The sequence below is a fragment of the Serinus canaria genome, chromosome 3, assembly GCF_022539315.1.
Source record: "Serinus canaria isolate serCan28SL12 chromosome 3, serCan2020, whole genome shotgun sequence".
Lineage (NCBI taxonomy): Eukaryota > Metazoa > Chordata > Aves > Passeriformes > Fringillidae > Serinus > Serinus canaria.
In genome coordinates, this window is record NC_066316.1 from 42,916,534 (window position 1) to 43,204,891 (window position 288,358).

At 39.7% G+C, this 288,358-nt stretch overlaps 2 protein-coding genes across 5 annotated transcripts; one reads left to right on the forward strand and one right to left on the reverse strand.

Moving 5' to 3' along the window:
• Window positions 1-74,340: 74,340 nt before the first annotated feature.
• Window positions 74,341-201,282, reverse strand: SIPA1L2 (signal induced proliferation associated 1 like 2). 4 transcript variants are annotated; one of them, XM_050972324.1, is made up of 23 exons: window positions 200,303-200,587; window positions 174,284-174,356; window positions 146,098-147,804; window positions 139,830-139,963; window positions 138,277-138,465; window positions 133,292-133,466; window positions 129,484-129,587; window positions 123,084-123,241; window positions 120,972-121,548; window positions 115,973-116,247; window positions 104,802-105,059; window positions 101,145-101,228; window positions 99,565-99,668; window positions 99,243-99,346; window positions 97,447-97,835; window positions 95,782-96,006; window positions 93,698-93,851; window positions 91,511-91,730; window positions 84,633-84,764; window positions 79,243-79,296; window positions 78,166-78,289; window positions 76,437-76,518; window positions 74,341-75,598 (listed from the first exon to the last, which is right to left on the reverse strand). In XM_050972324.1, exons 3-23 carry the CDS (start codon window positions 147,560-147,562, stop codon window positions 75,452-75,454), a joined length of 5,154 nt encoding a protein of 1,717 aa, XP_050828281.1. In that variant the 5' UTR covers window positions 147,563-147,804; window positions 174,284-174,356; window positions 200,303-200,587; the 3' UTR covers window positions 74,341-75,451. The 4 variants fall into 4 exon arrangements, with proteins under 4 accessions (XP_050828281.1, XP_050828279.1, XP_050828278.1 ...); XM_050972322.1 differs by lacking the exons at window positions 79,243-79,296; window positions 200,303-200,587 and adding an exon at window positions 201,264-201,282 and having other exon boundaries at window positions 74,342-75,598; XM_050972321.1 differs by lacking the exon at window positions 79,243-79,296 and having other exon boundaries at window positions 74,342-75,598.
• A 70,928-nt stretch (window positions 201,283-272,210) lies between these two features.
• MAP10 (microtubule associated protein 10) lies at window positions 272,211-278,514 on the forward strand. The gene has a single exon (XM_030236590.2). It carries the CDS (start codon window positions 272,214-272,216, stop codon window positions 274,638-274,640), a length of 2,427 nt encoding a protein of 808 aa, XP_030092450.1. The 5' UTR covers window positions 272,211-272,213; the 3' UTR covers window positions 274,641-278,514.
• Window positions 278,515-288,358: the final 9,844 nt, after the last annotated feature.

Below are 288,358 nucleotides of genomic sequence, written 5' to 3' on the forward strand. Positions count from 1 at the left end.
TAAGGTAGTTTTAGTAAAAGGCTTTCAAAGGATACACCTTGGGCAGAACAAGAGCCTGGCCAGGGCTACACCCAAGATGTATGACGGGTCAGACATTTTCACACTCCTATAAATTTCAGTCCATTTACATTTTGGGGTTCATTGTCCAATTACAGCTTCAGGTCAGGGAGTCCCATCTTCCAATTTGCTCTCCTCAATTCACTGCTGTTTACACTTTTTGGGCCTGAAGCTGCAACAGTGTCCTTGGTTCTCAGGCTGGAAAAGGATTGTTTTGTCCAACTAAACTGTGAGGAGAACTTGCTACCACTTTATGTGAAGTTCAGAGTTATATCCTAATGCAGTATATAACTAGATAATATGAAAGCTATAGCTGAAGGCATCAGTGCCTGGACACAGCCAGTCACCCTGAGAGGCTCCCAACAGGGATGAGAGTAAACAAATTCCATGTCTATGGTGGTTGTTTCTAGGCAGGCATTCTGCACCTCAAGGTCTCACAACACCTTAGAGGAAGGAGGCTGGAGCCCATTAGCTATGGTAATGCTTAGGTAGCTGTTATGACACCTTTTCATCCATACTGCTCATACAAGACTTTGGCATCATTGACCTCATTTTACAGTTGAGGGAAAACAAGGTTTGGGTCTGAAGTGAGTTTTCCCCCAAGGTCACCTGTGAGCCAGTGGCACAGGTAGAAATGTTCCCAGCTCCCTGAAACTCAAGGTGGAGTTTTGTGCATGAGAGCACATCTTCCCCCAAACCTATTCAGTGCAGACATCCAAGCCTCCCTCATTCTGTCTAGGCTGCAAAGGGAAGAAGGCAAATAGAGCATCTGCAAATTCCTACTTTCCATCATATCTCTCTGAGGTGTGACCTTTGTCTGCATCATTTTTCATGAAGGGATCATATTCTAATAGAAAAGAGCAAAAAAGCTGATCTGGCTGCTGCTGAAAGATGACAATCCAGAAACAATTAGGTACATATCCACCCTTCTCTGTTAAAATCATGAATAGCACATGTGGGGAACGTACCCACTCAGATGACTGGAAAAATAAGTTGTCTGGTTTTGCAGATCTTTTATTTAAACCTTGCAAGTAGCAAGAGAAACAATTTTAACAAAAAATTCAATGCACAGAAGAATTGCAGCTTTTCATCTGAGAAGTGAAGAATTTTCTTTATTTTTACTAATTTTGAATTTGATGCAGATATGATTCCAATGCTAATTATGCCCCCCACTGTCTCTATGCTCCAGTGAAATGTGACTCCCTGATGTTTCTCATTGTCTTTTGTTTACAATTATGAGAAGTTGATGGAAATCATCTGGTTTTTGCTTCTGTACTGCTGTGGGATTTGTACAGCAGCAACCTGTCAAATTAATGACCTCTAGCACGAGAAGCTGTGGCCAATTCAGACTGCAGCCACAGCTGAAATCTTAGCATTGCGCTGTTTCTCTCTCATCCCCCACATATCTATGAGGAAATAGTTCCCTCATCATGGAAGGGTGATCTCAAAATTAAAGGTAAACAGTAGGATCTTCACAAGTTAATATCCATTCCCAATTTTGCTAAATGCTGTCTTACTCAAGTCTTCTTTTTCTCGTGCCTCAATTTTCTCCTGAAAAAAAAAAATGAAAAGAGACAATAATGCAGATGTGTTCTGAGCATGATCTCATTAATGTTCCCAGTGCTTTGGGACAAACTGGAGACCAGAGGGTTCTCTCAGCACCTACACACTGAATGAAAATGCCTATTGTATAATTTGCTGGTGGCCTGCTCATGACAATTCCCAGTCTGGACTGCCAGTGAAGATGTCTGCATTTTCTGAACTGTATGGCTCTGTGAGGCATCTGTGCCTCAATCCTGCATCTCAGGGACATGCGAAGCTTATGTTTTAGGAAGATAAATAATTTAATCCACCGTTGATTATATATAATATATCTGAACATCTTGTGCATAAAAATACAATTACAATCTTTGTCTGGCAATGAAAGCATTACCAGGAAAAGCATTCTGAATTTTAGAAACCAGGAGACAAATACAGCTCACTATCTAAAGGGCTGGTTCACTTAATCCTTCAATTCCAATTGAAGTGAAATATCAGATTTCCTTCTGCACAGAGGAGCAAGAGAAGGCTCTTTTCCCTGTTTCCTTAGGGTTTTTGTCCTACTTTTCCTTAAATCCCATCCTCTTTCTCTACAGTTCCCTGTTCTCCCGCTGTTCCCAGTGTTGCCCTTCTCCCAGCTAGTGCTCTGGGCTGGGTGGTGGCCAGCACACAGTGGTGGCACTGGTGCTGCTGATGGCCACTGCTGCAGGGCCAGCAGGTGTGTGCTGGGCCAGGTGATGGCTGCTCCTCTGGAGGGAAGGGGAGCCCCAGTTCCAGATGCATGATGCCAGTGGGCCTCTATCCACCTTGCTTCTGCATTCTCCCACTGACTTGCACAAAACAGTTGGGAATTTATCCCATTTTAGTATCTAAAAGCTACCTCTAAAGTTTTACCTAAGGTAGCTAAAAAAAGACTAACTTTTTGGAGAGCAAATAATAGTTGTAGGGATATGCATCCTGACATTCAGCCTGTTCTACGCTTTGTGGTATACACCAATTTCTATGAAGTCCAGCAAGGGCAAAAACTGGAGGTTTGGACACCAGAATTGCTTAGTGGCAATTTGTCTCAGTTCAGCATCTTCGCCCAACCTGATGGGTCACAGTTACTTTACATAAAATAGGAATATTAATAACATTTAATAATAGGAATAATGATAACACCATCTGCATTTCATAGGTTCAGTTGGGAGCACAGATAGTCAGCTTGGGTAACAAAGTCATAACTGGATAAAGGTTGCAACTTACTGGAAAATCGTGGCAGTCAGTGTTGAAAAGTAGACAGATGTTCACATGACCCTCTGTTTTGGCACGTTCTTCTTTTAGAAGAAATCAGGTAATGAGCCAACATGGCAAATGAATCACTTTAAAATGCTAGAAGGTAAATCTGAAAAGGTTTTAATTTTATATTTCTACTTGCAGTCGTCCACACTTTTCCAGTACTAACCTCCCTGAGACCAAAGGCACAAACCTTAAACTCACTACAGTTTCAAACTGGTGGTATGAATTTAACTTCAATGTATATTTGAGGCTTAAGCTACTATAAATAAGAGAAAGACACACACCATCTTAAACATACTAATGTATAAACATTTATGCTATTTTTTCCAAGAACTAATTAACAGGACAGGAATTTCTTCATTACCTGGAGTTTATGTCTGTGCATTTCTGACAAACCTACACTTCTGTGCTGTTCTACTGTCATTCCAACCACTCAAGAGTAATGAATGACCAGTTTTCTGCAGCCTCTATCCAGGTAGCATCTTCCTTCCAAGCGCCAAGGATGCCAATATTCCTTGTTCTCCAGATGGTTCTTCTCCTCACTTTAAGTCTTCCAGAAATGGCAGGATGTGTGTTTTGCTCACAATGCACCCTGGTCAGCAATTTGACCTTCAGAAGCCCTGTCCTACCTGTCTCTACAGCTGCTTCACCTGGAACCATGCTCAGTGGAACTTATCCTTTTTCTGTCCCACAAACATGGATCTGAAGCATCTTCTGTCTCCAAGAGAGCATGGCAGAACTGCGCCTCCCTGCAGTGCCCAAGCATCACAAGACAGATCATCTGCAGGGAGGGAGGAGAAATAAAAAGGCAACTGGCAAAATCAGTTCTGTTGAACCAGGCTCCCTGCTGCTGGTAACGACTCAAAATATTTGAGGGAAAAATTACTTCCAGTGCTCAAGTGTTATCAATCCCTGTGGTTGTATCCACCTGCTGCTGCCCTCCTTCAGGCCTTTTCACCTTCTGGTGCCTTGATGCTTTATCCTGCAGTCCCCAGCACCTGCTGGCAGCCTGATGTGAACCTCTCCTGCCCTCTTAAAAAACATGACCCGTTTCTGTTGGGAAACAACCACCTAGGAGGTGCTCACATCAGGGAAGTGTCTCCAATTTCAGTTCTGAAGTCCTAACATCTTTAGGTCCACCTCTTCAGTTTTTGGAGGCTTTCATGTTGTCCAGCACAAGCACCCAGGCAAAGCCCCTTAGTGCAGGCTGGGCCACAAAGGGTCACAAAGTAAGTTCAGTTGCAAGGGGAGACAAAGCTCAGAGCAATCTCTTCTGCAGATGTGTGAAGCGGTGGGGCAGGGGCTGGGGAGGGGCCGTATGAACTTAGGCTCTGCTCCCAGGTGGACACCTGAGCACCAGAAGGGCTCTGGGTGTCTGCTCAGGGTGTGCAGCCTGCTCCAAACCAGCACAAATAAGAAAGACAGTGCAGAATGAATGTTCTTTTAATTCCCTCAAAATTAATTCTTACTGAAGTTTACTGAGCTTCTGGGGATCCCCATTCCAGGAATTGAATGTCAGTGTCTTATCTTGTGAATCTTGGGCAGGACTTGTCCACGTCTCTGTTAGCAAATACACAGTGCTCAAATGGAGTATTTGTAATTCATGTGAAGCAGAGTGTTTCACAAAGGACATGGAATATGATGGTTCTCACTTGACATGGGGTAAAAGAGACTTTAAACCACTCGCCCAAGGTCAAACAGGAGCCTGATGGCACATCTGGTACAGCAGATCTCCAGTCATTTAATAATCCTGCATCCATGAGATGGAATTGCCTCCCTAAAGCCAATATAATGATATTCACTAATGAGGTTGTTAGGTTTAATTAAAGCTGGTAGAGCGCACATTACGTAGAAGGAATGAAATTATTGTTTCATTATTGTATATTATAATAATTACAGAATAACTAGGCTTATACATTAACCACAGAAAAGGACTAGCCAAATTCTGTATCATATAAATTTTTTGACAGATGACATGGGAATTGCAATGGACAAAAAGCCTCATGTTCTCAATGTCATCCTTAAGTGCTTGCATTCTACTGGCTTATTAATCACTGTATTTTTTAATAAACAAAAATAAATTTTAAATTTAAAAATAAATTTAAAATAAATTTAATTCAAAATTAAATAATATTCACTTAAAAGGCTGATTCCCTGAATATCCAGCTTGTTACTGGTGGTCTGTTATGCTCTATCTATTGCCACATGATAAAATATTTAGGGGTGGGAAGACTTCAAAACATTGGAATATGAGGTATAGGATCCTTTCATTCTTGAATAAGATACTCTCTTTTGTTTCCCATTTAAACTGAGACCTAGCTGGAAAACATAAACAATTTAGGGAAAAGCTGAAGATAAAATGGCTATAATTGAAATAGAAGTTTTCTAAATTACTCTATTGTTGCCAACATATTTTATGAAAAATCCTTTACTTAGGATTTTTCCTTTCCTGGGAGCTGAGAAGCCTCAGAACAAACTAAACAATTCTTATCTGCTGCTGTGGAATGCCACGGGAAAATCTGTGATTGGCCCCGTTGGACTGTTTCCAATTAAGAGCCTATCACAATTCACCTGTTCGGCCCGTCTCGGGCTGAGAAGACTTCAGTTTACACATTCCTATTCTATTCTTAGCTTAGCCTTGTAGTGAAACCTTTCTCTTTACTCTTTTAGTATAGTTTCTATATCTTATATATCATATCATAATAAATCAAAGCCTTCTGATACATGGAGTCAATGTTGTCGTCTCTTCCCTCATCCTGGACCTCAGAAAACCCTGTAATAAATGGTGACCCCGAGTGAATAAAGGGACATCGCCACAGAAGTGGCTTCTAGCCCGAAGCTGAAGAACCAGAGATCCTGAAATTGGGCAGAGTTCACAGCCAAGGCTGGCCACAGAGAGAACCTTTTGGAAAGTCTCCGAGACAAGATGTCTGGGTGTCTTCGCGGCACAGAGCAGCCTGCTGAAGCCCAGAGCACACTGTTGCAAGGTACTGTTTACACTGCCCTTCCTGAAAATGCTGCCCTTCGTGTGAGGCAGATTCGGTTCTGGCAGAGGGTGCCTACGGAGACGGAGGTTCTATTCTCTCCCTCAGAGGAGAAACTTATTGCCCTCTGGCGAAAATGGGGTGATGAGGACAGCATTCCTATGCTAACGGCACATTTCTATGAGTTTTTTCAGTGGGCAAAGTACCATGGATTTTTCTCTGATGTGCTGTATGCCTTTGACTCTTATGTTTGGGAATGCATGGAATTCATTATCAGAGGTCTTTTCTACCGGGGACTCGGTTTTCCTTCGATCTACCAGCATTTCAGAACTCTCTTCCCAGTTTTGAAACGGAAAGCTTTAGCATATCAGTGGATTGCAGATGCACGGGGCTTGTCTCCCTTCTCGCTGGAGCTGGAAAAATGCAAGCCTGTCCGAATCCGCTGCCTGGAAATCTCCAGCCCCCCCGAATCAGGGTGGGGGGGGCGACGCTTTGCCCGCGGCAGAAGAGAAGTTTTTTTCTGCGACCTTGGATCCCGCGCCGACGGCACCGCCCCCCCCTCACTCCTCTCAGGGGGGAGGTGGGTTGGCTCTGTCACCTGAACCGGGGCCAAGGGCCCCACCCCTGCCCGCCCCAGAGGAGGGGCCGGTCCCTGCAGCCCCTCCCGTGGGCCCGCCTCTGGCGGGGGTGGATCCATCGCCTCCAACCGAGCTTGTCGGCGGTTCCGGGACGAAAGCACCACCTCCAGTGGCTTCGCCCGCGTTGCTAGGCGACACACTCAACAGCAGCGGCGATCGACGGCAGCCCGTCCCGGAGTCGGGACCTGCAGCCTCTTCCGCGGGCCCGCCTCCCGCGGGGGTCGGTCCCTCGCCTGCCGCGCCGGTGGAGGGGGCTGGGCTTGAGAGTCTCCCAGCGGAACCGTCATCGGACCTGACCGCAGCGGCCGCCGCGGCGCCCGTGATCAGCCGGGACCCTCCCCCAAGCTTTTCGGGCTGTCCCGAGGCTGCCCCTGCGAGGGGAGCTGGGACGGGGGAAGGGGACTCAGGCTTGCCCCTCCATGGGGGGGTGTGGCTGGGCAGCTGAGAGCAAGATCGGGCCGTCTGCTTGCTTTCAAACTCGGTGTTTTTCGCGGGCTGACCCGAGTCTGGTTCGGGGTTTCCCGCTGGGGGTTGGAATGCCTGACTCCCCCTGCGTGCCCTTGCGGCGTGGGGGAGGGGTCTCCTGAGCCTTCTGCCTCCGGTCCCCAGCCCGCAGGGGGTGGTACCGAGGGGCAGAAAGTGGGAACACCTTCTGCATTTGCGATGCAGAGGCAGGAGACACAGTGCAAAGTGAGCATCGCTCATCTGCTGTGGGGACAAAGCACCCCCAGAGCTGGGGTGTTGTTCACTTGGAAAGCTTTTCTTCCCCAGCTGCTGGTCTGCACTGGTTCAGCGGGGATGAAGCGTTCGGTCACTCGGGCTGCCTGGATGTTGGCAGCTGTGTGCCGGATTGAGAGAACACAGAGCTCGCTCCGCGGGCCGGGTCTGGGCCGTTTGGCTCGGTTCCCTGGGCCTGGGCCTCCCGGCCAGCGCCTGTTGGGTTTGGGGGCTTTGTTCCCCCCGTCGGGACCTGGGCCACCTTTCTGTGAGCCAGGTCTGGGGTCCCTGTTCCTTCCACGGGGGCCGGGGCCCCTGCAAACGGTGGCGGTAGACCAGCCTGTTTGGGGCCTCAGTGGGCCATTGTCTGCTACTGCTCTTCATTAAAAAAAAAAAAAAACAAAAAAAAAAAATTAATTAAATTAAATAAAAAAGGTTGAACGAGCTAGCAGCTCAGAAAATTTTGCAAGCCTGTTTCAGGACCAAAAGGGACTTTTCAGCACTGTCAAAGAAGAACATCTTCAGTTTGGACTTTTTCCTGAAACTCAGCTGTTTGGACTTGAACTTTGCTGCACTGTCAAAGAAGAACATCTTCAGTTTGGACCTTTTCCTGAAACTCAGCTGTTTGGACTTGAAGCAATGAACTTTCCTTGGACTGTTTTTGCATTTTCTTCTATTTTAAGATTGTTTTGGTGATGTGATGGGAATTTGGTGTTATGCAGGTGAAGGGTTTCCCTGATGGTTCCACACCAGCATTTGATTGATCTTTTGATAGCATTTTCTTTTTAATTTACTAGACTTAAAAGCGTGAGATGTTGCCAACATATTTTATGAAAAATCCTTTACTTAGGATTTTTCCTTTCCTGGGAGCTGAGAAGCCCCAGAACAAACTAAATAATTCTTATCGGCTGCTGTGGAATGCCACGGGAAAATCTGTGATTGGCCCCGTCGGACTGTTTCCAATTAAGAGCCTATCACAATTCACCTGTTCGGCCCATCTCGGGCTGAGAAGACTTCAGTTTACACATTCCTATTCTATTCTTAGCTTAGCCTTGTAGTGAAACCTTTCTCTTTACTCTTTTAGTATAGTTTCTATATCTTATATATCATATCATAATAAATCAAAGCCTTCTGATACATGGAGTCAACATTGTCGTCTCTTCCCTCATCCTGGACCTCAGAAAACCCTGTAATACTCTATTTGGATCTGTTTAGACCTGAATTAGAACTTTACAATTGCATTACTACAGAGTGATGAGTGTTCTTTTACCAGATGGATTTCCCCTGGGACCAGAGTTTGATCCTATATGTGTACTTTCATAGAAGATAAATACAATTTGCACAGGAAGATCTGCAGTCCTTTGCTCCTTGTTTCTGAGAAGAGCCTTTTTCCACACCAATTATCCCTGAGACCTTTTGTGCTCCTTTATGTAGGTAAGGGTGCCAGAAACAAATCCATAACTTACTGTCTTGACAATTTGCTCATCTTTTATCCCTGAAACTCCATCCATCAGACACCAACAGCAATACTCTTGTTCATATATTTTCTCCCTCTCCAAGACAGTCAATGCAAAGACCATGAGTTGGGGGATCAAAAATCATCACAGTGGTCATGCTCAGGTGTAGCCACAGTGTTGAAACACAGTAATGCTGCTTGAACCATCTTCACATTCAGTGAAAATGGCATGAGAGGGAACAGGAAAACCAGTTCAGAGTCAGCAGCCTGAGGATCATACAAATAGCATCTGTTTTTACCTTTCCTATCCCTTCCATACACAAGAATACCAGGAGCAGGCAGAACAGACATAGGAATCATGCAGAGTAGTATTGCTTGAGTCCTGTTTTCCTTATGGCAGCTAACAGCACAGGCAGTCAGAAACTGCTGAGATGACATTGCCCCTGTGCAGCGTCAGGGCTCACACACTTCTGCCCTCCAAAATAAGGCAACATCCCTAAAGCCTAAACATACTTCCCATATTCGCTACCCTTATTGTTCACCTCCTTTCCTCCAATCCTTATCGACAAAACTTCCCATTTCTGTATGACTGCTCAGACTCTCCTTGGTTCACAGCTGAGTCACAGATATTTGTGGTTTAGCTCAGGACTTCTTTTTAGCAGATCCCTTAATTCTCCAAGCACATTAGACAATTTCAGTCTCATGCTGACTGTGGTCAAAAACATGCAGACAGAAGCATTCACAGGCATGTGAATAAAGAAATTCATGGTCCTGAGTTCACAGAATAACTGCCTGCTCATGACAGATAAGGAAGTGTGCACTTGTGTCTGCTGCTGGATTTGCTAGTGCAGTCAGGAATTTGGGTGTGCAAGTTCCCACCATCTCTCTTGAAATACCAGATGGAAACCCAAAGAACCACGGCAGAACAATTTTAACTTTCCTGCTTAGGAATGTGCTGTGGCCTCCATTTTCTTCAGAGAGGTTTGAGTTCAATGTAAATCAACACCTGGAACAGAAATGCTCCATAAATAACAAACATCTTATAGAGCACTTCACAGAAACTGTGGAAAGTCTGAGAATGTACCTGAAAGCCACCAGAAAGCAAATAAGGAACTCTGTGTCCAACAAGAGGGTTATGGGAGAGTGGAACATTCAGGTCTGCTTCTGCAAGTTTGAGCCTAGGCTGCAAATGACGATGATTCAGGTGTCACATTGATGTTTCCATCATCTGTATCCCAAAGCCAGAGTCTCAAAACCTGCCCAATGTCTCAGTCCTGTTTTTTTTTTCCAAGCTAATATCCTCTCCCAATTTTTTTGGCACAGACAGGACTGGTAAACCCTTGGGAGGTCAAAGCTCTTCTGGAATGATGAAAAATACCCTGTACACGGTTGTTTTCTTTGGGCACACAGGATCAGGGTTTTGAACAAATTCACCTTCCCTTCCTGAGCAATGCATGCCCACAGCTTTGCATGGCTCCCTGAGTTACATGGTGCTGAAGATCCAATGCCATTTTCCCCCATCCACCTGATGTGGGAATCCACAGGAACACAGGAGAGTCAACACCTGGTGCCATGGGTGCATGAAACCCAGAGCAGAACAGTAAAAATTAAAGGAGGGAGAGATCCTGAAAAGATCTGTCCCTTGTGACTGGTGAGGTCAGACAAGAATTGCCTGGGAAAGGTGAGACACGTGGTGCTGGGGGCTTTAGGAGCAGATATTTGTTCCTGGAAATAGTGCTTCACAGGGAGAAAAAAGCCACAGCTTTCTGCATGAAAGGGCTGATCTAGCTCAAGGGCTGAGTTCACAAATAAGCTTCGTGCCAGACCCATCCCCTTCCTTCAGAATTTTGTTTCCTATCATATAATGCTGATCTACGTCTGATCAACGTGCTGGCATTCACAAATCTCATTCACAGCTCTTTCCACGATTTCAGACCTCTCATGGATCTTCTTTTCCAGTGCAAGGGGCCGTTCCTTGGGCACAGGGCAGGAGCCAGGCCACAGCACTGTGCAGCAGACAGGGTGAGAGGTAACCCCAGAGAGAGCTGCAGGGGTGGATGGAGCTCAGCCCGGCTCTTGCCAGGTCTCTACATCCCAGCACTGAATTCCAGAGGGCACCTGAGGTTACAGCACGGAGCCCAACCACCTGCTCCAACTGAACCCTTCTTTCTGCGGAGATCAGTATCAGCCAACACACAGCCCATATGAGTGATCCCTGCATTTAATCCTATTACCTAAACACAAGGAGTTGAGCAGGGTGTCACACTGAGCCAGGAAATGGGGGAGCTTTAACAGTTTGTGTTTGTGCAGGAAATGTTTCTGTGCCGATGGCAAATCCACATCAACCCACAACCCAAGACAAGCTTCCAAGAATGATGAAGATAACATCTTGTTAGCAGCAAATACAAAGACTTAATTAAATTATAATATAGCAGCTTTTCAAAATGTCTGGGAAATCTTACTGGAAATTAAACACAATACAAAAGATAGAAAAAGTAAATCTGTAGGTATAAAGCAGGGGAAATTCTAGGTATCCACACTTTTGTTTTTCTAACTCTGTTCATCCTTTCCCTTACTTGTTCTTCTTGCCTTCATCTTCTCTTGAAAATGTTTGCACCACTATGAAGATGAAAGGGAGCCGGGGGGGAATGGTGAGAAGGAGATAGATTCCTCATAACCTGGGTTTGGCTTCATAGCAAAGTTGTTCATAATGAAAGTGTTAATCTGTGGCTTGGAGGAAAGCCTGGGAGGAAAACAGGCAAAGCAGGCAAAGAACCAGCAAAGCAGTTTAATTAAAGGTGCAAGAGAAATATCTTGAGCATCATTGCAGCTCTAAATAAACATCCATACTGGTTCTTATTTTATTCAAGGGGTTGTTTCTGGTTCTGTCCTAAGACTGAGAAGAAAACTCTTCTGTCAGATTTATACCTTAAATATTCAATAACTTGTTCTTCAGTACTTCATATTTATAGAAAAAGAAAATATTGCAGTGGAGATACACTGTGTGGTAAGGATCCAAGAGGGAATTTAAATTCATGACAGCTGTGATACAAGAAATGTATTTTGCTTTTATAGCTGGATTTATTTTTCTCTTGAAAGGAAAAAAAAAGCAGAATAAATTGCAGACAAAAATGTTTTTCTAGAACTGGGCCACCAGTACTTATTTCTTCCAAGCTAACCCCTCACTTACAGACACTATTCAAAAGAAGCACAGAAAAAACTTTTTATTACATTACACAATGTAATAATTTCTTGCAAATGGATTACTTTGCACAGAAGACAAAATTCTTACATCCACAGTGCAATATCTGAATAGGATTTTCTGCCCTTCTGTTCCGTACTGTGGAGCTCAATGACGGCAATAATGAAGCAGAACATAAAAATATTATGACCTTTGGTAGGGACTTGTTTTTGCAATGTGAACCATTTGTGCTGTTTACAGACCAACCTCGGGGAGGCATCCTGCTTGTGAAATGTCACCAGATTAATGGTATCAGTAGCAATTGGCAAAACAATGAAGGAGTCTGTTCTTCAGCATACCTGGAGGGCAGCTTCTCCAAAGCAGAGTGAAGACACATTACCAGAGCACCAGCTGGCCCAGGAAAAGCCTGCTGGGCTGTGCAGACTCAGTATCTAAAAGCTAGGGTCCTCACACAAACACTCAGGGCAATTCAGCACAGTCTCTTACAGAACATCTACGTTTATCTAAATGCATTTCTTAGATGGCTCTCACAGAATTGCCAGCTCTAGGTGTAATTCAGCAAGGTTTAGAATCAGATCCAAGCTTCTCTCCATCCTTATTATTTCACATTTTCACACAAGACTTCGTGATTATTGGTTTGGAACATTAAAATGCAAATGATAGAGGAAGCAATACATATTTAAATGTACAGTGTCAGCTTGGTAGAAAAGCTCTTTTGGAACAGAATGACACTGTTTTCTTCAGTTACTTCTAAAAGTGGCAAAATAAAAATGAAAGGAGGAGAAAAAAAGTTCGGGCCTATTTGCATTCATGCTTTATTGGTCATGCTGAAAGAAAAAGCTTAGTAAGCTTGGAGGGGGAGGCAGAGGGAGAAAAACAGTCATTAGTGTAAATGCAACCAGCAGCTCTCTGAGACTTCCCAGGCAGCATAAGGAGGAGGAGGAGGAGAGCATGCCAGGAGCAGTGGATTTGGAACAGGGCTGACCTCCTCCCTACAGAAAAACAAAGAGGAGCTTTGACTTACCTTGCCTCTGTCACTTCTGGAATCAATACCCTCTTCACGTAAACACAAAGGAGAAAAAGTGAAGAAAGGGCAAAATCAGGGCAGAATACAGAAAGCCTCTCTGCCTCCTATCCCATCCTTGTGGGATGCCCTGTTATTTTCTGAATTTAACTTCTGTCTAAAGAGTGACAGGAGGTCACTTATTCTCATGATGGTTTCTACAAAGCTTGTATGGTTACCAGGGCAATGAAGAATGTTTCTCATTTTTTTACTTTTTTTAATAACGCTTACCCACTGCCATATTCAGTCTTATCTGAAGAGGCAAAGCAAGACTTTAGAAGTGTGGAAGATATTTTTCCTAGTCCAAAGTGTCAGGTCACAGCTGTGTGCCTTTTCTTTCCCCATTTTCACTCCAGACTCAGCATTAGGACTTCAGTGTTATATGCTGTATTTTTTGAGGTAAAGGACTCAGGTGGCTGAGCTATCACTACAAGCAATTTTTGCCCCTCTGCACTCATGCTACCATAAAATATCCATGCACTTACCACCATGGATATACTTCTGCTTCCCAAGGAGGGATTGCAGAATTGGGTTCTGCTTTAGGAAGAGCAGGTGTGAATACAGATTGCAGACAGTCCCAAAAGGTAGCTCTGTATTTAGTCTGCAGCTCTGTGAAGCTGAAGAGCATCTGGACACAGGTCTGGACTGGCTCTCTGTTGTGGAACAGCATGTCTTGATGAACTGACAAACTCAGCAGAAAACCTAATTCAGGCCCCTCTCCTGCATGCACCCACACACTCAGGTACAAACAGTCCCTCTCAAGTATAGCTTAAATCAGTTCCCAGAATTTAGTCTTAACATGTCAAAAGTGTTTTTGCTGGAGGACTTGTGTCTGCATTAGCTTTTGGCAGCATAGTGAGGAGAGATGGGAAAGCAACACCCTTGGTTGAGGGAGCTAATGAGTTGGCAAAACTCCTGTCATGTGTACCAGCCTCTAGTGAGAGCACAATTAGGAGCTTTGAAACTTGTAGCCTTTGCAAGTATTTACATTTCAATTATCACAGGATTGGAAGCCAGAAGATTACAGGAAAACAGAATTGAAAGGAAAAGTAGGAAAACTTCCTCTTAGGGAACTAGTCGCTCACGATTTCTTAGCTGCACTTGTTTCTAAGTTGTGGATAATCAAGTTTCAGAGTGAATTAGCTTGTTAGAACCCACTGCTAGCATTTCCCTTGATTACCACTTAGGCTGCCTTGTGCTCACTCCAAGGATGTGGTGACTTCAGCTGGGCTGTGGCCAGCAGCTGTGGGTGGGTGCCTTGCTCTTTTCTCTGCTGTTCTTTCCCTTCAGTACACGGAAACCTGAGACCCTTTATGTCTCTTACCCTTCAAAAAGTCATCTTCCATTGTGTGGATTTGATCTTTTAAATGGAAATACATTCCAAACAGTACCAACCACTCCTCTGCCTCATCCCTTCTCTGGCATTATGCAAGTGAAAGGCCAGCTGTTCCCTGCTGTCTGAGCTCCAGTCCTTTCTGCCCCCAGCTTGAGACAGGCAAAACTTGCTGTTCTGTGCCAGTACATGAATCACACTGGAAATTATGATGAGTGGGAATTAAAATAGCCCATGAAAATGCAATAAAAACCTCCTCTTCATTAGCTGAATGTCAGCAACAGGGTAACAGTCACCAAAGGGAATCCAATGCTACATCCCAAAGGATCCAGCCAGTTATCTAACGTCTTTCTGGAGGTGACACTGTCCCAAAAGCAAGTCAGTCACTCCTTTGTATTCCCCACAGTAAGGGTCAAACTGGGTAATCACCATAACTGTTTCCTTTTGAACTAATAACCCCCTTCCAAAATTTGCTTTGGTTTAGTCTGTTCTGGATATCTTTACAGTTAATTTCTGGTAATGAACTTCTTTCTGAAATGTAATTACAAACAGTATTGTCTAGGCTGAAGCTGATCACCAACAGAAGAGTTTTCTCCTGCTTCCTTCATCCTGGAGCCTTCTCGTTAAGCAGTGTGCATGGTGTTATTGCCCTTCATTTACACTTACACCTTTTTTCTTTATAAGCTGAGGTTCTCTATATATATATATATATATACACACACATATGCATGCATATATGTTCATGTGACCATTATAATTTTGACATATGTTCATATGTTTGTCTTTTTTCCTGGGTGTTCCATATATTGAGATATAATGCATCTACTCTATTGAGTTTTTCTGCAGAATTTCTCTCTTCCAGAACTCAAATCCTAGTCCTTAGATTCACAGCTCTTGACCTTTATTTGACTTCTCCATTATATCCTCTGCATCTTTTTGAAGATCTATTTTTTATTGTGTTTCCTACCTGCTGTTGTTCCCTTCAATAAATAACTAGCTTGCAGTCTAAAGAGTGATGGAAGTTTAAAAGAACCTACCTGGTATTTGGCTAAGAAGTCTTCAGAGGGGAGTTAGCAGCTGCATTAGTAAAATGGGGTAAACTACTGTCAACTAGAAACACTCTGAAATCCCAGGAAGGAAGAATGCATCGAGGTTCATTGACAACTAAAATGTAAAATTGAGATATAGGTTGCTCGACAGAGGAGCAAAGAGATGTGGTACCAATACTGTTACCTGTCCTTGTTCCAGAAAATACCTGTTTTCACAGATATCTCATTGCAGTTACTCAAAGAGAAGTACTGGTAAATCCCATCATCAGGGTACAGATCTAGTAGGAATATCATTTAGCTAATAATTAAGCATAACCAGAATGCAAAGAAGGTGTTTCTCTTTTGCTTTCCAGGATATGGGATGCATAGGACATCTGAAGCTGCTGAACAAAGCCCTAATTATGCAATATGCACAATAACCTAATAGACATCTAGTCACATTACACCTTGATTTTTAATGAAAAATATTCTAGATGTGTATATGGACAATAAGACCACTCAAAGTTACTAAAATTTGAAATTTTGGGTTTTTTTAAGCAGGAGTGCACAGGTTTATGTTTCTGTGGAGAATTTTAATTGTGAGTAGCTACAGTTCAATCACAGAGCACAGGACCTGCCCCCATTGTGCCTGAATGCCAGAGGGTAAAGATGATGGTATCCCTTGTGACTGAGGACCTCCAGGCTTGGATGGTGTGGGGATTGCTTGCCTGTATTAATCACCAGTGTTGTACTTCTCTGTCTCCAGCCTCATGTGGCTGCTCTCAGGAGGCTTATGCTTCCCCTGGGAAACACACTCAAGCTTATTTTTCTTTTTCTTTCAGGATCCAGCCTTGCTTCCCAGACATGTAGAGAATTGGCCCAGTGTGTAACAGGGAGACACATCAGCCTACACATCAGGTGAACAAACGGGTTGGCTCAGCTCCCTCTGCTTCTGCTTTAGTCACAGGAGACTCCCAGGCTCAAGGATCCCAGGAAGGTGTTCCCATGAGCCAGGGGGAGTCTGGCCCCTCAGCCAGCACACAGAGGGCTTCACCTCACCCAGATTTACCTGGCCAGAAGTGAAGTCTCTCAGCTGAACTGGTGTCTGTACCGCCTCTGTAGCCAGAAGCAATGGAGGGAGGCAGCTCTTGTTGATTCATCCCTTTGTATTCCAGGTACATGGGTAGGTGGGATGAATCATTGTCTGGCACCACCTCCATTGACTGCAGAAAGAATTAGGCAACCAACTTAGGTGAGATGCTTAATTTCTAAATGAGTAAAGCGAGGTTAAATTAATCGGTCCCTGTGTTGCACTCTAATGGGGAAAGGTAATGACTGCACATTATTTGAAGAGAGAGGCTGTTCCTCACCTCAGCAAAGTAAAACCACTTTGTTACTTGCTTTCAAGCTGTGCTATTTGTTCTGATGGGGGGATCACTGCTCTCTAATATACCAGGTAAAATGAGCGGAGACGTCTAAATCATTGATACAATATTGCCAAGTGTTTGTATCTTCTGCTGACATCTCACAGAATGTTCTGTTTCTTGAAGCCTTAGGCATTGAAAGCAAATGAGAATACTACCTTTTTTTAAAATAAAAACCAGAATTTTATGCTTCTAGTCATGCAGAAAACAAGAATGAAAAAGAATGATCTGAGTATGCCATACAAAGAAAAAAGTTAAAACAAATAAAAAGTACCAAATATGTACTAAAACAACTCTCCCTCATTTTAACCTGTTTTCCAAATCCAACCCAAGATTGTCTTCCTTCTGCTTTCAGTACTTTTGCTCTATAATAAAACAGAATGAACCCTAAACTTTCTTGCAAGCTTAGAATTAAAAAACCAACAGCTGGATACTCCAGCTGGAGTATCCACTATAACACCGTCAGTGAAAAACACCAAAGACGTTAGCTTGGTCACCTGCTCCTTCACCAGCTGGACCCTCCAAGAGTTTCCTTCTTTCTTTCACACACAGGGACCACCTGCAAAGCTCAGAGACCATCTCTGGCTGTTGCTTGTTAATTGGGCTCTTGTGTGAAAGTAGAAGAGAGTTCAAAAATGTTGGGCTGTAACAGATGCAACTGAGTTTTCACTGGTCCCCAGTCACATGGAAGACTCACACAGTAGTGGCCAGACAAAGTGCTTCTACTTCAACTTGTTATCTCATGAGCTGTCCATTCCTTCAGGCTGCAGGTCAAAGTCTTTGTCCCACCCAGATCAAGAAAATCAATTCTATTTCAGCAGGTAACAGGGTTCTTTCCAAATATTGAGGAAGACAGTAGAAGCAAGGCTTTAATAATGAGAATTAATTAAAGAATGTACTCTAGATATTGAAGAGTAATTCAAGAAAGCAAAACCAGCCCTACAATGAGCAGCTTCTTCACTTGGGGATTTGGCAGAGGAAAAACACATAGAAGTGCAGTTCTCAATTTGGAAGCAGTGCGGCATAAGCATGGGGATGACAGAGTAGGAGTCAAAGAGCTTTCTGTTAATATTTTTCTAACTTCTTAGCAGGGTTGCTGGTACATGTATGTTAAAATGAAATTAGGAAGGGACTCAATGCAAAAGGAGTGTTTATATCACCCAACAGTCGGAGATTCAGGACTCAAGCCTCGGTAGTCAACTTCTGTCTTACCTGGGCAAATCACTGCTCTCTCAACATTCATTAAGTAGCTATTTGAAATGGACCTATTCCACTTCATCTTCCATGGACTGTGGATATTTTAAATCATCTTTGAAACACTCTTTGAAATTCTGCAAGGCAAGGGATTACAAGCAGTGCAAAGTATGACTAATGTTTGTGTGAGTCATCAATCGGGCTACCGAAAATAGTTTTAGAGAAATGAATATGCACAAAATAAGGCTGATCCTGCAAATTTCAAAGTTCTCCTGCCATGTGTAGGGTGGATGTGAGTACATCAAACAAAGTGCTGGGATTTTCTCAAGAGCCCCATGATAGCCTACTCCAGCCTGCTGCCCCGAGAGGGAAAACACTGACTGCCAAGCCAAAGCTGAGTGCTTTGGATGTCCCACCATGACCTGTGTGAAAACAAGGAAGCCTGGAAGAGGAAAAGTGCACCTCTTCCAAAAGCAGATGAAATTTTGGGAATACTGACCTAAAATGCCCTGCCTGGCCACACTGCCCGCAGAAGCACTGATGGAGAGCTGACCCTGACGAGCCATCTGGTACCCGCAGCGTGCTGCAGTGGGAAGAAAGGGGTGCTGTGTTCCAGCAGTACTGTGGCCAAACAACCAGCAGCAGTAGCAGCCAGAGAAATGGTCTTATTCTTTTGGCAAAAGCCTCTCCATGTATACATGCGTCTGTTGTCTCACCCACCCCCTGTCTGAATGAGAAATCAGGGCCTTCTTGACATGAGGCAGCACATGCCAGATGCTGAGCAGTCAATAAGACAGATGCCGCCAGAAGGACAAAAGAGGTAATCATATAAATACTTAAAAGCTCCTTTTAATCAAAATGTTCATTGTCCTTTTTAAAAGGAAGGTACTTTTTAATAGCTATTTGATTACTTTCAAAGGCAAGGAAGGGGTGGAGGAAATATTTCTTTAAGAGGATAAAGCATGCCCTTTTTTCCCCATAAATATAATAACTTATTTGAAACTTTCTTCCTTTTCTTTTCACAGTGTTTTTCCCCCACGGGAAATTATAACAGAAGCAAACTTGGGACTACTTCTTTGATTATACATATTTCAATTTTGTGTACAATATGAATGGTGTGTATTCTGAGGAAGAGTGGTCTCTGGACAGGATGGTAGAGCCTTGGTAGGAACTGATCCCTCACAATGCCACCAGCCTCCTGCAACACCCAGAAATCTACCAGTGGCATTAGGCCTGTGGAAATCTCCCTAACAGTCTCCACTCACTTCTTTCATTGTATTTATTTCTAGTACATCTATTGTCTCATAGTCGTGATTGTAAGGGCAAAAAAAAGATAAGCCTTCCCTCGATACAGAGTAAGCATGAAATAGAAATGCTTGCCTCAACATGCAGCACCCAGACCATCAGCTGTCAGCATAGCCACTGCTGTCCTGTATCCTGCAGGCCAGTGCTCACTGGAGTGGAATTCTTTGCTCTCCCATACCCAGGTGCTGTTGCAGTCACTGCCTGGGCTGCCATAGAGGACAAAGATTTTAGCAAATGAGAAGTGGATGCAACACCTACAATTGCTGCTCCCTCACCAGAGCACCTCCTTGCTCTGAGGAAGGCAGGGCAACAGCTGTCTGAAAGTTCACTTTAATTTTAAAGCCCAGCTGCCCTCACAGTCTTTGGGAATGGCATCATTGCCTTTGCCCTTTTCAGCTGTGTGGAGAAAAGGCAAAGAGGTACAGCAGCAGCAGGATGTGGCGTCCCCAGACTCCCAGAGGCTCCTTTCTCCCAGCCTCTGCTTCCCTCCCCTCTCCCTGTGAGGATGCTGGCATGGATCATGAGCCGGCTGAGGTCCCAGGGGATGGCACCATCTGCAGTGAGGCTGATGAATTAGATTCTGCTCACCAGTGGCAGGCGGCACAGACAGCACCCTGCCTACTCAGCTGAGGCAGAGGTAATGATGGGGGAAGAAACCTTATTTTGTCATTGTGTCTCTTCCTGAACACATTCCAGACAAATGTTTCCCTACCTTTTCTCATTTGTGAAGGCAGTCTCTGCAACGACTCCCACAGCAAATTCGCTGCTAGCTTCCATCTTTAGGATCCTACGAGTCCTAACCATGCTCTGTCACCCTTTGGGTACAGAAAGAGCATAAGACCAGAGTCATGTCTTTTTTTCTCATAGTCTGTCTCACTTTTGTGTTAAGTACCTTCTTCGTGTGTCACCAAGAATTCAGAAGTAGTTTGGTTGATAATGACAGTCATGTCCCACACAGGTGCTCTTACTCAGGTTTTACTTGGCTTTTCTCTCAGAAAGAGATGCCAGACTTTTGTCTGGTGATGGATGTTGTCAAACCTGTGGAAAGCTTTGCAATGCGACCCCAGATGATTACTCATGAGCGTGTTCCAGATGTGTCGCATCTCCATGACTGATGGCTGCCAGATGGCAGCTTGGGAGAGGGCAGAAAAAGGTACCATTTCAACATGTTTTTGTCTAACACGACCTCTTGATCCTCAGGAGAAGGCAGACACATGGTATACAAGAGGCAGTGCTCCTGGAGAGGCCAGATTAAATACAGAACCTCAGGAACAGCTCATTTTGGCTCACACCAGGGTCACTTTCTATGCTGTGTCCCAGATCATGAGGGCTGGTTTCCTGCATACCCAAAAGCAGAAAAGCAGGGAGAAGAGGGAAGCCAGGTTGTTCCCATCCTGACAGGAGCTGAGTCTTTGCAGCGTACAAATCCCAACAAAACCCTTTACAGAAATCACAGTGAGAATCGCTGCCAGGGCAGATGCAGCCTTCAGGGGCTACATCTCTCCTCAGTGATCAGGGGATGTTCTGGTGATGGGACAAGGGTGCTGCCAGCTTGTCAGGGTCCTGCCATGCATGAGGGGCATGGCCCAGCTACAGGTCCAGGCTGGCCTGAAGGGCTTCAGTCACTGTAGTTCAGATTTTCTCATAGCATCCCTCAGTCTGTAGGAAATGTCATTCATGCCACTTTCACAGAGCAGGAAAATACAAGGAAAATGCCAGCTGATATGAGTATTGCCATATTTAATAATTGCAGTTTGATTCCACATGACACCCTCTATTCTGAGGGACTGCCCCTCCTAAACTTCTTAAATCCTGCATGAGAAAGAAAGCAGAAAATTTGGGAAAAAAAAAATTATTTCTATTCAGACTGAGATCTAGTGGTGATATTGCCATTAACAATGTCAATAATGAATAGCAGTTTGTTCTTCTGCCTGAACCTCACTACCAGCAACTTAGCTGAAGAGATCAAACACACTTGTTCCAGTAGAGACACCATGAATTAGCAAAGGATAAACCTTTCTGTGGCAAAACTTCCTGTGCCAAGCTTCCTTTCTGTGCCAGCTAAGCACACAAAGAAATATTTAACATTCAGTGAACAGCCTGGTTTGATAGACCTGTTAATAGCAGAGAGCCCTACTGTATGGAGGTAGCACACAACTGTTCCCACCAAACCTTCCAGAAGGATGGTCCTTCTACCCACCCTAACCTATCTCTTTGTGCCAGGGGAGGAGAGGGCTCTCACCTCCTTTTTGCCTCCAGACCCAGGCTGCTGGTTGAGATTCTGGGGTAGCTTCCTGCAGGATCAGAATTTAATCCCTCTAACATGAACTGTCAGGATTAGAGCACCTTGAATTGTTTACTGTTACTAAGCTATACAATGAATGCAACTTTTTGTTCCCATCCATGAAGTTTCTCAAAGAGGAAGGGACTTTTCAAGCATGTGCTTTCTTACAAGAGTTTGCATTAGTTCGGGGTTTGTTTTAGAGTTAATGGCTTTGAGCATTAGAAGCCTTTTGCTGTGCAAGCTGTGACCAAAACTGCCATCCAAATTCTTCTTCGGTTGGGACAATCAAAGAATTGCAACTAGGATTTGCATTCTCTCCCACTTAAAATTGTTGAGTACCTGTATCATGATTTTTAGAGGTTTTATAAAAATAGACCCAGGAGTGTTATGTGGGCACAGCTTTTTTTGACTGCTGGTATTTATGATGCTTGGTTTCTACAGTAATTCTGCAAGTCAGAACCCATTCATGCCTGTAAAAGGTAATAAAAGGGACTAGAGGCACCAGCCATGTGAGTCAGCAGCTTTTATTTTCACAGGCATTGCTGAGTACTCGTTGTATTAACCAAAGGGTCTCTCTTGCCAACTAAACAAAGTGTGGCATGTTGTATGGTAGAGGAAATACTGTCAAAGAGGCTTTGTGCAAAACCAGTCCAAGCAGAGGGCCAAGTTAGGTGTGTATTCAAAATCTTTTGTGGTAGCTTGAGATAGCAAACTGATTGCAAAGTGAGCGTCCCTCCAGCCTTTCTGTCCACTACCTGAGGAGTGAACGGTCAGCAGAGGGGATCCAAAATTGCTTTGCCTCATAGAGCTCTTGGTGGTTGGCCACACTCCCCCACAGCTGCAGACAAATGTGGAGGAGGCAGTTGCATACTCCTTCAGCAGTTGTCCTGGTAGATCTGACAGGATTCGATGCACACAATCCACGCTTCTTTCTTCTCCAAACAGCACAAGTGATGTCAGTGACCCCTATAGTGTCCTGACCTGGACACTGCAAAATCTCCAATGACATCTCATTGAGTTCCGTGGAAGCTGGATCAGTTCAGACTTTTCCCTGCTATCAACAGCCTTTCACAGTTCTGAAATGCTTCTCTGAAGGCTTAATTTCAGGTGTTTTTACATTTTCAGTGTAAAAACAGACTGCAGATTAAGTGTGCCTGCAGTAGCACATAAGATATTCAGCTCTTCCTTGCAGTAGGAGGCAGCTGATTCATGCTTCATTAACCTGAACAAAATTTGTAATCTCCCCTCTATCCCTAAGCAATAATTAACAGCTGAGTGCTGTAATGACTTCATGTTTTACTAAGACTTCATTTTTTACTAAATATAAACCAGCACATTTACTGGCACATTGAGGAGTATTACCATTAATAATTAAAAACTGAACTACAACTGTCCAAATAAATGAAAAGAGCACGTTTTATAATACATGATTTTTGCTCCTATACTGCATTTAGTCACTTCCTAATTTGCAGCATGCACTGGTTAACTGCAAATTAATGCTATTCTGATGCACATATGTTTTAGCAATGAATTTTTAACATCTGTAGTTATTCTCTCTCAATGAAAAGTACCAGTGAATGCAACTGGGAGAGAAAGTAACTGGCCAGAAGAAAAGAATGAAGGGTAAGGAGAACAGAAGAAACCTACAAAACACCCAGGAAATATCTTACTTTGCATTTTGCCTTTTAATCACCAGAAGCCACCAGAAGATATTTTGCTTTGCAGGATTTCTGAAATATTTGCCCTGTGGAAAATTACAGCAGCTTCCTTAGGATGAGACCTGATTTTGTCCAATTATTTAGAGAGCAATATACGGATTAGCATGTGGATTTGAGAGAAAAAAATAAGATAGAAAAGAAGATGGATAATCATAATTAAAGGTCTATGAGCCACTTATATTTGATGCTTTGTTACTGAGGTAGGTGTATTGTCTCGGTGCCAGTGGAACTTAACAGCAAGTCATTAAGCATCAAATCACTAGTACTGATTTTAAATCAAATAATGTCTCTTTGAGATTTATCTGTAAGAGCTTGGGTGTCTGAAAAATAATGTGGTACTTAATCATTAGACCAATTAAGGGCTGCAGGTTAAATATGCTGCCTAAAAGAGAACCAGTATTTTCTGCAAGACAGAAAGCTCTGGTTCTGATTTCATTTACCAAGAGAACTCCTGCTAAGTCAAATCTTTCAAGTCTGGTCTATGAAATCAGAATTGGACTCTGCCTTTCAGATTTTTATCTTTTGTTCCACCAGGAGATTAGAGACAAGACTTCATTACCTGTGATGAACTTCTGAGTGTGAGAAAGAGACAAAAACAAAGAGGATTGAATAAAAACGTGTCTTTCTTTTTCACCTTTTAGTATAATTTTCATACACTCACCTTCCTATTTACATAGTAAAAATAGTCAAAATCAATGAAAATTAAATAACTTCCTAGCTAGAACTTTAAAAGAAAGCTTGAGCCTGGAGGAAATTTCACAGCTGAGCCGTAGACTCATGGGGAAAACGAGGCTTTATAACACCAGTGCTGCTGACACAACCTTCCGTGCAGAGATGCTGGCAGTTCTTACCATGTGTGCCAGGTCTTTTAGTTTAAGAAGTGATTAAAAAAACTGAAGGCAGCTGCTTTCAAAGACATGACTTTAGGTCTTACTATGAGTGGGTTGCAGTTAGGGGGAAACATAATTGCAATTCATGATATCTCTCTCTCTCTCTCACTTTCTCTCTCTGACCAAACCCTCTTTAACACTTTTTTTTCCAGACAGAATTTATTTTGCAGTGAGGAGTAGAGATGTTCTGAACAGAGTATTATAATATATAGCTATACAGCAACGCCCAAATTGACCAATATAATGGGGAGGACGATAAAACTGCAAACATCAACATTAAGGAGGAAAGAGGAGTCCCAGACACAATTGCTCCTCTGCTTCCAGCATGGTGTAGGTTCTCGTTTGCTACATCTCGTGGGAGACTCAAAGCACAATGGCAGTGCAGCCAACTGTGCTCCTGTCCACTTGGGCCATACAGAACCCATGCATCCTGTGGAATGACAGATTTTTCTAGGAGACACTGCAGCTCTCTCTCTTTGCTCAGTGGAAAAAAAAACCCACTTAAGGAAAAAAAGCCCCACTTAAGTATTTTATCCCAAAGGTCAAGCCTAGGGAGAAACAGAAGTGCGAAGGAGGACATGGATTTACAGATTTTCCTACTGTGGCTGCATGTGCTTTCTTACAGGGCAGTTCAGGTTAGCAGAAATAAGGCACCTTTTGGTGGCTCCATGGAAATTGAAATAGCAATGATGGGCACTTCTCATGCTCTTTTCTTGGGGGTAGCTCTAAGCTGTTTAATGTCACCTCACTGAAAATCCACATCAGTTCTAAGATTCATTTGGTTAACCTTTTACAGCCCTCCAGGCAAGGAGAGGGGAAGGAATTCGAGGTGGGTGGCAGGGGCACAGAAGGAATCTTACGTGATTTTACGGTGAGATCTTTGGAGAATACAATTGGGTCTCCATGACAAAGAGTTGCACTGCTATAATGTGTGCCAGAGTACCAGAAATGGTGCTTCCCACACCACTGCCCTGCAGCTCCGCTGACAAACAGCCACACCAGCCACACAGGGATTCCTGTTGCCCCTGGGCTTATTGGTTTAGTACTTGGGCATGAATCATCATGATTATTTCCCACTGCCACCTGCTTGTTTGTGGCATGTCCTCATGAGAAGAATAATGAAGGAAATGCACCCAACCCACAGCAGTGTGCAGCACATGGTATTAAACATATTCCCTTTAATGCCACCCGAGGGACTCTCATCAGAATATCTTGCCATACATCAGCCAGAGACATTATTCCAGGCCTTATTCTTGTTGGAAATCTTTGAGCCTGAATAGAGAGCTGAGATTTCTGAAATTATAACTACCCACTGCCAAACCCACACTAATTTTTATGATGTGAGCTGTGGGCCACATTTCTAGATTACATGTTTGCAATCTAGGAAGTAGAAATCAAACATCTCCTTACCTGTCATTTTGCCTCCAGTTTCTAAAACACTAGCTTTGGTTCTCTACCCTGTTAACTGTTTCCTCACTATTTATCTGTTACAGGATTTTTGCTGTGGGGAAACATTAATCTTTTAGGCCAGAAGCCAGCGTGGAACCTTGAGGGTATGTCTGGGACGCAGGCGATGTCTGCCGTGTCACTTGGTTTCACATCTCTGGGAAGGCACGGAGCGGTGAAAGCCTGAAATGGAAATGCCCTTTCCCATGCCTGGGGGTTATGGCCCCCCTCTGCTGCCTAGGCCACTCACCTTCCACTCCATACCATGAATCCCCAGCTCTGCTGGAGCTCCTGCCTCAAGGACTTGACTGCAGATCGTCCATAGGAGCCATCCTGCTTCTTTCTCCTCTTGATTCCATCCCTTCAGGGGGGAAAGGCAGACCTCGAGCTGCAAGAAGAGTCAAGGACATGGTTCATCCTTACCTTAATTGGAAAATGCTGGAGTGACACAGCCAGCCATCTGGCTTCTCCATCAGGTTGTTAGCACTGTTTCACAGAGGAGTCTTTAAAGTCAGGAAGTGACCCTGGATCACTGGTGAGGAAAGGAAGGGCTACTGGCCAAGCATTTCTGATTTCGGCTTCTTGTGACCCCAAGAATACCACAGATCTTTGCTGAGGGTTACAAATCAGCCCATCAGAGAGGAACTTTTTATTCAGAGACCAAAGTTACTTTAAAGATCTGGGTTTTGGAAAGGAATGAAGCAAAAGTGAAAGATTCATTTGTGTTCAGCATTTCTGTCCATCCACAAGAAGCCCAGGAGCTAGTAAATCTGTCAGAGTTGTTTTAATAACTCTCAGCTAAAGCCTAATTCACTAAATCTGTCAATACAGAAAAGCTTTATTGCTGTGGAAAAGTAGATTCACTCAGTGAGAGCATGTATTTTGCTAAATGTGGGAGGATTATGGACATGGATAATCTCCTCCTTTTGCTCCCAGTTTATATTGCTTATTAACTGTCCTGTATTCCAGAAGTCCCTCCCCATTTGCCAGAATTTTGCAGTGTATGTGTGTAATTACACAGAGACATCTATACACACAGAGTTGCACATAAATATGTACCTACATGGACAGTTTTCCACATTGCCGAAAGTGCTGCCCAGGCATCTCCATGAAAAAAAAATTATATTGCTTGCTGAAATCTTTCTCAGTTGTTAAACTTTTTGGCTGAATTGTGGCACATCTGAGCAAGTTGTTATATCTCTCTTCTTATTCTATGGCTGGAAAATGGGAAGAACAGACCTACATATACAGCTCTTTAAGGTATCTCAGGTGCTGGAAGGAGGACGGAAACTCCCAGGATAAAAATAGAGGACATGACCTGGGACACCTTCAAGGTTACACACGACTGATGCAGGCGTTTCATCAGGCTCTGCATGAGGCACCAGGCTGTCCATTCTCTGATAAGGCTAGAAACAAAACCAGAACAGGTACACTGTTCATTGCACAGCTGCACAGTGCCTGCCCTTCCAAAGGAAGAGGTAAAGCTTCTGACAAAACAATTATGTGAGGGTGAAATGAAAATCTGTGTTTGCATTGGGAACATGCACACACGCACGCATGCGCAGGGTTACTAGTGTAAAAACTCCAAGGGCAACTCTGTCACAGTCATTTCCCTGCAGCTGGCTTTGCAGCCATGAAAACTTAAACATTCTTCTAATATTGGACTTTTGGTATGGTGTTTTATGACTTCATTTGTCATGCAGTTTTTTCTTAGGTACTGCCTTTATTTTTGCTTTAAACTGGAGGATATGTTGAGAAAGGGTGATAACTCGCCTATAATAGGGGGCAAAAAGAACAATTTCTCTGCCTATTTTTGCACAAAACAGAGGCAAAATATTCAGTGTAAGAGAGTTTTGATGATACCATATCTTTCAAGTCTTTCTCATATTTTCCAGTAATGGTGCTATTATGTATCCTTGATTCTTTTTATGATTACAGCGTGTGACATCCTAGTGCAGTGCATGAATTTATCCTTTTGCAATGATATGAAAGCTTTCATTTCCACTTCAGTGCTTCCCTTATCTACCAGCCGCCCATCATTCTCTGTCTCTCTGGCGCCTTCTCTTTTTCCTCACTCCTTACCCTCCTTCCCCCAAAAAGAAGAAATCAATTTTCCGTTGAAAAATAATCTTGGTGTGATAACTTTCTGACCCTGGGTGGAAATACTTGTTATAAATGGGACCTGCTTGCCCCATATCTGTGAAGGGGAGATGAGCTAGACAGCACCTAAAATGGAGAGCGTGTAAAAGTCCCACAGATGTGCAGCAGGACTACTCCATGCAGGACTGGGAAGGCTGGAACAATATCTGTCCCTTTGCTCACGTGGGTGCTGCAATCACAGTGGCCAAAACAGTGACAATTTTCTTTATAGCCTGGTAAGGGAGCAGGTGGCCTGGAAAAATGATTATTTTGGTGATGCACAGGAATGACAATGACTGATAGATCAGGGAGCTCTGATGTGTCCTAACTAAACCCAGATCCCTAAACCCCCAAAGAGTGCTCTGCATGCTGGGGAAGGGGAAGGGGAAGGGGAAGGGGAAGGGGAAGGGGAAGGGGAAGGGGAAGGGGAAGGGGAAGGGGAAGGGAAGGGGAAGGGGAAGGGGAAGGGGAAGGGGAAGGGGAAGGTGCCATCGATGTGGCCCATGGACATGGTACTGACCTGCTTCAGGATGATCACACACTCTAGATGCAGGCAGCTAGCGGGAGGGATCTGGATCTCTTTTTTGAGGAAATCCTCTCACCTCTCTGACAATAGACAGAGTCTAGGAACAGGTCTCTAGACTTGGCAAATAAATTAAAACACTGTGAGCTTTTACTCTTTCAAACCTCAGTCTTCTTTCCCACATGCTGAAATTCTTTCTAGAGAAATGGTTTCTTTTCATTATATGGGATTTTTATGTTTGCTTGGGGGGGTCTTGTTTGGTTGGTTTGGTTTTTGTTTCACTCTTCTTTGTTTGTTTTTAAAATAACATGGATAAAAAAGACTAAGGCAAGAATTAGGCACTTCTGACTTTATGCAATGAAAGCCACTGAGAAATTTAACTCCCTGTAAGATGTCTACAGGCCTGAACCTCAGTCCTATAATCTGCTGCCCTGAGCTGCAGAAAACTGCCAGTGGTGGCTGGGCTTGTGCTTCTGTGGCTGATGCCACTGCTCCCCATTGTCACCTTGGCCAAGTCCCTGGAGAACTCCCAGTGCCTCTCCTCACTGCTGTTTTACTGGACCCCACCTGCTTCCAGGAAAGGGGAGGAGGGTGCAAGCCCCAGAGGACAGAGTGACCACCACATTCTCACCCAAGGAGGTGCCAAAGTAAAAGCAACCATGACATTCTGGCAATGGAGCTCCTCTGCTTCTCCTCTCTCTAACAGCTGTATGATTCACTCAGCAGCCTGCAGACCGCAGCCACTCCTGATGTAAAAGGCTGCTCCCTTGATCCCAGTGAGCACTTCAATCCTCTCCACAGATAATTTAACCACAGGTGTGTTTTATCTCCACATACTTTCCTGGAGTTACACAAGGCCTGCCCAGGAGCAAATTTGGTTCATTGGGTTTTATCCTTTGATATATCCTCTTATGCAAAACGTAGCTTAGAAAATATGTATTTATCATGTTCTCAGTAAAAGTAAAGAGAAAAAGCCACAATTTCTTCAGGAAAAAAAAAAGCTGCTCAGTCTTCAAACTTGCCTGGATGAAAATTAAATAACCAGCTTAAGTTCTATTTTCTATTCCCTTTCCCAGAATAATATTAGTTTCTGCTTTCACAAAGCATGCAGATCATCCTCAGCAGGAAGCCAGGTAGAGTACATTAAAGAAGAAATGATATAGTGGAATGGGGTTTATGAAGAGAAGAGCAGTACCTGGTGGTGTAACCATGAAACATTGTCTGACTGAGGTAGGTTTAATCTTCTGCTACACAGACACCTTCTAAGCAACTTATCTTCTTATGGGATACTTTTAATAGCTTTTTGGAAGCAATGAATAAGGTCTTTCTTAGTGTCATGCAGTGATCCAGTATACTGCAAATAATTCTAGCTAATAAGGGTGCACAGACCTCAGGATTTTCACATTAAAAATAAATATTTGCTCACTGAATCTTGCTTAGAGCTAGCCACAAAGCAAGAAACTACCCCAAACCAGAACTTTGTAACTACAAGTCCAATTTACATAGATAAAAAAAAAGAGATAAAATTTTAATTCCTGTCCAGATCAAAAGTAGACTAAATTTAAACACATTTTATTTGAAAGCCTTTTTAAAAACATACAGTAACCATATATTATAGCTCATATATAATTTCAAATAGATGGGGGTTAAAGAGAGATGCTTATGTCTAATTCATGCTTAACATTGAGATTGGCCATGTTTCTGATAAAGATATATCCATGTTCTAGTAAGAGCTGGGAGTGTTGGTGAAGAAGAAAACAACTCTTATAGCACAAGCAAACCAAAAAGGTTTGTCAGTTAGGAAATGTGACCCTGGGGTGTGCTTCTGCTATTCCGTCATTTACCTCCTCCAACGGAGATCTTGGACGCCAAGAAGAAACCTGGGATGCCAGCCCATTTAATATCATGTCCCAGAAGATGATGAAGGTGCTGGGTGGGTCTTGCCCTCCTACCTTCATCTCGTGTGATTCACAGAGACCTTGGGCTGGTGCTGATGATACATGAGCCAGAGGTGTTGGAGAGCTACAATCACCAAGGTGGACCACAGACACACTTGGGCCCACAGCTCCCACCTGGCTGGTAAGCTGGTGACCCCCAAGGAGCAGATCTATTTGGTTACAGGCACCAAGCACCCATGGTCACCTCGTGCAGAGCTGTCACCACCCAGTCAGGCTTGGAAGTACATTTTCCTAATCAAAACTGAAAGGGGCATTTATGAAATCAGCCTTTTCTCATCTTGCTGCTGTTTTGGGCCATGATACAAAATCAACCAAAAAACTGCTGCTGTTGGATACATCTGAGTCATCTTCCCTTAACTCTCTTTACAGCCCAGGGAGAGAAGAATCCACGTTAGGTTATCTAAGCTTCCACTGCTTCTGTGTGTTGATGCCTTTGAAATAAACCATTGGTGACAGGCTACTGCTTTTATTGCCAGCTTCAAAATGGAAAAATACTGTTGCCTGTCTCCATCTTCCAAAGGTTTCACAAGACTTAGTTCATCCACTCCTCTGCTCACTCCTCTTGTAAATGGCTTTGAGATTCCTGAAGAGTAGGAAATTAGTAGATATACATAAGGTCATTTTAGCTTACCCACCCTATGTTATGATGTGGCTCTGTGTGACCAAGTTAAAGAGGAAATGTTAAAGTTCTCAAACCAGTAGGAGTGAAAATCTTGCGCTGCTTAAAAAGTAATGTTTCTCTTTTGGCATACTTGGATATATTCATTCCTCAGAAGTGTTCATGTTATCACTTCTGCTTGCTTTGAGATCTCAGCTGTAAGTAAAATCATCGCTAGAAAAAAAACAAAAGAGCTCTCTGGACTGATCTATAATTTCCATGTTTAGTGTTGCAGTCTGTGCGTGTTGAGGTGTACAGGTTTTCCCTGGAAGCTGATTTGGTCTGAGGTCCAAAGGATCAATCTTTGGTCCTTTTTCCTGCTCTGTCTTCATCTTTATGACTTATTGTGCTCTCCCACTGCCAGCCCAGGGCCTGCCTGAGTGCCAGCAACACCTCAGCAATTCTTTTGTTCAGGCAGCCTCCGAGGGCTGGGTGCTGTCAGCAGGTTGGCAGTGGTAGGACACCTCCAGCAATGCCCCAGAGAAAATGTTATTATCGGGAAGCCTTTTCATGTTTCTGTTTTGGCTGTGGTTGGTGGTAGGGACTCAGGCACACTGGTGAAGCCAGGCAAAGCACTTGCTTCACTCACTCCAACTCATGTACCTTTCCCTACCTCCCAGTCCAGGTGATTTCCAAAATGGGAAATGGGGCTTGAGTGGCCACACAGGAAGATGTGGGATGCCAGTGATTGCCTGTGTTCCAAGAGACCCTGCAGCTTCCAGCTGAGACGTGCCAAATCCAAACCTGAACCTGAGTTCTCCCAAGGGGGCTGAGCATGAGGACACTGTGTCCCTCATGTGCCTTATGCAAACTGTTCAGGTCCCTTGTTCTCCACAGGCAGGTGATTTTGCCCCAGCACAAACACTACACAGTTTCCTTGGGCCTTGGTGAATGGTGTGGAGTTCCTTCCTCCTTCCCAGCTTTTAAAAAGAAGGAAAATAACAGCATCATGTTTTTAACTGAGCCGATTGTGACTTGGTAGCAATTTTTACTGTCATCCCTATTGTTGGTTCTTATAATAGAGCCACTGAGTTGGATCCTTCACTGCATGCACACCCTCAACACTGGCTTTGTTGGAGCTCTGGCTGCTGCCCTGGGTATGGGTGATGCCAGAAACACAGCAAGGATGCAGTCACAAACCTTTACTCTTTTGCACCTCCAAGATAAGAAAAGTTTATAAAAACTATCTGAAAATTAAATCTGAGCATTGTTCTACTTCTGAGAGCTTTGTTAGTCTTTTCTTCCAGCAGGTTCCACATACTGTAGTTAAACTGACATCAGGGAAACAAGAAAGCACATATAGGGTCACAAAAAATGGCCAGGATAGGGCTCATTCATGTTTTTCTTGGCTTCTCCTGTACGTGTGCTACAGGGCTGGTCTGAGAGCGTTCACTTCTCTGTGAGAGCAGATATGTACTGCTTGGGCACAACTTGCCTTTTGTAAGAGGGGGCTCTGGTTCTTGGCAAAGCTCCTAGAGCTTGGCTTGCTCTGGGGAACACTGTTAGTGCACTGAGTTCTTTCTAGGGAAAAAAAATCTTTTCAGCTGAAATTACCATTAGGAAACTTCTGCTGCCAGGCTACATAGGTTTATACGTACACAAATTTAAGATACCACCAAGAGCAAATCTATTGCCATGAGGAAAATGTCCAAGGAGATTACAATGCCCACTAACAATGATCCCATTTATTAGTGGTAAGTGGCACGGGAAGGCAAGGTTGGATGCGGGACCATCTGCTCGGAGCTGCGGCAGTCCTGCAGCGTGGGGCGAGCGGAGCACGGGAGCCGTGAGTAAGCAAGGGCTCCCCGCTGCCCTCTGACGCAGGTGGCTCTGGAGCTGGGAGAGGAGATTTTTTGAAGGACATGGGAGTTTGCTAATTAAAAAGATAAATCTCCTGAATTGCACTCCTATAATTACATTGTCATTACAGCAAACGCAGCTAAATTAACTTACAGGAGCATGGCTTTTGCCTTCCCCGTTATGTTTATGTACAAATCCCTCCATGTAGCAGCCCCTTGACTGCTTTGCTGGCTTGTTTAGCACCATATGTTTCATCCTGTACACTCCAATGGGCAAATAGAGTCATCTTAATAATCCAAATAACTGTATCACAAAATCCAGATCATTGATTTTGGTCATATGGTGCTGAGTCTCCACAATGACAGGAGAGTCTGACTCGCTGCCTGCATTCAGATCACCTGTCAGAACTCATCGTTTCTCCTTAAATCATTGCATTTAGTATTCTTCTGCCGCAGCAATACTCTCAGACCTTTTCTTCCTGCAGAGATCAGCCATGATTCCCCACAACTCACAGCTGTGCCTTGGGATGACTGTGCAAGGTGGCTGTGATTTAAGTGAGGGTGATTTGCACCATGGGAGGCAACACAAGTTTGTGCTGAAGATGAGGAGGGAGGGAAATGTTCATATCAGGAGTGGAGAAAAGGAGCAGTAATACTAAGGTCCCAGGCTTTGAAATGAGAAACACAACCATGGTTAACAGTGCATATTTTCCTCCTGTGCCATTTGGGTGAAGCTGTTGGGTGACTGCTGTCAGACTGTGAGCTGGCAGGAGGGGATAAGGGATGTGCTGCAAGGAGCACCATGTGGGACAGAGAAAGGCAACATCTTGTAAATGTGTTTAATATCAAATGCTAGGAAATAAACTGACTTCCACCAAAAGATATAGATGAGAAACATAACAGTACATTTCTAATCCTCTTCTCTCCAAAGATAACTTTGAAAAGCTTGATAGATTTAAACAATTGTTTATCACCATAAAAAAAGGTGTTAAACTAATATTGGCCCAAGATGGTTCTGTAAAGCAAGGTTCTATTTGAGGATGCCAAACCCATGTAACCTCTGTAAGAGCTGGGTTAGCTGTGGGCTGCCAGCTCACTTAGCAGCTCACACATGCTGAGGACAGCACTGCCTGCCCCAGCTCAGGAAGCCCACAGTCAACAAACTGACTATTGATGCCCAGCATGGTCCAGCTGGAAAAGCAGAAAGCTCCCAGCAGTTGTGGAGTCACTGTGAGGACAGAAACAAGCCCCCCAGAGGCTCCTCCACTGCCAGCACAGTTTCAAGGGCACCAATGGATGTGCTGGCCAGAGATGAGCTGGGAGTCAGGCAAGAGCAGAGCAGAGCTGAGCATTACATCCCTGGCAGCCTGAGGGCAGTGGCCACAGCTGCCTGCCACTGCTGTGGGCAGCAAATAAGAGGCCTGGGACTGAATCCTGCCTCACCACCAGCATTGAGTAGATTTCTGATGTACTGGAGAGGGGAGCCACTATTCAAAAGCCTTACTAAACTATCTGGAATTACAAAATGTAACATGAGGGGTTAGGAGTCACATAGACTTCTAATCAAAAGCCTGGCACTAGGGAGGAGCCTTTCATTTTGTGTCGCTTCATGGACTAAAATGTCAGAGCAACAACAGCTTCAAGTTCCTTGTATGTCTTTGCAAATCTTTCCTCTCTGAGATGAGGCAGAGCAACAGGATGGTAACTCCCATTGTTTGGCTGGCTTGACATCCACCTTCATGTCAGAAATACCCATAGGTCAGCCAAGTCACACTCGTACAGGGGAGACTCCCTCACTGTCTGCACTCTTTTATAGGCGTAGGAACTTGGTTCTAGGATGCAGGATTTTATGCCTTGCATAACATCCTGTTAATAATCAACAAGGTCAAATGTTCCACTAGGAAAGAGCTGTGGAATAATCATGGTCTTTGGTAGCCAGCTTTCAAGAGAAGTGACACTACCCTCCACCCCTTCTGCTGCCCTGCAGGAAGTGTGCGTGGATGGAGAGGCGAGAACAGCAGGAAGGAGGACAAGGAGAGCAACAAGGGGTCACAGCTCATAAAGGATCTGAACCTGCCACACCTTTTCCAGCATTTGGCCTGCTGTGAAATGGGCAAGTTTGATTGTGTCATTCAATGGTTCGTGCTTCAGAGGATCTGAAGCTGAGAGCCAGCCTGGGAACTTCCTTCAGATAGTTTTATTCTGGACTTCAAGAAGAGAAACTAAAGCTGAGTGTTCAGCTCTGCCACTGGTATTTGAAATGGCATTTTGTCTTGGGTCACTTTTGTCTGGTCCTCTGTCTTCAAGATCTTCCCTTTGTGTTCAGTGTTGGCAACTGCAAATAATTTCTTCTTCTATGCAGTTTTTTCCTATGGGACTCAGAGAACAGGATCACCATAAAGAAGAACAGGGAAGTCACCACCTTTCCTGTTAACTCGTGGAAAAGTCTATACATTGCACACTTCATTACCCTTCAGTATCCATGATAAAAGTAAATAAATAAAGCTTTGCAGCACTGGAGGTGCACAGGTGCATAACCCGGAGACTCAAAAGCACAAATTTCAGTTCCCCTGTTTCCAGGAGCCACACACAGAAATCAGACAAACGATAGCTGTGTCAGCCTCTGGCTTCATATTTCTCCTCCATAAGTGCATCCAAACAGATTAGCAACACAGCCCAGCACAAGCTTTTCAGCAGTCCCTGTAAATAACCTGGAATTACCAAATTGTCCTGCTGCACCCATTCCTCACTTGGCAAAGCAGAGAGACCTTTGCAGTTCCTCATGCTGCCACTATGATATATTTGTATCTCTGTGCTGCCCATCAGCTCTCCCCATGAATCCCACACTGTTAGCACCATATGGATATAAAATGAAAAATGATCTGGCATACAGATGGAAATAAAAGAGGCAATCACAGGTGAAAAGTCTGCTGCATGGATGAAATAGAAATAAGAGGCTGGGCTGAAAGCAGCCATCGATGGCATTGTTCTTGCCCATTCTTCCTCCCTGCTGTGAGGCACAGGCATCACTTCTGATTCCCCCTGGGCTGCAGGGCAAATAAGGTGCTGTTCTGAATGAGGAAGTGCCTCAGGGCACAGTCTACTCCCTAGCTGTCTCTAAGCCCTGAAGGACCCATTCTGCAGCTGCCCTTGGCCAGGAGGTGAGGCCTTTCTCCTCTGCTCAGCCCTGCTACCAAGCTCAGCAATGCTGACTGCTGTAGGCAGTGCCAACACATTACTCAAGACTTCTCCAGCCCCTCCCCACCGCTCCCCTGCCCACTTGCGTGGCAGGCTCAGGAGCCAGGAATCAGAAAGGCAGGCATGTTCAGCACAGTCACCCTCCAGAACTTTTCCTACATAGCAGCATGGTAGAGGCTCATGCCCCTGTCCCATCCTCGTGTGATAGAGCTGCAGAAATAATCCTGGTGCCTGGCAGTTCGTATGGTGGCTGAAACCAGACTGACCCCCATTGCAGACTGGGGCAAGGGAACTATTTCCTAAGGGAAGGATCCATGTACTGAGGTGTGTGTATGCCTCTGTAAATACTCAGGCAACCTAGTTACTGTCAGCCACAAAGACGGAAAAGAAAAAAAAGGAAACAAAAAAAAGGGCAGGGAGAAGAAAAGCCAAGCCTTTCCATGCCCACCACCATCTAGTTAAACAGGCCATCCATTCAAATATGGCTTCATATTCTGGGTATTCTCAAAACAGTTTTTTACTTACGTCATTGCTCCATTTTGATTCTGTATTTTTGTACAGTAACACTGGCAATGGAAGGAGGGACAAGCCCATGTTCCTATCATGCTACTTTAGCTGTTTCAGAGACCTCCTGGAGAAAACACTTTGCTATAAACCTTTGCTTTTAAGCATATTTTACTTCTGGTTTCTTTTTTTTTTTTTTCCCTGAAATGTATTTATGAATTACTCCTGAAGAGTGCATCTGTGTTGCTGGATGCAACAGATGTCCTTGTACTCTGATCTGACCAGCACCAAGCACTGTGCTGCTGTATCTACACAATTACCACTGCTATAAGCTTCTTAATCCAGTCTTGGCTCTGGAATTGCATGCTAAACTGTGCTGCCTGCCCCAGCCAGGTATTGCAGGAGTGCATTCGAAGCATCCCCACACCAGAGTCCTGGCCATGAGTCCTGAGAGCAGGGTTATCTCTAGTTGATGTGGCCATGGTGGTCAGGTGTGGCCGTCTTTCCCCTCCCTGAGGGAAGGAAGAGCTTACCATGCAGCAGTCAGACAAGTGGAAGAGGCACACCACAATGCAGATTTCCATCCCACCAGCACATCCCCTTCTGTGGAGACCCAACACCACTGCCAGAGCTCTTCAGCACATTTTAGGGGTCTTTGAAAAGCCCCAGGAAAGAGTTTCAAGCATGGACACAGCCCTGCCAGCAATATTTTCTGTAGTTACTGTTTGCCAAAGCACACAAAGCATCTGGCTGTCCTCAGACCTATTCAACTGTAGTTTTCAGCCCATATGGTCACAGCTCATGAGAATCTTGATAGGCTGTGGTGCCCTTCCTCATAAAGGTTTTTTAAAGTCAAAATGCAAAAGTCTGGAATATGCTGGAGATATGTGCACTTGGAAACTAAAAGGCTAGTGACAGAACTGGTAAAGTTTCAGTGTCTTGAGTTTTCAAAGGCAAAACCACATTTTTATGCCTTCATTTTACTTGTTGAGCAGCAGCAGGCTGGAAAACTTTTTTTGTAATGTATTTGCAGCCAATGTGCAGAGCTCAATAATTAAGAACAACACCATATTCAAGACACCATATTCAGCAAACCTTGATTACTACAGATGCTTCTCCTCAATTTAAACTCAGTTGAATATATATTTAACAGGTTTTGTGCTATTGCTAGTGTCAAACAAAAGTTCTTGGCAGCTGCAGGGACCATGGAGAGCTGGATGACTGAGAGCAGCAAGGAGGAGTTGAGCTTTTCTTTCATGTCCTCTCCTGCTAACTCTTGCTTCCTCTGCTGCCAGAAGCCCACACATTTCTCTGAGAGGTAAAGTACATTAGTACTGTAGCAACTTAATCCAGCAGAGTATATGAGGCCTTAAAAAATATATTTTAGACGTATTTTAAGCTGAACTGGTAGAATTATTTATTGTTGAGACCACTCATGCTTCATGGTATAAGCCCTTTCTGTCTGCTGCTTAAAACTTCAATAAATGCTTTAGGTCATGAAATTTTCCATGCTCCAGTGTCCTTGCCACAGTGAAGGAGAGATTCAGCAAAAAATTCTTCTCTGTTTTTTTAAAAAAACCTCCAAAACCGAAAAGAGCATAGCCAAGCAAATACCTTCCTCTAAAAAATTACCTACTTGGGGTTTGGTTTAAAGAACCCACAGCATCCTAGTTCAAAGTCAAAGCCTGAAACCTGCAGCTAGGGTTGCCTTTTATGAGGGACAATTTTCATTTTATCACTCCCATCCAAAGCTACCTCAATTTGACCATAATGTCAGTATGATGAAGCTCATTAAAGACTGCTGGGAACTGCTGGGTCTTGGTTGGCTATGGGAGAGCATGACATCCCCGCTGTGGTTGTTCTGTGCTCCCAGCAGCTGTGGCAGAGCCCTGCCCTCCCCCAGAACATCTGGCTGCCTTACACAAGTGTCATGCCCCATGCTGAGTCCCCTGCCCCCTCCATGTGGCCTCAGAGGGGCTGATGGGGCAGAGCTCCTGCACAGCAGGTTTTGGTGCAGAACCTCTGCACCTCTGAGACACTGGAAGAGCTTGCAAGAAGACCCTGTGGTGCCTCACAGACCTCAATGCATCCTTGGCGATGAGAGGGAAAGCAGATGGCTGGGCTGTGGCAGCCAACATGTTCAAACCTTCCTGGTGGCAGGAGGAAAAACTTAGGTGGGCAGGGCAAGCTGTGCTGCATCACTCGGCCACACGAATAGGCAAATGGCCCCAGGCTGCAAAGCTGTAACTTCAGTGCTGCCACTGCAGAGTGTGAGCAATGTGAGTGTGATGCTGAGCTCCAAGCAAAATAATGAAGGAGAGGTATTTAGAGAAGCAGGACAGGCAGGGGAATGAGAAAGGTTGAAAAAGACAACACACCTGCTCCCCTCCATACAACCACATACATTCCCCAGAAAAGGGGATTCAGAGCAAAAATTACAGGTACTAGCCCTAGGCAGGAAAAGCAGCCCAGGCCTACGGCTGCCTCAAAGGAAAAAGAGGTGGAGGCAGGCATCTTGGGGCAGTATTGCACAGCCTTTGGGATGCCTTTGGCGGCTGCGCTGTGCCTGGAGCTCTGGGCTTTGTGCTTTCCGAGACGCTAACCCCAGGTGTAAAAAAAACCCCAGCCCTAGACAAGAAAAGAAGCCCTGGCCTAGGGCTGCCTCCCAGGAAAAAGCAAAGGAGGCAGGCATCTTGCGGCAGTTTTGCGCTCCCCTCGGGATGCCTTTCACAGCTGCGCTGTGCCTGGAACTCTGGGGTTTGTGCTTTCCAAGACGCTAACCCTAGGCGTAACCCTAACCCTAGCTCCAGGCAGGAAAAGCAGCCCTGGCCTAGGGCTGCCTCCCAGGCAGGCATCTTGGGGCAGTTTTGCGCTCCCCTTGGGATGCCTTTGGCGGCTGCGCTGTGCCTGGAGCTCTGGGCTTTGTGCTTTCCGAGACGCTAACCCCAGGTGTAAAAAAAACCCCAGCCCTAGACAAGAAAAGAAGCCCTGGCCTAGGGCTGCCTCCCAGGAAAAAGCCGTGGAGGCAGGCATCTTGGGCCAGTTTTGCACTCCCCTTGGGATGCCTTTGACAGTCTGCACTGTGCCTGGAGCTCTGGGCTTTGTGGTTTCCGAGATGCTAACCCTAGGCGTCACCCTAACCCTAGCTCCAGGCAGGAAAAGAAGCCCTGGCCAAGGGCTGCCTCCCAGGAATAGCAGTGGAGGCAGGAATCTTGCGACAGTTTTGCGCTCCCCTTGGCAGGCCATTCGAGGCTGCACTGAGCCTGGAGCTCTGGGCTTTGTGCTTTCCGAGACGCTAACCCTAGGCGTAACCCTAACCCTAGCTCCAGGCAGGAAAAGCAGCCCTGGCCGAGGGCTGCCTCCCAGGCAGGCATCTTGGAGCAGTTTTGCGCTCCCCTTGGGATGCCCTTGGCGGCTGCGCTGTGCCTGGAGCTCTGGGCTTTGTGCTTTCCGAGACGCTAACCCTAGGCGTAACTCTAACCCTAGCTCCAGGCAGGAGAAAGAAGCCCTGGCCTAGGGCTGCCTCCCAGGAAAAAGCTGTGGAGGCAGGCATCTTGGAGCAGGTTTGCGCTCTCCTTTGGATGCCTTTCACAGTTACGCTATGCGTGGAGCTCAAGGCTTTTTCCTTTTCGAGATGCTAACCTTAGGCGTAACCCTAACCCTAGCTCCAGGCAGGAAAAGAAGCCCGGGCCTAGGGCTGCCTCAAAGGAAAAAGTCAAGGAGGCAGGCATCTTGGGGCAGTTTTGCACTCCTCTTTGGATGCCTTTAGTGGCTTCACTGTGCCTGGAGCTCTGGGCTTTTTCCTTTTCAAGACGCTAACCCTAGGTGTTACCCTAACCCTAGCTCCAGGCATGAAAAGCAGCCCTGGCCTAGGGCTGCCTCCCAGGAAAAAGCCAAGGAGGCAGGCATCTTGGAGCAGGTTTGCGCTCCCCTTGGGATGCCTTTCACAGTTACTCTGTGCGTGGAGCTCTGGGCTTTTTCCTTTTCGAGATGCTAACCCTAGGCATAACCCTAACCCTAGATCCAGGCAGGAAAAAGAAGCCTGGCCTAGGGCTGCCTCCCAGGAAAAAGTCAAGGAGGCAGGCATCTTGGGGCAGTTTTCAACTCCTCTTTGGATGCCCTTGGCGGCTGCACTGTGCCTGGAGCTCTGGGCTTTGTGCTTTCCGAGACGCTAACCCTAGGCGTAACCCTAACCCTAGCTCCACTCAGAAAAAGAAGCCCTGGCCTAGGGCTGCCTCAAAGGAAAAAGCTGCGGAGGCAGGCATCTTGGGGCAGTTTTGCGCTCCCCTTGGGATGCCTTTCACAGTTACGCTGTGCCTGGAGCTCTGGGCTTTGTGCTTTTCGAGACGCTAACCCTAGGCGTAACCCTAACCCCAGCTCCGGGCAGTAAAAGGAGACCTGGCCTAGGGCTGCCTCCCAAGAAAAAGCCGTGGAGGCAGGCATCTTGGGCCAGTATCGCGCTCCCCGTGGGATGCCTTTGGCGGCTGCACTGTGCCTGGAGATCTGGGCTTTGTGCTTTCCGAGACGCTAACCCTAGGCGTAACCCTAACCCTAGCTCCAGGCAGGAGAAAGAAACCCTGGCCTAGGGCTGCCTCCCAGGAAAAGCAGTGCAAGCAGGCATCTTGGGGCAGTTTTGCACTCCCCTTGGGATGCCTTTAGCGGCTGCACTGTGCCTGGAGCTCTGGGCTTTGTGCTTTCCGAGACGCTAACCCTAGGCGTAACCCTAACCCTAGCTCCACTCAGAAAAAGAAGCCCTGGCCTAGGGCTGCCTCAAAGGAAAAAGCCAAGGAGGCAGGCATCTTGGGGCAGTTTTGCGCTCCCCTTGGGATGCCTTTCACAGTTACGCTGAGCCTGGAGCTCTGGGCTTTGTGCTTTCCGAGATGCTAGCCCTAGGCGTAACCCTAACCCTAGCTCCAGGCAGGAAAAGCAGCCCTGGACTAGGGCTGCCTCCTTGGAAAATGCTGTGGAAGCAGGCATCTTGGGGCAGTTTTGCGCTCCCCTTGGGATGCCTTTGGCGGCTGCAGTGTTCCTGGAGCTCATGGCTTTTTTTTTTCCTAGACTCTAATCGTAGTCTCAACCCTAACCCTAGCTCCAGGCAGGACAAGCCGGTTCTGGCCTAGGGCTGCCTCCCAGGAAAAATCTGTGGAGGCAGGCATCTTGGGGCAGTTTTGCTCTTCCCTTGGGTTGCCTTTCACAGCTGCAGTGTGCCTGGATCTCTGGGCTTTGTGTTTTCCGAGATGCTAGCACTAGAATATTCCTGTATGAGCCCGGGTTTCTGGTTTTGTGTTGTCTTTGATAGCATTCCATCTTTAGAGCCAGTGATTCGACCCCTATAGCACACAGTATGTTGACATCTTGGGGATGTCTCTAGGTCAGATAGAGAGGGAGTCTCTTTTGGTGAAGTTTTGCAGTGAATGCGGGAGGGAAGGCCCTGCAAGAGGAGCAAGTGGAATTTCATGGTGGTTAACTGCTCTGAATGTTGATTAGGAGCGCCAGATGTCAACACTGATTTTGCCACAAAGTTCCCATACATAGCAAAGGTCATGATACTTTGTTTTCAATGTGCCTGGCTTGAAATTTGGGCCTGGTTTGCAGCAGAGATGAGCCTTGAGAGGCACAGAGATCTCCTTTTGTTTTCTGTTCCTCAGTCTCACAGAGCTGTTTTGGAAAAAATTTAATTGATGTCTGAAGTTCTCCCATGTCATACTGATGAGTCCTATAGAAAAGCCTGGAGGAAGCAAATAGCTCCCACTTGACAACAGTGCTTACACAGCAAACTGCAAATAAGGCACTGGGCCATGCACTGCACAAAATAGCAGTCTTCCTTCTGAGACCACTCCTATCTTTTCTGAGCACTCAAGCAGGCAGGGGTGTGTAAAAGCAATTTAAAATTTCTCTTCCTTGCAATGCCTGCAGGAAATTTGAAAACAATAAGGAGACTGGTTCTCTGGCTTGCTTGCCAAGTTTTCCTCTTCTTCCTCTCTCTCTCATATTCACTTTTGGTGTGATTCACGGGTTTGTTCTGTGTAGGGCCAGCAATTAGACTTTGGTGATCCTTGTGGGCTCCTTCCAGCTCAGAACAGTCCATGATTCTGTGCATATCTCAAATGACTGGGATAATACAAGCATGTACACAAACCTCATGCCAATCTTCTCTCTCATGTGTAGTTTCCTCTTTGTCTCCTGTTTTCTCCCTTTGTTTCAGTGAACCTGCAATATTAAACTTGGATCATCTTAGCACTCTGGCTTACAGCCAGACAGGGAATGAGTTGTGATGGGAGAGATGGCTGCAGCAGGGCAGGGTGGGCATGGGAGCAGGGGCAGCTCCATGTGCTGCTTACAAGCAGCATGCAGGAAACCCCTGAAGTGAGATTCGAGTCTGATATCTTGAGAAAGATTAAATGAGAGCCTCAGATCTTGGCCTAGTAAAACTTAACAGCATTTTTTATCTTCAAAACACTCCATAAACATCAACCATTACACCATCATAGCACTACCCTGAGCAGGGTGAGGAAGTCAAAGGCTCAGTAAGGACACGGATGAAGGAGGTGGGTGCTTGTAATTGATTCCTAGAGTTTCTAAATAATTTAGTTCCTCTGAAGTGCTTCACCAAGTGTCAGATTTTGAGATGGGCACTGAATGCAGCTGCAGACCTGCAGCAGGGCTCCAGCAGTGCCTCCTTCACTCTGCTGGAAGATACTTCTGGGACTATTTGTCTCCAGATCAGATTAGCACACAGAGGCAGCACTGCTGCCTTTCACAGAGACAGCTTATCCCTTCTCAGGGACAGCTCCTAAGGCTTTTTTTTTCCTTCAGTCCTCCCCAGTTCTCAAACTAAGAGCCCTCCTGGTTCCCCCCACACTGAGGGGCACTGACTCCCCTATCAAGCACTGCCCTGTGCTGAGCTTTATTATGCAGGAGCAGTGCTGACACCAAAAAGGCCTCACAGCATGAAGGATGTGACCTCTGGCCTCTGGCTCACCCTGCCCTTGTCATGGAAGCATTTCCTCTCCACCACTCTGGAGCTGTTGCCCCAGCAGAGCAGAACCTCATTGTTCCCCCCAGCTCCCTGCAGCCTGCCTGCCCTCTGGCAGAACTCAGGCTCTGAAGGGCAGCTCCCTCCCTTTGCTCAGCCCACAGAACACAGGAGCCTGCTCATGCCAGAAAGATCCAGGGCAACAAGTGCTTTGCAACCCCTCTCTAGATTGTGGAGAGGTGAGGAGAGGGTGAGTCCAGGATTTTGGCATTGGCAAGAATAGTAATACCTAAATAATTTTCCATTTTGTGGAGTACATCCTGAGTGTGCAGCCCAGCTCAGGGCTCCTCATGTAACATCTGAAGCCATTATTTTCTCCCATTCTCATCCCAAGAGCCTCTCCAAAGTCCCAGACAAACAGCCAGGTAGGCTTTTCATGAGCCTGAGCACGCTTTTAAGTGGAAGCTACATTTTGTCTGCAGTTCCCAGAGGTTCAGTGTTTGAGAGCTATTGAACTGAAGAGGAGAGTAAGCTGGGACACACAAAGAGCTGCTGGCCCTTCCCACAGAAAACAGAAAGGAGAGACACCACCAGGAACTACACCTCAGTGGGACACAGCAGGTGGGATGGGGATTTTGGCAATATTGCAACATGGGCAGGAGTACTAAGCAGAAGGGGAGAGAGCCTGCCAAGCCTCACACATCCAGCAGCAATGCATGGATCCAGCAATGAGAGAGGCTCCCATATTTTTTGGGTTGCATACAGTGACCTATTGCAAATTTGGGAGGAATGGGACTGTCAGGCAGAGAGACCTGCCTTCCCTCCACAGAGGGACCAGGAAAACAGCAGTGGGAGGCAGGGTTCTCCCTCCCCTTGCAGGGATCTCAATGCTCTCAAGCAACCACCTACAGACAGCTGTGCTCACTCTGCTAAGGCACCAGCTTAATTGGTGACACAGCTGTTTATCTTTAAAAATACACACTTGCCCTTCCCGTGCAGCCTGATGTCAAGGAACACAACAGCTCTGACCTGACCCAGAGATTATCAACAAAAAGCCTTTCCCTTGCAGTTCCTCACTCTCTGCCTGCCTTGGTGTGGTGTTCTGTCCTAGCAAGCCAAAGCACAGTCAGCCGTGCCACTCCACAGGGAAACAATTTGGCTGGCATTCATCCCAGTGCTGCACCCAGGCATCACCAAGAACTCTGACATGCCTTACAAAAATGGTGCTGCTTTCACCCGGCTCATGACTTAAGGATGGATTTTCAGAAATACAGAAATACATAAAAATTGCAATTTGCAGATAAGCAGCACAGGTTTTTTTGAAAATCCACTGGGCACCTACACGCTCTAAACCCTTAGGTTTCTAAATACTTTTGGAAATACTGGCCCAGAGATGTTTAAGCAACATACTGAATAGCCCTCCCTCCCCCTGCTGCCCCAACTAGCTTCCACACATTTCTCAAACTGACCCTTGGCAGCTCCCAAATGGACTGAAATGCTTTGCCCGGACTGAGATTTTTAAGGAAACAAAACAGCAGCTGAGAACATCAGTCACAACAAGGCCTGTTTTGGCAACATAGAGAAACTCTGGGTTAGGTCATGTGCAAATGCCACATGTGATTGCTCTTTTAGTTACAAACTGAAATTTATGTGTCTCATATAAAAACAACATCACTTCCCCCCTTTGCCCAACTCAGCATTATAGGAGTTTTTGAGTTAAAACAGCAGAAGGGAGCTGATGTGAGGGGAGTTTTCAACATGTAATTAAGTTGTGGTCCTCTCATGTGTCACATGTCTCATGTGAGAGGTAGTGAGAAGGATTACATGGCAAAAAAAACTCTCAAGAGGAGACCACATCCCCAAACACAGCCAGGCAAATGCATGTGTATATTTGCCTGTACAAAAGCACTGGCAGGATCCAGCTGTTCCTGCTGAGGTACTAGAGCAAGGTTTTTAACCAGAAAAATGACATGCCTTTAAGCTAAGAGAGAGACAGGCAGGCATGGAAGTTAGGCAGGGCAAGGGAGATCCTTTAACAGCAGAGTGAAGGGAGAAAAAGATGTTTTGCTTTCATGTCTTTGCAGGAAGATTGGCCTTGCACAGTGCAATGTAACGAGATTCTGCACCTCTTCTCTTTTCCTTTTCAGCTTTGCTAGTTTTGCCAGTTTTTGCTGGGGAAATGGCAGGGCCCAGACAGCACTGTGCTTACAGTCTGTAATGCAGCCATTGCAGAGACCCTCAAGGAACCAGGGTGTGCAGTGATTTCTATTAAACCATTGTAGCAAATGTGAACCAAATACACACCAGAAATCTGTGTCACAAGGCTATTCCCAGCAAGTGCTGCTTCTGTCTCATTAAAGGTACACATCAGTGTTCCTGTCTGCTGCTGCTCAGGAAGGGACCTTGTCTTTCATCCCAGATGCACAGTATGGTGCAGGATCATGGGAAGGGTTCAGAGGCAGGGTGGAGCAGAGAAACAGGGTATGTTTCCAGCCCCCATGGGAGCCACTGCATGGAAAGTGCATCTCTTCCAGTCCTGGCATGTAAAGGAAAAAGGAACTGAACTATTACCTAGAAAAGTGTAAGAGAAAAAATTACAAGTAAAATCACTACTGTTAGGACACCTCCTTAGGAAAAGATCTTTGATTCATTTTCCTTATTTATTTTTCACTATCCAGGTTTTGTTTTTATTTTACACCTGCTGTGTGGCTCTAGCAGTGCCTTCCTGCTTCAGGGATCAGACTTCCAGCACCCACAACCAGCCTCCATGGCCAACATTTGCACAGAGTTCCTGGGAAACACAGATGTCCACCAAGCATCCCACCAAGTTTCCTGCTGGGGGTGTGGGAACTCAGTCAAGTTGTGGCCCAGGACGAGCCCAAGGCCAAGTGTTTAATAAGCAAAATAGAGGCTCAGCGAGTATCTGATGTGCATAATTCAATACCCAGGCTGTAAACCTGCTGTTGGGATAATGATGCTCTTCCTTGTGTCTCAGACAAAACCCCACTGAAGTCTCACAGAATCAAATTATTGTCTAATTTTTCCAGTGCCCAGCCACAAAAAGATCCAAGATTGCTGGAAGGCTGGAAGGACACAGTACTGCAGCCTATAGCTCCTTTAGTTGGGAGTTATTTAGGATTTCTGCCCCATGTGACCCCTGACAGGAAAGCAGGCCACTTGGGCTGAAAGGTTTCCAAGCATCCAGCTTTTAAGCTACAGATCCCCTGAGGTTACATATTCAGTAGCAGAGCAAAGGAAGCAGTGGTAGGGTCACCAAATGGGGACAAAAGAGTTGGAGTGGGGGGTAAACATCAGAACCCCACCAGAACCTCTGCCTGGTTCTGTATTTCCCCAGTGCCTTGGTGGTAACAAAGCCACCTTTTGGGCCAGGCGTAACATTCAGGTTTCAGCACTATAGTTTGGAGTTAACCTCTGTCCTTGCAGGGGTTTAAGGTTTAGTCTGCATGGGTGCCCTTAAAAGTTGTGGGAGAACAACAGACAATGACTTGTAAAAGTCAATATATGTCACCTATTTAGACAACCTATTTTATGAAGGGAACCCTGGGTGGGCTGGTGAGAGTATAAGCTTCAGAAAATAGATCCAAGAAGCTAAAGGACCTCTGTAGATAAAAGATCAAACATGAGCTATGCCTTTCAGACCTTCAGTTTGTCACTGGCCACCAGCATTATCATGGGAATGTGAGTCTACAGTAACAAAATGAGCTCTCTATATTGGACTGCCTTCCTCAACTCGTCTAAATTAAGGAGGAGCAGTTAAATGACTGAAAAGAATCAATAAATATCAAGGAAAAGAAAAGAGGTTTCCATTTGTTCTGCTCACTAGAAACCTCAGGGATACTTGCGGCATTAGTGATGGACCAAAATGTTCTCTATTTGCCTTGGGAAAATGGCATCACACAGCAGACAAACTTATAAGAGCAACATGTGGGAGCTTAGCATTGCCACTGCAGTGACACTGGCATGCACAGGAGAAGAAATCATCAGTAATTCTGCTTTAGGGAAGAAAGGCAAAATCCAGGACAATTAGCTTCTGAGGTAGCTCAGAAAATCTGGCAGCTGCACAAGGAAAGCAAAGAAAACAAGAGAAATACCAGGCTGTGAGGGATCAGCCATGAGAAACACAAGCCAGGTTCTCAGTCCTTCTCTAAATAATAATTTTGGAACAGAGTTGCTCCCTATGATACTGATCTAATGTAATATTATTGCTGCTCCTGAGTCCACAGCCAGAGATGGCTCTGCATGGGACTGGAAACAGCTGATGGGAGCCTGGATTACAACAAGGCAGAGCATGGACCAGCTCCTGGTCTGCACAGCACCAAGGTGCTCCTGGGAAGAGCCAGCTCCAGAATCAGAGATGAGAAAATCAAGGCTTTGAGCTCACAAATGAAGTAAATTCTTGTCACCTGGAAGGCGGCAAGGCAGAAAAAGATTCTCCTTAACATTCCCTCCTGGCTTTGAACTCCTAATATTCTTTTTATAGCACAGCTCAGTGATACCAAGTTTTTCTCTCACTGGACCATCACAGAGTGCAGACACCTTGGCACAAAAGGCTGCCTGCTTTTCCTGGTGGTGACACAGCCTTCCCTCCCCTCTGCTTTGCTCTCACTGGGAGTTTCCATAAAGCAGCTACAGCAGATGTAACTGCAAAAAAAAGAGTAAACCCAGTGAGTGATACCCTCACTGTCAAGCAGAAAGAGCAGGGAGGGACCTGTCCTTGCTCTGTGGCATTGTGGAAGCCACTGTGACATGTCTCCATCACTGCAATGCTAATCATAGAAGAGTTTGGTTTGAAAGGGATGTTTAGAGGTCATCTAGTCCAACCCCACTGCAATGAGCAGGGTCATCTTCAACTAGATTATATTGCTTAGAGGCTGATGCTTGAATGTTTCCAGGGTTGGGGCATCCACAACTTCTCTGAGCAACCTGTTCCAGTATTTTACCACCCTCATTGTAAAACCTTCCTCTTTAAATCAAATTTCAGTCAACTTCCTTCAGTTTAAATCCATTACACCTTTCCTATCACAACAGGCCCTGCCAAAATGTTTGTCTCCATCTTTCTCTGCGAAAGGCTTCAGTAAGTTCTCCCCAGAGCCTTCTCTTTAATGATGAGCTGCTGTCTGCATCTCAGTCTTAAAAATACTGGGTATCTTCAGCTCTTGAGCTGTTATATCACTTTTATGGTCTCACATTTGTGGGATGCTGGGCTGCAGCATCCAGCCAGAGACAGGTACTACACACCACTTACCACCACATGTCAGAACAGGTGGTGCAAGGAGATATGACTCAGATTGAAATTGAGGTGTTTACCTTAGGGGAAACTGCAAGGAAAAAAAACGCTCCCAGATTTAGAAAGCTTTTAACACCATAAATTGAAGGTGAGCTCACCACAACAGAGCTTGGGGTAAGTGCTAGCTGTGGGAATGCCCCTGGAGGGGAGGATGGCGGGCAGGGGCAGCATTCCAGAGGACAGGTGCAGTGTTTCCCCACTCACCCCATGCAGGAAGGTGCAGGCAGGCTGCAGCTGGGAGCAGCTTCTGACTCTCAGCAGGACTTCTTTGTCCCTGGGATGAGTAGGAAAACTGAGTAAACAGCTTCTTGGGTGGAGCAGTTTGTTAAATATTATTTCAAATGAAGTAACTGTGGAAAGCTTGACCCTGTTTTTGCTGCTTCCAGGACATCCACGATCACAGAGCCAGAGCCTGACTTGCCGTGGTGGTGTTGGCTCTGCCAGGGACTGTTAACTCTGCCTGTACCTCCAGCTCTGGATGATGGAAGCTCCCTCAAATGTTTCAAGGATCCCCTGAAGAGCCCCAGTCCTGCTCACCCACTCCTTGCCCCTGGTGCAGGGGTTGAAGCAGAGAGCCTGCCATGTCCCCAGACTGCTGAATTAGCACTCTGCCTCATCCCTTCCCGAGGACAATCTTTGCTGCATTTAGAAGTGCTGTTTCCTTATGAGCACAAACAGCTGCTGTGCTTTCCAGGGGAAAGCAACAAGCTGTGCCTGAAAGCTCTCAGGGGACAAGAGTCTTGTTTCACAGAGGAGAGGCAGACAAGAAAGCAAAGCTGTGAGTGACAGCCCAGCCATCAGGCCTGAGGAGGGAGGTCCCTCTGGGTCTCGTTTCAAAGAAGTAGCTGAGAAAAGATCAAGTGGAGAGCAGAAGCACTGACCCAGAAGGTGCCTGGCACCTCTGCAGGGGCTGGATTGGTGGGAAGGAGAGAGGAGAACAGCCTGAGAAGAGCTTGGGGAAAGCAGACATTTTCTGACACTGTTTAATGGTGTTTGGTGCCTTTGTAGCACTGCATTTAAAATATTCACATCTGCACTAATCTTAATATCTTTGTCCTCTGTTAATGAGCTTCATGCTCCTGGTTATTGCAGCCTTCTGCTACAGCTGAACAAGCACCTTTAGGAGTGGGCTGTGTGCACTCCTGGTGAGTGAAGCTCTGTTGGCTGCTTGGGGCGGGTTGGGCTGGAGGAGATGGCAGCACCTGTGTGGTGTCACCATGACAGAACAGATGGGCAAATTTCAGGTTTGCCATCCCTGTCCCTCCAACACTGACACCTCTCCTTCCCTTAGGAGAGACTCAAAGCTTGTTCAGAGGAGGCCTGGGACAAACTTAATGCTGCTGTAAGTGTCACTGCTTTCTTCTCCCAGAACCCAGCAGTTTTGTGGCTCAGTTGAGGGTCAAGGCTTGCCAGCAGCTGGAGTAGCCAGGGGATAATATTCCCCTCTTTTTGCATGCTTTTATATGTATATTTATGTGTATCTTCATCCCAGAGTGGATATCACTGAGAAGCATTTGGCAACCAGGAGAGGGTGAGGGTTTATGCAGATGCTGAGAGAGAAGAAAGCACTGTCAGACTGAAGAAGCATACTCAATAGTAATTTTGAAGAAAAACAATAACAATTTGAACAGTTGCTGGCATTCTGCTTGAAAAGACAGCAGGAATATTTGTTATCTTTTCTGCCAGAGTGCCCAAGTCCTGATTTATTGATATTATCTTGAAGATAAGAGACAACCATATTAATCTACTTGAAATGAAAACCTGGGCTTTGAGAACAGCCATAGACACTTTCTGAGGGGTAAAGTGATTGAAATCAATCATATTTTATGACTCACAGCAGTTTCTGTAAGCAACTTGAAGACCCAGCTACCCTGCTAGAACCGGGGTTCCATGAATGGCTGCAATCCAGCTGTCAGAGGCAGCTTCTCAGTTCAAGTTACCCTGAAGAAATAGTGGCCAATGGACAGAACCATGTTAGCTCTCCACACAAATGTCTGGCCAGGTGTTCAGTATTGTGACAATGCAGATCTGACTGAAGACTAAACAGAATTTTTCATCCCAAGGCCAAGGCATACAAGAAGGTGCTCCTGGAACATGAAGGGCGGGCTAGAGGAAGGAGAAAAGGCTGCAAGTGGAACGGGAAGTGATAGTCCAAAAACATAGCCATGGAGTAATTTTTGTGGAAGGAGCCTCTGGGAGCTACCCACCTCTCAAAGAGGTCCAACTTCAGAGTAAGAGCCGGGTGCTTAGAGCCTTGACAAGCTGACCTCTGAACAGATCAGTGGCAGCTGGCACAACAGAAGGAGAGGATGCCACCCAGGGTGGCCTGGACAAGCTTGAAAAGTGGGCCCACATGAACCTAATGAGGCTCCACCAGTCCAAGTGCAAGGCACCATACTTGGGTAGACACAGCCCCAGACGCGAGTACAGAGGGGTGGAAGAGCACATTGGGAGCAGCCCTGTGGAGAAGGACTTGAGGGCTTTCATGGATGGAAAGCCGAATACGAGCCAAGAGTGTGCACTCACAGTCCATCCTGGACTGAAACAAAAGCAGCATGGACATCAGGTTGAGGCAGGGAATTCTGATCCACTTCTCTGCTCTGGTGAGACCCCACCTGCAGTGCTGCATCCAGCTTTGGGGTCTGCAGCACAAAAAAGAGCATGGACCTGTTGGAAGGGGTTCAGAGGAGGGCTGTAAGGATGATAACAAAGGTCTCTTCCAACCCAAGCCATTTTATGAATTCCACCAGAGAAGGAGGTCGAGCCTCCTCAAGGGGCAACATGTTGCTATGACGAAATACCATCACTGCAATTTTTTTCCATGACGCTTAACCCAAATGTCCTTTGTTGAATCTTGTAATGGCTGCATCTTGTCCTTTCTGTACCTTGTAGAAGAGTCTGGGTCTTCTCTCTCTATGATTGCCCATCAGCTCATGGGATCCTGTGGTTATTTCTCCATCTTAACTGCTCCTATCCAGGCTGCACAAGACCATTGCCCATCTCTTTTAGCCTCTCCTCATTTGTTATGTTCTTCAGCCCCTTAACTGTCTTCATAGACATCTTCTGGCCTTGTCCCACTCTGTCCAAAACTGGACACTGCTTCTTATGTGCCCTCAAAGTGCCAAAAAGAAAGGCATAATGTTCTCCTGAGCTGTGCCATACTCTTGCCCAGAGTGTGGTTGCCCTCCATCCCTGCTGGGACATCCTGATGGCTGCTGCAGCCCGTGCTCACAGGGTCCCCAGTCCTCTTCCACAGAGAGCCTCCTGAGGCAGTGGGTTTCCAGCCTGTTGTATGAGCTTGTTCTGTTCCACATGCATTTCTGTGTTGGTCTTCATAAGGCTTTTATCATACCATTTTCTCTGATAGCTGAAGTCCCTCTGAATGACAGTCCGAAAGTCTAAGCAGGCAGTCTCTCCCCACCAACATAATTTGCTGTCATTGACATATCTTCCAATTTCTATTTTCTTCCATGTGTAGTCTTTTACTTGGTTAGTATTGCATGTGAAGCTGGACAAAATGACTGACAGAATGTGCAAATGTATCCCAGCATCACACATTTTTCCTGCAAAGTAGCATCTCCTTTTGTATGTCTGGCAGCACTGCCTGTGTAATTCCCTTCTGATTTATTAACACTATCAGCAGGAGACATCAAAAATTCCAAAGAAATACAAAAACCAAGACAGTTGTCTCAGCAGGTACCAACCTCACATGCAATGCACACACTCTCTTCTAATGCTAAAGCAAAAATGTGGCTGATTATTAGTTCTTATCAACTTATTTGCATATAGATGCACAGAAGTTCCACTCAAGTGACACAAAGAACAACAATTTTGTTTTTCATGGGTCCAAGGGCAGCAGAAAACCCCCTTGAGCATTGCCTCAGCTCTGAAACCCAGGGGCTCTCTAAAGCATTCAGCTCCACATGACACAGGGTCCTACACTTCCACGGTCATTAATCAGTGCTTCACTATCATGGTGAGGCAGGGCAGATTGAGGAGAGATAGTGGAAGATGAAAAGTGCCAGTCAGTGCTAGGTGAGGTACAAGCTCCTGCCCACCACTACAGGGACTGGGACTCCATTCCTGCTTGCCTGTTAAAAATTTGACTCGTTTTACCTGTTCACACATGTGTCTCGCGGGGTGCACTGATGGGGCTGACGGCAATCTGAGCTGTCTGCTGTCACATGTACAGCCACAGCCTGAGCTGATGGATCTGATACTACACCTCTGACCCCCTCTGTCAGCAAAAAGTGACAAGGGCAGCATCATGGTAAATCCAGAAGGTTAACAGAGAGATAAAACACCACTTGTGTATGTCAGCTCTTCACTGTATACACTTACCACGTCTTTGCTTATGAAGTGCAAAGCATGCAGGTACCAAGAACAAGCATTTTGTTATTTCCATAACCTTCTTCTTATAAAAGGTACACCTGATTTATATTGGGCTGAAATCAGAGACTTCAAGGAATTAATTTTAAGTCCACACTGTGCTCTGAATCAGTTTTGATTGAGCAAAGGCTCTTATGCCAGGCCCTCACCCTGGGTGTGCAAGGAGGAATGCAGGAGTATGGGAATGAAATCCTCCCCCTGCCTGGGATGGTGCAAATTCTGCAGCCAGGGGTGTCGAACACAACCATCACATCAATGGTGTCTTCTTGGCTGGCTTTGAGGCAGCACACTGGAATATCAAAGTACTTGGATCAGGAGAAGTTATGTGCAGGGAGGTGAGGAAAGTAACAAAAGCGTCAGCATGATGCTGCAGCTGCCACAGGGCAAACCTCAGCCAGCTCAAATGCACCTGCCAGCCTGCTCTCATACTCAGCCTGAGAGCTCCTCTGAGTGAGAGCCACGTAATTAATTAATTAGTCAAAAAAATATGCACTTAGTTATTGTCTTTTGGTCACCAGTCATCCTGTGGAGATATATTTACCCCATCCCACTAGAAAGATACCACCAGAAAGCCTTGACCCCACCCTATAGGGGTGACCTTAGAAGAGATCAGGTTTAGGCTGACCACAGCAGAGATCAGGTTTAGGGACTGCTGCATACCTGTGTGACCAGCTGTTCCACCTTTTTGGAATGGTTGAACCAATCTAAACCTTTGCTTTGAGGAGATACTTGGGTGAGATATAGGTCTGTTTTTCTTACACAAACTGGATACCATTTTCCTTCAGGAAAAGTTGGACCCAGCCCTTTATTCTCATGATGTTGGCGAAGGGATGCCAGAACTTCTTCATTTTCCATCAGCAGGAGTTTGGTCAAATAAAGTTGATCACCCACTTGCCAAGTGCTCCCTTTCCCACCTGCACAGGAATGTCAGCTCCATAGCTGTCGGGGTCTCTCTCTCTCTCTAGCTGGTCAGAGTGACCCCGAGAAAAGTTCGAAAGTTTCTTTTCCCAGCCTGGTGCTTGAAGAAGGAGTCAGGGCTCTTCATTTTTCGGTCTCAAGGTTATTTATTACATCTTATCTATAAAATTCTTTCTCCCTGTCCAGCCGAGATCCGTTCAGCAGGACAGTCAGAGGCACTCCGCCCTCCCCCAGGGCAGTGTTATCTTTATATACTACAAACTACATGTACAATATTTACAGTTATTCTCCAATACCTATCATCTACACTAGACAGTGAGTTTCTACTCTGGACCAATCTAAAAGTGCCAACATCACCAGACAGGATGGAGGTAGAGGAGAAGAAGAAGAAAGGCTAGACATGCCCAAATCCCTCCATCTTGTCACCAGAAACCCCTATACCAAAAATCCTAAAACCTACATTTACACTCTGTGAATACTTTATCCCTATACCATCTAAACTGCCGTGGCCTCTATCTCCTCATGCAAAGGTGCCAAGCTGTTCCATGGCCCGCACTCAAACCCGATGGTGTTTTGGGCTGTGTGCCAGGGTCTCTGAGCCCCCTGGCAAGGGTCCCAGGTAACTCCAGACTCCCAGAGGGATGTCCTGAGTTCCGACACATAGCTGATGTCCCTAGGAACTTCCTAGAGGACAGTAAACACTGGTTACTTTTGTGTCCTGGTGCCTCTCAACTGAGGCTGCAATAAATAAGCATTTTAATACTTCCCATTATCTTTGCCTTAAAGAATGTTGTAATATTCCATAATCCATTTTAATTTGCATAGGAACAACATGGTCCTGGAATGCAATGCTTCTCATGCTCTAATGAGCTCACTCAACTGCAATATTCAGAGAACTGAGAAATAGCAGCACTGTATAACCCTAATACAAACTGTGTAGTAGAAGGGTAATCTAAATTGTGTTTCTCAACAGGTTCTTCATTAAATTCAGGTAGGACCAAAAAGAAACTCTTGGTTTGCTGCACAGTAGCCGGCCAAGAACATGGCCTTATGAGTTTTGAGTTCCTTTTATCAATACTCTTAGTGAACAGGAATTTGTTGGTCTTTCCAGAGCAGCAATGGTTATCATCTGCACTCTGTGTTTTCTGATTAATTTATTACACCCAAGGTAGCATTTTTAATATATGACTCAATTTTTTTCCTTTACTTTGTTTTTGTCTCGTCAAATGGACTTGAGCATATTATTTATGGCTCAAATCCAGACAATTTTCAGTGTGTATTACACAGACTTGGTACACAGGTACCTCGTAATTAAGTAATTTCTGTGGATGGAGCATGCCTTCAAGCATCGTGCTTGGGGCACTTCTGCCCACTTTGCAAGCCTCATCATACATCAACATGCTTTGTCATACCACATTCAGAAACTGAAGATGCCTGTAAAAATTTGGAAAAGACATGGCCATATCATCTGTGCCTGTAAGCACAGCAGAGGCTTCAAATGACCACAACTCACTGGACCCAGGGCAGAAGAAAATCTTTGGCCCTGTTTGACAGCCCTGTTTGACAGAGGTCAAATGTGGCAGCTGCTAGACTCCACTTGAGTCTGACCATCTATGAATCAGCTCTCTCTCCCTACGGAGAGCCAGGCCTGGTCAGCCTGCAAAGGCAGAGCAACACAAGTGACTCACAAGAGATGATTCACTCCTGCTGAGAATACAGATGTCCTCATGGAGATGCTGCAAGTGCTGTACTGTGGAAAGCCCTTAGTTCACCAGAGGTTGTTGTCTGGATGCTCCAAAAGAGAATGCATCTATATCTCCAGTGTTTCCTGCCTCTGTAATCCAGGGTAGGATTGAGTCAGAGCCAAAGCACAGCTTATTTTATACCTGTTTATTTTGTGTTCACCACTTCCCTCCTGAAAGTAAAGGAAGGATCCCTTACCCAGGCACACTTTTTCTCACCTGCCAGATTTTGTGTGTCCATTACACCAGGTGCAAAGGAGCATGGCTACCAGTGCCCTGAAAACAGTCTCTTGCTTTTTATTTTGGGGTGTTTCAGGTTCTAAGGTGGTGCTTTTAAATTAGTCTGAATCTTAATACCTTATACCCGCTTCTTGGACCCCTGTTTCAAACACCACTGCAAAGCCTACACTCTGCCCTTCCTTCTTTTACAAAGGGACATTTGAGAAGATCCTGTACAAGCTAATGATTACTGACTTTCCTGGTGAGGCATTTCTGCTACAGCAAAAGACCTAGTTCTTGGGTCCTGGCCAATCTGAGAAGAAGCACAGGGTGAGAAGGTGAATAACTCCCCACAGATAAAGAAAATAATGTTCTGAATCAGTGAAAGAACAAAAATAGGGCCTTGGAATTTATTAAGGTGCATGATAAATTGTACCTGTAAGGTACTCACATTGATTATTGCTATTATCCCACTGCTATCCCTTCAGGTATTGCATAGGAAGTTACTTGAGAGATGATTATTTCTGAAGTTATCCTGCTAGTTTCATCCACTTTACCATACTGCATGCTGTCTAGTCATCTTGAAGACAACTGTTTGTGTTGTACCACAAAGTCATTAAAAATCAAACAAAAATACAGAGCCTTAGCTGCAGTATTTCTGCCCTTTTATCTGGCCAGCCTCTACTGCAGGAGGCAAAGGTCCTGGGACAAATCACGTGTGACCACACTGTGTGTACCCCCATCTTCAACAGGGCAGAACCAACATTTTCAAGCAGAAGAGTGTTTAAACAATTTTTCCCACTAGACAGTGGTGAGCCTTCCCTCCTGCAGCCCCATGTGCCTCTGTGGGGCTGGGCTCTTGTGGTCAGAGGCAGAGTGGTGCTCTCCAGACCAGCCCACAGTCAGCAGTGCCCCTCTGCAGCAATGGCTGCTGGCTGCCTCTGGAAGCCAGCCCAGATGCCCAAACTCAACCCAGCTGCCTGGAAAGTTTGAGAGGTGTGGGCAGGGCTTAGCTCTCTCTCCATCTTTCACCACCCCTAGCACCTGCAGGTGCTGAAACCTGCAGCTAGCAATGGCCATGTTCCCTTATTTTTTGTGTTGCTGCCAACTTTGGAGAAGGTTAATGAAGGGAAATAACATCTGTAGCAGTTATAAGTGAGCTAATTCTAGAGCAGACTGTTGTGGGTGAAGACAAGGTATATCTGTAGATCAGCATCTCTCCAGATGCCAAATTCTAACCATCTGCTATGGGCAATTACAGAAAAAGAAATGCTTAAAAAAATATAATCTCTTGTATAGGGAAACCACAGCAGCCTAACTATATAGCTAGGTATCAGCAATCCCCAAGCTGTACTATTTATAGAAAACTTAGGAAAATGAAGAGGAAAGCACCAAACAGAACTCTTGCTTTATTCGAGTTCCTGTTTTTCCAGTACCAGAAGAAGAATTATATAAAAACCTGTCAGTAAAAAGTAACTTGGATATTTCTTTTTGAAGAAATTCAAGTCAAGCTAGTGAAGGTGTTGTCTTTGCTGGCATGCAAACATTATTCCAAGGCATTGCCATGTAGATTTGGATCTTTCTTACTGCACTGGCTTTTCTCAATAGCCTTTTTTTGAGTTATCTGCATGCCTGTGCATTAACTGCTGGGCAACAATCCACACAAACCCTATACAGGCAGCACTCCTATGCAGGTGCTGGCAAAACTCTCAAGTGTTCTACAGGGCTTTCACTGCTGCAGAGATGTCTGAGGCCAGAGACCACAGTGCTGAACTAGAAAACTGGAGAGGAGCTCCTCAGTCTGGAAGTGAAGAAGGCCAAAAAAAGGAAAGAGAAACAAAAGGAAAAAAAAAAGGAAAATATTATTGTGAACTCTACATCACTGAGCACTCAACAGTGTTTTTAATAAGGGCTCCTATGGCATTAGGGACAGATAGATCTTTCTTTATTCCCTCCCCAACACATGCAAACACCCACTTTAGGACACTGGGCAGTGTTTTTCTGTTGTCAGATTGCACTGAAGATTAAAACAAGCATCTTTACTAATATATTATTACTGCCATTATTTAAGCAATTCCCTCTTTAGAAGTTATGAAATATGGCTAATAAATAGAATCTGAATAAGCACATATTTTCTTTGTTATGTTAATGGCCTGGCTGAAGTCCACCAGAACAGTCATATGTGTGTGACTGATTGCTTTGTTTCAAACCTCTGGATACTTTATACAAATGGGCTCCAAAAAGGGCACTTTGCACAGACTTGCTCATTTGGTGCTACCTCAGCCAGAGAGCCCAGTCTGAAAACTGTTTTTTTAACCAAGACATTCTTACACTAATAAAAATAAATTCATAATTGGCACTTGGAAAAGAAATAAATTCCTAGCAGTAGGCAACAGGAGAATTGTCTTTGGGCTTCTCCTATAAAATAGTGTCTTTCTTATGTTTATCAAAGCCCAATCCATGGACAAGAGATGATTCACATGGATGAGCCAGTTACCCAAATAAGTCCTAGTTTCTGGGATATGAAAACTTGACCTAACAATCAAAGTACAGTTAAAGCACAAGCTAAAGCAATGGGGGCAATTCCTAGAGGAGACTAGGAATTTGGTCACTAAATTCTTTCAAGCTATGCCACCATCTTGGTTTAGAAAAAGTGCTGTAAATAAAGTTTCTTCCAAGATTCACAGCATTTTTTGCCTGATTTGAATAACACAACAGTAAGAATATTCTCAGTTTCTCTGCCTCCCATTCTTGTGTGTGTCCATTTCAGCCTCTTCCCGATTAGCATCCAGATCTATACCCATGTTTTCTCAGACCTCAAGTTTTTAGGAACCTGGCAAAAGACCATCATGAACAATTTTTTCCCAAGGAGCTGAACAGGCCATGCAGCTGAGTCCTGTGTGACACTCAAACACCTGGAAATGGAGGAGATGTATGTGGCCAAAAAAATATAATTGCTCTTCAGTCTTTGCAAATTTCCAGGAGGAAGTGAGATCATTTCCTGAAGTGTTTAAATGGCAAGCTCTATTCATCCACAAAGTAATCCTGTGAGCCCTGGCAATTTGCTTTGGAATTTGCTTTGCTGTAATGAGCTGTATGCATCCAGCAGGATTACTAAGAGAAGCTACCCCAGATAATCTCTCTGGCCACATGTGATGTTCACCTCCCTACACGCACTTAAAATGAACTACTGTAAACATCTTACCAGAGCCTCCAGTTCCCACTGCTATGTGAACTCAGGCTGGTAAACCCTCCAGCAACTTTCACTTTTGTTTTGTGTCACTGACACGGACCCAGAGCGTGTGAGAGCCCTGACACAGCACACTGCACACGGTCACACAGGGCATGTGGAGCCTGAGCAGAGAGAGCAGCATTCCCTCACTCTGTGCAATGGTCACATCTCGTGTGGGAACTGGATGAGAACATTTGGGTTGTGCCCAAGCACATTTGGGTTGTGTCCTGTCTGTGAGTCAGCTTTTAGCTTCTCTTTCAAGACTGACAACTTAAGTGCCCACCAGCTTGAGTTGTGATATTGGAATCTGGTAGAGGCATTTCTAGTACTAGTTGGAGCATGAAAACATATTGCCTCACCATATCTAGGCTACCAAAACCCCAGCTGCTTTCTTTGCTCCCTGCAGCTCTGGGAGGAGCACTGGAGGGGGCAGGGAGGAGGAGGCAGGGCTGTTGCTCTTAGAATGCAAGGTAGAACCAAACTCCTTGAAATCCTCCTTCTTCCCTGTCCTTTACTTTATTCTCAAGCCAGGAGTAGTTACTGTCTTTCTGAGCACAATATTAAGTCATCAAAGGTGCTGTGCCTGCCAAATTGTTCACTGAAGAGGGAGTTCCTTTGGGTGATGCTGCTCTGAAGCTATTGTCTCCTCAAAGCACAGTGCTGACACCACACCAAGTAACCAAATAAGAGAACCAGTTCCCAAGGATTTGCAGGTTGTGAAATCTGACTGCTTTTGCATCCCTGTGTAAATCAACAATAATGCCTGTGTGACCTTAGATTCCAGCTCCCAAGTGGAGACATTCCACCTCAGCTCCTAAGAAGAGCAGGCACAAACCCTTGAGCTATAAAAGTGCAAGCCATTTGATGAACTTTCCCATACAAAAGTTTCAGAAGACATAAATGCAGACCTGTAGTTTCCCTTTGGGGCTGGACAGATCCCATGTGTCCAAGGGAGGCACCTGGAAGTAAGAAGAGAGAGGGGTGAGCCCATGTTAGAGTTTTCACCCAAAGCAAATGCTGTCTGTAGTGCCAAACTTGCTGTTTCACCTACCACATCCTGCCTGCCCTTTTCTTCTTTCAAGATCCCATACTGGAGCTGGCAGAGACAAGTGAAACTCTCTGTCTGAGCCATCCTGTGGGTGAGAAGCTTTCTTCAAGGAAGTTATTCTACTCAGGGAATCTGGCAGTCCATAAATCACAAGACTACTGCTCATTGTAAATTAATGCAGGATCAGCCAGGCAGAAAACTCCAGTGGCTATAACATTTCACATGATATAAATAGGAGTAGTTGCTTTGTACAACATGAAATAACCAAGAAACAATAAGACATCTGTTATTGTGGCTGCAAAGGCTCCTTCCATGCACCTGAAGAAAGTAATAGCATCATTTATTTAATGATCAATGTTTAGGCTTCAAAGGCAAAAATCAGCTTCTTCTTCTTGGCTGATCTCAGATGAAATTCAGTTTGTTGTTCAGCTCCTGCACTAGAGAGAGAACAAAGCTTTATGTATTGTTCATCTTTCATCATCATGAGAAAAAAAGAAACAACAGATTTCCATATAACTTTTCCCTGGCTCCAATTCATATCAAAGTGCATTGAACCTGTTAACAGGTAGAGGTTCAATTACCAATGGAACCATCAAAATCTGACCCAGGGCTTCTCCAGGGTCAAGAGGGAGCCCTAAAGCTCAGGCTTGGAGCAGGTTGTCAACAGGATACATGATGGGGAAGGCAGTGGCTCTGGCCTGCAGAATGGTCTCTCCACCTCCTGCTCAGTTTAATCCAATTTCCCCTCCCAGGTCTGGCTGTCCAGAGCTCTGGCACAGGCAGAGAAAACACTGAGACAACACTCATTTAAAGTCCATCACTACCTCAGCTGTCTGCAGCTTCAAGCAGCAGAAATCAGCTGTGGAGGGAAGAGGAATAGCTTGGGGAACAAGCTGCATGTCTGGTATTAATGAGTTGTGTCACTGCTTTTTCATTCTTAAAACAAATTTGGTATGCCTTTATGCACAGTGGTGGTGCTTTTGTCACAGCTGGCTAAGGCCATCTGCATTTTGGGTGCTCCTGGGAGGAACCACAGCCTGCTCCACCTGGGATGGGAAGCCACATGGGACCCCCAACAGGGAGGTTGTTGTGTAGAAACACATCAGGCCAGAGCTCCAGGAGGAAAAACTGAGCAGACCCTGTCACTCCCATGCTCTCCATTGCCTCCCTGTTGTGTAGCTGTACTTGCATTCCCCTAGCCTTCACCTTCTAGTTTAAAAAAAAATCCTAGACATTCACTGTCAACTGCCTTAGAATCTCCCCCGGGATGTGTGCACAACTCTTGCTAGTGCCTTAAACAATGAAGCCAACATCAGCTCAGTAACAGTGCAGATGAACACCCTACAAACAGGCAAAGTGGAGGCAGAGTGTTTGCACTGCAGAATATCCAGAGAACAGGTGAGAGTGACTCTGTGCTGAGGAACCTGCTTTCATTGCCCAGCCCTATGGGTTTTACATCAGCTGCCAACTTGACCCCCTGTCTAAAGAACTGATGTTATTTATGAAGGACCTCAAAGGCACAGCAAACAGGGAAGCAGCCAGCTCCACTACTGTCAGTGGGGGTTAGATAAGGAGGAGCAGAGAGTTCAAATGCTCTTGCTGGACCAGGTGCAATGAGGCTTCAGGATCATCACAGGGCTCCTCAGATCTGTTAGCTGACACATGTGAAGGAGTTACTTGTCTGGGACCACTTGGACTGTGTGGCTGCAAATGCAGCATGGGGACTGCCTGGGACCCTGCACCCTCCCACAAGATAGTAACTGAAGAGGAGGAGATGGCACCTCCGTAAATCTGATAGTTTACAGATTCACAGAGTAGAGTTGGGTTTTTTTCTCCTTACTTGCACTCTCCTTTATCTTTGAGTGTCATATTTCCCTAAGCAGTGGTGCAGTTAACTCCCAGACTGTCAATGAACTCTTCTTGAGGCCTCAGGAGATGAAGTCACTCTGTGAAATCCTACACTCTCTAAATCTAAAAGGACATTTGATAAATTGCTAGGGATTATTGTAAAATATACACGTCTGGTCCCTTGGAAAACTCTTGTATTCCTTCTCTAAAAGATTGGAACCCAATTTAGACCAGAAGTCAGGTACAGTGTGGCTCCCCATTCACAAAACAGGTCTCTACCAGGAGGCTTGCAGTGTGAATTTGTGCTTAACAACAGAATGGGTGGGGGAGAACAGCGCAGCTTTCTGCACTAGGATTGCATTCAGGCTTCAGCTGGTTTGGTTTTCTCCTGCAGCAGTGCCTGAAACAGATTTATGAAAATGGGAAATGGACGTTTTCTCAGTGATAATCAAAGAAACTCATGATTTCCCAGAGACACTGTGACTGTGACTGTCATCTGTGTGCAATGAGGCAAGAGAAACACCACGTCTTTTTGCTACTTATGCTTTCAGTGTGTCAACACATTCACCCATCTGTACCTTACATCACCCTGTGTATATTGGCTCTAACACAATTATTTAGAAAATCTGTGGAAAAATTGTGTGATGGAAAAGCTGCAATGTGGTATAATCCTAATAACTCTTCGGTAACAGCATAGAGCTCTTATCACAATCTCTTCACGCATTTGATTTTGCCACTAAATCCCTCATGCTCTCTCAGGCTAGTTATCCTTACAGGCTGGAGGTCAGGTTGCATCCAGAATGGAAGATTCTTCTCTGATAGCATGTCCAGTATAAGGGAGATTCCCCGCCTTCAGCAAGTCTTTTAAATGAGATTATTGATTTCATTTTGCAAGCGAATCAAAGTAGATCACCTGACCAAGAGTGCTGGGATTTCATTAAAGGGGTAAGGACAAAAGGTGAAAGTTTTTCCATCAAGTGGTGAACAGAAAAAGCAAAGAAAGATTCACCCACCAACATGTCCAACTGGCTCCTCCAGTTTTGAAATTCTCAGCTCTGCTCTGGACATTTTTGGAGAAAACCAAGAGTAACAGGACCCCTGGTTCTTTTAGCAGCTCATTGAGTATGCAGTTGCTTAAAATGATGTAAGTTTTTCCTTAAAACATTCACCTAATACTAGGTTACCTTCCCTACACTGGTTATCAGATCTAGGCACTGAGATGTGTATGTTCAAAAGGGCCTTCATCTCTGAAATGGTGGAGAACACAAGGAGAAGGTGAAATCAAATGAAATACAGGGAAGTGACAAGAGGAGATTCTCCTGAGAGGTTTGACAGATAAATTGATGCAGCCCCTCATAAACACGTCTCTGCTACTGGAGAAATACTCATAAATGAAGAAATATTTTATCGGCTAAAAGTAGCCTTGCAAAAAGAAACTCATTTTGGAGAAACAAATATGGTGTCTTCACAGGGGATTTCATGCACATTGTTTCCATAATCGCTGTTGGATTATGGATCATTTGTGCCTGGCACCAGTACCCTCACCTGTGGGGTAATGGGCTCTATCAGCAAAAACAAAGATGCTCTGCCCTCTGTTTGCTGGAGGGAGTGACAGAACTCAGGTTCCACAGAGCTGGGCAGGTTTTCCTGCCCCAGCACCAGTTTACATCAAAGGCGCGATGGTGTTTCCTGCCAGATTGAAGGCAGTGCTTTTTGACGCCTGTTTCTATTTAGGGAGTGCGTGCAGTTCTCTCCAGGCTCTGATGAAAGGAGACTAAACTGCAGCAGCCTGGCCTGCCCCAAGCACAGCCCCAGTTTAGTAAGTCAAAATAACTTCATTCCCAGCCAAAATCTTCCATAGGTATAAATGGGAAGGAGGTGAGCCTTAGCCTCTCGACATGTTGGTGGGTGAGTCACTCCAGCCTGCTGGGATTCCAATCCCTTGCACGTATCCCAGGCTGCAGCAAGGAAGCCCAGGGCATGAACAGGGGGAGGCAGGCAGACCTGTTGCTCTTTCAGCTACTCTGGCTCTTGTGATCCTGACTCTGATCCCCACCATAATTTCCATTACCTTGAAGAATGATCCAAACAACTTCAGTAACATGATCAACTGAGTATGAAAACGATGCAGAGGTGATCCAGAATGTCGGTGCTATGGAGGCACAAATGCAATGGTGTATCCCAGTAGCTCCCCTTCTCTCCAGTTCCTGCACAGCCAGAGGGACTCTGAGCACCAGCCTGCCCTGCAGTAACAAGGACAGCACCACTACCCTGTGTTTGGCTGCAGTATTTGGCTGCTGATGGCTTCTTTGGAGAGGGAAAACCCAGAAATGCTCCATTGTTTCACATTATTGTGCATTAGAAATAACCAGAGGATTTAATTTCAACTCAACACAGACGTGTTGAGTTTTGTATATTTTTCCTCTTTGGAAAGTTTTACCTGTGGAGTATAAAACAAAGGTATAGGTAAAAAATCCCTAGTAATGCCTATTTTTTTTGTTTGGTGGTGCTTTCTCCTTTGCATTTTGCTTTTGCACTGTCATTTACAAGCAGGTCACAACAATGAATTAATTTACTTGAATCGTGTAGCATATTGAGTTTCATTACAAGTATCCAGAAAACACTTTCCCTCAGATAATCCTTTATGGCCTTAATGTTTGAGGATCAATTTGTCTCACAAGATGAAACAGAGGTCAGAAATGCACTGCAGTGTGACAACACTCTGTTATTCCACTTATTATTATGGCAACATCCTCTGGTATAACAAGTGTTAAGACTTGCATAAAAATTCCAATTTGAAATCTTATTGTGAGAGATCTGCAGCTCAGTCATAGAGATTTGCTGTAGGCAGAACTTGTCATACAAATATTCAGCCTAGAACTAATTTTCTTTAACATGTTTTAACATCTTCCAAAACAAACAAAGACTCAGCACTTTTAAAAATACAGTTGTCTGTATCTTGATCAAAACACAGGACTTGATTCAACAATGAATAGCTGTAGTTTGAAGCTAATATAAAGCATAGTAAGGTTAAGTGAAGTGAATTACTCCAGAGGCAAACTAGAAAAACACCAGTAGATCAGGTTCAAAGTTACTTTGTTAATTAGATACTCTGTTAGAGCCTCCACTAGATTTTACTTTAAGATCAGGTTGAATCCAGCTGAACTCTGCTCCTCAGAACTGTGTGTCCAAAAAGGATAGAAAACCTGTTTTGCAGAAGCCTGTTTCCAGATGATTGTATATCATTTAATGAGGCATCCAACAATGCTTCAAATTTGTTTCAGCTAAGATAAACTGGGTGAGTGCATCTCACATCTCCTGTTTTAATTTCAAAGTGGAAAATCACCTTCAAGGGATAACAACTGGTGTCAAACACAAAACAGACTGACTTCAAATAATCCAAACACTGATCTAGCTTGTAGCTAAAGCAGGTCAGGGTGTTTTGCATTTTGTTCAAGATCTTCATACTGTTCATTTAAACATCAAAGGCAACAAAAGCAATGAAAAATTAAGAACTCCAGAAAGCCTACTGTAGTGCTGAACTCCACACCTGTGCTCCTTTTCTGGTGCTCCTCTTGTGTTGAAGGGAGAGAGAAAGGGTGACTCACTTCAGAGGAGCTCTGGGATATCATCCCGCTGAACCACCTTCTGCAAACCCTTGTTTTCTTTCTCCAGCTATTAAGAAAATGTACATGGTGAGTTCAGATATAGGAGGCTTCCTCCAGACAGATCTTTGAGAATCTGTAGCAGAAACACAAGTGAGAGGATTGCTACCAAGCACTCTTCTTGGATTTGCAACCAATAGCAACAGCAGGTTCGGAAACAACCTTGAATTAAAGAAGTTTATTTTTCTTTCAGTAACCACGCTCCTCTGAGGAGTTTCAGTGAGTGTGCATCTCACAGAAGGTGTACATGTGTGTTTTTCTAGTTCAGCTTCTGCCCAACACCAACACTTTTGACTGTGTCTATCAAGAGTAAGTGTGCCTCTACAGAGGTGACTTTGTGGCCACCTCCACAGATTACATCAATAGCAAAGCATCAAAGCATCTGCTTCCCCAAACCGTAGCCAGGCAAACTCTCAGCAGTAACAAAAGGAAAAAAAAAATGTTGCATGTCCAGAGAGCATTGAGGTTGGTGGGAAGGAGAAGGAACAGGGCAGAAACTACAGGTATGCTGCATGTCCCTGGAAAATTGGATTAAATGACTGTCTGGTAAAGCTTCAACTGGAATATTGTGTTCTTTTTTGGTGTCCCAGTATGAGATGGATGATAAAAAACTGGAGAGAGAGCAGCAGAGAACTGCTAAAATGGTCAGGAGCCAGCCTTAAGGAAAAAGTGGCAGTTGAGAGAACTGAATTGTTTATTCTTGTTCAATCTGATAAAGAGACTAAAAGATGATTTAATAATAATCTACAACTATTTTTGTGGTATTTACACAAATGAAAGGAAAAAAACCTTCTAGTTTTTGTGAGGGATAATACAGGGTACTCAGGGAGGTTGTGAAACCTCTGTCTTTGGAGGTTTGTAAGACTTAGCTAGACAAAGCCAAACCTAACGTGGTAAAATGGTAGTGCTGCTTCAGGAGGTTGGACCTGATGACCTCCAGACATTCCTTCCAACCAAAATTTCGGTCGCAAATTTTAAGTCCTGTTAATTGGCAATAAGTGCAACAGCTTTAAAAGGAAATGTGGTTCCTCACAGGGGAGGAAAAAATATCTCTGCCTGTATGAAAAATGGACTTTCAACCTTCTGAATCCATACAGACCAAATGATGTAAATGCACTTACAGATGAAAGAGAGCATTTACTTTTCTGGAAATGTTGTCTTAGCAAGTTTAAGGTCATCAGATTATTTTAAGAGAACAAAAAGCAGCCTCATTAAAAACCAGAATTCTCCATACTTCCTGCTCAGAGCTGGAACATAAAGCCCCAGTTATAAAGGGTTCATAGAGAAGGGCATTTTTAGACAGTAGAATACTTAATACATATTGGGAGTTAAATATACTTTCAAAGGGATAGCTATTCAGCTGTACAGGCCACTGCTTTGGACATTAGAAAAGATACTTTATGCACTTTAAATATAGATATATCTCCTATGGTTACTTCCAAAATAACCTGGGAACCCTGAATTTATTTGTCTGCCACCAGAAAAAGTTCTGCAAAAGAGTTTGAATCATCTCATGCCTTCTGCAAAAGTTTGTTTAAAACTAAAACCATATATTAAAAAAAAGGGAACAGAAAAAGTCATGTTTAACCAGTGAAGATCATGAGGCCAAGAAATAAGCCTTTCCTCAAAGTATGTGAAGTTTCTTGTGCCACTTTTCCCTTCAGATGACTTTAATGAGACAAAGCTGTTTACATTTTTTCAAACCAGCCTGATTTCCTGCATTTCCAGCTGTGATCCACAGCTTGTGCTCAGCACTGGTAACACCAGATTGCCCAGAGTTACCATCAAATGACCACAAGCAAACGTTTCAGAAACACTTAGGTAAGGGGGAAGGACATAACCTCTTGTGTTTCACAGAATCCAGGCTGGAAGTGACCTCAAGGATCATCTGGTCCAACCTTTCTTTGGCAAAAGCATGGTCTGGGTGTGGCACCCAGTGTTAAGGGTGGACAGTTTGAAAGGAGGACAGCACAGGGGCTTCCTGCTTTACTCCAGCATGTAAGTGAGCAGCTGCAGCACATGGGCCCGATGAAGCCAGTGCAGGAAGGGGAGCAAAAGAGAGCAGGGAGCCTGCAAGCCAGCTGGGCACTCCTTACAGGAATGGGAGACATGTCTGTAACAAAAGGACTCATAAAATAATCTGCAAGATGCTAGGGAAAATGGCACTTTCCTCAGGTGCCAGATGGGACCATGCAATTTAGGAAGCTGCTCAAAGCTCCACAACAGGAACAGGAGGAAAAAAACAGCCCTCATGAGTGGGGAAGAAAGATTTGATTGTGAACATTGGGCAAAAACAACCTCTCTCCATCAGAAGCTTAGAGTATCTGCCAGCAATTACCTTGCTCTCATCTGTATTCCCATCAAATCAAGTATTAGACACTAGACAGCCCTTTGATATTTCTGGCATAGTCCCTTCAAGGAGAAGGTGCAGGTGTATCTGCAACTCTGATGCCTCTGAGCATCTGCATTTAGTGCCAGCACAGCTTAGAATGCTCACTCTCATTCACAACAACAACAACTAATGGATTCATGCCATCAATAGTAACTGAATATTTCCACATCACTCTAGGAAGTGAAGCTTGGGTATTTCTGAGAACTTTCTTAGAGATGAAAAATAGTGATTTTTATGGAAGGAATTTGTAGTGTTTCTTGTAAAATGTGGACAAATCATTATTATGATATCGTACCCATTCATTGCAATGGGGTTTGCTGTACACGTGGTGTGACAGAGAAACTGTGGTGCATTCAGGAATGATAGACTGGCCTGTTATATATGCAAGCCTAGTCTTTTTTTCTTCTTCACTCTAAGAGGATTATGAAAGCATATCTGTGACATTATAAAAACATTTTAAAAGGATGCTCTTCTGTGTTAGTCTGCAGATTGATTTCACTCTCTTTCCTTAGGTTTCTTTCAGAGTGTCTTCTAGTTCATGTTTGATTTATTAAAAAAAAACAAACAAACAAACTAAACCAACTAAAAAATAGTCAGCAGCTGAGCAACACTAGGATGTTCTGCAATGACAAACTAGGACAGACTGGAAAAGAAGGTACTGACACACAGTCATAGCAAGAACTCACACTTAAAGAACCCAAGGGGATTTTATGCCTGAGCCTTAATAAGGCTATTTACAGATGATGAAACTCTCCTGTCAGCATCCCTTTAAAGTTTCTCAGTATACATCAACAATCCTGTCGGACAATTGGCGAGACGTTAGGAGGCTTATGGCATGCTGTGCTGTAAAGCTATCTAGTTTTAAAGAGCAAATGACTCATTTAATAGATATGGTTCTGTTGAAAGAACATTCTTCAGAGCTTAGTAGGAAGTTCAAACCACATTAACATTAGAAATCAATAAGCCAAACCACTGTGGACTACTGAGGTCACGGTTAATAAAGAACGACTTCAATTTTATTTTCACATCCTGTTTTTGGTCTAATCACTTGACCTCATTTTAAAATATGGTCTGGATGTAATTCACCATTCCACACAAAAAGACTGATTCTTTTCCCAATTTACTCTCTTCAGTATTTTCTGTTATATTAAGTCTGATTTACATCAGAGGACCTTTTCTGATCTTTTTAAAGGAAATCAGCCTTCCAGTTTACAAAGCACAGCTCGATTTAATGGTGCCATTTGAACCTTTTCTGGCTACATGATATACAGCTTCTGTTTGCTATGTGACATAAAAATATGTAGGAATGAGCCCATTGTTTGCTTTCTCCTTTGAGTGGCAGGTAACTAAATTGTCCAATTCCTCATTGTCCAAGCTGCGTAGACTGCAACTGCTGGAATAGCATTTCCCCCACTGGAAGCAAAGTTGCCTCCAGTCTGCACACAGTCTGAAAGCACGCTGAACATATTTGTATATTAATTAGAGCTGGTGTGGAAGATCCCCTACCCATACACAAGTATTTCAGTATTTCAAACAGGCTTCGAATTGTTCAAGTATTGAGCCACCCTGAAGTTCCTTGCTAAGCTTTCTGACAGGAAAAGACACAGAAAGGAACATCAAAGGATGTTTGTACCTTTACAAAACCCCATGTATTTCCTAAAAAAAATGAAGGCATTGCCATTCTGGAGGAGCTTTTTGTTTTTGTGCTTGTTTTTACTGAACCCCCTACTGAGAAACTCAGTTTTAAGCAAACAAAAGGAAGACTAAGAATCCAGAAGCTGTGTGGCAGAAGACAGTCAGCCTTCAGCACAAACAGCTAAAAGTTGCACTACTGCTAGAATATACTTCCTGGAGCTCTGGTCTTACACACAGGAGAAACACTGCTCTTTGGATAGAAACACTGTGTCTTGGATTTGAGCACGGAATATCCATCATCTTGAACAGAATGTCTATGCAGAGGCAGAAACACTGACAAGAATGCAGATACCTCAGGTTTCCATAAAAAAAAAAAAACCTTCAGAAAATGTTATCTATCAAAGTTATGCCTGAGCTGAAAGCAAAACTATAATTCAGTGGTAACAGGAATCTCAGATGACCAGACTACTATTTGCTACTGGAAAGCCCTGGGGTCATTTATTTATTATTACTAACAGCTCTTGTTACTCAAATAATCATGCATTTTCATATGTTTCAAAACAGGAATCAAAGAAAAAAAAGGAATTAGTTTTTAACACTTTAAATTTTTGTTCAGTATAAACAAGCCCCATAGCTTAAATTCAGTCATAACTATCCGAGTTTTGCAGACATTTTCCCAGGTTTCTGGTCAGGGCTGATACATGGATTTTCTCAAGGTAAGCTCACAATTGTTTTCTGAGTTCCAAACAGTGGATTTAGAAAACATAAAACAGGTTGTGAAAATTTCCTCTTCTTTTAATTTTTAGTCTTGGGACATAGAGTCATCAGTCAATATATTGCCCATGATTACTACTGCTGCACTTCACATATCCCACTTTTTGACATGGCATGGTTTTGTCTCCTTACTTTCCCATAATCATTCCTCAGAATTATTTTAAACACCTCCAGCTGATGTCTAGACACATGGGCACCTGATTTTGTATCAACAGCATATTCAGTAACTTTTAATTTTTTAATTTTTTTTAATGACTTTGTTCAGAAAATGCTCATCTGCTGTTTTTTTGGCAGCAGCTCAAGCTGTGTCTGTGATAGTGCACTGTGAATAAATGGCTTCATGGAACAAGACATCTGGGACTCGGCCTTGGGAAAGCTGGGGTCAAACTGGTAAGGAAATCTGGTCTGACTGCAGGAGGAGGATGTGTGGGAGCCAAGCAGGGCACCTGTCAGCTTCCTGGAGCCACCCTTTGGAAGGGGCTTTGGTGCCAGCAGTGAAAGTCTCTTGGGAGTGACTGCCAGGGAATCTCATGAATGGGTAGAATGGGATGTTCCCTAACAATGACCTCTGCTAGAGTAATTCTGCAATGCTGTATAGAAAGAAGCCTTTAAATAGCCGTGGTAAGAGGAGGACAAAAAAATATGAAACAAAGGACAAAATACTTTTACTGAGAAGTCAATAAAATAAATGGGATTCCAACACTAATAGATTTGAAGCCTTCCTGTGATTTCTGAACAAGAAGGCTATCAGCAATTTGGTCTCTTCATTCCATTCCCTGGTCCTACTACAACCTTTTAAGGCAGTGCAACAGCCAGAGATGTTGGTTGTCTGTCTGAAAGGAGAATCAAAATAAAACTTAAAAAAAAATCCTCTCTATCCCCGCACCCCCCCCCCCATATTTTTAATTACTTCCCTGGTGAAAGTTTTGGAAATCTGCTAGATACAGCTATTATGGAAATACACGGATTGGTTGTTTTACCCATGAGTCAAAAATGTCTCCAGAAAGCTACCACTGTGTAAGACAGCAACTGACTTCAGAGTCTGCAAAACAGCAAAGATCTACCTTGGCAAGATTGGATGAAATTGTACCAGCCTGGCTTTCTGTCCTGTGGCCACTGTGCAGCTAACCCAGCAAAATGCTTTGGCCCTGCCACTCTATGGCTGGCCAGACCAGGCACCTAATACAGATTTTTTTCCTCTGCCATTGGACTCTCCATGAGAGAGAATAAGGGCAACATGGTGAAAGACAGCAATAAAGGAAGTGCAAGGAATCAAAGGAAAGATAGTTGTGTGCATGGAGAAAAGAGCTGAGATCAAGATTTGTGTTTGCTTTTCAGTTGAAAGACATTATAGTCTTTTCTGTAGAAGAAGGAAGATGGGATGAAGAATGACTTGTTTTGGCAATAATTAATGGCTCTGATGGCTTCAGCTTGGACAACACAAATTCCTGAGTTTCACTGACTTTCTTCTATATTAGAACCAGTCAGCACAGAGCTCAAGAAGTGCTGCAACAACATAATGCACACAGCAATTCTCTTTTTTTTCCATACAGAAATTTTTTTTCCTAAACATCTGTTCTACAATTAGCTAGTTTGCATTACAAATATTCTAAACATTGTCCCACATAACTGGATTTTAGGCACAAAAAAAAAAGATGAACTATTTTGAGAATTTACAACAACTAACACACAGAGGACCTTAATAGCTTCTGTATAAAGCTTTCACATGCCTAAACCAAATACACTACCCTCTCAGGAACAACAAAAAAAAACCCAATTTTAAATTATCCCTTATGTTTATAATAGTGGGCTCAGAAAAAAACTGTACATAATAAAATACAGTCCACATTGTGATAAATGTCTCAATAAGGATCCCGTCAATAAAGATATGCATATAAATCTTGATATGTCACTTCTAGGGCAGAAACAGGACATTTTGTAATTTTGCTATGATTTTTCCCTCTTACAGAAGTAAACATCTGCATCAACTTGTATTTGATTTTGGCCCCTCAGTACTGCATAGCATGGCTTGCTGTGCTGGGAGGGCTTTGTTGATGTTTAAAATATTTCCATATTACTGTTTTAATTCAGATTACAAACACATCTTTGAAGTCAATTTCCCAATCACCTCCACTTACTTGGCTTCAGATCATACAGAATGGTCTTAAGAGCACAGAGCCTTCAGACAGAGCCAACCCAACATGATTTCAGCCACTAAAAGGCATCCAGACATGGAAATGGACAAGGAAGAGCCTGAAAGATCTCCAAAATCTGGGTTAGCAACACCCTGAATTTTCCTAGTGCTCCACACTTGTTGCTCATGTAAATGTAGTCTTTGCCTTCATGTGTCTAAACCAGGCTTTTTTTGTAAGTACAATGTTTCCAAGAGGATTATTCTTAAAAATCCCAGTTAATTAAAATGTCCAATTAAATGTCCTTTACCTGTGCCAAAACCGTATTATGGTCTCTGATAAATATTGTATTCCCATGTTATCAAAACACTAACAGCCAGACTAAAAACTTTTCCCCATGGTGAAGGTTAATTAAAGAAGAACCATGTGCCCTCAACACAACTGCTTTTGTCAGCAAAAGAACTAGGAGCTCTGTAGACAAAGCCTTCTGTCACTTTTGGAAATAAACGTTTTCAGTTGATGAGAAAAATGGAAAAAATAACTATTGAAAGTCCTTTTTGTGTATGTAGTTATAACTGCTGGTTTTCAATAACTGAGATAAAGAACTCAAATGAATATTGGACTATAAACTCTTATCCAAACCTATGTTCCTTCAGAGCCAGCTTACCCTCAAGTTCATTTCCGTCAGCACAGCTCTACGAAGGGAACAGACCAGGACTCACAGAACCGTGTTCACAGACAAATTGCCCACGTTGTTCAGCACTGGTATTTGGCAGGGCCTCCAGCCAGATGGGTTTGCTAATGACTTCTGCAAGGTGCTTAAATCAGAAGCTACTGTAACACATGACTGCCATGTTTAATTACCCTGCTAATACAGCTTAGTGGATATTGTTTGGTACGTAAAAGTCAGAGTTTTTAATGAAAAATACAGTACAAAATGGTCTCTTAAATTTCAATGTAAGGATACCAAAGGCTTGATTATTTGCCCATATACAACCTTTCCTAAGAAGAGTCTCTCAGAACAATTCTTAACAGCAGTGACAGACATTTGTTCAGTTTATAAAACATTTCTCAGCCAATGTGCACTAACAATAGACAAGGAATTTTAGTTGCATGAGCTGAATATATTTTTTAATTATTCAGCAATTTCCATAGGTTTGCCTGAATGCATTAAGCAACCAAGAGGAAACTGGGATAAAACTATGGTCTCGGACTTTTTTTTCCTCAGGGTAACTCAAATGTGTTCATTAGCTTAATTTCATTTTGCAAAGGTGTCCTTTTCTTGGTGTGGACTTTAAGCTCAGTATTGTATACAAAGCATCTCACATATGCTAAGACTGCAATCAAATCCTCAGTTGCTGGCACAAGAAGATGGCAAGTTATTTCCTGCTACAACTGACATATTAGGAAATATGAAGAAACTAAACCCCTTTTGAACATTTTATCCAGGATGTGTTTGTCAGTAATGCAGGATTCTTTTTCTCCTAGGCCACTAATCAATGCCTATGACCAGCCCAAACAGCTTTTGTTCAGACTGGGGAAGCCAACTCCTGGGTTCCAGGACAGGATGCAACAAAGAAATTAACTGATAATGGTGATAATGGTGGCAACCCCTCCTCAATAACAAGGAATCCTGACAGCTTTGAAGGGCTGAACTGCCTCTGGATGGAGAGTCCAGGGCCCGAGCCGAACAGAAACCTGAGTTATTACTGGTAACATTGACTTCAGATAATACAAGATAAAATATTCAGGTTTAGATTTTTAACATTTATTAAAAAAGCAGGATGTATGTTCATTTCAAATTAAACAGTTAAAAATGTTAAAGCATACAAACAAATCAAATGTGTACTAGCAGCATCCAATTGTTAGAATTTTCTAGAACTCCTCCGTACAGTCTTGGCAAGCTCAAAATATTACAACTTGCAACCAACTGACCTCACCATAGTGCAGATAAAACAAACTTTATAAAAACAACAATTTAAGGTTAAATAAGCTTAAATAAAGGTGTTAAATACAAGACACTTGATCAAAGCTTCTGTACAAAGATAAACAAATTTGGCATTGTACAACTGATTGGCTGGCTCACAGCATACATGATTTCAATAGTTAAGCAGTGTAGCTGTTTAGCTGAACATCAACTATACAAAAGTAACTGAAGTTGGGAGTGGGCTAACCCCAGTGAGCCATTTACAAGGCATGTGTATTTTTAGAAAATCAGAACACTGTTTATATTCAGGCACCATTTGTTCCTGCAAATAAATAATCTCTAATGTATCTGCATCCAAACTAGTGTTAAACACGTCAGTGCTAACATTTTATAAACACAGCTCTGTGACTATTCACTATACCTCCATTCTTATTGCTATGACAATGTGGACTGTGGAAATAAAACTACTGTACATACAAAAAAATAGAGCACCTTTTAAACATTAAAGTATATGTCTGGTTATTCTTTTTATCTTACAATACTGAAGCCCAAGCTAATTTAAATTGCTTTAACATCTTCACCAGCACACCTGAAATGCAGGAACTAAAACCCCAAATATTCCTCTTCAGGCAAGCCCCAGCCAGAGCAACTTCTAAAAATGTCTAAAATGACACTAAGGATTTTTTACATTCATCTGCACACAAACAAGTATCTGCTATTCTCTGCTTTCTTCATATGAATTTAAAGACGGGTTGCCACAGTTCTCTCTCCTTTTCAGATGAATAAAGCTGGACAGAAAATGTAGCAGAAACACCTAAAATGGATTGTGAACACAGTGAAATTATTACCCCGCTAATTCAAAGATACAGCTGTTACATTGTTCAAATAGGTATTTTGCAGGGCCCCAGCCATTAGGATTTTTTGTCTATCGTATTAAAAAACCATTCTGTAAATTTCCTCAGTTGAGCAGCTGCTGTTTGAGACTCTTCCTGAAGTCTCATGTTATCTTGTCTCAGGTGCTGCACCTCTGCTTGGAGAACTGCCTTGTCCTGTTTTTCCTGGTTAACAAAGATATAAGTTGAGAAAAGTGAGTAGCTGTGATGACAACATTTATATTTGTTGTTAATATTTCTATGCAAGTCATAACAGCTATATTTTGTTGAGCTCCCTAATTCATTCTGACGACTGTTATCTGTAAGTTAATTCCCCCAATGCTCCAACTACCTCATTCATTCCAAGAAAATATTGCAAGTTAAAAAGAAACTAGATGTTACTTTAATAGAAAAATTAAAAGTGTTTACACCATTTAACAAAAATAAAAATTAAGCATTAAAAGCATTAGAACCTTTTAGCTATAATAAATCATTTGTGAGAGCCCAAGTTGTAAGTAATTGATTTCAAACAAGGAAGAACAATATCTAATTTCAAAATTTTTCCTTACATGATTATTTTCCTACCAAGAGCAGCCTCATCATGGCAGTATCTCCAGCTCCAAATTTTGACAGCATATGAGGCACAATTGAAGTTGTTGCTACATGAGCAAGGTAGCACAAGGCAACAAGGATGACAAAACTGGGGTGCTATCTACTTAGCAATGGTGCCCTGTCCATATCCCTATCCTAGGTTAAATCCAAAGTACCATAAATAAAGAGGAAGTGTTTCATTTTTTCTGGAGTATGACTATTTGTAGGACTGTTGTTCTGGTGTAAAGACCCATAAATTACTTTGCCTTGGGCCAATTTCCCCACAAGACCTTCTGCACCTCAGTGCTCTGAGCAACCACTGAGTCCTCCTGTCTAATTTAACTGATGTACTTTTTTCAAGCCCTTGATGATCTTTGTGTAAAAATAAAATTACTAAAACTGGGGAACAGTTATGGTGCTAGTGGTCTCTTACCTTTCTCAGGTCAGTTTGTAGCTGCCGGAGGATGACTTCCAGCTGGTTTACTTTTCCAGTCAGAGTACTTGGAGCATGTTCCCTGTAAAGTAAACCACTACCTTCACTCTCAGTTAGTGAAAAACATCTTCTTCCCAACTTTAGAAGAGTTACACTTTTAGTAATAGCAAAGGAAACCAATCATAGTTAGGAAATAGAGACAAAACCAGCATCATTTTGTAAAAGACTATTACTAGAACATAAATCCAGTCCTGCAATACCTGAAATACAACACTGCTTCTCATGCAAATCAGGCAGAAGTCACAATGATTTTAAGAAGCAATGTTTTAGGAATGACTTGCACATACCCTCACAGTCCAAGTCACACTCACTGCTCCATGGTGTGCAGGCACATTGGTTAACAAGCTGCTGTCTGATAAGCACTAATCTCAAGCAAGATGCAGCAGCAATTACTGCAAACCAAGAGAGCTGTAAAAAGTTCTTTTGTCTGCTGTGCAGTTGTGTCATTTTCAGTAAAGGATAAACCTATGGCTTAATGGAGACAAATATTTTGTTTAAAGGTCAAAACACATAAAATATTGCCACAGGTTAATCAAATGCATGACTGAGGGAAAATACTGAGATAGCTTCTGTTTTCTGAATGACAATGAGCACTGTGGGAGACAGTTCCATATACATTATAGATGCAATTAGCCACCATGTGAATAATTGTATCTAAAAGAGAGCAGGTGAAGAGAGAAGCTTTACATTCAAAGCTGAATTGGCTACTTCATGCAATTGCACAAATCTGACAGGTTTGCCATGGCTAAAAGGGAAACATCTTTAACAGTCTTTTGCAATCCTTACTGATCATTAGCCTTGGGAAAGATATGGACTTAAAAGTCATTACCATAAATGTGCTTTACCATGTAAGCAAGCTAATTTGTGTAAAATTGGTTCAAATTAAAATGTGATAGTCTAACAAGCAAGAAGACTTTTCCCACTATTTCCCATTCTTCCATTCCTACAATTGAAGAGCAAAACTAATCAAAGATGTGTTTTTCTTTTAAAGTGTAGTGGTGGACAGATTATACTGCTGAATCTATAACAAGAATGATCTTTAAATTAACAAGTATACTCCTTAGAGCAGGATAGGTGAAGAGTCAAGGGAAAAAAAAGGAATAATTTCTCTCACAGCACTGGGAAGAATTTGAAGAATTGGGTAGTTTGGCATAAAATCTGCAATTCTCTGTTACAGATTCTCTCAATTAATTTACCTCCATGTAAAAGAAAAATTACAGGTTTGCAAATAGCAAATAGTTGCAAAGATAGGATAGACCCTGTTCCAAGGTTTGAGACATTGGCTCAATGCAATGCCAATCAGGTTATTGCATCCTAGAGAGTTGAGCTCCTGTTACTAGTTCTATTAAAATGAAAACTGAAATAAATGTAACAAAAATTATTATTGTAAAGGAGGAATACAGTAAGAAATTTGATTATCTGAAACTCTGCATCTAACCTTTATCTGCATTACAGACCTATTGCAGTTAGAGAGAAGTTGACTTGGAGAGACAAAATTTTTCAAAATTAAAGAAATTATAAGTCAAGGCAACAAGTCTGCCATCAAACAGCCATGAAACATGCATTCAGGCAATTTGACATGCAACATTAAGAGAAAATCTTTCCTTCAAATAAGAAAAATTAAATAAATCATGCATTTTGAAAGAAATATGCTTCAATTCTGACATACCCCGCATCCTCAAGAAAATCTTTTCCATCTGGGGGACTCTCATCCAAAGGTAACTCCTGTGCTCCTTCCAAGCCCTGAGCTTGCTGCATATCATTCAAGGTGCAAAAAGATGCTACTCTCTGGTCTGTAAAAAAGTAACATAAGGATACCTCTTAAACTGGACAAAATAAAAGGCTGTATTACAGTCATTATCCTGGTTCAGTTAGAGAAAATGGATGTAGGCTTCTACATCTCAGCTTTGAAGATACTCAGCAGATGTATGCACCAACTAGTTGGCTTCCCCACACCTGCATCCAAAGGCAACCCCAAAGCAATTTTTTTATGTCTATCAGCAGTATGACAGTTTTGTCCAGACCACTTAATGCTGATATGAACAGGAAATTGGTCTTGATGAAATATGCAGAAAACCATTAAAGAATTCAGGTCCACAACCAACAACAGTAATAATTCAGCAAAAAGGTTTGTATTTTTTCCATGGACTTAAAGCCCTCAGATTCCTCAGGAATCTTCACTGTTCATTTTGTACTGCTTTACCGTCTCAAGCCTTTGCAGAAGCTGATGGTAATCTGCATACTTGAAAACCAATAAATTCACACTATTTTTATCAATTGAGTTTTTATTATAGGTATTACTAAAGCACTCTATTATCGGCACTGAATTTCACCAGAACATAATCTAACAAGCACAGATGCAATTACCTATGGATATACAGTGTGGTTGCCAAAATACATCAGTCACCACATAATAGAAGTATGCCATGCAGATCATCATTGCACAGAACAGGAGTAAATGATGCATTCATTAAGATTTAATTTGTCTTCTTTAAAAAAAAAAAAAACAAACCAAAACAACCAAAATCCATATTCTGTGGAGATTGATTTAGCTTATTTCTGCCAAACAAAATCCATGTCTGTAGGCTTGTATGAATTCTGGCGACAACATGCCTGCCTTGCCCTTTCTCCCCTTGCTCTACCACCCCACCAGGCCCAAAGCTTGCATTGTCATGCAAACGTGCAAACATAGGAAGTATTAAAAAAAGTTTACAAAAGGCAAAAGCCATCAATCCCAGACCATCACCTAGAAACGGCGTCTGATGACAGAACGGCCCAAATTCTTCATCTGAGTCAAAACCTGGAATAAGATTTAGAATGTTCCTATAAACAAGACAGTCCATCTCCACTGGAGCAGCTGTGGCCCTTGCAGCAGTGGGATGTTCCCCGTGCAGTTCCTGCTGGTGCTCACTCCCAGCCTTGCCAGGACATTTCTACACAGCACCAACATTACAGTAAGCATGAGGTGCCACGCCCCACATCTCTAATAGCAACACCCAGGGTTGTGACACAGCCTGGCAACTTGGCAGGCTACATAAGAGGACAATCCTTCAAACTCTTAAGGACACAAACAGTGAATACAGGCCAGATCTCTTCAAACAGGAAGGACAAGTTCTACCAAACAAAAATAGGAAATCTCTAAAATGCTCTTTGTTGGTTTAAAAATACCCTACAGCATAGCATAGATCACCAATTCATTCTATAATACAATGAACAAAAGTTGCAAGTCTCATTTTGTCCAATTTCAAAGAGTGCAGCACATTTCCCCTGCTTTTAGCCTTATTTCTGACTACTGAGGGATCTCAACAAACGAACATAACTATTCCATATGTGCTGACAATAAGGTAAGGATATCATTTTAAACACATAATCAGTAACATCATTTGCAGATTTGAAACCTACTAAGATAAGTAGATTTATTTTGTACGGATAAATAAAACTTAGCTTCCTAGATCAAACACAGTAGCCCAGAAACAAGACAGTGTAAACAAGTAGTCTGAAGTACACAGATAATTATCGATCTCACCTCCATACTATAAACATTTTCATTACAACACCAAGTTTGTATAAAGAAAAATTAAGTGTATGTCTGGGTATGATGCTGTAGAACTAGATTCTGCTTCCTCCAAATTACAATTGAATTTATTTTAATCTATTTAATTGAATCAAAATGTACATACTAAACAGAAGAAAATACATGTAAATCTCAGAGCTCTTATTTTTAAATGAGATGTCCCTTGCCAAACTCCAAAGAGAGTCCACCCATAGAAAACTATTTGCAAATAATATATTGGTCTTTATATCAAAAGTTTAAACAACTGCCTTAGCAAGACAAAAGATGGGACAAAAAATCATGTTTAAATTTACAGTAAAAGAGTCATACAGCTGTATGACTCTTTAACCACTAAGAGTTTGAATCTGTATTTTCACTGTTCCAGACCACTAACAGAGGCCAGAAAAAACTCCAGGCAATTTTGATGTACTGGAAGCAGAAAAGGCTAAAATGAGTATAGTGCATGAAGCCACTCTCACATTGTTAAGGTAAAGTCTACCCACAAACATATACTGACATATGCATTGAAGCAAAAAGAGTTACACATGCATGCCCTACAAATCATCAAATGTTAACTAAATATTGCCATTTTTTTCTTTTTCTGGCAGTTTAACACACTACTTTGGTTAAAATAATTATCTGTCATGCTAAATGATCCACTTCTTTCTCATTATATTATGTGTAGCATTACATTTAGCTATGAAGAATTTAAATCAAAGTATTAAAATAACATTAATTATAATAGCACAGATGTTTCTGCAAAGATAAATTTGCATTAAGAAACACTGCATTTTGATTGGCACCAGTAGACATTCATAAAAATCACCTGGAAAAAAAATCAGGAGTTGAAACCACCAATTTTAATGAACAGGAACGTCAGAAGGACTATCTTAGGCTTTTAATGCTCACAATATGACCTATCAAACACTAAACAGCTTTTTTAAATCATAATAAAACCAGTTTGAAGTAGAACAAATAGTACAAAGTTCTACTAATAACAATATTCAATATATGTATTTGTGTCAGTTGTCTTTTATAATTGCAGTAGCAGGTATGGACATCCAAAAATGCTTCTCTTTTTTGTCCCCAAAACATGGAAAAGAACTAAAAAGTCATCAACACATGTTGAAAGCCAGTCCTTCTTCCCTAACTTGAAGATCTATTGGAAGGATAATGCAAAAAGAGAATTAAAAAATTAAATCTGTAATTTTCTCTTAGTTTTTTCTGGGATTTCTCCTTTTTCAAATTTGGCTTTCCAATTTATTCTAGAAAGCCCCATATCTTTATCTTTACTCAGTTGAGCATGCTTTCTTTCTTTTTGGTTCTTTAACTTCTTTTTCACTTCAACTAGCCTCCCTCTTTTGCTGTACAGTCACATAGAGTCCTATCTATTTTTTATTCTTTGTTTCAGGGATGGATACAGGAACATTACAGCAGAGTATTTCCATCATGTGAACTGCTCCCTGGTTATGTCTCTCTGCATTTCCCAATGATATCAGAGACAGGAACTGGAAGTAGCCTGTCCATGTATGACAGAAAGGAGGATTCCCCTTGCTACTGACTGGACTGATGTTAGCATGCATGCAAAATATAATCTCTGGAGAAATATCAGAATCAAAACCATGTCTTGCAAAGGAAGGAGTGGAGAATGCTAAAATAATGCTCCACTGTGCTCTAGGGGCACTGACCCTCCACAGAGGCAGCTCAAGCAAAAACCCTTCCCCTGCAGCTTCTGGGGCTTGTGGATTTAATGCATGCACAGAATAACAGAAGATTTTCAGAAAAATTTTAAAGTAAATACTCAGCTTTGCACAAAGGTTTTTCTCAAGCAAATGCAGTGAAAATTAAATCCTGACAAAGAGAAAAGCATTATCCCCATACTTTCAATTAAAAACAAAACAAAAGAAAACTAGTATCTTCTTTCACCCTCACAGTTTAAAACCTGCTGTTCTACACAGGATCAAGGCTTCAGCTGAATAAAAGCTAATATTAATAAACAGCCTTGTCCACTTTTCATCTGAGGAGAGGAAGAAAGTGAAAAATGAGACTACTGCTCTTTTTACACTCACAAGGAAATTTTGGGTACAGATGATGGTAGCAAAAATCTTCCTACTAATTTAGTTCTTAATCCAACTGATGGCAACAATATAAGCACCCAAAAAGTCCGTATCTAACATTAATCAAGACAGAATTGCTTCTTAAGACATAGATGAAAGATCATAAAGCCCACATTAGGAATGTTGAACTGATCAAATCGTATAAATTGTCAACATAATCTGGAGAGATAATAAGAGAGAAACTCTGACCTTGGAATCAGATTGGTAATCCTGATAAACTAATAGTAAGAAAAGACATTGTACAAAGAAAATATTAAAATTAAGACCAGTATCTATGTTCTAGAAGAGAACACAATTTCAAAATATCAGGCTAGCAAAGACAAACTAGAGAAAACCCCAATTTCACAGATTGAGTATTAAAAAATTCTTATCATTTTAGTGATCCATTGAAAGTGGGGAGGCAGATGTTTGTTTACTTATTTGGGTTTTTAAATATGGTCCGGTATGAAATGTGATCCCATTTTCACCCAGTTTAAAAAAAAAAGACCAAAGTAGTTTTATATTCAGAAGGGGACAAACTTTAGAATCACCCACTCTCTTTTTCACATTGATGGAATGCAGAACAGTAGTTCCAAGCTATTTTTAAATAGAAAGTTGAAGCAGCTTCTAAGTAAACAACATTAAAATACACATGGAAACTACTCTGTTAATTCATATGCAACACATTCCTTTCCAGTGATCTTTTATGACATGCCTATCAGTTATTCTTTTTTAAATTACTTTCAAATTGCAAGGCACAGGATGAAGTTGAATAAGGGTTTAAAAATTCCATTCCTTGCAAGAGTTTCTAGTTGCAGCACTATGAATTTAGTCAAAACACTGTATGAATCATCTAATATATACACAGATGTCTCTACTGTACAGTCCTAAACAGAAAAGAATTCCATTCCTTCAAACAAAAATAGATTATTATTTACTACTTAAAATCTTACAATAAATCTAAAAGCATCTAATAAATAGCTTCTATCTTACAACTCAGACCATCAGTTCTTCAGCATAATCTACAGATATATCTAAATTATTTGCAATTAAAACCCAACAAATTAATACCCTTCCTCCCTAGGATACAGCACTGTGGATTAGCTGTGTTGTTCTACCTCTCATTCTCAAATTCAAATGTAATTACACTTACATAACACTTACCAAAGCGAAATTATTTTAATCATGATACTGGGTAGTAAAAAGAATGAAAATCTATTAGTTTTCAAAGAAAGCTAAAAATAGAGGAGCATAGCTGGTACAGAATGATCTTTCACTCAGCTGAACTCAACATTTTTATTAGCATTTAAAAATGTTCTTCAAGTACAAAGTTACAGAGCTAGTCATTTACTGATGCAAACCTTTTTTCAGTGGTTGAAGATGTCAGTAGCAAATAGCAGGGTGTTCCCTGAGCAGTTGAACATAGGAATGCATGGGAAGAGCTGTCAAGATTTTCAGTGTCACAGCATTTCCTGCCAGCTACCACAGCCATCTTTGAGTAGTATTGAATAGTAATGACTGCACATCAGGTCAAGAAATAATACAGTTGTTCAAATTCCTAATCACTGCTGTTGCTTCGGGTTTTCACAATGCCATTTAAATTGGAGCAACAAGCAGTTCTGGTCAAAGTGAACTCTAATCACTTCATACTTTGGGAAGGAATCAGAAAACTGATTTCCATGGTCTAAAATAGTTAAAAAAATATCCAAATTACTAACTTCACTGACAGTTTTCACAAAGTTAAGACCTGTATCTTGTACAACGATGACTGTGGTAACATCATCCTTATTCAGAGACTACATTCAGTAACACAAGCAACACCAGTTAACGAGGACAGCACGAAAAAACACCTCTCAAACACCAAAACACAAACACTCAGATGTGTATACTCATATAAACACTCAAACCAACATCTGTTTTCTCTGTTTAGACATTAAGTGTAGGTTAAGCTCCCAGAGGCAGATGAGGTTTTTTTCTTGGTTAATCTGGTTCCATAATTTAATAAAGCAAACCTTGTCTATATCCTGTACCCCAAATCCTGCTGCTGGAAAATACACTGTACATTGCTCCTGGTCTTCAAGGGCTTATGAAAACTGAGAGGAACCACAACATCATTTAGACTACACAGGCCAGTCTATAAACACAACACAACAAACTCCTTGTTACTCCCAGTTTCATTTTAAACATCTAACTTAAATCTTTTGAATCTCTCCTTCAAAGATCTGACCTTCCAATTGATTACAGAAGAAACTCAGGCACTTAAGTGGAGGAATTGCATCTAAAATGGATATAGAGAGTATCATAAAGACCCCAAATTTTTAGTGACAATCTTCCACAATGAGAATTAATACTGCCAAAAGAACTGAAGGGCTACAGAGGCAAACACTGGATTTTTGTAATTCAAAATGTGGCTAAACAATATATATATATATATTAAAAAAAAGTTTGTGTACTGAACATTGATCTTTATTCAAATTTTCCTGTTACCTTCAAACGCTCGTGCAGCATCTACCAGGTGAGACCAGTCTAGCCCTGTGGCAGTGTCTGGCAGGGGCATCAGGCCAGGATCATTGAATTTGGCTTTATCAGATAAGGACCCATCTGAGAACCAGAATTCATCTAAACAATAAACACAATAATTAGTCTTCCTATAACAATTATGTACAATTAATTTTGAAGCTACTATAATGATCTGTAAAAAATATATCAGCAAAAAGTGCTTATCTTCATTTCCCTTGTGTTTGTCTTTTCCTGTTCAATACTCAGCAGGAGTGGAACAATCTCTAAATGTTGGCAAAGTAAGATGGCAAGGTTTTAAAGGGTATTTTTGGTGCCACTGCATGTGGTGTACATCTCACATTTTCATATGAACACTGTGATTAGGCAACATCCATTCTAAAGCATAGCATATTAAACCTGAGCACTGAGCAGAAAAGTTGCTAGATACACCAAGCTATAATCGTGAAGCAACATGAAAGATATTTACATGCAGAGAGTTCTACTCTGAAACTGAAAATATTCCTGTTCCAGAAGCAATTAAAAAAAACACCTGCTTTTCTTTTAATGCATTTGTAAATTCTAGCCTATATCCAAATTTCCCTTTCACATTGAAAATATTACCCTATTCGTTTAACATCTGTAGATGTATCTCTGAGGATGTAAGACTTGGGTGAGATTTCAGAGTGAGTCATAACACAGTGTAAAAAGTACACAGATCATATATTAAAAGAAATGTGTACATTATAAACTGTTCAAACAAACCTTTCAGTTATGCACATTCTAAAATGTACTACAAATATACATTTTAGAATAGGAGATGCTAATTTTCATAATTTTCTTTAATATCTTTAGATGTTCCTAATTTGTCCACCTCACTCTGATCAAAGTGAATATGTTAAAAAAATACTGAGCAGATACAGTTTCTTAAAACTGATCATAAACCAAAACTATTATTTGGAATTACATTTCCTCCTAACCGTAAATCTAGCAATGTAATATAATAATTTCATTACATAGTATAGTCAGACAATGAGAATTTTTGTTTTAAACATATCCACTCCAATGAAACAAAAAGGTCAAAATAGTCATTTTTCATCAAATATTTCAGGAGGAAATTTCCATCTGGTCATTTCAGTGATTTAAACTATAATACTGAAGATGAGTATTTTTTCCCAGGAAAAGACTAAACACAAAAAACAATGAAGAAAGAAATGCATTCACACAAGTGGAAGCGTTTAAGAAAATGGCATGCTGTTATTGTCCTAATATTAATGTCCATTTGACTTAACAATTCTGACCTAAAAATCCAAAGAGAGTAGGCTGTTACAAATCATTCCACTGCACAGAGCAATGACTGAAACATATTATATGCTCCATTCTTTGCAGAAACCTTACTTAAAAAGAATACAAAATATGAGGGAAAAGAAAGTGAAGCAGGCTTACAGTCCTCCATCATAAATTAGAAGTCCCTGCAGAATAGGTTGAAATTCTCTTTACTGTGGAATTTATCTTGTTCTATACTTTTATGAAAGATGCAGTATTATTACATTACATTTGGAAGTTGCTGGACAAAACTCTCTAGAATGTCCTCAATACCTACTCCTCATATGTAAAAGTGAATGCTACATGAAAGGGAAAATATAAAATGGACATATATTCTACTCACATATCAGTACTAAGATTTTGTTTTCAGCTCTGTATAAACATACATAAAGCATTACCTAAGGCAACCTTTGTGCAAATACATTGAAAGCTGAAAGTCAGAGCAGTCTCTGAGATTCTGTATATGACTTGGGAATGGTAAGAACCTTATTTGTGCAAGTACAAATGTTTCATACATCCCTGTTGTGGAAAACAGGCAGAATGCCTTGTTTGAAAGACTGGCAAGCCAGCTTTTGGTTCTAGACCAGCAGGCAGGCCCTAAGGGACAGCCCTTGCTTTTGTGTGATCAGCCTGAGAGGCTGATTGTGAAACCTGTCAGGAAGAAGCCTGCTCCCAGTGCGATGCTGCCAGCTCTCCAAATTAAAGTGTAGGAGTGATATATTCACCAGTAGTCATCCTTCATTATGCATTGTCTCTGTGAGAACCTCAGTTCACCTTAGGGTGGATCCTATTCAGTCCTGCATAAGCCCTGACAGAGGCACTCAACTGCAGAAAGCCTGCCAGAGTAGAGATTTGAATATTGATAGCTCTGAAAATGCAAGTGCTCATGCTGATGGCTGAAATTCTAAGTGGAATAACTGAACAGGCATAAGTATACCACCACAGAATAATGCATTGTCAAGACATAAATTGTGTTCTTCTGCAATAGGGGAGCAAAAAGAGGAGGAAGAAGAAAAAGAATGAAAATACCAAACATGAGCTCTAATGACATAGGCCTCGATGCCTTTGAATATCAGAGAATGTTGTTTGCATTCCAGGAATGCTCTGGGTGAGATAAATTATTTGTAGCCTCCTGTATTTGCATTTCTTCCCTGCTCCTCTTTACCTTGCTGATGCCTTACTCTGTCTGTGTAGGACTGCCATGGCAGCAGCTGTTGCCTCTTTCCCTTTTTGATTTGTGCAAAGGTGGCAAGCGATGCTTAAGCATCCCACCTCTACTTGTCAAGAAGGACATGCCTAATCTAGTAGGCCACTACTTTACTGTGCACAAGACTGACTTTTGAAGCAACAAAATTTCCTTTGAGGAAATATTTTCAGTGTCATCTTCAGTTTTAAAGATTATTTTATTAGTTGTACTCCTTTTGGCATAAAATTATTGATGTTTTAGTTTCCAGTCTTTTCAGTTGTGTCACTTCCTACACTTAGGAATTTTATTGATTTTTATTACTGATGCATAAAAGTATAAAGCACTATCAAGAGTCCCTGTTTTTAAAATTATGTGGTCAGCTCAGTTTCCAACACAGCTCCTGAAATTGGTGGTTATTGGTCCCATATTCAAAAAGTAACTAGTTATGCAGAAAGAAGAAAGATTCACCTGACTTTGCCTATATTACTTCCAAGACAATTATCCTGCTTCTGTTGGAACTGCTACTTTTATGCAGAGACTGTAGATCATGAAAAAATTATCTGCTAAGTACTCCTAGCTTCAAACTAGATATGTCATTTAACAAGTAAATTCTCTCCAAAGCAGCTGCAGGTGAAGAAATATATCAAATCTCACACAAATGTAAATCCCACACTCTGTGGGATGTCTGTTTTTCTTTCCTGCAATCAGTAATTATATCTCAATAGTCCTCTTAAGCAACAACTTCTGCCTGCTGAGCCCTTCTCTTCTTTAGTATTGCCCAGGGCTGCCCTGCTTCAAGGATGCCAGCCTGCTCATAGGCTCTCATGCACATGTGGTCTTGATAACCACTTTTTCCTTCCCTTCTCTTACAGAAGATAGCCTCATGTTGTAATAAGGTGAACCATTCACTGTGTGAGAACAGGTAACACCAAACATGTTCTCCTTCAGTTGTGTGAAGTAATCAACAGCCTTGATCTGCTTGCTGACAAACTGATTTCCAAACTCCTGCCACTGCACATCACCAATATACAGGGATGCTCTTTCATTTTAATACTGCTTCTTATCAACAAGCTCAGTTTTGGATTGAAGCTAACATGGGCAGTAAGGCAGTTTGAAGATAAGACTTCCATCTATGAACACAGTTGCAAAGACAGTTCCTGCACTTCTGGAAGCCTTTTCCCTCCCTATGCCATGTAAAATCTGAGAACTTTCAGAATTTGTCAGTATAACACTGTAAAATATTCCCTTCCTTATGACCCTCTTCACTGCAACTATTCTGCACCTTGCTCCTTTCCTCACAGCACAGGAACATCCTGCCAGTTTATCACCTAGGGCATTTTCTTTCCCCTTTCTTTTCGTTCTTCATGATATAGTGGACCATGGTGCCTGGTCTGTAAATCAGATTATCTCCATGTGTCTCCCTGGGTTCCCCACTTAAGTTATTACACTAGTTCAGTATCAGTGGTTCTCATTGTTTTAATTCTTTCCCTGCTCATTCACCTGCCATGAATTTGCAAGAAGGGCATAGATTTGTGCCTACAACTGCATGTTAGAATCTCTCAGTAGGAACAGCACTGTCTCAGTCAGGGAATCCTTAATGTCCCCAAAGTAAAATTACAGAGTCCTTACCTACACAAATTCTCCTTTCTGATTTAAGTTAAAAATAAGATAAAATAAGGTGAATATTTCTACATTTGTGTACCGTTTGCAATCAACAGCACTGGACTGTCAGACCTTGCAAGATTCAAGATTTACTGAAAGCAACTCTCTTTTTCACGTCGCTTCCTTACTTATAAAACAACAATCACTTTATGTCACTTATAAAACAATAATTAAAAAGTCCTATAGCTTCACTTTCCCCATCATCTTCTTACAGTCGACACCACACATAGACGAAGTTTCTTTATTTGTGTGGTCATTCTGTCTCATTATTCTGATTTCTCAGTAAACAGAAAGCCTTCAGGGTCACCTATTACTCTTTGGTTTTGGTGCTGCCTTGCTTACCTATTAATCACACTCTTTGCCTTGCTAGAGGGGGTCTCATGAGATTTGGTGCTGCCACAGTATTTCATATTTCATTATTTCTTGGATAATGTGCAAGAATATACATTTCTAAAACTGGTTTCAGCCAAAACCATGCTATTTCCACTGATATCTATAAACATTAAACATCAGTGAAATTAAAATGCTTTGAGATCACACACAAAAGACATTTCTATGACAGGATATGAATCCTGATATCTGAAACTACAACCTTATGTTTAAATTATAAATGAAAAAGAAACCTGTCACATCGCTGCTGTAGAATGTAAATACCTACTAGACACTGACTAGATAAAAAGAGCCAAAGTTAGTTTCTCATATGGAGAAACTGACTAACCTTATTTTTAAAACATAGGTGGGCAAGCCATGATGTGGGTTTTTTTCAGAGTATTACACATAACCAATTAAATCATCCTTGAAACAAACACCACATAAGATTCTATATAGCTGGCATTGATAAGTACTTTTAAAACACAGAACCAGAAGCAGAAAATAGAGGTTGCATATGAAACCAGCATGAATTGCCTTGGATCAGTTTTTGACTGACAGGATACTGATTTCCTGGGGTTTTTCTCCAGTTATATATAGGTGTATATATAACTTTCTGTATCTAATAAGCAGCAAGAATGAAATATTAGGTGTCTAAGACAGAACTAATACAAAACCCACTAAAATATCACTGCTGGAGGAGCAGCACAAAGCTTGGATGTACACAGTTAATTGCCTAGTGCCAATCTCCTGAAGTAAAGGAAGTGGAACGTTTGATCTCATTGCATGTTTACATGCACAAGAAATGGCTCTCAAAAACAAGGCCTAACATAGAGGAAAACAAAAAAGAAAATACAATCAGGATGCCTAACTGTGTACTATGCAGCTCCTTCACACATGACAAAAATCCACTGACTTAATCTCCTGTGAAACAAAATGGATCTCCATTTGCTACCCATGAAGGAATAGGATCTCCTCAGGTTAAATTTATAGTAAAGAGTTTCACTCTGATAGAAGAATATTTTTAGAATGGCAAAAGGTACACCAAGCACGCATTCCCACCTGAAGCAAGATTTTAGCACTTCTCTGGGATACCAGCTTGAAATTAATCAGTGGCTAGTGACCAAAACTTGGTCTCATGGCTGAGGCCACTTTAACTAGAAAAGTGTTTTGTATATAAAGCTTGTTTCTCAAAGTTAGGAGATGACTGCTCGTTCCTGAAGGACAAGATGAATGACAGAGCCCTTTTTATTGCTACTTCTTTTAAATCATCTGGCTGCATTCTCCCTGGACATGGGCCTAAAATGTCCTTAATGCTTTCAAGAAATTCACCCACAGCTTCTTAACTACGGACTTCAGAGTCCATTTTTTAAATTGCAGTCAGCTGTGATGCAAAATTAGAGTAGCTAAAGAAAATAGGGCTTTTTCTTCCAGATTGCACAACAACTCCAGGTGTCCACTATACGCCAGCCTAAACTAACTGAAAAGCATATATATTCAGCATTTTTGAAAAAACAATTCACTCTTATTAAGTAAACAAACATAGATATTTAACAAATATGTATATATATATCTGTGTTGATTTGGGCTTTTCATTTGTTTTTTTTTTTTAAATTACTACTAACTTCATAGCTCATCCTGGAATTATTGCAAGCTAAGCAGATAATAAAGGGGTCACATACAAAAACTTCACAAGTAAAAACCACATTCATAAAATAGTTTTTACTTAGCACCTCAGACTACTCTTCTTCTGCCATTAAAAATGAAATGCCATTTGTAAAGCTTTTACTAGTATGTTAAAAAAGGTACCAGCAAATTCAATTTGGAAATAGAAGTCAAAGTCGACATTTATTGCACATTTCCTTTAAAGATGTTACTAAAAGGATCATGTGCACAAAAGCTGTTCCATTTATCTATTATTACAAATATATTTGTGAATATTTCAATAATTCAAATTGCACATAAAAAAAACAAACAAAACAAAACAACAAAAAACAGGCCGGCTTGAGTTAATTAGGTCATCACAGGAAAATAAAATGATAACTAGAAATATCTTCAGATAAAGTTTTTTGCCTATCAGTGATCTCATGACAATTCTTTGGGAAGTAAAGTGAATATTGTCTCCAAACATGATAAACATGAATTGAAATAACAGCAAGCATGAGCACGTACTGCTGACCAAATATTTTTTTACTAGGATAACTAGAGCAGTGAATTGACCTTTCTTAATTTCACCTTAAAAGTAAAATCTCACTTAATACCTGGTGATTCGTTTGAGCGTACTACAAATATTCCAAACTCAGCAATGACAGCAACAATGACTTACTTCTCAGATTTCCCATTCCAGGAGTCAGGCTCATTCTGGGAGGCAATGTGCTGTGGTATGGTGGAGTAGTGCTGAACAAGATGTCATTTGGCAAGGCCTGGTCTATCATTGAGCTTCGAGAGCTGGCATAGGAAGATCCCCTTCGATTGCTACATATGCTTTCATCAGAGAGGGTGCGGTAAAGCGTCCTCCGTGGGGAAAGGTTTCCATAACACGAAAACTAAAGATAAAAATAAGAACACGTATTGCTGGTTGAAGTGATTCATACAATCCTATTCCCATCACCAGCTCTTGGGAGTGTTTTTCTGGACAGGCACTCTGGAATTCTTGAACTAATAGAGAAGATCAGGGATTTCTTCTGCCATATCAGATCTACTGGGGCCTCAAAAAAGTTACTGAATTGGATATTCAGACTTCCTCTCAATATTTTGGAATATATCACCATGAATTCATCAGATACTGTGCTGGTTTAGTAATCACGAAATGTTAAATGAAATCTTCATAGCCTTATGACAGCAATGTTTTACAGAAATGTATATAAGGTTACCAACTCTGGCAACACGTATGCAAGACTATACACAGAACTGTTTGATTTTAATTTGAAATGACCATGCTTTACTGTTAAGCATTCTGAACTGATATATGCTGCCACATAATTCATTGGATGATAAAAATGACTTGAAACAGTGCATCTCTCTGGATATCACATAACAGGCTTAGAAAAAAAGGGTAACAGGGTTCAGTGAAAACTGTTTATGCATTTCAAAAAGTTACTTAGACCACAACCCAAATATCTGCAGTAAAACAAGATGCTACTTTATTGTAAAGCTGGATCATTCTACTTGGTACACTTTTTAAGTTAATTCTCAGCAATGCAAACACCGTTTTCTTTACATCTACAAAGCATAGTTAATGCTGTAATTATTCTACTAGTTTGTCCTGCGTACAATTACATGTTTCTTTTGTAATTAATTGTGTGTTCCATGTCTCCTATGCAGAACAAATACTTAAGAGGAACAGCTTTTGCAAACACTGAATATAGAGTAGACTCTCACATACTCATTTCTGACTTCACTGTCAAAGGTAACTGGCTCACCAATATCAAGGCTCCTACCCTCTATGCAGGCATAGCCACAGACTGTACACTGCCAGCTCCTGTGGCTGGGGCTCCTTGGGAGTCAGTGCCCATAGTCTCACTTACTTAACTTTTGTTTTGGTGCCTTGGAGAGGAAGGGATAGCAGTCATTTATCCCAGCCACACCTCCTCTCTCTTTGTTCAGGCAGCCAGAAACACTGGCAATTCTTGGAATCTTCACAAAACCCCCCCCAATTACTGTATCAATCATAAATCATAAAAACCTCTAGGACATGACCCACAAAAGCATATATAATGCACACATAACATACCTCATATTATAAAATATATATTATCTGAAATTCAAATTCAACTCCGCACTTAAGAAGATTCCTATATGTTACTTTTGTTCAGACATGATGATTATGCTATTTAGCATATTGTATAAACACAGTGGGTTAAGAGAGCATTGACTTAATATGGAAGTGTGACAATTATCTCAAATAATTTAATTGCTTTGTTCTTTATTCCACATTAAGCACAGCATTCAGAACCATTTACTTGGGGGAGCAGAAAATTTTAAGGCCACTATCCACTTATTGTGATCTATTAAGCATTACCAACTGTCTTCATACTGTAAAGATTAGATCCAGGCTCTCCAGTAGCATTGACAATTATGCCTTCTGAGCAGCTGCCACTGATACCTACATGAAACTGATTTGGATTTCTAGCAAATTGTTGGTACTATTACAGGGCAGAGGAAAGTGGGCTACTTTTATTCATGTATTTTAATATCACACAAGATGTACAAATTTAGGCCTTCTTTCTTGGAGTGAAAATGTCACTATTAACCTTTCAAATTATAATGAAGTGGCTCAACCTACACTGGTCAAGCTAAGCAAAGACATACTTAAACAAATACTGGATTTTACAAATAATCATCAAACAAACATTTCCCATCCTCATGAAATAAGGGATGTGATACTTTGGGACCTATGGTCATCCCCATAGAATAAAATTAGCATTCTGTATGGCCATTTTGGGCATACCAGAAACCCACTTCTAAGGTTACTGAAAGACTGAAGTACATAGAGCCAAAGGAAGTAGCCAACCTTTCTTCTCCCTTCCTCCACAGAGAGGCTGTCTGGCAGCATCAACTTCAGAAAATCTTCTTTGGACAAGACTTGCTGGCTTTCAACAATAGCATTCCTGACAGAAGTTTGGAGTGGACTCGATGCAGACACAGCATCAATATCATCATACACTCTGTCGAGAAAATGGGTGGTTTTAGCAAGAAATTGGATTTGAAAGACTGCAATCATTTTCTGTCAAAGTCAAAATTGTTAGAATATCTCCTGACACAGCACACTGTTTAGAAAATTTTTTTGATCACTTAACCTTTATGAAACTGTTTGTGGGTACAAAATGAAATTCTTAAACCACTGAGGAATGGAGTTTAGGAATTCTAAAGAACAATTTCAAAAAGCATAATCCTTGTTTCTCCTAGCCAGCCTCTCTTTTTTACACACCACACTTCTCTATCAATACAATAGTTATATTTTTTTCAACATTTCCAAAGGTTCATCTGAAAATACTTTAGCTTTTACTTCCATAGCAAGTAAAAAAATAAATATTTCGCCAGTTTCACAATATGGCAGAATTACTATGGTCATCATAGCAATGTTTGAAATGCACTGGCAATCAATTGCCCAGTGTAAGTGTATTTTATTACCAGCAATTTCATAAAGCTATTTAGATAAATTAAACAGGTGTCTTTAACTATCAGCACATAAAAATCTAGTTACAGTCAACAAGACTGTCAAACTGAATTATTAACCTTCAGCTCCTTCCAGTGAGAAAGGAGAGACAGGACTTTACAGGTTGAATGTAACAGAAGGATCCGGAGATTGCGACTCACAGAGAACACACTGGAAGCCATTGCTCTCTGCCAAGTGCAGCCTCATCAATGACTGCCTTCAGCAGAGACAAAATAAGCTTTGCTATGGTAAGGTGTAATTCTCACTGAATTATAACCTACAGTGGCACAACATTCAGCAATTGACCTGATATTCATCATCACTGATAATTAGAGATGCTATTTTATTTCAACATAATTATCCTCAGAGAGATAGTTTCTCTCTGTGATATAGAGAGCTTTCCTAGAAAGAAAGAGGTGAGGCAATTCTGTATGCCATGGAAAAATCTGAAAATATTTTTTGATATAGGAGCTGTTGTCATATTCAATTAATAGTTCTTGAACAGAACTATCTCTTGAAGATAATTTTTCAATTTTTAATCTAAATACCCCAATTCATTATGCAATTTAATTTTAAGGCTGCCATTCAAAATAAGGAGACATTGTTTGAGTAGTTCATTGATTTCAAAATCCAAAAATTTGTGGGAAACCCTGAAGTTAGCCCACTACAAATGAAATGCTTCTATGACCAAACAATTTATGTAATTAAAAAATTGTGGGAGAGAAACAAAATCACATCTCTGTTAACACAAAGGAACACATACAACCAGGACAGGAGGGTAGTAATGTCTTCTCCTTTAAAAATTATGAATATAAGAGCTTAACTTCAGATTCATATTTCATAGCATATATATTCTAGCATATATTTTTAAATATTACTCTTGCCATAAATATGCACACATATGCAAAATTAGGTATTAGATAAAAATAACCCATTCCCATTAAATAAAGAATAATCCCAATTAAACAGTTGAACATGCTACATTACATCAATTACAAATGTTACATACATTTGCACTTCATCCTGTCAATTTATTGAGATGTAAAGTGATTGGCTATGGTTTATTGAGAAACAGCACCAAAAAAGAAAGCAAGGACATTATCCTCAAAAATGATTTTGAAGCCAGCAGGAATTTTAAGGTTAGCTTTAAACAGCAGATCCAAACATTCCTTACTACGGATGCACCATTGTGAAAGTATTATCTCTCTATATTTGAGGCACTGCATGTTGTCCTTTGAGTTCAAGCCTTTTTCTTCCACCTAAGAACAACACATTTCTCATGGACTATTCCAGTGTCAAGCTTCATTGGATAAACAAAGGTACAGGAAAAAAATCCTGAACATTTAAAGGCAAAACAGAATTTGCAATTTTTTCCATCCTATTTTAAAATTGATTTTCACTACCCTTCTTCCCCCAACGAAGTAAAACAGAGTGCTTACTCATGACATTCTGAAACTTCAGATTCTTCAGGTGTAGGACTTCCTTCCGATTTTTTCCATCCAATGACATATTTACTCACTGCTCCTTGTCTGTGGTAGGGTTTTGAAATCGACCCAGACATCTGTTGACTACTATTCTGCGACACAATATAAACTTTGGAGGTATCTAGGGAGCCACTCTTTTTAGAGCAGTGTGTTGATGGGCTTCCTGAATGATGTGACCCACTGGAAAAGTGAAGGAAACACACAAAAGGAAAAATTTAATATGCTATGCAACAACAAATCAGAAACGCTTTGCCTGGTATGCGGCAATAATTCCCACAGTTGAGTTTTTCTGAAGGTTAAAATCAATGAAGCAAAATGGGCACAGTAATTTTCTACACACCAACTGTGTACACATTAAAGCTCTTTGAGAACAGAATTGTGATGAGTTTCTAGAACAAACAATGCATGGCATTCAGCTAGCTGAAATACCAATGCAAACTGATGCGAACCAAAACTAAAAGCCTTAATTTTTATATATATATATATATATATATATATATTCAATTTGTGTGTGCAATTTTAAGTAAATATGTACACACACATTTACATAAAGAACTATATAGGGAATTACTCAAACATCTCCCCAGTCATAAAACCTATGTGCTTTTCCATTTCACAATAATTTTGCAGTTGATGCAAGATTAGGCTGTGCCTTTCAATCAGACACACTAATATTAAATTACCAGCAAATTTAACCAGTAAATTTCAGTTCAACAAGACAATCCTCTGGATAATTTTAACAGCCCTTTTATTATGAATAATAGCACTAGTAGGCTCTAAGACACGCTTTTAGTGAACACTCTAAAATCTATTCAAATAAACTAAAGCAAACACTTGAAGAATAAATTTCTTCAGAATAACCATACAAGACAAATTCACTTGTGGCAAGCATATAAGAAAATCAGTATACAAGATATTATTTGTTTATTTTCCCGTACTGATTGACACTGAAAACAGGATAATCAGAGGCAAAGAAGAGCAAACAATTTCCTTCTATCCTTTACAGAGTAAAAACCTTAACACATAGACCAAAGCTTCAATTTCAAAGTCACCATAAAACAGGAACTGGAAGATAAAGGCAACCAGCTATAGAAGTGTACTTTCAACAAGCTTTACAACAGATGTACCATGCACACATTTCATTGGTAACAAAAAGAAAAGCTGAAAATCAATCATAAATGCCATTCAACAAGCAAAACTGTAAAGCGTACATCAGAAAAATGTAAATTAGGGGGGATGGTACGCAATGCAGCTTATTTGTATGTAAAAATTATCCAAATTTTTCTGATTTCCCTCAGCAAAGCAAAAGTATGTGAAATAAGTTCTAGGTGCAAATGTCTATCTTACTCAAGGATGTTTCCCAATTTTGAAAAACCTAAGCAATTTGCAAGGGTCATGTGTAAGGCCTCCATCAGATCTGGGAGGTCTGGCTATGCTGTCCAGGCAGACTCATCAAAAATTACTTGAAAACTGCTCATTCAGGCATTTGAATATAAGAAAAAAGATCAACATCTTTTAAGTTCAGTTTCAAAGAAGGGTAAACAGAACCAAAACAACACAGAAGCATTACCTGTATGTTAACCCATAACCCACAAGCCCTGCTTTGTAAGAAAGGCGTACCTGGAATGAGAGGAGATTTCGCTCAGGTCTCCCATGCTGCCCTCAGCCGTGTGGCTAGCAGAGATAGCAGAGGCATAGCTATGGACAGCATAGATCTTAGCTGGATCCTCGTCGGGCCCGGGAGGCTCCGAAGGCTCCGGCCACTGCTCCGTGTGGCAGTGCACTGCGGACCTGCTGCCGGCCAGGTGCAGCGGGGCCAGCAGGGGAGCCGGCATGCAGGGCGCCGTATCGATCCCGCTGTCCGTGGAAGCCCCCTTTATGTACGTTAATCCAAGCAGCTCGGGATCCATCAGGTCTCCAGAACCAAAGTGCTTCTCATCACTGTTGCTGGATGTATTGCTGGATAAGGTGTTGCTGCTGGAGTGGCTGGAACAGCTTTTGTCCCCAATCTTAACAACAAGAAAACAAACCAAAAGACATCCCCCTCAAATTAAATAGTAAGAGATCAATTTTCATATAAATGACTGCATTTGTGCCATTCAAAGACCATTTTATTTTTTTTTTTTACAGTATGCTATCATATAACTGCAAAGTATGAAAAGAGCCAATTATACCACCAGTTTCTGTGAAATGAATTGCACAGCTGGCTAGACACATTAAAGGTTGATGTCACTGCAAATAAAAAGGCTCTAGTTCCATCTTCTATCACAAATCTTAAAATCAGAATTGCATTTTCTGATTATAGGACCTACTTAACATCCATAAAATTGCATTTCTGAACAGTTAAAATAAGCATTTGTTAAAGCTAGAAGCCTTGGTAGTTATTTGTTTAAACAAGCTCTACTGCAAATCTGAAAATCACCAAAGACTGAATTATTGTTGGCTTTTTCTCAGTGTGGCTGAAATATGCAGCTCATTGGATCCAATCCAATTGGATGTGTGGCTTGTTAAATTGAAGCCAATTGTGATGTATGTGTACCAGATGAAAGTAACTCAAGTCATAAGGCCCTCAACTAAGTATGGCTATTGAAGTGGAATAATTACGTCAGACTTTTGAGCCAATAAAGTCCAGGGGTTTTGTTATTTACCTTTTAAAATAAATTTTATAGAGAGATTTTTAACTTATGTCTCTGACAGTAGCCAGAATAAAGGCAGATGGACTTCTACTAGGGCAAATGGACTTTTAACTAGGATATAAATGAGAAAGGTGACTAACTTTTTCATGAGACCCCTCCCCTAGCAGATGCTAGGAGATGCTGTTGCTCACACATAAAATGTAAGTTTACAGTGTACAGACTTCTACTACATATAGCAGATTTTCCAGGTAACAAACATTATGTACTTTCCATCACTAGGCTGTCGAGGATTTTGCCATTACTGAAGACAAGCTACTAAACAAGGTAGACTAGAAAATCTGTTCAGCGTTCCCAGTACACAAGTTACATTTATAATGATTACACTCCATGGGTATTTCACATAAGATGAAAAGCTGTATGGTAAATATAATTTTATTTTCTTTTAAAGGGTAATTAAATACTCCACATATTAAACAAGACAGTATAAATGAAGCTATAAATTCACAGTTGAGTGAAGACTATACTAGTTTTATCTTCTCAATGCCTCAGACCCAAGCTCTCTTAGAATTCTGAGTTTGTAAACAAAGATTGAGCATATTTGATTCAACCCACATCTGGGTGAGCATAATGTTTGCCTCCCAAAACACACAGTGGTCTTTACTAATTACTAAAATGTATTTTTAAGATTTATTTCTGCAAGACCAGAGTAGTTTTTTGTTGTTTCTTTTCTGGGGTTTGTTTTTTTTCGAGTTCTGAATGACATCCAAGGAAAAGACTTACATGTGAGAGCTTGTTTGGAGACTCCTTGCCACTGCCTTCTTTCTGTAAAGCTCGCTCTTTGTAGGAGCTCAGGACTTTGGTTGATGGTGCATGCCACTTGGCTTCTGCCAAAAATAATGGAGAAAGGCACACCACTCAGCATCAGGTTTCAAACCTGCTCCCTCTGCAATCAGACACAGGTATCTTTGCAGAATGTCATAACTTTCACTGCCACATCACACGCTCTCAGTGAGTCAAACCTCCACATGGGGAGGTGGCTGCATTTCAACAGGCACCGCATTGCAAAGAACATGTACTTGAAAGATAGAGTGGGTTTTATTACCAGAATGTCTACTTCCTTCCAAAGCTTCCTCTCGTTCTCTCCCTCCTTCACACTCCAGTGAGACTGAACCTTGGTGATGTTCATGGAGTAAAGGGGACTGGCATCTTTTAATGTAAGCAGAAAATTAAGCTGTTAAGGTTTTTATTCTACAAGATTAGCTACATAATGAATTACACACCTTTTGATTCTTAAAAGCAAGTATTTTGTGACTTTTAAATATAATCATAATTCCCAAACATTTCCAAACACTGCATAGAAATATTTATATGCCCCTTTTCAAAAGCACACTGCTGTATCTGAAGTGTGAACATGCCAAGAAGACATTGAACTTTAAGAAGAAATGCATTCTTGGGGCTATAAACCCAAAGGCTTTTGCAGTGAAGAACCATGGTAATATATGCTTAACCTCTTTGTGATCTAAGCCCCCCAGAAAGTAATTGTAGTTTTGCAGGGCTTCACACTGAGAATATGTAAGTTAGTAACAGATCCACTGCTTTGTATTGCACTGCAAAAGTTTAAACATTTCAGAAAGCAACAAACTAAAACCTAGATTGCTATTAGAAATAACTGTGCTGGAAAAAAAAAATGACACAAGATGCATTTTGATGAGTTGACTGTCAAAAAAAAAAAAAAAAAGAGCTACAGTTTTATTTGAATTATTACCATCTATTTAGCTGCCAGAGATTTCACTGAGTTATGTGAAATTCCCTGAAGAGTCTACAAGATACTGCATATATATCTGCTACTTGGAATATCTTATCCACAATCAATCATGCCAAAGCATTAATAAGCTTCAAGGAGTCAAGCTGATGCTTTCAATATTCCCTTTTTTTTCTCTGAAAAGTAGCTTCTGAAAGCCACTTGGCAAGTATGGAATGCTTTTATATTACTCTATTGTAGATACTGTCATAGCTCAGTAACAGGAGTGTTTTCAGTAGCTGTATACATAAAACAAAGTCATAAATTTAAAGTAGTTTGGAACAGATGTCTCACATAATATTCTTATAAGATGAGTTATATTGGTAGTTAGCTATGTACAGATAGCTAACTTCTGAAATTTCAGTAACAAGGGATTAACAGGGAAACAAAAAGACCATCTATGCACAGCCTTTTAGGAAGAAAAAACCTCTGAAATTCTTACTTTTTTGAGGGCATATGCTAGGGAATGGGTGTCACAAAAACAAACATAGCAGGAAACAAAGCCTTTGAAGACCATAAAGATTTTTTTTTTTTTTAGTTAAACATCTTGCTCCTGAAGAAGGAGGAGGAAGCTTTATTATTTTATTCTTGTTCTGAGTTTCTAGGTGATATCTGGCCTTTTACAGGGAAAATACATCTAAGAACCATTTGTCATTAACCTGAATTTAAAAATATGATCCTAAAAAGTTAAATTAGGATGACTTTAAAATTGCAGTTGCATGCATGTTACATCAAAGATCAGTAAACCTGTACATCTTAAAGGATACTAACAGTGTTTGAAAAAAAATAAATCTAGAAGACAATAAAATTTTTGCTTAAGAAAGAAGATGCATGGGAGCTCTTGCAAGATTTAAATAAAAGCTTTTAAAAATCACCAATACCCGTCATATCCCACTTGCTGTCTCCAGTGGCTGCTCCCGCTGGGTCCTGGGTCACTGGATGAGGACTGGTTGCTTGGAGAACTTCTGTAATGTTCATTTTAGAGTCATTAACAGTGCACTGAGGTATCTTCAGTGTTTCAGATTTGAACTGGGCTCTGCTTTTTTTATCAAATATATTCATTTTCATAAATAATGCAGATGCAGTATGAACAATCAGTTACATCCATTTGGGGACTTTAAAAGGCTTATCTCAGTTTCATAAAACTTTAACAAGAATTTTTAAAGTACAGTATTTATTCAAAAATAAAATATTTTAAACTGAATATATAAAAAGGCACAAAAAGAGAAAGACTAAGTGCCAAATCCTATTTTCCCTAGATCTGGCTTTAGTTCTGAATTAGTGGGATTACTCAGGAGTCAGAGCAGCTGGATTAGGTCTCTAAATTCATGAGTGGAAAGCTCTCATAGTGGATCAGAAATGATTATTAGTTCCTTGGCACTTATTCCAATTTTAAAGCTAGTAAAATTGGAAGAGGCAATTCTAATACTTTTAAAAGTTTTATTTTATTAATCCTTTGACATAGAAAACAACAAAAAAATTTTTCTGAAGGGTATTATTTTGTACTTAGTTATTTAAACTTTTAAGCCTCATGCCTTAACGATGTCTCTAAGTAGTTTTGTTAGATTTCCAGACAGTTGAAATATAATGCTTAAATTTGGATTTGATCACATCCTTTCCTTCACTTCTGTGCACATCATTCCATAACCACAACACAATTTCCTTCAATTATCTTGACATTATCTTGAATTCAATTCCCTGTGTTTATCCTTTTTTCTTTTTTCTCCCCTCTTTTCTTTTTCATGTAGAAATGAAAGTTTCTACTCAGGGAGGAAATGAAGAGGTGTTTTTTTCTTTATGCAAAATACTTTCCCAAGAACATGACCTTTTAATAAGCAATGTTACCATTCAGCTTGAAATTTTAAAAGACAGTAGCTATTATATTTTGTTTTTTAAAGACATTAGGTGTTAAATTTTGTCTAATAGCCAATGTACAATAAATAGTGTAGTACCTTATTTTTCAGCATGTCTTTCTCTAAGAAGTATTGACAGGACTGAACCTCTCTCAATTAAGTGAAGTCAGTCAATAGGCTCCAGCTTAATTCAGTTCCATGAACTTGTAATTACTGCCAAGACTGATGCATTTCGTGCACAGATTAAGTGACCCAGCATTAAGGAATGGACAAATTATCATCCCATGTATTTCCACCCTCCAGACTGATGTTTAGGACATTGTACTCAAAGCCAGGATATTACTTTGTGCTATTCCAAGGCTGAATGAAACATGTTTACTGCCCATTTGCTGGACAAGTGTGAAGCCCATAGCCTAGTAAACAATGAGTGGCCACAAAAAGAGAACCACGGAAATCCCATCAATGACTGCCTCACACAGTTCCTTCACACAAAAATTCCAACCATCTGCTTTAAAGAATGGATTCCAGACTCCAGGCGATAGGATGCATTGCCAACAAGTGTGACTCAGGAACTAAAGCACACAGAGGCTTTTTGGTGGAAAAATCAGAAATGTGAGTTCACCTAAAGCTTTACTTAGGCACATGCTATGAGTAACTGTCACAGAATCAGCCACTTTGTGAAAACAGGAGTAGAGCTTAAGGATAACCTTGTACTTCTAAGTGACTAAGTAGAGGAAACTCCTTGAACAACACCAAAATACTTGGACTGCCTCCTCAAAGCACTTCATTCTCAGGAATTGTATTAGGAGCATAAGCATTCAGCTTCTCAGTCTCTAATTTCCCTCCAGGGACTGGGCACCTAAGTATTATATGTCACAGTAGTTGAATTTTTGCTGCTTAAGTCTCTTCCTATATCTAGTCCATATTTCTTTTGCTTCTTCCTCTTTTTATTTCCAAACGTAACAATTTTATTGCTGACTTCACCCTTAGCTTGTTTTCAGATCGGCTGTTAAATCTTCCCTGTTTTATCAACATGCTTTTCCCTGCTTACACTCTTAAACCAATACTGGGTCTGTGACCCTCTAAAATCTCTTCATCATTTTCCTAGCCTGAGTATACACTTTCACCCTTGCAGGGCTACTTATAAGTACTAATGCACCTTACTTCAAACTCTTCTGTTTTAAGCTCATCTCTCTGCAAATCATCAACTATGCCTCTTCCCATTGGAAAGACCTTACCAAATAGGTACCTCTCTTTACATGTTTCAAGACCTACAAGCCAGAATCCATAATTTTCCTCTCTTTTCATTATTTATACTCTGTATCATGTCTTCCCCAGAACAGCACTTCTGCTATTGTTTTGCTTAAATGATACAGAAATTTCTTCATGATAAGAATAGACTTAGTCTAAGCATTTTTACACATGCTTTGCTGAGTGTTACAAGAAGTGCAGCTTATGTTTTGTGAAGTCTTTTTGGAACTGAGTAGCATGTCAGAAAGCTTTCATTTCTTTTCTATATCAATATACAGTATGCTTAATAAAGTTTCATAAATGATGAAGTATTTCTAGACATTTGATACATTGTCTCCTTATGTTAGATGTTACCGAGAATTTAATTAAAAAGATATTAGGTGAAGGTTAAGTTCTGTAATTGTATTTAAATGCTTAGAGAAATGCACCTCAGTTTTTCAGGGGATAGAGATAGGGGTAGGGGAGAAGAACAAATGATCAAATAGTCATAACTGGGAGTCTGAATGAGACTTATTTCCAAATACTATTACCTGTGTACATTTCAATGTAAAAAGTCATTAATTCTTTTCTACTAAATAAGGTAGTCAATGTAGCAATTGTGGCATTTAATGATTTCATCTAGAATTGTTTTAAACCCACTTAAGACCAGTATTTCAGATTTTTTTATCACTCAGATATTTTCAACATGCAATAGTTATTTCCTTGGAAATTAGAACTACATCACCCCATAAAGGCATAAGCTGAAATAATTATAAACAATAAAGGACACAGTTCTGCTCAAGACATATGGTTTTCCTAAATAATTCAAAGGTCAAATGTATTTGCAAATTTTTATCTTTAAAAACAAAGTTTCATCTTATGAAGAATTATGATTAAATTAGAACAGAGCTAACATTTAAGAACAACATCCCATCATCTATGAGGTGTTACATATTCAAATCACAAGCTCTGCTTTGTTTAATTAAAAGCAAAGCAAAGCATAAGGGCTGGTAATGAGTTACAGAACCCTTTGAAACTATGCCAATACCTTGGTAACGAGATTAAATAATTAATTTTTAAAGGAATGAGTTCATTTTATTTACACTCATTATTTGTTTAAATAGTCTTCCAAAAGGTGGGGAACAGAACATTATTAAGATCCAAAAGTTATAAGGCAGTTTCCCACTTCACTGATTTGGGACTAAAGGGAAAGGTCAGCTGTCCTCAGCAGTAGGATCCTTGGTACAGCCCACTAGCACCACAACCACCAAAAGTCACTTGTTTCAAGCAGACTGGTCCAGTGAATGCTACTTAGTACAACCTCAGCATTAAAAATACTGCCACAACTCAATAAAATAAGGCTTAAAAAAGAAGACACCAAAGTTCTAGAAAGTAGAGATTTCAAAAGTAACAGACATTAGGAAGGTGACAGGCATTAAGCAGAGAGAGGATTACCTTGCACCATCTGGCAGTTTTCTATCAAAGGAAGTGCTACGAGGAATGGCTGTCTGAGCCTGCTGGAGAAGCTGCTGGCACTGCAGTCTGTCAGATGTTCCTAGGATTGGAGAGGCACGAGAGAGAGGCTGCCCAGCGGGAGTCGGCACCCGATGCCAAGTGGTATTCCTTCTGAAAGGGGTTTTATACTCACATGGGGTGCCTTCACTGTCAAGTTTGTATTCCACCATGGGTATACGACAAAGTTCTGAACAACCCCTGTGGAACAAATGAAAATCTCATCAGTCTCACAGGAGGGAACAGAGAGAGGAGTCTTGCATTCCTGGTCAGAAGTATATTACATATGTTGATTTCAGGTGCACAAAGGTGTTCGTGCAGCATTGTACTTTGAACGCTTCAAAACTGTCACGCCAAGCAGGTAGAAAACATTTCAAAATAAAATATCTGCTGTCATGTGCTCAAAGATCTTTGAACTGTCTCTTCACCCTCCAAAACAGAGAACATATGAAACTTTTATAAATTAATCTGCAACTGGAATTTTACATTAAAAAAACTTTTAGAGACATGGCATTTAGAAGTCATAAAGCATCAAGTTTTTCTAAAAGAGCATTGATTTGTTTAAATTTCAGAAAGAGTTGCTTTGCAGCAAACTGAACATTTCTTGGTGGGGTTGCAATCTCTCCTTTAGAGTCCCACCTTGACCCCACCAAATGACAGAGTGCACAGACCACAATGCAAATGATTAATCGGCACCTAAATACTTTTCCTTGTGTTCTCAAAGTGTACTTTTTAATGTTTCTTTTCCCAGGGATTTGTAAGCCTGGATGATAAATGCGGAAGTGGAAGGAAGAGACAGATCAGAAACAGTCAGCCTTGCCACCTCTGCCTGAAGTTTGCAGTGTGGCTAAATACTAACAGCATTCACAGACAGTGTAAACCCAGGTAAAAGTACTGGTAGTGTTCCACATAGGATCAGGGTGCCTTTGGCATATTTGCTGTAGACTCAGACTGCACTCAATAATTAAGTGTTACTGTTTCAGAAATTGGTTCATAGAAGCTTCACATACCCTTTAAGTCAACATTGATTACCACTGGAGATTTTTTATAATCTCAACATTCCATCTCCATTATTTTTCTGATAGGCAGTGTGTACTAAATCAATATCTATGAAGAGAACACCCTAAACACTTCCAAAGCAATACATTAAGTTTAAGTAAGAAACAGTGAAAATTTACTCCTCTGTCTCAACTACAATTCTGCTCTATTCCTTAGCTGAGTCTTGATCAAACTTTGCTTTTGTTAAAAACCCACATTTACTGTTTGCAACTAAATTAAAGTTACCTAGAGAAAGTGCAACAGAGTATAAAAAGTTTACAGTCTTAATCCTGAAAATATCTTGGCATAAATGACTTAACAGAAATATGCAGTGCAAGTAAATTGTATAAATTCTCACACATTAAATCACTGTGCACTAAAGCTTCTGAATCAACCCTCCCAAAGAATATTTTTGTTATCTGTGTTCTGGTAAACAGATTAGAAGAAAAAATACTAGACAAAAAGCAAACTGCCTTATTTAAGGTTGTTGAAGGGAAGACCCATGAGCAACAGTAGAAATTCTATTCTACATACTCCATATATGCATAGTCTGATCCAGCCAAATGTTTCACTCTGCTGAATTTTTTAGTAGTAAATATGCAAGTTTATCCTGTAGCACTTAATCTCTGTCCCTGGAGTCACTCAAACACATGAAAAAGTTAAAGAAGTTAAAAATATAGATGATGAAAGTATTGAGAATGGAGATCAATAGCCAATATAGGGTTGCAGACATCTTGATGAAGATGAGCTGAAGAGCTAGAATGTTCCAAAGCAGAATTCAGAATTCCTGTTTTTTCAGTGTTACTCTTTTATCAGAAATATCATTGTAAGAGGCACCAATAAAATCTGACATGTCCAACCTCTGCTGACAAATCATAGTTGAACACACTGGAGGCATCACAAAATTTTGCAATCATGATTTTCTGGTTTGAGCTTCCCTAAGGAGGTAAAACCACCTTAATAATCTCTTCTCACAGACATGGAATGGTTCCACAGAGAAATCACTGTTATAAAATATCATTTCAGAGGGTCAAGTTGGTATCTCTCCAGCCTTCCCCCCCGACCCTGAAATGCCATAGTTATTCAGAACACCATTTCAAACTGCCTCAGTCCATGCATAGATTTTTAAAACTTTTTTCACGCTTCTGAGAATCATATTTTGGGCTCTTAGAATGAGGAACACCATGAAAAAAGGTCAAATTAAGCAAATTGCACAGAATTGTGCAAACTCTTCTACAGCTGAAGCATACACAGAATATATTTCTCCAATGTAATTTTCAACTGTTTATGTTCCAAGATTGTGCTTCCCTTCATCCTCATTCACTGCCTTCAACACAGAAGGTGTAGGAGACAAGAGCCTTCAGCAATGCAACCATGATCCTTTTCTTTCTTTTTTTCTTTTTTTTTTTTTGGTTTTTTTTTTTTTTTTTTTTTTTTTTTGTTTTTAACTGAGTTTTACATACAAAACAAACAGATCAAAGAATGCAGAAATGACACAGCAAGGTTAATATTAGTTTGGTGCACTGCACAACTTTTCATGTGACCAAATAGACACAGTTTTCCATTACTTGATTAAGAAGTTGAATGACTGTGCAGGCTAAAATTTCAATCTTCCTTCTGCTAATTTCTTAGTATTGTTTCACTCCTTTCTTCATTCTGATAGACTTTAGGCATTAGAAACAAACCCTCCCCTCCCCAACTTTTGTTAATAAGATATCAATCTTATAGTTCATCTTGGTAATTGAGGAAGTTATAACATGCAATTGTGATTGCATCCTTCATTAGATACCCCCATAAAGTACTCTAAATGCTGTAAAAATAGCCATGGGTTTTAAAAGCAAACAGGACTGTTACTACTGTTTAGTTTGACTTAGCTTGCTGACTAATTAACAAAAGCATGTTATAATAATAGTAAACAATAAGCTTTCCCACAATGAGTAAGAACTGAAAATTTCTTATAATTTTCTGTTTGTTTGCCTTAGGAAAACATATTCTTCCTACAAATTAAAAAAAAAATATATATAGAGGACACAGTTCCTGCAGAAAAAGGCTTATAAAACTACCATGTTTGAAATCAGTATAAAAATTCAACAGCGTTGCTTATGAATTCAAAACAGAGCCCTAGAATGCTTGTTTTAACTGGTTCAAAAAAGAATTTCCATGGTTTCAGATAGCTTCTTTTGTCACATTAGGCTTTCAAACCTTAATTTAAAAGTATCAAACCAATCATTCCAACATTTATATGAAAAAATATGCTTCACTGCTTCACAAGCACTGCCTAAAGAACAGATACTGCAGTATACTGAGATAGGTAAAATTGTAATTGCAGCTGCCTCCTATATCAGGAAAACAGAGAAGGAATTACTTCATGCCTGCAATCCCCACCTCCACTCCCCACTATGGATCAAACTGTAAGTTTTCTTGCGTGAAAGACAACCCACAAAAAGAAATGCAATTCCCTCTTAAATATGTAGTTTGACCTTTATATAACTTTTACTTATGATTTTGTTACTTACTCAACCAGTGCAAGAAAATACATTGGCACTGGTATTGAACGATAGCTTTTCAATTTAAATTTCACATATTTCTTTTAAATTCATTTTAAAGGATACATAAAGACATATCTCTATTTTATGGTTTTAAAAAGATACTTAAATTTATGTTAAAGAAGTATAGGATATCAAATGTCTTTCACAATTATATCCAATATAACATTTGAAAAACAGACCCACAACATTTAACAAGCAAATGTGACCATATCGTAACCACACATCAGAAATTAGAGCACTCCCTGCCCTGCACCATAGCTTGGTATTAATTAAATCAATGCTTCAACATAAGGCACAGACTCCTACTAATACCTTGGGTTCAAGAGCCATATTATCCTATTAAAAATCTGGTTAATAAAACCTACTCTGCAATTAAAGAGAGCATGACTCTATGATACAGCCAGCAGGTCACGACAACATAATAAAATTTAAGAGTCCACTATAAAATCTGCAATATTCAAATGTTCCTGCAAGGAGCATTATGTTCTGAAAGAAATATCAAGCAGTCCATTAAATTTTTAAAACTACATTAGCCAAACCTTTCAATATGAGTTTCAGATTCCACATCAAGGTTCTGCAATAGTCTCTGTGAAGGGCCTACATTAGGCAGGGAGTCTAGTTAAGTAATAAAATATCCATCTCCACAGAAAAGATAGAAGCTTCCATGCACCATCATCAGCACCCTGTCACCTTGATAGCTACCTACACAAAAGCCTTATTTTCTGCAAAATCCTAGAACTATCATCTACTGGGTACAGCTTCAGTATTTGGACCCCAGGTATCTGCAGATTTCAAGCATGAAGAATTTACTAGGGTATCAACATAACCAGAATACCTGGTTACAATTTAACTTCCAGTTAGTTCAATGTATTGCAAGGAGAAGAAGGAATAGAGAAGGAATTACTGGTGTGCATCAGTTTATTACACTGATGAGTTATCCCTTTCTATCACCATTTCAATACCAAACATCTAATCCTGCTCTAGAAAGAGCCTTCATCCAGCAGTACAATAACTGCAGTCTGCTAAATCAAACTTTGTTTTTGAAAACAATCACTTCTGTCAGAGTGCATGTTTGTTCTCACACTACGGTAGTGCCCAAAGTGACACAACGAGCCTGAGGACTCATTGGGCAATCTATTAAATCCACATAATAAAACACAGTTTAATTTCATATAATTATAGAGATTTAACTGAAAAGCAGAATTTAGTAGCTTAGTTTTGCTGAGACTTAGAATGTAGTTAGTTAAGACATACATAGATTTTCCCTTCCCTGACACTGTGGAGTACCTCCTGGAGGTAATATTTCAACTCCACTGATCCCCTGTATCAGTCACAGCACAAGTCCAAGACACTGCATAATACTGAAATGGTCTAAGAGAATTTTGGTCAGAAAGTCAAGATAAAAAATTCCAAGTTCAGACACCTCAGAAACCTATTAACAGTAGTCATACATAATTCAAAAACTTGTTAAAAAGTAAATATATTTTATATATAAATAATTTCATACCACAATAGATCCATGAGATTGCTTACATCAACCTCAGACAGGACTGCTGCCCACACTATCACTTTGGTTTAAGGGAAGAGATGACTCTGACAGTCCCTCCATGGAGCTAAAGAGTTGAAGCTGCCAGTCCCTCCTTCCTGAAAATAAACTCATTGTCCTTCTGATCTTTATTACTATTCAGTTTTAAAAAGAACCTTTGTGTTGGTGAGCTGACAAGCAATTCAGAGGCCTCCTAAAGAGCCTCTACATCTGCACTGTTACATGAAAAAGAGAAACTAATGATCTTTAAGGTCTTTTCCAACCCACAACATTCTGTGATTCTAATATGACTCCATGAGTAGAGAGAAGAAAGAAGAAAAGAAAAAAGGGAAAAAGAGAGTCGGGAACTCTTCTTTGCATCTCTCCACAGAGACAAACAGTGCCTTGCCAGGCATTTAGGGATCTTTTTTTTCTGCTTGACTGTAACAACTGTACACATAATTAACTTCAGCAATTATAATTAATCCCGACTATAAGTTCATTCATAATTCAGTCAGAAAAATATCAAAGACTTTATTTGTATGAGAAACACAGTTAAGCATTTTCTACCTTTTTTTTTTTTTTTTTTGGTTGGGTAGAGAGGATTAAATTTTGTAAGTAGTACAGCTTCCAGTTAGTATAATTACATTTTCTTAGTGATAGTTCTTTCAGTTACTTCTATAGAACATCAGAATCTAGACATTTCAGATATTTGCATTATTCTTAGATTAGTAGCAGGGGTGTTAATTAAAAGGTTTGGTATATCCAAATTCTACTTTTATAGCCAAACATTCAGTTTCAGGTTTTGCTGCTTAAGCCTGCCTCAGGTGATGTTAGGCTTGGCTTCTTTCTAGCTCAAGTGGCTTAATTTATTAAAAAAGTAAAGTAAAAAAATATCAAGAATCTGAAGGCCCTATGAACTATTGCACCAGTTTATGGCAAACATCCCTGTGACAATAACTGAATTTCACCACACAGTAGCCTCTACCCCTTCCTAAAAGCACTTTCCAAACATTCTGTGGTCTCTTGGTTATCTGTGACTTTTAAAAAGCCCCAGAAAGATGATTCTTTTAAGGAAATAATAATCATTTAAGGGGAACAAGCATCAGGACTGGAAAATAAGTCATTACATCTGTTTCATTTGTAAGAAGGATTTTGCAAAGCTCAAAAGAATAAAATAACCTCAGAAGAATTGCAGTAGTACTTAAAAATGGCCCCCAGGCAGTTTCAGTCATAGTTAGTAAAGTATTTCCATTTTCAGAATACCTACAACAGCAGAAAAATAGTCTCTCACTTGATCAGACCAACAGTGGAAGCTACTGCTCCTACTGCTCTCCAGCTTCTGTTGATAGCCAGCCCTGGAAATCTTGCTTAAAGTTTTGTTTGCTTTCTAAATTTCCTAGAATTGTTTCTTAATCGGCTCTCAAGCAGTTTCTTTTTTATATAAAATGGTAGTTGAACTAAGACAAACACAGAGGTAAATGTAGTAGAAAAGAATCTAGCAAAATCTACAGTTTAAAATAGATTTACAAGTGCTTGAATTCTTTGATTGGACTTGGCTGATTAAGGATATACTGTCCTTGAACACTACCACAACACCACCAGCGAAAGCAAATCAGAATAAACATCATTATTTTCCTGTTCAAACGCACACAATCCCAAATCAACAATTCTGAAGGGACAGACTGAGCAGAGAAACAAATATGACACAAGAATACTTACTCTGATCTGAAAACAATTACCAACATATTTGTTCTAATACCACTTTGTCATTTAAAGAATTTAAGTTTTAAATAGCAATTTCTTCTTTCCATCGAAATATCATCCGGATGCCACACAAATAATTTTGATTTCTGCATTAATTTGTGCATGATTATTTAATTGCTGGAGCAAACTGAAAACAGCAGGTGCTTTGTCTCAAGTTCATTAATTTTACAGGATAGTAAATGAAAGGCCTTATTCCATGATTGCTTTTGCATATACTACTGTCAAGACTTCAGCAGAAGCATCTGCATTAAGTAATGGAAAACATTTATCGAGCAGAATTTTCCTCTGTAATTTCCTAATCACTCTGTAACATTCCTTTGTAAGCACCTTCAACATTCAAATAGTTTATTTTCATGCTGAAATAAATGAATACAAGACAGTTTGCAGAAAAAACACAAAACCTTGTTAATAGTTCATTGCTAATAGTTTCTTCTCAGTGGGTGCACAATTACATCTTGTTGGTTTTCTTTTAAAATGATGGATTGAAGATTATTTGTGGGTAAGCTAACAGACAAAAAAAACAAAGTCGAGGATCTGATTAAAGATCTCCACTTTGGCTGATGTTTTTTCAAGGGACTGCTTTGGAAACACTCCTGCACACTTGAAACTCATTTTCGATTGAAGGATACAATTCCCAAGAGACTCCATGGCACTCATATACAATCTGTGTAAACTCACTTCAGAATTTGATCCCAGCAAGGAACGAGTACTAGTAAGCAACCCAAAGAGAAATTCCTCATTGCTTTGTATTCATAAAACCCAGCAGACAGAGCTAAGTAGAAACTAGTCTTTCAAAAGTAGAAATCAGCTGATTAGCTCAGAAAATGAAGGACAGGCATTAATACAATGATACATTTGGATTTTTTCAAGAAACTCTGGAATTTTTTTGCTTAAATTTGCTTAATTTTGCTTAAATTGTATTTATATTCTTGCAAATGTATATAAATTTTTAATGCAACTTATCCTTTTAGAAACAAAGATGAATGTATTTTTGAATATCTATGCACTGCGGGCAAAATCTTAGTGGCTGAACTTGAAACCCTAGATTATGGCATTTAAATTAAAAAAAAAAAACCCACCCCAAAAACAAAAGAACAGACCACCAGTATGTACTCTGAGAAAGCAAGTTGAAACACAGAGAAGAAAAGCCTACCCAAATGACAGAAGATCATATACTTTGTAGGATAAGTCAAACCTTCAAGGGACTTACTTCAGCTTCCAGATGTAATTTCCTACATATGTCAGATAATCTGATGCAACATTTCCTAGCAGAAAACCTCTAAAACCAGCTGTGAGCAAATGCAGTAAGTACTGGAACATAGATGTAAAGCCTGCTCCTGCTTTTTAACCATCGTTCTCCTAGACACTTGTAATGTGTGGGTCAAGGATGGATGGACCCTCAAATATGACAAAAATATCTGTATGTCTTCTTTAAGTGTTATTTGATAATTATTACAGCTACTTGATACAAAAAAAGTTCCCTCCTGACAAGCTGTCACAGCTGCCTTAAATAAGGCAGCTTACCATAGGTATGTGTTTGCAATCCATCAAAGAGGCTTGATTCTATCCTGCTTAGCCATGCATGGACTCTCCAAGGACAGGGACATTTCTTATCAAGTAAAGGTGAAATGGATTTTAGTTCTCCAGATACTCCAGCTTTATATCCAAAACTCCTAAATTTCTAAGTAAACCTGATACCAGAGTACAAGAGAGACTTGAAAACATGGAGGAGGTCCAACAAAGGATCAAAGACGATTAAGGGATTAGAGCATCTGAAACACAAGGAGAGACTGAGAGTGCTGGTATCATTCAGTCAGGGAAAGAGAAGGCTGAGGAGGGATTTTATCAATGTGTACAAAATATCTAATGGGGTGATTAGGGAAAAAAGATGACAAACTCAGAATTGCATCCAGTGAAAACACGGGAGGCAGGGTGCAAAACTGAAGTACATGAAATTCCGTTAAAGAACACAGAAAAACTTTCTTACTGAAAGGACGACTGCATACTGCAATTGAAATACTGAATCTTTGAATCTCCTTCCTAGGAGGTATACAAAAAACCCAGTGAACCTGTCCATGAGTAATCTGCTCTGGCTGACCTTGCTTCGAGCAATGGGGTTGCATTCAACAACTTGCAGAGGTCCTTTCCAACCTCAGCAGTTCCCTGTTTCTGTGACAAGAACCTGCAGAAGGCTAAGAGAAGCAACTGAGCAGTAGACAGGGAGATGGATTTGCACAAGTTTTAACTAGTAATAAGCGGCAATAGGCTATCTTTTGTCCACAAAATTCTGATAATTTATTCCTTTCTGCCCTCTCCTCCTTTCCCTCATTTATAAATATATATTTTACAAAGAAAGTCAAAGATCATATTTGACAGTTGAAATTCTCAGACCTGTCACACAATATCTGTAACTGCTTTCTGTCTGCTCTGTTTAGATCATAAACATTGCAAAAAAGGCAAGCTCAAAACCCTCCAGAGAATGGACAGTCAAAAAATCACTAATCATATTTTTGGGGATATACAAGTGAAAATTAATAGTTTTCTGTGGGAAATTGATATTTGAGAGAAAGAGATTTCTTATATATATATATAAGAAAAGTAAAGCTAAAAAAGGACTTAAACATGTTTTAAAAAAAAATTTAGAATAGACACATTGTGTCAAAAAATTCATTTTTCTTAGTGATTTGTCACAATTTTAAAGACGCTAAAAATTATAAAGAGGAGCAGCTTTTGCAGATTTTTCTCAGTGTGGTAACACTCAGTTCAAACTCCTCCTACACATACACTTGGGTGCTATGTACCACACTGATCTGGGATTTAAAAATTTTATCTCTAGAAGAAGATTTATATTAAAGACAATATAAACAGTTCATACAGCGTGTATTTTTCTATCAGGGCCTATAAAATACACGTTTTTACCTTCAATAGAAAAGGATCAGCTCATTAGGCTCATATTCTGTAAACAGCTTGGAAATGTATACCAAACAAGTCAGTGAAAATTCATACCCAGAAGCAGATGGTGAGAACAGCAAAGCTAAGCAAAGAGAGGCTTAATTGCAAATTTCTACCCAACTAAGCAAAACGGTGGTATTCTACATTCACAGGCATTTTGTTCAGAAAGGGAGGCATCACCATGCAGGTTGAGGCAGGGGACAGCCCTTGTGTGTCATACATCAGGCCAATGACTACTTGGAGAATTGCCACCAATTAAGCCGCATTCGTATACAGCTGGCATCGCCTTCACAGCGCTGCACGCTACGTAAAATTTTATTGCTTGCTCTCTTGCCAAAAGCAACACATCTAATGTTTTTTCTGCTGAATTAAAAATCAACAAGAGATTTAAAGTTGGCCTGCTAAAAGAAGACAAGTAATTAAATTTACCCTGGTACAGTTCTCATTTAGAATGAGCTAAATTAACACTGACTAGACAAGGTGCGTGAGAAATAAAGTCACACTGTTACAAAGTTTCAATATATTCCTACTTCTCTGCCTCATGATATTAAAAAACAGAGAAACGTGCCTTTTGTCACTAAAAAGGAATACTGATGACAGAAAAATGTATTTAATCCCCAAAAACACTGGTACAGTGACTGTAATGATTGTTATTACAGACTTCCCCTCGGCATGAGCATGTATTTCATGTTGCAATAAGATTTATTTGCGTTAAATGACAAACTCATTGATGTAATTCACCATTTAATATGAATAAATTAGATATCTGTCAAAAGTGAGTAGAACTCTACGACTTGGTATCATGTATGTCCAGAATATCCAGTAACTCACTATTTTAATTAAATTTCAACATAAGAGAAAAAAAAAAAAAAATCAAATAGTCAGGAGTTGGAAAAATCTCAAAGATGGACAAGGTGCAGTTTCATGAAAAGGATTCCACATTTTTAAATTCAGCATTAAAACATAAAACTCTCCTGTGGAAGGAAAGCAGTAACATCAGCTTCGAGGACAGCTCAGTCAGGAGGCTCTAAAATTTACTTCCTACCCTTTTAATGTCATATAAAGTAAATTTATTGTAGGATCTGATTTTATCTTCTATAACAAGTCAATATAGGTTTTGGGGAAAAGATTGCTTTAAGAGCCTCAACCATATTATCAGGCAACATGACGGACATTACCCATTTACTGAAGGCCTTTGATAGAAATGTCATCATTTGAGCAGGAGCAGAGGAAAAAAAAAAACCAGAGAGATACAAATGTTACTGAGAACTGCTGCTCCTTACCTTCTGGGCGCTCCATCCTCGTGTGGTTGAATAATGACCACTTTTACTGTCACCGATGTGCGCAAGAGGTCGATCATTTGTTCGTGGGTCAGAGTTGCCACAGCCACTTTACAGATCTCGACCAGGCGGCTCCCCTGCCGTAGGCCTGCTTTCCATGCAAACCCAAAGGGCTCCACGTCTGCCACTATCCCTTCAAAGTTCACGTGGAATCCCAGCTGGCCCAGCCCATTTCTCCGCAGGGTCATTTCCGTGGTTTCGCATCCTCTGGTCACTATCTGAGGAAGCACCGGATTGTTACGCCATTGTCAGGGCACGCAAACATTAAAGTTGTGTATGGCTTGATATTGCCTATCTTTAATATACTAACATTAAATTATCTAAACGTTCTGTTTGAATGAAGGTTTCTGCATAAAACAAAATGAATGACGCATTTCATGATGCTGAAAATCTTCCATCTCCAGGGCAGGCAGCCTGACCCATGTCAAGTTCTTCCCCCTTTCCCAATGTTAACACAATGCCATTTACATCCTACCGAAAACATTACCGCTGGTTTAGTTTCAAAACACAAAGAAAGAAAAATGCTGCCCTGTCAATTACTTCATTCTTTTTTGGCTGACTGCAGGTGTGCAGGCGTTTTTTATTCAGCATTAAACAGTATTAAACCCAAGATATAACATGAGCCAAATTGAGTGAAGTGCCTCAGTTCTAGCAGCTTGTTTTCCTTGAGAAAATAGCAATGAAGAAAATATTAATTTATTTTGCTTCATAGGCAGATTCCTAACTACCACCATCTCTAAATGAGGATATCACTAAAATGGGATGAGAGTTTCCATGTCACTGGGAAACTTAGAAATAAAAAAATTACTTTCCTCATATTCAGTGAAAAGTATCTGTCATTATACAGAGCAGCCAAAATCCTTCAAATTCAGATTTTGCTTGGCAGGCTCATTTCTATATGCTGTGAAACATTTCCCAACAGTTTTGCCATGTAAATCATAATCATACAACAAACTCTAAGCTGGGATACTGCATCACACTCAGAACACAAAATTCTAGCCTGCATTACAAGGAAGCTTGAGAGTTACCCCAGCCTTGCCTTTTGTCGCTGTCACCAAACCAGTATGTTTTTAGCTTCACTAGCTCAATTAGAACAAAAACTTTACTGCTATGAAACCTTATCAAAGATCTCCCCTAAACACTCCACCAAGGCAAATACCTGCCTTTTACAGATGCAAATGTTACAATACAGAGCAAGGCTACATTATGAGCAGTTCCACAAAGGTGTTCATGCTGTTTATGGCTGGGTTTAGTGTGCCTCACTAAAACAGACAGGAGGCGAGTGTTTACTATCAGCTGTGCAGGATAGATCTCTGCAAAGGTTGTTTTATGGCCTGAGTTTAATTCAGGAGGCTATTTTAGAAAAGTCACTCTTGCTCTCCATTGCTTGCTTGAGCTAGAATCCAAGCAGGCTAGCTCACTAGTTTGTTGTGTGCTTGCCACAGCAGAATGGCCCAACCTGAATCAGGGTGCATGAGAACAGGGTGGGACTGTACAGTTCATGAGATTTGGTACCTTAGTAAGTTTTAAAGCACTATTTCCTTTATGGAATATTTCGACATGGATATCTGTCACTCAGCAGAAAAAATTAGAACTTACACACATGAGAACAAAGTGCCACAAACCCATGAGTTATTTTAACTTTGCTTGTCTGGTGTATGCTCATGCTTTTAACCTGTGAGGTAAATAAACACAATCAGCCCTGATTCATTAAGGGATAATCTTCTGGGAACTGTGAAATACTGGAGATATTGCAAGGATCAGATATTCTGAGAATTATTACTTGGAAAATTTGATTCATAATCTTTCCAGTTACTTCTGAAGATGTAGGTTTCATAGCTAAAATGTGAAAGTCATTATTGAGATGTCAAAAATGCACTCAGGAGGCTTTGTTTACAAAGTCAGGTTCTGAGTTTTCATAACAAAAACAAAACAGGTATTTCCTTCGTCATTTCTCAACTCTGAGGTTTTGGTGTAGTTTAGAAATTTTCCTTTTAAAATAAAACTTTCTATTGTGCTTATAACTCTGCATATAGTAATAGAACTACATAGCATACTGGAAACTAACATACTGCTAACCTAGCGCTCTTACAACTAAATTTCAGTAAGAAAAAAAACTTCCATAATTTGTGAACTAGATAAGTGAAAATGAATTTTTCAGCTCTTCGTCAGCTACACTTCCATCACAAGTTTTGAAAATATACATTTAGTCATGCAGTGAAAAAAAGAACATGCTATTACAGTCAGGAGCCCAGCTGAGGGATGGAATTTTATCCTTATTAAGCTACATAATATTCTTTTTTGGGGGCTGACACCTCTTTATCATTATGCCACAATTATAGACTACTGCAAAATGAATGCACCAGCCAAAGTATATGGATTTCTCCAACTCAGAGTACTCAAAATCTCTTCTTCAAGTTAGTTAAATATTCAAAAGTTAAAAGGTAAGAAAGCTAAAGGTTCCTGCCAAAGATTCATCTATTCCCAATGGGAAGTATTCCAGAAGATCTAGTCCTCCCCAAGTGTATATTCCCTAAAAGGTAACACTGCATATTACATAGAAATGTCACATTAAACATAGTGCTGCTCCACTTCAAAGCACAGCATTCTGCTGACTCGTTTGCAGCTTCACTATCTTGTGGCCACAAATGAAATAAGAGCTGGCTTCTCTGAAAGCCTTTAAAACAGATAAAGTTAAAAGACAGAGATCCTGTAAGTACCATGAAGAAGATGAAGAGGGTTTTCTTTAATATACAGGATGCTAAGGAAATTTTGTCAACTCAGATTCTAATCTAAAAATCCATTCAGTGTTTCCATTACATCTTTTATCACCCTGCCATTCTCTGTTACCCTCAAAACCACTGCTCTTCCTGCCTCCCAACACAACCTTCCAAGTCAATCTATAGCTTGATGCCCTTTCTACTCTAACTAGATACTCTCCCCCACAAATACAAGTTTGTCTAGATTGACAAGTCACAGCTCTTTTTTCAGTCCTAGACTGATTGTTTCAGTTCAAACTAAAATCATGATCTCATCCAGCTTTTTACACCTTTTCTTAATCTGGGTATTCAGATAGGTGTCCTTTTTACCAGCATGATTTAAATCCAGGCAATAAAGTCTAGTTATTTCTTTGGCAATCTCAATTAGCAATTGCAATGTTCTTCTCACTAGTTCTAAGAAATGCTTTGACTCATGAGTGAAAAGGGTTAATCATCTGGTCACTGAAGACTGATATTACATCACAATTTGAGCTTTCATGGTTAGCATCTGCTGGCACATATGGCTGTTAACCTCAGCTGTGTTCTGAGTCATTTGAAAGGTTTTTAAAGTTTGCATATGAAGTGTGGCATCAGAGTTTTAAATACTTTTTAGTGGTTCTAATGGTTCTACACCAAATGTATTTAAGGACTGTAGAAAGCATTCAACGTGATAAAACAACCAGGACATAACATCAATAGGCAGCTTTCAGAAGAGAGGAAGATGCAGGGGAAAATGAGAAAAAGATGAGGCAAGAAACAAAGACAAAAAATGTTTTAAAACAAGTAATGACAGTTACCTATTTTAATTAGTATGAAAGTTGGATAGATAGTGGGGAAAGAAAAGGCAGGCTGAGTTCATTGGAACAGATACTTGAAGTTAATATTCAGGTAAACTTACTAATAGCTGATGCTAAATTTGAGGCTTAAAACCAATTTGTCATTATTTAGCCCCATATCTGGCCATAACAAAGAAGAAGTAGTAAAGTAAACACAGACAAACATTTCATTTTGTGATTTTAATTACCAAATCTTAAAGCCCTGTCTTCAGGAACATGGATTATTTCCAGGTTTTGCAAAACTGAGTAAGTGAAAAATAGCAAAAAAAAATTTATCACTGATGACAGCAGAAGTTTTCGCTAGAACTTTAAATCTTGCTTCTCATTTCTGTTAAGAAACTTATATTGCTCAGTTAACAAGACCTAATGGGAGCACTATTTTCTAGAAGGGAAATACCTGTCTAAGGAAAGTAAAACTAAAGACCTCAATTGAAAAGGATAATATAATAGTGGCAAGAAGATTTTAAAGACATTCAACTCTTGAAATAGCAATTGTACTTTGGAAGAAAGTTATTATTTAGAGCATGATATTAAGCAATGCTAAATGAGACTAGAGAGGCCCTACATCATCAGCTGCAATCCAACTATTCCAGTGTGAAAACTGTAAGCAGACTGAATTCTTTTCAGTGCCGAGCCTTCCAACAGAAGAAACCCCTAAGACCATCTAAATCATTTAAATTAAGATCAAAAAGTGAAGTGCAACCACTAGATGCATCAGCACATTTACCTTGGAGTTACTGTCATTTCATTTGGACTGACTAAAATAGCTACAGTACAGTAGTACTGACATGGTCATCAAGTGTCTGGAAAACTTTATCTCCAGTCAGCTGTTAAAAGTGGCATTAATTGGTCTAGTATTCTTTACTTCCTGCCCTTCCTCAGTACAGAGGAACAAATATTAGCATAAAATTTTATGTAACAGCAGAACCAGTTACATAAAATTTTATGCTAATATTCTCATGGGTTATTACAAAAAGTTTATTTTACATACTAAGATTTTTTGCATATTTTTTAATTAATCATACTTCTACCTACAAGGGCACGATTTGAGAACAGGCCACAGTAAGAGGTGACAAAAGCTTTTCAGTCCTGATTTCAGCACTGGAACCATCCATGGCCTTGGGCAAGCTATCAGATTAATCGTATCTGAAACCTTACCCCTGAAAAACAGGTTGATAGCATTTATCTCACATGCTGTTGTGAAGATTACTATTTGTAATGCTCCCTGAAGACCAAAACCACTCCTGAACTATAAATACAGAACATTTTCAATCATATCTCAGAGGAGATATGGACAAATAACTGTTCATTAAAAAAGTGGAATTCCAGTTTAGAAACAGTACTTACTTCAAGTCTTTGAACAATTTCTCTGATGTCTTCAGTACAATTATCTGCTGCAGACAGAAGAATACATTCTCCTCTTTCATAAAATATTTTGATGCTCATTAATCCAGATGTCCATCCAATAACATCTCTGCAGGAGCAGTTAAACACAACATTTTTTGATTCCTTTTCAATCAACATGATAAACTCATTGGAGATTCCGAGGAGACATTCAATGTCAGCAGACTGGCCAAAATCTCGGGCAATCACATTCCACATAATCGCTCCAACGCTGAATAGATGTGCATCTTTCCTTGGTTTCACTTTTTCCTTCTTTTTTGCCCCTAAAGTAATAAAGCTGAACTTGGCTGAAGTATCCACTGTAGCTGTGGTAACAAAGTTTTCTGCCAGATCTTTCAAGTATTCTTGACGTGTCCTTGTGGCCATGGCTCGAAATTTTTCCGACTTATGTGCTGCATTTTCAGCATTAATAACTTTGGCTAAAAGGAAGTCCCTAAAGACTGCAGACTTGGGGAAAGTTACTCCTTTGGGAATGGGTGGACCAAATGAGGGAACATCTTTTGATCGTGAAACACCAACACTGGAAATAGGAAAAAAAAAAAGCAACCAACAAAATGATTAATTCCCTAAAAAAAAAATCAGATGATAAGCAGAACTGTGATCTCTGCAATCCATTTACACAATTAAGTACAGCTTTGACATGCCAATTTGCAGACATTTCAGTCACATCAAAGAAAACGGATTGTCTGTTTTATAATGGCTTTCTTCTTTTAAACATATAAAGGACATTATGGAGGTATCTTGCTAAAACAAAAATATCAAAGATAACTTCTTAGGGTGTCAGAGTCTCCTTTCCTGAATGTAATAAATATTAAAATGAGTTGCCAGAAATAAATGAGAGAAGTTTTTAAAAAATTATTTTCATGTAAATCTATCATTTCAGCTGTCACTCAATTGCATCATCTTAAAACTAAGCAATGTAAAAATAGAAACAGAAAATAATTTTTATCTTCAGATCATCTTCCACAATGAAGTGTGAATTCAATGAAAAAATATTGGTGTCAAATGTGACTATAATGGAGATTCTCCACCTGTTTAAGATGTCTACTCTATGCTCATAAAATTGGAAAACACAATTCTTGATCTAGACAGTTTACATCCAAATGTAAGAAAAACAGGAATACTTCCTAATTGATACAATTATACCTCTAACTGATTGACACAAATGCAATATAATTCAACTGAAAAATATTTTTAAAATACTGCACACAGTAGGTACAACTGCTATTTGCTTGACTGAAATTTGGGAAGACAGAGTTTAATAGTAAGGAAAATATAACTTAGGAAATGTCATGTATTAATCAACACAAAATAGTTACTGAAATATAATTAAGTCCTAAAAGATAGTTTAAGTTCTAGTAGACTGCTAAAAGACAGTAATATGATCCACCCTCATGATGTATTTTAATTTAATTTTAAACAAAATGAATAAATAACATTTATAAATATACCTCTGTAATTGTACTTCATGTCTTTATCACTACTTGCACAATTATCAATCAATTCACAAATGTGAATTGGTTGCCTTGCTAAAATTGGTTACCTTGCTAAAATTCATGATGCAGTGACTTAAATGTGAGAGTTAAAATCATCTGAAATTTATGATTTTTTTCCATTCTCCAAAAGTCTTTGTTTATGTGCTTAAAGGCTATGACTCATCATACTGTCATACTCAGGGATTCATACAGGTTAAAATACCTTCTGAAATACTTTAAAACACTTTCTTTAAAAAAAAAAGGAAACGTTCAATACAAATTCTAAATTAATTTCTATTGGTGTGTCTACAAATCTTATTTTCACAGACTTGTTATATCCCCATTCTGTGGCCATAAATCAGCAACGTGGAGTTGTGCACATACCCCTCTGAGTGTACAAAATGTGCTCCATAACTCTAGATGTGTGCAAGGGAGACACTGGGGTTTCAAATTCACAGGAGGTGCAGCAGAAATGTTAAAATTGAGCACATAATATCTATAAGAAATACAAAACATCTAGAAAACACAGTTGCATTGCAGTCTTAGTTACAAACTTATATAGTTATAAGGCTCTACTCACCTATAACACACATTTTCAGTGCATGGATTATGCACTTTGACAATGACAAATACATGTTGAAAGTGGGAACGAATATTTTTTGGAGTAAAAGGAAGTGCTCCTGGCTCTTGGAAGACAATGGTAACTATGTCATTTCCTATATGCCTTTTCCTTAGCAGCTAGACAAGAAACATGCATAGGAAAATTAGTTATTAAAAAATAAATAAATAAAAAAAATCATAAATGCATCATCTTAGGGAAAAAAACCTGAACAAGCCAAACCAATACAAATAAAGCATAATTTTTCAGAAATAATTTTTATTGCATCATGGAGAACAACAGGCAAAGGATCTCAGAACTGCAAAAATACAGGGAAAGGAAATTAGGCTAAGTTCACAAAAATACTAGTGAATTTTCTCACATCCCCACACTAGTTCTCCATAGTTTCTGCTCATTTCTATTTTATTCTATGAGAAAAAATGTGTTTCTCTTATTCTTGCTAATGCATCACTTCAGTAATAAAAAAGTGTTACATCACTTGACATTCCACACTATCCAGAAGACTGTACATCCATTCCTTCTATACAGTTTAATATGTCTCTACATTAAAAATACAATATTGCATCTCTGTTTCAATAAAACTTTCTTTTCCATGTCACAATACCGTCAAATATTGTCCTTAATTATGATCCTTAAAGATCATAATATTATGATCTTAATTTTGAAAAAAAAAAAATTATCTTGAACTTCCACCACAAATGCTAACAACTGCATACTTGAGGAGCCAAGACTCACAGAGAAACAACAGCTATTAGGAACTCTTTAATTAATTTTTTTTTCTTGTAATCAGTATTTTTTATCATCAAAATATATTTAAGGACTAATTTAAAGTATTAAATCATTGTTAGGCTAAAATTTAGTAAAAACTGCAAAACGTATCCAGCAATAAGGGACTACTACTCTTTCTCCCCAAAAAACCCAACAAAATGACACAGTAAAATGATGCACACTTTCTTCATGGAAGAATATTCTAACTTTTAAATTTTGGATATTAACAAACAAAAAAAGCAGTCTACTAGGTGCTACATTTAAAATATGTACCCAAAGTCTGCCAAAGATCTTGCATTGTCAACTAACAGCATAAAGACACTTACAGCTGTACCTTAACTCATGTGTAACCAAAAAGGATTTAAGAATGAATTTACTTGGAAACTTAATGACAGACTAAGTAAAAATTTCTCTATGAAGGTGATTTCATGGAAAAGAATCTTTCTAATAAGAGTATTTTGTTGCATTTTTCCAGTTCCACTAAAATTTAGTATTTCAGCTACCCGGAACAAAAAGCAAAGTTGCACATGCTAAAGCCTAGAATCTGTAAGTCTGTTTCATTATAACCCTTAAAATAACATAAAGGATGATATTCTGAAGGTAGTCAGAAGGGCCAAAGTCACAATTTTAAAGCATTAAGTACATCTATATTATTTTAAACATAATCAAAATCCCAAATACAAGATAAAGAAATAAGACTTCTTATGAAATTTGAAAACAGACATAGGAACAGAAAACAGTACTTTTCACTGTCAAGTTCTCAGGTTTTTAAGACTAAAATGGAAATAACTGCTTATTTGAGCCATTTAAGATGCACAGACTGTTGCATACAGAAGTACACTTTGAGGAACTGGTCACAGAACTAAGTGTGTCAGATATACTTTAATTTGCTCATCTAGTGAGCCACACAATTAGATCATAGTAGGGCAGAACAAGTTAATGTTTAGAAGCTATTATTATCACACAGGTTGGAATTTACAACTCAGTTAAATTTGTAAGCAACCTTCCAATTATGAGGTACAAGGTGATTCATTTCTGCCCTTGTTGTACCACTAAGTGCCCAATTACTTGTTCTTGCTAGAGTGGTTCATGACTATACATTTCCATTGAGTAAATTACAAAAATGAAAATGCAATCCTCTTTAAAGTTCTATTTATTTTTCTAGATAATCACTGCTTTCAAGAATATTTTCTGCTTTTGTAGACCCCTTTAGGAGGTTCTGCTTGCCATCATACATAACATAAGCAAGAAGAGCATTCACTTAATTGAAGTTAAGTTTTAGAAACATTTGAAATTTTTCTAGCTAAGACTTTTTAAAAGTATGACAAGTTCCCATATCCTACCCCTAGGATACTTTTCAAGAGTGGAAACCTCTACAAGACACAAAAAAAGAAATAGGAAGACAGGTCATTATTTTTAAGAACCTTACCAAGACTGTAGAGATCTTAGTGACTTCTTCAGTTTAAAATAAAACCAGTGTAACACTTATAAATAGTTGTCATGCATAAGTGGTCAGTCAACTTCAGCACAATGCAAAAGGCAAAGCACAGTTGTGGCTGTGCACAGAGGATCATAATGCAAAGAACTTCTAAAGTGAGGAGAATTAAACTGGGGTGATCTGGAACATGGAAAGAAGTGCTCTGGATAGGATAAAGGAACAGGAAAAGAATAAAGTATTGAATGGAGAAGAAGGAGGGAACACATACCTCTCTGGGAAATGGGAGATAAGGACAGCATACTGAAAATGAAAAAGGAATTGAAGGAAACCAGAACTCAGCAAAATGATCTATAAAAAACCCTTTTCTAGTTTCCATTCTATAACCTAGATTTTTCTCCCAACTTTTGCTTCCTAGGTCGTTTGGGTGGTCTTTTCAGGTTCTCAGTTTCCCCTTCCTCTCCCATTTTGAGGTCTGCTCAGGTTTGGGGGCTTTTGGATGCTGTAATTTTTTTTTTTTTTTTAATCTGCCTTTCTAACATACTCTAAAGAATCTCATGCCACTGTTGAGCATTGATGTTGACAGGAACTCTCAACTGGGTGCCGAGACTACAGAGAATTATTCGCAGAAAGGAGGCATCATTGCCATGTTAGAATTTGAAAGTACACCCAATCAAGTATGATAGGCAGCCAAAAGGAAACCAGTGAAGTGTTATGTAAGAATACAAGACACATAAAGGGGACTCCAGTCAGGAAAATACGTTAGAAAAGCAGAATCCATTTGATTAAAATTATTTGCACTAAATGATAGTTATCATATTTATTCTCAGATTTCAGTGACTCAATTCTTATATTTCAGATATGCATCTCTGAAGGACAAAACTGTCTTAAAACTTAGCATATTAACAGCTTGTGCTCAGCCTTAAAAATCTACCTGCTTCAGTAGGATTAATTGCTTTGTCAAACTGCAAAACAACAAGGAATTCTTGTTGAAATAGCAGTGAAATATGCTCTTCATTCAATTAAATTATGAAGCGTTAAGAGTCAAATAACAAAATCTCCAAACTTATTTTAGTACATTTCTAAAATAAGTGGTTTCAAAAGTTTTATTTTCAATTTGGTTTCTTAGCCAGTACCAAAACCAGAAATGAACAGTAAAAGCTGTTTCAACAGCTCTGATCAATTGAGTTTGGTATAACCACTGGTCTTGTTACCCAAATTTAACAGTAGTTCAATGCTACAAGCTTATTTCATTATTGCATATCTGCTTCATTTTCAAGTTTTCATAAAATCAGGTGAAAACTGATTATTTGAACAGATTTGGATTAATCAGGTCTGACCACGTGAACACAAGCAGACTGCAAATGTGCGAGTGGGAAACTTGCAAGGGAATGATTTGGAAAGGGACATTGCAAAGGTAAAGTTTAAAGGGGAAGGACTTGAACTGCTTTGGAGAAAAGGCCAGTAAAGGAAAAGGAACTGGCCATACCAGGGCTGGTTGTCTTCTCCATCCCAGGGAAGGAGCAGCTGACTATGTTGCAGCCAAAATAAAAATTACCTTGCTCTTTGGATCTCCTGCTGGTTCTAAAACTAGAGGGATGTCCTGATCAGGGACCAAGCAGGGCGTAGTTATATCCTGGAAGAAGCAACAAACAGTTCTGGTGCAGCCTAGTTTTGGCTCACAGGTATTTGGAGCACAAGCAAGGCTCAGTGCTTGCTCACTGAAGGTCACCGTGGTGGATTAGGAGTGACTGAGCACCCTGCCCAGCCATTATCAAACAAGGGACATGGGGAAAGGATGCACAACCTCAGCCAGTACATTCATAATATGCCAGTAGAAAATAACTGTTGAATGGGGGGCTTCGTTCCTGATATAACCTAACAGGAAATTTACCATGGTCTCTAACCTCCCCTTACTTGGGTATGCAGTGAGGAAACCCTGAAGAGACTTCATTATGTATTTTGAACTAAACAGTAAGAGAAAAAAAAAAAAAAACAAACAGTTATTATAAATCTGTTTTGCACATTAAGGCTGGCTAAATTCTAGTAATTTGGGTGCACTTGTCACATTTCATTAAGACACTGTACATGCTGTGCAAACACTGATAGATCTCATCACCTGAAAAATAATGTGGTGGGTCTTCAGATAGGCATACTCCTTGAACTTGGAAAACTGCCACATTATTTTGATCCCAAGAAAACCATGAATAACAATACAGTGCTTCTGCTAAATATTGAACCTTTTAAAGGGTCAATGATGAGAGCTCACTAAAACACTGTGGAAAGGAGAGCTTGTTGCTAGGGAAAACCATGGAGTTAAAATGGAAAGATTTTTCTGTACACAAGAATCAGCACCTGACTATAAAGAAAGACACATAAGGAAATTATAAGAATGAAAGAAAGGCTCAGGAAGAAGTGAAAGGACAGTAACAGGGGGTGGCTGAGCAACACAGCAGTGAAGCTGACAGACAAACAGCAAAAAACTATGAAAATAAATGGATCATGGCAAGAGGATTATCCTGTTCTCACAAACAAGGAAAATTCACGAAAGACAACAAAAGTACTAGACTCCAAGTAAGGCCATATTTACTGTCAGTGCCTGTATTTGCTATGAAAATATTAATTTTATTCTTTTAAGGCAAGCTCATTCAGTGTACTATATCGTTTTAGTAGGGTACAGTTTTTCCTATTTGCATGCATTTCCAGTCAAAGATTGTTAGACTGATTACAGACAGAACAACTCCTAGTGCATTTACTAAATTAATCCTGTTTTGTAATAAGATGCAACTGAAAGTTTAGAGAAGCAGAACCATCTGAAATCAGTGATGAAGATCCAATCCCTTGATTACTAGCTATGTCACAGTTGAGTGTGTGAAGAACATTCTGTCTCCTGAATGCCACACATTTTAGGAAGTGAGTCATCTAAACTTTGTGTTATTCATGTGGTGAAAAGTTTGTCTTTTGATTCCTAATTTAGTTTCTTTAAACCACATCTAAATACTAAATGTAACGCCTTAACTGTTCATTTGAAACAGCTTTCAAACCGTTCAGAGCTTTTTGCACTGATTATTTAAAACACATGACATGATATACTTTCTTCCATTGTTATTTTTATTTATCACTTCTGAAGAATTTCAGTACTGTTATCTTTTTTTTTTGCTGCCTTGACACATCTCTTTCTGCTCACACAAGACCTATTGATAGGACAGACATGAAAGATACAACTCCCATATGGTTCAACAATCAATCAGTAAGCATCTTTTGTGAGCTGTTCAAAACCAAAGTGAGACAGCATCCTTATTTCATGACAACCTTCCACAATGGCTGGGATGATTGTAACTTGCATGGCAAGGCAAGAATATTCCAAAACTAACTACATAAATCAACACTTCTGCATACCTGGAAGAACACAGAGTAGTAGCACAGAAAGTTACAAACTACCATCAGCCTGATCTATGAGCAGTTCTAGTGCTTTTCTTTTAGGCATTAATACTGATATATTATACCAAATGTGCTTGTACATTTTAATTAAGTCACGAGAAATATCTTAGACAGGCAAGACAGAGTAACCTTACTGGTGCACCGCACACTTTGGATGCTGTGCTGGTTTTTAGCCATCCTTAATGCTTTGAAGGCATTCTGAATTATTATATAAGCAAAGGGAATTCTCTAGAAATAAGACAAATACACTGCAATTTTCTGTTTTCACACTTTGAAGGATACAGTTTAAAACTATTACTAAGCTCATACATTAATAAACATTTCAAGATCTGTAATACAAGGATTAAGTGGAATAGTTTTAAAAGTCTTATTACGTGCATTTTTTAACCATAAGACTATTTTCAAGATTCATTCCATTCAATGTTTAAAACATAGATAAGATGTGAATGCAGTTCAAACTGAAAATAACATATTCACCAGAGGCAATATTGCCTTTTAATAATATAATGAAATAAGGTACAGGGGATAAGTTCCTGAATTATATAGAATAAAAATCTTACAAGATTTCTAACATCTTACAATATTTCAAGAAAATAAATAATTGAGTCATACTTCTTTTAAAACAATTCTGTTTTCAACCAATACTATTAAAAAACCCCAACACTCAATGTCAAACATTTATAATGCAAAATACAATGAAAAGCTAAAGAGACATACCTGTTGCCTGTTACTGGGCATGTACGGAAGCATTGTTGATACATGAAACATTAATTCATAATCTTTATAGGTAGTATAGAGAGAATGAGTTCCTGTTGAATCAGCTGAAAATTAATTTAATCACAAGAAGGTCAGTAAATTAGAACATTCATATAACTTTTTAGGACACTACTCTGCATGCTGTGACTAAATCTATTTAAACAATTTCTATATTTTTTCACAACTGAACAAAACCAGTTTCCATCAGCTAAAAATCTAGTCTTTATTTCTGTATTATGACATAGAGGGGTCCTGCAGAAAAAAACTCAGAGTTTGCTGTCTCTGAGACCTAAATAAACTAATTTTAAATATAGTAGCATATCACGATAAAACACCACACTACTTCAGTGTAGTTTTCTGTAACATGTATTTTCGTTATTTAAACAATAATAAGGACAATTGACTAAACCCATACTTTACCAAAAGTGAACTGTGAAGGCTATTTCAAACCTAACATTAAGACACATGTTGCAGATCAGGCATTTTTAAAACATAAAACATGTGCATAATACATATATTTGAAAATTATTTAAATAACTTAATATTTTTATGACTTAACACTTTATTTAGAAAATTTATTAATAGTTACTATTTTGTGATGTTTACAGTAAATGAGTTTTATACTGCAGTCAAAAGTTAATCCTTTTTATTCCTATTCTTCAATTTGTACAAACTATTTAAGTAAGTACAATGAACTTTAAAAAAGTTTAAGGTTTAACTCTCTTGAACACCCTATTGAGTGAAGACAACTGCCAATTTTTCTCGTCTTTTTCCACGTTCACTTATTTTTTAACACAATTTTATGTTATCTATAGCAATAAATATTCTCCAGTACACTCTTTAACACGCTGTTTAAGGTTTTGGAGTTTTGATCAGTTTTGAAGAGTATAACTATATTCCAAAAATAAATCAATTAGCCATGTTAGGTCTCCAGTTAAAAGTATATAAAAGTATATTAACATACACTTCCTCATCTGCAGCCCTAAATCTAAAAATATTTGTGTGTATACAATTAGGAGTGCACTCATATGTGAGTGTGCTGGGTGTATCAGTTATGTCTGTATGATAATTAAATTAACTTCATTTATTAAATACAGATTACAGTTGCATAAGAAATAAAAAGCATAATTTCAACTGAAGTTTGCTACATAAATGTTGCTAAAAGAAGGAACCCTTATTGCACCCTTCTATTTCAAAATCTTAGCTGAAAATCTCATTCCATTATAACCTTTCAGTGGCATTTTAGAGAGACAGTTTTGAAGAGATAGAAAGAGAAAATATGTTCCAACAATAAAACATTTTATCTCATTTCCAGTAGACTGATATGTTTTAAAACATATACTAAACAAATTATATAGTACTGAATTGGTAAAGTTTAATTTAATTTTCTTATTTCTTTATCTCAGGGTTTGGAACTGCATGCACTAAAGAAGGGCAGAAGAGAATTTATAGTTAATACATTCCATATGTTCTGAACATTTGCACTGGGTCTGGCTTGGATGCAGCTATAATTCTTCGTGGCAGCCCACATGGTTTAAGCTGTGTGCTGTCTGTGTGATCAAGGCAGTGCTGGTAACACACCAATGATTCAGCTGTGGCCCACAGTGCCCGCACAGCACCAGCGCCGCTCTGCCCCCACACTGTCCCCTGTCCCGGGAAGTGTGCTGGGCTGGCCAAGGGCTTGGGAGGAGACAGTCAATCAAATGTTCCAAAAACATATCCCATGCCCTATAAAGTTATGTTCTGCAGGAAAACTGGAGCAGGGTGTTTTTTCATGGTAGCCGATGCTCAGAGAATGGTTGGGTATCAGTCAGCTAATAGCAGGTGGTGATTGATTGCCTTTGCATCAGTTGTATTGTTGCCCATTGATGTAGTGGGGGGCTGTGCTTTCATTGTTGATTGGGGGTTTTTTGTTGTTGTTTGTTTTGGAGTTTTTGTTTGTTTGGGAAGTTTATTTGCGGGTGGTTTTTTCCTTTCTTCCCTTCACTCATTGAACTCTCTTAATCTTGACTCAAACTGGAGGGTGGGTGAGCACACAAGAGGTGAGGGCTTATTTGCCAGACAGGGCAACCCATCACAACATTCTGCTTTCTCTGTTACGTAAGAAATGGGCCAATCACTTATCCAAATATTAAATAAACAATTTTTAAAAATTAATAAATTCTAAAAGGAGAACTTTTTAGAGAAAAACCTGACAGCTAGTCAAGCATTTGAGACTCTAAAAACTTAATAAATTTTACTCCTCCAAGAACTAAGCAAGACTTCTTACTGAAACACTGTATCTACCAAAAATATAGCTCCCAGAAACTACTTTATGACACTCCTCTGAACCTGCAGGCAGCAGAACAACATGTAAGTCTAAATATGATACACAGTCATACTTATTGCATTGTTAAGTATAACAAAAATGTGATAATTAAATGTGATCCTAATGTGATACATTAAGCGATACTTAACATACTTTACATTTACTATAATACTAAAGACTGTATCTCTTTGAATTCTTAATTCCATTTTGTCTGTTGCAAACTATGAGACTCACTATGACAGGACAATATAGTAAATGGCACACAGACTTTGTAAAACATTAAAGTCACATTACTGACTGATACGTACACAATGCTGATCAGCAATGTAAGTTCATACTGAAGCACAGCAAATACAGAAACTGAATTTGCTGACAGACCAGCATTTGTTTTTCATATGTACAACTTACTAGGTGACATTCAGTCACATTCTGATTGGGGAAAAAAAAAAGAAAACCCAAGCATCCCTTACTCCTTTCAATTTTTAACCCCTATTTATCACTTTATTCCAGAAGTCTGACATCCACAGCATGTTAATATATATTTCTACAAATTAATTTGAAAAATGATTTTTTATCATTCTGTACTGATGTAGGATTCAATAGTCTCTAAAAAGCTTTAACTATTAAAGGGAAACAAGCATGGATTTAAGCAAAAAGGCAATAACATTATTGGAAATAAATGTGGTGCTTATCCTAGCTTGACACTATGTTAAAATGAAGTAGATGAGTAACTAGATATCCTTAGATCACAGCTCACATGATCACCTGTCAAAATCCTGCTAAAACATTATGAAACTAAGAATGAATTCAAGTTAAATTTAAGGGCAGTGAAAACAGTGCTGATAAAGAAGTGTCTTAACATATCACTGACTTCTTTATTAACAACAATACTTCAGTACCCATTTTGCTACAAATTCCAAACAATTTGTACAATTAAATTTTTATACTACTGCACTTAGGGAACTGGAAAGACCTGGGGAAATGGCAGGACTAACACAGCACTGAGGTAGATTGAAAATTATCAGCTGACAAACGAGGACACACTGTGCATGTGTGAGAAACCAGGAAACTTGACTGCTTGTGTGTGTTGGGTAAAAGTAAGCATGTATGTTTAGCTGAAATAAGGGAAGCTACTCCATATTTTGAAATATGTATATTTTATTGCCTTTGAAAGAATAGGATGCTAAAGTGTACCTGGGGAAATATTACTCACGTAGTATGATTTTGACTAAATGAAAACAAATGAAATAAACTGCTTTGATTTTCAGTTTTACTACTGCCACAAAAAAAAAAAAAAAGACCATTCAGAAAAGGTTTGATACATGTTCTTACCATATACTTCATCTTCTTCATTTACCACATAATCCTACTATTCAAAACCCAAAGTCAAGAGCAGGAAAAGACAACATAACTTACAGAAGACCAACCAAGCTATGTCCCATAGCTTGAAACATAACTTACTTTTATTATCTAGCTGAGCCCTGTATTTACTGAATCCTTTTAGCCGTACTCTCTGGCCCAGCAGATCAAGGAACTCTTCAAAAGCTGGTCCTGCCATCTCGTTGTTATACATTTCTTCTTCTGTGCTTTGGCCTGCTTTGCAGTAAAGGATACCAATCTTATGTTGAAAACTCAGCTGAAATTAAAAATTAAATAAAAAAAAGGAAAATTTACAGAAGCAAAGGAAAGTCAATACTAGAATAAATATTAACAATTAAAATATTACACTGACAGAAGGCATCTGAAAAAGAAAAAAATAAGTGTTCTGATTTGGGAAATTAAATCACCACAGGACAAAAAACGAAAAAGAAAAAATCCACAAAAAACACCATCCAACTCTTGAAAGAAAACTGGATTGGCACTATTCAAACACAGATAAAAGCAGTACAAAGACTTTTCACTTTGTTATCTATAAAAGCACACTCCATGCTACAGTATGAAAAATTTAATTGGCAATATTTGTATATTGGTCTTTTTTCTCAGCTTAAAAAGAAGGTGAGTTTATCATCCCTCATTTTTACCCTTTAAAGTTCACTGCACTTCAGTTAAAACAGGCCCTCAGAACAGTCATTTCTATTATATGTCATCTATTGCCTTCCTCATAAAATCTCACACTGTTAAAAACTATTTGCCATTTTTAAAAGTATACTTAAAACAAGAAATCAGATTGCAGTCAAATATTTTTGCTGAAGAGATTCTCAGTTATGGAACATTACACAAATAAATCACATCTATTCAAAAATAAAGTACAAAAACTATAAAACATTAGGCATAAAGATAGATCATTACTTCTTGAGGGGACCATTTTCCTCTCAGCTTTTATGCACACTTAAGCTGACAAAGAGGAAACTCCACATGGATGGATTAGTCCTATTATTCTCAACCAACACCTTCCAGAGCTTCACAAACTGACAGAGACCATCAGTCACACCCGATTCCCTTCAGGCTCTTATCTATATTCATGACTCAAATCAGCTCTCCAGCTGTAGACCTCTCTTAATCAAACTTCAGGATTACTGCCCAAAATGCATGTTATGCAAAGGCTGGATGTGTTTCTGTCAGAGCAAAGGTGACAACAACAGCCTGCTTCCCCTTAGTCCTAACGGGATAAAGGCTTTGTGTAGGGGTGAGCCCTTGGGGAACCTGCTCTGGCAGAATGTCCTTGCCCAGAGAGCAGCTAGGAGCAAAGGACAAGAATAAGGAAAAAGGTTTCACCTGGCCAGCCTAGAACACAGGAGAGTCAGAAGATGTAAGTTTGCTGTGGCATGGGATGGATGACCATCTGAGATAAAAGGATATTCTGGACAGACTCTAGGAGCTGCCTGAGTCAGACCCATGAAACCTGGAGCTACTGGTTCACTCCTGTCATTTCCTTTTGACTTGGCATTAGGTGCTATCCCTATCCAAAGTGCTTCCTTGATTCCCATTTTAAAGAGAGTTAGCTAATTAACAAAAGGTTGCAGATTGCACACTGGTGACTATTTTATTCAGCAGAAAGTTAGCATGAACAATTCATTAGGGAAACTGCAAAATAACTGGTCAAACAAACATTAGATATCAGGAAGCAGTGCTGTTACTTCACACATCCCAGAAGACTTTAAGTGATGGTGACCACACTGTCACCTCTATACCAGCCCTGTGTCCAATAGTTTTACTTAAACCACAGGGGATTTAAGTTGATTTCCTTGACTTCACACTAGAATTGACAAGTAAAGTTAAATGCAAAATTGTCCACCAAAAATGGGGACAAGAACTAAGAGTAAAAAGGCACCTGGGCAAAATATTTGGTCTAGTCAAACTTTTTCATTCTGGGGATGCCAGTCATTCCTGCATTTGTTCAGGAATATCAATAATATTCCACACAGGAGTGAAGTATATGCCTATCTTAGAGAACAATCCAACATCTCACAGTTTAAACACTGAGCCAAGAGACATAGAAAATGAGGATCTGAGACTCACCTGCCCAAGATATGAACTAATCCTGGGATTTGACTTTGTGGACAGACAAGCACTGTGAACGCTATACAATTCTGAACAAAGCCAATACTATAAAAAACCACTATTGCTAAACAAGCTGCAAGCTCATCTGCAGTAATCTGCACCTCCTGCCCCTGTGCTAGAGCCCTTCCAACTATGAAATTAGATAACCTGAGTAAAAGAATTCTCAGCCAAGATCATGGTGGCTGTGCAGAAGAAGAGATCAAGGTACATTTAGAATGTCAGTGCCTAAAAGGGAAATAACTCAACAAGCTTTGGCAGGATCTTCTTATATGATACATTTAACTGACATGAAGAGTTATCAGAATATTTAAAACTGATAAGATTGCCAGTTTTGAAATGGTACCACATGCTTATTTGAGTTTTTTTAAGTAAATAATTGCAGACAGGGTTCTGATTTCATTATTTCCAATTCACAAATTTTACATTTAGTTATATTTTACACTGAGACAATTTAATAACATGAAACCACCAAAAACCTGCTAAACCCATTTAGCTGCTTGGGTATGTGTTATGTATTGAAGGTGCACAGCAGTCCTTCCGGACTCAAAATGATTGTGCTCTTGTCAGAATCATTCCCTACTGAATCTTGGCATTCTGTCAATTTTTTGCACATATTATTTAGCATGTAACAACAACTTGCTGATTTCCATCATGTGAAGATTTTAGATTCTTTTCTATCAAGGAACATCAAGAGATTAGACACACAATTGCCACTAAATGTCACTGCAACCAATCTTAATTTCTTTGGTCTTTTTTAGACTTCATCCTATAGCTGAGAGAGAAGTGAACATCCCTAGAGCGATGCTGGGGGAACCAAAAAGCACATACAATAAACAAAATTGCAGAAATTTGAAAGGGAAACTAGGGGAAAGCTGGAGAAAGCTTAAAAGAAACAACAGTAGCAGATAAAATGTTGACTTTTCTTGCAAATATACAGCTGAATTTAATCATGAGCATCATATGGCAGAATAAATAGGGAAAAGGCAATTTCTTAATGTATTCAAATTAGGTCAACCATCCAATTTACAACTGGTTTCTACTGCCATTTTTAGAGACAAAATTTATCCACATGTTTCCTTCATAAGCCATATTAAATTTTACAGAAAAATGATCAAACAGGTAGAGAATGAAATCAAAGCACCAAAGTAGTCTTCAGTTGGCTACGGAAATATGCAAACATTTAATACTCCATTAGACAAAATTCATATCACTCTGGTGACAGTACTGATCTTCAAGATCATAATTCATCTTTTTAAATTCATGATATTTCCACCAGTCATCACCTTCACTTGCCAAGCATAACTCTTTTTGTATTTACTTGATTAATAAACTGAATGCATTAAGTACCTAAGAGGATTAAAACCAAAAATGGATCTCATGTCTCATGCCAGTTCTTTGCACAGCTTTCTGTCTATGTTCAAGTATTTACCTTGTAGTAAGTGGTACATAAGATATATTAATATTACATTTTGTCAGCTGACAGCCCATTTAATAATAGGACTGAATTTCAGAACTGATCACACAAAATAAAAGGAAGTGCTATATACTGCTGTTTCTCCAAATGAGGAGATGATTATTAAAGAATCACTTTGGTCAGTTCAATGGACAATCTCAATTTCCAGTTTTTGGGAAATACTGTAGTGAGTTTGACAAATATTCAGATCAGATCAAACACAGTCATACTCTATACTGCCTTGAACATACTGCCCCTCTGAAGTGAATTTTATTTACTAGACTAACCTAAACTCACTCTGAAGCTCAAACATCAGAGAGCAAGAACACATCAGGAACTCTTGGATTCAGAATTCAGTGTCTCCGATTTCCCTGTATTGCTTTACCAGAAAAACTGACAAACGCAGAAGAAAAGAACAACATTCAGCAAAATCAACACCATCCTCAGACAAAAATGTGAACAAAAGCACTAAAATTAGCTGAAGTAAAAAGTACTAAAGATAGCTTAACAATCCATCCAAAAAAAGCCAATTCTGTTCCTCTGACTACACATGCTCTGTTCTGAGCAATTGTTACAGGCACATGGAAATCTGGTAGACACACCACTAGTGATTAGATGCAATCACTACATTCAAAACTGAGTCAGCAACAAAAAATTAACCACAGCACCATCATAGTCAACTGGTTCAATCATCGGATTGCACTTCAATGGATAGATACTGACTTTCACCTAGAAAGCAAAATCTCCAATTTAAATGAACATTTTTTAAAAACCATCACAAGTCTGTCCTTCACAAAATATTCAGAAACCATACATTTCCCTACTAGCTTTGAATGAAGCAGATTCACTTTTATTGAACCTAACAATCCTCACCATTTTCTCTCAAAATTTAAGCCATTCAAATATTTTATTGTCATGCATTTAATTCAGTAGTCTCAATCACAATTTCAGTTCTATAAATACAGAAGTATTCTATCCTAGCAAGAATACAGCAAATTCAGAAAATACAAATACATATCATAAAATGGTAAAAACTGAAATGGTAAAAAATTGTAAAAAATAACCATAAATTTTAGATGCAGAGACTTAAGACACAACATGCTTTGCCTCCTTACCCACACACAATACTAATAGTGTTAGATGTATTTTCATGTGCATTCAACATTTGTACATATTCAAGTGCAAATACAGATTGTGAAAATCCCTTCTTACTGATGTTAAAACTTAATAATCTTTCACTCAGCCATTGAAAGACAATCTCCATAGACCAGTATTTATTTCTTTCAGCTGAAATGTATTTTAAGAAGTATTTGCTTAGAAAAGCAAACCTCATTTTGTCAGTGAAAAATAGGGAAGTTTCTCTAAAACCAAGAAACTGAATGGTTTGCATTATGGATCCATGTTAATTAGCACTATCTGCAAAACATTTACTTTTTTTTTCTTTTATTTATCAAAAGAATAGTCTTTAAAAAGAAGGCCATGTGCTACGTACCCCTTGTTCATCCAGTTTAAGCAGCTGCTCAGGTACTTTGGGTGAGCTGGAAGCCTGTCTAAGGCACTGGATGCCCAGCTCTGGTATTACATACTCCAGCACCTCTTTGAGAGGCAGACCTCTTGCTGTGCCATGACGAGCAGTGGATGGTATAGCATCTTCTAAAATTGCTCCTCTAAGTGTAGTAAGCTGCAGTAAAGGTACAACACACAAAACATTTTTAGTTCTAATACTCTAAACCCTAGAGATAAAAACTTCAGGGTTTAGCAAAAGGATGGGAAAAAAAAGAATTGGAAAGAAAAACATCCTCATTTTAATTTTTTTTAATCCAGTAAAAAAATTTTTAAATAACTTAATAAGAGCAGATAAGCTTTCAATTTCTAAGTGACATATACATTTTTTTGCTTAAAGAAATTAATAAAGCATGTTAACAATTTATTGCAATTGCTAATATTCCTTTCCTGGGGGAGGGGAAAGTGTTAAAGACACCAGTAAACTAAAACCAGTTTATTCTGCCATACTACCCAAGCAAACACAGCAGTCAAGTGTGAGGCTGGACACATGAGCTAAGCTACAGCCAATCAACTTTACTTAACCCATTCACCTATTATTTAATCTATGCTGTTCTATCTTCATTGGATTTTACAAAAAGAGAATAATTTCCTAGAACTGGGTCACCTGGATCACCTTTCCACACATACATACATGGACACTCCATTTTTGGCTATAAAATACTAAACTGAAAGCAAAAATTATATCTACATCTATATCTGTTTTAACATCTGTTTGCAAAAGCACAAGAGCCCAGTGATGTCAGGAGATCTAGCTAGCACTTCTCTATATCCTAGGCAAAATAAAAATCAATAGTCCTAAGGATTCCAAAAATTTACAGTAGTTTGCTGCAATAATAACATTGTGTGTTTTTATACAAATCTAACGTAGTTGCTGTGATAAAGAAATTGTTTAGCAAGAGATATTAAAGTGTTTGAAAAAGGAGTTATGAGACTTCACACACAACAACCACAAGCAAATTCTTCTTTCAAATAAGACCATTATTTTATAAATATATCAATACTCTTTCTGAAAATCATCCATATAGAAGTACATAGAAACATGTCACAAAAAAAGCTTCTAAGAAAGTATTTTGAAACAAAATGAAAAAATACAAATAAGTTATTACACTAGTTTTCCTATTTTAATCCCTACCTTTTTAATCTTTGATTTCTATCATTAGAAACATAACATCAAGCAGCCTGGTCCACACTTATCTTTAGCTGTGTTAACATCTGTTCCCTTGCTTGCACCTTGCGGCTCTCTTCAGCCAACTTACCTCCTTTTGGGTGCTCAGCCAAAAATACAAGAAGTTTATGTGGTACAGGAAAGGAAACCTTTGTTCAGGAGCCACTACGTTTACACTAATGGTACAGGAAACATCCTTTCCCATTAAAAGATTTACTTTCAAAGTTAGTAATGTACCCCCAGACAAAAAACTACTATCCTAAGCTCTAAGTCAACTTTTCCATTACTTTTACGAATTATGGAATGAACATTACCTCACTTGTCCTGAAAACTATACGATAGTTGAACTGAGATCCTTCTTTCTCCTTAGCATCTTCAACCTTTTCTCTCCGGATGCTGACTGCTACAGGTCCAAGATTTTCATCTATTCCAAAGTAGTTCTGATGCTCTTTTACACAGGAATGAATGAAGAGATAAGAGTAAAGTATGAATCCCCTAGAAAATTTTCATCGAATCTCAAAAAAAAATTTCTGCAGCAAGGAGAAGAGATTATTTTTAATTGAATATGAGGTCTGTGAATACACCAGCTGGTGATCTTCTGAACTGTACAATAAGTACATAAATCACAAATGCTACTTTTGATGAGCAAAATGGTCACTCATATCACATAAATTACTGCAACTGCTGCTGCTATGAAATATTTTTTCCCCTTTTTTACTACCAAATTAATCTTCTTGTTTCATGCTGTAGGAAACTAGTTTGGAGAAACTGTATCTACATATAATCTTGAATAAAAACTAGGAGTCTTCAAACAAATAAGGTTTATTCTTATTCTTATTTACAACTTTACATTCCAAGCAGCAACACAGTCTCCACAAGGGAGAACTGAGTCTAGTAACCCTTCAGTGTTTGATGAATAGTTAAATGCATCCTTGAGGCAACTGGTCCAGTCTGGGAGAGTAAAGCACTAAGAGCTTTACTCTCACAGAAAGATGACCTCAGAGACCATTTAAGGAGACCAGAAACACTCAAATCCATGTGACCAATCAGGATCTGTGCTGAGGCTCCTTCTTACCACCTTTGAAAGGTCATAGTGAGTAGTTACAGTCACCTTTAAAAAAGGGCAAGAGGGTCTGGGAAGACATAGAACAGCCATGATAAATTTTAGCTCCCAGGGAGATTAAGGAACAAATTCTCACGAAAGACATTTCCAGGCACATGAAGGACAAAAAGATACTTGGAAACAGCCTGCATAGATTTAAAAAATGCAAATCATGCATGACCAATCCAGTTGTTTTCTGCAGTGATGTGAATGGCTTTATGGATGAGGAAGGAGCAATGAATGTCACCCACTTATGCTTTAGCAATGCTTTTCACACAGTCTCCCATAGAATATCTGTGTAGCTAAACTGAAAAGACATGCTCTGGACATGCAAATTATAAGGTGGGCAGAAACCAGCTGGACAGCTGCCCTTAAAGGACTGTGGTCAGTAATGCAAATTGCAATTAGTGGCCAGTAACTAAAATGTTTATCAGAATTTGATGGTGGAGCTGTTCTTGTTTAATAGAGTTTTACATTATCTAAATGATGGAATGGAGTTCATCCTCAGCAAGCTGCTGTCCCTGACCAAACTCTAAAAGAAGAGTTCATGTATTGGTGGTTAGGACTGCAGATGGGTGCAACAGATGAAGGGGAATAACCAGCAGGCTTTTAACAAATCAGCAATATGTGCACAGGTCAGACATGGAAATGCATAATCCTTGCAGCTCTAACAAAAGTAGGCAAGGGCAAAGCCACACAAGCAGAGTCCTACAGCTGTAGGGTGTCTGTGCTTCACTTCCCACTCTCCTCTTCCCCTGGAGGCAGCTACTGCTGAGCTGTGACAGCTGAGCTGCATGTGAAGCGATTCTTAAACCACTTAAAGTTTTCAACCTGACATTTAAAAACAAACTCTCATTTTGACAATCCAAGAAAAGGGATTGAAAAAGCCTTATGAAGACCAACACAGAAATGCATGTGGAACAGAACAAGCTCATACAACAGGCTGGAAACCCACTGCCTCAGGAGGCTCTCTGTGGAAGAGGACTGGGGATCCTGTGAGCATGGGCTGCAGCAGCCAGCAGGACGTCCCAGCAGGGATGGAGGGCAACCACACTCTGGGCAAGAGCACTGCACAGCTCAGGAGAACATTATGCCTTTCTGTTTGGCACTTTGGAGGGCACATGAGAAGCAGTGTCCAGTTTTGGACAGAGTGGGACAAGGCCAACAGACAACTATAAAGACAATCAGAGGGCTGGAGAATATAACAGATGAGGAAAGGCTTAAAGAAATGGTCTTGTGCAGCTGAAGGAGAACAGATTAATATGAGAAAAAACTGCTAGATACCACAAGCTGATGGGAAGTTATAGAGAAAGGAGAAACAGACTCTCCTAGAAGGTACAAAGTGAAAGAATAAGATGCAACCATCACAACATGCAGCCTCTGAGTGGGGGGAATCCAACACAAACAGGTCTCCAAGACAGATTGTGAAATCTCCATCCTTAGATACTGTAAAAAACCTAAAGCCACAGATAAAGGGAAATAGGTTTTGAGCATCCTATTCAGAACCTACATTTAAAGGGAACTTTAAAGAGGGAATTAGACTGGATGGCCTGCAGAAATGTCTTCCAATCCAATTTATGCTATAATCCCATATTTTAAATAACAATTAATTGACCAATTTCTCCTTAAAGATTGGATTTAAAAAAATTGCTAGCATTTTTGAACTAGTTTGGTACTTTTTTAAAGTAATGTATTTATAGAAATGTGGAAAGAAGTTTTTTCCAAAATGTCTTTCACTAAGAAGTTATCCATACTCTCAGAATTAATGCAAAAGAATTAAATAATCTCTACATAAAGGACAGTCTTATTTCTCAAATCAAGTTTAAATTAGGTTTCCAGTAGTCTTTCAAAAATCTATCTATGAAGTATGTAGGTGGTTTCAATCCATCTCCTAGTGGAAGGAAAATGAGCATCAGCACATGACAATTTTTTTTGGAAGGAACACCTGGAATCAAAGAGGTGCAGGCATTAAATTATCTGCCTATGCTCTCCAACTACATTTCTTTCCCAGCCTGAGAATTCTACCTGCATGGATAAATAAAGTACCTTATGGACTTCCCAGTGCTAAATTAAAACTTTGAGTCTAAATGGGCAATTTTATTAAATGGAACAGGACTTTACATAGATCACAGAGAGGGAGAGAGAGAGAGAAGTTCAGACATCAAACACTTCCAATAACATAAAACCTCCTCACAGCTGCATAATTCAGGCTTTGACATAAGGTAAACTCCTCAGTTAGAAGTCTAGAGCTTTCCATTTTGATGTAAATCCAGAAAAGGGTATTACACAGTTGCTAGATTTCTTGGCTGCAGTATTACTGAGCAGAAAAATACAAGTGTGTGCAGATACCTACGAATTTCTTGTACAACATGAAAGACACAAACCCAAACACTATTCATATGCATTAAAAGTAAAATAGATAAACCAGAAAAGAAAAGTAAGGAAGCTGAAGTAAATTGAGTAGCATGGCTACAGATATTCTGGGATTTGGGGAAAACATTTTTAATTCAAGGCATCTTCTTTTTTTTTTTTAATTTCAAAAAGTACAAACTCATTAAACTCATTTAAATGTGTTTATGTTGGTTTAAAAGAATGAGCTGGGGAGAAAAGAAGAAAATAATTGTTAATTTCTATCTGAGATCTAGAAAGATTCTAAAATATTTGTCATTTTTTTCTTTTTAACTTTGAGGAATAGTTGTCAATTTTTTCTCCTAACATAAAAGTCTTAATTGTACAAAACTGAGTTAATACCAATACCTTACTAAGCCTGTACATTTCTTTTAGGACATTTTTTCAGTCCCATATCAACAGATAGTGTCAGTAACATTAAATGGTTGCAAGCATCCCCCAAATAAAAAGAATAATAATAATAAACAAGTCTCAAGGAATTATGAGGATAATTGCACAAGGGGAAATTGACAAATCAATGATAATCAAAACAATGAGATAAAATAATATATTCTAGCTCTTGCAATTCTCAACTGAAAACTGAGAAAATATATTCAATAAATATAACATATTTCATATCAGTTGCAATGAATTTGATTTTAACAATAGTTACAAAGCTTATAAATATGCAGTATAAAACTACAACTCATTTCAGAAAACACTCAATCCCAAATCTCACATTCTTGAAAGGGAATGGAATAATTAGTGCTACACATGCCAGGGTGTTTCTTCCATGCATCTTAAAACAGAAATAAAACTGGTATGCTGACAAGTGCCAATTATAAAACTGTGAACAAAATGAAATGTTCAGAAAGCTATTTCTTTTCATATATATTTTCCTTAAGGCAACAGAAATCAATGATACTATGTAAAATTAACTATTTGCTCAATTGTTGTTTCATCCTATCACAATGATTTTCATAAAATTAAATGGCACAACTAAATCTAAAAATCAGCTAGGAGAGCTCACTGTCATGGAAAAGCATCACATAAACCCACTATGAACATAAATGTCAATTTTTCTTTTCAATACAGAATTCAGGCCAGCAGCAGGACAACTTGGTGCCCAATGCAAAATGTTTGGATTGTTTCCTCTGTCCGCAGTAAGTTTTAAGTTAGGACTGTATTCAGTTAGAATTAATATGATGATTCCCTATGTGCTTGATCACTTAAGATAGCAGATATTAAAAACTGAGATTTTTAGTTTCAACAGCTTGTTCACCCTGACTTGTTGCACCGTAAAAGCCATTCAATACAGATTTCTCTCTGTTACAGCTCTATAAAAAGATAATGCACAACAGGCCATGGCTATCATATCATTGTAAAGGTGAGAAGGTAACAATTCATTACTGGATATTGAATGAATCATACCATATTTACTTTTGAAGAACTCTGCCTAATAACAATTCAAGTTAACAATTACGCTATGTGGGACAAAACTCTGAGAAACTCTGATACTATTTCAGAACAGAAGTCAATAAAAACTAATTACATGCACATCAATTTTCCAGAAAGATCATTAGGTTTGTTCATAATATAGTATTTAAAGTGGCTTTGAGTATGCATCTGCATTTTCTTTTTAAAATTTCTCTGACAAGATTTTCCTTCACAGAAGCGTTCCACACTTCAGCACTCGTAACTCATCCAAGATAAAAGCACTTCACAAACAAGTCCTCTTTCATCTGGCTTAATTCTTGTCTCCCCCTTCCCCCTGCCCTTCTTGCCACCACCTATGTCTACTGACAGTCTTCCTTTCATTTTTGTAAATGCCAATCTTTTCTTCTCTCTGCCCCTCAAAAAATGTGCTACCCTTTTGTCAAAAGTTTCACTCCATTGTCTTGCACTCTGACTCCCTCAACACTTTTTTATATCATTTACAACCTGTCTAGCTTGGAATCCGTTTTGAACCTGTGAATTTACTGCCCATTCCTTGCTTAGCTGTGGGTCTTTTTTTTCCTCTTCCATCACAGATCCAGATTCTTCTCTTCCTTGCCTTTTAAGCAGTTTTTTTACAGCTCATATGTTCTCAGTTTCTATCGTATTTTGACCAGCACTGTACTGGATCCTCTTTTGAGTCCCTTTTAAAGGGTTACAGGAGGAAGGAGTAACAGCACCATGCTTATTTCCTGACGTTCAAATATAGTTAGAAAGCAGAGGAAGTATGATTTCAAGAACAAGAATTGGGCTGTAACAGTTTTTCAAAAACAGAAGCAGACTTTTTCTTTTCTTTCATTAAAAGCAAGAAGATCTAGCTGTAATTCATAATACAGAAAGGACAGAGACGGGTATTTTGTAGTTCTCCCACAAAACCAGGGATTTCATCCACATTGCACAAACACGTCCTAAATGCAGACTATCAAAGTTGATCACTAAGTGGAAACAGTTTATCTGAATAATGGTTAAAGCCAAGATAATAGCTATGCTGACAAAAGTATCCTGGCAGTTTGCAGACTGAACATATCCTAAAAGAAGGGGTATAAGGCTAGGAGAAAGGCATAAGACATCCTTCTTTAAGCTGAAAAACTAAATAACATCAGAAGCTCTCTATTTAAGTAGTATGTACATGTGCATACAATATTAAAGGCCTCAGGACACACTTGAAGACCATTGAATCTAGAAGAGAATCAGAAGCCTTAATAATAAAACTTTCTCTTTTGGAGTCACCATTTTAGGAAATAATTATTCCCACTCCGAGTATCAGTATTTTCAGTGCATTTACTGGATATAAATGGCATCTTTTCCTCCTGTTTATCAAGAAAGTTTGGGTTGGAGAAGTTAACTTACATGCTATTTTATATACCGTTCATTAAATCACTTAATGAACTCACACAGTTATTGCACAACCATACATAACCCACTGCTTTGCCCTGAGAGAGCAAAAATAACAGGCTTAATTTCAATAAAGAGTTTCAGGATTCTCTGGAATACTTAGGTCTCTCTATAAAGAAGAATGAAAACAAGTTACAGTCTTTACTAAACAATTTAAATCTGATGCATGGATACGTCAGAACATTTGCATTAGAAAAATTTACCTTTTCCGTAGAAGAACTTGCGGTAATAATATGCTCCAAGATCAATGTGTTCTATGATGTAACGCTTCACTTTCTCTCTGTGAATGGACTGGTTTTCCCTTGGTACTTCCAGAACTGAAACACCAGCATTTGTGCAATGGGAACTCAGAGAGGACTCAAAAGAACAACTTTCACCTGAAGAAAAAGATGCTGAATTTGCCCTAGAAAGTGCAATCCGTCTATCTCCTTCCCCACCAGTTTCATTCCTGAAGTAAGGGCAACTCAATACTAAATCATTGCTTTTCCCATCGCCCTCATCAGCATCTAAATTCTCTTTTGAGTTGAGGTCCTCTTTGCTTCCCAAAGGAGATTCACAGTTTCCAGTCTGGCCTGCTGGCATCTGAGTTTGTGATGCAGCTGAGGCCCCAGTGGTGATATTTTTTCTTTTTCCTACATTTACTCTGGTAGCCATTGCTTCATTTATGTTAAACAAAACGCTCTGAACATCATAATGTGCAAAACATTTCTGGCAGTTCCAAGAACGAACATTTCTGTCAAGTCTATCATCCAGGTCCGATGAAAACTTAAACGTTTCGTGCTCACTTTTAACTGTTCGCAATTTTCTAAACAAAGATGTTTCAACTGCTTCTGACTTAAGTCTCCTCTTGAAAGATTTCTCCCTGTCTCGACCAATAAGTAGGGCACTATCCATATAATCCAACCCAGAAATCCTGACAAATTCTCCCCTGGAAATCTGTGCAGCAGCATGTAGACTCGGAGAAACCGTAGGATCACAGTGGAAAAACTCAGAAAATCCAAAAGGAGCAAGGGTTTTATGTTCAAAATTTTCCACTCTGTATCCTCTCAGCATTGCAAAAAAATTTTCTCCAGACAATCCTTGTCTATCAATTGAAGAAGTACTGCCATATTCTCTGTGAAGAGCTGCTCCAGTATTTGGGTTAACAGCATTTTGGTCTAACACATCTTCAGCATCAATATCACTTATTGTCACATCACTGTTGCTTCTTTGCCTTATGGGATGAAGACCCCTTTGAGGTGAATGAACAAAAAGATCTCCAATTGAATATTTTCCCTCTGTAAACTCCAGTTCTAGCTCTTCTTGCTGTTCATCACTTTGGTCGTTTTGTCCATTTGGAAGTACTGAGCCAACACCTTCGTAACTGGCTGGAGGTCTGTTTTCCCAAGCAGCTTTACTCAGCTCCTTAGAGCAATCCTTTTTGGGAGGCCATTCAGATACCCTTGCTCGAACACCCATTTTAGGCACGGCTGGTGTACCATTTGTTTGATTATTTTCAGCTTTGTTAGAGGCATTTGAAGAAACAGGAGGACCCATGCTACTGTTCAAGGCTTTAAGTTTTCTAGCGAAATAATCGTCTGATTGCATGCTTCTTGAAGACTCCCTGAACTTGGAGGAAGTTCTGCTAACCTTGTGCTTATCTTCTTGCAAAGACCTTTGATCACTCATGTCCAGTCAGTGGGAGGGGAACCACTACTATTGCATAAATTTACTGTTACATTTGTTATTACATCGTCTTTTATGGGCCAATAAACTGTGATATAAAAATACTGTTACAGTCTTCCCACAGGTGCAGGCAGGGACCTCAGTGTACCATTTCTGTACAATTTAAATCGGGAGAGCAATCTCAAAACATTTCCTTCAGTTCAGAAGCATTCAGTTCAGTATTAATCCAGACAAGTTTCTTAAATCTGTTCATAAAAAAAAAAAAAGCGTTAAAATGTTTATACTCAATAACCGTAAGTTTTCACTGTTGCTTGTAAATGCATAACACCCCATGAAACTGGATGGACCTAAAGTGACTTGCTTTGTATCATTTTCTATCCTTGTACTCCTTAAAACCCAGCCAATGTAATAATTCCAGTTTTTCACACGATTCCACAGGATGTGAGTAGCTTGAACCTGCATCTCTCATGGGCTCCCCAGTGCATGCACAAGCAGAATAGCCACAGACAATTCTCTCTGCATTCTCTGCAATGCCGACAGCAACTCAGATGCCTACTCTCCATCTGATCACTGGGGTTTGTTTACATAACATCTACAACACTCTTTTCCAAACCTTCCAGAAAATGGTTAATGCACACAGGAGTGTTGGGGCAAGACTGGTGGAAAATGTAAGTAAGTAAAATTCATGGAGCAGATAGGGCCTTATAAAGAGAGATCTGTTTTGCCCCATTTAAAAGAGCATTTAAAGATAAGTAATTGTTCCACTATGATTAATTCAGTTAATTAATGTATTTCGTTTCCTTCCCCTTCTCTCTTCCCAAAGGAAGGTTTACTTACATTCCTTTCTTTGGAGTGCAAACCATTATTTAGCTGTGTAAAACAGTTACAGTAGTTTCTGTTATATTATATTCCTTTGGTTGGAAACCCAAACTGTTAACCCCGTTATTGTGATAAAGAACATATCTTTTTTCTTCCATAAATAAGAAAAGATAGTAGCTCTATAGATAAACCTCAGTTTGATTACAAATTGGAACTGTTAGGATATAAAAATACTCTTCAATAGTCATAAGAATGACCATGACTCATGCTGTGCAGATTCATATGCAGGCACAGTCCACCCATTAATCCGTTGCATAAAAGCAGATTAAAGCAAGAGACAAGACAGAATACTGTGTACTTCTTCAGATTTTATTCCTTGAACAAAAATGCCAATTTCACAATCTTTTAAGATGCTGAAAATAAGGACAATATGCATTTACCAGAGACTAAAAAGAAGTCAGGTTAAATTAGCTTAGAATAATAATTCTCCCTTGAATTCAATTACGAAATGAGGTAGTAAGAGGAGTTCAGAGGATGAGTGGTTTTTCTCCTATATTTAACATGATAAAAATTCCTTGGAGGATGGGGAGGAAGGATGAGATGAGGAACAATATAAACTAAAATGTTAAACCTTGGTTTTTTTTCTGCTTGTCAGAAATCAACTGAAATTGTGTTTGATATAGCAAACTTCAGAAGACTTCTGCAGTAATGAGGTAACAAACACAAGTAAGACTTCATCACTCTCATAATGGCTATGGTTTCTATGTGACCATTAGTAGAAATTGCTGACAATTTCAATAACAGTGTATCTCTGCAGCCTACTTTCACTCCATAGAAATTCCTTGCTGGCCAATGAAGACAATTAATTACAGAACAAAATATTATTTAAACGACTGATGTATTCAGAGAAATAGCACTTGAAAAGTGGCAAGTAGGATTTTTAAACACTGACTTATGAAAATACTACACAAAAAGAAAAATATTGTTCAAAGAATTATAGAATGGTTTGGGTTGTAAGGGAACTTAAAGATCATGTAGTTCCAACTCCCCTAGCATGTACAAGGACACTTTCCACTAGACCAGGTTGCTCAGAGCAATCTGACCTTGAACATCCAGTCTGGCTTTGAACACTTCCAGGGATGAGCGATTCCCTGCACAATCTGTTGCAGTGCCTCACCACCCTCATAATGAAGAATTTATTCCTAATATCTGATTTCTTTCAGTTTAAAACAGTTGATCCTCATCCAGCCACTACATGCCCTGTAGAAGTCCCTTTCCAGCTCTCTTGTAGGCCCTTTTTAGGTACTGGAAGGCCCGAATTAGGCTTCCTTGGAGCCATCTCTTCTCCAGGCTGAAGAGCCCTAACTCCCTCACAGTCTTTCCTCACAAGAGATGTTCTTCTCCCCCAGGCATCTTCATGGCCTCCTCTGGACTCACTCCAACAGGTCGATGTCCTTCCTGTGCCGGGTACCCCAGAGCAGGCTGCAGGGTTCCAGGTGGGCTCTCACCAGAGCAGAGCAGAGGGGCAGAATCCCGCCTTCACCTGCTGCCCACACTGCTGTGGATGTAGCCCAGGATGTGTTTGGCTTTCTGAGCTGCAAGCACACATTTCTGGGTCATGCCCAGCTTTTCCTTCATCAATAACCCAAAGAGTTCTTTGCAGGAGTGCTCTCAGATATGTCAACACGCTCAACATTTTCAGAGCACAAGTAATACTGCAAAGTTAAAATAGAAGAAAGTTCCTTGCAAATTAACAAGAACAGCTGACAGCTTTTTAATCATTTCTTCTCATACCATCATAGAAATGGAAGAAACCTTTGCTAAATAAAAACTCTGAAGGAAAACTAAACTATTCCAGAATCATCTTTTCTGTTTCTGCCAGACTATAAAAGAGTGTGAACACACAGTAAGTTTAATTTCACATACTGGGAAAGATATTTAACTTTTTATTAAAGGTTAATACAATTTTCTTTGAAATGATGGTGAATTATATCTTGTAGCCTCCTTGTCCTTTTCCACATAAAAACCATTCGTAAAAGTCACTAGTTTATGCACTTTAAAATAAAAATAAAATCTCTGAATAATAGGAAAAAATGCATATAAGGTAAGAAAAGGCTATATTGCAAAGATTCTATTCTTATCTTCTCCTGTGCAAGCCTTTTTCCTATCATAAGCATTTGCAGTGTAGCACTTTTCTATCATAAACATTTGTAGCATTTTTTATCATAAGCATTTGCAAAAGTAGTGAATTGGATCAGGAGTATAATAAAGGTTGAATTGAAACTGGAGATGAGGTGGTGGGAGGCAGAAGGAAAGGGCAATAGATGGACACTACCAGCCCACTTATTTTCAATCCAAATCCACAATGTGATTTACTGTTTGGCCTCACAAACATCTGCATTTGTGAAAGGCAGCAGAGAGCCTGAAGGCCACAGGAAAGCAAGACTTTTTTGTTTTTCCTCTGGTGGTGGTGGTAGCTTAAATACTTGACGAAGTATGGCCTGAGTATTTTAACAGAGGTACATTGCAAAAGACAGTACTTTATTAGAGAATTCATTTTCTTTACAGTGCAAAGCTGGTGTGACAGAAGACTAAAGAAATGCCTGTTTGGAAATGCAGATTGATATTTTATTGAAAATAGTAATGTTTGAAGAAGTGATGCAATATATTTAAGACATATTGTTAACTTTTTTTTTTTTCTTAATCTGAAATTGGCCTAGTTGAAAAAAAAGTCTGCCTGTTTTTTAACATGGCTGACCCTTTCCATAAACTCCTATAACTCAGTGCAGCAGCATGTTCTGGCTGACAGCTGACTTAGGCTGATGGATGGCACTATAGTCTCATGTTACCTGTTGTTAAGGATTTTCTCTCTCCACAGTAAAGGATTTACCAACTCACAAATATTGCACTGCTGTTGATACTTTTTATTGTAAACCTATTTTTTTGTTGTTGCTGAATTTATAAACTATTACTTCCACAAAGAATGATGTTAATGTGACCATAAGTACTCTTCTCTTCAAACCTGTAGAGCTCTTTTGGTCAAGTTCTTCATTTCCCCCTCTTTTCAGCTCACCCTAGCATTGAAGAATGGAATCAGTGACAGATAAGGTCAAAAAAGAAAAGCTGGATGCCTACCCTGCTGTTGTGCTCCTGCCAACCCTTCCTACTAAGACTGCTGGATGTTATGCAAATAACTTAAGTTCCTTCCACACAGCTACAAAGACTTCCTTCTGAGCTCAATACAGCAGCTGGTTTGTTAGCTACAGTTACAGTTCTTTAACATGGAACGATTCCAAGTTTCCTGGGGACCTGGATACGTGCCCACAAATGTTCCTGTGCCAGTAGCGGAGCAATGAATGAGAACTGTGCTATTGGACTACCCTGTCAAAAGGAGGTTGTTTGGTAACGCTGCCTCATGTCAGCCTTGATAGATGGAAATGAATTATTTAAGAAGTCTTTCTGTGATCATTTTGTTGATCAAGACTCTGGAAATCTGCCCCTATTATTATGTAATGCTATCATCCTAAAAAAGAATGCATAATTTGGATGAAAGCATTAATCTCTACTATTTATCAGGATGACAATTCTATACACCATGACTCTCAAGCTCTACTAATCTTAAAAAAATGGGAAGTGCAATTTGATAAAACTGGAGTACAGACAGTAATAATATGTCAAAAGCTGAAGACCCGACATTTAATTTGCATTCACACAACAGCATTTTCTACACAGCATTTTCTGTGTCTCCCTCCAGTTAGTTTCCAGTCTTCAAAGAAACACAGAGTGGTGCAGGAGTGTTATGTATTTGGCCAGTACAGCAGAGCAGCAGCTACACAATTACAACTTCATGGGAATCTGAAGTCTGCAAGAAAATTCCGCACATGCTCTCAAGTGCAATGAAAAGAAGAGCACAAGGGACAAACGAATATGGTTTCTAAGCTGCCTGTATTTTCAAAGGTGCAAGAAGAGATAACTTGCTCAACAAATCTGTCACAAGATCTGTCACAAAACTAAGATCACCACAGAGAAAAAAAAAGTAATTTTTGAAAAACTACAGAATAGTAGAAGAAAGTTTTTCAATTCAAGTTCAAACTTGTTTTTTTAAAAAACAGACTATGTTAGCAAGTGTTCATAGATTTATTTTAATATATCTGTTAACAGCATCTATTTCATATTTCCTTAATATTCTTAATAGTTCCTAAAAGATCTATCCAATTTTCAGAAGCAAAGCAACAGCTATATCTGGTTTTCAAGCAATGTTATTTGTGTGCTCAATTCAGAGAATTCTGATCACACTAAACTGTGATATCATATCACATGACAGTTGATTATGATGTCACACGGGAGACATTACTGCAGATAGGAGTATGAAAAAGAAAAATTAGTTCTTCATGGTTTTGCTGTTTTTTTCATGCAAATGTCTTTAGAAAACGATGATATTTAAGCATAATTGTCTTTAAATAGAATATTTCTTTCAAAGTTTTCCATAGGGCTCAGTGAATATTAAAGAATAACGCTAAACTATAATTGAGCCACTTATTCAGATTGCAGCTGTGGAAAATGGATTGGAAATAATACAATGATCAAATTATAAGCAGAGCTCATGAAAAAAAAATGGTTCAAATTATTGTACATCAAATTTACAACTAAAGCTATAACTACTACAGGATAAATGGTTACTTCAGCTATGCATATTTCAGATACTTGATTATTATGCAGACTTGGAAAAGAGGCAGAAGAACTATGGGAAGACCCTCATTTGGCAAATGGAAATACCAATGAGCTGCTCTGTAGTGAATATTTGTTGCACACTTCCTTAGCTATGCTGTACTTCTTTACATTTATAGTCTCTGTGAGTGAAATTTCAAAGTAGAAAACTGAAAAAAGCCATTGTTGAAATAACACAGTTACAAAAATGTATCCACAAACAATCACAGGGAGTGGGATGGAGGGAAGGAGCTATAGCTAAGAGTGACAACAGCCTACATGATTTTCAGTGCTGGTGTAAGACCCTCACTTTTCTTAGCAAAACAGTGGAATTGCACTAATTTTGGACTGGTATAAAATTTTGGGTAAAAAAAGAAATAAAAATAAAAAACCATACTCAGTTCTTCAAACATAGCTCCCTCCTCCAACAAAGAAAATGGCAGATGAACATAAATACTGAGAAAGAGATGCAACAGAACTTTGAATTCCTCATCTGTTTGGTGCTGTTCAGTGAAAGGTATTTTACTTTTAAGGGAGAGACCTCTTCAGCCACAACTGTTCTCCTTCACCAACCAGCTGATAAAAATCTGATGACCATCTACAGAAATAATTGTGTAAGATGTAATAGCAAATAGACCCTTTAAAATCCTTGTTCATCCTATGGTCAGATCCCCCAGACATTATCTTGGCATTTCCAGAGAAAATATTTTAATAAATCTCACCTTCCAACTGCTAAATACAAAGCTCAATACTGTGCATCAGTTTGGTTATTTTAATTATACGGCATTCATTCAGTGAAAAAAACTAAAAAGGGCCATTACAAAAGATGTACTTTCCTCAGTGTAACTAATTATACCAAAGAATAGCTATCAAAAAGTTCCAGCAGCTTCCCTTTAGCTTATCTTCTATTACTTTTCCTGAATATATGGTCCTAGATATTTTATCTCAATTCATGCTTTGTTTAGTTGAAAAACACTGCTTAAGTTTTTCACCCAGCAACCTAGGTTATCTTTCAGTGAACATCAGTGTTTTATACAGAGCTGTTACTGACCATGGCCTTACTGTAATTTATTTTAAACCTTGTTAGAAATCACCTTCTGTTCCCGAAAACTGAATTTAGATAAATTGGTGACTGTGACTATTTCAGCCCTGCATTTTCTTAGACTATTAATACCAATATTCTGTTGTTCCATTAATGCAAGATTTGAGAGAGATGCATTCAGGCTAATTTGATTTCTAGAACCAAATGGATATCCTCCTATTCTTACAGCCCTTATGCAGAGCTCAACTACAAAACTGGAACTGAAGCTGTATCTTATTCAGGTTGGACCATGTAAAGTTGCAGAGTTTAAACAATTTCAAAACTGCCACTGAAAAACACACTGAGAATATTTCATTTGCGTTCTTCCAATTCAGTTCAGTTATTTCTAACTGAAATTATGAAACTTAAAATACAGTAAAGACTACAACATAAAATAATTAATGAAGTACAAAGGAAACTTTTTAACAGGAAGTCTTAGACCAAAGAATTGTTCCAGGAAAGTGTTGAAAATAGATACATAAATCTTATATATATGTAATTGACCATCTATTATTCCAGGGGGAGGGGATATGTACAAAACTCCTCATAGATTATTATTATTAACTGATACTATTTTTTGACAGTCTTTAATAACTGCAAATAGAAGTTATTTGACCTATCAGTCAAATTCTGGTATCGGTGAAAATTTTTAAAAATCTCACATATTCTAAACTCTTTGTTTCCTTTCATTCTTTCCATTCAAGAACCTAGATGTCAAAGGGCAGGAATAACAAAAAAGTGCCCAACTTATTGTGTATTAAATAATTTGCTTTCTATAGAGAGACTAAAAAGACATGCAGAATGTAATTTACATCGAATCATCCAGTCTGACATACTAAGACACTGCCCTACTTTAAAGAATTTAGAGATACTTATGCCTGTTCCTCCAACATTTCACAATAATTGCAATTTCCTCATAAACAGATTCACCCTTAAAATACTAGTAAAGCAGAATTTTAACTCTAGTTTCATCTTTGAAAATGAAGAGTCTTCAACACATAATGATACAGATGTGCCACAAACAAGATTCACACATGAAATAGCAGTCAGCAGATAAATACTAATAAATTTTGCATAATACTTTATACGTTCAGTGCAGTTCAAGATTTTAGAAAGAAGGAAGCAAAAATCTGTTTGCATTACATGTTCTTTTCCTCAGCCATAGATCCAATTCAGTAAGGGAGTTCACATAGACAAAGCATGAATTATTCTAAAAGGGTAAGGATGACTCATTTTCAGTCATAATACAGAAACACTGCACTGAAGCAAGTTTCACTCAAAAAGCCACCAAAAAAAGTGATCTTCTCAAACAAGCTGGACAACATCTGAAACTTCAGTGGAAAGAGAATTGTCTACAGGCTCTGAAATTGTCAAAAGTCAAACTGTCAGAAGATTGTTGAATTGGCCTTTCCTGCATGAATGTATGCATTCTGATTAAAATTGCATAATCCACAAGGCAGGGACCATTCCTTTGTCCACTGTACGGGATGCCAAACACCATGATAACTCACATGGCAAATAACAAGTGGACCAAGTCACTGTCAGAGGCAAAGCTTAGAAAGATAAAGACAGGAGTTATGCAGCTTGTTTGCGTTATTCAAAGACAAAGAAAAGGACAACCAATTGTGTGAGCTCCTGGATAACCACAGCAAAAGAGAAATACAGCACCTGTAAGTCGCCTAGCAGAAGAATATACAGAAAGGAGCATATTCATATTGTATGTTGAGAAAGAAACATACATGTGCTCCATTTCAAAACAAACTTTTTACTTCAAGTTGTTAAGAAACATTTGCAAGTACTGCTAATGTTGTCTTTTATGCAGTTCTTATAGAATACTGGCAGAAACAAAAAGCAACTCAGCGATTCCGAAGAGAATTGCATTATTTTAAAACAAAGAAAAGAACATATTCTACCTTTTCCCATAATTAGTCACATCAGAAATTATTTCTTCTAATTCTAGATCAGTCCACAGAGTTGAAATTCCAATTGAAAAGCACTCTGCCTACAAGCAGGCATAGAGAAAACTAGATGAAAAAAACCACAAGAAGCAACCCACTTAATATTAAGAAATGTCCATTTCATAAAAAAAGTCACACTGCAAGAATTTTTAACAAATTGCTACAGATGGAATGATAGGTTTGAAAAATTAGAAGTAATTGAATAACATGATTATCTGAGTTATCAATCTTCAAAATTTAAGGCTTCATGAATGGAGACAGATTTCTAACTGAAAAATATGCTCAAATAAATTTCTGACAATGCACTAGCACTGCATTTTCTACAGTTTTTTTCTACAGCTTTTGGGATATGTATGTCAGGCTGTTCCCACATAGTGCATACAATAGCTTTTGATTGTTCTGAAAAAAATAGGAATTCTAGAGTTGGCACCTCTTTAGCTATCTGAAAAAATGGGTTTTAATTAGAAGTTGATAAGAAAGTAGAGATGTGCTAACATTTTGACTGTTGTTTCACATTCCAAGGTAGAAATTTGGAAGCCAGAAGCTGCACTGAAGTTGAACAAGGAGTCTAGTACTGCAAAAGGAGATATTGTTCAGAAAGAGAGAACAAGATTGCAAGCTTTGGCTTTTCAGAGTCAGTATGTCACAAAAATTTGTGAGGCAATTCCACTTTTCATAAGTCTAATACAGTGAGGCCCAAAATAAAGCTTTTTCATCCACTCAGCGAAAAGATAAAACAATGCATCTATTAAACAGCTGAGGCTGCCTATTCCACAAAAGAGGTTTCAGATGCTGACACTACTCAAGAAAGCTTTTGAAATGTACAAAGCCATTTTTAGCCAGAACAAGGAAGTTCTTTTACATATTTCCATGATAACTGTGCTTCACAGTAAAAATGCTGTTCAGGCAGGAGCACTGATCAAGCCTGCCACGCTCACATCAGTGATGTCAGACCTAAGCACTCACTTGGATTCCACGGTATGACCTTACAAAACCAAGCACTGGACTTAGCACCACAGATCACCAAACCCCTCCAAACAGCAAACCACTTACAACATTACTGCTGTTTCTACCAGAAATACTCACTCCAATGGGTACAGCTTTTAAAGGAATCTAATTTTTTGAAACAGAAAGGAAGAGCCTCCTAAAGCAAAGACACATTGGTCTTTGAATGAGACAGTCAAAGAGGGTGCATGGATTTTAGTCATTGCTACACAACAGCTTGAAAACTCACTATTTCATTCCCAAAATCTGCTTTGACACACTACCATCAGTAAGACTTCATTTACCCAAAGGGAGCCGGAATTCGAAATGGGTTTTAGAGGTATAAAATGAAAGGACTAAATGATAAGTGATAAAAGGTCAAACTATCATTCTCCTCACGTTCATGAGGAATATGTATGTCATCCAGCAGGTTTCCATATACTTACTCACAGCAGACCTTGCTGGCTCAAAATAACCAGATTTTTGCATTTAAACCATATGTTAAAAACATATATATTACAGATAACCTTTCAAACATCCATCAATGTATAAAACTTTTGATACCAAGGAATATATGGATATGATACTTATACTCAGTGCCTAGAAAATTATAAAATTTTGCTATTTATACTATTTTATTCAATTTTCTGTTGTACATAGAAATTTGAGTGAAAACTGCAGTGATTAAAATAAGATTTGAGAAACTTTGCTAAACACACATTTTGGTTATATATGTCTTCATATTTCACCCCCAATAATAAAGATATGTCCATGTTCTTCTTGAGTTTTCCTGTAGTAACACTTTGAAACCTAAATTTGTCTACCAAAGGACTTCAATTTCTATTGGAGTCTTTCTATTAGAAAGGATCACACCAAGCTAACACCGGTCTTTCTAACACATTGCAACATCTGGGCTACGAGGAAATCAGAAAGTGGATAAATACAGTTTTAGAAGTTCAAGTTAGTTCATTTCTGGAGGGAGGGAAAAAAGTGTTTGAGTCCACTTCACTTCTAAAGTAAAGGAGAATTTGAATAACCTCTCCCATTGCAAAAGTTCACAGCAATGAAAAACACCCAAAGCCACTGTCCATGACAGCAGAGAAACACTGCCTGTGACAACTCAAAACATTCTAATGTTCTAGCTAAGAGGTCTTAACTGTTCACTAAGAAGTACAGAAGAACATTCTAAGGAAAAAAGAGAAGGAAACAAAGCTAAGATTTCTCTTTCGTATGTTTTCAAGGAAGCAAAACAGGAAGCAGGTTTTCTGTCATGTCATTTGGCACTAGAGTGGCTCTAATACCACAGTTCTGAATTATTTTTAGTATTAATGAAGGAAGTGGTTGATTAAAATAAGTTTTAAAAAAAAGGAAATGTGAGCATGAGACATTATTGTTTTTTATGGAAACCAGTTTAGTTTGACCCTGATTCTTTATCAGCTGGCAGGAATTGTGAGGTAGTACAAACCGATAACATTACTGGCCAGTTTTTGGAACCTAGCTCCAAGCTGAGTGAGGGTCTACAGTTTCAAATGTCAGCTAGTAATTTCTCTGGAACTTCTGCATCACTGTAGAGCTCTAAACTGTCCCTTCACATCACTATGCATCAAGTTTGTTTTTTAAAACTTGTATTTTGAGAATAGATGTTTCACTTTTTTCTATCCTTCCTCTCAGAAACAAAAGAGCAGGAATTCCATAGAGAAAGAAAATATGCTGCAATCTATGGTGGCCATAATGCACTTGATTCATACAGTCTTACTACATATAAACAATTTTGTTCTTAATTTTAAACTGCAGATTTGGAAAGCAGCCTTAATAATATTGACAATATAGCTTAAATATTTTGGCAGTTACCAAATAACTTGGTAACTTCTGTCCACATGACATTTCCAAGCACATGCAATTGGACCTGGACCACCTGGCACTGAACAATTCAGCTTGGGCAAACAAGTGCCTCTCTGAGACAGCCACCCTCCAGGTTGGTTCTTTCCACAGCTTTGTACAGTAACAGCTCTTTTTCCAATGAACAGAATCTTTTTACATCATTCCAGATATAAACAGAAGAGCAGTAGCTGGAGTGAGGGGGTTGTTAGCAGAATATTGTTCTTCATTTTTCATCAGTCCACTAAAATTTGGCACAAGTTGATAGCAATAAAATGTCACTGCCATCTGTTCAGTGATCATTTGATATCCATCTAGAAACAAATTGCTATTAAGCTAAAAAATTGTTCTCAATGAGGCTAAAGAGGGCTGTAATTGAAAATAATTTTCTTAAAGCTTTATATCAACTATATGGAACAACTCCTTCTGCTTCCCCCTCAAATTAAAAAAAAAAGGCAAAAAAAAAAAACAAAAAACAAACAACAAAATACAAAAATAACCAAACCCACCCCAAACAATAAGATGGCATTATCATTGCTCTACAGATTTGCTTCAGTTTACTAAGTTAAAGGACATGTCTGAGAACTTTCTGGAGTTCTCCTGCTGAGAAAATATGCTATATATTTTCATTTTAAACAGGAAAAAAAAACCTGTCTTCATAAATACAGTGTGGAAACACATCTTTCAAATATTCTGAGTCAGAGAGGCAAGATCTCATTTTTTTCTAGATTGGAAAGAAGACACCTTGTTGTATATATGTATTTTCCAGACAAAGCCATCATCCTGACTGGGGTTAAGGAATGCAGATTCAGAGTTTCATCCCTTTATGTTAGAGATACATTAGAGAAAATGCTATAAGCCTTTCTTGATTCTGCAAGCTACCATAGCCATGCTGACATCTTCCTAATTTTACTGCTTTATGATAAAGAGCTAGAAGGCAAAAATGTTTGAAAATGAAGTCTTGCTTTAAGGTGACTTACTGACATGTTCAATAATCAGAAATTTATCTTTAAACAGATCTCTGAGCACACTGAGAAATAGCACTATTTGGAACCATGAAAAACATAACTGTGATCCACTTTTGGGAAGCATGGGGAATGTTAGTTTTAAATTCATATTCATCTGGAATGGTTTGCTTTTATAGGGCCAATTTTGTTTTAACTTTTGCTTTTAAAATTCTGGTTACATAACACCCCATCCAATAAATCAGACGCTGAATTTTATATTTGATTTATCAAGTTCTGCTCCTTATGTAAATGAAAATGTTCAAATAGGAGGGTATAATTAACTGATCCAAAGTGTTCACACACAGGCATAGTAATGCAGTGTAGGCATTGTAAAAAATCTGCCTCTGAATTTCATTATTGGCTTGGATTTAGCACAAAGTTTCGGGTCAGCCAACAAACTGTATATCATTTATACAGACCACACATTTCTGGAACTGTGTTTTTACTTGCTGTCAGTGCATATCTCCCTCAGTTTGAAGCATATTTGCATTATAGAAACTACAGATCCATTTAAAAATCCAAATTTAGAAAGGAACAATCACATTTGCCATGTTTCTGACTGTTAGAAAGCTCACATTAGATTACAAAAGAAACTACACATTTGACATATAAACTACCTGAAAGGCATTCTCTCTCCTTCCCCATACACACTCTACTACTTACTAGTAAAACCCATAGGTTACTCTTCCCCAAAATACAGGTCATTATCAAATACATATTATTTTCTTTATAACCTAAATAACCTTTTTAACTGACTGGATATTTGTCAACAAATTATGAATTGCTTACAAAGGGTCTCAGCTATTCATGTCAACATTATGTATGATCCTTTAAGAAAAATATCCTTACCTAGGGCAATTTATAAGGTGACTGATTTTAAATATTATTCCAGAATCTGCCCAGCTAGTTTTTCTAAACTCAATAAATGTACATGAAGATTAAAAAAAAAATCCAGGTCTTAAGCAAAAACCCCCAATGCTAACAATTCATGAATGGCTATTTCAGCACATAGCACTATTAACCAGGGGCTGTCCCTATATCACTGGGAAGGCTTTTTAAATGCATATTTATATTTCAAAAACAAATAGCATGGGTATAGCTTTCTTTCCATTCAAGGATAGTGTACATCTGCATGCCATGTTTGGTGCATAACACCAGGAATTCTTTGCCTCTCATGATGGGGTTCCCGCCCATATTTATTCCAGTGTGCTTCTTCACTTCCTCTTTTCTCTGTTTCCATATAATTGGCACCATGTATTCACCAAATCACACCCAATTCATGCATTTTCCATCTCAATCCATATCTCCAACACCCTCCATTCAAGGAGCACAAACCAGACAAGTGAATACATGTTAGGCTCATGACACCCTTTGGTCTGGAATGGGAGTGCTCACAGATATCCCTTACTCAGGCACAGCTAGGAAGAATGAAAACAGGCCAATAAGGTAAATTATGATGCTAGGCAAAGTTGGGATATTAATGGTTGTCATCAACCATTTATTTAATTTGTAGGCACTTAGAAGCCAGCAGCTTTGCTGATCACCAGTCAAAAGCTCCCAAACCATCTTCTTTCTGTTTTCCACCCAAAACAATTGGTTTCTGCTCAATGACTGCTAAAACCATACCAAATCCAAACCTTTGTTCAAAACAGTCTCTTATCAAGGAGGGATCTGCTTGGTCCTGGCAAGTTCAGACTCCTAAACCATCATGAAAGGAAAAGAAATATCCTATATTATTGTCTTAATCCAAGCCCATTTCATCCTCTTCTATAAATATCCTTTTCCTTGTCCTTTCCATGGTTTACAAGTCTGACAAAAGTCCAGCTTTCCAACACAGCATTTAAGTTCACCTGAATCTAAAAGCATGTCTTTGCTGTAGCCTTATCCAGAAATACTCATACTGGGCTCTATTTAATTCTGCCATTTTACTATTCATTTCCTCTCTCAATGTTTTGTCCTCCTTGATATCACTATTACTCCTCTACTGTCACTTCCTTTATTTCAATATTTTTTCTTCTCCTTAGGTCTTTCTAAAGTTTCTTAAACCCTTTCTTTTCTCCCAGGACACATCTTTTTGGTATCCACATCAGTCAGTTGAGACACTGTACAACAGTACTTTTATCGGTTACCTCAGTTTCCTTTATCCTTCCCAGGAGACTAGGAAAGCTATGGGATTTCTTTTTAAATGTTCACTATGCTGTATGACTATTTGAATGCTTCTTTTCCTCTGAATAAGAAGGGTCTGTACCTACACTCAACATTAATACCATGTGTTACTCTTAGGTGATAATCCATTCCTCCACCTCCTGTCAAAACCAAGGCAAAACAAATATGCACTTCAATATGTTCTTAAAGTCAGCAAATTATCTAGTTCAAACAATAGTCTAGAAAATATTCCAATGAACAAAACCTTTCAGAGAATACTCTGTCATCAACACTGTCAATTACAAAAATAAGTAAACAAATAAGATCCTAAAGATCAAAAATTATGTATTTTAGTATAGATAAACTAAGACAAAACCATAAAAAGGAAAACAGAATATATAGTAGCCTTTGTGGTCCTATATGATACCTCTGAAAGCTAGAATTATTTTTATAATAATTTCATTTTTCAGCTATTATTTTTAGAGGAAATATATAGCCTTTGCTTTTAAAAAAATGATTATTAAATGCCCTCACAAACTCCTTAAAGTTGCTTGAAAGTGTTAAATTAATATTTGAGTTTAAATACAGGTTGCTACTTAAAAACTTCAAAGACCTATATCAAAGCCATCAAATAACTCAAACAAAGGGAACATGTATGAGGGAAAAAACCCAAAACCACTTGTATCCAGGATAACAAATACCTGTTCTTCAAAGTATTTAATGAATGCCAGAACACACCTTGAAGATAAAATGAAAATGCCAGACTATTTTTGCCACATCTTTCTACAAAACTTATTTTCCCTTGGATTACTGGGGCTTCCCAGTAATCCAACGGAATTTTATTCCCCATTTATGTCTTCAAGATTCACCCTGTTCTTCAGAGCACCCAAAGAAAAACTGGTCTTGCTATCAAAGACTGAGGCAAAGAAGGCATTGAGTACCTCAGCTTTTCCTCATCTTTTGTCACTCTGTTTTCCCCTACTTGCAACAAAGGCTGGAGGAAGAACCTCAGTGTAAGAGTTCTTTTCACACTTGGTTCTCAAACAAGTTGTGAGTCTAAGTAGTACTTGCCAAACCTCTTAATTTTGAATAAAGTTTAACAAACCTATTTTTTCAAGCAGGGATCAGCAACATTTATAACTAATATTAGAAAAAAGCACATTATTAAACAAACACATGAAAATTGAATTCAATTTGCTGATATACAATTAATTGTTCCTACACACACAATGACTCTACTTTTGAATGAGACAGGATTCAATGCATGATGCAAACTGCTTTGCACATAAAAAAAAGTTGGGTGAAACTACTATAGTAGCATATTGTGCTTAAGCTAAACAAGACAAGCATTATTTCCATTGAACTCTACAGAACCCCAGTGACAGTGTGAAGTAACTGGGGAAAAAGTACACATTAGCATAAAAATTCTGAGTCCGCGGGAGAAAAGCAGCTTTGTGGAAACTGTAGAACCAAACTACAAATACAGAAATAATTATCTAATATTGCTATACAGTTTCACACAGCAAACATCCCCCTATCCTGAAATACTCAGAGAAGGATATAAATTTGAGTTTCATTTATTTTGGTACTGTTAGGATTGGGGTTTGTGTTGGGTCTTTTTGTTTGTGGGTTGGTTGGTTTGCTTTTTTGGGGGGAGGGCTGTTTGATTTTTGTTTTTAGAAAAAATGTTATTTTATGAATTAGAAAAGGTACACCCTGCTCAATATACAGCTTGCCTTCCAAGCAATGTCTTAAGCTATGCATTTCTGTTTTGTTCCAATATAGTTTAGATTCCAGTAAGAAATAAGCTCTCATGTCTCTATGTAATATCAGAAAGGAAATTAAATCTTAGTGGATTTACAAAATGGAACCTCAGCAATCAATGTGCCAGAGAAATCCTGAAACTACCAAGCAACTGGCTACTATGAAGTGGGAAGGCATCTAGAGGAAAGTATGCCTTCTCCACCCTCACCAAAAACAGAAACACTTAGAAACTAAATTGTTCACATAACAGGAAAACCAAAATCTTCACAGCTGTAGCCATAATCAACATCTAAAAACTATAGACAAGACAACAGAAGCAGATCCTGAGTCTGGGCAATGGACATGTAGGAGGCACTTTACTGGAAATGTTTTCTTCCATAGAAGGAATGAACACTACTTGACAGACCACATATGTGGTCAACCAAAAGATTTTTTTAAACATGAATCAGTATCAAAACCAGATGTCTTCTGATTCAATTAGTAAGCAGATTTCATAACAATCGAATAAAGAAAGTAGCATGTTACAGAATTAAGCAAGTATGAATGATAAACTACAAAGACTCATCCACAGAAGACATGCAGACTCTTCTGTCCTGCTTTAGTAGACATTTTTTATAAGGTGACACAAACTAAAAGTGATTTAAAAACCCAACAACTCCCCCCCAATACATCATACAGACAGCCTTCAAAGAGGGTATGGGATACCACTAAAGCCTTTTTTCAGCGCCTCTGTCTTTCCAGTGCTATGAAACAGGGTAATTTGACAACATTCTGTAATTTAAACATAAATAGAGAAACATCTGTTTACAATGGGCTTAGCTCTGCTTCTGCTATCTAGAGAAGATGAGTGAAAATGGATTTTAGTAAAATCTTTGCTGAGCAGTATACCCAACATATCTGGGCAGTTTATGGGCTGAACACTTCGAGGAAATACACCATGTCAAAAGGACAAGGTAGTAACAACTGAATCTAAGAAATGGGGGCTGCTGTCTGCATGCAAATCAGCATGGTTATCAAGGGTTGAAAAGAGACAGGAAGTATATTCTAGTCCAAGCTGATGCTTAGAAGTCAATAAGAGTAATTTAAAAAACTAAATCTGTTAATTAGAAAGCCTAATCTGTATGTTAACATTTGAGGCACAGAGCTGGAAAAAGGTGGGGAAACCTTCTGTCCCCCTTATCATCCATCCATTGATCTTATGGCCAGCACTGAGGGCTTAGTACGAGAAACTGTTTTTCTCTTCCAAAAGAAAGCTAAACAAATAAATAAATAATTCAACTGAGTTTAGTAAAGATTTTTTCACTCAGCACTACTGTGGAAAATGATGCAAAAGAAAAGATCCCAAAATAATTTCAAATCGAGCAGAGGAGTAAAGCAATAATACTACGTTATCCACTTCACCTTGATATTCACAAAGAAATGAGATGAGAGAGCAGGAAACCCAAAGCTTCCATCAATGAAATAATTTTTAGTACAGAGTTCTAGAAGCTATGCACACAACCTCACAGTACACACACACACACACCCCTAAAACAATGGAGAACTCTTTTTTAGTTTCCTGTGGGAACTTAATAACAAAAAACCACAAGGGCAGCAGAAATACAACCATGGACGTTCAAGGCAAAAGCAATCCTAATTAAATACGCTTGTCAACTACACCATAATTTCAGTACACAGTTTGTCAATTTTTATATTTTCACAATTACTTCTCTAAAGAGAAGTAACCTACAAAAAAAATCACTTAAAAATCCCTTCATTTTAACTCTCTAGCTACACGAAATGTCAATCCCAACAATTCCTTCTAGTGGTAATAGTCCTATGATAGAGCAAATTCCCTTCCTATTCCTACTTCACCCAGAAATACCATATTACATCAACTTGAAATCTATCATGGTTACAAACACTAACTCATTTGAGAAAAACAAAGTATTTCAATTAATTATTTCTAGTTTAGGAACAGTGTTTCTAAGTCAAACTATATGGAATGCAAAGCAGGAGAGAATCTAAGTTTACCTTACTAGGCCTAAAAGCACTGTAAATTCTGGCTGCCCTGGAGACAAAGTTAGCTGAAACTAATACAAATTCAGCTGCCATATAATCCACAGTCTTCCTCCTGCTCACACAAAGCTACCAACTGCCAAATGTTATCTAATAATTAGCATATGTAAAGCAAAAGGGCTGGACTATGCCCTCAGTTTATCTGTCCATAGAAAATAGATTTGAATTAAAACTGCAGCCCACTCCAACCTTCCAAGTTCTAAAAAGGCTTGCCAAAGAGAACAAAACGGGCAAAAAAACCCCAAAGAAATCTATTTACAGGTGTATTCTAAATTCCAAAAATGTGCAAGAAGAAATTTCTAAACATTCTCCTCTTAAAAAAAAATTAAAATCCTACTTTATGGAAAGATGAAAATAGAGGCAAAAATCAAAGTCACATTCTTTGTATCTGGTTTCTAAATGTGATACAGCAATAACATCAATCCCTAAGTGAAAGAAGTTGAGTAAATATCTGTGAATGGTGAGTTGGAGCCAACTGAAAAAAAAAAAAAGAAAGGCAAAGTAGAAACAGCCTATCTAATCTGTCATTCATCCAAACATAATTAACTGTCATCATCATTAACAATAACAAAGATCACTTTTCTATAATCTCCAAGTGACAAATGACAAAAGGAAGGATGTCACATACAGAAATGTCTCAACTTCTCTTTTCTTCTAAGCTGTTAGCATATATGCTTAACAAACAGTACATGAAATGGAAATATGTGTTCCCATCCCCCTTAGAAATAACCCCTTCAAAAAATGTTTACAAATTCAGTTTCTATTTTGAGAAAATTTTGCTGCAGTGGACTTTGATCTTCATCATTTGACGGCATGTAGCTCTGCCCTTCCTGAAGCTGTCCAAAGCAGTTAATGTCACTGGTCTGAAGTATGACCAAAAAACCTTAAGAAATTTCAAGAATAATGTTTTACTTTTTTATTTATTTTCAAAGTATTATTTCTTTCCATCCATTTCACTTTGTCCTATTTGCAGTAAGATAAAACAGAGCAAGTGCATAAAAGCAGACACTAGATGAAGTGGAGGACCTGGGAAAAGTTTGTATTCCTCCTTCCCTCCTTCCCAAAGTACACACTCCATTCACAGGGAAGAATTCGACAAGGCAGCAAATCAGGTTACTAGGCTAAATGGCTGAAATGAGATGGCAAAACAAAAGAAAAAAATTGCAAAAAGAAAAAAAGCCTGACAGCTAAGAACTACTAAGTATTTGAATGATATTCACAGCAAATGAACAGCTTTTTAGAGGACCATAAAAGATAATTAAGAGTACTTGTGGGGTTTCTATTTTTGAAACTAGATGCTTCCTCGCCTCTTGCCCCCTCCTCCCCCCTCAACTTTGCAAACAGACAGGGCTCAGAGTGTGCTGGTTAATAACCAGACCAGGTCAGCCTGCAACAGATTATTTTAAGCTGTCTGCATTTTTTTAGATAGGAGTGGATGTGACAGGCTACCCAAGAGAAGATCAAATATAACAAGAGGTCATCTGTATCGTATTATCAATATTTTAAGACTAAAATTTACTGAAAACAAAAGCTTAGGCCTTGCATAGACAGGGTAAAAAATATTACAGCATAGCCAGTTTCACAAAATTCAAAGCTGTCATAGATTTCTTAGCCAATCAATTTTGACCCTGAAGAACGCTTCTAAAACCTCATTAAATCTTCTCCCCACTTAATTAACTGAGTCTGAAAAATATTCTGATGTCTATTGCCCTGCTACCTAAGCTCACTAACCAAGGAATGAATGACCTGAGCATTTTCCCTACAACTTGATTAAGAAAAAGCTGCAGGTGACCTTGACTTCATCTTTTAATTAATGGAATTTATCAATGCATTCTAGCATTTTTTCTGCTCGCAAAATATACATCAGCTTCTTCCCTTCGCCCATGTTCCCAGACTCTCAGAGTCTTTGAGGTAGGAAGGGACCACTGGAGATTTTCTACCCCAACCCCCTGCTCAAACTGGGTCAGATTAGCTGCTCATGGCCATGTCCAGCCAGGTTTTAAATATCTTCAAGGATGGAGACACAACCTCTCCTGTAAAACAGTTCCAGAGCCCAACCACGCTCATAGTAGAAGCCTTTTCTTATGTACAGATGGAATTTCATGTATTCCAAATTACATTCATGGTCTCTTATCCTGCCACTGGGCACCACTGAAAAGAGCCTGGCTCCATCCTCTTTTCACTCTCCTCCAAGAATTCATACACTGATGAGATCCCCCTGAGCCTTCTCTAGGCCAAACAATTCCAGCTCACTCAGCATCCCACTGTATGAAAAATGCTCCAGTCCCTTAACCTTCTCTGTGTCCTGCACTGGATGCTCTCCAACATGTCCTTATCTCTCCAGGAAACCCAGAACTGCACATAGTATTCCTCTCCAGTGCTGCCACAAGGACACTTTGCTGGCTCGTGTCCTGCTCACTGTCCTCCCAGATCTCCAGGTCCTTTTCTGCAGGGCTGTTTGCAGGTGGCTCCAGCACATGCTGGCTCTTGGAGTCAGCACATGCTGGCTCAAGACCTCCAGCACGTGCTGGCTCTTGGAGTCATTTCTCCCCAGCTGCAGAAATTGGCATTGTCCTTTTTTGAATTAGAGTGGGCCTTCTCTGCCCACTCTTCATCTTGTTGAGGTCCCTCTGGATGGCAGCCCAGCAACCTGGAATATCAAACACTCCTCCTGGTTTTGTATCATCAGGAAACTTGCTGAGGGTGTGCTCAGTCCCAGCAGCAGGGTCACTGAACAAAGACACTACAAAGTGAAATGTCCCTAGCGTGCACCACTGGCCTCCCACTGGAGCTAGTGCTGCTGATCACAACCCTCTAAATCTGGCAGTTCAGCCAGCTTTCAGTCTATTTCACTGCCAATCTATCAAGGCCATCTCCACCAAGCCAGTCATTTCATCATAGAAGGGTATGAGGTGGGTCAAGTAGGATTTCCCATGCTTCAATTCATGCTCACTACTCACAGCCATTCATACACCTGGAAATACCTTCCAGGATCACTTGCTCTATCACCTTCACAGGGACAAGCAAGGCTTATTCATCTGTACTTCCCCAGTCTCTCCACAGACTTTTCTCCAGTCCTCAGTAACCTTTCCAAATTGCACGACCTTTTGAAGAAATCAAGAGTGCTCTCACACTGACATCAGTCAGCTCCAGAGGTGCATTCTACCAAGTCCCATGAACTTCCTTATACTCAGTTTGTTTAAATATCCCTTAATTAATCACCCACCACTGAAGGTAAATCCTCCTTGCTCCACACTGTCTGGGATTTTGGAAGGCCGGTCTTACCAGGGAAGACTGAAGTGGAAACTGTGTTGAACACTCCAGTCTTTTCTGTGCCTATTGTAGATCCCCTACACCACTATCAGTGGGCTCACATCTTCTCTAGCACTCCTTATGTACTTGCAACAGGTTTTTCATTGCCCTTCACATCCTTCACCAACTTTAATTCCAGAATGGTTTTGGCTCATTCCGAACCTTTTAAAATTCTTGAATTTTTTCATTTCTCATTTTCCTATGTTGTTCCATGTTCTTTTTCCCCAATTTTCTCTGAGAATTCTCTTCTTCACATACACATAACTCTTTTTTCCAACTTAATCACTTATCCTGCACAGTTCTAATAGTAACGAAAAACAAGCTCATAGGATATTTTTTTGACCCATTCTGCAGATTATCTTCAAAAGTATTTGCATTAATTCCTAATTATTTCAAATATTTTATTAGAAGTCTTATTCTGCATGAGCCAGAAACAAAGGATTTCAATTAAGATAATTTACTTTTAAGCTTTCACTTTGTATAAAACAATACCAAAACATTTTACTGAAAAAATTAGATTACATTACTTAAAGAATCAGAATGGTTGGCATCCTTTCCTCCCTCCCTCCCTCTCAACAACTTCATTTCAATTCTTTTTATTTGCCTATTAAGGCATTTTTTTGGGTTTTTTTACATCTGTTTAGCGAGCACTAGTGGCACATCAGCCTCTTCCTCAAATTAAAAAATAAATACTACTTTTGCTGAGCGCTCGGGGAAGGAAGTTTAACACTAGCTTCTCCCAACTTTTTTTAAATTAGCCATCTCTTTCCCTTCTAAGACTCATCACTCTTCAGTCAGTTCTTGATGCTAACTATCCTAACCAACCTGCCAATAGTCCCTCTTTTTTTCCCCATTCCCTCTCTGAAACAGCTAACCCAAAATGCACGTTAGTAAGCTCTTCCATTTTACTAACATGCAAGTTATTTTAACTTGACTTCTATTTTGGAGGACCTCACTAATGCTATTTCTTACTGTTATCTCTTTATTATTTAGAGTGATATACCATTTGAAGAGGTGAGAGAGTCCTACTTCTTTCCAAGCTCCAGTAAGCTCAGTGGAAAGATCCAAACAAACTAATAAATCTTCCCAGAGCCACAAACTTTGTGTAGCACAGGGCAGAGAGACATAACATAGCATAGGTATTTTTTTGGCTCACTGCCTTTAGGACCCAAAACAGCCCTCTCCCTGAACTGATCAGTCCTGCCAGATTTGTGGCAGTCAGAAGGGAACCAGAAGACCAACTCTGCAGATTGGTATAATTTTACGAACACAAACAAACAACCCACAGAATTACTAGTATTTTGTAGTATGTGATCCATTAACTTTTAAGCAAAATACGGGTTCACTTACCCCACAACTTTTCCACTCAGGTGGCAAAACTATTAAGACTATGAGCCATTCCAAAACTGAAGCACACATACCTTGTAAGATAAAGCAGCTTGATATTTTATTTATACCTAAGTATATTTTAATTCTTCTTACTGAGGAAATAAAGGATAAAAATTTTGAGATTGAAAAGGAGACATCAAACACCATACAGAATTACTGAATATATTACATTGCCATTGACAAAAATGGTACCTGCCTATCAGCATTCCTAGCTAGTTATTTTTCACTTACTGATTAGAGCTAAAATTCCATCATCAGTCCCTCATCACACCTGGAGTATTGTGTTCTGTATTCCCCCAGTACAAGAATGACACAGAAGTATAGGGACAAATCCAGAGAAGTGCCACTAAAATGACTGAGGGATTGAAGCATCCTTCATGTGAGGAATGGCTGAGAGGGCTGGGGCTGCTCATCCTGAAGAAGAGAAAGCGCAGAGAGGATCTCCCCAATGCCTAATTGGGGGCATGAAAGGCAGCCAGACTCTCCTCACGGGTGTTCAATGCCAGGATAAAGGGAAATAAGACAGGAAACACATGAAACTCCCCCGAAACAAAGGAAAATGCCCTTTGACTGTGAAAGTCAGACAACAGAACAGGTTACCCAGACAGGTGGTGGAGTTTCCACACTTGAAGATATTTAAAATCCAGCTGGCCTTGACCTCTACACAGGGATAGTTGACTACATGATCTCAAGAGGTGCCTCTACATTTCAGCAATTCTGATTTTTCTAATATAGTTTAGCTTCTGAAAACAATTTTCTCTGCACCAAATGCACACCATGTTTTCTGTGAAAAGTTATATCATGCCACACTTATATTATCAGGTCAAATTTACTGCTATACATTTTTTGTTTGCATTAGTTTCTGAATATACGGTATGTTTATTCCCAAACTACATTGTTCTATCTATGCCCATACACAACTACACAACATGCACAAACTGTCAATACATGATGTTTTCATTAACTCACATACATACATAAGCCTTTAGATGCCAGTTCATTCCCAGATCACAAAAATACTTCCAAAATACCAAACTATAGGATTGGATTGGTTGCCTCCTGTACACATGTCCCTGTGAATTAACTATTAAAATTATTACAGAAATAGTGCATCAGTAGCTAGCAGAATTCAGTCTATCAGTAAGTGGAGGCAAAGAGGAATGGGTTGAGTTTTAAATTTATTTATTATTATAAAAGGAAACATGCTACTGCATGGAAAACTAAGCCTAAATGCTGCATTTAGGTTTACTGGTTCTATATCTATGTCACATATTTGGACACATCCTCCCAATGAAAACATCACCCACAAAGCTGATGATGACTTAGGCAAAATGTGATAAGTTTGTCACTTGAATCTGACATGTATATTCTACATGGATGTACACCCTTCGATTTTATTATCCGTTCCTCTGCCTTAAAAATACATCTACAGTGTAAAGTAGGAAGCTGTGCAGTTGCAACAGCTGAACAACCTCATATAAGTAATTCAGATCCCTTTTAAAATAATCGAAATTGTAAACACTTTTCAAACATTTAGTTTTGTGTAACCAATTTGAGAATGCCTCTTAAAGAGCAACTTCAAGCATGTTTTTCTTTTTAGTGTTTCCATTCTTTAATAAATGGTTAACTATTTAACTTGGGAAATAAAACCACTATCTGTTTTCTACAACTAAAATAATTTCCCATCTATCTTCTTATGCCTGTACTTATGATAAGAAAGAACAAATAAATTTTTATGGTCTATAAAATTACATATTTCAAAGTGCGGATTATCAAACCTGCTAATCAGTACCACTGCTACCATAATTGCAAACTACATCAAAAGAATTATTTTGGGATAAAGGTTTTGTCAGGATTACATGGAAAAAAGCCCAAAATAAAACAAACAAACAAACAAAAAAAAAACCCAAAAAAAAAACCAAAAAAAAAAAATGATGTGCATTTATTTCAGGGGTGAGCAAACCACAAGCCTCTTCTCCTAGCTTAAACAGCAATATTCCTTGTTTTAAATATTTTTCAAATTATGAAAGAAAAGCAATTTACCTTATTAGACATCATTCTTTTTGTAGCATTATTATATTATACTTACTACTACTCTAAACCACAAAGAGAGGGGAAAAATATACAGATTATATTTTTCAGCTTCTTCTAGATTTCTTTTAACATCTACTATGCATTGGTCAATCTTACAGCCAAAAGATAAAGCAAATGCAATACTAGAAGTAGTTAGCACACAATTCTAGACTAGAAATACTAGTGTTCTCTTTTACTACATTAGCATTACTCAAATGAAGATAATATTGACAACACATGATGGAAAATATGCAACAATATTGTCCTCTAAGTCTGACTATTTCCAAAGCCAAACACATTGTCTATATGAAAAGTAGTAGGTAAGATTTTCAGAGATATGTTCTACTCTGGCATTAATCAAGCAGAGCTTCATCAGGCTCAGTAACACAGGAGTCTTGTGATATTATTGTGTATTATGGAACTGACCATTTATTGAAAAAATGGAGTCTCAGATGAGAAGAGGGAAAAAAAACTATTAACCTGATGTGAGCAAAGGGAGCCACTTAAAATCTGATCAACAACAACACAGATATTGAGCATCCACCTAGTTTAACTGCTGCAGCACACAGAGGGCTGATGGGCTCAGGTGGCTGAACACAAAGTTCAATCTTTTCTCCTGCATCAAAGCATGTGGCAAACATGGCAAGGAAGATCAATTATTCAGACTCTCCTAAATCTATGATTCTTTGAATAGTTTGACATAAAGCAATTATCTTACTTCATACAAATCTCTGAATGCATAATGAATTTAAGATAAAATTTTTTAAAATTCTTGTATCCGAATTTTTTTCCTCCTTGAGACAATATGTAGCTGGAAATGAAAATTAAAAGTTTTACTGGTGTCAGAAATATGATAGAAACAGAAAACTACTACATTGAATGTCTTCACATGATAGATTGTGTTCAGCCAACATGAAGTATTTCTAAGCCTGAGCCATATCCTAGAACTAAAACCAATCCAGTTGAGAGCTAGATCAAGGAGTTTGTAGTGATAGGAATTTGGCTTCTCTGATGCATTACAGAACACAATAATCCTTCTGTATGGTAACAGCTGTAGAGTATTGATTGTACCCTACACTTCAATATTAATGAGAGTCAATCTGCCAAGTTACCAATTTCGAAAAATAAAAGCTGAACTTTCTCTAGAGACAGGTTTTGTTCAGACTGAAAGAGGGTGGGTTTATATTGGATATTAAGACGAAATCCTTTACTGTGAGGGTGGTGAAACACCGGAACAGGTCATCCTGAGAAGCTGTGAAAGACCAGGTTGAATGGAGCTAGTGGAAAGTGTCCTGCCTATGACAGGGAGGTTGGAATGAGATGATCTTATCGGTCCCTTCCAACCCAAAGCATTCTGTGATTCTTTATTCACTTGTACACCCAGCCACATAACCTATTACCTTAGGGTTTTTAGGGTGCTTTAGGTATCCCAAGGAAATGCCATCTGTGAGATGTCAAACATCAAGAAAGCAGCACAGCTGCCTTTTTATTTAAAAGTACTACAAACATAGTAAAAACATACTTGCCATCAGCTAGAAATTTGGCTTACCTTTGGCTAGAAGGGTTCACAAAGGATGCCAACTTCAGTCACTCTTTTTCTGATATCAACAAAATGGAGATACCTGCAAGTCAAATGAGAAAGATTTATTGGTTTTGGTTTTGGGTGAACATGTCCCCTTATGATATTAAGGGATAAGTTAAGAAAAAATCTTAAATAAACCCTAGCGTAAAATTAAAATCTGCTAATTTCTACATGCAAATAAAATATCAGGAGCAACTCACTGGCTTTAAGTTTCATATTTATATGTTGCAACAAAGAATTTAAAGGTGTTATCTGTGCAAGTTCCTGGCAATAACTGGAAAAAAAACCATTGCTAGGGCAAAGGGCCATAAGCCAGTAGGTGCTGAACCAACACACTGTTTCATTATGGCTCTGCTTCAAAGGTTATGATAAAGGGTCCACAGCTATTCCTAGAACTGTATTGTGAAAAGCAAGTAGCCTAATAATATTTTCAATTACGAGGATGAGGAAAAGTCATGAAGTTCCATAAAATGTTTTGAGAGAAAAGAGTAGTGAGTTGATCCAGAAGGTTTAGAAACATGCTCTGAGATTCTGAGGGACAGCTTACAGCCAAGAAATTATCTAACACTGCAAAATTTACATTTGATGATTTTATATTTGCTTCTGAACACAGGTAAATAAAAGCATATGTAAAATAAAAATATTTTAGTTAGGTCTGTCTGATTGACCTTAGAGAAAGAAATCACAAAACTATCAGCAAGGAGATGTGGCTATTTTATTTCAGAGCTAACAAAGTTTCAAAAGGAGTTAGTTTTACCATGATCTCAGACAGTAAATTCTGGCTTGAAAATACACAATGTTATATTCATACTGAAAGAAAGGAAAAAGAACACACACACAGCAGGAACAGATGTTATTTCCTGTACTAAATCACCACCATAGGGACAAAAATAATTCAAATAGGTATTTTACAGAATACTGAATACAATGGAAGAGAACACAAAGCCTCAAAATCCTACATCAGCTGCATATCTAGGTATTATAGACACCAGTGACATAAACAAACAGAAAGTCTATACACAGATGGAATGCAGGACAGTTTACTGTTATCCTCAGTCTAGGTCCAGTCAAAACGAGGCAACCACTTAAGTCCTTAAGTCTACTTTCACCAGTATGCTCACACTAGCAAAAAAAAAAAAAAAAAACCCAACTCCTGGTGTAGTTACAACCTAAAACTTGAGCAAACACCTTGGCCAGTGCAGTTCTCATAGGAAAGCCAAAAAAAGCCCTTAAGTCCATCAGTAGTAGGGTTGACCAGCATCATCAGGTAACTAATTTGTTTGCCAACAGAGGACATAATTAAAAACCCCCAAGACATTAAACAGAAATTTCTCATTCCGAACCTAAAAATTACATCTGATGAAGACAAATTTCTCAGATAAACCTCAGTCCAGTAAAAGCTGAAACTAAAGCCGTAGTAAATACTGAAAGTCAAAAGTAAAAACATGAGAAGAAAGTAACTACAAAAATGAAAAACAATTATTTTTTTTTAGAATGGCTATGGAATCTGGTCCATTTTCCAACAGAAACTGCTTCCAGTTTTCTTTAAATAAGGTTATGAGAATATTATAATTATTAGCATTGTCTTTCTCACTAAAAAAATGTAATCATATATTCAAATCACTAGAAAAGTAAGCTTCAAAACATCTGTCTCAAAGACAATTTTTAAATTGTCTGTTTATGGAAGGAGAAAGTGGAATCAATTGATCCTCAACTGAGAGTAAAGTAGGATTTAGAGGATTATGTTGCTCTTTTGAGAGGCAGCCAAATGGGAAAACACTAGGCCTTGTCCACATACCAATTTTTTTCTTTAATCCAAAGTTCTTATACAGAACACTGAATCACGAAAAGAAATCTAGAATTGAGAAGAAAAATGTTATATATTCAAAAAATAACTTATTATTTCACCAGTTTTCAAAAGTTTTATTTATAACATCTTGCCCCCACATTCATAAAGGTCTACAAATGGAGAAAACCTCAGTTTCAAGTAATGTAGGTTCCTTTAAACTCACATAGAGTAACAAATTACAAATCAGAAATAATGATGCCTATTTGCTTTCATGTACTTCAAAAGTTATGTGTAGTATTGGACCTCATAAAGCTGCTGTGCAGTAGGGGATTGTCACAGATCTGTTTGTCCTGGACATTTCATCTTTTATTCCTCTTGGAGTTATATCTGGGTTGCTTTATTCTCCAGGTTGCAATAATGGATTTAATTTGTTGGTTTCCTAATCTTTACCTGAATGTCCACTGGAATTGAAAACCAGTACCTTGTTTCTACAGGAATTGTCACCAAGGAAGTCAAGTTGGCCAAAGAGAAGGCAAAGAGTTCACATTGAAAGATATCAGAAATGCAGGCAGAAATAATTCCTGCATAGGAAAGTCAATCCTTGTTAGTAGCCCTGTTTGGCAAAAAGTCAGACATTCATAACTGTGGCCTGCCATATACTGCATCTAATTTTCAGCTACAAAAAATGTATTTCTCTGCATGAATATGTAGTATTATTTACATCTCAGTCTTCTAATATTTTCTATTCCTATTTTGTTGTTGTTGTTGTAGAAAAAGCAGAAAGAATAATATCAGTACAAGCTCTCTCATTTTCCCTGGGCAAGTTTTATATCTCTACCCAAAAGGTTTTGTCTATTTAGAAGAAATTGGTTCGAGAAGGAATGGGCAAAGAGGCAGGATCCTCCTCAGAAAGCCTAGTTCCAAGCAGCTTCTTACTGCTCCCAAACACTGTACAGATGCTCACTGCCGAGATAAGCTCCACAGCATGTTCAGTATGTCCAGAATATCAACCTGACACAGTCAATATACCCAGCAAGTCCAATGGACCCTAGACACGGGAGGTTGGAATGAGATTACAATGTAGCAGCTGCATTTTTGGTGGGCTGTCCAAGGGAAAAAATAAATTCCATGAAGGACCACAAAGGCTAGCTAGCATCTTGTCAAGTCACTTATTCTCGACTGTGGGATACACCAACATTGGTGTCTTCAGCACTCCAAACTTTCAAAAAGAAACTTAACACTTTCCTTTACACCTAGACCAAGTCTCACACATGACTGCAGTAGCCCTTTTGGTAATAAGAGGCTTTGTTTGTTAAAGCCCCTGCCTTGAACAAAGAATTAGAAAACTACAGAGGGAAAGCAAATAAGCAGACTGACAATTCTGGCCCAAAAGAACAGAAATCCAAATACAGGCAGCAAAGGATTCTTTTTCTTCTGCTGGGACAAAGACAGGGCACATTCTCCTTTCACCAAGACATGCCAGAAGATACACCACTCTCAGCTGCCTTTTACAAACACAGTTGCACATACTGCAGCCTTATTTGCCAACCTAGGCTGAAATACCCAGACATCAGGATTTCTGTGTGAGGAACTGGACCCATCACACAAGGAAAAAACCATCATTTCTTTAACAGTTAATACTGCTATTAAAGCTTTTTGTATTTAACTATCCCTTTTGAAAAAATGGAGTTCAGTATCTATTAAGCAAAGAAGATTTTTTACTTTCTTCTTTCCCATACTTGTAACTGCCTTTTCATGATATTCAAGTACTAAGAATCTTGAACTTAATATATGGAGCAAAAGAAATGACAAAAACTGCTACAATAAATTTCCATTTTCAAGTATGACTTAAGTACAAGAACTACAGATAATAGTGATACAATCAATGACAAGATTTTTCTCTACCTGCTCAATTTTATTGGCAAAGCTATTGTCAGTCCTATCAATTTATACACCCAAGGTTTCAAGAAAGCTATATTATTCCATAATACTTAGGCAGAGTTTAGAGTTAAATACCTCATCCACAATTCTTACTGGTGATAAAGACTCTTGCTGCTGCTACAGAAGGTAAATGAAAATCAAATAGCTATTCACACAAATTAATTTGAACACAGCCCAGGCAATCTTTTATAAGATTTACAGGTTCACACCATAATTTAGTGAATATATTTCATATGTGAAGCAGAACTTTGAAAATATATACACTCTACAAGTACATTGGAAACCATAACTTCCATTAAAAATCCAATTGTGACACTTCTCCAGCAAAGACAATCGTATTTCAAAGAAACAGATAAAAAACAGATGTGCAAAAGTACCTTGAACATCTATCTAAAAGTAGAGGTATCAAAACTGTTTGTTTATAACTAAAACATAAGCTCAGAGTGTAGTCTCTCTCTGATCTAGTTCTTACAGTGATCACAGGTTACACAAAGGATTTGGGATCAAACCACAGCACTCCATGTCCTACCTCTTGCTTTGATTTCAGCAACTAATAGGGGCATCTAGCACTTTAAAGGGGCAAGACTGAAGTGACTGCATTTATTTTGTCACGCATTTCCTCTCCAAGTACTAAACTCAATTTAACTACATGTAAATTTCCATATTCCCAACACAATAGACTGATCTCTGTAAAGGCTTTTCCTTCCTTTCATACAGAAAATATCCTGTAAAAAGCTTATTTCCCACTCTCTAAGTGACTCCTGTTGTTTACAGGAAGGAAAGGGAACAGAAATCTTGCCATAAAACAGTGAGAGCTAAAAAGTTCTGTTTCACTTCCTACTGTGCAGGTGTTTAATACAAGAAATCTATTTTAATTCTTCATTTCAGGGAGAAAACATGCTGCTTCTTTTTGAAATACAGACTGAGAAACAGAAAACAATAAAGTTAAGGAAGTAGCAGCACGCTTTACTGTGAAACAAAGCAAAGACGTACAATAACCATTGCCATAAAACTTGTGAAGTCCCTGGCTTTGGACACAGCAATTATTTTACACGGTGACTTGTAAACTGGGTTTTCCTTCTAAATCCATAAGCTCTTCCCTAATTTTTTGCTGTCTAGATAAATGTGTAGAGATCAATGTTCCAGATACCTTTGACAAATAAAAAAAAAACCCCAAACTCCAAAATAACACAAAAAACAACAATACCAAACTCCTCCCTTATCTGACAAGGTAGTTGATTTTAATACCAATGCAGCCCACAATGCCACAATGTCCATTTAACACCCAGAATGGAATTCCCTGGTAACAGATCCTTCTTGAACTCTATATTCTAAACTAAAGGGACAAGGACAATGAAAAATAACTTGGGTACGTTCAAGATGCATGGCATCTCTGCTTGTACACTTATTTTGCAGTTTCAGAAATACCAACATCCACCATAAGTAAGAATTACATTCATCTAAGAGCTGTAATTCTCTATTGCCCACTGGTGTGTGGAAAACTCAGATTCTAAAAGAAGTCAAGCACGTGAGGGCACTAATCATCTTACAGGCCACACATATCACCCAGTTGAAAAGGAAATTGAGAACTTTATTACATAATATCACAGCACACCTATCACAGATTCTGTCACAATACAAAATTATATAAAATATAAAAATATTATCACAAGGTTATATTTGCCTCTCTGAGGAAGGATACCTTATTTGATCCCGGCTGGCTGAACCTCACCTGCTATAGGTCAGATTACAGATATTTCCCTATCATTTACTGCTCCTATTTCTACATACCAGTCCCTGTACAGCAGGAAAGGAGGGATGCCTTCCCAGTGGATGCACTTCCAAACTGTTCTAGCTGAGCTGCACAGAGAATAACATTAATTTATCAGGGAGCACACTGCCCAAACAGCCATTTCCTATCTTAAAGCAACAGTAAACCAGCTGGAAGGACTGCAGGGGCCCAAGACAGACTGAGGGTCATCAGATAAATCACCACCGTTTCAATCAAAGCACTTCCAGTGAAACATGCAATTACTTGGAGTTTGTTAAAAGCAGCTTTCCATACTTTGTGATCAGTTACCTGGGAAAACAAATTACATCACTGCACTGTGTATACTTAAAGAAATATTTGCTAATTAAGCACAATTAATTACACAGCAGCACTAATTTGAAAAGCAGTCTCCATTCATCTTTTGTCTGCTTAAGTCTCAGACTGACTGCTGAGAAGAATTATTTATAGAACCTGCAATTTTGGATGATCCTTTCTCTGAGAAAGATAACAAAGAGCACTGGCTAAGAAACATGTAAGGTGAACAGCAAATGTGCACAACTGACACACTCTCTAATAAAAGCAGCAGCATAAATAGATCTATCCTCAGGCCATTGGAATTTTCTTACATACACTCAAATGCAACTATAGCTTCATCCTGAATATGACAAAAAATCAACTAACCCTGCTCTGACCTGAAGGAGCTCTACCACATTCAGAATATAACCCCAGGTAAAGAACACTCCTTATTAAGAAAACAGAAAAGGTAATATTGAGATACGTTTACCTTCTGAACTGCCTTTTTAACTGGGAGAGGATCTGTGCATTACATCAAAGTTATTTTGTCAGAAATGAACAGAACACTCCACAATGCCCATCATTTCCATAGATGTCTTTTTACTTGCAATAAATCTGCAATTAATACAGAATGCAAGTATCTTTAATAAAAGGTAATAAACATAGAGCTTGATCTTTATCATTTGTATTTTCAACATGACACTCCACACACTGCTATCCACATACATAGTGTGAACATCATTCCCACCTTTATTTTTCTCCTATGAAACAATGTTCAGCTCCAGGCATCCTTTTGTCCCTTTGCAATATCTCATTTTGACAGCACAGCAAAAGCATATAATAAGCAAGATCACAAAGAGAGCATGAAACAATATCCATTCTGGCACTACCAAATATCAGGTTTGGACCACTAATTATAGAAAATACAATAGATGAGAGAGATTAAATAGTATAGCTATTTTCAGGAATAGCTCAACATTTAGCCCTAACAGTCTTTTGTTCCTTGTTTGGTTGGGGTTTTTTTAGGTTTTTTGTTTTGTTTTAGGTTTTTTTTGTTTGATTTGTTTTATTTTAAACTTTGTATTATGCCAAACTTAATCACAGAAGAGATAAAGGGCTTAAATGTGAGTAGTCTGGTATACAGGGGCTCTTAACTTTTCCTGCAATTTCAGAGTACAGCAGTAAGACACGTGCAGGGCTTTTGATACCTCCAGAACACAAAAAAAAAAACCCAAATATCAGGAACATAAGTATGCTGAAAATATTAACAATAAAGAAGAATTATTAGCCTGGAACGGAACTAAAAAAGGTGGAAATTATTGACTTCATTCACAGAAAAGCAGATTAAAAAAAAAATCAGCTGGATGATGAGGTAGCACCTGACTATTTTAATTAAAGATACGTGGAACATGGCAACTGACTTACAGCAACAGCTTAAAAGCAAGAAAGATACAAAAATTACTCACAAGTCATAAAATGGTGTGAAAACCCCCACAACTATACCACAGTGTTGTGAATGCTATTCACGGAAATAGCATGAATACTTTTCCACATTGCTTCCATAGGTCTGCTTAATACTTTATATATCATTGACATTTGTCTGAGGTGGAAAAAATACTTTTATGTCATTTTTGAATAGAAAGCAAGATATTAAGTACTATGCAAAAAACAAAAACATTTTTTTATCAGCTCCATTTTCATCAAGCGTGAAAAGCAAGGGGATTTTCAAATATAATCAGTGGAGAGGAATTTTCTTATTATTTCTTTCTCTCAAAAACAAGAGTAGAGTTTTGTGTATGTCATTTGTAAATGCCTTAATGCTTGTAGGATATGCTTTTTGACAGTGTCACTTGCTTTTTCAAACACAAACATGAGCCACAGTCATTTTGAAATGAGGTAATAAAAGAGCTAAAGGGTGAACAAAAACCTAATCATCTTAAGTTTTGGAGTGGCTGAGAGGCACTTCTGGAAGTCATGCACTCCAATCTTCTGCTCAGAGCAGGACTCATCAGCACTGGAAATGGTGAGGTCTGGCTAGGTCTTGCTGAGTCTTGAAGATCTCCAGGGATGGAAAATCCAGCCACATCCCCAGGCAATCTGTTCTGGGCCTGTATTGGCCTCCTGGCAGTGTTCTTCTTCACGTCTGACCCGAACACACCATACCAGAGTTTGGGGCCAATCTGGTGACAGTGGAAAAAAATCTGTCTCTATCCTTTTGTGGAACTACTCTCAAGCAGCTATGGGATACCCTTAGGTCACTCAGTAGCTGCTGCTTTGTCAGAGTGGGCCAGCCTAGCTCTGCCAGCTTCTCCTGCCATCTCCTCTGCTCCAAGCAAGGGCCTTCTACCCTTCTTGGTGCTCTCCAAGTTTCTCAACATCCCTTGTGAAATGCAGGGACCAAAGTTAGATATTTAGCATAAATTAAGATCTTTAACATTTCATCCAGCTCTCCTACTGAAATATCCAGTAATGTAAAAAAAGTAGTTTGCAGAATTTGGAAATTAATTCTTCATTCAATTATAGCCTCATAGTGTATTCCTTACACACTGAACTCATGCATTTGATTGAAAATCCTATTCAAAATTCTGGAGTCCTCTTCCAGAGGACTTAACTCTGAAACAGCACTGAAAAGACTGACAATGCCCAGAACTGCATTTGAATGTCTCCCATTTCTCTCAGAATATCAGAGGCAAAAATAGCATAATTGGTCATCAAATTCATTCCAAGAATATGAGTCATATAGTTTACTACCACTGCTTTTTATAGTCAACACTCATTACATGGTGTTTATGGCCAGATTAAACACAAACAACACAAAATGAAGAGGAATATACTAGGTAAATACACAGCAGAAGAGAAAGAATTAACAGAGATCCTTTCAAGCTGTACCAAGACCAGAGCTGGTAAGTACACTATAACATGCTGTAACAAGAACATTACCCCTTTTAGGTTAAGAGGGGCTAATTTGGAACCAGCCCAAAACTTTCAGCATCCCAAATAACTTTCACCTGTATCCATAGATGAGCAGAATTCGGTGACAGAACAGAATTTGGTGACAGAACAGAATTTGGTGACAGATTTTTGGGTACATGTTTATTCTAATTCCACAGAAGTCAAAGAAAGTTTGCCGTAGACTAAAATCATTTCACCCATTAAGTGAACTGGAAAGAACATCTTTTTTAAGGTTTAACACCAGGTGTTTCAGGATATGGTAGCTGCCTCATATTAAAAAAAATTGAAGCTCAATAAAGTGTGAATTTTATGTAACAACTTTGATTTGAATAAACATTTTGGGGAAGTTGGAATGAGACCATCGATTTTTACATGCTCAAAAAAATTATAAATTAATTCTTCTTTGATAACTTTTGACTAAGGAAACATTTTCACTACATTTTGGATACCCATTGCAACTAGAGACCAATATACTTGCACTACAGCCCAGGTAGGGTATACTCAGTTTGCATGACCAAAAAAAGAAAAAAATTTTGTTCACCACCCTTTCACTCATCCAAAATTCTTGAACTGTTGCTAAATAAATAACTGATATAACCTGTTGGGGGGCAGGGGAAGCTGTTGGTTTTGGTTGGGTTTTTTTGTTTTGTTGTGTTTCTTTTCCTCTCCATCCCCATCTCCCAGACATTGGTGCAGAGAAGTCTCCTTGACAAAGCATTTCAAATGTGGGCAATTGCAATTACCACCTCTACGGCTGTTTCCCAGAACTTTTTTCTTTACTGAATGGTAAAATCAAAGCTAAGTTAAAACTTGAGCTTAGTCTCTGGTCAAGATTACCTCATTTTGATTCCTTTTCCATTTACGTTTGACAGATACTTTTTCTCTTCTAATAAAAAAAAAAAAAATAAAAACACCAGAGAATTTTGATTGTGCAAATTTTCCAGTTTAAATTTGTAAGGTCATTGTTCTTGCAGATGAGGCTTCAGTAACTTATTTCAAATACAGCACAGTTTGTACAGTTCTGAACAAAAAACACAGTTTGTATTTCAGACATGCCTAAATATGCCAGCCTGCCAATCAGACCAGAAGCCTCCCAAAGGCACTATTGCACAAGAAGAGAGATGAGGAGAGGCACGAATAATAGCATGCCTCCTCTAAAAAAACTGCTAAGAACCAGGTTTGTTTGCTGTACCAGAAATATGTGAAAGCAGTGTTTTGCAGAATTTTTTTTAGATTTTACTGCCTGGGAAAAAAAAAAAACCACACAACATATCTAAATTATTGAATAATTAGCAGGGAGAACATTTTCACTTCTCCATGTGGCACGTACAGTAGTTTTTTCTCCTTCAGTAAGATAGACCCTGGGTTTGTGTATTTAAAATGGCCATCTGCTTCTGAACTTAGACAAATGCACTTAACTGTGGAGTAGTTACAGATATTCAGTATTTGAGAAACAGGAATAATAGCCACCTATGACAGCAGTGAACAAAAAAGAGTTGGCCAGAAGACAACTCCCCTCCCCATTTTTCTACACACAATTGCATGGTTTAGATACCAGTACACATCAAAAACAGTGTTAAATAAGGCATTTACACTCTTAAACTTAAAATCCACCCATTAAGATTCAACAGATTTCAGCACAATTCACATATGACTTAATCTATGTCTAAATAAACCAACAGATAAGCAAGGTAAGCAGATTTTGGGCACATTTATTTAAGAAAATCAAAATAAAATATAAAACTAGGAGCCTGATTCAGATAATATCAATATATTAAAAAATATTTTCTGTAAAAGAAAATTAATTACCACATTTATACAAAGAGAACAACACATTCTCTCAACATGTGTTTTTTAAGCCACAAATTTTAATTTTTTTCCCCCAAAACATTAGTTACAGGCATTTTGCCACCTGGTAAAGGTTGAGCAGAGCTTTGGCACCAGGTCATGCCACATCTGCCTCAAAACCAAGTCTCCCTCATTCACCCAGCACATTGGTCTGCCATGCTGTTGTGGGCACAGGCTTTTGGTCCTGTTAAAAAGTTCAGTAAATCAGATGAATTTAACCTAACTTGAAACAAACTTTCAAGGCTGTTGAAATTCTAGAAACATGTCCTTTATCTCAGCCATTGAATCAAAAGTAAACAAAGACAAAGCTTTTTATTATGAAGCTTCAATTGCTCCTAGGAAGAAGACTGGAGTAAAATATTGATTTACAAATACTTCAAAACTGTGTTTGCCACCACACAGTTTTATCTCAATACAAATTATATATTTATATAACAATTTATACCCATTAGGGTTGTATGATTTATTTCATGCTGAAAACGGCAATAAAATGAAAGAGTAATAAAAATCTGCGGCCAAACAGTGTAACATTTCTACCAGGAATAGGCATTCCGCAATAAAAAAAATATATAATAATTTCTAAACCATAAACAACACAGACCAAGGATCAACTGTCTCCTTCTGCTGATTTATAAACCCAAGATCAACAACCAATATCTCACCAGTGCCGTGTTTCAGACCTGAGAGCTTTGCTTCTTTTGCCCACTTGGAACAGACAATGAAAGAGTCACTCACAGTTCTGCCTTATTTCTCTTTCTACATTTCAGATGTGTGCACAGGCACCCAAACATACACACCCGAGCCACCCACCCCTCTCACATGTGGCAACAATTTCCCTACTCCCCAGCCTAAGATCATTAATGTTGTTCTATTTCTTTCCATGCTCAAGACAACCGTTCAATTGCAGTATACACACTTTGCCTCTATCACAAATATCCCAAATATCAGCCAGCACATCTTCCCCCTTCCCACTCAGGGATAGTATGTCTAGTTTCAATCATGATTATCACCTGTAAGATTTTTAAGCAGGTCATGCTTTTGAGAAAAATCAGGGACACAACTGCTTTCTGCACAAAACCAGTCTTTTCAAGTTAACCTACATTTAAGAAGTATAGGCAAAAAGAAACAAAGAAACAAAAGGAACATAAAATACCATCTAATATACTTCAGATATGAAGAGAGCAGAATAATTTTGCTTGACAACTTTTTTATCCCCTGCCACATGAGAAAAATAGTATCTAGAGTTCATTATTGAAACAAACATACTTTGAAAACTGATGATGAACTTAGAAAACACAGAAAGGTCAGAATTCTAGACCTTGGCACTCTAATGGGACAAATGGTCAATAATCTTGCAGGCCTCAGACTCTGCTTTAGATAAAAATCAGACTAAGACAGTGAGAGTAAGTCCAGGCACAGGCTTTGTCCCCTTTGTACTGAAAGTGACAGCTGAAAAGAATCTGTATCAGCCAAGCAGGGCAGTGACAGTTCTGTACAAAGAGAGACTCACTTTGCAATTTTTTCATTTTTTTCTCATATATCCCTCTATCACAAAAGACAGTGTTAAGTTTCAGACACATTTTTTTGTTCTGTGAAGGCTGCAAGGTTCAGACATTCAGAGCAGTTACTCACTTGTGGATTACAAGACAAACAGACCATCATTTTGTTACAAACTGCTCACAATATAATAATGGAAAATCATTCTTGGAAAAAATATAGGGAAATGAGATACAAAGCAAGCTTGTGTTTAGTATAAATCCCAAATTCTCAAATATTCTACTCAAAATATCGATGATCATAAACAGAACTGCACTTCCATCTGTAATTATCACAGAGCAGTCAGGAAAGAACTGAATGCCATTCTTTTTATACAAGAAAAAAAAACCCAAACCCACCACCTAAATTTATCTAATCTAGTGCTTAATGCAAAACAATGAAGCTTGAAGTGATTTATTTTATTTCAGATAAACAATTACTTTAATCTAAAAAAAATTGAGAGCATTTTGAATAGATTATTATTAACATTTTCATATTTCCCATGTGTTTTCATTCACTTGGTCTTCTCACCCTCCCTCAAGAGCACCTTGAAAGCAAAAATATCCACTTTGCAGTCCATCAGTTTGTGAAGAGAAACTGTTGCTAATATATTAACTTCCCAGAAAACATTGCCATACACCTTATTGCCTCAAACATTAATGTTATCAACTCTTCTAATAAGATAATGGCACCTTTATTAACTTAGTTTCTCTATGTACTTGTAGAGTGGAAGTTCTACAAATCGTTCATCTTTGATATGACAAAGATAATATTAAAACATACCAGTGGCTATGGTAGTCACATAAAAGAGAAGAAAAAAGAAAAGTGAAGCTATTTCTGCCAAGGATATCAGAGTTATCATTAAATTTATGAACAACTTCCAGAGTATATATACTAACTGTGTGTTTCAGACAAGATGTTGAAATAAGAAAAAAACCCTGATTCTACATGAGAAAAGTCTTTCTGTCAAAGTATTCAAAATATTGATGACAGAAGCTCAAGAGGCTTTCATTGCCACCACACCCAAACATCACATAGTTGATTCATTTTATTACTTCATCTGCTTGATAAAAGGTGCTACTCCTATAGGTATTAAAGAAGGGGAAAAAATAAAAGGACAAGATTTGTATCCTGAAAAGTATTTAGGCATTTGAAGTCCATTAAACAAACAACCCCTCTCCAGCCTCCTCCACCACCACCACCTTTGTGAACCATATAGACTTTCTAGTCCTCGGAACCTCCTGCAGAGTTTTTATTTCCTCTAACTGTTGAGGTAGAAAATTGTTTAAAATCCAAGTTGTTTGAAAGGACAGAACACTCCTATGTCTAAAAACACCCTCCATCTACTCCTCTACGCCAAGCTCCATTATTTTAAAATGCACAGCTGGAAAGGGAATTTCACCAATTTGCCAGTGGTCAAGGAGCAACCTGTGGTGTTGGACTACTCAGGGGCTGAGAGCACATCCTCCTGGCAGCAATAAATGGGAAACCTGATGGGTAGGATGTAAATCTGAGCACACACTTCACAGCTAGAAGGTGCCAGCTGGCTTTCACCAGGAGGTGTGCTCTGCCTCCAGCCTCCAAAGAGATAAACCACACATTGGGCACAGCAAACCACCCAGGGTTTCAGTGAGTTGTGCAGCTGTACCACAGGCCTACGCTTTCTAAGCAAAGAAAAGTCATTTTTTGTTCCACAAGTGGGTACTGGCAAGTCAGTAGAGGGTTGTGGGAGACAGAATAGGGCACAAGTGAAGGGCATGAAAACTTTTACTGCAGAATGAAAGACTCCATGTGGGAGGAGAAAAGCATTTGAGTAGAAATTATGTCATTACAGCTTAAGGAAAAAAATGCATTCTAAACAGATTTTTTGGTTTTTAATTTATTGCCAAAAAGGTTGAAGGCCATAAACATTTTATTAGAAGCTCAGATTTTAGGTTTCAAAATATCTCATAACTGCAAGGTTTTATTGTGGTCAGCTTGACTATGAGAATTTTTATGTTGTTGCTATAAATCAGCCAGGCTACTGGCCATTAGTTGCAATTTTGTTGAAAGCTACTTTAAATGAACAAAAAATAAAAAGCCAGTACAGAAACAGAAAAATACAAAGCAAATATAGCAAGATGTGTTTTTATTTTGGTGCAAGTAACCAGAACACTGGTATGTGACCAAATCTGTGAGTCAAACTACTATAGCAAGCAAAAGCCATAAAAATTAAACATTGAAAAAGTCATCAACACAAGACAGTGCTCTGTGATCATTCCATTAAGAATTTATGTAACAGCCATACCACCTTCAGGAGAAAAGGGAGGATAGAAGAGGGGACAGCCCAAGGATTATGCACTTTTTCCACCTCAAGCTGAACGTGAAAAAAGCCTGAAAAGTACCTAAAGAGCAAAGTAAGTGCAGCTAATGTAATGCTTTTAAACCTGCAGATCAACAGTTCTCAATCACTGTCCTTAATAGTGTGGGGGGGTTGGTGGGTTCTGTTTATTTAGTTTAAGTAGCCTTCCCATTGAGTAACCATGTCTCAGATTACTCAACTCCATTTGAGTGAGCCTGACAAAATGAATACACAATATTTTTATAATTCTGTCCAAGTCATAATAAGTTATAGAAAATATTTACTTCCTGAATACTGAGAAATACATGTTTACTCCAAAAACTTTGTTTCATCTTGCAATTTGCTTTCTTCTCAAATATTCACCTTAAATTTTTGTAAAGCACATCAGCTTCAGCAGTGTTCTTTTTAGCTTCCGTTTCTCAATTACCCTGTCACACTGTATAGCATTCAGAACTAGAAACACAGTTTATGTTAAGGTCAAAATTTTATTTGACTTAGTTTCATGACAAATATATTTTAAATTCTCTAAATTAAGATTTCTCCATCATGCAAACAAAATATTTTTAAGTGGAAAGATCAGGAGTCCTGCTCTGAAAATAAAATGCCACTGAACAGACTTTTTAAACTCACTAATGAGTTATTTACTTCTGAAGTTTTTAGTTTCTGAAGACACAGATCTGTACCTATCATCAGTCTTAATGCAACAATTTTGGAGATTGATAAGTTTAATAGAATTAATGTTTCAATTCTTTTTTTTTCTTTTTTTTTTTTTTTTGCTGAAAGTATGGTTTAAAAAGGACATCTGACTGAGCTTTTTCATGTTCTTCCATTTTCAGCAAAATAAAATCTTCAGAAGACAAGTCCCAACTTTCCTTGCCAATTGACAAGCACTATCTATCATGGTTATTTCAACTTACAGGAATTTTACCCTAAAGGAAATTCTTTCCATTCCCTTTCCTGTTTGTTTTGATTATCTCAGCACGAATTTGCAACCTCTTTCATACTGAAGCTGAATGTTATACAAACACCTGAAATTTTAAACACTTAATAAAATGGATTCTAAAAACCAAAACAGGGATCTGAAGGTCTGGCTCATGCTTCGGTAAACACAGAAATACTTAAAAGCGTAACCACTGTGAAGCTGGATGAGAAAGAGCAGGAATCATCTCAAGCTTCTGGGGTTCTGCTGGCTCTTGCTTATAGCTAATGAAACTAAGAGGTTAAGGCTGAACATTAAAAGTGCAAACAGAAGATGTTTTCAGAACTGAACCATTTTAATTTGTATTTTAAAATACTCAAACAAATCACAGATTTTTTTTTTCCCCAGCCACATGGGCACCTCTAACATGAGTTACCACAAGTTTCACCATACCAAAATTAGTAGCCAAAGCAAAAGAACCAAATACAAATCTAAGTTTGACTTGCTGAGAGCCAATTTCAAATTCACATCCTGCTCCTTAACATTAAAACAATCTTTTGGAAGGGATCCAATGGAATTGCTCAATAGAAATTCACACATTCAAATTTTACTATTGCTAAACATGTTTTAATCAGTGACAAAGTCAGCAAAGTGTATCTGAAGCCAAACCTGAGAGGACATGCTATTGTCTTCAAGCATTTATTTTATTGTTAAGTTCTATAGTTGTAAAATATTTAATTAACAATAATTCATTTGGGAATTCTTGCCTACTGGTTCAAACAAAGAATATATCATATGAGCCTATAATGCAAGACCATAAGGAGTCTTGTAAAAAGATCTTCACAATATTGTAATAAAGAAATATTCTGTACAAATTCTGAAATACGACAAAGTAGAATCACAGTATGCTGGAATAGCAACAAAAATTCTCAATTATCAGAGCAACTGATAACCATAAAAAATGTTGTGATATTTCATAGATTAATTCATACTGGAAGCCACAACAGCACTGTATTCAGACTGACTTGCTTACGGCTTTGCCCAGTTTAGTCTTAAAAAAATATAGAAAGGATGTAGATTTGACAACCTGTGCTACCTATTCCAGCTCCTCAGTGTCCTTAGGTTGAATTTTATTTGCAGGAGCCAAATGAGAACCTCACCTGTTTTAGGCTGTGACCACTGTCTCTGTTCCTCCTGCCATGTACCCCTGTAAAGGGCCTGGGCACATGTTTTTGATAACCTCTTAGGTATCACCTTGTGAGGTAAGCATCCCCTGGGCTTTCTGATGCCCAGGCTGTGCAAAGCCATTTCTCTCAGCCTCTCCTTACATGCTCTAAGCCCCTCATTTTTCTGGCTTTCCACCAAATTAGATTCAATTTACTCAATGTATTTGGGGAACCAAAACTGGATGGGTCTATCCAAAGTGGAGGCCGAAAGAATACTGACTATTGGCAACCCGCTGGCTCTGCTTCTGCTTCTCCAGCCTGGCATGCTGCTGGCATTTGTCACTGGCAGCAAGGCCTGATGTGCTGGCTCCTGTGTCACAATGTGCAGGTCCCTTCCAGCAGAGCTGTCTCCCAGGAAGTCACTCCCCATCCCATCCTGTGGCAAGGGGTAGGAAGATGAATTCATCCTTGTTGAGTGTCATGGAGTCCATTCAACCAGCCTCTCTCAGCTGCAGAGCACTGTCCTCAAATGTGTCAATTACTCCCACAAAGTGATGTCACATGCAAATTTGATAAGAATACACTTCATCTCCTCCTCCAGATCAAGATACTAAACAAAACAGGTCCCAGTACAGTACTCCTCTTGTAACTTGTCTCCAGGTGGAATACAAACCATTAAGTGCTATGTTTTGAGCCTGACAATCATGCTTAAAGCCTGGATAAACTGAAGGTAAATGATGGCCCAACTGCCATGTGCAATATTAAATCTGATCTGATGGCATTTACAGTTTCACTAGAACACAGAAAGGTCCTACGACTACAAATAAGTATATAAAATATGCTCAGAAACTTCACACAAGTTACTTAAGGAAATAAAAACAAAACTGAACACAAAACAAAAACAACTCCAGTAGATTCCTTCCTAATAAGGAAGAAAACATAGGACTAAAGAAAAATATGTTTATGTATGAAACATACATGATGAATGGGTTTAAGTTCCAGAATCTGTAAATACAGTCCATGAAAAAAAAAAAAATTAATCTCATCACCCAACCAAGGAAACCTGAAGTCATTATCCACCTTATACATGAGTCATGAAATAGGAAAGACTTCACACTGTAACAAACAAAGCAATACAAATAATTTCTTAAAATTAAGTTTAAAGGTATTTATCAATGTAATGGATTCATATAATACCTACAGCTGCCACAGATACACTGACCCCTGCTTAGGGGATTTCTAGTTGAGTAAATGTCCACCCACAGAAAGCAACAGTTGCTGAGAATGGTTTATATTGTGGAGTTATTTTTTTCATTCTTATAACTGGTTGTTAAGTCACAGAGACAAATACCTAACAGATTTTAGATATTTCTTACTATTACTTTTCCCTGCAGTGATTACTGTAGCTGCCATAAAGAATACATACAACTGCACTGAGAGATGCAATTGAGACAGCTGACGTAGAAAAAAAAGAAAATCTCTAGCTTGCAACTTTAAACACCTCTGACCTACAGGCATACTGAACACTGGAAAATGAGGGGGTAGGAATATTGATACTGTTGGGCACAGCCTGTATAAGAAAGAGGAAATCATTACTATTAAGCATCTTCTTTCCTCAGGAGAAAGAACTATTTTTATATATATATGTAAATACTCTATTTTAACACTCAGCCCCACAAAGCAAGGGTAGATACTCAATTAGCAATTTTTACATACAAAGACACAGTTGTACACCCATTACCAGGCAGAGGTACACTCTGTACATTGATAGTTATAATGTAATCTTATATATGTCACAATACTTTTAAAAACAGAGCAATAAAATTCAAAGTAAAACCAAAACACTTTTCAAATGTAGTATCTATTTGCTGCAGATCAGTATAACAGAAAGAATGGTCACCAATTTTTATCTCCTAAGGAAACAAGGCTTACTCAGTCATACAGTGCAACACTTCCCTCCACCTCAAGATTTTTTGAGCCTGTTTGACTCAGCAGAATCTGATAGATAAAGTTTCAAGGGTAGTTATGCTCCTAAAAACTTCATTTCAAAGATAAAGCAATGACAGAGAAAAAGCACAAAGCATTCCAAGTGTGATAGAAGCAGACATTAGCAAAATTACCAAATGTGACAAGTGCACAGACCAATAGTGCTTGCCCTTCACTCAGAAATCTCCACCAGAGGCAATGATTTCCAGGGGTCCAGGTTAAGCAGCCTGGCTCAGAATGTCAGTAAAACCCTCTGCTCTATCAGTAGAAACTTCATCCTCTACAGAAAATACTGGAGCTCAATTTATATTTGAGGTTTTTCAGTGTAACACTCTGAGCAACCACCTGTACAGTTCTTGACCAGTTTAGATAATCTCATCTATTCTGATCCCTTCTTGTAACAAACTGCTCAAATTCTACATTTAAAAAAAGTGGAAATGAGCAAACCTGTTCACACACTGTTATGGATTACACCAATCACTGTATTTACTCCATCTCATCTCAATAACTCTAAAAAAACCCTTTTGAAATGGTTTCCTATGCAAACAAGATTGTGTGATTCAAAGACACAAAGTACAAAGATACTAAGAAAATTTTGGGGTGAGGGGATGGAAACAGCAGAGAATCTGAAAGGAGGAAGACACCAACCTCTGGAATACCTGTTCTCAAAAAAATGGTAGCCAGACAAGGGAGAAAACGTTTTGAACACTGACAGGTTTATCCCAATAGTTTCTAATTCTGCCAGGCAGCTTCCAGGACTGAATGCAGAAGCCTGTGTATCTCTGCCAAATTATTCTGTGAATGGACTGTTGTTTCAGCTGTCTGAAAAGGGAACTTGAAATAAAAGGCTACAGTTCTGATAAAAGGATTTTAAGTACCTGGACATCACTTAATTACTACTACACTTCAATCAAGATCAAAGAACTTGGATCAAGCTAAAAAATCCCTCTATAATAATAATATAAAGGAGGCTATGGAAGTGCTAAAATAAGTCTCGTGTTTTAGCATATTTTAGGAAATAAAAATTTTTAAATCCTCAGCTATTTAAAAGCTTTCTTCACGTGATCTTCCCTGCTGAACATCCCAAGAATCTAAAAGTTGTTTCAGTTGAAAATATTTGCACCTCTTACATAAAATGACCATACTCAGAGAATGACTTTGTAGTTATTTAGCTTACTGTATTTAACAGCACACATTCTCTTTCTGATTTACCATGTAACAAGAACAGAACAGTAGCTCTTCAAAATGCCAACACCTCAACAGTTACTGTGTGGCTTATCACTGAACACCAACTTATCTCTTGTTTTTGTCAAAAACATCACAAACTCAACCTAACAGAAACCCCAGCTGATTTCACTTGTTACCTCCAGTGTCAGACTGTAGCACACTGACATAACATAGCTTTAAACTAATTCCTACCTTGTCTCAACTCTTATCACAAGTTCCATACTGTCAAATTTCAAACATTTTTCTCTGAGCCTCAGAGGGAAGAGAACAGAAGATTAATGGCAATACTGTGGAGAAAATAGGACATGGGTTTGTAAATACAATGGGTTGTTTTACATTAGTCCAATGAAGAAAAATTATTCTCACACTGGGTTTGCATTCCTCATCAATTAGAATTTTTACACAAGAAACCCAGAGCATCCTGCTGAACCCAAATCACAGCTGGCAATCCTGCTGCCCAGTGAGGCAAGGCAGCCACTGCCTTTGAAAAACCTCCCTCCATTGCTTTAGGGAAAGACCAAGAGGAGCAAGAATAATAAGCTGTTGTCCTGACAACCTTACAAAATAAAACCAAGGCTTACTTTACTACAGCAGAACACTACAGGCAACCTGATCACTGTAAACTGCTCCAAATTCTTCAAGAGCAGCTGGCAGTGCAATAAGCAAGACCAGCACAGCAAAATACATATGCTTACTTATACACTGTTGATGATATGCACATGAAGCATGAGAATGCATGAACAGGAACAGCCACACTCTTCTGGTCTTTTTTCACCCCACACTTATTTTTCCACTTTGTGTCACACTAGTATTACAGTGGGGTTTCAAGCTATAATATATCAGGCATTTGTTTTCAGTGCTGAGAAGCCAGAAAAACACTAGAAGGAGAGGAGTGTTCTTTTTCTTGAATGTACTTTAGGTATCTAAAAGTAGGAAGTAATTAGTTTTGAACAGAAAGCCACAAATAAGAACAACCAGAGAAGAAGAACGATTAAATAACTCACAACTCTCAGGTGGAAAAAAAAATCAAAACAAACCTGGAAAAAACCTAACTGACTGAAATGTCCTATTTTTCACAAACATCTTCTTCACAAAATGTAGGAAATAGAACTGGTTTTTGCAATGACTATTTTGCTAACTATGGATTAATTTCAGTACTTCTTTTTACTCTTTTTACTCGCCCACATGACAGGGAAAAAAATAGCAAAAAATATTTTAACACTATGTGCACTTATAACACATACTTTAGAATGTTTCACTCTGCCCTTATCCACCTTAATTGCCATTTCATTGTCACATCCCTTCACAATTTATCAGGTTTGACTGAAGTGACTGTAAAAATCCAAAATGGAAAATAGAGTAGCTGAGAAACTCCTTTCCATCTTGTATATATGGAACAAACAAGTGTAAAACAGAAAAGACAACTCAAAACAAAACACCAAAAAAAATTCCAAATCACTAGAAAAAATCTATTGAGGTATTGAAACGTATTTTATTGCATTTAAATTAACCTACCACAGAATGTCTGATGTTCTCAGAGTACCTTTCCTAATAAAAACATTTTAAGTATGGTTATCTGTTGCTCCTGTAATTTGTAACATGGTTCCATCATTTCATCACAGTTTGTATCAGGTTTAAAAAAAAGTTGGTGAGCCTAAAGGGAAATGGAAGGGCAAAATGATGAGTTTTATGAGAGCTTTGTATCTTTAGTCTTTTAGGCAGTCTTTGAAGCATAAGTATTCCACAATATGACTTTTCAGGTGTAAGTTATATAGAAATAATTTGATGGGATTTATGTTAGAGGACACAAGATACACATAAATGCAGGCAGGCATTATCACAATCCACAGCCACTATGCCAGTGAAAATTCAGGCAGCCAAGGGAGAGGGGGAGGAAAGAAGAAACAGCAAACAATACAGGAGCATTGCACAAATATCTGCAGAGCTGGGTATGCGGCTTTGCAGGATCCAGAACAAAAAATGAAGACATTATATAAGAAAAGACTCAGTCAATGGCAAAACTCCAAGTCCTGTGCTCAGAATTTTATTTAAGCTGCTGAGGGGGAGGGGCAGCCAGACAGCTTCAGCTACTGCCACCTTCCAGCCTCCCAGCTACAAGAAGCCAATTTACTACTGCTCCTCTAGCCTCCTTCTAGATTCCCTCACTTTCAAAAAATAGCTATGGTATCTTTCTACATTACATGTCACAGCTTAAATAAATTTTAAAAAAAGTAGCTACAGGTCTTTTTCCAAAGTAACACAGAATCCCCAGTTAACAGCACTAAAATAAATGCCTACTTCATTTCAAACATCTACTATTCCTAAAATGTCTTACAAGCATCGAATGCAATGAAGCTGTTTGCCTGCATGTCCAAAAAGATGGGACAGCAGCTGCTGAGATTTATTACATGTTCAGAACACTACCTCCATAAGGATTCAAGACATTTTTTAAACAAAACCTTTAATTATGTATGCACTGCTCATTATTTAAGGAATTCCAGAAAACCAGAAGAATCCACATATAAATCCTGAGTAGCTAACTGCTGATGTAATTACAGTTTCATGATCCAAACAAGAGTCTACATATCTTCTAGCAAGAACCAGGGTGCAAACTAATCACAATGACATTTTTGCCTACTGCTGTCCTGTCTAACTAAAAACTAGAAGAGTATCACCAATTATTATAATCCTTTTCAATCTTCTGCTCATTCAATTATGCCTCAAAGTGGCTTCAAATCCGGGGTCAGTGCTTTACTACAAAGGAAGGTTGTAGTAAAGCACTGGTTCTCTCTCATTTACTTCTGTCAGGATAAATCAGATGTTTAACATTAAGTTTGCTCTTTCACAACAAACTAAAAAAAAAAAAAAAAAAAAAGACAGCTATTCATGTGAAATCCTGACAATTCTTAAAAATCTAACCAGTCATATGACATCATCACTGAATGTCATCAGGAATTAATGTTATTCCTAATGAAAATTATGTAAACAAGTAGTGTTTAACAAACAAACAAACAACTGTGAAACATACTTTTCAATCTACTAAATATAAATTCTTTTATAAATTCTTATTATTGGATTATTTTATTTGGTAGACAGTCCTCACACTCTTCTCTCAAAATTCAGGTAGAAAAATTCAGGTAGAGCTGAAAAGACTATGAGGGGCACCCCTACCTGAAACGTCATGAATTGTCCAGATTCATAAAAGGATGAAAATTGTACTGAAAGTAAAGAGATAAACTGAAGCTGATCTTAACTTTGCAGGAGGCAACATTTTTAAGAATCAGATACAAATTATGTTACCTAATACAAAAAAAAATTTCTACTCTGAGGACAATATTGCAACATACAGAAAATAAACAGCCACCTCTACTTCACTGATCCACAACCCAACTTACATTTTAAAATCGCAAAGCATTTTAAATTGCAAAGCAAAAATTGCATGGAAAAAGAGCATTTGTCAAACCCTGATTTCATTTCAAGCTGTAAAAACAGCTACTGTTGGTAGTCTTGGATGACTAACGTGAGAAACTAGATAACCCAGTGCCCCACCCTCTTTCCACAATCTGTAACTTGTATTATCATAATAGCATAGCTTTTCTTCCTCTATATTACCAAACTAGATCTCTCAGCAGTAAAAGGCAGGAACCTACTGAAAATATTTTAACATCCAACCATCTAAATATAATCCTAACTCCAGCCAAGGCAAGGAGAAAATACTTCCTTTCTCCTGCAGTTTGAACAGGTGATCTGCAAATAAAGAGCTTAGGTGCAATGCCTATGTCCAGTACAAATCTAGAAGTGAAAAACCAATCTGCCTCATTTCACTCATAAAAGTCAAAAGCAGGGGAAAAAAGGGATGGTTTTGCCATCTGTTTGACCACTGCTTTGCTTAGTTCCTCATTTGACTCTCTTCATTTGCAAGAGTATTTCACAATTCACTTGAGTAATGGCATGTCATAGATGCCTACAAAAAGAAGACCATACTATCTTTCTTTCAGGAAAATGAAATATAAACCTTTAAAAATACTCTGATATGTACAGTAATACCAGCTACATAGAACTGAGGTTTGTTTAGTTCTAAGCTTCACATTATATCCTTGGCATGTATGAATGAAATGATATTTAATTGATCCAACAGGATTGGTGAAACAGTCTGGCATCCTTACAAGCATTCCTTCTGGTTCCATCAAAGTGCTGCATGACCTGCTAAGGTAACCCACTGGGCATGCTAAACCAAGACAATACATTCAGAGACCTCTCTAAATCTAGCTTTATATGAATGCTACATAAATTATAAATCAACTGTTGTGGACCCTAAGTGATGTTTAAATATCTATAATGCATTAGAGCTCTTGATGATTTAAACATGTTTGCATTAATAATACAAGATATTTCAAAGATTAAATTTGAAGATTTAAGTATTTCAGAGCCACCACTGAAGAAGCGAATGGAGGGCAAATAATGCATTCCCACTGACAAAAGGCACAGTACTGTAAACACTCAAGAAATACAGTAACAAGGCATCAAGCCTAGGCATTTCTACATCCAGCAGGCTGTGAAGCAGTATGTCTCTGAATCCAACTCCAAAACGTTTCAGTCTAAGGTAGCTAGGTACAGAATCTAGGGGGAATATAGCTGAACAGACAATTTTAATGCACTGTGGTCCCTTTTAAAACAAGTCCATCAAACTAAGTAACAACTGAGATTGAATTATTTGTTTTTCCTCATTTTCAAACATCCTGCGTTATCCAGCTGCCTTCCTTTATAGCAATGTAAATATTATGCAGAGTTACCTTCCAAGTAAACAAACTTTCTTTAGATATTAGTAACACACATGTAAAATAAAGTCTAAAGCAGCAACATGAGGTAATCAAAACAACAAATTCTGTCAGCTAGTAGGCAAGCTTCAGATCTGCCCATGTCTCCTCGGTGCAGAACTGACCAGAAGATAGTTTACGATTCACGTGAAGAAAAAAAAAAAATAGACAAACACAGAAATAGCAGGCTACAGAGACAGATTACATGCTTCCCTTCCCTGCAGGATAGCTGATATAAGAAAGCCATCTAGTGTTAACTTTCAGAAGTGAAAACTGCGCACAAAAGAGCTCGGGAAAATTTACATGTGCAATTCTCTTCAACTTTGCATATCTTTTGCATCATAAAAAAAAAATAAAACTCGTTCCCTCTAGAAAAGCCAGGCTGAAAGCAAGTATTCAAACTACCGATGTATTAAAATAATGCAGCACCAAGTACTAAGGTAGTTTACTGACCTACTTCGTGAACCTTAACAGCCATATCTGAGATTTGTCAGCTTCGGAGTTGCCTTTGTCAAGCCTATGTAACGCTACTTCCCCATTCGCAGGGGCTGGCACAGCGCAGCCGAGCGCTGCCGCCCAGCACAGAAGGGCTGCGAAGCCACCAGCGTAAAATCTGAGGCAAAGTTGAGGCGAGCTGGCTGCTATTTAACGAACCGAACGACAACTTTGGAGAACGGACCCCTGAACAGCTATGGGAGTATTACAAGATAACAAAGAGTGCAAAAGGATGCAGCCTGCGCCTTGTATCCTGCAACCAAAAAAAAAAAAAGGGTGGATTTAAATCATTTAAGGAAACTGCACGGGCTGAAGAGGCTTTTCCTCTGCTACCCCAAGCGCTTGGCGGTCCCCGCTGCACCGTCTCCGCTCTGAGCAGCAGCTTTCCCCAGAGATGTCCGATCCGGGCAAACTTACTCCGTAATTGCCATTATTCTTGGAATGAGACTCGGAGAGGGAAGCGGGGGGCTCGGGCTGCCGCACCCGGCGGCAGAAGCGCCTCGCAGGTGACTGGCGACCCGGTGGACACCCCCGCAGCCCCCGCGGCCATTCTCTACGGGGCGGATCGCATCGCTATTTATAAAGCCGACGTGCGGGAGCGAGTCGCCCCGGCCGCCACACGGTGCTCGCCGCGCCGGGGCGGGGTGGCTGCCGGCGGAACGAGGACGGGGTGCCGCTGGGGACGGGGGTGACCTCCCCGCCGCCTTCCCACCCTCCTCAGCCTTCCGTCCTGCCGCGGAGCCGGGAGAAGCCGAGCCTCCCTCCCAAAGGCACCTGAGGGAAGAAGAGATGGGTCTGCCCTCACAGCACCCCCTTCCCCTAAAGTGCTCCCGAGCCCTTCCCGGGAGAGAAGGCACTCGCACGCCAGGGGGGCACGGACGCGGTGGCGGGCGCCGCTCCTTACCTGGTGCTGCCGCGGCCGCCGCTGCTGCCCGCGCTCCGGCTGCTCCGGCCGCGGGACCCCCATGCCCCCCGCGCACACGGGCTCCGCTGCGCTCCGCTCCCCTCCCGCGGGACCCGCCACCCGCGGCGACCCGGAGACCTGCACAGAACCGGGGGCCGTCCGCTGGGGAGCTGCGGGGTACTGCGGGTTGGCGTGAGCGCCGCTGCTCCTCCTCTCGTTCCCCCGCCACCCCTTCCTGGCGCTCCCCCGCGCTCCTCCCGGCGCTGGGTCTGGAGTGCGGCTCCGCCGCCGGACGGGAGGGCGGAGCGGCGGCGGGAGGGCGGGGGCAGCAGCGACACTCACACCCGCGCTGCCGTCCCCGCACGCCCGCAGCTCCGCCCCGCCTGCCCCGCCTCCAGCGGCTCCGCCGGCGGCCCCGGGGGACCGCCACCTCCGCATTGGGCACTCGCGCTGTCGCGCATCCCAAACCCCGCGTCCCGCCTCACACCGCCTCCCCCGCCGCCTCTCGCCCGCCGCGGCTGGGCGCGGGAGAGGATCCCCGGGGCTCCCCGGGGACAGGCGGCCAGCTCGGGATCGGAAGCGAGCAACAGGTGGGGTGCGGGACGCAGCGAGGCAGAGCATGGGGGGCCCCGGGAAGGGGTGTCCCCGCCAGCGAGCCGGTGAGCGCTCGGTCTTGCAGCTGGCCCGGGCCCCTCTGCTGCTGCCATGCCCACCGGAGCGAGGCAGGGCGACCCTCGGCCGCCCGGGCCGCTCTCAGCCCTCGCCCTTGCCCCTCTGCCGCCCTCGGGCCCCTGAGACGCCCGGCTCCATCCCGCGGGAGGTCTCGGAATGGCGAGCAGCGGGGTGACTGGGACTCTGTGTCATCCTACGGGCTCTGCATTGCCTCAGCGAAAGTCCGTCTGCGAGCCTCTAGGCTTGCGGGGGGCTGCTGTGTCCACACTCCTTCAGTGTGTGCACTTACCCACATCTTGAAACCGGGGATACCTATAGAGCAGAAACACTTGGCAGTGGAGTTCTCGGAATAGCCCTGTGCGCTCTTAAGTCTCCTGTGTACACTCAAGTTTCATGTGGGTCAGGAGTATGGAGCTTTCCCTCTGTCTTGTGCAGCCCTGAACAGGTTAGTTTGCCTGCCAAATGAGCCATGACTAGATATCCACATTTCCTCCACCTCCCCCACATGTTCTGGTAAGCAAACCAAAGGCTGTTTTCAGAATTTGAATTTCTCTATTTCTGCTCTGCGGGCTAGTTCTGCAAAGAACCATATCTGTAATCATAGGACCCGCTTCTACATAGAGGTTGCAAAATAGAAGATGTTATCAGGACTGATGTGGCTGCTCCCATCTGCTACCCCAAATGACAAAGCCTGCAATACTATTGGAATAAGTCTACTCCTACAGAACCCTACAGAAACAATCCAGGATTCTTTTATGTTTTCCCAGTCCTCTCTTGCTTTCTTTCCCCTCCACCCATACCCACATTTCATTGGTAAGTAACTTTCTGGTTGTACCAGTTCACTCAGCTCTGGCAAGCAGGCTGAATGTTGACATTTACAAGTATTCCACTGCCTAGTAAACTTCTCCTCATTGCCTACCTTTTGCTGGAAGCAGAGCAGAAGACTATAGTGGAGACGAACTGCCACGTGTATGCTAAAGATCCAAAGGCCAAGTTTTGGGTTATTGCATCTAATGGTTTCGTTAATGCACATTTTACATCAAGAGATACAGTCCACAATCATAAATGCCAGCATAGGTTCATGCAGGCTTATTAGAACAAACTTTGAGGTGTCAAGATTAAAAGCACTGTCAAGCATTATATTTGTCAGTTAGGGTTTGGATGCCTGCTTGTGTGTTATTGTTTTGGTTAAATGTTATTTTAGAATGTTATCATTTCTACCCAAAATCACTAGTCCAGTTAGGCAGCAGATTGTCTCTGTACTGACAGGACCACAGAAATAATATTATTATTGTCCTAACAAAAAGCCTCAGGAAAATGCACCACAAGTGAAAGGAACAGTGTATTTTTCACTTTGTCCTGTTATAGGCAGTGTCTTTCCTGGAAGTTCTTTCCTTTAAAACGGAATGAAATGACAAAATAACAGAAAATATAAGTGGAAACAGGGGGAATCGTGAGAGGGGTGAGTGTGCACAGAGTATGGCAGGCAGCGCTTGTCTCTGGTTTCCGTGCTGACCAAGTCCTCAGTGCTAGAGGGCTCTGGCTGCTTGTTCCGATGAGTCCCTCTCACTCCGAGGGCAGACTCCGCAGCAACTGCTCAATTTTCTCTCCTTGTCGTCATTCCTCTCGCACGCCGCATCTCTTGCGCCGAAGGGAAGCAGGGTGAGCAGAGCACGAAGGGAAGCTGGGGGAGCAGCGCCGTCGCTCCCCATCCCCCGTGAGGCCGGCGCTTGGCTCCGGGAGCGCCGCCCGGCGAGAGCCGCCCTCCGCCGCCAGGTGTCCTCTGGCAGCCGCGCCGGGGCCGCCCCGGGCCGCGCTCTGGCTCCGCTTTGCCGAACTCGCCCGTGGAGTGCCTGACCCACCTCGGCTGCGGCTGATTTTCTCCGGCCTGCACCCTCAGTGCAGCTAAATGGTTCTTTCATAAGCTTGGCTACATTTCACGTGCAAACTTAGGAAGGCGGTAGTGCACTGTACGAACAGCGGCAATATTTTGAATGCTAAGAACAATATTTGCATATACTTACTCTGTTTTCTTTTAAAGGCTCGTTTTATAAAGCACTTTGGATGCAAATCAGGTTCCTCCAAGAATATTTCGGTGTTTCACCTACTATCCTAAAGAACGCAATGCTTAAAAAAACCTGACATCTTATCTGTAAGTCATGGCATTTCCTTATCCTCTGAAAAAATGCTACTCAGTCCGTACCGACTGCAGTGGAGAGATTAACTCCTTCCTGCACATAGGGTGCATTCACCCCTCTGCATACTGTCCTGTCTAAAGAGGTTTAATCTGGATGTGAGAAATGCTTTAGGTGTTCTGCTGTGTGGTGCCTCCGAGGCTGACATCCACCATTAAAGAACAGACAAACTGTGGTAATGCCTGTGAATAAAAAAAAAAAAAAAGGATTTCTCAGCTAACAGAATGTACTTCATGATGGAACTGTGATAACTGACTTACTTAACAGGTCTAACATTTACAGCCAACACACTAAATGGTGTTTAGGTTGCATTCCCAAAAATAATCATTACCTGTGTCTTGACAAGATCCAGCACACTGATATGTATTAGGGTTTTGCTGTTAGGACAGTCTGGAATCTTGCTGTGATCACTGCTTTGCTATTTTTTTTCCCCCTTAATTTATTTTTTTACCTTTTTTTCCCTCCCTGACTCCTTCTCTCTCACTCTTCTCTCACTCCTCCAGTATCATTCCTTTTGGCTTCCAGGCTACCATCTGTGTACCCTCAGGGAGTCAACAAGAGAAAAACAAGGGCCAGAAACCAGAACACAGGTGAAAAGAGGTAAACAGAAGCTTCTTGCTTGCTAAAGGAATGTTCAAGCCTCAAAAGCACAAGAGCACATGGGGCAAGAGGAATCTCTCGTCCAAACTTAAAAACTGATAAACCTACAATTGAAATGGGTGAGGGGAAAAAAGCGAACTCTGACTTTCCCTTCAGGTTCTAATTCTTGCAGGATGCATGTATTTATTTGATTACCTAATGAAGGACACTTACTTGCTGTGGATTTGGGATAAATCACAGCAGGACAGTTCAGCCTTTGACAATATGGATCCAGAAGGTATTATAAAGCTCAGCTACACAAATAACATGCAAGCAGAAATCAGACAGAAGATATCGTACAGGCTACAGGTTGGGCAGCTCTGATTAAGACAGGTGCCATCTTTTTCCTGCAGTACATTCTCTTCACTTCTCCTGTTCATATTTAACTTCAAAGTGCCCAGCTCAGCCACATGTGAAGCTAGTCTTCAGGCACTTTTAATACACACGGAATTGTTCCAACATCGCCTACTAAGTGTTTGTTTCCAGTGACATAAAGACAACTCTAACAACAAAAGTGGACTTTTTAGTTCGTTCTTAGGGAAGTGGGTCCAACTGGGATCCTTGGAAGTGGTATGGGAGGTGGAAAAGACATCCGGTAGCCACATGACGAGGCTTGTTTTGCTGACACAAGGTAAACAGAAATAGGCAAGCTGCAGAAAGTTTAGGTTTGTTTCCTCAGCCTTGGGCATAAGCCTAGAATCCAGATGAAGTAAGCGTGTGCTGAGCACAAGATTTCACTGATGCATAAAGATGTCATCTCACTCACAAATCTTTTTGCTGAGGTTGCTCAGTATTTCCTGATGCAGTTAACGAGGTGAGGTGCTCTGTTTGGGAATTCTGGCTAGGTCTTTGGAGCAACTTCAACTCCCTCTGGTAAACCAGAGGAAAGCTGTGAGCAGTAGCAGCAAGGCAGCTCTGGCTTCACAGGCTCCCAGTGAATCACCATGCCATCTGCAGGCAAATCCCCAGACTCCATGTTTCCATAGATCCAGCAGCCCTGGAGCCACACTTGTACAGCCTGGTGAACACAAGAGCTCCTATTCCAGTAACCATTACAACTTGGCAGTTTCTTGTACCTCAGAGTAGGCTGAGTGGATTTTGTTCTTCTAACCCCAAGCTGCCCTTTCATTTGGACATTATATGGGTGAAACCGTGTACTCACACTCTGTAAAGTGCTTATTTTACATGTTGCTGTCAAAGTGCAAGCAGAGTTTACCACAATACTAATATTTCATCCCAGTGGCTTCCCTAAGATATGAGCAATTCAGTGAAACAAAACATCCTCTGTATCCTCTGAAACTAGTTTTGAAAGCCCAGATGGCAGAAAATACCACTGGTTTTAATTAGCAATATCCTTCACATGAATCCCTTATTAACCAAAAGAGCATACTATATTTCATCTCACTTCCTCTAGTTTACTTACTACTGCCTCACTTCTCTGCGGTTTACCAGCAGGAAACCACTGGAGGGGACATATCCAGATAAGATTAAACAACATAATATTATCCTCTTTACTATAACTAGGCTGACAGGTTTTTTTGCTAGATGCTGAAATGAGATTCACAGCCATTTTGGCTTCCACTCACAAAGGAAAGAAACCATTCTTATAAGTCCACAATACTTCACTAATTCCTGAACTATTTCTCTTGTGCCAGGCCATTTTATTTTATTTCATTTTTTTTTTCAGTGAAATGCGCTTCAGACAGTAATCCAGGTTCACCCTAGTTGGATGCAATTGGAAGAAGAAGCAGGGTGTCCTGGAAGTAGATGTATCTCCAGAGGTAAGACTGTTACAGAGCAAGGTTGCTGTGGGTACTGCTCTGCTGAGTGGAAAGTCACCAAGTGGCTTCTTTCTAGTGGCAGTGGGACAAAAGTGTGTCTGACTCCATACATTTCTAGCTCAGCTTTCCCCTGAGGGTCTTTTAATGGATACAAAACAGAGTACAGATGAGAAAAAAGAGAGGCAGACAGGAGAGGAAACAAAGATGTTTTTTTCTTGCACCATGCTAATCTCATTCTGCCTTGGATAGTCCCAGTCCAAATTCTTTATGCCTTGTCATGCTGGGTAACGTATAAACTCCCTGCAGGAGCGTGAGTAGAGCTGCATAAAACCTGGGACATTTGCAGCCATTGTATACATCACTTTTCACTGAGACTGGAGCAATATTAACCAATAGCTCACATGGATGGTCACTTTCTACTTGCAAAATCTCCCACAGTTTTTTATGGGATCAGTACTATTCTGCAGTTCTGGCAGAATGCTGCTGTGGTCTTTATCAGAAACCTTCAGTGTCTTGCAAAGACATCTCTAATCCCTTAGCTGTTTCACAGATACTGAGACCACATTAATTCCTAAGGAATTTCTCTTGCCAGGTAACAGAAAGTTCACCCAGTAAGGGAATCTCCTCACTGTAAATAGGTTGCAACATCCAACTGCTGAGGAGGGAGGGGAAAAAACTGGAGTAAATTGGCATGACGAGGCGTGTGAATGAAGACAGCCAGGGAGAAAAGACAGTCTAGGCATCAAAAGACGGCTGCTTCAGCACATCTCCAGGGCAACTTCTGCTGGCAGCTCTCTTAATGTCTGCATCTTAGGTCAGGCAAACTGATAATATGCACTAAAATTCCATATAATTATCACTGAGTTCAGTTCTTAACATGACCACTCCTCTTCTTTTTTTGGGTTTTTTTTTTTTTTTTTTTGGGTTGTTTTTTTTTTTTTTTCTTGGTTGCTATTAATTTGACAAGCATGGCTACTGGGACTGACATTTTCCAGACTTCATATTAGCACATGACAAGTTTTGAAAGATGAAAGAAAATCAGCAGAGCAATTAAATCATGTAAAGATTATTTTCCACATGGCCTGGGCAAAACTTTTGCACTTGATGTAGCTCCAAAAAATCTGAAGTTAAAAACTAAACACAATTATTTTTTTAAAAATACTTAGCTCTTAATAGAAAAATGTTCAGAGCTAATTTTTTAAGAAGTTTGAAGGTTTTGGCACTTCTTAATTGGCAGTTTTACTATGTTTGTTACATTTTTGTTTTAAGATGCTGTAATGAGATATAACTGGGTGGGTTGTTTCTCAAATAGAATACAAGATTATACATATTTAGATAGACTAGATTATATATATTTAGACTAGTTCTTTCAATAACTGAGGCAGAGTGAAGAAGAGAAGGCACTGTGAAATCACTATTGATCTCACCACACCAAACTAATTTATTTGGGAAAGACTTAGGACAGTGCTGAGAAGCATGGAAAATCCATTGGTAGATAGAGAAATTGATCTTTGTTAAGGACATTCTACAGGAAGAAAATTAGTTAATATTTTTTCAATGTTCCGTAAAGTCCAAGACTTCAAAGCTCCAAAGGCCCATTTTTGATAATCTACTCTGACCTCCTGTATATGACATGTCATTGAACTTCTATGAATTAATTTTTGTTTCAATTATGTGTCTTCTAGAAAAATTTCCAGTCATTATATACATATTCGCATGTAAGGAAAATTCACTGGAGTCCCTGGTCCCTGTTTCTTTTACTTTCAGTGTTAAAAATGTGTGCCTTACTCCTAGTTTGAACTGTCTACTTTTCAGTTAATGTATCTTGTTATACTTTTGTCCACTATACTGAAAAGTTCATTCACGCTGAGTGCTCAGTGCTGGTACTTACTGACACTAACTGTGTTACTCCTCAGTCCCTTCTTTTATAAAGGAAATAGATACAGCAATGAGAGTTTTCTGCTATGATCTGTTTCTCATTTCCCATAATAAGTTTCGTGGTTTTTCTCTGAATTGTTTTCCCTCTGAGCTCGTTCTAAATTCCTGAAATGTAGGAGAATGTAGATGCCATACTGTCGAGAACCCCAGGGAGACGCCTTCTGCAAGCAAAGATCTTTGTTACATTGCTATTGAACCGTTTCTGTGACTTTCAAATTGTGCCATTAGAATCTAAGCTCCTATTCCATCTCACATCTCTCAATTCTCATTTTAAAGTATTCCATTTGAAACAGCAGAAAGACAGGAAACAATCACGGCTTATTTTGTGGGCCTATTATATAGCATTGTCCTGCTGACCACCATTTGGAGTGGAAATACAGAATATTTTAATTCACAGGAGGAATCACAAATCTGAGAGAAGTCATTTGTTTTAGCTCACCAAACTATTTCTAGTGTAATCAAAATGCAAATTCCCTTACTTTTGATGGTTCTTACATGGCCCAAAGCTGTATTTAACTCTTTATCTTTGGTGTTATGTAGGTAGGTGATGAAGCCTTTCTTGGATCACATACACATGAAACACATTTCACTGCTTAATCTGGCCCACATGAGAGAAGGAAACGTGAATATTCTTGAACCTGGGCCTCCTAATAACCTCAGAACTTTTACTTTTGTTCAGCGCTACGACATCCACTGATAGCACTATTTTCTGCAGTTTTCTAGCAGAAAACACTTTCTGCCCCTAAAATTCACAAAATATGCAAACTGAGGATCACAAGATAATCCATGTTTGCTTTTAATTTGGTGCCAGACACTGCTAGTATCTAATGTACCTACTGGTGGTCTTTGGAGAAGGCACCTGCTCCTGCTCACAGCAGAAAACAGCTGGAAAGAATGATAACTTGGATTTATTTGCTCAAATGCTTGAAGAACTGGGATACACCCTGTACCCACATAGTGTGTCTCCTGGTATTTTTTAATTGATGTATCTTGTCTTTCATCTACCCCACAAGCTGTGGGGATTTTTCACAAATTATCTCTTCTTTGTCATCCACAGCTCCATTTTCTCGTTTTGCAGCCTGCTAAATTGGTAACAGTGTAGCAGGAAAGAATGAGTTTCTGACTCATCTATCATGAGTCATCTAACAGTTTGGTGAGGTTTTGTTTTTCTGCTATGACTCTGCACCTGGCACTTGGAGTAGTACAACATTACCTTTATGTTTCTTCTGACACTGCATTAAAACTTGGGAATTCATTGGGCACCCTGCTCAGAAATGAGCAGGCCACAGAAGAAACCTTGCTAATACCCTCCAGCTTCTTTGTGTTTAAGTTGTGATTCAGACCTGATTTTCTTCTGCACCAATGAGCTATTTGCACTACTCTGGCAGCAAGGCTTGGCACCCCAGGAGAGCCAGAGCGTCGTGAGCTTTGCTCAGATGTGTGTCTGTTCTGGGCAGACTCTCTTTGCAGGGGCAACAACAAGCTTGAGAAGTAAGTTGGAGTAGCCAGCCCAAGAGGGAACATTACAGCAGAAGCTTTATTGCTCAGTTTGCTGTCTCACCTTGAGCAGCTCTGCTACCCACAGCTACTCAGGTGGCCACAGTGTGCAAAATGATCCAGCCGCTAGGAGACACACACCCTCTGTCAGGCCTGGAAAAGAGGTTTTCTAGGCTGTTTGATCCCACTAGTGGGGCACCACAGGGAAATTATGACAGACACACAAGGCCTTAGCTGAGTCTTGATACTGTCAGTTGTAGCCACTTGATCATTAACTACTTGGGTAATTGAGAAACTTAAGAACAAATCAACTGGTTTGGGTTTTTTTTTTTCTTTTTCCCCTCAGTTCTATCATTTGTTGTCTTTACTTTTCCCGTGTTTTGCTAGAAGCTTATTTAATGTGGATTACTGGACTTGACAGCCTGCCACTGTGGACATTGGTTAACTGGAACAGACAGACAACCACATAACCTTGCTCTTTTGGTGTGATTGAAAGCTCATTGATGGTGTAGAAATCTTTTCGTTTTCCTCAGTGCGTTTTCTACTGAAGTCTTACAGCAAAAGTCTGACAGATAGAAAAGGAAAGAGAGGAAAGGTACACGGCTTTCACAGCTTTTCCTCTTTGCATAAAAAATGTCACACTGGTTCAGAGCTTGGGCACATTTACAAATCACCATGGATTTGATGTAAACCTGGGGGGGCTGCCTGAGGAGTTGTGCCAGCCAGGCGGTGCAGGACAGTACCTACCCAAAGGGTAGGTCTGTACAGTCTGGTAGAGCAACAACCACAGGGCTGTTGGGGCTTTCAGGGCACAAAGATCCACGCAGGGCTGTATTTAGTCAAATACATTTCTCAGTGCAAACTTGGTCAAAAGCATGTCTTTGCATGACAAAGCAAACATCTCCATCTGCCTTTCTTTCATGGTTTTTCTGCTTTTACTTCATTTTACAAGTCCAATGCCGATGAAATGAAAAGGTCCTTCATCCATTAAATAGATCTGTGAAATGGTAGCATTCACCATGGGTTATTGCCTGTTTGACTGGTTGGTTGATAATGTAATTACTTTCAGCATAATAGCCAAAAATGAGCAGGCATGTGGATTGAGTTTCCAGTTTTTCACAGACTTGGTAAATGAAGTAGTGATACTCAGGTAATCTCCTAATTATTGTTGCTTTGAAAGGTTGGTATTTTGATAGATGCTATCTTCTAAACTTTGTTGAGCAAGAGTGACTGCATTAGGAGACTTCCTCTGGCCTACTTTCCTTTTCACACACACATTGCAAAGGGATATTCTGGCTACTCAGAATATCTCCCTCAGTACAGTGAGCTGTACTGCCTCCCACCTGTCAAAACAATGTCACTCCCTATTGACTTACAGAAAAACTGTAAATTGGCTTTTGTTTTTGCACTGTGCTTTTCACTTTTCCCCAAACAGGAACTCCCACCTCATTTTGCATCTGCTGTTACTGTGGATGGAACCAAGCCCAGATACTGCAGGTGATCACCCACTCTCTGCTTCAGATGACTCGAACTTGAGAAGGGTTGGGAAAACACTTCCGAGGGACCACTGCACCACTAAGTAAAGGAACAAGGACAACTCAAAAAAGGAAAATGCATTTTAGTCTGGTTATTTATTTTGGCAGCCAAAAGCTAATTTTAATTATGCCTAATGCCTCATGAAGTGGTGTCTTACAGCCGGTTGAAACAGGCCACTGTTGAAATAATGGAGACACAGTAACATGAGATAATGCTTCTGTGCATACTCCTAAATCTGTCCTGAGCAGATCCATCTTTTCTCATGCAAACTGAGGGTCACTCTAGTTAAGTGCTAAATATGGCAAACCAGGTTTAGCCCTGCCATCTCTGGCTACCTCCATGAGCACAGTTCCTTTCACTGGATGCAATGTGGCAGCTCAGGTGCCAATCTGCCTTGCACTGACAAAGGAAAGACAGGAATGTAGAGAGAGAAAAAAACACCTTTAGGGGAATGAACCCTTCTTGCAAAATGGCTTGGCAAACCCCAGCATAGGAGATGGTAATTCTGCAATCTGCCCTTGGCTGTGCGGACTAGTCAGAGTCTTGTGTTTTCAGACAGAAACATACAAAGCATGCTTGCCTTCCCCAGTGCTCTGGAAGTCATTACTTAGAGGGAAATGTTTCTCTTTAAATATTACAGCTAGTCCAGACCCATTCCCTGTGAAACTAGCAGCAAAGCTCCTATCACCTCTGATGGGAACAGGATCAAGCACAGGACTGAGGTAATATTTTGAATCTTCAATGACCCCAAAATGCAACGTTTTATTTACATATTATGGTCTTTTTTTTAAATGGCTACACACATATCTTGCCTGAAGTTGAAGCATAAGATATTCATGACCAATATATGATACCCAGGAGCCTCACATGTGTTGAGAGTGCTCTACTGTTCGGTTACAATGCACCAGCAAAGGAGAAGAGTTCTCTTTGTGAAATTATTTAATTAGGAAACCAGAAACACTTCTAGAAAAGTAAAGAGTACTATAAAAGGAAATTGGAATAATTTTGGCCTGTATAAAAATAGGAACTTCAGTTCCTGCTCATTCATAAATAGTATTACCAGCATTATTATTATTATTATAGTATTTGAATGTTTTCTTGGATTTACTTTCACAATTATTCTGGAACAGGTTCTCCCTATTTTACAGATGGAAATAGTAACAGAAGATAAGGACATATTCAAGGTGACACAGCTGAGAACTGAACGCCGGTCTCCACTGCCTCACCCTCCTTCCTCCCTCTCTAAGGCTGCAGTGCTGGGACTCAGCAGGGGCTGTACTGAGGGCAGGGCTGGGCCCAGGAAACTGCAGAAAGCTTCAAAGCCATGATGCTCTACCCAGTGAAGTTTCCTATGGATCTAGGCAACAGACCAGCTCTGTCTAGCTGCTTGCTTTTTTTTTTTTTTTTTTTTTTTAAGTTATGTTGTTTTCAGTACCTAAAATAGTTTCTTGGTAATTTCTATTTCTATCATAGTGCAGTTGTATGAGCAATCTCCCACAGCTCTCTGCCAGCCTCACATCTGTAGGCTCTGGATACTGGAAGATCAGCCAGCACCGAGAAACCTCAAGGAGATCTAAAACCAACATGTTTTACTTTTCTAATAGTACCTAAGTTTTACAATTGACAACAAGTTTCATTTCTTACTCACTACGTAAGATCCCATACAGAAAGATTTGGAAAGGCAAGGAGCAGTGACAGAGTTGTTCCGCAGGACAGAATGTGCTGTTGAAACAGCAGACAAGACTATCAGAAAATCAAAGGGGAATAGAGAAATGAGCATGGGGAGTGAACAGAATTAAGTGTACTGAGTGAGCCTGAAACAAGTTTACGTAAGGCTTGACAGTGACACACTTCTTCATACATAATGTTATGTTAGCATATGTAGGGTAAATTATTACTGACTTGGGGGCATCAAAATCACATCCTTCAGGCTCTAGAAGTAAGAAAGCTACTGTCTGGAAACATCACCTAAAATTAACAAGTCAGTGAAATTGCTTTAGCATAGGCAAACAGGTCAGTCTGCTTTGAATTTGTTAAGCAGCAATGCTTTTAAATGGCTGTGGTTGATGCTTTTAAGAGTGATCCCCAGATATGCTTTAGAAGCTATGCTTGAATTGAGAAAGCATATTAAATGTATTCCAAAAGAGAGAGCATACCCAAATTTAGCTTCAAGTTTTCTTTTTCAGTCATCTGGCAGCAATGGGAAGCCATGGTGGGCACAATCATCTCATGTAGCTTAAGCTGCCCAAAAAAGGAGAAGAAAAGTTAAGAAAAAGCTATGCACTGTATTTTGTCTCTAAAATATTTATAGGCAAAGCACTAATATCTAGCCATCTGCTATGTTGCATCTGATGGTTCCTCCAGGTAAATAAAATATTTGTTCAATGAACTCAAAAAAGTTGACTCAAACCCTTTAGCAACTCTGATTATGCACCTCTGAATTTCCTGAGATGAACACTGTCTCTTTTGCCAGGAGGCTGCAAGTGGTGCAGAATAATGTGTACATGCTACATTTTGTTAAATAAGCTTCACAACCAGCACTGTGGAAAGAGGAAGATGTATAAAAAAAATTTGTGGATGCAAGCTTATCAAAACTTGTTATTTCAGCAGCTCTCAGCATGAAGGAATGTACTTTACTGCAAAAGAGATTTATACTAGGACTACTAATTTATCCTCTTTTTATGGTACCTTGTGAAGGTTCATAAACTGAAGTTTACCCAGAATATATTTTTTAAATACTAATAGCAATGAATAAGCATAGATGTATTTGTGTCTGTGTCTGTGTGTGTGTTGTCAATTGTTTGATTTGAAAATTTCAAGAGCTGAGACCTACTCATTAATGCAGAAACCATTTCCAAACTAGTGAAATTGGAGTCCAAAAGGACAGCTCAGATGAGAAAACATTAAAAGACTTTTGTTGGAGTGCCTGTCAGAGCAGTGGAGCGGGCACCAGGATTCCTCATCTGCATCATGGTTAAGGCATCCACTCTCCCAGACTGCACAAGGGGGAGGATGCCAACCCACCTCGCAGCACTGGCAGCCCTCTGCTCCTCAAACAATGCCACAAAAGACATGTTGAAGCCAATGGTGGGCATCAGGGGAAAATCAAGAAACTCCCGTCTTCTAGACAGATAACAACACAAGGGGAAGATGTGGAAAGCATTGCTAAAATGCTTGGGAATGCTCAAAGTGAAGAAATTGGGTAATTATTGACATAAGGCTTAATCGTCCTGTCATGCCGGTATTATGACAGCACAACTCTGCTGACTATGAAAGAGTTGCTTCTGATTCAGACTGAACTAAGCTGAGTGGGAATCATGATGAGAACCATGAGAAAGTCTGAGCTTGATGCTGAGCTTGGTACATCTCTGTGTATCTGAGTCATGAACTGGCATGAGAATTTGGACTTGAGGATTTTTGACTCTTCCTCACCCACTCTTCTGACTAGACAAACTAAGCCAGTACTCAAACTGCTCTCTGCAGCAGGACCAGCTGAATTGTTTCTGAGAATATTTGTGATAGAAGTCACAAATTTTCTTTTTCTATTTAAATCTACCAATTTTCTTTATTTTCTGTAGTGCAGAACCAAGGCCAAGGCCAGTCAGTTTCCTCATCTGTCTCCTTGCTCTCGGTGCCTCCCTTGTACCAACACCAGTGTTGGGCAAGCATGTGCAAGTGACCCAGCAGATAGTATTTTCAGGTGAGGCACTTTTCAGTTCCATCTGTTCTCCCATCTGACTCATCATAAATCATATCAATGTTCATGTCACCAAAAAAGATGCAGCAGCAGGCACAGGTGGTTAGTGAGGGTTACAAGATGGAACATGACCCCATGGCAGCATAAATGGCAGCACAAACGGCAGTACAGTTTATTTTGGTTTAAAGCAACCATTTAAAGCAACATGATAACTGAAATGAAAACTTTTTGTGTTGTTTGGGATTTTTTTAATTAGCTTTTGAGAGAATGTTTGTGGCTATAGTTTTGCTAGTGTCTTAGAGACACAGAGAAATTCTGGCTTTTGGAAGTTCCATGGCAAGGGCGTTTCTTCCTCACCCCTCCAAAACAGCTGCTTGTATTGAGCAGCAATAATACATACAAATTCATAGAGTTAGTCAGCCAGAAAGTGCCAAATTCTATACCTACTGCAAAAATCTGAACTGATTCCTGTATTTTATAAAGGAGTTTTCTGCAGGAATTTAATATCAACTATTCTAGTTCTCTGTGTCTCTCAATCAACACCACACATTAAATAACACCTATAACAAATGCAGTTTCAACGGAAAATTAGCATGCACTGACTGTGTCACATATAAAAACAACTAAGATTTTAATTTGAGCTTTAAAAAGGCAGAAATCCTATGGTTTGTTTATCTTGGCATTGCAGGCACATCCTAAGGCAAATAACTCAACCCAAGGATTTCCAAGAGCCAGCTCTTATCTAGACGACATGAAATGGAAGTGTTAATAGCACCAACGTACAGGTGTCAGTGCCACTGCAATAATTGCACTACAAGTCAGAGACTGACATTTTCATAAAAGATAGTGTCAAAACAGTAGGAATTGGGGCTGTGAAATTTTCTTCACTCATGAGAAAGGTCCAAAACAGGTATTCAAATGTTCAGCTGGAATTTGCAATTACATTTAAGATGGCAATTAAAACTGACCTCTTTGCCCTGAAAAAAAAAAAAAAAGCATGGAATTGTCATGTCATCATCAACATGACAGAAATGAAGAAAGTAAGTGCAGTAGGCTTATCCAGGTGAGAGGTGCTCATGGGCTCTGAGACACCAGTTCCAACAGAGGTTACACTCTTTCTCACTATGGGACAAAGATATTTCCAGTGTTTCAGGTGGAGTTACTTGGAGACCAACATTTTTTATACTAAAATAGAAAAATGTATCAGTGGTTGCAAAAGAGAAACATTCACATATCTAAGTAAAATGCAATCTTATCAAAATGGTGTGTGTACCTATAAGAAGGTGCTCTTTGATGGTTTCCTTTTTTGTTTGTTTGTTTTCCTTTTTTAACCTTTATTGCTCTTATTTCCTCTGATCAGAATTGACCAGAACACTTAGGACTTATGTCTGCCATCAGTAGGTCTTTCATAAAGTATTTTAGTTTCTTTTGTGTGACAGGAAAGAAATTGATTACTCTCTACCTAAAATAAGTAGGTAGAAATTAGGATCTTAGCCCAATTTGAAGTCAAAAGCAAATGTGTAAAAAGTTCTGACCTTCTCAAGGCAAAATGGACATGATGGACTAAGACAGATGATTAGTCTGATAATTTCCTTGAACTTTGATGCAAATGTTGATTTCTTTATGAGTCTTTTGGATTCAACTCTTTTGTCTCTGCAAATTGGAATTCATACACAATGAATTTTCTTCAATATAGAGAAATAAATCATGGGGCAGATGGGATTATATACATGAGCAAGAGATAAAAAAGTGACATGTTCTAACTCTGCAAGAACAGCTGCTGAGAGCAGAGATATTAACTTTACATTGCCTGCTTAATTCTGCTCTCCGGGGTGGCAAGCTGTGATGGCATTACAAGAGATCGTGGGCATGGAGTACAAGCCCAGGGAGCACTTTGTAAGGCCAAATTTTGTGTCTGTGCTCTGGTAACTGTGCTGTTCACACAGAGTTGCCAAGAGATGTCATGATGAGGTAAGCAGATTTTGAGCAGATGAGGAAACAACTTGTGAGAATAAGGAGAAAGAAGGTGGGGAAAAGAGGAAAATAAAGAGGGATGGTGGAAGAGAAAGGTTGAACAGAGGCCCATTTGGGTCTCAGCACAGCAGAGCATGATGAAATCAGGGAGTCCCTGGCATCAGTTCAACATCCACATGGTCATGGCCCACGCCTGCCTTTGCTTCCCCCACTGCAGCTGCTGGGTGACTAAGGGCCTCTTTCTTAATGGCCTTTTATTCCACCCTTGGTTCCGTGAGTTATGAAGGCTGAAGACATATAGCAGTTACAGACCCAAGTCCTTACTTAGTGTAAAAGCACTGACTTGTGGTATGCCAGCATGAAGAAATTCTTCAGAGCACTTTTGAAAAGTTCTTTGCAGCCAGGCGTCCATCTACAAAGTCTGTTTATGCTACAAAAACTTCAGCACATTTGCAAAAACCCTAAGTCACTGATGCAAGTCATTACTCTGCCACTCTATGTACATCACTTCCCAGAAATACTACCAAAAGTATAAGCTAAATATCTGAGGAGGGTTGCTTTCCTCATTAGTCAGGCAGATTACTTTTTTCATGTATGTCTCTGGCTGGATGTTCAAAAAAATGCAGACAACCCTCACTGTTCTTTCTAGTTGAAGATTGCCTGTGGAAAAATAGCTCTCTCATTTAAGAGTCTAAAAGACTTTAGGCAGTTTCAAAAATTGAGGAAATCCTGTTGTAGGCTAATTCAGTGGGACTGGAACTAATGAGACATCTATTTGAATTCAAATTTCACCTGTGCAATTAACAGAATCAGTGCACAGAACTTTGATTAGTGCAGAAATGGGGGATCAGCAGCAGTGTGTTTTGCAGGTAGCAAAGACCATTCTGGCCTCTGTAGTGGGGAACAGATTGATGCTTTGTGTGAAGGTGACACCTTCTAAAGCAGCAAGTGGAGAACTGCAAGCGTAACTCCTCATTCCCGTGACCTGGCTCTGTTACTGTACTGATGAAATAGGATTTATTTCTGGATGTATTTCTAAAATAAGAAGCTGCTCTTATATTTGAATATATATTAGAAAAGAAAGTTGTGAATGGAAAAACCTCCCTAATGTGCCCCCACACTGCAAATGGCCACTAGATTAGCTTCCAAGCATGCAATTAAATTTCAGCTCAATCTTTCTTATAGCCAAATTCAGTCCTGAGGTTTATTTGAATTTAACATTTTTTCCCACCTCTGAATATTGCACTACATAATTCTGCAGATTAAAAAAAAACTGCTGTAAATACTAAGTTCAGTTTCAAAAAATAAAAAACAGAAACCCACAACTGGTAGGGATTTTCATAGGAGTGCAAGCATATATTCTAATATTCAGTATATTTATATTTGGGATTGTCTATGGATTTTACATATCTCAGCACTTTTTAGGGATTAATCAATTTTTCTTCACTAAACCGAGCGATGGGGCTGTATGTTCTGATTTTCCCTTACGGCAGTTTCTGCCTTCCTTCTCATTTGTTGTTTTCTGCACCTCAGCCAATGCACAATTTCAGCAGGTTCTATTTGCTACGAACAAGTTGACCCTCTGTCAACACTCCTATGAGACAGGGCAGAGTTCTTATTAACAGTCACAAGACACTGACAACTTCAACATCAGAGGCACCATCTGTGGCCAAGGCAAAAGTTACTTTGTCTCTCTTGGATCTTGGTCCGGTGTTTTATCCACAGAACTTTGCTACCCCAGTAAATGATCAGCACAGCAGCAAAGTGTGGAGAGAGATCAGTGTAAGTCAGCCTCCCTGTGCTGACAGTACCAGCGCCTCTCAGTCAAAGGAGAATGGTATGGATGACCACATGGGCTTACAGATTGTTTTACACAGTGTCACAGCCCCAAAGCAATGAAACTCAAGTGTATTTTTACTGCTGCATGCCTACATGAAGCTCTGCTCTAAATAAACTGGTAGCATCAATCCAATAAAAGTAGAGAAGTGGTCAAGGTGCAGAAACTGCTGTCAAAAGGATCACTTAAGAAGACAGGAGTACATAGATTTTTGGAAAGTGGAGACCAAAACCAAAGTGCCAGGATGGAGCATTGAAGCCTGCACCTATGTGGCCAGTGTCACAGCTTGCTGTGCATAAATAAAAGATCACTATCCTAGACTAGGAAGTTAAAGTATGAAGTTCACCCCAGCAGAAGGAAAATTGAAGAATTAAAACAAACCAAAGAAAACAAGTCAAAGCCAGTGAGTAACAAAGCTGAGTGAGGCTCCCAAGAGAACTTCATGCAACGATAGTTAGGCACTAACAATGCAAAAAAGCATTAATTTCTTAAAAATCATTAGTAAAAAAACATTCTTTGACTCATAGAGTGCTGCTGTCAAGACCTCTGTATAGAAAATACCCTACTGATTTGCACACAGCTGAACAGCCTTTTGTCTTTCTCCAGGCAGACTATCCCAAACCTGGGCATAAATCTTGAGCCTCCAGCTTCAACCTCTTTTCCCTCTGAGATGCATGCTTTGATTTCTCATGCCCATGCTATTTTATGGGCTCTGCCTTTCCTTCCTTCTAAGCTTTGGCTTTTTTCAAGTAATGTAAAAGAGGTATCATCTACCGCAGAAAAATCTTAAGCTGTCTCATTCATTCCAAACCATTCCAAATGGTTAGTAATAGTTAAATCAGGATGAGACTCAGTGACCTCAAAAAAGTTATGACTTATACCAGTTAAAATGCAGTCCTGTTTCTAGACTATCGAATAGTTTCCAAATCAATGTGTCATTGAACATTTCTTACCTCAGTTCAAATATTTGATCTACTCTGTTGTGGCCTGCAGGAGTTGAATATTTATTGTGATTTTCATAGACCAATGCCCCAGGGCCTCTAGCAGAATCAGAATACTACTTTTTTTAGTGTTTTTAAATGTACAAGAAAAGGAAATGGGTCAGGAAAAGCTTACAATAAAATGAGCAGGCAATACCATTGGGCTTGTTCGAACAAGGGAACTGGGAAGCTTACCAACAGTTCATGCTAAGTTGGAAACACCATTCCAGTTGGTAAAATGGAGTATGAAAACCTGCCAGCTCTTTTAAGGAATCATATGCACTTACCCAAAAAGCATAACTTTACATTCCAACTCAACTTATTGAGTGGAAAACTCATGTGTAAAAAAAAAATTAGGATTTTTGTTCTCCTTAGAATTGTCCATTAAGTTTCTTCTGAAAAATGCTATAGCAAAATGGTTGTAGCTCCAGATAGGAAGTCTTATTGATATGAAACATGAGAAACCTTTAAAAGGCAAGTATTTGGATGAGAGACACACAGGTTAAGGAACTTGGCCTATTGTCTGACAGCTTCCCTGGGCATGGTCAAAGTACCCACTGATATACAGGCCAGTATATCACATATTGACCCTCTTTTTAAAGGTGTAAGTTAGAAGGTGCATACAGTATCAAGAAAATCTTGCACAAAATGGTAATTCTTTTTCAGGTACTTTTCCCTGGATTCCAGGATCATCAGATACCTCTCACAACACAATAAAGTAAGCAGCTTATTTTCCTATACTTGATTTTGCACATATATATATAGCTTGATTTATGTACAGGGAAAGCAGGACCATTAAGAATAAAAATAATTAAGCACAAGGGCAGCAAGGAGGAATGACATAAACTTACCTGATAGAGTGATTTTCCTCTCCTTACAATCACTTGCATGAGATTTATGAACTTGAGGATAAAATAAAACTAAGGGTGCAAGGAGACAGGCTACTGAAAAGAAGAGGAAGAAGACTTACATCTTTATCTTGGCCTTTGCAACCAAAGGGCATAGAATCAATGATCTTATTTCTTATTTTAAATTTTCAAATGGATTTGCATTATTGCATCCTCATCATCACCTTCAGGGAAAACAATAATGTAGTGTGGTTACAACAAAGGCTTTGCACAATTTGTTTCAACAGTTTCTTCATAACAGTAGATAAAACTACCTTCTACTTACTGCTTGCAACAATCTGAAATGACTCTACCTATGATGCAGTATTTTAAACATATGAGTGTTTGATAAACTTGGGGTCTGACTGCTTTGTTCCACAGTCTGCTTAAAGGTAAGTCATGTCTAAATCATTGAGACTTAGGTTCATCAGGTAATTTCAATATATGCCTATATAAGTTATGTACCTGATTTAAACTAGGGTCTCTTGAAAGAATTTCTCCTGTCAGGAAAAGATTCAGCAGAAGGACTGGGAAAATTTTAGGGAATTTTCTGTTCATAGCAGATGAACATTGCTACCTTACCGAGTTGCAGGGATAGAGAAGGGTCTTGGGACAAGAGGTGCAGGGGTAACATTCACCTCCTTTAACTGTAGAGGATTGCAGGGTAGACAGGTACACCTCAACTATCCCCCAACATCTCTCTCAGTTAATGGACGAACAGGCTTTTGTAAGTGCAGCTCTGAACAGTCTCATCCTAAGACAGATGGTTGGACAGAGAAGATCAGTTACGACCCTTAGGCACCTCTTTCACTCCACTTATGAAGTAGGTTATCTCAAAGGCAGCCACCTACACTGCAGCTGTCTAACATTACGTGAGATTCGATCCTCTCTTTCTCCCAGGAGGAAACTCTTAGACAAAGGCCTGGAATCATATTTGTATTTTCCTTGAAATAGTTTCAGATCCTACTTTTGCCTCTATTCATCCATCCAGCTTAGCATCCTCCTTCCTGATCCTCTGTCATTGAAGATCCCCAAATGTGAGCATGACACTGGCAATGTGTACTTGCCCATGCTTTCTTTTATGACAGTGACACTACAAACTGCAGCAGCTGAGACCAGATATGTCCTCAGGGCTCAGCAAGAAATTCTGCAGCTGCAAGAAAACTTGGTAAAACATTTAGAAACAAAATTTCTGTAAAATCCAGTGAAGTGCAGCATCACTTGTCTGGATCTATATTCTTCAGTACCAAAAATACAACCCTGTCAATAAGTAAATAAACAAATAAAAGGCCAATTGATTCCTATGTGTGACTTCTTCCTACTTAAATTCAAAGCATCTATAGAAGTGTCTATTATATTTTGAGTACATTGTATCCTGGATATTCAGTTTGCTCAATTTGGTCAAACAGCACACTTTCCTTCTGAGATATGAGTCACATCCCAGGAGAAGTAACACTTAATCTAGCACTGAAAGGAAACTATAACCCAGCCTTTGTCGGGTTCAGTGCTGCTTCTAAAATACAAAGTTATCAACCTGGAAGCTAAAACTCTAGCTGGCCAAAGACTTCTTAACTGTAAGCTGGCCATCTGTGTCCAGAGATGTCAATAAGATTGTGCACAATGCCTGATGCTAACTGGGGTATGAATCTTGTCTGATTGGTTCTTAGATACTCACCCCCACAAGATTCTAGGCATTCTGGTCCTAGTCTAAAATCAAGAGAGCTATTCATGTCATCTACTCTTTTCACTTAAAGAACCAATAAATTTTAAAAAATTGTTATTCAAGGTATAGAATGATATGCTGTGTAGTCAAAGAGTAGCTTAGAGCCCATCCTTTATAAGGTAAATTTTCTTCCCACAGAATTAAAACTGAACTGCATGAAACTCAGGTGAATAAATGATATGAGTTGCTAACAAAATGAATCATGTTCAACAATGGTGTTTTTTTTTTTTTCCAGAAGAAAGTTTTAAGCAAGGGAATTGCATATTTCAAAAAACACACTCTGGTATTCTTTCTGTATTGACTGAAATTAGCATTCTATTCAGCACTCTGATGTTTTATGCCATAGCTGAACCAACTTTGTTAAAGTAAAGGCTTTTTTACAGACAACTTATTTTTCTCCTGCCTTGCTGGGAATATTAACTCGCATCCTGCCAATTTTAACATAACTCAGCAGCTTCATCATGTGCAAAATACATGATAATACACAGGTGCACAACTCTAAGGATGGTAACTGTTTTTAAAAAAAGAGGTCAAATGCGGTCATGGGAATTTCCTTTAAAACTATATAAGGCATCAGCCATATGCAGTCTTTTGTGACAATTTTACGCTCTATCAGAATTTTTCCCATGTCTAAAAAAGCCTACAGAGAGCAGGAAACATCATGTTCTTTTAGTGCTGAGTGTGATGTTACTAGCAATTTGGTGAATTAAGGCTGATTTGTCAGTTGTATCTAATTTCAACAGCTATTCCCTCGTTCTAAATCTGGAGCTGGCACTTCCTACAAACTGCAAGTATCCTCAGCTCCCCTTTGCATTCTTAGAGCTATCAAGAGTGGAATTCACCAGACCTTAAGGCATCTGTCAACATACATTTACAACCGAGCTAAGCTAAGCTAGGATCTCTTCATAAGCTTTGGAGAGAAATGGATAGTTTTAGGGAATGAGTCATCCAAGCAGTTTTGGATCCATGAAAGGAAAACACTTCTTTGACTTTAAAGAGAAGTTAAGGTTACTAACTCAGAGATGCCTACTCAGAGAAGCTCCTTCCTAGCATAATTTATGAACTCCATCTATTGATTTCTCATAGCCCAGCAGAAGCTGAGATTGATTCCCCAGAAGATGGAATTTACTTTCCTACAGACACATGTAAAGTGACGTAGATTTAAAGATGACAAGCATCCAATCTATTTGACCAGTGGCAAACTAGATGAATCCCTGGCAAATCCAGGGGAAGTACTGACAAATCTTGTCAAAATAACAAAAAAAAACCAAAAAACAACCCAAAACTATGAAAGAAGGTCAGAAAAGGCTTTCATTTTACTGCCTACTATTTCTTCCTCTCCTACTTTCAAGATCCCCCAACAAGACTTTCAGGGCCTGCTTCTTCACCTTCTGATAAAGCTGAAATTTCCATAAGGTTCAAATGTGCTTTTGCCAAATGCCCTCAGCCTCAGCAAGAAATGGCTGTCAGAAAATGGCAGCACTTGCAGAAATTAGAAATGTTCAGGTGACACCAGAAATCAAAAGGAGCACAGGAAAGGGTTTCTACTTCCACTGCTCCCTCTGTGCATAGCTAATCTTCACTGAACAACTGTGTTCCTAAAGAAAAGTGAGATTTCAAACTGAATGTTCTTCTGGGCTTTTGTCAGTAGCTATTTCACTTTTTCATTTCTCATTTTTGACAAGGGGAATGTCAGAAATTGAATACATAGAAAGATTCTGGAAGAAACACCCAAAGGTAACAAAAGGTTTACTCCAGGATCCCAATGTTGGTTGTGGAACTAATGAAAAAATATAAATTCTTTCTAAAAGTGTCCAATGATGCAACCATCCTGCTGGGTCATGTACTATTCAGAATCACTGCCAAAGGCAATCAGGCCAAAAACACTATAAATGTATTTCACAGAAAGAAAAATAAGATGTAAGTCTTGAAAATAGTTAATAAAGCAAACAACCCAACTGCTGTGTGATGGAGACTGACATCAGAAGACACTTGCTCTGAAGTCAAGAGGAGACCTGACAGCTAATAAGAAATAATCAATAACTAGGCAATAAAATAGTTTCTGCACATTTCAGTGGAGGAATCCGTGGACACATCCAGAAGACTGGCCCCAAACAACCAGCTGCTGTGCAAAAAATACTAAATTTCTTCTACTGAAAGATATGGATGCATTTCAATTTTTTGCATTTCAATTAATTCCCCTGGGTGTTCACATATGAAACACAAGGCACAGCAACTATTTTTGCAGATTTTTTTTTCCTAAGGTCATTCTCTAAAAGCCATCTTTCTTTTCCTCCACATTTATCATCATTTGCCTGCAGGGAATCCAAGACCAAGGCAAGTACATCTCTATGTACTCTAAGTGTGGCTAGCCTTTTTGCTCTAGTGAGTGAGCAATAAGAAAAATGAAAGAAAGAAATAAAAATAACCTGAAAAGCATCCAAACTATCAAGCCAGCAAGGACTTTCAGACTGGGACAAACATACTTCTTGTTTGCACAAAGGCGTACACAAAGGAGCGCAGCCAGTGCTTTGTGGCTTTATTCCAAACTTACATCACCGTAAAATGAGAGCGAATTCTGGTGCCCAAAAAAAAGTTGAACAAAGGTGAAGCAAGCCTGAGGCTCATGTAATGTGCTGGATTGATAGAGTACTGCACTTCAGAGGCAATGTACCAAAGTGTACCAATAATAATCAACCATCAGCAGGGAATATCCATCAACTTCAAGCTTTTAAGGCCTTGAACTGTATGACTCAGTGACGCACCATAGCTCCATTTAGTTCAGTGAAATTGCACTGACTTGTGCCATCTTGCAGGTCTGGCTTTTTCTTTTATTGCTGATTCTTAAATCAAGGTAATGAAATCACCCAAATTCCTAAGGGCAAGCAAGCTTCATATTTATCGCTGGTTTCTGAATACGGTTTTAACTGGTTTTTCAAACCTTCTTGCAGTTTGGTTGGCAAGAATCAGTGTGCCTTACTCCTAAGAACAGGCTTGCTCTGTACATTGTGGCAATTTCCATTACACACTTGTACAAGGCTTGGGATGTTGACATATGCCCCTTTATCACACCCCAGAAGAGGCAAACATGCAGGTACCAGCACCCAGTCCTCAAACCACCGTCTGCCAAGGCCTTTGGGCACAGATTAATGACTGCCACCCACAGCTCAGGCGCAACAGCACACTGAACTGCACTGACTTCTGCCACTAAAGGACAAAGTGCACTGTCCCATACACCACAGCGACTACAGACAGTTCAAAGAAAAAGGCAGGCATCCTTCCGACAAGCATCTTTGCTCTTCCAGTTTAGCTCAATACACAGTCTTCCCAAGTACAAAAAGTACCTGAAAATGACCAACAGCCATTGAAAGTCAGGAGGAAGTGAAGATCTAAAATATTCCTTTACTATACATTAAAGTACACATTACTGCTACAGGATTGCTTAAGGAACAAATCACCAAACCATCCTGAATTCTTTAGTGAAGCTTTTGAATGAGGCACAGAAGTAGTTTTGAGTTGTGCCTATCCTTGAGAGAATGAGATAACAGATGATGAGTCTGCAGGTAACTTCTTAGGGGGATATCTGGGGATGAGAACGCCAAGCTGCTGTCAGGGCATCCCATTACTGGGACTGGCAGCTTCAGGACAAACACTTGTTTATACAACCAGGTGTAAAAGTATGACTTTCAAGATTAATTTTCTTAGCATGACTCTCAGCTTGCCATCTCACCCGTGGGGTGGCTCTGTAGGAACCCAGCTTTAGAAGCACCTACCCTGGAATTATTTTCACTAGGATAATGGGTTAGAGTAGTCATTCAGAGTCCACTGGAGACACACAGGTGCTGCTATGACATCGCTTTGACATAAGTAAAAATCTCAGGCAAGCTAAGGCAGGGTAATGACAATCCTACCAATGTGGATTCAAAAGCAGCCTTGGGATTCCAGGTTTAGAGTCGGGTGTGACTGGAGGCATAGCACTGGTAATGAGTTTCTTATCTGAGGATGAGCTGCAGTCCAGTGACTCATACTGAGAGTGTCTGCACTACTATTTGTCTAGCAGGGAATGCTGATAGTTTGTGGGGGGAAAATGGCCTTATTGCAAAGGAGTAAAGTAATGGTACAACAGTAATAATAACTTACTTCTGCAAAGTGCCTCTTATTGTAAAGAATCACTCAACCGATTATATACGTGTATATGTGGGGATCAATCAGTCCCCTCTGCAGGGGACTTGGCAACCATTCTGCACCAGCAATGCTGCACAGAAGCATTTTAGAGGAGAAGTGAAGAACAGCTTCTCCAAATACGCACATAGAAAGAGGATGTTGTGCAGAAAAAACACCAAGACACATTTATCAATATCTGTATCTTCAAACAGGAAGCTCTCTTATCTTCTTTCCTAGTTCCAGGGCAATACCAGAACAAGGCTTTGTGTGAGCTTTAAAAACACACAGGACATGAGAAAAAACCTGAGGCAAAAAAGAAAACAATAAATATATGCCCGTTAGAGAGATGAGAACCCAGCAGCCTACCCACATTGTTACATTCAGTCTCATCCCCATGGAACTGCAACCCACAGAACCAAGCAAAAGCCTTGCCTTGACAAAACGTGAAGGCGTGGCAGTTCACCCCCTGCTTAGAGGATCCCTCTTTGTTTAGATCAGACCACTAAACAAAGAGGGAACCCCATGTGTGAAAATGTGCCTTCCACCTATGCTAGAGCAGACACCACCCCTCCCTCTCACATTTCCCCCTGGTGCCCAGCAGTGCTGGGTCTCACACAGCCATGAAGGGGCTCCTTCAGCTCCTTCAGCAGGAGATAGGGCATCTCCTCTGGACTCAGTGATTTTGTCCCAAGCTAGGCCAGCTGAGAATATCATGTCTCAGCTGTCACCCACCACCAAGGGAGGAGCCCAGGCAGGCAAGGGTCTCCTCACCCCAAGCAGCCATGGTGCAGCCTCTGGCCTGCCCAGCAGTGCTCTCTCTTCAGCCGGAGCCACTCCACTGGGGACCAGGGTCCTCCTGCACCCTCCCATGAGGTGCCCAGGCTCCTACATCCCTGAAAAAAACTTACTTGAGCTTTAGGACTGCTAAGTGAAAGGGGGCGAGCCCACCTTCCTTCCCACCTCGACAAACACCCCACTCCCTCTTCCTCTCTGTCATTAGTGATCATCTGGCTGCAGAGCAACCAAGGAAACAGACAGATTAAAATAAAATAAAATAAAATAAAATAAAATAAAATAAAATAAAATAAAATAAAATAAAATAAAATAAAATAAAATAAAATAAAATAAAATAAAATAAAATAAAATAAAATAAAATAATAATAAAATTTGTCAACTCTTTTGGTTCCCTAACCCAATTCACAGTGCAAGGGTACTTATGCTGACACAGCGCAGCCTTGGTCACCACACCCTCCGCTTTGTAGCAGATGAGCAAATCCACCAACTCTTGGTTCAATTCTTAGTCACACCTGAGGAACCTGTGAGAATATCATAGGTGGGTGCAAGCCACCACTGGATAGTGGTAAGAGTGCCTCAAGGGAGGGTCATATCTTCTAGGCAAACTGCTTTCTTCTTTTCACAATAATAACTGTGCTTATTAACTTTGTGTAAGGTGTTACATGAGCACTTTGCTGTGCTGGCTGCCTTTCAAACCACAAAAGGGCCAGGAAAAAAGTCCCATACAATTTAGAAGTTATTCTATTCCTGACCATTACATGTAAGCTTTAATATAAGAATTGCTGCAGTTAATGTTTATAAGCAACCTAAACCATAGGAAAAAAAGCCAGTTGGTCTCTGAAGACAATGCCAGCCAAGCAAATAACAGATAGCCAGTGTGGGAATTCAAAGACAACCAAGAGTGACCTAATTGTTCTCCTATCAAAGTCTATGGGGGTTTTGCTATTGATTTCCAATATAGCTACCGTTTGCATAAGCTGGAATTTAACAGTGGGGAAAAGACCTTTCCTTCACCTTCAGTTTTACAGATTGCCTCTTCCTGTTCATAACTATGGAGTGCTTTTTTCATGTCAGCTCAAGAACTTTTTAATATAGAAAAGTCATAAATATTCAACCATATCAAATTTTCTCTTGGTTCAGTTTGGAAGCTGGAAGCAAGGCAGAAAAACCAGTATCATAGACTCAGAAAAAAAAATCAGCAAACTTTGCAAAGTCCCTCTGCAGAAAACCACATGTACTGTCTGATACGTATTCTTTACAAAGTGCTACAAGAAATTTTAATCTGGGAAGATATGAGATGGATTTATGAAATGTTTGACTTTTGGGGCAGAAAAAATAGGTAGGAGCCTAGACTGTGGATGCTATAGCAGTCCAGGAACCATTGAGACCCAAATCCCATCAGATTACCACCACAGTTTTATGTCCAACACACTCACACTTATGTATATGGGACATCACACTCCAAAACCTCTCAGGAAAGCACATTATATGTTTGTACAGCAGTAATGGCTCAAAACTGTTGGCTGTGGTGGGATTTTTAATTTGTTCCCTGCTGATAGGAATGCCACGCTGGATGGCACGTGAAAGAATTCGCCCACAACAAGTAAGAGCAAAGCCAACACACCTCAGAAGGACAAGGTGAACAAATGAATAACATGTGGCTATGGTATTTTGCTACCCCTCTGTACAGTACAGCTACCCACCCACCCAGAAGATATTTCCCAGATGCTATTTAGAATATGACAACAAATGCATGGGTTTGTTTTTTTTTTTTGTGACTATGTAAAGGAAATCAAGATGATATTAATGATCCCCTCTTCTCTTGCTTTGACTTTGTTTTCATTTGTTTCATTGAGTTGCCTCACTGTGAGTTCCAGGGTGGCTGAGGCTGAAAAGCAAACATGATGGATCTCTCAGACTGAAATACCCAGCAGCCTTTGTAGCGAAGGTCATGTCTTAAACCATTCCCTTGCTCATAACCATGTCAGAGTCAATAAACGTTCGTATCTGAATACCAAATGCAGCAGTGCTGGTGGTTTAGATTAAGGAGGGAGGAACACAGGTCAGGCAAAGAGACCGCTCTATTGGTTTTCTCTGTCACAGAATCTTTGATCGATACAGCTAGCATCTCTCATCACCTGTCCCACCATGTGAGAATATCCTACCTATCTCAGCAGAATAGCTTGCCTAAAGTCTTTTATAAAAAGAAATAAATATGATTACTCCCTTGGTGTTTTTACAGAACCTTGAAATGGGATATGTTCAGGTCTTTCTTCAAGGTGAGACCTGATCTTTTTAGCCATGAATTTGCAAAGCTAACAAAACAACTCAGACATGTTCATGAGGCTGTTTCCAATGTCACCAGGACAGATCATAAATCTCATTGCTTCTGAAAAAACCAAGAGATAAACTCTAGGCTGAATTGCAAAGTCAGCATAGACAGCTCAAGGCTGAGCCCGAATGCTTCTGACACTCCTGCACATATGTTGAAGTACACGTAGTTCGCCTCTGGCTTTCAAAATTGGCATTTAAGTAGCTAAAATCCGTGCTCCTCTGGGTCTCAAATAAATTTTACTGAGTGGAAAATAGAGTATGTAAATTATTAGTCCCAAGATTTGGGTAATTAGAGGTTTAGCCAATTTATATCAGCAATTGCAACAACAAACAGAATGCTTCAGCATGCCTTCTGCATATTTCTGAACCAATTGGTACTTAACAACAGTAAAATTCAAGGTTCACTGCTGACAAGCCAGTCCTCCCAGTTGACAACCAGAGCTTGTGAACTGCCTTCTGTGATTTTTCTGCCAATGCTGTGCACAGGTTGCTTGAAATGTCACCTTTGCGGGAAATTGGGGAAAATTAGGAACTCATAACTTTCTGAGTATTCTCAGAGTAATTTTTTCCTGAAGCAACATCTGCTTTTAAGTGGTTCCCATCACCCATTCAGTGAGCCACCAGATGTATGTGTTCACTGTGGCAAAACAATAACAATTCTGGAAACATTTTCAGTACACTTCAGTAAATTTGGAGTACTCTTCTGTGCATTTTTCCTTAGATCAGTTTGTTAAAGCTTGGTTATAATAATAACAAAGTTGTGAATTCAATCCCTGTATAGGCCATTTTCTTAAGTGTTGGACTCAATGATCCTTGTGGGTCCCTTGCAACTCAGAAATTCTGCGATTCTGATTCTCAGAGAAAAAGAGTAAGCTGAGTTTAAAATTCCAGCACAGTGCAGTCAGTGTCTGTGTGCAAGCTGGGAATACCAGACCTAAAGCAAATGTTGTTGTGGCGAAGCTGAACTCTTCAGTGCCATAGGCTTTACAGAGATAGTCCAACCAAGGAAAATTCGTAAAAAACATTCTCCTACTTAATAACATCATACTGGATCCCTTCTGTAGTGGCAGAAATATCAACATACAGAGCAGTAGCAATCCAGACCAGTTGCTGTGATGGCCATTTATCTAAACTCCAAGCATAGCTCACCTTGACCACACACACCTCTGCTATTAATTGCTATTTACTCAAAGAGAGTCCATTCACCTCCAAGCTTGGGAAGCCCTGGGAACATGGACCAGTGCTCACTCTTCCATGCTAGCAAAGACACCAATGACATCTGAAGTTATGTCTTCAGCTACCTTCAAAAATCACACCTCATCAGGATTTTCATCTGTCCCCTCCCATTACTGGTGTTTTTTGATTTGTTATGCTCTTCAGAGAGTTCTACTCACCAGCACCATGAAGTTTGGTTAAGAAATTCTACCCCATGAAATAGACAATTTGAACACCATGGAAATTTGATCTTTTCTGCCATGTTTGTAAGAGATGCAATTAGGGGCAGAAGAAAGGGAAAGAGGAGAAAAGAGAGAAATTAGAACTCCCTAATTGATTCACAAACCAAAAGGATCAAGAATGCTTTGGATTATTTATTCATAGTTAACGATTTAGCCAGCCCTAATTACAGCCACTAGAACATTTTCCTTGCTGCAATATTAATTATATTTCTTTCATGGCTGCTATTTATATAAGCAAAAGATGAAATATGCAATTAGGTGATCAGATGCTGCAGCAGTGTCACTGATAATGTTTTTTCACAATAGTTATTATCCTCTTAAAATGATGGTAAAGGTTGGGTGTAATTGCTGCCCGTCATTTATCACAGAGTTCAGAGAGTTCCAGAACAGCCCTAATGGAGCTGGTGAATGGGTCCAAGGCATCCCCTGTCCCAAGAGCAAGCCCAGGTCTCCCAAAACAAAGACACCTGTGCAGAATGCTTCCTTCAATTGCAAAAGCTTGAGTATCTATTACAAACATGAAAAGAAATAGAGAAGCTGAGGGACAAGGCTGCCAATGAACACCAGATCAGAGTCAGGACAACACAAGGTGCACAGTCTTAAAGAAAACTAAAACAAAGAAGGTTCTGCACCTACATGCTGAGTGGAAAGGGGCTCAACACCACAGGCAAGGGTGCCAACCAGCTGGAATCCCTCTGCCATCAGAAAACCAAGACTCTGGCTTGACAGAGAAGAAGAAGAAATTAAAAGAAACCCTTGAATCCATCACCATTTTCTCTGGCTATGGGAGCAATCTGTCATGACACTTTTATATTTAGCTGAATGCTTGCGTCAGAAAGGACAAAAACAGGAAGAGCACTAATATCTTGATCTTTTATACTGCTCCATGTATACTGGCTTTCATAGGAGGTAACTTGCTATTTTCATTTTGTAGGCAGTAAAGCTGAAGTGCAAAAGAAAATAAAAATATGCTAAAGCATTACTGCATGATGTAATAGAAGAAATAATATTTTTATTATAGAAGCTACTATAAAATCTATTAAAGCAATAAGTTCTTAAAATTACTTTTTATGGCATGCTAAAGAAAGAAAAAAAAAAGGACCAAGAGACAGCATATTCCATAAAATCTTGGAGTAAATTATCCATCTAAAGAGATACGTATTATTATTCAACAGAATATGTAGTGGCATTATATCTGCTTATTTTACATCTCATATGATTTCTTCCCACAAAGAAAAGAACAGAGGAGATGCGTCCCAGGGCTTCAGTTCTCTTACTTGCAAGTGTGAGAAGAAGGGGGTTGCAGACTGGTTTTTACCCCATTCTTTCCTCAAGTCTATTTTGGTCATTTCTATGAACCTGGCTTCTAAGGTTAGTTGACTGTTTGCTCTTTCGGTGTGGAAAATGAGAATAGTACCACAGGTTCAATGATTTCCTTTTAGAATGAGAAGTATAAATATAAGAGGATTATCACATTTACTATTTAAAGACCCAGTAACCTGCAGGATTTTTTTCTATGAGTGCTGTTAATTGTCACACTTCTAGGAAACAGTAAAATTTAACTAACAGAAAGGAAGCTGGTTTGCTTGTGTTTTGCTCTAACACAGAGAATCAAGCCAAGCCAGACATCTACTTATTGCAAGCATGCACATTTTTGAAGGCCTGAAAAGACTGCAGAAAGTAGAAAGATTTTGGTCAGAGATTTATTGCTCTGGAGAGGCAGCTGTGGAGCTGAATCTCAAACTGGTGTGAGGGTGCCTTAACACTTGTCCTTTTGTAAGAAACACCATTTCACAGAGTAATCGTGACCAGCCAGATAGCTGGTAAGAACATGCCACTGGTGGGACACACTTATTACACTAGTGTAGGTCAAAAAATATTTGGTGGCCAAATGTTCCTTTAGAGCTTCTCCAAAAGTGAAACTCTGAAAGGGAATCCAGTGATTTGGAACAAGTTTAATATAAGTGAAAGCTTAAATAAATTTCCACAGCATTTACATTGACTATTCCATCCAGTTAAGGTAAAACTGTTCTTGTGATGCTAAAGTTTACATTTACCTGGTGATTTTGGCTATTTAAAATAACAAAGTATTACATTTAAAAATTGACATTAAACTATTGCAATATAACTAGAATGAGATGATTACATATTTTCAAATTATTTTTAAAGCAGGGATTTCCATTTAAATGTTTCTAAAACTTTGGTTCCTATTTAGAGTGTAAGTTTTCAAATGCTTGAATTTCTATTTTCTAACCAATTTTTGCCTAAGTGCCTTATGGCACTACCTAATTTTCACTGTTTTTTTGTCCATATAATAAATAATTCCTAATGCTCACTAAGAGTTCATTGCTGGAAGTGTATTTCTGTAGGGAGTTCTTTTTTATGGCCATGACACTCTTCCTTCCAAAATTTCACTTATTGAATTCCTTTTGTTTTCTTAGCTGACTTGAGCTTTCCAAGGAGAAATATGTAGCTTAATATATTTGAGGCAATAAGAGCCCTCATGTAGTTGATGAAGCAGCAGCAGTGGCTAAGGTTGATGGGGAGCAACAATCCCCTTAGAACATGCTCGGTGTGGTACCATGGAAATCGGAATGATTTCGCTGAGCAAAGAAGACATTTTTCTTTGAACATTGCCTCCTTCAAAACAAACTAAACTCCAGTCCCTCTCCTCAGAACCATGCACTGCTTTCTGAAGCTGAAACACATGATGGATGGCCCACATTGTTTGAAGACAAAGCTGTTTATAAATATCTCAGCTTCTGACAAAGGGCCTGATCTCACTTATAACAATTTTAGCCCAGCTTTACATTTACTTATGTGAAAGAAGATCTGTAACATTTAAACTCTGGAGAGTAAAGCTTCTTCCAGAAACATGATCTGCTTCCTGTATTTAGAAGGTATTTATGCTCCCTCCGTAGCAGGCTGGAGTCTGCAGGGATTTTTTTTCCTGAGGAAAGACTGATTTATGAAGCTCTGTTCATGTTGCTATGCAGTCAGTTCCCTCTGCATTTAGGTCTTTACATTTTTAGCTTCATGAGCAGGACTTATCAGCAAATGCATACAGCAAAAGGGGATCACCAGGATGTGGCTGTCACCTGATGACCTCAGGGCAGACATTTGTCATGCAAATTTCTGTATCTCATAACACAGACTCTGAACAATACAGGTATATTGATACAGTACAACCTGTCCTCATTTTAATCAACATAAGTAATTAATCTATCTTCTCAATTCCTGCTTCTATACCCTTACAGCTCATTGCCTCCTTGCCCTCCTTTCCAGGCTTGATGAGAAATATCCACGGTTTCTCAAACATGTACCAGTCAAACTGGACTTATATGTCTGAAAACCAGTGATGAAAACAAGCCGGAAGATTAGAGAAATGCTGCAGTAGGTCATCCAGAAGAATTGGCTCTGGAGGGGAAAGCAGAGTCCATTAGTAACAGAATTGTTTCTTTCCACTTCAGAGCTCTCAAGGTGCAAAGCTTCAGATGTGCAAGACTTGACAGGCCTGTGACACTTGCAATTAGAGTGTGCAGACTGGGGCATTTGGCACCAATGAAATGGTTTGTGGAGAAAATGTGCCATTTCAGTCATCTGAAAAAGAGGGCTTTAGACAGTTGTCACAGGCAGAAATTGGAGGGAGATGGCAGCAGAACAAGGGCCAGGACACTTGTGGCCAGGTCACTGAGAAGGCTAGAGTTTAGGCAGTGGGAGAGGAGTATCTTGGTGATAAGACACCCTGAGAAGTAATGCATCTGTAGAGAATGTCCCAAGGGAGCAGCAGTGCAGTAGGAAGAGGGGTCAGTATGGCTGAGCCAAAATACAGGGCTACTGAGGAGCCAGAAAAAAAGACAGTGAAGCCAAAATTGAAACACAGCAAGCTCTGCCAAGGCTAGATTTACAGAAGTAGTGAAATCTCATGAATTTCAAGCCAAAGTCAGGGCTCAGGTCTTCTGTGAGGGAGTCTCTGAGCAGCTGCCTACAGAATGTGAAGAGCCCATGCAAAGCTTGGCTTCCACACCCACTCCTAGGGAAGCAGCACTGGGGTTCTGTGAGAGCCAAAGGCACAGGGACAATGCCTGATTAGTATGGGATTGATGGGTCTGGTTTATCCATTCTGAAACTCATTTATGTTAAGCTCGTGTTTATCATTTGACAATTAAAAAAAAAAAAAACCCAAAAAACAAAACCAACAATAAGGGCAGAAAAGTCACACCTCAGACAAAAAAAACACAAACTCAGCTTCCCATCTGAAATACATTGTAGGACTCAAAATACTAGGTAAAACTTACCAATACAATCCCCATAACTAAACAGAAATGAGAACACTCATTCAAAACAAACACTTTGAAAGGCAAATTGCTTTATTATCACAAATTATTTTCCCTTTCAGCTCATGGAGGGTTTTTTATTCCTTATTTCAGTGTGATAACTTGAATTTTTGTTGTGTTATTTTGGTTTTTTTGGGTTGTTTTATCATTATAATCTCTGCAGGGCCAGATTATGGTAACACCATCCACACTAAAGTTCTGTTGGCTTTGTTGGTCTACAAGTAGTAGAGTTTACTTTACAAAGGAAATCTAGCTTGATCATGTTATTTCAGAAATATTAACAAAAGATTACTTTATCTAAGTCAGCTGTCTAGTGAAATAGAGCAAAGGAAAATAAAACATCTGTATTTCTACCATTGTTTCTCCAAACCCTGGAGACACTGAATAGTTATTTTCTCTATTATTTCTTACTTTAGCAGAAGCTATCCTCATAAAACCCACCTCTATGTCTGCTTTTAAATAAACTACACCATGTCAAGGATTTAAAACCCATCTATTGAATTGTTTTGAAGTACATACTTGACTTACATCTACTCAACAATGCTTACTTTAACACATCTTGAAAGTACTTGTAAAAATATATCCTGGCTCAGGGAAAACAAACTGCAAAAGACTAGATGTTGGTTTTATCCATGCTATACGTGAATATAATATGCATAACTGTATATACAAAAGGATTTCCTGCAGAAATGTGGACTTATTTTTACTACAAGAGGAAAATATGTGGGCCTTATTAGAGCAGTCAATGTGAGAAACATAGACTAACAATGTGCTTGGCACTGAAAACACACTGGTGTAGAGTTGATTCACTTCTGATTTACATTAGTGAAAATTCAAACTGGTTGTGACTTTCTGCTTAATGTGATGGTAAAACTCTCTCTCTAGTCACTGATTCAAAGTGTTCCCCTCAAGGCAACTGTGACAGAGTGATGATTTCAAGAAGGCTATTACCATTATGGCTCTGTCACTGTCCATAGAACAAAATGAACCTCAGGAACCTGAACTATTCTTTAAACTAGTGCTATGTAGAACTGGAGGAAAACACTGTATGAAGAAAAGAAAACAGGATAGAAGGCCTTGCCTCTTTACACAACTGTTTTCTGAAAATAATAGAGAATAAACATAGGGCAGTATGAAATCAGACCTCTCAATTGGTCTATGTAATTTAAACAGTTTTCTTAACTGTCTTTCTATCTCTTCCATTGCACACTGGTGAATCACTTCCTGCACTCTTGCTGCACACTCTTTAGTAATGGTGACGTAAACTACTGCTGTAAATGACAGAAAAAAAAATCTTCCCTTGCCTTGACAAAGAAATTGAAGTCTTCATGGAAAATGAAAAACTCTGATTATGTGGCACCTGCAGCTATAGCAACCTTCCAGAATGATTATCTAATAAAGTACAGAACAGTGGTAAACCTCTATTGCAGCCTGCCCAAATCAAATAGATTTTCAGCATAGAACAACACGTACCTAAAACTCTGCAAAGTGATGTGAGACTGCAGAGGTGAGCAAAATCAGAGCAATGTGTCACAAGTAATCACACATTCTGGCCAGTCTCCCAGAAGAAAAGCAGACATTTTATCTCTCAAGAGGGCAAAAGGGCTTAATCTATTCCTTCTGTTCTCAACAACAGAGCCCAATTCTAGCATAATATCACAAACAGCATCTATTTCATGTTGGCAATCAGTCATTAATCAGTATTTAAGCCACCATAAATTCATCAACCCGCAACACACCTGAGGGAAAACCCAAGACTGGAAAAGCAGGAATGTTGGTGAACCAGATAAAAGACGCAATGACAGCTCAAGTCAGGAAAAGTCCTGGGCCCCAGTTTCAGGACTCCTTTTAGACTTGTGCTGCCAGAACTCATCCAAATCACACAGGCACACATATGTAAACCATGTAAAATCTTAGACCTTTTCCAAGACCCTTTTCCAATACTAAGAACCCTATATCCAAGCAAAATATGACCTCTTCAGGCCTTGTCCAGCCTCAATGACTCTATGATTTCACTTCCTTAGCTATCTATTATTATTATCTATTATTATTGCTATTCTACTGGGAACAAGCCATAGTCCACTGCCTGTAGGCAGCACATGGCACCTCTGGCAGGGTAAGCATTCACTGCTGCCTGCCAGATTCCCTGGAGATCTTTAACCAGAGCAGCAGGCACTGCTCTTGGTGCCAGGGTGCCATAGGTTGGCATAACTTTAGCCTTTACTTCTGCTGATATGAGGAAGCTGTCCAAATCCTGGAGATGAAAGGCAACAAACACACTAGCATTGTTGCAGTTTCTGTCCTTAATAAGCAGTTATGAATTCAGGGTGGCTGCACCATGGCTGCCTTTGGAGACAACCAGGTTTAGTGTCAGATATATAAAGCACCCTAAATATTACTTTACTGGGGCTAATATCAGGTACTTCCATAGGAGACTGCAGGTCTTAACAGACAGCAGTGAGATTGATCACTTAAATTCCCGGAATGTACCACAACTCCTGCTCCAATACACGTCCTACAATTCCTCCTTTTACAGTGACAGTTCCCAGGAATGCTTTGCTAAAATTAAGTTGTATGTGCTCAAGGAAGCAATGGTTTAAATTCATTAAAAACATTTCAATTAGCCAAATTTCTGATTTCTTTCAAATGTCTGCTATGTAGCTGACTCTAAGTGTTCCATGGCTGACTCCAATCACAAACCCAGCTGCGAGACAGTTAGGACTGACCTCCACCTTCCTCAGCTTCACCCTCCCCACCAGGCCAGCAAGCAGCAGGCAACCTGGCTGGCAAACGCCACCAAAGTGCACTGCAGGGTGCAGCACAGTGCTGAATTGCAACTCTATCTCAGAAATTTAGACCTCAATACATCAGCAAATGATTTTAGAAACATCCTACTTATCATCTGCACTCCTCACAGTTGAATTTTATAGGAAGCCAAACATGGTGCTACTGAATGAAAGTCTTTAAAGGTTTGTTTTACTTCAAAGATTTGTCTACCCTCTTCCTCTGCCACAGAAAACCTAACATTTCCCCATATATTTGTCATTCTACAGCAAAAATGCACATTTGGTGCACTTAGAATATTTGATTAAGAATTCATATGTATAAAAATTAACTGAAACACACACCATTTGCTTTTATAGCTTTTTTTAGTCCAAGAAAAAAATACTGCTATTAGGTGAGATGGCAAATGGTTAAAAAGAGCATTCCATTCCACAGGTGCTACAATGCCATTTCTTTGGCTCGAACAGTGAGCTTTGGCTTTTTTTTGTTGAGGTGAGATATAAATGATTGGATATATCTAGCACCATTTTAGACCTCCTAGGACATCTAAGCCACATCTGATGCGGGGCTTCTAAGAGACCATTGCTCAGTGGAGAAGGAGGTAGGAAGCAGGATACTGTTAGAACATCTCAAAGATGGGAAATTGCTGAATTCTTTCACATATCTTGTTTCTTCCATTGAAGAAAAGTAGGCAGTCTCCTAGCTGTCAAAATCTCTGCTAACTATCGCAGGAGATTCCATCTCCAACCCCTCTCCCTAAGCTTCATTTTAAACCTAATTTTACAGTAGGGACAGAAGAGCATTTCCTTAGCTGCTAAGTTCACTTGTGTGTTCAAAAACCTGGAAATGCCTCAGTTCATATGATTTAGTTCTGAGCTGCCACACCTTCAGAAGAAAATTAAAAATCTTAGCAACCTCAAATAGATAATTGATTATAAACGTACCTTCTCAGATTTATGGATGCATGTGAAAGAGCTCTGATAAATTTTGGATACCTCAATGTAAAACAGGCCAGGCCACTTAGAAATTAGACATTTGCCAAAAACATTTAAGGGTGTTCCAGTATATTGAGCAGTAGCCTCATATATACAGCTATTTTTACTAATAAAAAAGCTCTGTTGAAGTTGAGGACAAATGTTTAATTTCCGTAAACTGATGGCTCCTGGATCTGAAACTCACTTATTCACAGTAATTACCATTTCTCAGACTAAAAGTACATTACTAAGAGTACAACAGTGTCAATGTAACAATGCGTAACAACTCACAAACCAATTTCAGTGAAGCATTATAATGATGGATTGTTACCAGTTTATGTCTGGAGTTAGGAGGTATCATCTCAGGCTCCTTGACTAATCTAACGAAGCACAGTCCTTTCTAGAGCTGCCCTGAGTCTCTGCACAGCCAGCAGAGCAAAGGAACGCTTGCAGGGCATGATGTTCCTGTCCTGAAATGGGCACCAGGACAGGGCAAAAAAACTGGCAAAGAGCCATAAAAGTGACTTTCTTCCCTCAACAATAACAGGTGGGCAGGGTGATCGGCCTAGCTCACAGAGACTGTAGACTTTCACATGCAGCAAGAACACTCCCCTGCAAGCGCCTGTGCCTTCATTTTGGTTATAGCCCCAGGTGCTATGACAGATTGAAAGGGAAGATACAAAGCAGAAGGCCAAGGGATGGGCCTAGATTATCTAAGACATGTTAAAGAACCACCTTTCTTCACATACATTTTCTTCTTTTTGAAAAGGAGGAAGTGTGTATCATTACTTTTTAAATGCAGGTCCTTTTCCACCACTGACGAGGACAGCTGTAGGTGAGGAGTTACTCTGAAATACAGGCAGACATCCTGCAGGCAAGGCTGGGATGTTTGTAAACAGGAAAACAACTTTGATTTATGCTGTTCAGGAGAAATGCCTTTGTCTTTATTACTGGAAATACAGCTCTTCGTAAAGTCAGAATTTCTGTGGGTACCAGTAATTTTTCACTTTTTCATTAGACATAGAACTGAAATGCCTTTGAATCATGTCAGTCTTGACAGAAATGTCTCAGATGAATTTGTGGAGTGTCAGCTCCACACTAAGCTGTGTCCACTTGAATTGCTGCAGTGCTGCACACAAGGCTGTGGCACAACATAAGCATTCTCTCGGGGGAACTCTCTCATGCTGCCCCTTTGGCTGAAACATTACACACAGATGGGCAGTGCATGGCTGTAGTGTGGTCAAGTAGGTTCAATTCAATCAAAACACTCAGACTGGGGAGAAATGTTGAAAGCAGAGGAGCTGGAAGGAAGAGTCCCACAAGACTCATATTCTCGGTCTCCTGGACACATTGAAGCTAAAAAAAACAACCAAACAAAAGACTAAAAGAAGCATTTTATTTCAGTTAAACAAGGGGTACAACTAAATGTGAGACTGGAAAGTTTGGGACTTCCCTAAACTGTCTCAACTTTTCATTTCAAGTCATGGAGAAGAAAAATTAGAAGTATCAGAGTTTTTCACAGGATGAGAACACTGGTCCCACCCACAAGAATGACTTCAGCTTTTCTGCATTTAAGATGGATATGGATACGAAGTGAAAAAAGGAGCCTTTTCTTTCTCAGTACTAGTATTTCAATGTGTCAAAGGTTTGGGAAGAACAGAGTCAACTGACAGACATTCAGAGGCAACTTTTTCAAAATAAAAATAGCCAGCATTTTTTTAAATTAAAACTTTTATTTAGCAGAAAATAAAAGAGATATCCTGCAGCACATATTTCTAGGAGCTATAATTATAATTAATCTCTTTTCAAAATAAATTAAATCCATGACTAACAATGCTTTTGCTAAGAACCAAAATGGTATTTAGACCATCCTATGCCACAAACCCCTTTCTTATCTTGTGAACATTTCTAAAGATGAGACTCTTTCACATGTGAAAGACTCCTTGGAGGTGTTTATAATTGAAGTGACAATGAGAAGTTGATTATATTCATGTTAATTTAACAAATAATGTAAAATCATTTAACAGCAATTTTTTAAAATTATAAAATAAGAATATATTTTTTCATTGATTTTGAAAACAGCCCAAATAGAGCTGTTGCTTTAAATTGATGCTTCAGGCAGTCTCATACAATCCCTGATCATCTTAATATTTTATATACAGGTGCCATACACATTTACTTGCACTACATGCCCAAGGGTGAAAGTATGGTGCAGGCTGCCCAATTAGAGTTATCAAATATTCATGCAGATTTATAACTCTGCTAGATATGCTTTCAGTGCTCCAATGCAAGAAACAAAAGATGTGTGGAGGAAAACAATCTGCACAAAGACAATCCATATGCAACAGTTGCTGGGAACTTTGTTCAAATAATACTACCCACCTTCTGCTTTTTTTAACCCAGGCTGTCAAAGAAATGGTGTAACTAAAAAAAAAATGAAAGTAGCAGATCCTGGATTTCTGCCTCAGTTCAGTCCTTTCTAAACATCTATATTCTTAAGTGGCAATACTTTTCTTCTAATTCCTACTGTTGCAACTTGATAAAGTGATTGTACATACAGAAACAAGGTATTTAAAAATGTACTGCCTTGATCATAGGCAACCCCATATGTCTTTCCAAAGGGCAAAAAGTGTCCCCCTCTGAGATCCAAAGTCAGACATAGTTATTTCCAGATAATTTACGAAACTATTTTATAGTCTCAGATTCCCAAATTAAAGTGTAATGAGGTGGAGGAGATCTATGTGCTCTCATAGCTTTTTGTGGTAACTAGCCTTCAAAGGAGTGTTAGATAAAATGGTCAGATGTGTACTTTAACTGCATTGTTCTCTGGGATCTATCCCCAACTCTGCATGTCTGGAAGAAAGCAATGGGCAATTTACTTGTAAAACTTATTCAATGGCAAAAATTAATGTCTGGCTAAGGGGCTTCCAAGGGGCACCTTATCATGTGCCCCTTGGGAGCCCCTTAGCCAGACATGGTCACCTTAGGAAGACACTTTGCATGCCCCATGTCTGCAGATCCCAAGCTGGCAGCCTGGGATCTGCAGACATGGGGCATGCAAAGTATCTTCCTAAGGTGACCATGAGAAAAGGTTAAGGATAACAAGGCTATTAATGAAAGAGGCTTATGTACCTCAGTACATTTACTGGAGGAGGTGTCTGGGCCATTAAATGAGAGTTAAGAGCCTTCAGCCTCCACTAAGTCAATGTGTAGAACAGTTCCATCTTATACAGTAAAGTAGAAGGATTGCCTCCAGAAGAATTAGAAAAAAAAGACATTTAATTACAGTTGTTTCTAACACATTCTCTGTAATAACATCAATCTCATCTTTCAGATTGCATACCATTCATTGTATTGTCATCTTGCTGCTTTTTTCATTCCAGAATTAACTGTGCAAATTTACTCTGTCATGAGAAGTGATGGATGTCTAATTTTGGTGTATGGCTGTGAAGGTCAAGATTTTCACATAAGTGAAAGCCACATATCCTTTTGACCTTGCACAGCTGAGTTTGTAATCAGTAGCTAGAGTTCTTTACAACTACTTTGTCTGCCATAATCTTCAATATTATGACACCCACTTTATTTTGTAAAGGGCACAGTGACTGATCACTGGCTGTATTTTAAAACCTCCCAGACCCTCATCAACTGAATACATTTTCTGGGCTCTCTGCATACATGATTGAACTCTGCATCCCACCCATACCTCCCTTGCATTTTTTACTTACTTGTATTTAAGGTCATTGCCCACCTGGCTGTCTGCAAGCAAATGCAAAAGCCTAAGGACATAATGGCTCAGGGAATTACTCCTCCTGAGGAGCTGTGTTTGAGCAGGGTCTTCGCACTCCCTAAGAGCAGGCTACTTGGTGTGATCAGGTCAGAAGGGCAAAGCTCTGCTTGGGACTTCTCACAGTCACAGCTGGATGGAGCAGAGGACTGGTATGGGATAGAAACCTTCTTCCACATCACCTCTATTTCCCTTCTCTCTCGTGGGGAGCAGATGGGAAATGCTATCTCTATTGACAACAAACAAGCCCAAGGTATCACTGAAAAAGTATCACACCCAGCTCTGGTGTAACCCACTTGCAACTGCTTCAGCTTGGGCTTGCACCAAAACTGGCTCTCAGGTATGTCCATAGGACTTGTGCCTGAGAACCAGAACCAAAGTGCTGCATGTATCTTTTGGAAGAATCAGCACTTGCCAGAGTATGCAGAAATGTGTTTCTCTGTCAGAAGTTATACAGCACCAGCTTGAACCAAAAATTCCTTGTTGCTATGGTTGCCACTTGTTCTAAATCTTTTTACTGCTCCTTGTTGAAAAGCAGCAAAGGAGAATCAAAACATACACAACAATTGTAATTGCCTGGTGTGTATTGTAACATTTCTCTTTGGTGGCTGCTTTAAATTATGCAGTAATATTGCTGGCATGTTTCTCCACTCCCTCTTCCCTAAGAGAATACATTTTACAGTGGTGAAATTGGACACTGGGTGCAAGAATCACACATTTGAATAATTTTTTCAGGAGTAGACGTGTCGCATGCAATGTATTAAAACTCAGGCTGTAAAAATTAAGTGGCATTTGCATTCATTAAGCATACATGAAATTTAATTCCATTAGGTCCAGCAGCATTAAGGTCTGTCTGTTGCTGCTGATGTTACAGCTTAAGGACGTTATGTCTTCTGGCTAGATTCTATTTCATAACCTAATAAAGCCAGGAATTACATCCTGGCTTGATGCCTTGGTAAATCCAGCTCAGTGAACATACAACATGAAAGCTGTCAATGTAAATTATTTATAGTCATCATTTTCCAAAATATTAATTTATAAAAAAGGTTTAGCAGATTAAGAAAACTACAGGCACTGTGCCCACAGCAGAACTAATTTAAAAGACAACAGTATGATTTCCTCAAAACAAACCTCACATCTAATCTTCCCACTTTTTTACAGATACAATATGGAAGAACTGTGAACATTTCAATGAGGCCATTTAAGGAATCAAAAGCTTACATTACATTTCAGTCTACTTCCCAGAAATTTTGATCAGCACAATCTCCCAGGAAAATCATGGATACTTTACCTTTTAGATTTTGACATTCTTAGCTGATCTAAAAATCAGGTAAAGGGAGGCAAAATATGAAAATAATTGAATTGCAACTCTTTTAATCGATTCTGCTGAAAGAATATTTTGGATTCAGTACAAGCCCAAACATAGCAAATAAACTTATGAGGACAAATTGTTTTGTCTGCATGTAGTTTCATAGAAGACATCATGACTGGGAACACAAGACTGCCCTCCTAACTACTCCCAGATAAAATCTATCATTAAAAAGGATGAATGGAATTTTTATTGGCAATTTATGTGAGATGAATACAGTTGCCAGTGTAAGTTTTCATTAACAGTCCTTAAGTCCCGACTATCAAATTAACAAGAGTTCATGAAGTAAAAGTTCCTACCTTACTATCTTTGATTTCTTCATCAGGCTAGTCCTCCTGGTCGAAGTACGAGCAAAATGTTTATTTCTAATGATCTGAACAACGAGCCTATTTCCATGGAGATGTGAGAAACAGGAAGTGTTAACTTAATTATGCCTTATTTTCCTGTAAGTAACTTTCCAGTGGTCTAAAATGTTAATTTTTTCAGAAATCAAAGTGTTCAACTGTATCTACAACGTCATTTCAATGGCATAAATGTTTACCACAGGCATGAGATGATATTTTTTTCCTTTTCAAGGACATTTTGTGGGGGAAAAAAAATTTAAAGCATGCTAAGTGTATAAATTGTATTTGCATATCGTTTATTAATATATATATCAAAATTAAAATATGAAATTATATTTTATACTTATATTTTTATACTTTATACAGCTATACTTCCATTTCAAAACTATTCTCTCATCTCTTAAAAAAACATGTCTCACAAAATTGTCTTTGAAATTCTTCAGATCTAAGTCACCAAGCTTTCTGCATAGTCAATGGAGACAGATAAGAACCCTCAGAAAACAAATTTTATCTTAAAATAGGTGTCTTAGATAAAGGACCTAAGCCATTTTGCCCTCTAGTCAAGTATGCACTGCACAACTTAGATGAGTAACTCTTAGAAAGCTCAGTTTAACTGAGATGTCACTTGTTATCTGATTTAACTGGAATCCACTTCCAGACCACAGTCTCAGCAATATGTTTTCTATTATTTTACTGCAATTTTAGGGGAAGAAGCTAAGAAGCTATATATCTCTATTTATGAGTCAACATAAACTATTTCATCCACAAGAAAAAAAAACACACGGGGGATGACTTAGCAACAAATGGTCCAGACAGCATTGTATCCAACTCCAGGAAAAAGCCATAATGTACAGTCTCAGGCCTACTAAGGAAGAAACTAAATAAATAAATTTTTATGAAGTTCACAAAAAAATCTTTATTTAATTTTCTGTTTTCTATTTGTCATGTTTTCACATTGGTGTCTGTCTGGAACTTGACAGACCACAAAATATGGATCTGTTTCTCTGACACTGAAATCTGGAAAAATGCAAAAAGCTGTGATCAGAGGCTTTGCACAGAAGTGATACAAAATGTGCAGATAAAGCCCTTTAGGGAAAGCTCATTTTGCTGCTGTCTACAGCTCCTCTGCATGGTTAATCTGCAGCAGCTCATCCTGACCTTTTCTCCACAGCAGTTTGTGTCACACCTGCGTAAAAACATTCACCTCCATGCGGTGACTCAGCTGGGAGACATTTCAGGCCAGGATGTAGTGGAGAGGAGGGTGATTTTTCCTGGGTACTCACAATTCAACTTACAAAACTGCCCCTCATTTACAGAATGCATTTACCTTTCTTCTCCTTCCCTCTCTAGCCCAGCACAGAGCTCCTATCTGTAACAAGAGAAGCATGTTTTATGTAAATCACTTCCCAGTGGAGTCACTCATTATTACTGTAGACAGCTCTAAAGAGAGAAACCCATGGCATTTACCAGCAAAAACTGTTAATGAAAATGTCATTAAATAAGTCAATCTGCAAGTCACAAAATGGCCTATTTACCTTTTCTCTTTTCCTGTCTTCCACACTTCTGCATCTCTGAGTACATTTCACTCAATCTTTTTTAGCACCAAATTACAGCTTTCCCTGGAGAGAAGCACCCCTTTCTGGCAAGCTAGTCATATTTGAGAGGAGGTGCTATTTAAACATTGTGGAAATGTGTCAGAAACACACCGGGTAGGTATGGGGCTAAACAGCAAGGCCGAGGAAGAGAAGACAACAATCACTAGCTGGCTGTAGTGAGGCAATTCCCCACAGCACTGATCTGGAAAGCAAAATGTAGGCCCTGCTTTGCTATGCATTTTGTAGAGTTCATGACTGAGCCTCTCACTTAGAACTTGCAAGGTCCTCAAGTTTGTAATTCATGTTGTTCACTGGAGTATCTTTCTGGTCACATGTACGTCCTTGGGATCTACTTTGCTTTTTAGCAGAATTGTTGGATTAGGCTTTCAAAACGCCTAATCCAACAATTCTGCTAAAAATTTCCATACTCCTTCAGACCATTTATATCTCATCATAATGGACTATATTAACCCAAAGCAACTGTCTGATAAACTGACTAGGATTTGCAATAGTGTCCCTTTTTCATTTATTTCCTGAGGCCTTTCCATTTCCACATCTGAACATTAAGAATTTTCCTTGGAAAAAGGAGCTATTGGTATCAGGGAGAGGTCACTCTCGACTGGGTGCACATGGCTCACATTCCTAATAAAGGAATTCACATTCCTCCTTAATTCTGAGAGCTATCAGGATCTGCATTGTACATATGTGTCTAAATTAAGCCCAAAAATTTGTGTGGCTAAAGTCAGCATCTTTTATTAAAACATCTACCATATTTATAAAAATACCTAAGATTTTAGGTGCACAGAATGTGATGAAAGCATCTGTTCAAAGCTCTGGCCATTTTTTTTTTTTTCTAACATAATTTGTCTGATAAAAAATAAAACTCCTCTACTCACAAACCTTTTCTCCCTTCTGACCTGAAAGAGTTATGGCTATAACAACCTGAAGTCCATAAGCACAGGATCATAGAAGGATTGAGGTTGGAAGGGACCTCTGGAGGTCACCTCGTTCAAACCCCCTGCTCAGGCAGAACCACCTAGAACTGATTGCCCAGGATCATGTCCAGATGGCTTTTGAATATCTTCAAGCATGGAGACTCCACTGCCTCCCTGGGCAACCTGTGCCAGTGCTTAGTCATTCTCACATTAAAGTCTTTCCTGATGTTCAGACAGAAACTCATGTTTAAATATACTGCTCAAAGGGTACATTGACCCTTATTTGTGTTCAGTATACACCATCCTGGTTGGACATTACATTCCTTTTCACATCAACTTGGAAACAGATTCAGACTTCTACACTTTTGTATTACAGCCCAGCCATAGCCAAAGGGAAAATTATTAATCTGTTTTTTCTCAGCATAGAGCAGCAAAAGAAAAAAGCATAATTTCTTTATTTTGAAAAGAAGTGGAGGCACAGAGAGATTGGTACCAGCCCAAGCTTGTTCCTCCTTCCTTGTTACTTGGCAAGAAGAAGGAAAGAGTACTGAAAATATTCACACCAGGCAATAATAGACAGCCAGCAATGGGCAGGGAAGAGCAAAGCAAAGCTGTTTCTTACTGAAGTGTTAAAAAATAAATGAAAGTCCATCAAACAGAAAAAATGTAACCAGCATTTTAGGACACTGCTCCTTTTGCCTTTGAAACTTGCACCCATTTTGGCAGCTGGCACAGGGGAAGGCCACAAGCACATCCTGACTGCTGTGGGATTCCCAGGGGACAGAGAGCAGTGCTGCGTGATAGCCACAGTGATTTGCAATGGACGGTCCCCATATCCAGCTGATATTTATTGTGCAGGACACATCTAACATTCTTTCTTGGTGAATGTATTTCACTGTCATGCCTAATCAAAAATGTTGCCTTGGAGCAATCTTAACTTGAGAGAACCCCAAGCAGTTTTATAAGCAAGAAGTCATCCCAAGGTGACACTTGAGAGGAACGGCATTAAAGTGTACTCATCTCTCTTGTGTCCCTGGCTACTTCAGAAGCTCACAAACAAAGCCTAGCTCTGCTAACTAGTACTCAGAAGGGGAAAGAACCCTTATGCCCTTGTTCATGATGTATCAGCACTTCCTAAGTAGAAAACTAACTAAAAATGCTGACTCTAGTGACCACTAGAGTTTTGAGTAAAGATAGCTAAGTGAAAGATTTATTTTAAGGATATTTAAGTAAGGACAAAAACATGTAAACCAGCTTACACAAGCTCACTCTTTCTCAAACCCAAGAAGAAACCAACAGCACAGAAATGACACTTCATGTGTGATCTCAAGGCACAAAATAGTTTAGTTACACACAGAAGAGTCATATACCCATACACACATGCAAGCAATTACCCTAAGCAATGCAAGCTGCAGTTCCCCAAGGATTTTCTTTCAACCCAAAGGAAATGCCAAGGTGTGGAGCAGAGATGCCTGAGCAACCTTCAGAGCCAGCAAAAGCACAGGGAGCACAGCATCTGCTAAAACACCTGGCTGACACAAGCCAAGAGCACGTCTCCCAGATGCAGGACTGAGGCACCATGCCATCTCTGCACCACCTTGCCCAGAGACAGCCTTAGTGTGGGGAGAAGGAAATGCTCTCCCCTTGAATCTGCTGCATGAAGGCAGTCCTAAAATATTCTTCTGGTCAGCACTGCTGAGACCACACTTTTGTGCTCCTTGATTCAGTCTGCCTGCATCCTCACCGTTCCACTTAAACTGATTTCCCCCCAGTTGGTACAGCATCCACAAGCACACAGGCAGATTAAATTCTCTTTAAGCTTTCTCTTGCCAGGCTTATTCATAAAAGTAAGACTCGAGCAGCATCTTATAGCCCTCAGTCAGCTCTGCATCGAAATCAGGAACACAAATCCCAATAATGGGCTGCAGCCAGCAGCCAAAAATGGGTTAAGTGAGTCTCTTGGGCAAAATGAAAAATGCCACTTCTCAGTAACTGAGATAGGATTTGTCTTGAACAAAAGCACTTGGGCTGGGGCTGCCAGTGTTATTTATGTCCTCAGTATGATAAAGAGTTGAAGGGAAGGATTTGTTAAAGATTCATCAACTTTTCTCATTTGTTTAAGAGCTGGGAAATCCCAGAAAGAAGTCGTCTAAGCAGATCTCTGCTGAAGGCAGAGGAGAACTTTTGGGGGAGAAAACAAGTGAGGCAGTTTGCTTAGGAGCAAAAAGAGCTCAATTTTTTTTCTGATGGTATCAATTTTCTCCTTTCCCAACCAGGTCAGCTAAAGAATTCCTGGTCTGTGCTTTGCCAGAGGTCATCACAGACACTAGAATAGCCTCTCTGCTTTTCAGTTGATGAAATTTTAATATCTGCCCACATGAATCCCAGTAAAGACAACAAAATTACCCTTTGTAATCAGCCAGCCCAAATGCTTCTGTGGCATCAAATACTCTATTAGATTTCTCTAAATTAGCTCTATTAAAAAGAGGAGAAAATACCTACTTCTTCTCATTTTTCATCCACATGGAAGTGTAAATCTCTCATAGAGAAATTTAACAATTTCATTTCTTTTTACTACACAGTGCACCAGGGTTTTAGTGCACAGTGCACCAGGGATGTTCCCAAGTCCTCTGAAAAGCTAAGATATCAAAAATACTAGTAAGCATATCAAATACTAGTAAGCCATTTTTTCCACCCTGGAACAAAATGGTATTTGGAAATCTAACAAAAGCCTTCAGTCTAAAATATGGTAAAATTAACTTCATTTTTTCTAAAAACTTTGAAAGCCCAATGTTGTTAAACACCTAGAGATAGTTCATAAAGTTTTTCAATGAAATGTTTTCTCATCAGAAAAAGTGGCAAGTGACTGAAACAAGTGTGCATTCTGCAGGCAAACACAGCAGCATTGCCAAAACTTTTGTCAGAAAAGATTTTTCATCTCTAGGGTGTGATTTATGATCAAAACCCAAGAGAGGCTTAGAATCAACAATAGCCTAAAGTCCTGGGCTCTCACAGGTCTGAGCTTAGGACCCCAGTGTACTAGGCAGGCACTATAAATTACCAAGTTATCAACTACCTACCAAAGCCAGCCTCTTACTTTCACAGGTTGGCACCATTCCATTTAGCATTAAAAAGAAAAACAAAAAGAAAAAAAATATTGTGTAGGATATCCTTAATATTTCTGTGGTCAGAGAATGTTTCTGGAATGTGGGAGGCTGGCAATGTTGAATCCTTTTCACCTGATGTGAGCTGATTAATGAACTGTTGGCTGTGCTGAGGATCTTTCTTTCTTCATTTTTTTTTTTTTTCCATATAGAAGGAACATGGTTTCAGCCCCATGTGGAACAAAAAAGGGCTTGGGGATTTTTTAAGCCTCAAAGTTGTGTACAACTAGCAAATCCTCTCTCATCCAGCTGTCAGAAATGACTCATCCCTGTGAGATGGCTGTAATTTTCTTTTGGGAACACCGATAACTTCCAAGTGAGCAGCAGCGCAGCACATAATGGACATGGCCTGAACTGGAGGGGCTTCTAAATCAAGCCCAGACTAAATGAAGGTCCTTGGAGTTTGGGAAGAGAGATACACTTTTAACATGGACATAGAGGGAGAGACCTATATGAGCTGAGAATTTGCAGGGTTTTTGCTTAGTCTTGTTACCAGTGCTCTTCTGCTTCATGTACAACCAGGATCTGGATTCAGGAACAAGGTAGGTTTTTAAGGCAGCCTACTTTGGATCTTTGGATATGAACAATTAAATGAAATATTTGTTGTAGAGCAAGCACACAGTTTTGCAGTTGGGGTGAATCTAGGTTCCGTTTTAGCTTTAAATCAACCTTGGGATACAACAGTTCATTCTAGCCCAGTGCCCCTGCTTTCACCTTACCACAGGTTAACTGGGGTCCATCACACAACCACTTATTGTTTCATGCAACCTGCAGTAAAACTACCTGTCTGGATCACTGCACACTTATATATCAGTAATAGGACATGATTTAGGAGTCCTTGGTTCTGCTGTTTCAGACATGAAACTGCAATGAAGCATACCCACCATGTCAAAAGCTGCTCTTAGGTCCAGGATTTGGGCAAAGTGGTGTTTACCCAGAAGATTCAAGCTTCACATATCCAAACCAGCTGTTTCAGAGTTGTGGCATTGCAAATATAGTCTGCATACATACATACATACATACATACATTTGTGCACATCCAGCTAAGTGATGTGGGAACAACTGCCTGCTGCCTGGAATTTTTACCTGTGAAAATCCCAGAACAGCTCAAGAGATGAGCAAAAGAAGCAGGCTACCTTCCACAGGGAACCAAGGTATATGTGCAGCCCAGTTTGCTGTGGTTTCCCTCTAGAGAAGAGCTGGAGGACTGTGCAGCATTAAACTTTTCATATCTCTTCCCAGATTATCTGAAATCTCCTCCTTCTCCTTAAGCCCAGGCAAACCTCTACCCACACAGGCCCTGAGCAAGATGCCTATGGTCAAGTCTCAGGTCCCAACATCTCCATGAGGGAAATGTCACTTCTCTTGCAACCACTCAGCAGGCATAAGGGCATTTCATGCCCAGATGTATACTGTTACTCCTCTCCCTTCACTCTTTTACACCTTTTACATCTTTTCTCAAACAGTCCAAGACAGAAAAAAATAAATTTAAAAAAAAGGAAAAAAAAAAGGTAGCAACTTTATTAAAACTATATTAAAACTATCTGTTTCACCTGTAGCAAGAGTATATTCTACTGAGGATGTTATTCCCTTTGCAGCTGCACAATTCTATAGGATAGAATAAAACCAAGTCCCCTTCAAGCAAAAATGTACCTAGGTGTCTAGGGATCTCCTGAAAATCTCCAGCTTATCACAGCACTGAAACAGGTGGAGAGCTGAGAGAAAACAAAATGAAAGTAGATGCTAATCTACCTTTCCCAGTAGATTTTTTTTACATGTGCAAAAAAAAAAAAATTGGGAATTTTTAATGGGCCACCTACCTCAGCCCCACAGAAGAGCATGCAGCTGCCCTAGCATTCCTCCAGCAATTACTTCTTTTTCTTGAAGACTTCAAATGGCTATAGGCACACATCTTCCCTTTGAAAAGCTAGTGATAGCTGTCCTTCCCCTTTTATTCTTCCAAAATAACAGTTTTAGACTGGCTCCCAAAACCACAAAATGCCATTTTTCTTCTGAAAACTTCCAAGTAACTCCTAAGACCTGGGAGTTGGGCAGAAATTCTCTGGGATGTAAATGGGGCTGCCTTTATTTCAGGTGTGCTGGCTGACAGCTGATACATACAGACAGCAAACATGAAATAATAGAACTATGATTACCTGCACACAGTATTTAGCTTGTGGCCATCATCACAGTAGATAAAGCTCTCAGGTCCTATTTGGAGAGACAGGTAAATAGATTAAATTTAAAATATGAATACCAAGCATCTATAATATTTCCTGTGTGACAGATTGTATGTGGTTGTGCATATGTGTATGACAGACAGTGCTGGAATATTTTAAACACTGAACTGCTGCATACAGTGATTGGTAAATTAAATAGTCATTCATTAGTTACCATAGTGATGCAGGTGCAAAGAAGGAATGGGGTGGGACCGACGCAGACACACACAGAACAAATGCTGACAGAAGCACAATCCTGCACTGATTTTTGTAAATATACATTTATCTATTAAATTCCCCTAGGTGCAAGATCTTTTTCTATATTCGTTGCTGTTTCACCTGCCTGCAAAGGGAAGTGACACATGCTCTGATACAACCTCATAGAGTCAAATCCTGAGCTGCAGCAAATTGATGTAGCTCTATTGACTTTGGCAGAGAGCAGCCAGTTTACAACAGCTGGGGAATCTGGCAAAAAAAGAGCACCTAATTCTCTTTAGCTTCTGCAGCAGCTAAATACTACTGCATCCTCTGCTACTTTATAACTTGCAGCGGGGCTCTCCAGTAAACAGACAGAGGGAGGCTGGCATTCCCAAAGCCAGCTGGCAGGTTTAGGCGTGCAACTGTCACTGATTTCAGCTCTACAGCTCAGTCTTGAGAATCTCATCAATAATCCCTTTGCTGCTGATAAGAGGCACAGCATGGGGTTAAGAATATCATAGAATCATAGAATTCTATGGCTTGGATATGACCCTAAAGATAATTTAGCTCCAACACTCCTGCATGGGCAGGGACTCCTTTCCACTAGACCAGGTTGCTCAGAGCTCCATCCATCCTGTCCTTAAACACTTCATAGGAGGGGATATCCATAGCTTCTCTGTTCCAGTGCCTGCTAAGGTCAGGTCTAAGCAGATGTGCCACCTTGCCCAGACCCTGAGTCCTCCTGCTCCCAGGTAGCACTGTGCTCATGTATGTTTCCTGCAGCAGCCATGCAGGAAAGCTGAACTGTCTATATCTGTAGGAGGCTGAATGAGAGAGAAAGATGACTCTGCCTTCCTTTGGGTCACTGGAAAACATGTCCATGGTCTCCTGCCTTATGACACTGCTAAGTGACCAGCCCTCTGAAAGGCCCATTAAAACTTCCCAATTTATTTTTGCACATGTATTTGGGTAGAAGAGAGTGAACCAGTAGAGTGAAACTCTAGGCTGAGTGAAACTGAGGCTAATGTCAACACCTGGGCTAGAGATCTTCCCCAAACCAGGAGAAACTGCTCCAGCCCTGCCCTTTGCCATAAATGCCTTTTCCCCAGCCAGTGGCCTGAGTAGATGAGCACCTGGCCTGCTACCCTGCGCAGGAAAGCAGCAGTGAATGGCAGTTCACACTGCAACACCAACACTAGCACCTGATGGGGCTACAGATCTCTTGGTTTTCTCCACCACCACTTACTTGTTGGTGATGTCCTATGACAGAGGAATGGGGCTGATGTCTGGGACAGTAACAGCTGAGACGAAGCAAACACAAGGACACCAGAGCACGTGTCGAAAATGGAGTGGCCTTAGAACAAATCACCTCATCCTGAGTTTGTTGCTTTTATTTGAAACCGATTGGCCCTAGTCTGGACTGAACACCTGAAAAAAACCTGGGAGCTCACACCTGTGGCCCACTGGATCCCAGGACATGACATTTTCCAGTGCAGGAGGGACTGATAAGAGACTGAGTGAGCCGAGTTACACCCCACGATAAGGACTTTCTGAATTTGCCATCTCTAAAACAGTGAGAAGGTTTATTGTTTTATAATATTACTCAATTTTTATGCTTGTGAATACTTTGCTTGTTAGATAAACAGGTTTTTCCCACTTTTCTCCAAGGAAATATTTTCCTGAACCAGCAGGGGGAGGGGCAGCTTGAATCTGCTTTCTGGAGGGACCCCTTTGGATATTTCCTTCCAAATTTGCCCTAAACCAGGAGACACACAATACCTCAATATTTCTATCCTAAATGATCATCAGTGACTCCTACACCAGATACCCCTAACCATAGGGCCAAATAAGCACACTGTGAGAAAGAAGCTGGGCATCTTCCTCTGAGCTGCATTGTCCAGATCCCCACAGTGAGATCAGGCATTCTCCAAAATGTAGGAAGGAAGGAAGACAGGTTGAGATTCATCCTCCTAGGTCTAATTCAGTGCTGTAAGTAAGGAAAGGACCACAGAAGCATAAAGGAAGCCCCAAAATATCCAGTGGCTATCCCTCCTACCAATGGTATATAAAGCAAGTACTCTCATGTTCCCCCAGCAGGCACTTGCAGAGAAGCCGCAAGCCAGAGGTGTGAGATTCTGCACAGTTCAACAAAGCCTGTTGGAGTACAGCTGAGGAAAGAATACTATTTTCTAGCAGTATGAGCTAGGCACCGAGAGCAAAGCAGTCTTGCTGCACTTTGGATATCAATTCAATCCCTGTTCTTACTCTATTAGCCTAAGACATTTGCTCAGTAATGTCTTAAATCCCTTAGCATCTCACAGATTTCATTTAAAGACCCAGCATTCTCCAGCCCCTTAGGTAAAATATTAAATCTGCTTAGAAATCTTCAATAAATAGTCACCATCTTTATACAGAAACTGCTTTGATTGGGTCTTATCTGGAGATAAAATAATCAGTATTAGGCTTTTTCCTAATTTAGTGAAAAAAATAACCATTGTAACATCATGAGCAGAAAGAAGTGAAAAGATTATTACAAATCGTATTGTTTGTTACATTTTAAATGATTATAAAGACTCTATATATAGTCAGACTCTATATACAGGCAGACCTTTTGCAGCCCAGTCTAAAGTCTGCATTTTTTAATTTCTGTTATATGTGCAGGTGGCTAACAGCCTCAAAACTACCTCTTTGCATTCACAGCACTCAGAAAAGCACAAACCCTGAAAACATGGTTTCTCCTCTCTCACTTCCACAGCTACTAACTGGCAATAGCACTGCTGAATACAAGAGGAAAGAAGTATCTCCCACGTACAGCTGCAGCTGCTCTGCCCATGCTCTGCCCTTTGGACACCATCACTCCCTGGGGATATGGGACTGTATGGGCCTTTTACTAGGACTCACACCTCTGGCAGAAAATCCTCCTTCCCCCACAGCAATTGAGCAGCAGCAGATTAAGTGGCTTCCCGTTTCCCTTTGTAGCAAAGCAAGTGCCTCTCCACAGCCAGGCTCCAACCACAGGACTTGCTGTTCTCCTCAGGCACCAGCAAAGCTGGTGCTGTGAACATTCCTCCCCTATGCGATGTGTCCTGTGCTCTAACCCTGCCGAGCTGGATAATGGAAGCACATCTGGGAAGCACACTGACCTTGCTACAGTTAATGACACCACCACAGAGGCACACTGTACACATACATGGGTAATAATAATTGCTCGAGAGAACAACACGAGCAATATATTACAAATTGGCCTTCTGTGTGCTTCAGGAAGGTATTGTCACCATCCTGTCCAGGTAGTACGTGATCCTGAGGGATGCTAAGCTTTCCACAGAGACTTTCTGTACATAATGTTGATCACACTTAAGACCAACACACTCTACAGCTAACTGCAAACCCTAGGGCACTGCTAGGTGCCCCACCTGCACCTTTGCAGCATTCAGGGAAGGGAGTGATGTGGTTTCAGCACAGCATGTGTCTTGCCTTTGACTTCCCAGCCAAATGGTGAGCTACTGATGGCAGGTGCTTGGCAGCAAGAGGCCTTCATGTGAACCAAGTGAGGCATTAACTGTTGAGGAGGCACAAAAAATAAGAAGTGACTAAAACAAGAAATTTCTCTTCCCATTCAAAACCCAAGGAAGGAGGGGGTAGGGCACTTTTTGACATCTTTACTTGTTAGTCCTGTTTCTGGATCTTTTCAGTAGCGGTCATGACTTTTTAATGGTTTTTTGTGATGAAAGCCTTTGACAAGAGCATGTGTCACAGAAAGTGCAGTGGTGAGCCATGGCTTTCATATATATGTTAACCAGCCTTTATAGCATCACAGAGCCTGGGTGACAGAAGAGTAATTCAGTTAAGCTGCAGCAAAGTACATGAGTTCTGTACTGTACATCAGAGGGCGGAGGAGCATGGATCCGAAAGGGGAACAGCCATGGAACAGCCAGCTCCAGGGTGTCCCACAGCACCCGGTTAATATGGAAATGCCTCTTTTGGAAACACATGGGACACATGCTGCTGGGGATGGGGCTGCTGGGACCGCTGTGCTGGGAAAGCATGCTGTGAAGAAAAGCCTTTCCAGCCAGACAAGTGTTTATGCACAACTTAATGTTGAAATGAGAATTTGGGACAGCTTGGGGCACTGAAGAATATCAAGTTTAAGACAGACAGATTTGCCCATAAGCAAAATTCACTCAGAGACATATACAAAGGGAATTTGCCTATCCTTCTGATAACATCCTTCCCACTGCCCCCTCCCCCTCCATGTAAGAGGAATCTCTGACTGGTGTAAATTTGCCTTTGAGTGAAACTTATGCCTCTAAACTCCTCAGGAGCTGTTTAGAAAATCTTTCTTTAGAAGTCCTGGTTTTCACCAAGATAACAACTGTCTTATTTGAAAGTGGCAATAGACTCAGTCTCTGTTCACATTTGCAGTCTCTAAGAAGAGCTACTGAATAAATGCAAGTATTTTCTTTTAGTTTTTTTAGTTTAGTGCTTTCTGCAGTGGCTTAAAAATAATCATCTACTCTAACATGGAATTTTGAGATCAACAGAATAGAATAGTATAAAATCAAACGTTTCTGAATAGAGCCATTTATTGGACTTCTATTTCTAGGCCTCAATTAGGGTAACATAACTTGTAAAATGGCGAACAGGTAATCAAATTGCAATCAGCAAATCTTCTTTAAAAAAAAGGAGACTGAGAGAAAAGATTTAAACAACAAGCATTACAGACAGGAGAAGAAAAGAAATTCACATCTACAGCCCCACGGGAAAATGCAGATGTAATCAATTCAGGGGAAAATTTAATTAAAACACTGAGCAATGGGATGGAGGACAAAATACAGGTATATAGGAAATCTTTGAGAAATACTTCAGCGAGAACACAGTAAGGTTATTATTATTCTGCTCATACAGCTCTAAGTAATCTGTATACATGCATCATGCCACTAATGGGGAGAAAAATAATTTTGTCCTGCTACCCAAGCTACTCCCAGTTTAGAGGTGTTAAAAGAGCATAACAACTTCTTGATAACATTCTAAATATTTCTGTGCTGGTACCCAAAATAGCTGGTTTAGCACTTCGGCATTATTTAAATCTTAACTCCTCACTGTCCTGTCACATAATTTTGTTTGAAAACAACCTAGAAATCATAATGATAATTACAAAAGAGGGAGAGAAAGACAATGGACATTCAAAGTTTTCTTTAATTGAATCCTGCTATTGAGCTCCATGGAAATAAAACCAATTAAGTAAGGCACATAATTTATTATTAAAGACAATCTTGTAACTCATAAGGAACATTAATTTAATGTACAGTACAAATAGCAAGGTATGTAAAACTGCATCAACTCTTATATACCTATTATAATCCTAAGATTTTACAGCTCTCCTAGAAAACACTTGGGAAATGCCAGCCACTGAAACATAGTGTGAGGAAAAGACATGAAACACAAGAAAAATGGAAGAGTCTGATGTCATCCAGAAACTGTTATATTTGATTCAAAAAGCATGCAAAAATCAAGCATAAAATGCCAAGAAATAAATTACTTAAACCCTTCATTGCAAAGCACAGATTATATACCACAATTCATTTATTGGATTCTTTCTGCCAGGACACTGCAGCACATGATGGTCCAGATCCTCAGCCAGTCAGAGTTGTTACAAACCTGTGGCTCAGCTCAAATACTGGCACTGCACACAGGAATGCTGAGAGTGGACCAAGCAACACATGAACAGTCCTACACCAAGAACATGTGGAGCAGGTACAAAAGGAACCTGCCAGGTGGGACAGACATCTCTGGATATGAAGAGAGCACACATCACCTTTGAGGCAATGCTTCAAGTTCACAGGATGGCCATGCAAAAAAATTCAGTGTTTCAAATTTTCACCAGAGCAGAGAACATTTTGTCAGGAGACTAAATGTACATTTTGTCATTTGTAGTAGGGAGAGTGAGAATATGCAGGAAGATTTTCACAAGGCTGGTTGGTTCGGCCAACTGTGTGAGGTCACTCACAGCATGCTACTCCCTGGGGACTCTTCCAGCACAGAAACAAGTACAGCCAGTGGTCTCAGGCCTCTACACAGTGGACTTCTGTGGTCACTGCCCAAAATATAAATAGCTCCTATCCATCACTACCACTCCTGCAGATCACTAGCTCCTCAGCATATGACTTCCCTATTCTTGCCTGGTATGTCTGTGCCTTTACAGAGGCCTCCAAATCACACTGTAGTGTGCAGTTGCAGGAGGAGGGAATTTATGGATGAAATTCACACCCCTGCCCACATCAAACCCATTTTCCATATAAATAAAGAGCTGTCTAAAGAGTAACCACCAAGATTTTCAGACAAACTAGAAAATAAAAAAATCCCAGCCCTAATTTCAAAACAGCTTTGGTGGTGTACACATCTAATTCCAGCACACGTACCGGAGTTTTACACCTCTATGATTAAAACTGGCCCGTGCCCTTATTGTACAAGGATAGGGAGCTTGGTGATGGGCTGGGGGCAAACCTTGAGGCTAGGCAGTGAGAAAGCTGTCAGAATGAGGAAGTAAAAGTGGAAAACAAAGAGAAATCTATCTCCCTAAACTCTCACTGAGTTCCATGCTGCCCTTGTAACACTCGGAGGTAAAACATTTCAGGCAGAAGTGTAGATTTTTAACTTGAGAGCATTCCTTCAAAACTCTGTGTTACGATGATAATGAAGTGTCTCCTGTTTGTGCTTTCTTGGCAAAGGCTTCCAACATTCAGAAGGGAAATGAGAGATTTTTTAGAAGACAGATGAAAATGTCTCTCATTGATAGATGCGAGGAAGGCATTGTTCTGTTTTGTTAAAATGGCCTCCATAAGACATTCATTGCCCACTAAATGATGTATTAATTATTGATAAGGGAAAACCAGCAGGCAGCACTTCACTCAGTTTGACTGGGGGGGCAAACATCCTGGCTGGTAACACCAAATGCAGAAAGTGCCTGATTCACAGGAAGCTGTTCCAAAGGCAAAATCATTTTTAAGGAGAAATTTCTACATGAAAGGATTACACTTGTAAGAATAAATCCTGCTGCTCTCTCACTCCCACTTTCTCTGAGTAAATGTGTATGCTAAAGGGCTTTTACTTCAGCTGAAATGGTGTATCACATTAGCATGGTTTTAAAGCTTGTATTCTAATTGCTAGGAAAACACAAGTAAAAAGTTAAAAACAATAAAAAAAAAGAACAGCAAAAACTCCAATAGTTCACAAGAGATATATTATAAAGCAGAAGAAATACATATAAAATGTAAATATATCAAGTATTTGCTGGAAGCTAGCTGGAATTATGGATGTAGTGGAAAACCCACTGTCAGATTTTGCTTAAAATCAGATTACAGTTCAGTGTGTTATGGGTTGTGTGTTACAGAAACGTCCTAAGAATTTGGACCTAAATATAAAAAACTCATTACACCAGATATATATTGGAAATTTCACCAGTGCAGCAAGAAGTTCAGCTGAATAAAAAGGTGTAGGCTATGTGTGGTGGATAACCAGTGCACATTGCCCAAACTGAGATGTGTTTGAAGCTCACTCCCAAGACAACACTGGAAACGGTGGTTTCTTCCAACCTAGAAAGTCCTTCTAGTTTCGATTTTCTTCATCCACTTAAAGAAACCTCTTACCTACCACATTTCAAAGGAAAGGGTCCATCCTGCAAAAACCCTTGTTTTTCTGCTGTTGCTTTCCTTGGGTCTCAGTAGGGGTGCAGCTACACACTTGAATGTGTATACAGTAGGCCAGCACATTGCTCATCCTCTGTAGAGACAAAATCCCCGCAGGCAGGCTGGTCTTACTGCTAACAGCCACTGCAGAACAAAAGATTCCAAAGTGCTAATGAAAGCCCTGTTGAAGAAACCAAAGAACTTTTCAGACCCTATTAGAAAGTAATCTGTAATCTGATGTATAATTACACATCAGGGTTCACTTAAGAAGTCCTTCCAACCTCTGGCCTTCCTGTCCTTCTCTTCACCCTAAAATCTTTCTTTTTTTTCCATTCTCTTTTCTTCTTTTCCTACACAAACTGTGCTCTTGGCCCTTTGAGTAGATTTACAAGATCTACTCCTGACCTACTTTTCCATTGTTAGTCCTGCAGCTCTTGTCAAGAAACTTGGCAGAACCTAAAGGTTTAGTAGCAAAGCAGTGAAGTCCCCTAATGAGCTACACCAGTGAGCAAGCCTTCCCTAGCCTCACCCTGCCCTTGTTTCAGTTCCTTTGTTATTCAGGTCAGGAGCAAACTCTCAAAGGAAGAAGCCTGATCTCCCTCATGGAGTAAAGACTCTGGAACTAAGCTCTTGAATTTAACCAGAACAGCAATCCAAAGAGGACCCTAGGAGCAAGCAAGGACATTTTTAACTTTTAGGGAAGAAAGCAAACTAATTTGGTTATGGAAACTTAATCATTTGGAGACTTACTGCTTTGAGCAGAAATGTCTGATTTTGGGTACCACTCTTAGAAGCTGATAACATGACAAAACCTAACAATAAATACACAGATAGAAATATAATCAAGGACAAGAAAAAAAAAAAAAAGACCAGAATATGGCTAATTTGGAAAGAGGCAACAAGGAAAGTGACAAAGAAAATGTGCAGTTTTGAATTTTCTTCTACTCATTTACTTTTTGCATCTGGCAGAACTTCTTTGCTTTTTACTCTTTCAACTCTCAGCTGTTCTCCATCCCTTCAAGACAACCCATACATCAGGTGCACACGTGTGCATACAGCTCTCCTGGGGCTCTGACCAGCCTGTGCACCAGCACAAAGAAGCACCCCATCAGCCAGCAGGCAGGATTTGCAGCATGATTAATATGTTTCACCCTTGATGAAACGGTCCTTTACAAATCTCCACTGACCTCTACCATTCCTAACTAATAAAGAGAGGAAAAAGAACTAAGAAAATGAAGGAATTTTAACAAGAGAAGCCAGTGCATGCTCTTGTTTTACAGGGTGTTATACTAGACATGGAAATCTTTTTGCAACTTAAAAAGCAGCTAGACAGGAAGCATAACCAACACCAACACTTCTCACACTGGGGAAGCTTCAGCTCCAGATCTGGAGGTTTACTCTGTCTCTAGCCTTTACACATCCCATTACAGCATTGGGGCTCTAGAAGGTGCAACCACCAGCACAATAAAAATATAAGTATTGGTTGACTGGGCAAAGTTGACATTTCCAGCTTCCCTAGTATACTTGCTAGGTTACAATTTTAGGTACTGTTCAGGAAAGAGAAGCCTTTTATTATTAACTGTAGAGCACAGCTTATTTTCTTCAAGCAAACACAGAGTATGTGTAAGTGGCTGAAATTATTGCCGTAAAAGCTAAAGTATATTTTCATCCACAGTATAAGTAGAGCCACTGACACCATAACCAGCTCTTGGTACTTAAATTATACTATTAGGTATTGATCCTTGACATAAAAGGAGAACCTCAGAGACGCACAAAATTTTTGGCCAGAAGAGTCTATTATGATGATTTAGCTTGGTCTCCTGAACAGTGCTGGCAATGTCCATTCATCCTTTCAAGAGTACCAGCAGAGGAACCAATTAATTTTGTTTGTGGTAGAAGTAACTGTTTGCAGAATGGCACCTCTCAACTATTAAGGACTACAGCAGCCCCCCTTCTCCGGGGCCAAGCCCTTCAAGCCCTTCTTTCTCTGGTACCAAAAAAAGACTTTGGATACAAGTGATGGAACTACAGAGCCACACACAAACCTGTGAACAACAGCTGAAAATCTCTGTAGCTAATTACCAGTTCCCTGTGTGATCCAACATGTTAGTGACAAAAAAATCATAGCCAACATGTTTTCTCTTAGGTGGCTCTAAGTACCTGCAAATTTTGATTTCCTGTTCTAGTAATAACACATATTCATGGAGCTGTTAAGCTGATAGCATCTTTTATTCAAGATAATATTGTCTCCTTTTTGCCTGTGTGATTTCAGAGGAGTTTCCAACACACCTCATCACATCTATACAAAGATCCTGCTACAAATTATATTGATGATATATTATCCAGCTTGCAGATCAGATAAAATCACAGCACATTGTTTACAGATCTGCCTTTGTGTGTTATACAGTGACTGTGCCAATCAGCAGTACATTGCAAAGCAAAGCCTTTGTTTATGAAAGAAAAAATAACCTCCTACTGAAGATCTTTTGTGCACAGTAAAATTAGAGCAATACAGTTTAATAATTAAGGCTGGAGTTTTTCTCAAACAATATACTTTTTCCTGATTCCCTTTATCTTTTTTTCACAGAAATTTAAGACAAAAGATTTTACTCCATGTTGGGTCAGTTAAAGATGTAAACATGGTCACTGAGAGATGCAAGGTTCATCAGTGTGCCTCGAGGTATCAGCATCCATCAGCTGTCTGTGCTTGTTTGCACGCACAGGGCTGAGCTAATCACCAGATTTGGAACTGGGAAGAAACCCCCTTTCAGATTAGCTCAACAGGGACTGCTGGGTTTTGTTTATCTTTCTCTGCAGCACAGTGCAGGGTCCAGAAGCATCTGCAAATGTCACCCAGCAAATCTCCTGCTAGTCGGGAGGACTTAGAAGTGCCCTTGATCTCTCCTGTTCTCCTCCTGTGACACAATTATTATGGCATTTTGTCTTCTAGCACAGACTTGGAGTCTGTTGTGAGAAGCCTGGAAATGTACAGCATCCCAGGGTGGTATGAGCTAGAGCACATGACTGCGCATCTGCAGCGTGCCTTTCTGCATTTGGAGAGGCACAGACTGGACAACTTGGGTGGTGCTATTCAGTCCTCTGTCTTCAGTTTAGCTCTGTGGCTGATCCCTTGCTCTGGAAAGACTGCCATGGAGAGACCTCTGCAGGGAATTGTGGATGCAATCCTAGATGCACATAACTACCCTGAGCTATTAGCTATGGGTTCATTTACAGTAAATAATAACAAGTCAAACAGAATTTTTCAGGGTTCATCTCTATTCATCTCTATGTTCAGCCTGCATTTGGCCTGGCAAGCTCCACCTGCAATAACAGTATCCTTTCAGGCTCCACCTCTAACTCTTAGCATCAATGTGCTTGGTTTTGCTTTACACTCTGGTTGTGAAAAATACTCTTAAAATCTAGTGCAAGAAAAATAGAGCATCTAACTGCTCTGTTTGTCTGCCAACCTCTCCAAAGATCAAAGTGTAGAGCTCAAAATCACCCCCCTCAATTGCAGATATTTAACCAAGGCAGCTAAACACATCTTGGTTACTGTACAACCAACACACAGCAGGAGACTACACAGAGAGGCTCATCTGAAGTCTGCTACACAGAGTCTGCTAATCTGAAGACCTGACACTTCTGGAAGATCCTCTCATCCCTTTCAGCAGAGGGCCAGTGTAGCCGGGTTGCCTCTAAGTATGACAAGGATGAATGCAGGCCTTAGAGCAGAGATGAACAAACGGGGTAGACATGCAAATGAGAGGAGCAGAGAGTGAAATGAAAGCTACTGCGAAGTTGACATCTGTTTTGTGCAGTTTTTTCCACACACACATTAGAGGTACAGGCATTTCGGTCTGCTCACCTCTTGCAAAGAATTACACACAGCCATCCCCTCTCTTGTTGTCTCACCACAGCCAGGCATTCCCATGCCATCACAGGTCACGGCACCACCTGCCCGGTGCACTCAGCAGAATGAGCCTTTTTCCGGTTTAAAATCAGCCTACAGAAGCCCAGCGGAGTTTTCAGAAAGTGTTTTATTCACTGCCTGCTTGCAATGATACAGACAGCTTTCAACAGAAGTGAGAAGGTATTAGGGAGAAGGAACCTTCCTCTGAGAATTTCCAGTTTTAAGGCCTTCATGAAAGATGTCATTATAAGGAAATGAATGAATGCATTTGTCACCCTCTGGGAGGTCTCAGAATGGCTTCTATTTTTATCTCTTCTTACCCCTTGAAGGAATTGAGAACTAATATTTGTGATTCCTGACTGAGGGTATTAATGTTTTAAAAAGCTGCTATTCCTTCCAGGGCAGTAAAGTGAATAACCTCTTCAGGTTTTTCACTAGTTTGCCTCTTGAAATGAAATTATGGTGACTGTGTTTCTAGTAAGATGTTAAGATGTGTCTGCAGAACCATCCAAACCTATTCCTGTCTATTTATCAGGTATTGAATCTTAACAAATCTGAAAGATGTGTGATCAGCCAATACATGTGCAAAATATGCTTGTTTTTCCTTTCTTGAAGTATTTTTGCTATGCTATGCACTGTTAGTCTGAACTTACAGACCCCAGAAAATACAGGTTCATGTAAAATCATATATGCTTACTGAAGCTAAAGGGCTGAGTGAAAAAAAAAAAAAAAAAAGAAAAAAAAAAAAAAAAAAAAAAAAGAAAAAAAAAGAGAAAATTAAAAGGATAAAGAATGCTTTCAGAACAGAAAATTTTCACAGGTAACCGTGGGTAACTGTTGCATTGGTACTAAACCCTCTGAGTGTAATGCCTGTGGGGAGCAGAAACATTTTTATTTATAGTCAGCACAGTGAGAAATCCTTAGTCCAGTTACCAGTACATTCATGCCTTGAACAAGTGTCCACAATTATAAGAACGCTTTTTGAAAAACCTTCACACACTACTGCAAGACTGGATGAGACCTATCTAAAAGACTGTTGATGTTGCATTTGACGAGGCAGATGGGTCACTGCTGAGCACACACTATTACCTTGCCAGCGGCTGGGTTTATTGTCAGAGCAACACTTTTGGCCTCTGCTGGTCCAAACAGCCAACGATCACTGGGGAAATCAAGACTGAAGATTCCACCAAAAGGAGATGGCAAGGACCTTGCTTTATAAGGTTATATTCTATGGAGCAAAGATTTCACATATGTTTTTATTCACTGCATTTCAAATTTCACTCTTTACATGAAGCCATTACCAGCCTAGTCACATATTCACTGTCTCAGGTCTTAACATGGAGAAGAGGACAGGTTACTGCACCCCTGAGTGACCTAGTACAGAAACACAGCAGGCCTGCATTTTTCAGAACTTTTTCTTCTTGATTATTTCCCCTGCAAAATTAAAATAAGCAATTTAAAAGCAAATTTAAATTAGCATATTGAGGACAGTTTATTATTTATGAGATGGAAATCACGATCTTGGATGACTGAACTCATTAAAGACACTTTGGAACAGTTCCCATGTATTTCTTCCACGGTACCCACACAACAAATAATTCACACAGTAATTAATGCCACGTCTTCCCAAACAATACATGCTTCCGACAGGAACTGTTCAAAAAGGAAATGCAAGAAGCTTAAAATACATACCAGCAAAACCAGGAAGTTTTGTGTTAGGGCAATACAGATGCTTTAGCTGAACTTACTGGGCCAAAGACATCCCTGAATAAGCTCACAAAAGGTCAGTGGAGCTAGAAAGGAGGGAGTTTGGCCAGCCAGGCCTCTGCGCTGGCATGGCTTCTGTCTGACCTTGTGTCAGGGACTTACAACAGACAGCACTCTGTCATCCTGACACACAGACTACACAGTGTAGAGCAAGAGAAAGAAGTCTATTTTCTTTCCTAGCTGTGGCCCACAGGGCTATTTGCATTTCAGTGAATTAAATACTTTTCCAGCATTGTGACATCCTGTAAAAAGTCCCTACAGGCACAGTTACACTCTGCACCGGAACGCAGCACTGGGATCCCCAGCCGGGGCCAGCGGAGGAAGCAGCAGCAGTGCAGCTGTGTCAGCACAGCACCGCGCCTGGACGAGCCCTCTCAGGAGCTGGGGAAATAATTAGCTCAGGCAGGCTGCCACATTTTCAGTGCCTAAGAGCCCTGCATGGCAACACGGGGAACCTCGCCGATGCACCGGCCTCTCAGTGGCTCCCTGTGTGCTGCAGTGCCACTTCTGAAACGCAGGACAGAGTTGGGCGGGTCTTACAATAAGGAATTGCTCGCTTCCATCTGCTCTTCACTGCTGGTGAAGAGCTGGTGGCCTCACCACTGTGCAGTGGGTATGGCACTGCATTTCAGGGGCAAGTGAAACAATCCAGATTATAGCCACTCGCCATCACTGGCCAGGGAAAGGGGTCTGCAGGGTGGCCAGGGATGCTGTGCTCTTAGCAAATCAGATATTTATTCCTTTCCAGGGGATACTTATTCACTCAGCACCTCCATAAAACACTGCTCATGTTTTCTAAGAGGAATTCAAGCACAGAGAAACTAAATCTTCCCAAGGAGATCTATGTCAGAAGAGAAAATTGCAGCTAGATCTACAGATTCCCACATTTATCATCCTAAAATACAGTTTATTCTTTCTTTCTAGTCAATAAAGCCATGTAATGGAACATGATTTTTCCCTGTCCATACATTTAAGTTTCACATCCCAGCCACTACCATGGTGAGAAACAGCAAGTTACAGATATTAGCAGGACACCAATGGGAAGTACTCCACACTTGCTGCTTGGCAGAGCAGGAGCAAGGACAGAAGCTAGAAGGGATGAAGCATGAGGGAGGGATGCCACTGTCGAAATCCCTGAAACATGTTAGCCCAGAAAAGAATCTCACCTTTTGGCTAGAAATCCCACTGTCAGACAAGCCCAGAACAAACATTCAGGACAGAGCCATCACTCTCACAATCCACCTTACTGAACCATGGGATTTCCATCATGTCTCCTTGGAAAACAAGGAGAGATGGAAGGGGAGATGGAAAATACAGGGCATATTGGCTCTTCTTTCTGCAACCTCAACAAGCAGTTTCATAAATCAAATTCACTAAATGGGATGGAATTTTTCTACCCCCTTCCCACAAGGCACAGGCAACTGGATATAACCCAGCCTCATGCACATCCAGTGACGAGGATCTGGTCCAGCTCTGCACAGCAACATGCCTATCTCTTTTTATTTTTGTCTCTCTAAAGGACCTCTCAAAACAGTCCAATTGGCTTTAAAATGTTTTTAAAGGGACAAAGGGAAACATCAGATGTTGAAAATGCAGAGCAAATGAAACAGATGTATATTAAAAAAACTGAAAAATCATACTTTACAATGGTAATTATGACAGATTAAACAATGAGTGTCATCAGTGTGACGGTACAAAGCACACAATACTGTTTCCTATTCAAATATTTGCAGACATTTCTGATTTTTTCATTTTAATGAAATCTCATCTAAGTATTGAATTGATTTTAAGAACCATCCTGAGGTTCACAAGAGCTTTCACTGCCAGAAGCCCTGTCAGATATTTGAACTGCAATTTGTCTCCAATGGTTCCCAGCTTGAGCTAGAGAAATGCTGTAAACATATCCTTTTAAGAGGTGACAAGTCTGAAAAATCACTGCCTGCAAAGACAACATCTCTGAGAGGAGCTGACGACCTCAGCAGCCATACAGTTACAACTTAAGGATCCCCACACATTGACAAAAACTTTTGCTGCAGATTTTCTGTGCTTCTTAAACATATCCAGGAACTGCATCTGTTGTGTGATTAAGCTGTCCTCTTCGGATGGCTAAGCACCTGGAATCCTCTTCTCATTCACTACATATGTGCATGACAAGTATGGGCTGCAACCATGAAGCCAAAGGAAATAAATCAAATCCTTCTGAGGACTTTTGAGACCTCCACAGCTACTGGATGGGAAGTAATACAATTTAAACAATGATACATTAATTAATTATAAATGCCAGCATGTGAACCCCTGGAATTTCTGCTAATACCAAATGAGTTTGTGATGGTTTATATACAATAGGAAACTGATAGAAAAGCCTCCATGTGCTAATAACACCCAGATATTTAAGGAAATTGGCTTTGAGGGTTGCTGGGCATAATACAAAGAATACTCAATGAACTGAATCTGGAGGCTGACTATTCACTATTCACTATTATTTTGTTTTAAGCAAAAATGTCTATTTGCTTTAATAAGAATTCTTTTCAAATAAGGGAAATCACCTCAGATGCGACCCTTGCGGATATGTCTCACTGTCATGTTCAATATCGTTGTCTGAACTCCTGTATTTGTGACAACCTGCTTCCTGTTGGCTCTCACAGTACTTGCCAGATTTTTCCTTGTTTCCTTTAGGTGTCTACTTGGACTGAGTTTTGCTGCATCTAAGAAAGAAGATGATTACTGCTCAGTACAGAAGGAGAAGCTGTGCTTTGCCGCAGTCCCATTAATCCCTGAAGAAATGTGGAATCAGAAGACAACCTGGCATGGGTTGTATTTCTAAGCTGGCTGGGAAAACCACACACACTTCAAAGGCCAAACATTTCCCCCACCAATGCTGTGTGCCACCCCTGCTGACTTGAAAGAAGTAGCTCTGCCATAAGCCTCAACTCTCACCACTCTGAAAAAGTAAAATACTAAGGAAAGCGATGAAATCATTAGCAAGACAGGAAACAGACGGGTGTTTGCCAAATGGAGAAGGGCCACATGACTAGGCAAAGAATGTTTATTTTAGCACTCCTAAAGTCTGCTAAAGATAGTAGAGAGTGAAAATAAACGTGAGAGCTATCACACTGAAGAGGAGTTCACAAGCATCTTTAGGGTAGCAACACAAGGGAGGAATTTTGGAGCTGTATGTCTGAGTAGGTTCTGTACCAGCTGCTCTGACCACCCAAACAATGGGGCACTTTGTGGACAGGTGGGTACATACTGAGAAGTGGGGCAAAACCACAGTATCCTTCATTTTGATGGATTACAAAATGCCTATGCCAGTAATACCATTGCAACTGTTCCTAGACTGCCCCATACATCACTAGATCTGGATCAGCACAAAATTAAGGATCATGAAGTACAATATGGACACAGAAAAGTTCCCTGCAAGACTCTGCACAATATACCAAAACATATGCAAACAGCAGTTTCTGAATAGATTCAGTTTTCTTATTTGACCTTATTTCTTTTCAAAACTTCTTCTAGATTCTTCAAGAGAGAAACCTAAATAAATTGCAAAAACCTCAAATGCTTTGCTCGTGTATTTTATAAATTTTCGTATTTTTTCTGAACTGATGAAGACAGTTATCAAAGACTGCCATGATAATTCCTGAATTTCTTCCTGTTTATTGCCCTTTCACAAGTGGCTGACTCAACAGACAACTGAGAAAAGACTAAATAAGTTTTCTCTGGGTGGCATTTTAAGCTGGAATATTTTAAGAACTGCTATTATGTTGCAGCTGAATATTCCAGCAGACTGTCTGACTCCTTTCTGAATCAGAGTGCCACCAGGCCAAATATTTGCACAAATTCCATGCATTGCCCTGTACATTTTGCACAGAGAAGAGCAATTTTATATGCAGATAAACAGTGGCTCTTTATGCCAGCATTTGATCTCTAAAAAAATGCAATCTTTAGAACAACACCAGAATAGGCAGATTCAATTGTGAATCTAGCAAAATCCATGCTTACTCAAGAACATTTTAAAATGCCATATGTCTCAATCCATAAGCAGACACATAATTGTATAGACAGATCTCTTTGTGAAGAGAGATCGATAAATCTGAAACTGTACAGGAATTAAGGTCAAAAAAAGACCCCTCAAAGCCTTCAAAAGATAGATTTGAACCAAAGTTGCTGACTTGCTGTTAATGATACCAATTGTCTGGGTTGGAATTTTTTGAGACAGAAAGTTGGTACTTCAAACATACAAACAAGGTCAGTGAAAGATTTCACTGAATCAGCAAAATTCCTCAATCTTCCAGTCTTTTAGAAAAAAGCCAGAAAATTTGAAGTCTATTTATAAGAAAGGAGAACTGAGAAGAAGCAGAGCTATTTTAAAAAGATTACTAAATGTAACTAATGTAGATTCAAATATGTACCTTGGAGTGGTAGAGGTAATGAAACTTGGCTTCATAACCCTACTTCTGCAGCATGACTGTTTTCTAAATCACTCTTCAGTGATATGCAATCTAAAGAAGACTTATCACAAGTCTCCTTTAAATGGTGATTAGTAGAAACTAAGACTATTAAGAAGAATACTTTTTTTTCTCCTAACTTGCAATTCAAAACCACAATGTTGTTTTCTGTTTATCTGGAATAGAAATATGCTCTCATGACCAGTGGATTGACTTAAAACACACCAACTGAAAAAACTTAAAATTCCTTACTCCTTTCTATTTAAATAATTGTTTTGTCACTAGCTTGCTGACTGATCTTACACAGCCTATTAACACCTATAGTTTTCACAAGTATTCTGTACTTTTTATTTATATTGTCCGTGCAGAACAAAATACAGGAATTGTCTGATTTTCAGGGTCATGAAACTGAAAACTTCAACATGCAGAGGTTCAGCATCTTAAAAAAATAATACGGTTCCTCCATAATTCACCCCCAAACTCCAGTTGCAGTTACCACACAGAAAGATGCATCCTCCTCTACAAAGATGGCTAGTTTCAAATATAAGAGAATAGAAATCACGGACTAAACCTCATAGTCACAGTAACATCCATTTATAAAATGGGAAAAATGCTGATCCATTGTCTTTGTGGACAACCTCAAGAGTGACCATTTGATCACTGTGAAACCTCTGTCAATTTCAGTGTAACAGGAAGTCTTCTGCCGTTTCTCCTTTATGGAGAACATCTACTAAACTATCAGGCCCTCCTGGCTGGAGGAGAAGGAAACACAAAAAAGCAGATGACAGATGGCAGGACATGAATACAGTAGTGAAACAGACTGGCCATTTGTCTAGTCTGCCACAATGCAGTAGTGCCACACGTGAATGCTCGCAGCCTTGATGGCAAAAGATGTGTAGCTCTTTGACTCAGTGGCAGGGGAAGAACTGAGAACTCAATTACGTAATTCTTAAGTCCTGATCACATCCCAGGGGTCAAACTCCTTAACTCTCTTCTCAGACATAACAGCTAATGAAAGGTGTCCTTTAAATAATAACCAAGGGATCTGACCAACAGTGAAGAGTTGGATTTTTTGACCACCTCCTGTTGGTTTCTACTTTTCTAAAAAATTGTGAATTGGCACCTGAATGAAAGTGGAAAAAAAAGGAGGAAATAACCAGAAAGAGAGAGGGGATTGTTTTTTCTTTCAGTTACTTTGCTGCTGGTAAATGGTGAGGGTATACTGTAATTTTAATCCAATATCCTCAGTTAAGGAGACATTGTTTTAGAGTCAACTTACTAATTGAAGGAAACAACACAATTTTCTTTCTATCTCAGCAAGTATTCATTGCGCCTGTGGCAAGGAGACTGTGGTGTAAGGGAAGGATGGACAGAGAGGGAAGGTACTCTCTTTGCCACGAACCAGGCTAAGGAATGAAATTCTTCACATGTGTATTCACTCCAACTCCCACTTTACATGCAGACAGGAGAGAAAATATGAGTTTATCAATGCATATCCAAGATACTGTGGAAACTCTTCAGTATATAGCCCTTGACACAGACCCCCATGTTTCTCTTGGAGTGGGAACAGGCTGCAACTATGGACAGGACAAGAGGACATAGTCTTAAGCTGTGCCAAGAGAGGTTTAGATGGACATTAAAAAGAATTCCTTAACAGCAAGTGTGATTAGATATTGGCATGGGCCGCCCAGGGAGGTGATGGAGTCACCATACCTGGAGGTGTTTAAGGCATGACTGGACATGGCACTGAGTGCCACGGTCTTGTTGATCTGGTGGTGGTGTTCGGTCAAAGACTGGACTTAATGATCTCAAAGGTCTTTTCCAACCCAGTCGATTTAGTGAGTCTGTGAAGGTCCCTCCATGCCTCCAGAAACACCACTCCTGCTGCCTGATGGAGCACAGGGCCCATCCCACTCCTGTCTCTTGAGAACCACAGTGGGGAACACACCACCAGGGTGTTCAGAGCCGAGGGCAGGAGCACGACGGCTGCTGCCAAGCCACACCAGGCCCTTGCGCTCAGACACCAGGGAGCTCCCGTTTCCGCGGGCTGCGACCGCTGCCTCCCACCCAGCAAGCAGAGCAGGCGGCACACTGGAGCCGCTACAGGCATACGACCGCCGGTGGGACGCGGGACCGGGCAGCCTTGAGGGCCCCCGGGTTAAGAGCCGCGGCCTCCGAGGACGGGCCGCTCAGGGAGCGGCGCTGGGACGCGACTCTCGCGAGAGAGCGGCCGGCCTCGCCTGCACCCCGCACACACACGGGCCTCTCGCGAGAGCGGGGCCTGCGGGCGGCATGGAGCGGCTGTTCGCGCTGGAGCTGCTGGTGGAGGTGCTGCGGGTGGCGGAGCCGGGCCCCGCGGAGCTCCCGGGGCCCGCGGAACACCCGGCCGTGGCGCTGCGCCTCTTGGACTTCCCCACTCTCGTGCTGCGCCCCGCCGCCGCCGCGCCGCCCCTGCGGCCGGGACAGCCCTTCCCCTTCGGCCGCGGCAAGCGCTGCCTGTTCCGCTGGCGCCCGGACTCTCTTTTTGCCGCGCTCCGCCGCCGCCCGCTCCGCACCCTGCTCCTGGCGCTGCCCGCCGGGCTCGCCCCGGCACCGCCCCGCCTCCTCGGCAGCTGCGCCGTGTCCTTGGCCCCCGCCGCCGAGGTTCTGCAGCGGCCCGGGGCGCCCTCCTCCTGCGGCCGCCGCGGCCGTTTCGCGCTGCGGGACACTGCGGGCCGCCCCGTCGGGGAGCTGGTCCTGCGCTACCGCCTCAGCTGCCTGGAGGCCGGTGAGGCGCGTCCCGCCAGCCCCCGTGCTGTCACACCGCCTGCCACCACCCCGGAACCGCGAGACGAGGAGGAGGAGAAGGTGGAGGAGAAGGTGGAGGAGGAGGGTGAGCAGCTGGAAGACAATGTCTTTTGCCCTCCACTGCTCTATTACAGCCGTGAGCCGGCTGAGCCTCAGCGGCCGCCAGCAACAATAGGGCGATGGGAGCATGTGGAGCCCCAGAGACCGCAGGAGAAGGACAAGGGCCATAGCCCACCGCGTCCCAGTGCTGGGCCCTCTCTGCTTCACCCCGCCAGCCCTCGAGAGCCCCAGAACACCCCGGTGCAGCTGCCACTGCTCAGTGCCTTGCTGGCAGAGCTGTCGGTGCTCACCCGCAGCCCTCTGCCTGCTGCTGCTGTGCACCCCCACCTTGCCTGGCTCTACCAGGCCCCAGGGAGTGGGGACACGGCCTCACAGCCTCCGAGTCACTCTGCTGCCCTGAGGCCTGCAGAGACACCTGTGGGGCCTGGCAGGAGCAGTGAAGTCCCAAGCCCTCCGTTCAAACAAGGCTATCAAAAGGCCACCTCCCCAGAGTCTTCTGCAGCTGGGAGAAGACCCAAGAAAGCTGTGCCTGAGGGACAGCCAGCTTGTGAAAGGAGCTGCAAAGCTAAGGAGAACAAACCTCCCAGAAAGAAATTGTTGTATGGGCTGACAAATACACTGAGGCTACGGCTGCAGCAGACCAACCCGGATAAGCTGATAATTCATGAAAGGAGGGAGCAGTACAGGAAAAAGCAAATGGAGATGCTGAAAGGGAGAAGCCCCTTACCCAAGAGAAAACTGGTCAGAAACACTGAAGAACAGCATGTGGTGTCTTGCAGGCATTGTAGCACAGGGGGAAGTTCAAAGCGGAATAATCAGTTGGATAAAATTGTTCAGACTTCATTAGAAAACAGTGCTCTCTCAGAGTCAGTTTCTGTGACAGGAGATAAATCCCCTGGCTTGCAGAAACAGTCTATTGCAAGTCTATCCAGGAATGATTCAATAATTACAGTCCCCTTACCAGAGGAAACTCTGTTAAAATCAGCTCATGAGGAAAAGTATGCAAAAGCTCAACTCCCAGCAGCATTCCCATCAGATGCTAATGCAAAAGGAAGTTACAATGATGCAATAAACTTAATCCATCATAAAACCATGGAGCATGATGATATGTCTGTTGTAAGTGGTCATAAACTAAGCCTCAGCAGAAGTGTTGAAAACAACTCTGAATTCATATACTCTGATGACTTTGTTGCTAGTCCAGAGAACACAGTTTGTTCAGAAGATTTCACCAATGCTGAGAGTACAGGCAGAGACTCGAAAGTTTGTGACAGCAGTCCTGAACCTCAGTGGCTTGAAAGACCAAAGCAAGATAGGTCAGATACAGAATCCAGCAGGTCCAGAATGTCAAAGACAAGTCAAAGAGCTCAAAGTATTTCAGATCTTGTGCCAGTTCCTTCAGCTTCATCTCCAGTCCAGTCTTTGAGGAGAAACTGTGACTTTAAAACCAGCATGGGAACTAGTGCTGAATCTGCTGATTCACTTGAACTTGCTGAGATGGAGGCATCATTATTAGAAGATGAAGAGCAGAAAGCCCAACAGATGAGTAAGGAAGAGAACAGGGAACAGATGAGTAAGGAAGAGAACAGGGGTGATCAACATATTAAAGAAATATCTACACTGAGAAGCAAACAACTTAAATCTGACACTGATCTGAATACAGGAAAGGGGAAGACCTCTACAGGACAAAAGCAGTCACTAACTCAAGTTAGAAGCTCTTACTTGCCACCTAACATGTCTGATCTTGAACTTAGTGTTCTGGAAAACAGTAGGTCAGACAAAGAAGATGATTTTCTGGAAAAACTACATGGCCCTAATCAGTACAAAGACATTAGTGAACTTGTAATAAACAAACTCCCAGGATACACAATGTAATTATAAGTTTTCACTGTCTGGATTAAGATACAATATTTGAACTTTGTAAATCCTGTTACATTAAGTTATACTAAATTTAAGATTTTATCATGAACATTTATTATATCAGTGAATTTAGTTACGAGATTTTTAAAATAAATTACTGTTTGAATCTCTAACAAATGGTGTCTACAACCTGACTTCAGTGTCAGTATTTAACACAAAAGTAATCCAAAGAGCACATGAAACTGTGCTTATTTCAAAGCAGAAATGACAACAGAAGCAGCAAAAGCAGCCAGTACCCATAAAAGTAGTCCAGGGTAGACATCATATCATGCTACCAGAACAGCCAAGTACAAAATTCATTTCTAACCAAACAGAAGGTTTTATTCCTCCTGAAAATTTCCAAGCTTCCTTTTCATTAGAAATAGTTACTTAGAATATATAGTCACAGCCAGTAGCATCACAGAATTTTATCAGCTAGTCAGTATAGTGATGTGTTTGTTTCCCTTTTCCATTACTAAATACAGTGACCAGAACTGGATGAGCCCTTTTAGAGTTTGTTAGGTTGAAGTTTCATTTAAGTCAGATTTTCACAATTTATTATTGAATAGTGTAGGAATTACTGGTGATAGTAAATCTGTATAATCTGGGCAAGCTTTAAGAGGTGGATGGAAGTTACTTGACCTTGAAGACTTAAGGGTATGCAAGGAGTAGGGAAGAGCATAGTAAATCTTCAACGCTTCACAACTCCCTGATTGCATTCTCTGACTCTAGGGAAAGAGGTGGGGTCAGCACCCACAGTCCAGAAACTTGGAACAAATGAGCATATTATGTCATGATGTAAAGATGTGAGGTAATGAGAAATTTGCCATGTCTCCTTTGCCATTAAAATAGTTGAACTGATGTCTGCTTTTGATTTCAGGTTTGCTTTTTATGGCTTCCAGTTTGATCATTGAACTTAATGTCTTCTGTTTAACTACAGAGGTTTTTCTAGAGTCCATGTACTCATCCTAAATTTTAGAGGTATTTTTTTACTTGAATTCCTGCCTTAGTTTTTAGTCTCATGTACCCCCCTTTCCTCCCCCTTTGAGTAGTTCATCTCCTATGTCAGCCTTACAGTGCTAACTATCTCATCAATTAGGACAGTTATCCTCAGGGTTAAATACCAGATTTATCCACTCCCCTTTTCTTTATAATTTACAGTCTGACTTTTTTACACAACTTTTTCATTTCTCACTGTAATTTTCCATGTACTTTATTGCAAGAGCCTGTGTTTACACTTTAACATCTTGGAGGAGCTTTTTACTTTCCCTTCTACTACGTGTTTATTTTGTAGGAATGACAACACCTCTCCTATTTAAAGGATGAACATTTGTGAGGATTATTGGAGTATCTAGTGTTGACTCCCTAAAAACCACTAGTTATATTTTTTATCTAAAGGTAAGCAGCTGCAATTACTTATATACCAAAGGAGTCTCTGTCCAGAGCAATTCCTAAATCTTATTTAGGGTGTCTCATCAGCTACAATTTTAGAACAATTTTTTTTTACCTTTTTCTTCCAATGCCATATACTTCTTTGATATACATGGATTCTGACTGTCATTTATACATGGCAGTTATTCTGATTTTATTGATAGAATAATGTCTTACACTTCTCATGAGCAAAACTGTCATTAAAATAAAATGCTGACCAAACAGTGTGGCTATTTAAATGAGTTGCTAATGCTACAAGTGCACAATTTGAAGAACATTATTTAAGAAAATTTTATTTCAAAAATAAAAGTTTGTTTTCAACTCCAAGCAGGTTGAAACTCAAGGTCAAATTTCCAGTCTTTTTTCTATCCCCTAGTCTATCTTCACTTTTCAATTTCCAGAAACAAATATGGTAGGACAATATTTCTTTTGTTTAAATAATGAGGTTAATATCTTTTCAGCTAGTTTTATTTTGAATAACATTTCTAATGTTTACTGTGTAATAGTATTTATAATTTTATCAGGAGAACAATGAAAATGACAAAAAATGCATACTAGGAAGACAATAGAAGACATTACACTAGAACAAAACTGCAGCATCATGCTTGCATGGCTTAGCTTGTTTTTTTCTTTTCAAATATATACTCCAGGTAGTGATTATTGCATAGAGAGGTTAGCAGGTAGTTTCTGCCCCCAGGGATAATAGTCTTTTCAGATATTACTATCTTGTTGTGAAAGTAAATTCATTTTTACTTAACATTCAAACAGCAACTCAGTCAACAAAAATGGGAAAGAACTTCATTATTGAAAACTCATAAACCATTATCTTAGCAAGAAATAGCTGCTAATGACAAGAGGATTTTATGTCAACACAACAGAACAAAACAGAGCTATTAATTACCAATATAAAATATTTTTAAAAGGCTGCAGCAAATTTCCTTTTGTACAATTCCTGTAATAATCTACACCTACATTATACTAGCTAGCCAGTTTTGGTATTATAACTTGCAGCCTGTACCCCTGTTATCAAGTAGTTAGGATCAGAGGTTTAATAAGAGATGTTTCTAATGGAGGTATTACAGCATTCTTTCATCATTTTTAAACTGTTAGGGCTGAATTGCATGGATGATGTTTTTGCAGGGGATATGACAATATGCTGGGAGAAACATATAATAGTAGCATATACACTACAATTCTTGCACAGCTGTCCCAGAAGTAACATAAATACTTAAAGATACATGGTCTCATTGACTCATTACATCTAAAAATTTCCTTGCTGCACACTTTTAAACAGGAAACTATAGTTACTTCAAGTTTTATGTTGTTGTAAACTTTAAACTTTACTACAGCAAAATAAAAGGTGAGAAGTAATTATCTAAACCTATAGATCCTCACTAAACAAAGTCACCTAACTTCTTACTTTAGACTTGTTACTTTAACAAGATTGCTTTAAATCTGTATGATATTTTAGAAATAAGTTAGATGGGTGTTCAAAAAAATAGTTTCATTGCTTAAGTTTAGGGTGCTTAAATCTGCCCAAATAAATTTGAATTTCATGTTTTACAACAAGACAAGAAATAAACACTTAGATCTACACATTAATTCAGATTTTATGACTGTTGCTGTAACTGGTTTTTAAACAGTTATTTCAGCATACTATTTACTAAAGTAAATCTAGATAGCCACTACTATGTAACTGATAATGCGATGGGAAGAGCAGGATACTAAATACTGATAGCTTCTGGCACTCTTCCCCTTCTATTGTAATATTTTCCTGCTACTACTAGTATTTCTTACAAATCTTATTACTTGGTGGCCAAGAACAGTGCTAAGAAATCACAGCCAGGGAGGTTTCCTCCACTTCATTTTTTTTATTCCTCATCACTTCTGATTAGATTACACAGTTTCTTCTCTGTGATTTCTCTGATGACACTATTTTACTACTTGTAACCCCTTCATCATTTTGGAAATCCTTTTCCTCAGTTCTCTGAAATTCCATCCAGCCTTGGTAACAGTACAATTGAACTTTTGACTTGTTCTTACTACTTGCATTTTTCTAGGCCCCAGTATTTTGTGATGCCTGGTATTGTAATAATTTTCTTTCTCTTGGTCTAAGTGCTGCTCAGTCATTATTTAATGTTAGTCATTATTTAGAAATCTTTATAACTTTGCTTTCCTTTTCTCAGCATTTGTCTTCAGCATTTACTACTTGCTTGTCTTTGATTGTCTAAAAAGAAGTCAAATAATTGAACCCTCTATTTAGACCTTTAAAAAGTTTCATTTAAAGACTTCTACATGCAGGATCTTCACCAGCGGCTGTGTAACACCACTCATTCAGAGCTGTAGAATGCCTATTTAGGACTGTGAACATTTGCCCATAGTTATCATTTGCCATGGTAAACATCAGGCTTCTCTACCCAAACCCTGCCTTTTAATCCTTTTCTAAAGTTTTGATTTCCAAATTAACTTTTCTTTTAAGATGACTGAGGCCATCAGTGTGAGAACAGATGTTGGCTTTAATTTAATATGCATTTAGAGCTAATGGCAATCACATCTGCTATAGCTAATGTTTGTTACCAGATAGCTGCTTGCATTTTCCATCCTCTCTTTCAGTCAGTATACTGCTGAATTTTAATTTCAGTTTTGTTCACACTGAGGTTTTTCCCTCATGTTTAATCCCTTGTAGGCAGGCAGTTATGTTGAAGTCACCCAGACAATCTGCAACTTCACTGTCTTTTTCTTGTTTGGCATTGACATTCACCTGCATTAAACTGTTTTTGCTTTAGTTTGGCTTTTATGGTTTCACTTGTCTGAATTTTATATGGCAATCGTAATGTAAACCTCCCCTGACTTTACAGAATTGCTTGCATATTCCCAGAAGTGTATTCTGTGTTCTCTATTGTTTTCTAGAGGATAAATTTGAGTGTCTCATGCTGGAGAAAACAGTATTAATCTTCAGTTCTGCAGAGACCTCTGCAAGTGATTCATTTACCAATTGTTTAAAATAACATGGCTTGGTAGAGAAAGTGATTAAATAACATCTGAGATATATATTACTCCTAACTAAATGAACATTTAAAGATTGATTCAGGTACAGAGAATAAAAAACCCCTAAGCCAAAAAAACCCACCTTTCCACCTAAAACAACAAAAAACTCCTATAAAATTAAAATGTTACCTAAAACAATTTCAGATGTCTATTACATATTTTTATCCTAATTATAGACATTTTACAAACATTTTGGTTATTAGCCTGAAAATTTCATGCATTCATGTTCTCTATGTGTCTATTAGCAGAAGGTAGCAGGTTTTTAAAAGGAAGTAAAGGTATTTAAATTGTCAAATCCCCTGAAATTCTATGAGAATTAGTCACCTCAAAAATGGTTGTGGAATGGAAACCCATGCAGAAAACTCTAACTGTATTATCACTTGGAATGCAAAAATGTTTTTGAAAGAAGATAAGTCATGCTTCAACAAATATTTTCAGAGGCATGTGGAAAGTTTAGCAGTATCATGATTGAAAGAAACTCCCTTGGTGTCAAAGATATTCCAGCCCTTTTTCTCTTGTCTTTAACTGTTGGCAGATTCAGTATTTTTCCAGTACCTTATGCTTATGTAGAGAGTACTTAACCTTTGACTCCTCCCTAAATTTCCATGCCAACATGATATCCAGAACCTTATTTCAGAGACATCTTTTCCTGCTCTCCCATCATGCCTTTCACATATTTCATGCCATCTTTAGAATTCATCTTGCCCTACGTATAATTAAGAAAAACTCCTAACACTTCTCAGACACTTTCACTGATTTGTTCTCATCTTTGATATCAAACTAAAGTTCTGACCACTGTCTGCTGGACTCTGCATGGTTTATCGCCTTCCTGCCTCTATGAACCTGTTTCCTTCTCCGTACCCATTTCTATGTAACTCTACCTTCATTCATTTAAAAAAATAAAATATGGAAATTGCTGTACATCTGTGTTTCTTTCCTTCCTTCTCATCACCCCTGATAATCCTCTCTGTGGGTACCTGTATTGCCTAGAGTTCTTGTCCACAGGAACATGCCAGACATAAAAGTTCAGATAGAAACCATCAGATCATGTCTGATCTTCTCTGCATTGCAGTCCTTTACATTTTGCTTGCTTACTCCTGACAGCTGGTGTCAACACTAGGATAAGACTAAGGTAATGATCAAAATTTATTGGCATATGTAGGGAAGGAAATTCTTCTGGATGTATTGTCAAACCTTTCTAACATCAAATACAGTATGAGGGAAGCTCTGATGTACCATGGCATACAGTTTTGATTTTCTTATCCATAACTCTAATAAGACTCAGCAATAGAATTACTGTATGTTGAAAATCTGTTTGTTAACAGCCTTTTGATTGTTGCAGGTCTCTCATCTCCTGCTGCCTCTGCAGTGTTACTCTACAGCTTTCCAAACATTTTGTGGCTTTATTTGTTAAGTGGAATACATGTATAGGGTTTCTTCAAAACAGCCTTCAAAACAGCCTTCACAGGACTCAATGAAAAGACAAGAACACAAATTCAAGGCACTTCAGTATATTTCCTAAATACACATTTTTAATAACAAAATATTGGAGCACATTCACCATTATCAAAACCTTTTTTATCAACAGGGGATTTGGTTCATTTTCAATGAGAGCAGCAGATTTGCTAACCTGATGCTTCCCTGGTATTCATCACTGTTATAACACCAGTTTTTAATTGCATCCTTTTTTCAAATTTTTTAGCTGCTGATTAAATTCTGGTAAATTACACACATGCCATGTGAATTTAGTATGGCTTGATACAGTCCAGGTCTGCATCAAGGAAAGCACTAATTGCAATAGAGTCCTAACTGAAATTTGCCTTTTATTTATCTGATACCTTACAGCAGCTCAGTAGTCAGCCAAAGAAGCATCCCTTGCCAGCTGCTGATCGCATTTACATGTCCAGAATGTACATCAAGAACAGTGAGTCATGGCCAAACTTAGAGAAGTGTGTCAAGTTGGGGGGTAAGTTCCAGATGTTCCTCTGAATTTTTCTTTGCCTCTTTTGAAGTCTTAACATGGAACTGAAATTTTGTTTCCCCAGCCTCTATGGGATTTCTAACAAACAAAAGGGAAGACAAAACTATTTTTCTAGGAAGTGTCTCTATCTTCTTAAACACACATCAATCCTAGACACAGGAAAGTTATTCAAGGAATGTTTACAGAAACTATTCAAGAAATATTTCCAAGCACTTTCCCATTCCACTTAACATCCCAAATAATTTGAGAACAGCATCCTTCACTGTACTTATTACTTCTACTTCTGATCTCAACAGGAAGAAATGTGAAGATACACATTTTGTTTTGGTTTGAATTTAGCAATAGAGTAAATCCCAGCAGTCCTGCTTTTACTGGAGCCATTTCACAAAGGCCTGCCAACAGTTCTGCAACTGGATGAAATACCAAAGTTATGGATCAGATGTACAGCAGAAAGCAGACTAAAGCTGTACTGATGCAATAGTAACAAGAGTTTGATCCCTGCACTCCAGGTCAAAGAAAGTATGTGTTTCTGGAACAGCTCCACAGGCCTTGCATTTTGACCCATGGGATATTAAAATGAAGACAGACAATAAAAGGAAGGAGGAGGTAAGTTTTATAAGGATGAGTGCCTCTTGGATGGAGCCATTTGCTTTTCCCTTGGCTAATTTAAGCATCTCAACTGGTGTCTCAATCAGCTTCCTGACTGAACAAGGAAGAAGTTGTCATTTAAGACAATTTGAATAAAAATTGCTAATATATCAGAAATGCCATTTTGACTGTTCCTGCGCAACACACCACAACTTGCTAATCTTTTTTTTTTTTTTCAGTCTGGAAGTTGTTCTGCATAACAATAAGCAGTACACACAGAAACATACATATCACTACATACCCTTTGATACCCTAATTGAAGACAACAGAGTAAAGAAAAACAACCCAAGAAGCAAAAAAGGAAAGCCCTGTCACTCAAAGTTTAGAAATTGCTAGAAAGTCACCAGTGGGGACAGGGATTCCTTGATCTTTCTTTTTTCATCATTTTCCTGACAGCATTGGGGAATATCAGCAAGAGTTTCAGGCACATTTAGAGGTTAAGTGCAAAAAAATATCTCTAGAAGCAAATATATCAGCTAGGAAACCTCCTGTCCCCATTCAAGGAAGTGGTCAGGAAATCCATCAATCACCACATCATCTAGTATTACACCCTATTTTTCAAAAGCTGTCTTTGTGATTGCCCTCAGTTCATATGTCTAAGAGGGCAGCTGGTTCTGTCTTTCAGTATCATGCTTGTTGCTTGTGAAGAGACCAAAATAATTTTGTCCATTTCTGCATGACAGGTGCCTCTTGCCATTTACTCAGAGCAGCCCAGATGTCTGCTCTTACAAGAATCTTCTACAACCACTTTATCTTCTCCTCTTTCATTATTCCACATATGGTCACAGAACCAGCTACAAGAAAAAAGGCCAACCTACCACTTCATGCACACAACCAAAAGGGAAAAGAGCTCCAAGGACACAGGCAGGCAGGGAAGCAGGGTCCAATCCATGCCTGCAACTTTACCAGTGGTCATCCTCCCTTTCTGCCAAGGATAGGCCTGGAGCTCAGGACACACACTTCTAAGCCCAGCACAGTGAGTATTTCTGGGCCCAAAAGGTCCTAAGCAAGAGTTCCAGAAGTATGAAGTGTATTGATGCACATCCTCTTAATGTGTGTGCTTTCTTACCTTTCATAAACCTGCAATACTCAGCAATTTCCTTCATTTATTTGTCCTGTTAACATCTACTCTAATTTCCCAGTTTGGGTATCCTATCCCATGTTGTGGAAAGCATTTGCTTCAGGATAATTGTTAGTTATATTACACATACTGATATGACAAGACAATGTGACTTGAATTACCACCCTGACTGGATTACAGTTTATACAATCTCTGAAATTCTGATTTTTTAAATAAGTTTATTGAAGTTAAAAAGCTGTTTGGGTCTTGTGGAAATTTATTACTTTACATGGGTTAATTCTGAAGTGGTTCTTTTTACATTATTTAAACACCAAGATATTCATATTAAACATTTGCAAAGTACATGTAGCAATTGTCCCAGTAACATTAGCACAAACATCATCTGCTGCAATCCAGCACAGAATATGTGGACATAACTATTAGGAACCATCTGGCACTTGCTGGTACAGGAATGAAATTTTAATTAAGTTTTATTATCAGAAAGTGTAAGTGACAGCTCCCACTTGAAACCTCAGAGTCAGTAAACTGTCCACATAAAGAGAAGGATGTCACCCAGTTAATGGGTTGGATCACACTGCTTGATTACGTACTTTGTAAGTAATGTGCTCCTTCCCTATGTTCTTGGGCATAAATTGCTTGTGCAGTCAGAATTTTAAGAAGAACTGACCATATGGCAGGTAAATTGGGAATCACACTGCAATTTACTGAGAACAAGGCAATACAATAGATGAGTCACTCATTCCCCAGGTTTGGCATGCTAGGATTGCATCTTGTGCAAGATAAAAGCCCGAAGGAAAGACTGTATTGTAACAATAAGACTATTCCAGCTACCACTGCAGCTGCATTTGGGTTTACCTGGAGCTGTGAAATAAAGCTCAGAAGTGTAAGAAAACTTCTCTCCTGCCCCAGCACTCACTATCAGACAGTGATTCATTCAGGTGCTGGTCTTCAGGGTCCCAAAATAGCAGCCCATCAGCACCAGATGTACAAGCCCTAAATTTCCTGTCTTCTCTCAGCCATTGGTAACTATTACTGCTATCTTTAACATTTAGTATATAACACTAAGGGTCTATAAAAAAAAAAAAGGCACCTCATCCAAAAATGGTTCATCTTTTCTATATTACAGTTGAGTTATAATTCTAGTTCTACTAAAGGCATTGGCTCTGCAGGTACTGACCCATGAAAGTTATTAAAGATCTCAATTTTGCAGTGAATAAACCAATTTGTGATTCAATCACGAGCACCTGGAGAAGGTCTGTTCTGCTTTTACCATCTCCAGTTGTCTAAACCATAATCAGAATTTGCAAATAAGAAAATTAAATCCAGATTGTGACCCTTGGGCTAATCCAAGAAAATTCCAGAGATTGACACTGCTGAAGAGTTAAAGTTTCAGTCTTTGGAGAATTTCTCCAGTGCACTTCCACAAATATAAAGATACACTTGACTTTGCAACATTAACCTTGAAGTGTCCAACAGCTCAAGAAGTAGAGGATTTCTCTACATTAATTTTTAAAGCTTCAGCAATTCTCTTTTAGCAAAAGTGACTGCACAGACAGGAATCACTGCCATCCTCTGCACAACCAAACAATCACAGCTTTTAGATTAAGCTTCATTGCACAAATTTAATGTTGGTTAGTGTTTATATTTATGCTTTTAGGGATTTTTATGTTAAATAATCTATTTTTCACTCATAAAATTATTTCTTTTAGGCCCTTTGTTTAGTAAGGCAGCAAGCTTTGTACAAACAGAAACAACTGTCTATGTTGAAAAACCCTTACATAAATTGACTCTACTCCTAAATTCAAGCAAACATCAGTAGCATAATCCTTTTCTCAGAGTAAGCTCTGCTTGGAAACTAAATAGCCAAAGTGCTCCCAAGGGCAGCAATTAGTATTTTAGCCAGTGGATTCATTTGAGGAGACTTGTAAATTTAATGAATTCCCCAGTAGTCAATCCATCATAGTCACTAATATGCTGGCAATCTTGCTACTGATAATGTTGCCAATACATTATAAGCCCTCATTTATTGCCTTAAATTTTAATTCAATGAATTCTGCATGTGAACTCTTCTCAGACAGTGATATTTTGTGCTAATGCAATCATAGATGAGCCATTTGGGAGCATAACAACGCGGAACTCAGTACACTTGGCAGGACATCACTGAAAAGGTAAGACATTTCTCACCCAAGATTCTTTATCTCTTACCTCCCTAAGACTTTTGCCTCTAAACTAAAACAGAATTAGATCTACCCCTTCTGGGCTTCATTTTATGGATTAGAGGAAAGCACAGGGAAGAGGTCTGGGTGAAAACTCAGGCTCCCTATATATTCAGCCAGCTTTCAGACATGAATATGGAAGTGCTGAATTCAGCAGTGACATAGAACTATAGGCAATAGTGCTTGAAGAAATCAAGAATTCATCTAACCCATCCCCTTGCCCTAAGGCAAAAATCAGCTTGTAACTCTATCAGTCCTGACAGATTTTTGTCTAGGTCTTTTTTAGAAAAAAAAAAAAAAAATCAGTAAGAGAGATTATGCATCTTCCCCAGGCTGCATGTTCCAGTGCTTAATTATCTTAAATGTTAAAAGGTTTTCCCAGGATCAAACCTCAGTGTCCTCTGATACAATTTAAGTCCACAAATAAAATTATTTTCTCTCTTATTGCCACAAATAAAGAAAGCACTTTTTCCCTTCCTATTTAAGCGAGCTTTCTGCATACTTAGGACTTGTCTCTCCTCTTGTTTTTTCTCTGGACCTAACAACCACAGCTCTTTCAGCCTTCCCTCGCAGGCCACTGGTCGTTCTTGTTGCTTTCTAATAAGCACATACACATATTCCTTGGGAATAGTATCCTAAGCTATACACTGACACTCCAGCAGAAGTTGCTCTAGGACCTCACACACCTTTCAGTCACCCTGTTTAGTAGTACCTGCAGGTAGAATACCAATGCTCCCTCTTCTATCACTTAATTTCTAATGAAAAGATCAAGTATGCCCAGCGTCATAGCAGACCCTTACAATGCCTTACTGCTTACCACCATTTGATCAGTGACCCATGGAGAAGTATGCACTAAGAACACAAAACCAGCCACATGAGAAATTTCACATCCACAGCATGTTTCTCCAGTTTATCCGCAGGAATGTGAGAGCAGTCTAATGTCAGGGCTTGTGACATCTGTTGATTCTTCCCAACAAAACAGCCTGTCAATATGGTCATAGAAAAAAATAGATTAATCTGGTATAATTTCTTCTTGACAAATCCATGCTATTATTCCTTTCCTTGTCAACTTCCAAGCACTAATACAAAGTTTATGTGATTATTTGTTACGGCATTTTCCCTTGCCGATTTTGAAAGGTAAACAGGCAACATGCAGGTAATTGGTAGTAAGGACATACTGTCCAGAAAAAGAAATTATCAGTAAGGGAACAAAACATACCTCAGTGGCTTAGGTCTATAAGCAACCAAAACTCTAACATAACTTAATGCAGTTGAAGGGAAAAAAAAACCCAAAACCTTTAGGTGAGACTAAAGAAATCCTTTATGTTTCTTACTCATCTTTAGTCATTGTCAAAGTAGACTCACCAGAACACACAAAAACATTAAACCATAGCAGTATGATCAGACCCCTTCAAATCCCTGAACAACTTTGCCTTGACAGGATAACTTAACTGCTATCAAACTACACACTAACAAAACATGCAGTTCAAGAGGCTCTAAAGAGAAGTAAATAAAGTTGCATTTCCAGTAAATAGAAAATGCATTTCTATGTAGGCTGGAAATGATTCACAGTACAGATTTCTTACCATCAATGTTTAGGAAGAAACTTCCTTCCAGGTGTAATCAGGAAGAGCATCAAGCACCAGCTCTTGCTGGCAACAGAGGAACTCAAATCAGAAAGGAATTCAAATGCTTATGGTGACATAGTACCTGAGATATGTCAAAAATAAGAAACTAATCAGGCCCAGAGCACAGACCTGTGCGGCCATGCTGTTTAACAGCTTGCAGCTCACCAGCTGGGCTTCATTTGCACCCAGTGGCTCTATCCCACATGTGCAGGCTTGGGCTGGGGGACAGCATGGGCTGGGGCCAGCTCCCAGGTAACAGACCATGTAAGACTGTCCCTGTCTCTGTCTAGAAGAAAAAATAATGTTGAAGATGTTGAAATGATTGCGACTCTTCCACTTGACGATGGGCTGGAGGGTAAACACAGCCTGCTGTATTTACTATTAGATATGTAGCCTTGGAAACCAGACTAGAAACAGAAAAGGTTTCCCAAAGGGGTGTAAAGCACCCTACTGAGAATTTGGGACAAGGTCAGAGCATGTATCTACCCCGTCCCTCAGTGCCATCTCAATGCTGCATTTTTGGTTTAGGCTGGAAGTAGCTTGCTCTCTGCTCACCAACCAAAAGGCCAGGCTAGGCATCCAATGGTTCATATAGAAAGGGCAGGGAAAAAGACCCAAATCCCTACAGGCCTTGCCCACAGATCCAAGTGCATGCTTGTGTACAGCAGTATACCTCCCTTTTTTTCCTATTCAAGAACTATATTTTCCTGTTATGGCAGGTTCCAAGCCACAATCTAGGAGAGATTGGTATAAACCTGTTTTCCCTACGGAAGGGCATAATCTCAAATTTACCTTTTCTCTCCAAAGGACAGGGCCCCTCCAAATCCCAGCTTTCGTGATAGAGAGTCTTGAATGTAGCTGGAAGGGCAGACATTGCAGCTCTTCACATGAACTTCAAAAATAAAGCAGAAATTTTCATGCTTACTGATCCCACTGTCTCTTTACCTCTTTTTTGATCTGAGACTTCCAGAATTCCTCTTTATTCAATCCATCAATTTACTTAATCATTGATTGAACCTCCCTCAACTATTTATTTTCACTTGTGTATTCCTTGATTATTTTTTGCCTTCTTACCAGCATTTAAGCATTCTCTTTTCAAATCTGTACAATCTCTTTCACAGCTGGACTCAGATGATATTTTCCCCAAATAAAAAACTGCAACATCCTTCTTTAATTTTTAAAACTGTTTCAATTTAAGACACCACTGTGCCCCACTTCATGCAAAAGACAGATAGCTTTGCAGAACTTTTGAGTTTTCTATTCATTCATTTTGACCATTCAGTTGGCATTTTCATGCCTAGAAAATAATTCTTAAGGAGAACATTTTCAATTTATTGTTATCTAGAAAACAACTGTGTATTAAGCACCAGTGTGAATACAGCTGAATGACAGCTTGATCAAAGTCAAAAGTTAGGTTTTGTGTCTCAGCAAACACTGGTGGAATCTATAAAACTAAAATAAGATTTTTTAGAGGGCAAGAAGAGAGTATTTCAAGATTTTTTTAAAATAAATGAAATTTTAAACAATAATATTGTTAAGAAAAGCATATGGCAAACAACAGATGGATTGACATTTGCATTTCAGTAAAGAAGGAGAGCTTTAAAAGTTAGGAACTTTAAAACCAGCAGTAGAATTTGCAAAGCTAGAACAAAGCTACGGCA

Excerpts from the sequence above, each read along its gene's own strand:
- SIPA1L2 (XM_050972324.1), bottom strand. The coding sequence starts at position 147,562 with ATGAGTGATCAAAGGTCTTTGCAAGAAGATAAGCACAAGGTTAGCAGA. Across the intron at positions 97,836-99,242 it reads CTCCAAACAAGCTCTCACAT|ATTGGGGACAAAAGCTGTTC; the intron begins GTAAGTCTTTTC and ends CTTGTTGTTAAG. Across the intron at positions 75,599-76,436 it reads TACAAACTGACCTGAGAAAG|GAAAAACAGGACAAGGCAGT; the intron begins GTAAGAGACCAC and ends TTTGTTAACCAG.
- MAP10 (XM_030236590.2), top strand. The coding sequence starts at position 272,214 with ATGGAGCGGCTGTTCGCGCTGGAGCTGCTGGTGGAGGTGCTGCGGGTG.